This window comes from Tympanuchus pallidicinctus, unplaced genomic scaffold (genome assembly GCF_026119805.1).
Source record: "Tympanuchus pallidicinctus isolate F22 unplaced genomic scaffold, pur_lepc_1.0 scaffold1, whole genome shotgun sequence".
Lineage (NCBI taxonomy): Eukaryota > Metazoa > Chordata > Aves > Galliformes > Phasianidae > Tympanuchus > Tympanuchus pallidicinctus.
In genome coordinates, this window is record NW_026294618.1 from 74027911 (window position 1) to 74238680 (window position 210770).

The 210770-nt window shown below is 38.7% G+C and overlaps 5 protein-coding genes and 3 long non-coding RNA genes across 9 annotated transcripts; 4 read left to right on the forward strand and 4 right to left on the reverse strand.

Annotated features, from left to right (window-relative positions):
* The first annotated feature begins 19034 nt into the window (after window positions 1-19034).
* PIGM (phosphatidylinositol glycan anchor biosynthesis class M) lies at window positions 19035-21132 on the forward strand. The gene has a single exon (XM_052701825.1). The coding sequence runs from the start codon at window positions 19050-19052 to the stop codon at window positions 20469-20471; it is 1422 nt and encodes a 473-aa protein (XP_052557785.1). The 5' UTR covers window positions 19035-19049; the 3' UTR covers window positions 20472-21132.
* Window positions 21133-34746: 13614 nt separating this feature from the next.
* LOC128089975 (uncharacterized) lies at window positions 34747-43417 on the reverse strand. Its single transcript, XR_008210736.1, has 3 exons — window positions 43298-43417; window positions 40047-40227; window positions 34747-36528 (listed from the first exon to the last, which is right to left on the reverse strand). It is a non-coding gene; the product is annotated as an uncharacterized LOC128089975 (long non-coding RNA).
* A 16509-nt stretch (window positions 43418-59926) lies between these two features.
* On the reverse strand, window positions 59927-77644 carry OPN3 (opsin 3). The gene is made up of 4 exons (XM_052701837.1): window positions 77244-77644; window positions 65725-66044; window positions 64456-64707; window positions 59927-62716 (listed from the first exon to the last, which is right to left on the reverse strand). The coding sequence occupies exons 1-4, from the start codon at window positions 77593-77595 to the stop codon at window positions 62453-62455; spliced, it is 1188 nt and encodes a 395-aa protein (XP_052557797.1). The 5' UTR covers window positions 77596-77644; the 3' UTR covers window positions 59927-62452.
* A 5442-nt stretch (window positions 77645-83086) lies between these two features.
* Window positions 83087-143033, forward strand: WDR64 (WD repeat domain 64). Its single transcript, XM_052701874.1, has 28 exons — window positions 83087-83317; window positions 88998-89100; window positions 89608-89711; window positions 92256-92285; window positions 96433-96540; window positions 97884-98098; window positions 98601-98735; window positions 100838-100917; window positions 104451-104590; window positions 111930-112053; window positions 114814-114962; window positions 116582-116705; window positions 118070-118239; window positions 121224-121400; window positions 122572-122702; window positions 125268-125360; window positions 126171-126279; window positions 127187-127229; window positions 130253-130386; window positions 131643-131748; window positions 133384-133445; window positions 133850-133959; window positions 134744-134914; window positions 136605-136701; window positions 139513-139593; window positions 139766-139799; window positions 140521-140628; window positions 141041-143033. The coding sequence occupies exons 1-27, from the start codon at window positions 83087-83089 to the stop codon at window positions 140607-140609; spliced, it is 3150 nt and encodes a 1049-aa protein (XP_052557834.1). The 3' UTR covers window positions 140610-140628; window positions 141041-143033.
* Window positions 143034-147884: 4851 nt separating this feature from the next.
* EXO1 (exonuclease 1) lies at window positions 147885-164683 on the forward strand. Its single transcript, XM_052701762.1, has 14 exons — window positions 147885-148028; window positions 148214-148381; window positions 149838-149957; window positions 150866-150989; window positions 151659-151796; window positions 152014-152226; window positions 152738-152925; window positions 153702-153798; window positions 155522-155738; window positions 156348-156600; window positions 157850-158300; window positions 158791-158895; window positions 160661-160854; window positions 162821-164683. Exons 2-14 carry the CDS (start codon window positions 148221-148223, stop codon window positions 162960-162962), a joined length of 2403 nt encoding a protein of 800 aa, XP_052557722.1. The 5' UTR covers window positions 147885-148028; window positions 148214-148220; the 3' UTR covers window positions 162963-164683.
* Window positions 164684-164785: 102 nt separating this feature from the next.
* On the forward strand, window positions 164786-177209 carry LOC128078392 (uncharacterized). 2 transcript variants are annotated; one of them, XR_008205640.1, is made up of 3 exons: window positions 164786-165013; window positions 166952-167089; window positions 177048-177209. It is a non-coding gene; the product is annotated as an uncharacterized LOC128078392 (long non-coding RNA). The 2 variants fall into 2 exon arrangements; XR_008205634.1 differs by lacking the exon at window positions 177048-177209 and adding an exon at window positions 168311-168842.
* A 7809-nt stretch (window positions 177210-185018) lies between these two features.
* MAP1LC3C (microtubule associated protein 1 light chain 3 gamma) lies at window positions 185019-186847 on the reverse strand. Its single transcript, XM_052689463.1, has 4 exons — window positions 186718-186847; window positions 186588-186643; window positions 186374-186480; window positions 185019-185589 (listed from the first exon to the last, which is right to left on the reverse strand). Exons 1-4 carry the CDS (start codon window positions 186773-186775, stop codon window positions 185382-185384), a joined length of 429 nt encoding a protein of 142 aa, XP_052545423.1. The 5' UTR covers window positions 186776-186847; the 3' UTR covers window positions 185019-185381.
* A 1608-nt stretch (window positions 186848-188455) lies between these two features.
* Window positions 188456-189328, reverse strand: LOC128083877 (uncharacterized). Its single transcript, XR_008208234.1, has 2 exons — window positions 189046-189328; window positions 188456-188908 (listed from the first exon to the last, which is right to left on the reverse strand). It is a non-coding gene; the product is annotated as an uncharacterized LOC128083877 (long non-coding RNA).
* Between the last annotated feature and the right edge of the window lie 21442 nt (window positions 189329-210770).

The following is a 210770-nucleotide window of genomic DNA, read 5'->3' on the forward strand; positions in this document are numbered from 1 at the left end:
ACAGGATGCTAGGGCAGCACATCTCCATTCTGGCCTCTTACCATTTTACTCCCCAAAACTTGAATAATGTTACCTTCATAACCTCACCATGCCAGCAATTCAGAGGGAAATAAATACATTTCTTGTACACAACAATAATTTATTTTCTGCTTCTAAAAGTCTACACAAACATTAAAAATTTGATATTTAGTAGTTCAGTCTGCCAGTACCCAGAAGGCAGCTACTCTGAAGCATGTGTCAAAGTAGCCAAACTTACACTGCAGTTTTTATTCTGGATATAAAACCTCTGGTAGTCCTGCTCCAGATAAATCATTCCTAAGGTCTGCAGGAAACCTTAGAAAAGTAACAGAGCAGCCGTCTTTACAGGTCCTCAGACCATCACTGTATCAAAGCCCAAATGCGAGAATGCTGTCTCCATACTTAGTGATATCAAATAGCTTCATCCTTCAGCATGAGGAAGTGAATGTGGTGCAGTTTCAGAACTCCTGCCTTCTCTGCAATACTATAATTGACTTATTTTCATAGGTAGCTCTAAATCTCTCTAAATCAATCTTCTAGAAAAAAAAAAAAAATACAGAAAAAAAAAGCACTATAATTAAGAAGCAGAAAACCAGATGTGACTTTAAAAATTTCAAATAGACCACTATAAAGATGGTAGCTTTTCCCTTTAAAAAAAATTTTAAAATTTAAATTTCAACCCAACATTCACTCCCAAACAAAAGATTGAATGTAGTCACAGTCATCAGAGAAACACCTCCAGTACAGAGCCTGGAAGGCTTTAGCTCCACATCATGATTCCCGCAGCATGATTCACTTCTGGGTTGCTGAGAAACTACTCTCTTCCTTTTTTTGTGGGTTGTTTTCTCTCGTTAGGAAAACATAAGCTTCCAATACGAGGCGCTAACTGACCTGGAAAAGCTCATTTCTTGTATGGTGAATTCAAAGTCCAACCTGCTCAGTGGGGCCTGAATTTCACCCTTCAGCCACAGTGTTCCAACAGAGACAGAAAAAAAAAAAGGATTGCTCCTACTTAGCTTTCTTCCTCTAAATCCTGCTTTTTTTTTCTTTTTTTTTTTTTTAAATACTTCACCTGAAAGTATACTAAGCCAACTGCATCAGAAACATTACAAAAGAAAGGTGCGTAATAATACAGTGCACCCATCCAGCAGGCATTTTTCCTGTTTGTTTTTATTACTTAATTATAACTTCATACAGGGAGGAGGACCAGGAGAGAAGCTAAAGAGATAAAGACATTTACTTAAATGACAATCTGACTGTTTTTTCTCTTTTACACAGTTTGCCCTGGATCACACACCACAAGCAATGTATTCAATGTCAAAATACTCCATATTCCACAAATACTAAAGGCAGAAAAAAGAAAGTCAGATAAAGTAGGCTCTCTGCCAAAGATGTAATCGCATTAAAAAAAAAAACAAAAACAAAAACATACTGCTTGTTTTTAGTTGTATTTCCATAGGTACTTCTTTGAAAAATTAGAAATCAACATGCTATTCATCCAATTCAAAGACTTCATCTTCCTCTATAAATGAACATAGGAAAAAGGCCAAAACTATCAGGCTAGGATTAGGGTATGAAAATAATCAAGTCTACCATCCTACCTGCATCTGTAGCTCAGTCAGTGTATAGTAAATAAATACATAAATAGCTTTCCAAATTGTTTTGACCCACTTTAGACGAAGATAAAAAGCCTGGAGCTCTATTATTTGCTGTCTTACATTTTAGCTTCATTTAAATCGAAGCAAATAATCTGAAAGTGCATTCAGATATTCATATTGCATTCAATAGCCACTACTTCAAATTAATTGCCAGTGTTGTTTAAGATGGGGACTTCTGCCAAACCAGCCAACTCCCTGGGCTGCCCAGCCAGGCAGGAACACAGGAACATTCAAAATATCAGCACTGGGCCCAGTGCAAGACAAATCTACCTAAAGCACAGAAAAACACAGAAACCGTTCTCAGGACAACCACAAATTCCAGACTTTTACAACAAGATGCATGCAGAGCTCAGATAGGCCCAGTACTTTCACAATTTCCAAACTCCTTTTTCCATAGCAACCTACTCCAAAATTGCACTTAGTTGGTATACTGCTATAACAGGATGATAATCACAGGCTGGCAAAGTCTTCGACTACAACAAATGAGAACGAGCCCAAATACAGCAGCCATGGATGCAGAAATGAAGAAAAAGAGCGGATTACTTTTGGATGTCCTCAGGTAGGCAGGGACCTCCAGCAAAAGATGCCCTCACCTCCACTTCCAACATTTAAATGAAGAGTGGGAAGGGGTGGATCCCGGCTCCACCTCTTCTGGTCACTCAGGGGCACTGCATGCACCTGAGTTCCCCTGGGTTGGCCCTGCCTTCTCACCAGGTGCTCAATCACTGGTTCAGGAACATTTCCACTAATGGAGCACTAAAGTATGCTAAAGGGGAAAAATAAAAATAATAATAATGAAAAAATAAAAATAAAAGCTTCAGCATTTATACAGATGTCTGAGGACATCTATCTTTCAAAAATACCTGGTAAGGTATTCCTAGGATCACATAAGTATGTTTTGTGTGAAAGAGAGACAAATTAGAAAGAAGGAAATCATTGGTCAAAGATCCAAATGAATACAGCAAAACATGACCAATTTCAAACAGAAAATATATTACTTCTGAAACCAACAATTGCATTTGCTTTGTATTTTGAGACATGAAAAATACAAGGCTTTCCACACACTCCAAAAGCAATGTGGACCTGAATTTTTTGTAGGCTGTCAGGAAAATACTACTTCCGGAGGAAATAATGATAGCTTTTCAAGAATTAGTGTTCAATAAAAAACTTGTCATAGGATTAGTGAACTAACTTTGAGAATCCAAATCTCTGTCATAGTCACCCTTTTAGAGCTCAGTCCTGTAACCAGACTCTTGTCTGATTGAACTGCATTTCCATGGGAAATGAAAGAGTTCACTCCATTTCTTACTGTGTGAAAAATTACAGCACAACAGCTTGCATCCATCTGTCTGACTCACGGAACTACACTGGAACAGGCTGCACAGGGAGGTTGTGGAGTCTCCTTCTCTGGAGATATTCGAGACCCACCTGAACACCTACTTGTGCAACCTGGTGTAGGGAACCTGCTTTGGCTGGGAGGTTGGACTCAATGATCTCTGGAGGTCCCTTCCAACCCCTACGATTCTGTGATTCATCTTCCCCCCAAACAAGGCAGGGAATTCCTCTCTACTTCTTACTAGGAGTAGATATTAGCCCACGCTGTCCATCTCAAGGCATTACAAGAGAGCAGTGATTACCACATATCGAAACCATGCCTGGAAACTCACTGAATATTGAATCATTAGACTGTTCTGAAACATATCTTCCAGCCCTGATAAGTTTCCTAACAGAGACACAGCCTTAAGGCCTAAACTGGCTACCATTCCTTCTCTCATTCCCTTTCTGGTTGATGCAAAAGCAGACTCAATTGCTTCGTGTGAAGTCGCCTGAAAAACCTGACCTGTGGTCCTGTTAAGGAAGGTCTTTTGAACAAGACTGCTTGTTCAACTTGTTCTGAGCTCTCCTTGACAGACTGATATCACATCTTGTGATATCAGTACAAAAGTAACAAGGTGTAAAATAACAGCTTATTTATTTTTTTACTGTGAATACTCAACTTAGAATTATTTTCAGACTATCATATCGAAGATATGTTAAAGATGTGTGACTCCTTCCCACTGCTTTATGAAACCTGGGGGGAGAAATAAGCTGAACAAGAACAGTTTGTGAAAATAACACATCCAGTACCGAAAAAAACCCACAGGCAGAAGCAAGTGCTATGCACTTAAAATAATATGCTTAGCACAAATACTCTATCTTATTTCCAAATTTAGGCAGATATCCCTCCTACTGGTTGTATGGCAAGCACTGTGATGTTGAGAAGTTCTGGGCTCTTGAAGCATACATGCACAATGTCTTGTAAAAACAGCTCTTGTTTGTTCCTGTTGTTTCCATGAATTCAGAACCAGATCTGTTTTGGTTTAAATCTAACGTGCTAGCAACCCTCTTGAATTTCAGAGCATAGTAAGGGCTTGCCAAGGTAAAATATGTAGCACTAAGCATTATTAGTGCTACTAATGCGTACGCCTGAATGAACAAGCATACAAAAGGCCAAGTTAAAGCTGGCTAACACTTCTCTTAAACATTGCTGAAGTTGTTCAGAACTCTTTCAAAACTGTTGGGCTAATTTCCACAAAAGGTGTTGGTCCTAGACTGAACTTTTCTGGAGTCTTCAGCAAGATGGTGAAAGGGTGCTGTGAACAGGCATTCCCTACTTTCATTTTGCATGGTTGCAAACCAAACTGGAGGCCAGATTCTACAGTTTGAACTGCTGTCTTTTTGAAAGAAGGAAACTGTGCATTTTGTATGAAGATGCCACAAGCGACGAAGAGGAACAGATTTGTATGAGAAACAAAGACTTTCTTCCTGGAAAGGTCAACTCATAAACATGAGGGAGTTTAAATAGGAAAGCAATACCAGAACTCTCTGGTCTTAACAAAAGGACATGTAATGAGAATCCAAGGCAGTAGACACTGTAACAAGGGAGAAGAGAGTGTGAGATAGAGTGTAGACAGAGACACAGATTGCACGTGGATCTGAAGGAGGACAGATATCAATTTATAATGCTGAGTAATCCTGGAGTTACTTGTCCACTGAGATACCTTTCTCAGATGTACAATCAATTTAGCCATATGGATAAAATATCCAAATCCAAGAACAAGGAAGACAGAAGGGTGACTTTATGTGCCTGCACTGTCTGGGATAAGAAGAAAAATCTTCAACTAATTACAGACAAGACTTTCTAAAGTACTTCAGTAGAGCATGGCATCTCACATTTCCAATCTCACAAAACAGAAAGCGTGAGTGACAGGAAAGAAAATGAACTAAGGAAAGAAAATGAAGAGAATTGAGGAAAAAGAAAATTTCCTCCTAGAATTGCAAGCAATATTAGCACAATCTCCACGCGTGTCACCTCCTCATTCCAAGAAAACATTAAAAAAATTAAAAAGGAAGCTAGTATCTTTATGGTTTCAATTTTCACTTCTATCCAGCACTGTTGAAACCCAGGGTATATTTCTGCATGTAGAACACCTGCACTCTTAATGTATCACTTCAGGCATGGGAACCAACATACCCATTTCTTTGCAGAAGTATTTATACAGACCTGCCAACTCCTGACTTTTATCTTGGAGTAAGTACTTCGGAATTTAAATCCAAGGGAAAAAAAAAAAAAAAAGCTATTAAAGAAAGGAGAAGACTATATGTTGAGATGTCAGCACATTTTATGACTCTATCTATGAATCTGTAAAAGAAACTGAAATACAGGCCAAATAGTGGCAGATGAGCCCACAGACAGTATCACAGATAAATAACTGCCGAAAAGATGACACTGAAGAAATAGAAAGAAATAAAATACATAAAGCGAACGGGAGAAAAATACTTCCATAGGTGGATAGAAACTGCAAAGGCTGATAAGTTAATTGATGGTACAGAGAGAAATGGTTTTGCACATTAGGCCAATGAATAGATTTTTAAAATTAGTTTTCCAAATCTATTTTCTCCATTTTGAATTTTAAGACCACACAGAATTTGAGTACTGGGCAGTGTTCAAATGAAGAGATATTTGCTTCACATTCACAGAAAAAAAATCTTTTGTCCACAATGCCACAGAGAAACAACACAAGCTGTTTCAAGATACAGCCATCTATGGGAATTTCCAAAGGAAAATGGGAGCTTGGACACTTAACTTCCACTCCAGTCTACAGAAGCTCTGTGTAGACATTTTTCAAAAGCTCACATAAGCCTTTCTTGAATTTTCAAACATTTTGATATTCACAAATCCATTACATTGGGTTTTTTTGTTTGTTTGTTTGTTTTGTATTGCTGTGGGTGGTTTTTCCTTTGAGAGGCAGGAAGAGACAGAGAAGAAGAAGGTTATTACTTCATGTAATACTGAGAAATTTTTATTATTCTATTTCAGAGACTGATTCAGCTAGTTAGCACTCGAACTTTCTGCAGTGTTGATATTTAATATAATATGGGTTATGGAACAGCATATATATATATATATATGTTTTTTTTTTTAAACTTATGCACATCAACATCTAACTTCCAGAACTGAACTTTCCAGCTGTTATTTGGTTAACTGAGGGAAGAGAGGGAAGCTGCATTCCAGCAAAGTTTCCTTCATGAGACAGGAAAGAGAGCTAATAGCAAAACATAGGCAAAGAGCATCTTTTCTCTCTGACAAAGAAAAGCTGTTTTATTATATATCAAAATATATCACTGAAGTAAAAATTAGAACAGGGTCTCGCTAACTCTTACACACACCGTCAAAACATATCAAGATAGGCTTCACTATTCAAAAGTCTTGGCTAGGTTCTAATATCAAATTTGCTGATGGGCGATTCCTTGTATTTTCTCTACACATAATCAGAACTAGCCAGAAACATATACACATTTATTAATTTATTTAAGTGGGTTCCAACTAAATACGGGGCCTTCCAGTCAACAAAACTTTGGAACAGAACCTAACAGTACACTAAGCTTATGATTTCACCACCACCACCACCCACCTTGTGCTCTTTATTATAAAAAACTGAAATTAGCTAACTCTTAGTTCATATGCTGAACACCATCAGACCACAGCCTTCCTGCTTCAGCTCCTGAATAAAATTTTTCATATGCATCTTTCATTCTTCTTGGGATTGACCATGGAAATTATATTTGTCCCTTGTTATTTTTTTTATTATCGTCTTTCAGCCCAGATCCTAGGTCACAAACTGCCATTCTTGATTTCCGTGAAATTTAGTACTAATAGGCATCCACAGTCTTTATAAATATATTTTATATTGAGCAGGAAAGAGAGGCAATAGGCACAGTGACCTTATAACTTAGTGGGACATAATTATTAGTGTCATGCCCTGCTAGACTTAAGGAAGGGAATTTTTACATCTAATAATTCATTTGAAGAGCATATGGAAGATGCAGAGAAGCAAAGTATTTCTCTCATCTACCATTTCCCATCTGTTCTATTTTGTTGGAGTTATCTGTTCTGGCTAACTGGACATACACCTCTTCACATTAATTAGAGCAGTGGTAGCTTAGGTTAGACACCAAACTTTTAGAAAGTTAACATTACACAGAGAGAATCCAGGCCACTTTCTAGGCCATTCCTCCACCAAGAGCATGCTGAAAGCAATCAGTTCTCAAATCTACAGAAGGTCAGCTGGCATAGTTCTGCACTATTGGCTTGAGCATCATTAGAGTCTACACACCCCAAAACTTTTCTTTTTTAGAGCAAGATAATGCAAAATATAAACAGGATTAACGTGGTGAATCATTGTGGTTGATCCTGGAACCAAGGACTGTTTTTAGCATTTTTCCCACCAATACAGATTTTAACTTTTAAAGGTATTCTGCAGAAACGGAGAAGAGCAAAGGCTTAAAATCAACACTTAACAATTCTTTGTTACAAAATAGCCTCTAAAAGCTAGTAATCCAAGCTTGCAAGACATTACAATCTACATTGTCCCCTCACTAGCACCCCACATCGCCACTCCTTTGCTATTGTTCTTCAACTCAGTATCACCTTTAAAAAGTTTGATCCCGGCCTTCTGGAAACAGTCTTCAAAAATACCAGAATCAAACCAACTCTCACGTGGAACTGTTACTGCAACCCAAAGTCCTCTTATGCTAACTTTAGAAAAGACTTGCAACATTACTGAAAACTACTTTCGAATTCTCTTTTCAATTGTTTACTTTGAACAAATTTAAATCAGCAGATGCCTGCCAACTTCAATTGGATTTCCTTCAATTTTAATATGCCTCTGCATTTATGCAAAAAGCACTATGGAAAAACTGAGTAGTTAATGTCATAACTGTTCACTGGACTAACAGAATTATAAAAGCATCATCAATGCACATGCTGATACGTAATCAAAGATATGTTATGATGTACATGGAGCAGTTTAAAAACAATCAATGCAAACAGAAGTTGCTGGGAAGACTAATGAACCAACATTTTGATTACGTAATTGCTCACATTTGTCTCCTACAATTTTATCCATTTTTTTCCTTCACTCATTTACAACAAAAAAAGTTTACCTTCAGAAAATAAGAGAGCAGGCTTATATTTTTAGAGCAGGCTTACTGGGTGCGCTTTTGTTGTGCAATAAGTTGTGCTCCAGTATATAAGCAAACATCTCAAAATAAATACTTCACAAAAAAATAAAAATACTGACTGTATTCCACAGAACCATAGGATGATTTCAGTTGGAAAGGACCCTAAAAATCACCAGGTTCCAGCCCCCCTCACCATGAGCAGCATTATCACCCACCAGACGATTTGGGGCTTAAAGGGCTGAGATAACAGCAGATCTGACTGGATCAAGTTAACACATGATTCTGTGGTAGTTTTCAGGTCAAAATGTTAGTCTTTTGCCTATTTACAGAGCTCTTTGAGTGCAGGACTTTGCATTGGCCTTGTAGAACTTTAAGAGGTCCATATGGACTCACCTTTCAAGGTTCCTTTGGATGGTGTTCCTTTCCTCCACCACACAGCATGGTGTAATTCGAAAACTTGCTGAGAATGCATCCAATCCCATTGTGTATGTCACCAACAAAGATAGTAAACAATATTTGTCCCAATACAGACCCATGAGGGATATCACTCATTGCTGAAATTGAGCCCTTGACTGCAATTTTTTGAATATGATCATCCAATGGTCCATCTATTAAATCCATGCATCTCAAACACAGAGACAAGAATGGTGTGCAGGACAGTACCACATGATTTGCACAAGCCCAAGTAGATGGCATCGTTTGCTGTAATCTCATTCTAGAAGGCCACCAAATTTTTCACATACAATTTGCCCTTAATAAAACAGCACCCATGGTGGCTGTCACAAATCACTTCTTCGATCTCCATCTTCTGCACTTCAGGTTCCTTAGACAATACTGAATTTGATCTTCTCCAACAGTGTTCTCACCGTTCAAACTTAATTCTACCAGTCACTGCCTTAGAATTCTGTGAGTTGAGTAGTTCAGATAGAACCAGTTCTTCTTCTGAGGTAAAAAAGTCACTGATTACTTCAGTAATTTTTATCCATGTTCTGCGTAAACAGGTCTCCCATTTCCTTATGCTTAGGGTCCACTCACTTTTGCTTTATGATTTGTTTTGAGCATGGATGCCATTTGTTGCCTCCTCTACAAGCATCCTGCTACAACTGAGGCCAATCTTACCACTTACCACCCCCAACCTTCCATCAGCCTATCTCATATCTTGCATCTAGGAGGAAAAAAAAAAAAAAAAAAAAAAGCAGAGGTAGACAAGAATGCTCCACTAAGGAAATCTATCACAACTCTAAATAAATTAAGCCAAAATAAAGTAACATTAAAAAAACCTTTCGTATTGTAATATGAAATACTTGTAAGAAACAGAACACATTTCAGTTTTGAGCTCATATTCCTGCTTTATATGAAATGGCTCATTCCATCATAATCTCCATTGCACCATCCTCAAAGCAACATCTTGAAGACCAAGTGAGTATATATTTACTGATTGCTCCTGCTATTATTACAAGCGCTATTGTAAGCATCTACTTGTATGCAAGTCCTTACTCATATTAACAGTGTGCTGTTTCTTTCCTCAAGTCACCTGACAAATCCGTATGGTGCCTGATCCTCTTGGTACCACTGTCCCTAGCATGAAAAACAAACCTTCAAAATAGTCAGCTTCACCAGCACCATCTGTCAGTAGCTCTTTTCAGCAGCAGTCTTTCCTATCCACCTCAGACATCAGAAAAGTAAGATCTGTAGTAAGGACAGATAATCCTAGGCCCACCAAAAGTAGTAAGGGAAGCAACTTGTTCTAAGCAGGATAGAATAACAGTGCTTAAAACACTCAAGCTTCATGTTTAGCTACCTGTATCATATCTCCCATTCTGACTGCAGATTTTTCACACATCTCCAAAATGTCAAAACCCCAGGAACAGAGTATTGTCCAATCAACAGAGAAAGCTGCCATGATTCCAACATTAATAAATGGTTTATGTTTTGAAGAATACCTAAGATAACCTTCTTGCTTCCCCTCCTCACAACCTCCCCAAGAAAATAAAAGTTCTTTAGCCCTAATCTTGAGTTTCTTAGCTCAATCTCAAAAACAAGAGAATTCTAAAAAGTCCACACAGACACAACACAAAATATATATATGTATATACATAAATTTCAATCACTCCGAAGACAAAAATTACTTCTAGCATTTGTTTCGTCATTACTCACTTATAAGCAGCTAGGTTTAGAGAAACATTATGCGTTAATACTTGCCGTATTTAAAAATATGAACTATTAGAAGAACCCAGAACAGAATTATCTATTATAATTTTCTCTAGTTTGTGTGAGAGCTGGATTACTTTTTCTTTTTTGAAAGTGTTCCCAAGAAATGCATGCTACTGCTGTGATTACTATGCAAAGAAAGCCACAGCCACGGCAATTCTGTGAAGCAGAAGGAGAAACAGATGAAACAAAAGGTTAAAGATTATTTCCTGTCCTGAGCTTGCAAAGTTCTTAAGAATTCTCCAAAGGGTCAGGTAGACAGGATGATTTATTTCCATTGGAAAACGCACACAAGAACTCTATCTTTTTGTCTTCACAGGACATCAAAGGATATATGTGGAACTTAAATCTCACCATGGTATTGCTTTACACATGAAGGTTATTCTTACTTCATAGAAGATTGAACTTGCTAATTCAGAGGAACATCAAAAGGGATACTGAACAAATGAATCCTTCTGTTGTTGATCACGCTAAGGGAGACTGTAGCAACATTTCCTAGGCAAGTGCCATTCCATTTTCCCCTGAACAACTCTAGGGACAGCCTGGCTCTCAGGAAGGAAAACTGTCTTTATACATAAATTGTAAAGCAGCCAGCAACTCAACAAAACAAAACCAGAAACAACATTCTTGGGTTTATTAGTCATCTCATATAAAGAATCATCGTAGATTTTACAGTTACTAAGAGCATTTTAGCAGGAATTAAAACCTGACATAGCAGTTCTCCTACAGAAAGCCACAGGTTTACTGATGCAGAAATTTCATTTTTCAGCTGCCTCTACTTTATGTTAGCTAAAAATTTCTACAGAGTAATTTCTACTTGAAGTAGAAAAATTTTCTCCTCTTCTGATTCCCAGCAGTTACTCCCTGGAAGCTAAACATTTAAAGAGTAAGAGTCAGGCCAAACAATTTATATATTTTGTACAAGCATGACACATATTTCAACACAACACTAATTTTGCACTGTTCCAAACTGAGTAATACAGTTACTGTATTACTAAATTAGATTCCTATCATCCTAAAATAGCATAGCTCAGTAAGTATCAACCGCTGACTTGTTCTTTTTACAGAAATAATTACCTTACTATTTGCACAAATACAATGCAGTCTAAATAAGGAAAACTACTTTTCATCATATCAGTATTTCAACCTAAGGTACACCTTGCCTGAGGGATATTTTTGTGCTGTATTTTTGGCACAATCAGCTCTTTGAAAGATTCATCAAATAAATATCAGATATAGCTGCCCCCCTTCTCTCAAAAGGCAGCCTTTCCTAATCTGCTACTTTACATAAACAAAGCAGGATCTACTCTGCCACAAGAAAATTATTTTATGCTCTATATTATGCTCTGTTGACACATGCAAAATTTATGTCAGCACACTCAAATTCTGGCAACAACTTGTCAAACTCAGCGATGTGGCAGTCAGCAAGGACACATATTGAAATACAACAGTATTCAGAATGAAGATAGTCAAACAGCAGAGACACAAGTGCCATGCCCATTACTAGTTACACCACACAATGCAGAGAGAGAACACTCCACACAAATCCTGACAATCTATGAACATGACCTGCCCAAATTCACTACTATGGCTTTACTTTCCTTCAAATTTTTTTTTATTTTCCTGAGGATTTTTACTACTGAAACACTGTGTGCTCCTAAAAATGGAGTACCCCTTTCTCTTTTGACCCAGGTGCAGCAGACCAGCACAGCAAAAGGGGCTAAACAGCACCTTAAGGTTGTGTGTGAGGGAGAACATTATTTAGTACAACAAATGGGGGGAAACTGATGAACAGACTGATCGCACAGCTGTCACTTGGAATCAACAGTGAATGCATAAGCAAGACCAAATTAAGAGACACCTGTACTTAAAGTTACAATAGTAACATCCTATACAAGGAGGGAACAGGTAGAGATAGAACTGTAAGTGCCAAACGCTATTATGTAACTATACTCTGAAGAAGCATTACTGTCTGAGAGCGTACATTAAAGAGTAGGGCTCCAACTGAAGGTGTTCGTAAGCAACTAGTCCAGCCAAATAGCTGTCAGGGAGCATGAATGAAGCATATCTAAATAAATATTAAGGAGACTGAAAATACTATTTAGTTACTGAAAAAAAAAAATTTCCACAAGCAGTTACATAAAGATTCATCTCTACAGCTAACTCTCTCCACAGCTTACAGTTGTATAGTACCAAGTATAACAGCACCTTAGCCACTATGCAAAATAGATTAGGATACCACAAAAGGAATTATTAGTCAAGTATATGACAAGTTTTGTTGTTGTTTTTCTTTTTCAAAAGGCATTAGAAAAACAAGTGCTTATTGTCCTACCAAAGTATTTAATAACTTGTCCACAAATTCAGGATTCTTTCCCTAAATAATTCTAAGACCATTCCAACACTTGAAAACTGTTTAATAGCAGTAGTAGTAATATGCTATTTAATTTCAGAAGATATTTAACCAGTTCAAAATACTTACATCATAAGACAGGGAAGCCCTTTATTGATCAAAAGCACTACAGGTAGCTAAAAGAATATTTCATTTCCTTACCAGAGGGAGTATCTTAAGTTTTATCCATCAGAGAACAATTGCTTTTTGTAAATCTTTCAGATGCGGAAACCCAGGTGGTCTTCATTCACCTATTATCTCATATACTCATATATACAGTTATCAGTACCAACAATTATCCAGATCAGTCTCTTACAAGCTATGCCACGAGAGGATTTATGGTTTTTTTCTTTCTAGTTCAGACCTTTCCTACCCAGGTAGATAAAGCTTAGAAGTAAAGTTCAAAACAAGCTTTTGGAAAGTTAGAGGATTACCCACGTCTCCACATGAGGAGAGAGCCTAACACCTGCTACAGTTATCTTACCTCCTTCCAAGCATGGAGGAACTGAGAAACCCATCTGAACTTTCTTCTAGACATACTGACTGAAGAGCAGGAAACTGAACACAAAACTCTTTATAGAACAATACATTCCCTCTTCTACCACTCCCACAGGAGAAATCCTACACACTCCCCACACGCAGGCTCTTACCTGTTACAGCTCTTCATATGCTCTGGAGCCCTTCCAGAACAGTTAGCCCTAGCAGCCAGGCACTGCCTTTCATAACAGCTGCTTCTGATCAGCTGCACAACCACAAGTGGATAAATACGATGCTCTATGAGGTAATAAGAAGCCTCATAATAATCCAAAAGCCACCTAATTTTGCTCATAAATATTGCCAATGCAGCATTTACAGGCCTGATTGTTTTTAGAACTTTCTCATAGCATACTACTTCACTATTCTTACCTGTTTCTGTGAACAGCTCTTCAAGACTTACAAGTCTTGTACAAGACAGTACAAGTGTAATCTAGGTGTGAGGACACAAACCCCTCTCCCTAGCAGTGTGTGTGATATGTTCCCACTGATCCCACATCCTCCCTGAATGATGCATCCTCTTTTGATTGTGTCTAGATGAAAATGCCATTAGGAAGCAAGAAGAAAGAAGGGCAAAGGTTAAAAGACTTTTTTTTCTTTTAATATATTTTTCAGTGTTTGTACCCTGTGTTGAGTGCAACAATGCTCTCAAGATTATTGACAGAAGAAACATTTAAGATGTTTTACTGTTGAGAAGGAAAGACAGCACTTCATAAGGCTGTTTGCTTTTTTTTTTTTTTTTGTCAGAAAACATAAAAGAATTTAAGATATTAACTTCCTTGACACATTGATTAGTTTTGACCATAAAGATAACAGCAAAAAACCACATCATTGATTTTATTAAGTAATTTTAGAAACCTTTTAGTGCTACGTAAGAGAACTGTCTACAGTAGAGAGTTGGAACTCATCTGTCTGCTGGGAAAAAAACGAAATACCACATCCTTGGAATTCCATTCAATGCTTAAAAGCATAAAGAAATAGTGGGGGTGAAGATCATCTCTTATTGTTCATCTCAGCCAATATTGTGCAATTTAGTTTGAGACTATATCCGTAAGTAGAATTATTTGTCCCTACCTCAATAAGCAAAAGTAAACATGAACATAGCCATAGAAGAGCAAAGCCTGCTTCCTGGTAACTCTCTGTAACTTTGCTGGCCCATCGGTACCTTCTGGAAGAAGGAATCATTTCTCATCACAGCACTTAGGAGCAATGCTCAGGGTAACATTCATTCCCAAGAGTTTTGGATTCCTGCCGCAGACCTTTGTCATGCAGAAGCACTAAGAGCAGCTCTAATAGTGTCAGCCACCTTTCTTACAAAACCTGCAGAAACAACTCAGAGCTCTGCTCCTCCAGCAAATCTTCAGCCAGAATTACTCAGTGAAATTTCAGAAAGACTATTTTCTTTCTTTTTTTTTTAAGCAAGAACAAAAAACAACCCTAAAACAGCAGTTCAGATCAAACTATCAGTTAAGATCTGGCTTACCCCACTATCTTCTTTCTCCAAGGTTCACAACACTATTCTGCAGGAGTGCAGAAAACATTCTTAAACCATTCTAAATGCAGGTGTCCTAGATCTCAGAAAAATCACCTGATGCTCAGTCTAAAGGACTGGGCACACCTTCTTAGAAGTTCTGTAAATTTACCATTTCCAGTATCCCCACAAATTTTTCCAGCAGGAACTCTTAAGAAATATTATCTGTACTTGCTAACAATAATCTCCAATTTTTAACAAACTCAACTCACTCAATCTGATTGCTTATTCTAGGTACACTGAAACCCAACATGCCAACCAATACACAAGAAGTCTATCATGGTGACAGTTATTTATCTTAAATAAAATTGCAATAGCAAAGAAATTCCATTTCACCTTCTCCTTCAAAGAGAGGTCATTGGAGAGAGTTGCACTATTTTTTTATTTGCCTGTCATTCCCATTCTTTTCATTAAGGTGGTTTATTTAGTATTTCTCAGCATAACACTACTTCTAATCCTCTTAACTGGGAGATTAAAAGAGCACAGCCCAGAAGGATCCTCAAAGGGATGGAAATGGAGCTGTGGCAGGTTTTGTGTCTCATCCATCTATATGGATATGACCTCAGAAACTGGGTATTAGCAAAGGTCTCACCAATATAGAAGGTGGTGCTCAATCTTGCACTCAAGAGAGATTTTATCTGCTATAACTACAACCTGTCTTTTCTATTTGATAAAAGAATGGCATGATATTTCCCAAGTTTTGTCTCTTTTCTTTCTCTGAATAGAGAAAACATTGTATTAAGTGGTTACTGACTCAAAATACACAAAATATTTCCCTTATTCCCTTACTTTTATGTCTTGTGACTGAGAACTGTTTAGGACATTTATGGCTGCCTTAAATCTGAGCAATCTTTTGGAATCTCTCCCTAAGTCAGCATCATACCTCAGAAGACTTACTCTTGCTGACAAACGTTCCACAAGCATTTTCTCAATGGTAGATTTTTTCATTTTTTTTTTCTTTCTGAAATGCAAGCAACACCTAAAACATGCTGTGAGAAGCCATAATGTGATGAAAAAAATTTCCTTTGCAATCATAGCACGTTCTCTGACTAGACACATTTTTAGCATAATGTGTGAAGAAGGGAATAGATTTACCCATCAGTATTAAGTAAATACATTAACAGAAAAAAAAGAAAAGTCAAAACTTGTGACCTTATATTTATAACAGTGATTTTCTTTTGTGAAGAGATCTAATGCCTTTTTCATCTTATTTTTGAAAAACCTACTGTATTATTAATTCCAGTATTAAAGCAGAAGTGAATACATCATTATATAATCTTAGCCATACTATCCATTTGCCAAAAATAGCTGAAGTTCAACTCAACACAAATATTTGGAAGGCATCACTTATATCTGCAAAAAAAAATTTTACCAAGCCCAAAATATCTAACATAGATGCTATTCAGTTTTTCTATCAAATTTTATGCACTGCAAGAAACAGATTGTACCAATTGCTTTATCAATCACACTGGCAGTTGATAAATACATTATGCAGGAATATTTCTCTTGTAAGGAAACATTTGAAGTTCAAAAACCAAAGAAATTGGAAGGGAACCCAAATAAATCATAGCACAGCAGTCTACCTTTTCAGAATTTCAAAGATCTTCCTTCCTACATACTACCAAATCATCTTTTAGTTCAGTTGACTTCTTTGCACCTCTTCAGTAGCTTCCAGTTTATAAAATATCTGATGGTATCACCTTTGAGACTGTGTAACCCAAATACACAATGGGTAACAGGAAAGGTCTGTTTACTATGTGCACATACAAGCAGATGCTTATAAAATAAATAGATGTGCACATATTCCCATATGCATTTCTATTTAATTTGTGTTTCATGCATGATTATGCTCGACTCCACTCCACATTTTCCTCCGTACTGTTTCCATCTCCATGTGCACTGGAATCAATCAGCTTTGGTCTCAGTGGTTCTATTAGTTTTTATTTTCCAGCATTTTCTAAAAGTGGCTCCTCATGTCTTGTATAAATAAAAGCAGCATTTTACAGGAACAATAGATTTACAGCTTTAATAAGACTGCCCTCCTTCCTGCATTAAAGTCTACATGACAAACCAGGTTAAGCAAGCTGGTATCAAATCTGAAGCCAAATACCTTTTTGAGCCAGACATTAATTCTCTGCAGAGCTTCAGGCTTATTTTCAAGATGTTAAATTATTGATAAGGAAAATCAATTATTTTTTCAGCATGAGCAATGTCATACAGTTACATTATATACAACAATAGCTAAAGTAGTTTTTCTATCTTATTAACTTTAGGACACTTTAGAATTAAATTATCTACCTTTTCTTCTTTAGAATCCAGATAAAGAGTCACTAGGGACAGCCTCGCAACTTCTGTTAACTTCAGAGGAGATTAAATATTTGTCCGAAAACAAACTGTCAGAAACAAACAAAAAAAAGCATCTCAGAGATCACCAAATGGAAACGTTTCTTTATTAAACTAGTATGATTTAAACAGTAACATTTAAATTTGACACACCATCAAATTAACTGCAACGAATTCTCTTCTAGCAATAGTCAGCTTCCACAAAGAACGTGAAACAATAAAACATATTCCATTAAGGGCAGTTACAGAAGAATCACAAGATAATCCTGGGAGGAAACAGGGAGATGGCAAGAACAATTCTTTTTTAGCAATAAACTTCCTGAAACAAAAGCTCAGAATTGAGTATCTACATGCACAATTTTTCTTGGACTCGTAGTTCCATAGAATATCAAGTGATTTCAGTTCCAACGATTCTGTAAGCCTCTATTATTTCCTAGCGTTTCCACGGGGTACCTTGGCCACTGCAAAAGATTGGGTGACAGAGCTTTCTGTACAACATCCCAGCCATTATGGTACGAGATATATAAAAGGAGGAAGGAGATGAAATATCACCAAACCCAAAAATACCTTAATTATCAGCTTTAGGACTTAATGGTGTCATATGGTAAATTAATTGAGAAATTTCACAATGATTCCTGTGGAAGTTGTCTAATTAGTATGAAGGCTGCTCTGAAAGTAACGTCTCCTATTTTATTACGTTGGCCCATGACACCGAAGGTGGATTTTACATGTTGTTGCCATGGGACAGACAGCAGCAGAGGGACAGTCCGACAAAATGGATTGAATTCCTCTATGCAGGAAAAATTGTACCCACTGACCATCCATCAATGCTTGTTGAATGCTTAAGGTGACCAAGCAGTGGATAGGAGCACAGTAAGGCAATGGGTACCTCTTTTCAACACCATCACAGCAGCTGTGGAATAGCGGGTCACCTCTACTGGCACGTGTTTTGAGGAGCATGGCATGCAGGCTCCTGGCCACTGCTGACAAAAATGCACAGCTAACAGTGGTGGCGATGCTGAGAAGTTACGCTTTGCAGCTGAGAATTTGCTCCATCCAACGGTATTATTGTGTACTTTCTATCCGTTGCGTTTGCTATGGAAATAAGCAGGAAGCATGGCTTTTGGGGGGATCTACATAAGGCAACACGTAGTGATCTACACAGACAGGGAAAAACTGACACCTCTTTTTAAATTCTGATTGTCATAGCGCCGTCCCTAATACAAACAAATGCGAAATTGAACGCGGAAGGGAGCTTACATAAGAGTTCTAAAGTGAACTCAAGTATCTAGGCAAAACGCAGCTACTGGCAGAAGGTAAACAGCGGGTGTTATTCTTCCTTTCTCTTTCTTAGCTTACACGTGCACAGCTTTGCAGCTTTGAGGGAGCCGCGCAGCGCGCCGGCGTGAGGAGGGGCAGCAGTGGCGGCAAAGCCCGCGGCAGCGCCCACAGCTGCGCCCCGCAGCCCCAACGGGCGGCACTCCTCCGCACCCCGTGCAGCCGGGCGCCACAGACAGGGAAATGCCATCGCTAATGCCGCTCTAACAGCGGACGGTGGCGGCTGCTGCCGGTACTGATGTTTCTGTCTCCAGAGGCACCTCAGAGCTGGGAAGCACCAGCGCCTACAGCCCAAAACTTCAAAGGTGCCCTGAAGCCATCGGCAGCACCTTAAACGCTGCAAGCAGCGCCAGGGCAGATTCAGGCTGCGCGTTAGTAAGTACTACTTTTCTGAAAGAGCGGTCAATCACTGGAATGGGCTGCCCAGGGAGGTGGTGGAGTCACCAGCCCTGGAGGTGTTCAAGGGACGTTTGGATTTTGTGTTGAGGGACGTGGTTTAGTGAATACTGTTGGTGATAGGCGGATGGTTGGACTGGATGATCCTGAAGGTCTTTTCCAACCTCGGAAATCCTGTAATTCTGAAATGAAGCGCCCTTTCCCTTCCTCGGGCAGGGCAGCAGCTTCAGCGCCACACCACGCACGCGCCATCACGCGCATGCGCAGCACCGCTCTCCGGCTGAGCGCGGCCATGGCGGGGGGGCGTCCGGGGCTGGGCGCCGCGCTGGGCGCGGGGCTGTTGGCCAGGCTGAGCCTGGTGCTGTACGGCCTGTACCAGGACGCGGTCATGCGGGTGCGGTACACCGACGTCGACTACCGGGTGTTCACGGACGCGGCGAGGCTGGTGACCCAGGGGCGGTCGCCCTACCGGCGGGCCACCTTCCGCTACACGCCGCTGCTGGCCTGGCTGCTGACGCCCAACGTTCTCCTCGGCGAGCTCTTCGGGAAACTGCTTTTCGTGGCCGGGGACCTGGCGGCCGCCGGCGTGGCCTACCGGGCTCTGCGGCGCCGAGGGGTCTCCCCCGGGCGGGCCTGCGGGTGCTGTGCCGCCGCCTGGCTGCTCAACCCGCTGCCCATGGCCGTGTCCAGCCGGGGCAACGCGGAGGCGCTGGTGGCCGCGCTGGTGCTGGCCGCCCTGCACCTGGTGGAAGCGGGGAGCGTAGGGAGGGCCGCGCTATGCTACGGGCTGGCCGTGCACCTGAAGATCTACCCGCTGACCTACGCGTTGCCCATAGCGCTGCGCCTGCAGGGCGGCAGGGAAAGGGCGGCGGGGAAGGGGCGTGACGGAACGGCCAAGTTTACGCTGGTAGGGGGCGTCTGGAAGCGGGTAGTGCGGGCGCTGAACCGCGACGTGCTGCTTTTCGGAGCGGTCTCTGGATCCGTGTTGGCCTCCTCGACCGTCCTGTTTTGCCACCTCTACGGCTGGGAGTTTTTGGAGCACGCCTACCTCTACCACCTGACCAGGAGGGATATCCGGCACAACTTCTCTCCCTATTTCTATATGTTGTATTTAACTGCGGAGAGCAAGTGGAGTTTTGCCCTTGGGCTCGCAGCTTTCCTGCCGCAGCTGCTTCTGCTCCTGGTGGTGTCTGTAGCGTTTTACAAAGACCTTGTTTTTTGTTGTTTCCTACACACCGCTATTTTTGTGAGCTTTAACAAAGTGTGCACATCCCAGTATTTTATCTGGTACCTCTGCCTTTTGCCTATCATAATACCTAATATTAAAATGTCCTGGCGTCGTGGCGGGCTGCTGCTCTTTCTGTGGTTTGTTGGGCAAGGCCTGTGGCTTGCTCCTGCCTACTTTCTGGAGTTCAAAGGTTATAACACTTTTTTATTTATATGGCTGGCTGGCTTGCTTTTCCTTTTTATCAATAGCTTCATACTTGTACAGATTATTTCACATTATCAGCAGGAAACACAAGTTGCCGAGAAAGTCAAAGAGCAGTAATAAGTACACCAAAATTTAGAAACAGTGAAATTGTCTTTAGCAAGGCTTTTCATACCAGGAGCACTTTGATTAACATAAATGTGTACATTATATAATGGATGGTGTATGTAAGCAATGCTTTGTTAGGGCTCTGAGGGCATTCATAGGTTTTAACTGCAGCAAGCAGTCACTGGCCTACCTTGATCTGTGTCTACAAGGGAACCCACCTGCCACATGGACTAAATCTGCACTGTAGCCTTGACCTGGCTGACTGCTGCTGCTGCTCATGACTGAATTCACTGGAGGGACCCTAGACCTGGTTCATCACTTGCCACATCTGGGGCTGCAGGTGGACTCATTCCCTGCACTCATTTCCGTCTGCTGTTGCCAGATGTGGTGGGGCTGTGCCCTGGCCACCAAGGGAATTGCCTGTGCTGTGGGCTTCTTTCTGGTTCATGACTTCCTACAGTGCAGTCCCAATCATACTCCCCAATGCCCTTTTTCTCATTGTTACTGTGCTCTGTCCTTGTTAAGGACTATGGCTTTTGTCTAAGAAAACAATTATTATTATAGTCATTATAATATAACGGCATGTTGTGAGCTTGATGGTTTTATACATTCCAGTAACTGGGTGAGGGGTTTTGCAAGGATTAAGCTTACAAATAAATACAATATATATATACATATATATGGTGGGATTTTTTTTCTTCTAGCACTAACAATTTAGCAGTGCACTGCTCAGGGCCTGTACCCAGTCTTTCTTCAGTGAAGAAGGGACTCTTGAAACTTTGCATTTACTTTAAGATTCTTACTCTGTTATATTACTCTGACACATTTTTTCCCCCCTTTTCAGTGCTTTTGGGATTTTTGAATAGGCAGACTTAATCCATTCTCTTGCTGGAGGTAAAAACAAATACCTGCCTTGGATGACAGAAACATACAGAGCAAAAGTATTTGTCTTCCTTGCTGCTCCAATCTTAAAAAAAAAAAAAAAAAAAAAAAAAAAAAAAAAAAAAAAAAAAAAAAAAAAAACCACTGCTTTAATCTGTGTTTCATTAGCAGTCATTGTAGATACTAAAAGAATCAAATACAGAGTCAAAGCAGAGTCAAAGTACAGCTCAAATGACAACTGTGTCCCATACACACTAGGAGTTTATACCAAATTGAAAATATTGTTTCTCAATGGTTCAATCTCTCTGCTATTAAAAATGAACAAAAAAGAAAGTGAAGGGATCTGAGGAAATGTAGCACTTGCCAGAAGAAAAGGAAAGTTTTAAAACAGTTTTAAAATGAGGTATTTATTACCTTCTGAGACAGGAGATGTGAGTGGTAATGAGAAGAAATCAGAGTCATCTAGGAGTCAATACTCTCTTTAAGAACATGCTACCAGAGGTCTACTCTCTACAGCTTTTGGCAGAGGAAGCAACTAGCTGTGTGGTTTTTAACAAGATAATTCAGTTTTAATAGATAAGAAATTTGATATTTACCTGAAGTTTAAGTTATGCCCTACCTAACATCTGCAGGAAAGTGAAATTACGTAGTAATCTACAAGTACGTAGACTTTCAAGACAAAGTAATTCCAATCAGTCAGTGTGATTCCAGTGGCACCAGTGGGAAAGAATGAGGCCAAAGTTCCTGTGTAATGCTGCCTCTTAGAATTCTGAGATCTCCAGAGGGAGCTGGGATTGTTCAGTCTGGGGAAGAGGAGGCTCAGAGAAGACCTCATTGCACTCTACAACTTCCTGAAGGGAGGTTGTGATGAGGAGGGGTTTGGACTCTTCTCCCAGACAACAAACAGGACCCAAGCACATGACAGGTTGTACCAGAGGAGATTTAGGTTAGATATAAGGAAAAATTGTTTTCTCTCAGAGGGTGGTCAGGCACTGGAATGGCTGCCCAGGGAGGTGGCAGAATCACTGTCCCTGGCAGTGTTCAAGAGGTGTCTGGATGAGGAGCTGCAAGATATGGTTTAGTGGCTTGTGGTAACAATGCTGGTGAGAGGACAGTTGGACTTGATGATCTTGTAGGTCCTTTCCAACCTTGTGATTCTATGATTCCTCCATGCTTCAGTAGCTCCACAACTCGCTTACTGACAGCTCTTTCTGTCCTAGCATAGTTCAGTCACTTGGGGCTGGGTTGTGGGTTTTTGTTGTGTGAATCGGGGCAATTACAGAAAGCAGTGGAAACTCTCAAGCCCCAGTAGCCTCAAGCCAAAGGGCACGCTGCCAGATGTAGCATATCCTTGCACTGTTCCAGCCTTGTTCAGCCATTTTGACATTATTTTGGAAGTAAAGATTCCCCTGCTCAGAATGGGATAGAGTTGGTTCTGCTCCTAAGCTGCAAAGGCATGCTGATTTTCCCTGCTGGCCCCATTCACACTCACCTTCACATCATCAGATAGTGCTAACCACAAACCTGATGAAGCGAACACATTCTTTTGACAAACTCCTGATTTTTCAGGCAGGTCTTGCAGGTAGGGCAAGAATGCCTAAAATGTAGGATGAAAGATCTCTAGCACAAAATTGGATGGGAGAAATGAACTGAAAGATACGAACATCAAAGCTCTTTGAGGGTGTATAGATATCAAAAGCAATTTGTATGATAAGTGGAATTGAATAGCTTCAGTCACTGATAAAAAGCATTAAATCAAGTAACTGTAGCCAACTGCAGAACAGGTTGTAATTCATGAACAAGTCGTGGTCATTAGTTAAAGCATCCTTAAAATTTACTAAATTAATTTTCTATGGAACAGTACTGATTTTGCTAGTGTTCAGATTTTTTCAATTAGTGATCATTATGTCCATTTTCCTTCTAGTAGTTTGGAACTGAGGTGTCTGAATGCTGATACTAGCTATCATTCTTCTGGGTTGCAAAAATTGTAGTGCTATTTAAGTAAGAAATTGTAGAATTGCCCAACAGATCTGTGTTTCTTTTGCAGATTTTATAGACTGCACTGAAATCAGTCTTCAGACACTAAAGGGAAAGAAGAAATAAAGACAAATAGTGTTTTTGCCTTGCCTTTTACATCGTAGCATTTAGTCCAAAGGCTCATAGTGAATTCACAAGTCTTTAGTCAGGTCTTCAACACTGACTTGATTTGCTGCAAAATTTATGCATGAAATTACTAAAACAAAGTACACAAAGACGTCACAAGAAAATGGTTCACTGAGTTACCGACTGAGCATGCTAAATTAGCATCTCTGACCCAACAGCCAAAATCTTAGTCCTTATTATGCAATTTCCTTGACAGTGTAACCAGAATTGTATTGATTTCTATAGTCCTAAAAATCAGTAATTTTATGCGTTTTTGTTTGGTTGTTTTTTAAAGACACCTTGAAGCTTTTATATTTAACAGCAATGGAAAATTCCAACATTTTCCTAAGGCTTTATAGAGAAAGCTAATGCTGAAGACAGTAAATCATGAGCAAATTTTTTTTTCAGGCTGAGAACAACGAAGCAACTATTCCAAAAGAGCAAAGTTCACAGTGAACACATAGAACTCAAAAACTACATTCACGTCATTCCAAAGGACAGCTTTAGAACACACACCGCAGTGCTAGCAGCACTATGGGATGAGGACAGTGTCTTCAGTGAGATCAAATTCAAACCCATTCTTGCTTGGGCAGCAAGGATAATGAGTTGGAAGAGACACTTTCAAGAACCCGTGCATTCTGACTATATCTGACTGTACCCATTTCACCAGTATTCTTTTTTAACAATGTAAATCAATGGTACTTCATTTTAGCAAAAGTCCTAGTGAGCATCCCTTCAGTCCCTACACACTCCTGCTAACCTCTCAGCAGTCCCAAGTCCCTGAACTTATCTGTGCCTTCCATCAGCAGACTGTTAAACCATTCAGAAGCTATAGCTGTAGCTATACCGTTTCCCACATAAATCAGAAGTGTCCATTATTATTTTACATTGAGAGATGAAGCATGAAAAGATTAAGGAAGTTATATAAGATGATAATACAGGATATGGTAGCACAGGCCATAACAGAAAATACCAAATCTTTGATTCCCCTCACAGAGCCTTAATGACAGACCTCCTTTCTGGCACACACTGAGCTGGACTGCCACAGAAAAAAGAAGTTGCACATTGCAGGCAGTCCTACTTAGCGCATAGATTACGCTTAAGCTCCAAGAATAAAATGCTGAAGTTAAAGTTTGAATCTTTAACATTCTTTTTAGATAAAACATTTATTTCAGAGCTTGCAAGTAAAGAAATGAGAGATAAGGAAGCCTTACTATTTCCTGGGGAAAACAGTGGGGTAGAAAACTAGAACATCTGTGGCAGTATTATCTAAAGGAAATGTCTGTATCTGATTACGTAGGAGGACAGAACTTCTGCCTTGGAAATCAGCTGACATGCAGGCAAATTGAGCAGTATGCTTGTAGCAGGGAACAGACAATATTTATGTGAAAGACATTCTATCAAAATGTGCTTTCCTTTTTCACATGAGAAAAGTGAGGTTTGGTAACAGTTATCAGGCTGAGTGAACACAACTTCGATTCTTTCTAGTTACCATAGGAAGAGTCCATAGGATGTTACATCCTGCAGTAATGCTTACTGAGCTGTGCAGGTGTGACTTGGAATAGAGTTTTAATAGGCAACATTAGAGTGAAGCAAGAGACAGGATATTAGCGTACAGTAACTCTGAAAACGCTTCTTGAAGGTTAATGTAAGAACTGATTTCTGCTTCACAAGCCAGCAGCTGTGTTAATAGAGATGGTACTGTTTTGGTAGTAATTTTCCAAGGAGAGCTGCATCCCGCGGCCCATATGCTTCCATTCTGTGCTAAAGAACATTAATTCAAATCCCCTGTTGATCTGACAGTCGACATTTTTTCAGTCTCTCTCTTGTCCCTCCTACTGATGCAGTAGATTGAATTAGCTAGGAAGCAGGCTTAGAAAATGAAGTGGAAAACAAAGTATGATTATCCTTCTCTTGTTTCCCCTCAAGTGTAGATATGTTGAATAATTGAGGAGATTCACCTTTTGGAACACAGTGCCACTTGAGCTTGAGGTAAGAGTACTTAGTTAATATAAGGCATTTTACCTAAACACACCTGAGAGAAACTTGACTGAATGAGCCACATGGACTTCTGCAAATAAGAGTGAAGCTACAGATAGCCTGTCCATTTCAATATTAGCACTATTTTTTCTGTATTTTGCTGCTAGAACAAGAACATAACAAGGAAGTTAACAAAAAAAATAGTAATATTTATAAGTTGTAGTTTCAAACTTCTCTTAAGAGATTTTAGAGAACATACTAGTCATGAACATACTAAAGGTGAACAAATGCCACATCACACACAGCATTAATAATTCATTAATTATCTCTTTCACACCCATAATATCATCTTATAGGAAGTATCACTTTTTAAAAATACTTTTTTAAAAAAATACATAGTCTGGAAATTCACATGAGTATCAAATACTTCTCCACCTTAAAACTGTGAGATCTGTGTGAAAATAGTTTTTAATTACCATTAGCACTTCCAAGTTTGGTGTTGGCAACAGCCAGCTTGTTAATTCAGGCAGTACAGGAACTGAAGCCGTGACCAATTTTCCTTCATGCTCTAATAAACTGTTTGATTAAATATAAGAAACTTTGTTGCTGGAAGCAAACCAAATGTTATTTTCTCAGTGCAAAGAAATATGGCACATCTAGTGCCAAAATTTACATGTGCAGGATGGAGCAAAGTGATCAAAAAAACAAGGACAGAAGTGAGGCTCTTAAGACCTTGACTATGATCTGGCTTCTACCACTAACCATTAGCAAATGGCTTTGGCTTGCTGTGCTATTTTCCTCTGCTGCTTTTGGTTGCTTGATCCATTCAAATGGCTAATTCTAGCCATAACGTGTCTCCCAAGCCATTCCTGTAGCACACTGCCAGAAAGCAATTGGAATCGTGTTTCAATGGTTGTAAACTGATTGTTTGTTAGTAAATCATAAATGCCTAAAGACTTTGTGTTTAAAAAACATACGTACAAAAAAGGTGAATATAAGTCTTCTGTGAGATGTATTAAGTTCCCAAATGCATTCTAGCATTGTATTTATGTGAAAGAGTGGACCAGTGCTGAAGTTAAATGAAGATATAAAAGTGTAGGTTAGAAAGAACCTTTCTAGGAGAAAGCTAGATGATAAAGAATAAACATTAAAAAAATTACAAGGTAGTTGATACTGCAAGATAATAAAATTTTATTATTAGCAGCCTGCTTAGATTGTATTGGAAGTAGTTATTGAAAATGTATTAGGGAAATGAAACCAGAGGCAGCTCTGCAGCTGGCATAAGTAGCTGCTAGTGCCTCAGATGTGAGACAGCACTTCAGATGCAAGATGTGTATTCATAAAACATCCTGTACACTATGCTGTTATCCAAGCAAAAATTAATAGCTGTCCTTCCCTCTGAAGAAGAATGTTCATTCTGTGTTCAGATAGAGGTAAAACTATTCTTTTGCATCAGTCTTTTCCCAAAGGTGTCACTAGAAAAATGCAGATGTCACTACCAAAATGAAATCCAGACTCATGTACTGTACAAGGAACAGTTACAGGGAACTTTAAATCTGCTTTCACTGCCTAGGCTACCAGAACAAGTGTATGCTCAGTGCTGGAAGCAGTGTGAATGCACAGGTATAAACTTCCCAATGACATACCCAAAGTAAAGCCTACCATTATGCTTAAGGCAATCAGATGTTGCCTTGAGATATGTTATGACAGTTACACCTATTATCATACGTGTATCTTAATATATATCTCTACAGCTACAGCATTATAGCAGCATATTCAGGGACTTCATGCCCAGCCTAACTGGATGAGCATTTGCTAAAGATAAAAGGGTCCTCTTGGGTTACAGGGCCACTTCAGGCCCTTTAGCAGGACATTTCCTTAGGGCTCATGTATGGGAATGATCAGGTCACAGCCTGAACCAGTGACCGAATCACACAGAATGGCCAGGGTTGGAAGGAGCCCCAAGGATCAGAATCTCCAACCCCCCTGCCACATGCAGGGCCACCAACCTCCCTATTTAATACTAGACCAGGCTGCCCAGGGCCCCATCCAGTCTGGCCTTGAACACCTCCAGGGACGGGGCATCCATAACCTCTCTGGGCAGCCTGTTCCAGCACCTCACCACTCTCTTAGTAAAGAACTTCCCCCTGACATCCAACCTCAATCTTCCCTGCCTCAACTTAAAACCATTTCCTCTTGTCCTGCTGTTATCAATCCTTTCAAAGAGTTGACTCCCCTCCTGTTTAAAGGCTCCGTTTAGGTACTGAAAGGCTGCAATGAGGTCACCCTGCAGCCTTCTTTTCTCCAGGCTGAACAAGCCCAGCTCCTTCAGCCTGTCTTCATAGGGAAGGTGCTCCAGTCCCCTGATCATCTTCATGGCTCTCTGAACCCTCTCCAATAGCTCCCTGTGTTTCTTGTACTGGGGGCTCCAGACCTGGACACAGTACTCCAGATTGGGTCTGACAAGAACAGAATAGAGGGGGATAATCACCTCGCTGTCCCTGCTGGCCACCCCTCTTATGATGGAGCCCAGGATACCACTTACTTTCTGAGCTGCAAGAGCACACTGCTGGCTCATGTTAAGCTTTTCATCCATCAAGACCCCCAGGTTCTTCTCCACAGGGCTGGTCTCAAGGACTGCTTCCTCCAGCTCAGGTGGAGAACGCTGCACTTTGCTGTGTTAACCTCATCAGGTTCACTCCGGCCCACCTTTCAAGTCTGTTGAGTTCCTTCTGAATGGCATCCCTTACATCCTGTCAATCACACCACTCAGCTTGGTGTCATCAGTAAACTTGCTGAGGGTACACTCAATTCTATCATCGATGTCATTGATAAAGATGTCCCAAGACTGACGCCTGGCGGACGCTGGTTGTTACCAGCCTGCACCTGGAAATAGAGCCATTGATGACCACCCTCTGTCTGCGGCCTTTCAACCAGTTTCTTATCAATTGAGTGGTCCACCCATCAAATCCACATCCCTCCAATTTAGAGATAAGAATGTTATGGGAGACCATGTCAGAGGCCTTGCTCAAGTCCAGGTAAATGACAGAGCACATGCTTGGGAGGCATAGCCAGCCCTGAGAGCACAGTTGTCAGCAATTCACATGTGGGACCAGAGTGAGTTGACAGAATCCACCTAACCTCATTTTAGGGCTGGCAGCCGAAGGGGAAGCATCTTTATTTGGAGACTGCCTCCTTTCACTGTTTTCCAGCAAGTCTTTATCCTCAGTAAGGGGTAAGCTATTCCTTCTTCATTGCCAGATTGTGGTTAGTACCTTTCTTGGCCGATCTGAAAACTAGTCAGTGACAGCTATATCCCCTGCCTCCTACAATACAACGTTTTGCCTCTTGGTGAAATTGATGATGACTGCCACTGCTGTCTTTTTAAAGTGAGGAATTCCAATTGCTTTTTAGTTGTGATAGCAGGTATGAATGCATATGCAAAATGAGAAGCAGGAAAATAAATGTGGCTCCGAGCAAAAAGTCATTTTCATTTTATTTCTAATTCAGGTGTGGAAAGGTTAGAAAGTCTAGAACTAGGTGTCAGAAGAGAAAACTAATGCAAAGACCGAATGATTGTGCAGGGAGAAGTAACTCTGACACTAGCCTGTTTCCATCATTATGTACTGTCAAAGCTCACACAAGGGATTTCTGAACTTCATTATACTCAGAATCATTTTTACATCTTCTGAAGGCTTGAAGGAGAAAGTACTTGGCTCTCTCCAAAAGAGAACAGGTCCTTTGCAGATCTGTTAACAGCAGAAATGGTGAATAAACTGGCTCCTAATTCTGGATGCTGAGAACGCTAAGTTACAGGGTTATGAAAATAGGTGGACAAGCACACAGAAGAGTTTGCCAAGGGCTCCTGGACACAAAAACATCTACAGAAATTTCAAGAATTCACTTCACTGCAAGACATAGCAAATTAGCATTGTATTGCTGGACAAATCTTTTCTGTGCTTCTCTAGTTTTTCTCTGCATCTTTTACTGGCCAGATTTGTAGAAGAATACCAGGTTCATAGAGCATTTGGTCCCATCCGTTTCACTTATTCCTAGATTCTTAACTACAAGAGCATCACCAGCATTGTCCCCATTGTCACTCATTCACAGTTGTGCTCCTCCCTTAACAGCACCATGTTTCAATTACTGCCTTAGTTCTTTCTGGGCCTGTGTGTGCCTGCTTGCCTTTTTTTTTTTTTTTTCACCCCCAGAAAGGATGCTATCAGACTGGTCCAGTAAAGCACAGCCACAATATATTTCATTAGCATTTCACAGATGACAGTTAGCAGCTGACAGCAGATTGATAGGCGAGAAAAATCAGAAAGAAATCAAAGCTGACACAACAGATCTGTTTGATCAGGGAACAATTTTGGCTGGCTAGGCAGTTAAAAACTAGGTAAACTCAGACAAATTGTTAGACCAGTTTAATTCAAGCATACTGAGTGCCTGGAAAGTAACCCCATCTCACTTATGGGACAGTATCTCAAGAGATGGGGCAGAAACTATTGAAAGTCTAGCTGGTCTCTTTGTTTCACACTTATATATTTTCCTGAGCTTTGGCATTGATTTCACCTCTGAAGAAAAATAAGTGAATTCTTGTTACAGAGGCATCACACACAATTTACAGTACCATATAAAATGCATTTTCATTGCAGTTCATCAAGGCTAACACCTAAATATTAATTCAGCAGTTTGGAGTAACTACAACTAGTCTGATCCTTAGTGTTAGTTAGTAGCTGACATTTGCCTAAAATCAATCCTCAGGATGAGAGAGGAGGCCTCAGGTGAACACTGAGCTCCTTAGAATTTGAGCATTATTTGGATCTAAATAAAAGCATATTTGCAAAAACTGAGAAATTAATAGAGTTACATCTTCCTGTCAAACCAAGGTGCTAGAATTAATTTGGCTGCAGGCCAAATGAAATCTGTTTACAAAGGAATTGAGCCACATCAGTCATTGAACACACATATAGTTCAGCATCTTAAAGGTCAAATAAATTCCTGAGAACATATAATCTTATGTATGTTTGGCAAATGAGTATGAAGATCATATCTGTTATAGAAAAAAAAAGGGTCAGAATACTGCAAGAGAGCTCTGTGGCTCAGGTTTAGAGCAGCAATGTGGATGCTAATCCAATGGCAGACGACTGCAAAGCAATTTTAAAAATACACATAGAAAGTAAGAGATGTGCTTCAACCTTGAAAGCTTAGATAGGTCATATGGTACCACATAGAAGAGCTGCTTTCAAAGGAAATGTGGGATTTTTGTCTTCTGTGAGACCAGATGACACAGAAATTGGTATCTAGCAGCTGTCCCATCTAGGTCATCATTAACAGTTAATTGTACAGGACAGAAAGTAGTCTAAATCTGAAGGCTTTTGAATATATAATACAGACAATGTGTGTATTTGTTTCCCAAACAGATACGTATAATAAGATCCCTGCAATAAATAATGCCTCAGTAAAGATGTGTAAATAAAGTAAATAGTATTAGTAATACATAATCAATGTAAAAAGTAATCAGTAAATCAAGTTCTCAGTGAGGACTTGGTCAAATACAACAGCTGTAGGTACTGAAATAAAAGGGGGGGAAAAAAAAAAAAAAATCTGCTTACCTTCAGAAGGCCTCAGGAACACAGGAAACTCCAAGAGATACCCCTACCTCCACTGCCAACTTAAAATGAGGTCTGGGAAGGGATGGATCCTGGCTCCACCCCTTCTGGTCACTCGGGTAAACTGCATGCACCTGAGCTCCCCTGGGTTGGCTCTGCCTTCCTACTAGGTGCTCAGTCACTGGATCAAGCCTTGACTTAGCATTTCCGCTGCAACTGGCATGTGTGGTGTAAGCATCCACTTGTACAGCACTCTTTAACCAGACTGAGTCATCATCTGTTAACCTGAATCCTCCCTGTACTGTGCAAAGGCATCTGCACTCTACGTTTGCTGCCGGTCCTCCAAGAGAACAGCTCTTGTTTCTCCAACAGAGGCATCCCCTCACTACTATCTTTTCCTTTCTTTCTGCTCTGATACCATCCCTGCATGGATGAACTGTTCCAAAGGGTTTGCCTCTGTCTTCCTTTCTTCTTTCACTGTCCCTCCTTTTCTGGCACCCATCTCTCCCATTTGGGATGGCAGTTTCCTTGGCTTCAGAGACCACAATAATGCCATAAAGCAGGGCAATGCCAAAGCTACTCTGCAGCAACCTCCCAGATATTCTCTGGGCCTCGTCCTCAGCTGCTCCAGCCTACTGCTCCATTCATGTTATTCTGCACTATTTGCTAATGGTGCTGTAGCCTGAAGTGACTGAAAACGTTTTAATCTTTGAAAAATGCATGGGTATGCATTCCATTTAATTGAAGAAAAACCTATGTGGACATTTCAGCATTGGAAACTCGGGCTTTTTGATTCCTGTGGAAAGCAGTGCAAGTACAGAAGGGTAATTAAGGGCAGAATTTGGCAATTACACTGGAGCTTTCTCAGGATGTTTTTGCTTTGCCTCAGTGGGAAGGGGAACTTCCTCTCTCCTGGTAGCTGGGAGCACAACAAATCAAGTCTAGATGAAAGGCAATGGTCCTTCCAGATGAAAGTCTGTCACTGCAAGAATTAGGCAGAATAAAGACAGTGTCTCTAGATTTTCTTCTATTAAAAAAAGTTAATAAAATAATTTGTAGACAGATTAATTCTGAAAATTGTCAGTCTGAAATCTCAGTCCATTTTTCCTTCACATTTTCTGAGATTTCTTTCCCAGTATGGAAGACTGTCCCTCCTGGTCTGGCCATTTGTCATGAGAAAAGCATAAAACAGAAGCACCTGATCCGATCTGCTTCTGATAGCCTTTAGAGCCATCTTTCCTTTAATTCAATGACAGGTTTTCAGTTCCTCATAGACCATCTTTTCACATCTTTTACAAGTTTCAGGGCTTTCAATTTGGATGCCCTAATTAAACCCACACAGGCAATAAAGAATCTCTTGCAGGAACTGGGGGCTAAGCAGCTTTTTGCTAGCTATTAGTTCACATCTGTGATTGGAGGGGGGTATGGCAGTCGTGTCTGTAGTTGTGCTACCAGTCAGCCACACCACCAGCGGGAGTTCCTGTGTGAAAAGTCATGATTAGTGTGGTTACTTCCATGAGTATGATTACAGCATCACAATTACAGCTAACCAGAATACAGAGACAAAACAACTAAGCCGTGAAAGATGCAGTGCCCACACCTCTTCTTCAACAGCCATTTAGGAGATGAATTTTTCAGCAAGTGCCTCTGAAGAAGAGTTTTACTAAGTCCTTATTTTCTTAATTTTCATTTCACTCACTGCAAGGTATCCTTAGTCATAGTAAAAAAATCCCCCATATATATATATATATATTTATTATTTTTTTTTTTGCTGTGTTCTTCATTATTTCCTGTAATTTTATTTTCTTATTGTCTGTTTATGAATTTAATCAAAGATGCAGAAATAGTTATTGTAGATTATGCAGTTGAACTTCATTAAAACACTGCAGGAAATAATAATAGCATTGTGGTGCACCAAAGTGGAAAGACATTCATTGCTATTCTGCTCTCTGAAAACACCCTTATTATCCAAAATTACATCTTAAATTATCATATCCAGCTATTACATATGTTTCTATTTCACACTGGCAATTACTCTGTTTACATCTTTAAATTCAGCCCTGTTCTGAGGCCAAGCTCTGCATGTAAATTAACCGTCTTTGGCCCTCTCTGCAGTCATTCTCCTTCCTTTAATTCAGATTATTGAGAAACTTCAGTACCACCTACAGAATTCAGTCCTCTGAATTGTCTAAAATATATCATACTTGTAAAAAACATGTATTATTTGGTCTTACAAAGCTGTTCAATATACTGTATTTAAATTTAATCTAAATACTTTGCGCATTGACTGTATATTCGATCTGTGAAAGCCTCATATGCTCATCCTTTGCGAGTAGACATTCTGTAGAATAGCATGCTCTATGTTTGTAGGACACAGTTCCAGCTGACAGAGGTCCTGGTCGTCCTTTTTCTACTTCCATTCAAGACTGATCTGCAGAGAATGAGCACACACTGCTCAATTAAGACAAACGATATTATTAGATGTTAAATAATTAATATTAGGACAAATAGCTGATGCTCCAACAATGCAAGAAACTGAGCCAAGTGGAGCAATTCCAGTATCATTTCAGTGTGATTCCTTGAAAAACTCAAATCTCTTTTCAATACAGGATCATCTTTGCCTGACAGGAAAAGCAAAAGCTTTACATTCTTTCTTTTTAATTGGCTAAGGTCAACTCAAGCTACAGCCCCATGTGCCCACTACATAGGGATGATTTCCAAGCACGGTCTGCAGGTGACCAAACCACCTGCATTCAGGACTGTTATCCCTGTTAGGAAACGGCGTAATCTTGCTCAGAGCATCTCTGATGTGACGTGTCCTTACAAGGGGATTTGCTTCAAAGAAGGCTATGGGCTCTATTCTTCTACTTCAGCAAACTTTGGTTATGTTTGTAGCACTGGTTAAACTAGCAGGTTCTCACCATCTCACCGTGCCTCCACCGTGCCAAGATGTTACTTACATGATATCAGTATAGAAACTCCATTTATAGCAGCTTCAAACTGTCTTAGAGATACCAGCAAATATCTTATTTCCTTCCTCAAATTTCAGTCCTTCCTAATTTCTGCCTTTTTTCTGCCTTTTTTTGTTGTTGGTTTTCTTTTTTTTTTTTATTTTTTATTTTTGTAAAAATAAAGAGATCAGTGGATTAATAAATGAGTTTAATGCTAATTACTGTACATTCTTTCAGACCCCTTCATACTCTGGTCCATGCCTGAAATTACCTTTAGCAGGTATGTTTTAAGTAGCTGGCTTCTACCCTGTTTTGTTTTGTGGATGGATAAAAATATGTATTTACTGAGCTTGAGAGTTTTCCATGAAGGACTATTCTTCTGTGATGCTTTCCCTATAAGTGAGAGTTGTGAGTGAGAGCAGTGTGGTTGTACAAAGAATTCTTCTTTAGAACATATTCAGCCACAGTCTGACAACATTCCAGGAAATGGTTCCCCCCAACACATGCCAGAGCTTCCCAAATGTTTAACGCTCCCCCATAAATCAGAGGCTCAGGGAGCCTTTTTAGGCACGCATTTCAAGGAAGCAAAATTCAGATGACACTGCAGCTTAATCTTTACACCTGCAGCAAAGATTGTTCTTTTATTATTTGCTTTGTTTTCCACATATGAAAAAACAAGAGGCATTAGAAAGCTAACTGCAACAAACCAAACTTCCCAGTCACCGGAAGGCAGAAACTACAAAGCAGGCAAGGTAAGTGATGGGTGAGCAACTGCAGCATTCTTCCATCTGGAAAAACAGACAGTGTTGGTGTCTGTGAGGCACAGGTAAAGTTATTGGCCCAGTTAGGACCTTAAAAATCATGAAACCTGCAAATCTGCTGAGCATCAGTGGCAGCTATTTTAGCTGCCAGTAGGAGTTATTTATAACAGAGCCCAGTGCAAATTGCATGACTGACCACAGTGACTCATACAGCTCTGGAGATTTCTCACCTGCAGCCCAGGAGCATGGGATAACTCCAGAACTCCCTGAAGTTTGTACCAAAATAAGAATCCTGTTCTGAATAAAGAGAAAATGTTATGTTTTTCTAAATTTTCACTTTTGTCCCCCAAGTAGTGACTTCTCCAAGGGTGGCCACTGAATACTGTCTCTGTCTTCAGGAGAAATTTGTTTGATTGTCTTTCCTGGCTGTTTTCAATTAAAATCTTATTTACAGTATGGTTCTGACTAGGTTTTTCTTCACTTCATGCAATTTCTTGAGGTATTAAATTGTTCAAGTTACATATCAGGAAGTAATTCTGGAGTGTACCTTTCAGTAAATAGCACAGGTACATTATTTACTCAAATGTATTGAATTACATAGTTAGAAGACAGTCTTTCACAGAAATTAAATGTATGGTTTTGAGTGTCTGTAAATCAGCATCCTTTCTCTGCAGTGCACTGTGCCACTTTATGCATAGAATTAGAAGACTTCTCTTTCAGAAAGATCCAACCATTTGATTTACTTAATAAAATTTGTAAAGCAGACATAATTTTCAGTGTTTCACCACAATTTTTGATTCTATCAAGGGAAAAGACATTACTTTTGAAGTACAGTATATTTCATGTGTATGTATTGCTCTGGTTGGATCTGGTAAGAGAAGATCTTTATAAATCAGCAAGAAAAGAGTGACATTTAGAAACTGCAAATCTGAAAGAAAAATATGTTGCTGTTTTATTAAGAAGCTTTTCTATCTGCCAGCTCTTGCAAAAATTGGAAAGTTGCTGGTGCACACGCTTAGTGTCATACAAGCATTGAAACAAGTTATATGGCTGTTAAAAAAAACATTGAAAACATCTCTTTTGTCTGTTTCTAATTCTTTACAAGGGCATTCAGACCTCAAACAGTGACACTAATTTCCTGAATCTCTTTAGAAAAAGCAAACCAGACATCAAAGGTAAAAACTGAAAGGAATGAAGAAATCATAGAGTTGAAGGTCACCCGTGTAAATTAGGAAGTCTTGTCTTGAACTACTCACTCACATTTCTGTAACAAATAGGCTGATCGAGTCTTTGCATGGCCCTGCTTTCATCTAGCATAGGAATAATTCTCCTTTTTAGATATCTGTAAATTTAAATTGCTAAAGATGCTCTTGGTAAATGTCTTTGAGGTACCAGTATTCCTAATGTGACATCCTTCGGGATTTTAGTAAACACCCAATATGTGCTTACTATATTGGGAACTCTCTTATGTAATGTACATGAAAAACCTCTACTTCACAATTAAATTGCTCTGTATAAAAAAATTAAACAGGCAGCAGAATCATCTGCAGCTCTCTGCCACTGCTCTCCCTCCTCCATTTTTTGTTCCCCGTGGTGCTAAAAAAATGACTCAAAGCCAAATATTTCTTTGGGCTTTGCTGCTGATCAGTCTGTTCCTGTCTGAAGAATCCAAACTCGGCAGCTGCTTTTGGTGCCATCCCATCGTTTGCTCTCTTGGCAATCTGGTCTTCCTAGTAATATCCTGTGGAAGAAAGAAGGAAGGAAATGAGGGATTACTCATGACTGTGGGCTTGAAAAGCAACAGCAATCACAAAGTGTTTTTACATGATCCATCTATTAGACACTTCTGTTAACTTCTGTTTGAGAGCGTGCTTGGGTCAGGTCTTCTCCCAGCCTTCTGGGAAACTCTTCTGAGGACAAAAAGGGTACAGAGATAGGATTCTGATCAGAGAGGAGCTCTTTCTCTCTTGACTAAAAACAAAAAAATTCTGAGCTGTTTTTATTGCCTCCCTTAGCTCTTACACTACTGAAGTACTTTGAAAAATAATTTTACACAGTTACTCTCAATCATCACTTTTTTTTTTCTCACTAGTACCATCCGGAGTGTTAAGTTCAGCTTCATGAATAATACTGAGGTATATAGGTATTATAGGAAAACAAAAGAAAATATATGACTGGACATATATTTGGATTCTTGAGAGCAGAAGAAGGAAGAAAGGCAGATGGGACAGTGACAGGGAGCATTAGTGCTATCTCAGGGTATCCAGTGACCTCAAAACCAGAAGAATCTGGATATCAGATTTAGACTTCCAGGGGGGAGAAAAAAAAAAGAAAAGAAAAAGAAAAAAAAAAAAAAAAAAAAAAACAACCAAAAACTTAGCTCTAACATACAGGAGGAAAAAAGGGGATGTGCCCATTCTTCACATGGGACACTCTGTCTCCTCCTGGTACCTAGTCTCATCTGAGCCCTCTGAGCTCTACCCAAGCAGTCTCCTGCTCTCCCCAGTGAAACATTCTCATAAGTTTTTAATGGAAAAACTCCCTACTATTTCTAGCTGTTCTTGACATAATGTCTTCCATGCCAGATACTGATCTGGCATTTGCATGAGTGTTGCCAGGTTGTTTCACCGTCATTGAGAGAACACTGATACAGACAGATAAAATCTTAAGCCAACATTGTATCAGCTATTTTTAGCTCTACGTATATAGAAAAAGCACAGAGAAGATGGTGCTGTTGCTTCTGTGACATTCATGCATGGTCACCTGTCTAACAACTTTATTTTTACCTACCCAGGGAAATCACATGAAATCATGATGAAATCATTTTCCTCTCTCTTTTTCTGTTACTTAGAGCAGAGATCTTTGCTGCAACAGATGCAGGAACAGAGGAGGAAAGATGAAAAAAAGAAAAGAGTATGTGCAAAGGATATAGCTTCATGGACGTGGTTTTATACAGCACTTGTTCTTGTCATCCCTGGCTGTTCAGATCTTGTTCCCTCCTCCAGAACCAACTGGAGCCAGATCTGTCAAATGATGTCCGTTTTTGGGTGACTGTGCCCAATCTCCACTTTCATGAAGGTTGTATATCACTGCTCTGCTAGGTACTTTGGCAATATAGAAGTTCTTGAATGTAAATCGTACCCTTAAAGGCCCCTTCATGCTGTGTAAAAGTTCTCACATGTAAATTAGAATCAGGTGTAACGATTTTCAAACCAATAGTGTATAAATGGCAGTCATATAAGGTGAAAATTCCTTCCACTGATTCCTATTTTCTAGATCTAGAGTGGTGAGGGGCATATGCTTCTTTAATGCTTAATAGCTTACAGAAAGATGTGTTTAGAGTGACTCAAGGAAGTTTCTTGCAGATAATACTTCAGGCTACCTCTCTTTGCATCCTTCATACTATTGTTTTATTAATGTGAGTCAACACCATGGCAAGGCTCTTTGCTGCAGGCACAAATTCTGCTCAGAATAAAAGTGCTTCCCTTCCAGGACAGAACGATAAGTCAGACTTCTCGAACGTACCAGGCAGCTCAGGAGGCACATGATCCCTGACCTGTGTAGCCTTGGCCATGAACTCAGAACTCACTCTCCATCCCCAGCAAAAGAACCTCACTTTCTAGGGGTTAGCTGGAATAGTGGCCTAGTACAAGCTGCCTCTTCCTCCTGCTTAGTATTAAAACCATCTCCCCAGCAGTGTGTCCACAGCATCATTCCCATTGATGTGTTGTCAGCAGCAGGGTGCTGCTGCCCCTGTGGATTTCCAGGCAGGTTTGCTTCTGTGTTGGAGTGCTTACAATGGCTTCTCAGTCATTTCAAGTAATCCTGGGAAGCATTTTAGTCTCCCAAGCCACTCATTGGGCACCTTCTTTGTATCCCAATATGCATAATTTCTAGAGATCACAAGCTGTTTCGGAGACTAAGGCTAGTCTTTATACACTATGGCCTTCTGTCTTGGCTGATTTAGGAGGCCAGATGCAGATAAGCCCACAAACATATGGCTTAACTACACTTAGTCCTTGTGATAATTTGGATGCTTCTACATTGCACTGCTGTATAGAAACGCTAACATTTAGACTCTTACAAAGATGTATTCTTCATCTCTCAAGAAGCTATGGACTCTTGTGGTTTAACTTCCTGTGGCACACTGATAAATCTGGAGGTCCTAAGCTTGATGCTGTGCTAAAGCCTTCCTTCTACTCCTGCCTGGCTTTCCTCCCTCTCAGCTCTGTAGCCTTCTATTTGAAAAAAAAAATCTGTAATTGTATTGTAAGGGAAAAACAGAGGGGTTCAATAGTCTTAGACTGGTTTTATAATAATCTGTGATAAGTCCCTTCTTCATCTAACAGCACCCCCACTGAAAAGCATTTTTGAAAGTAAACAGCCTTTCTGGGCCAACAGAACTAAAGATTTCTATCCAAGGGAACAAACAGCAGCTCTTCTTTTCTCTTTCAGACCTCCATAGTTCCATTACTTGCATGAGGAATATCCTGATAGATATATAAAATTTTTTTATTCTTTCAATTTTATATTTGAAATATGTATTTACTTCAAAAGGAGATTCATGAGATTATTGACTTTTTCTTTGTCTCCTAGAATGGATCCCCAGGCTACACAGTGCAATCATAATTTTTGTGTGGCCGACTCCCGCTGAGGAGTGTATTATTTTGATCAAGGATGACATGTATCCTATAGAATTAGCTAGTTCATTTATGATTTTATTTGAGCAAGTATTTTCTTGATTGATATTCATTGGTACTCACTGGCATCTGGTGAGACTTGCTCAGGTAGTAAGCAATTTTTGTAATTATACTTGCCATGAAAACATTTTCATTTGGCCACTTTCCCAGTCACAGAAAAAGAATTATATATATGCAGGCACATGCAAAGTTTCAGGTTTGCCCTAGGGAAAACAAATTCATCCTGCTGTCACTGGCATTTTTATTAAATCCTATGCAGTTTTCCACCTAAATAACTGCTGTGAGTTCAGGGCAGTACACCTAATCCAAAACCAAACATTGTTTTGTCTACTAATACATCCACTCACATATTTCCTTACAGAATAAGGTTAGCTGGCTCCTGCTGATCCTACTTATTTTATTTTGCTGATCATTCCACCTATTAGCTACTGAATATTCTGCTTGGCATTTTGATTCCCTGACACTGAATCATGAAAGAAAAAAGGAGGCAGGATTAAAGGAGGAGAAGACATTTTTTCATATGCGCTGATATTGTCAAAGAGAGCAGCAGCGCCCTTACCCCACTGCTGGGTGGCTTTCAGGCCTGCTGGTTCACAGGGTTCAAGAGAGCTAAATTTAGAGAGAAATCAAAAGATGTTCAACACAGTGAAGCTCTTTCTTCATGAGTACTGCTAGTAAACTTCCTTCCTTTGCGGCTGGAATTTGAAGTAAATTCATGCAAACATAAACTGGAGGAGCTCCTGAAGAAGACACAAGAACAGAAAATCAGAAATCTTGTCCTGGAGTCCTCTTCTTGAGCTTTTCTCTTTCCATTCTTCTGATGTGTTCCTCTGGTCTGCCAGCTGCAGTTAAATGTTTGCAGCTGGCCAAAAGGGCAGGCAGGATGAGCACTGGTGAAACCCCCTGCACAGATCCAGGCTTACTATAACCATGTAATTCTACACGTAGTACATGCCATGGGCACAAATCTTACTCTGACTTACTTATTCAATTACATCCTCCTCTCATCCCTGTGAAACTATAAAAAGCAATTGATTACGTAGCCTGAAAGCAAGACGCTGAAGCCACGTTCTCAGAAGAGGAATACTGAAGAACTACACAATTCACTTTCTATGATTATATAAAATAAAGGGCATCATTACTGTCAGACTAAGCCCCACTGCAATGTTTGCTATGTTTCCTAGTGATACACTGGTATTTATATTCCAAATAATGGAGCAGTCTGAAGGCATGAACTACAGAGTGCAAGAAAACACTATCTGGACCTGCTCAGCACTTTAAAAATACATGTTGCATTATGACAAATGGGTATCTTCAGCCCTGGCCCATCATGAAATGAAGTCCTTCTCTTCCTCTATGTGACAGCTCTCAGAGAAGCCCTGTCTGTGGAATACCTCAGTTCACTTTCAGGTAAAGGACATTGCTGAAGGAAACCACGGACTTTGAACAATGCTCAGTGTTTAGCTTCTTATTTGAAAACAATTTAATGTCTTTGACATTAATGCCTGCATTCCTAATCAGGATGGGAATAAAGGTAACTGGACAAGGATGTTCAGCATTCAAGCCACATGTTCATACAAGAAAGGAGGTGATTGAAAAAAGGTTTCCCTGCGGAATTAGTATTCATGAGGCAAAATGATGAGCACAACAGAGTGTTTGGTACAACCAACCTTGGTGAAGAGCCTCCTTGCCGACTTGTATGGAAGAACACGCAGATAGCTAATAAAAAATGCAAAACAGTGACCTACATGATTTTGATATGAAATGTTATTCATTATCTTACAGATGTAGTTTAGCATTCCTCCGTAATTTCTTAGCATAACCAGTGAACACGTGACTCACATCCTCAAAAGTCTGGATTCCCAGCTCTCTTCAAGGTCCTATCTAAGCACTCTTCACCCTCTGATTTATGTATAGTAGGATTTTTTTTATACAAACGGTTATTTAGCATTTGAGATCTTCAACATGACAAGTAGGGAAGATGTTAGGCTGTTAGACAAGCAAAAAACAGTTGCCATTCCCTTCATGATACCACTTATTGTTAAATATGGTGAAACTATTCACTGATGTGAGTCTTCCATCTAAATAAACACAATACATGGTGAAAGGGAGGAGAGGAGGAGAAAGGAGTCAAATGAAAATGTTGGTAACAAAGGCCAGTTTTGAAGTAATGCATGATTTAGCTTGCTCATTCTATGCCTTGTTTTTGAAGTAGATGCATTCTGTGTGCTCAGGCATCTGCCTCAGGCTTTTGTCGACATGGATGTTCAGCTCTGTCACTTCCATCAAAAGACGTTCTCATTAGTTTCTTGATCCCCCATTGGCTTAAACTGTGACGACACAGCTGCCAGTGAGGGAGATGCAGGCATCTCCTAAGAGGTTTTAGAAGTTTAATGCATTTTTTATCCGAAGAGCATTAGTTTATTAGAAGCAGTGCTTAGCATTTTTGGAATATGGCACAGTAACTCAACAGATACAACTCCATTACTAAGGCCCATGTTCAATACCATTTTCTTTTGCCCTCTGTGTATGTACCTGTATTTTTCCTTTCTGTCTGCAAATGTACGCATACCCGTATGTATAGACTCACTGATATTTACCATCCACTTTGAAACTCAGCTGTATCAAAGCCTAAAGAACTTTTTAATAGTATGGCTTATCCAAATCAGTGTGCATTAGAGCACTTTGTGGACTGTTCTGAGCTCTCTGCATAAAAACATTTCATGACCGTGTCATAAGCACTACTTTTGCTAAGCAAAATGAAGATTTTACAAATTACATTTGAGCTAAATATACCACTAGAAGGCATTTATAAGTTATGCAGCTTCACAATTAATAAACTTCTGGCGCAATGTGGCAACAATTTGCAGCTGATCACAATGCTAAAAAAAAACCAAATTTCTGCAAAACTAGAAATTCTAATCTCCTTTTGGGAACATTATTATACATTTTCAGTATGCTAATCTGACTCACAAAAAGTTAGTCTTGCCAAAGGCTTCTAACAAGCTTCTTTAGTCATTTAGAAATATGCCTTGTTAGTTCTGCTTTGGTCATGCAAAAACAAACTATATTGCTTCATTTATTTTTTTTCTGATGTCCTCTATTTTTAGGATACTCTCCTCCAGAGAGCGTGTTCTGTTCTTTTCATGTCTCTTTTCCTGTCTCCGTGTGACTGACTGTTTTCCCCTTTCCCCAATCCTATTTATTATTTACTATTGTGAATATACATATTCCCCATACAGAACCCAAATTGCTTCTGATATGGGAAGAGCGGGGAAGAGAGAAAAGCAGAGATCTGCTTTATTGTGTCTTATCACTTCTATTTCAATTTCTACACAAAAAATGGTGCCAGAAAAATCCCAGCGGCAGATTAATCTACGGAAAAAAGCAAAACATTTGCCAGTCAGCCTGCACAATCACTTGTTAGATGTCAAGATGGAAAATTCATCATCTGCGGATCTGAGTGAAGTCCTCCAGCAATGACCCAAAACTGAAGGAAGTCTGATCCTTCTCCTCCTTTGAAATTCACTACTGAGATCATTAAAGTGCTTGCTATATTTTTTTTAATTTCCTTCTCTCTCATCTTCTGATTCTCTGGCTTTCACGCTTGGCCTTTTCTCTGACCTCTGCTTTTGTCCTCCAATCGTTATCCTGAAATCAATCTTCTTGAACTCTTTTATTCCTCAGTGCCTACAGAAACCGATTCTCTTTCACCCTGTTGCCTGCTGAAAGTTACTTTCCCACACAGCTATGGAGATTCAAACAGTGCAACTTAAGCTCCTCTGAGGGCTTCAAACAGCAGATGCTTACCACAGTAAATGTGGCTCCCCTCCAAGGGTGGTATGGGAAGGATCACAAAAGCTTACATCAGTACGAGTATGACTTCCAAAACCAGGACAGGCTGAATCAGCTGAGGGAACCATTTTATCACTGCAGTTAGTAGCTTGCAATACGCCGCATGACAGAGCTGTAGATACAAAACCCACTGGGTATCTTTGTTGGAGCATGGACAGGTTACCAACCAGAGCTACTCAGCCTGCTGATGGAAAGATTTCTTTATAGCTCCATGGGAGATGTTGCTGGCCTCTCTTCAGCAATTCTTATGCCAATCCTGTCCCCAGAATGTACAGTCAAGGTGACAGCCTTTTGCAAAACTAGTAAGAAAGCTTGAGATTAGATGCCTGGACTTAAAAACAGAACATTTGATATTACGCACAAAAAGCATATAGCCCACTAGGAAAAGCATGCAGTTTACCTGTCTGGTGCAGTTAGTGGGGTTCCTACTATTGCTATATTTGAAGGTTACATTTGAAGTTGCATATTGTTTTCTCTTATTTCCTGTATACTCTAGCTGTATTACATTATTACACAATTACTTCTACGTGGCAACTTCCAACAAAAACAAGCAGAAGCCTTAGCTCGTGAACATGCCAATGAGTCTCTTACCTAGCGTTACAAGGACAAGTGTTTTAATTTTACAGTGGTTATCTAGCGTAACAGGGATTATAAATGCTTTTTGAATCAAAGTGCTGCTACAAAACAAGTACTTTGTTTCTGATCCATGTCAACTCTTCTTGATCAAATTAGACACTGCCTAGTAGGTATAATAGTTTAATATAACGGTGAACGTTTCTCTTGGGTTGCAGGACCATACACTGGTTTGTGGTGCCATCATTGTACATAAGGAGTACATTAATTCTAATTTGAAATATACCAGATAATAATTTGGCTCCCTGTCTTTTTGTTCTTAATAACTGTCCCAAAGTTACAACCACATAGGGCTTTAGATATCACTGATATTTAAACCAAGAAAGAATCAGTTACAATATGCAGATGGCAAACAGTTGTACATCACAAATACATTTGTACTGCAAACATTTTTATTCTTTAAGATGAAGAATGAGCGTGCTGGTCCTTCTTGTTTATGTACTAGTGCTCAGCAAACCTTTCAACACTGTCTGTAGCAAGTCTGGGGAGACACAGAGGAGCTAAATTTTTCATGGGTATCGGCCCTCAACCAGCTTCTACTACAGCTGCAAAAGAGAAAGTATGCCCAATAGTGCTGAGTTACACTGTGCTCAGCTGTGGTACAAACTAGAGCAGGCACTCAGCTGCAGGATTGGGACCAATCAGTCTCCAATAGATCTCCATGTGTAGATATCTCTCCAGAATCCAGGAAGAAGCTGCATGTGTTTTAGGACAACATGCAGCAGCAATTACAGTGATCGTGTCTATGTGGCTCAGGAGGATACTCTGAGAGCTACAAGGGCAACTGGGACAGGATCAGGATTTTAAATCACGCTTTTCAGCACTAGCTTTGACATAGATTTTCTGTCTGGGTTTAGGCCATAAAGCTGATCTTCCTGGCTCACTATTTATGCAGTCTTTTTTCCCAGACAATAATGAGAATTAGTTCTTCTAAAGCATTTGAGAGACTGAAAATGCCCCATGCTGCCCACGGTCTAAATTGCTGGTTATATCCAGACTCTTTTTTAATGCTTCAAGGCCCCTTTATGCAGCTAGTAATGTAGAGGTCCTTTATCTAACAGTTGGTCCCTACATATCTGGGACTCCCTGTTGTATCTCTGACACCTGTTATTAGATCACTGTTATCATCAGGGATTCAGCTTTCTTCCAGCATAGGTGTCCCTCAGCTTCTCAGTGCAGGTGTGGCCCAATTACCAAAAGTGTTCTCTTCCCACAGACTTCTTTTCTGTAAGAAATACAGTAGCACAATCCATCTTCAAAGTCTAAGCTTATTAAATGAAAATGTCTCAAGCAACCAATCATAGGCTTGAAAACATTCAGCTCAGAGTGTCCATTTCCACCTCCTACTGTAAAAGCAGCATCATTTTTCTCACAGTGACTAGATCTGCTACCATGGTTACAGCTTCACACGGAGTAGGGTCACCTTTCCTTTCAAGAAAAATCAATGAAAGATTTCATTTCCACTAGCTTCATTATTCCCCACACCAGTCACTTTTTACACCAGTTTCGCTGCATTAATGTTAAATTCTCAGAAATGAAGAAGTAAACGTGATGTCACCAGTGAGACTGATGAGGGAAGCAGCTGTCAGGTTGATAAACAGATTCAAGTGCTGACTTATTAAAGAGCTCGACACATTAATGAAACCTTCAAGCGGCATTTCCTGTTCTCCTTTTCCATTGCGCTTGTAAGCTTGCATTGACCACAATTTAGTGTTTCTAAGAGGAGGAGCTTTTTGGGTAATTAAGCAGGAAGTTTTTACACTAAGAGAAACTTTTTGAATCTGTCACTGAAGTGTACCTCTCATGTCCTTGACAGCTATGTGCCACTTAATTACCAAGGACAAATGCATAAGTTCCAAACCTCTTTTTTAACATCTTACTTTCCTGACACGTCAAGATCACCCATAAAAAGGAAGGCTGAAAAATCAGCTCTAGTAGAACTTGTCTCTATTTAGGGAAAAAGACAGGAGGAAGTATGGAGGTGACGAAGGACCCATGTTTTAAAATCAATTGCAGATGTTATTAAATGGAGAAAGGTACTGGGGGACTTCCAAAGTCCTGAGAAAATACTAGCTTTGTTTCAGCTCAGAATTCATTATTGAAGAGGGATCTTTTCACTATATGTGTGTTTCAGCTCAGAATTCATTATTGAAGAGGGATCTTTTCACTATATGTGTAAGGTGGGTGTAAGTTACCCCAGCCACACAAAATCATAGAATCATAGAACATCTTGAGTCGGAAAGGTCTCAACAATCACTAACTCCTGATTCCACACAGGACTAGCCAAAATTCAAATCATGTTTCTGACGGCATTGCCTACACTTTCCTTAAACTCTGGCACTTGGGTCTGTGCAGCCCATTCCATGCCTGTCACCCTCTGGTGCAGGACCTGTCCCTAACCTTCACTGGCCCTCCCCTAATGCAGCTCCATGCCGTTCCCTCAGGCCCTGTCGCTGCCACAGAGAGCAGAGTTCAGCACTGCCTCTCCGCTCCCTGTGAGGAGCAGCAGGTTGCTATGATGCCTCCCCTCAGCTCTCCTCTGCTCTGTGTTGAACAAACCCAGGGACTGCGGTTGTTCCCCATACACCGTGCCCTACAGACCCTTCACCATCTTCTTTAGATGTTCTCTCATAGTCTTATATCCATCTTATGTTGTGGCACATAAACTTGTTCCCAGTGCTCAAGGTGAAGTTGCATAGCGCAGAGTAGGACAGCCCCTGCCCTCCCCGATGGCAGTGCAACTGGTGCAACGCAGGGTATGGTTGGCCCTCTGGCTGCCAAGGCACATTGCTGGCTCAGATTCAACTAGAATCCCCAGATGCCCTTCTGTGGGGCTGTTCTGCAGCCTCTCATCCCTCAATCTGTACATATATTCAGGGGTACCCCCACACAAGTGAGAAATTCATGGAGTTGGTAGTTGCCCAGCCCTCCACTTGTCAAGATCTCTCCCTCAGCGGAGTCAACAGCTCTTCCCAATTCCCAAGTCCTGTACCTAAGTCGCTTGTGAAAACATTGAAGAGAACTTGCCCTAAAATGGAGACCTGCAGAACCTTACTGGTGAGTGGCTGCCAGCCTGATGTAACCACATTTTCTAAAACTTAGAGCACAGTCCATCATCCACATTATGTTTTTCTCTAGCTGTATGCTAGACATTTTGTTCAGGAGATTACTGTGACAAACAGTATTGAAAGCTTTGCTGAAATCCAGTGTTTCTTGTGCTGTGGCCAGCTGATGCATCTGTCTCAAGGACGCCAAAGCACAACTACATCAGTTACCTCCTTCTCCGTCTCCCCGGTGCTCCCTAACTTGCCAATCTTCTCCCAAAGCTCTGTCACCAGACTTAGCAGTGGCAGAACTGCTTGAGGGTTGAAATGTCTGTGGTCCTGGTGCCTATTTTACTTCACTCAAGTCCTGGAGAGCACATATCACTTGCTGCCAATGCATAACATAGGATGATATATATTGAAGGGACAGGGAAAACAGGGAGAAGAAAGGGAAAAGTAGAAAGTGGAAGAGAAAGAGAGGGAATCCAAGACACAGCAACTGCTGCTGACTCACCTCCTGATCACCCAGCAGTGATAGTAGAGGAAAAGTGATTCCCCACATCCTCTCTCTAGCTCTGTATCCAATCTCTGTCCTGTCCTCTACTGCTTTCTCATGACATGGGTAAATAAGTCCCTGCTTACAGCCCTTCATGCTTAGGATGTGAAAATTTGGTTTTATCCATGCTGCTGAGCAGCACTGAGTTAGTTCAGTGAGGAAAATTCACTCTGTGGGATACTTCAATTCGTGACACCTGTGATGCAACTGACAGCAAAATGCTACCTGTGAAGGCTTTATAACAGCCCTCCACTGACAGATGACAGCCCACTGGTCTTGGTTTAGCTGCCACAGCAGAGAAGAGCTGAGGGAATACCATTCTATTTCAGATTTAAGAGATTAAAAATTGGAAAAAGCACAGTTTCTCAATATGGTAGCACTGAGTCAAGCAGTACTTTCTGCCTGCGGAACACTTTCACAGTTGGGAGTGAAGAAAACAGTTAAGCTTCCAGCTGTTTTGTCACTGAAACTGAAGGGTGCATCTCCTGCAACAAAATGATGGCATCCTCATTAGTTTTTTGTAGCCTAAGATAACCCTACTAGAGCATAGTATATAGTAACTCCACATTGACTTTGTGAAGAACACATCATTCCCTCAGACTTGAAGAATCAGCAGACTTATCGACTAATGTTACAGCAGACACTTTTAAACAGAGGGTTCAGCAGTGATGTGACTTTTAAAGAATGACATCAGGTATAAGCCTGCCCCAATTTTTACCTCTGCAAAGTCAGTCCCTGTACTCCACTTGGAAGAATAAATTCCCATATATAACAGGCTGAACTCCCAGCATGAGTTCAGAAGGCAAATCTAGCTTTGAAGATGTTTCATTAGAGCTTTTGCAGGTAGCAAGATTGCAGAACGTTATTTAAGTTTTCCTATCTGAAACTACTCCTTACTCATTATATCCTCCTTTTCTGCTTGAACCTTCCACACTTTGTCTCTGCCCAAGGTGTCTACAGCTTCAGAATAGTGTCTTCCCTGACATCTTGCAGCTGGAGAAAGAAATAGACTGCTTCTAGTTCAAAGGAGAAAGTGCTGACATAAACATAAATACAGACAGGAATGGAGGCTGGAATGAGCTGGTGGGATGCCATAACAGCACTGCACACAGAAACTAAACATGCTTCTTTCTTAAGTACTACAAACAGCAAATGCCAGGGAAGCGTTGCCATTGCAATTCACAAGTCACAGGCTTTGTAGTGAATTTGCAAGGCCTGATGACCAAGGATTATCGGTTTGCCCTCTGTGGACTTGTGGACTGCAGCTTTGCTTTCATTTGGTTTGGCTGTAACACAGATTTGTACTTTACTGTTGCTTTTCTTTGTAATCAATTTGCTTTTCTTTTGGTAATATCCAGATTTTTTACATAGGCAACAGTAACAAGTAAAAAATAATGTTTTATGTAGAATGAGATATTTATAACTAACATAACGATGCAGCATAAAGAAATGCAGGTCTACTCTGACAGGAGGGATCTTGAATAGGGGCCATATCAGCTGTGGTGCAGAGGAGTGCAGGCACGGAATGAGAAGAAGCAGGACAGAGACCAGCACAGGAGACCCTACAGCTATGAACAACTCACCAGTAGTCACAAACAGGGAACAGGAAAGGGCAGCTGGAGCAGCTTAACGTTAATGCAAAATACTACTAACATAGATCAAAGTTTGCTGTTACAGATGGCTTAAAGGAATTTAATCTTAGTGTAATTGTTTAATTTGTACAGCCCTATGTATTTCACAATGTTGTCTCCTACTGGGTCTCACTGTTGCATCTAAAGCCCTAAAATGCATGTGTTTCTTTGTACTGTATTTTTTCTGCCCTTGAATTCCAGTGCTCCTATGTGATATCCAAGTATCCTTATGTACTAACGTGAAATTCATACTAATAGCTTCTCAGTGCTCATGCAAACCAAAAGGAGTAGAAGAAATGAAGCTCTGAATCAATAGCTTGATATATAATAAGGCCTTGATTTACTTCCCAATTACCACTAACAGAAAATGGCAGTTGCCAGGAATGAAAAGCCCATGGACCTTGATGGCGTATTCACAATGCTGTTTATAGACAACTACTACGTAAGAGCTGACCTTGAGGAGTGCTGCTGGGTTTGCAGCTTAGCTTCTCCTCTAATGCTTCCTGTAAACAATAGCAGCTGTCAACACCAATGCAAAGAGACCAAGGAGAAATGGTATAGCCTCACTTAAAAAAAAAGCCACAGATAATGAAGGCAATTTTATCTGTTAAATGATTGTGTTTAACTCTAAAGACCAGTGCCTACATCAATCTCCTTCTGAATTTAACCTCTTCTGTGGTGAGCAAGCACAGCTTCTAACACTGACTGACCTCTGAAATATACTCTCCTCTAACTCAGCTGTAATGGCTATTTGTTATTCAGCTCATGTTAAATAGAGATTCTTATTTATTTTTTGTATGGATTGTAGTGATTTTTTTTTTTTTTTGTGAAATCTCTGGAAAATCAGCTGTTAAAACATAGCTTCTGTATATTACCAGCAGAAGAGCTACACTTATAAGCAGCTATCCTGTTTTCAGAAGGATTGTCCGAGGGAGAAAACAGCTACCTCTAAGACCATCAGATTCCTGGAAGCTTTTCCAAATTTCTCCTGCTCTCATCTCCTGTCCAGATCTCTGTTGTAGATTTTCCTCCCCATGTTCAGGGCAGTGCATTTGTTGCTGTGTCCCTTTTGCCATGCCCTATCTAGTGGGTCTGATGCTTCATAATTCAATGTCAGTCAGTGTCTTTGTCCAAGCCAAAACTCTTTTTACAGCTATAATCAGATTCTGCTCTCTTATCTTCTCTATGTGTTGCTTCATCCAAGTGCTTGCTACGCATTATTTCAAGTGGCACTCATTTTCCTGGTTAACTACTTGCTTATCCACCCTGCAATGGCCCAGGCACAGCTTCTGGCATTGCCAGCAAGGCACTCCATCATGAAGTTCATCCGTGAACACAAAATGTTTTACTAGTCAAGGTCAATCCCCAGCTATCTGAACAATCTCCACAGTAATCACTCTCGCCCATTTGGAGCTATTACTCCACGTGCTAAAATTTCCTCCAGATAGATTTCTGAGAGAGGAAGCAGTAAGAGCATTAACACTTTCTTTTTTCTTTTTTCTTTTTTTTTCCTATGTAAGACGCAATGGTTTGTAAAGTGAGCTATCAAATGCTTTATATTAATATTACCTAGAACAAGCGCACTATATAAACAAAGCAAAGTGTTCAGACCCAAACAGCTTGATTTGTTAAGCTGCAAATAATTTTCTAAATGTTACTACTGTTAGAGGTTCAGTATAATACTGATATCCAGATGTAAGAGTGACTGTAAGGAAATCTGACAGATGATGAAGCTGGAGTAAGACTCCAAGATGGGAAGGCACTCAAACTCTCTGCTCTTTTTTCATAGAATTAAGGGAAAAAAATCTGTCTCCAAGACAAAGATAGCTTTTATCTGTTCAGCATTCTGAAGGTTTAAACGTAGGATGACTTACTTTGTGCTACACTATGGAAAAAAGCCACCATGTCTACCAGTGTTCACTGTAATTAAGTCATTAGCTGATAAAAAGATATGTCAAGCATTGCTATTACTGCTAGCAACAGTATTTGAAAGAGATTCTTATATAATCTCAGTGGTCATACTGAGCCATGGAATAGCACCTACTAAATCATCATGCCTTGTGATGCTCATGTTTGCTAGTGTAGCAGGAGCGGAAACATTCTTTAAGACATTTAATTTCTATTATTGTCACAACATTTTTGTTAAATCTGGAAACAGTCATTGAAAAGCAATGACCTAGGAAATTTATACTTAGCATTTTGAGACCTTTATTTCAGCAGTTTTTTAAAATGAAGATTAAAAAATAATTAGACACTGGAATCAAATGTAACTTCCAAATGTTCTTGAATCCCAAAATAGCCACTAAGGAAAGCAGTGTTGAAAGTTGAGATTGTAAGTTATTTAATGAGAGACAATTACTTCATAAAAACCACCCCCCTCTGGCTTTCTTTGCAGGACCTGCTTTCTTCTCCTTCCTTGTTTTCAGCAGTAAATGTATCTTCTTTCCCAGCAAGAAAAGTGGTTCAAATCTCTGTTGGAGGTGTTGTCTATTCAGGAGTAGGACAGTCCAAAGAGCACCAAACTACAGGAAAGCATTCCTCTTGCTACCACACTTTCCTGTGTGACATTTCAGTAGCTTGGATACTTGGATAAGATCCAGTACTGTGCCACAGTAGAGGAATGTGAGAATAATTTGGGGTACTTAAGCAATACAGTAATGGAGGAGTCACATGGAGATGCCTGCTGGTCCGGGACTCAGGTAGATTCTATTAAGGCTTCATACTGAGGCCCTTTTTGACATATCTCATGCAGTTTGTTTCCTCAGAATGCAAAACATACAGAAATCCCACCACCTTAATTTAGCAGCATTTTGTATCTCCTTTCCACTTGTATCATCAAAGAATATTAGGATGTTATAATCACAAAATAAACAAGAGAATTAGACAAAGTAGACTGTGATAACAAAAGAGAATAAATGGAAGGCTTACCCTTATGCTGGGCTCACCACAAAACACTAGCAGAGGCAATCTCCAGATGAAAACCTTCCCCACTGGTAGCCTGCTCTTAAATAGGTCTAGGAGGGGTACAGCCAGGCTCCATCCCTTCCGGCAGCACAGGTGAATTGCCTTCAGCTGTGCTTCTCTGGCTGACTCATGGCTCACCTCAAGTGATCAATCAGAGGTTCAGGCCATGACTCAGCAGTTCCCATACACCACTAGACAGCAACGAAATGATATAAACAAGTAGAAAACTATTTTAGATTCAGATCACTGCTACAAGTTTGAAGGAATAAAAACCATTGGACTTGAAAGATTATCAGAAAAAGTAAACATGTCAACCGTGTTCCACTCTTTATGGAGAGATAAATATTGTCTTTTTCAAGTCAATATTCTGCTCCTAAGGAAAGCTGTTTAGATTAGAACATATTTTTTCTCTCTTTTGCTAAGTCTACAGTATGTAGGTTGCCCTGAAAGTAATGTCTCCTATTTGTTTCCATGCAAACAACAACAAATGCAAAGAACACAATAATACTATTTGACAGAACAAATTCTCAGCTACAAAACACTATTCTTCAATGTAACCACCACCATTAGCTATGCATTTTCACCAGTGATGAACAAGAGCCTGCAGCTCTTGTTCAGCTTTTAAAATTCTGCTTTAAAACAGCTTTTAAAATTCTGCACCATCTGAGGCAACCCACTGTTTCACAGCTGCTATGATAGCATCACTAGTAGGAAAATATTGCCCACACAGTCTATCTTTCATTGGCCCAAACAGATGTAAGTCAGAAGGTCGCAAACCTAGACTATTCAGTGGGCATAGAACAGTCCAGAAAAGATTGGCATTGCACTCCACAGTCAAACAGGTATGGGGCCTGGCATTACCGTGTTGCAAGAGAGAGGTTGTCTTCTTCTCTGGCCTGACTCTGGAATTTTGAGCCTTCAGCTTGGTCTGTGTGTAACATGGTTCTCAGAGTTGATTGTTTTTCTGGATTCCAGGAAATCTAGAAGGATCCCCTCTTTCCTATCCCAAAAGACAATGCATGTCCCTTTACTTGGTGCATCTTGAACTCATGGAAAATTCACACGTTTCTATCCTATGGACTGCCATTTTAACTCAAGCTCAGAATGGTGACAACACATCTCATCACTAGTAATGAGTGAATCCAAGAAACTGTCACCATCAAACTTGTATTGGTTCAATAGTCCCTGACAAACTTGCATATGGTGTTCTTTCTGTTCCTGCGCAAGCACTCATGGGACCCACTTTTTGATATTCTAACATTGCTACCATTGTTTCCAGTGCACTGAAGTCAATATTCTACTCCATACACTGTTCCTCAGTCATAATCCGATGATTTGCATGGATTAGCTGATCAAGACACACTCCATTTCATGGTGGAACTCCATCTGTGCATGGCAGACCAGAACATGGTTTGTCTTGCATGTTGCTGTCATCACTGCTGAAACACATTACCCACCACCTACATATGCTCACATTACTTGTTTGGGCTCCAGAAATGTTCAGTAAGCAATGATGAAAGTTAATGTGTGCATTTTTTTCTGTGTGGAAGAATTAAATTCTGTGCCTTTGCTTCATACGCCCTTCCAAGTCAGATGCCACTTTGTCAGATTGCCTCTCTGCTGCCATCTGTTGCACAGCAACAAAATGTAACAGAATATAGGTGCAGAGGTTCAACCTCTCCTGACATATCACCAACATCTGCCTCTGACATCATAGACCAATATAACAAAATAGGAGACATTACTTTCAGAGCAGCCCTTGTAGCACTAATTAACTCTGGTTCAAGTCCATAGTACTTCAGCAGCTGCTCAGTTCGAATCGACTAAAACCCCTACAGACTGGAATGAAAAGCCTTTTCTTTATAGAAAAGACTGAAAGACTTTAGTTGTCTGATTCTTCCTAAGTAGTACTAACAAAAATATTTCAACTGAATGCTTTTCAGTCAGAAAAAATGATTCCAAGAAAATCATACTGTTTAGTGGAGTTGTGTTTTTCAGTGTCAAAGTCATAAAAAATTAGTAATAATCATGATGCACAAAGTCCAGACAACTGCTTTCCTCAGACTGCAGCTGCATGACATAACTGTAAAGAACTGGGTCAGATCATGCATCTGGATAAACTGTCATTACGTCTGTCAGCATAGATGCTAGGTGATTAGGTGCCATGGAATTAAGCTGTCCAGGTAAAGTTTATAGTATCCTACTGAAGAAAGAAGGAAGAGACAAGAGAGAGAAAGTAGGGAAGGAAATAGGAGTCCTCAGGTTTAAGTGAGAGAATCACCGTGATCAAGAGCAGAGCAGTGGAAGATTCAAGCCCAAATTCAGACACCTGTATTTGGATGTATAAAATGTAGTTACTTCAGTATGACCTAAGCGTATAGAGTCATAGAATCATCAAGGTTGGAAAAGACCTCCAGGATCATCTAGTCCAACTGTCCACCTACCACCAGCATTTCCCCACTTAACAGTGTTGTAGCCAGTGGAGATGTTTCTCCATACTTGTGCAGCTATGTAGGTGCCTCCTAGCAACTGGGATTCACCACAGTATTCAACTCATCCAGGGGTGATTAGTACATTTGATAATAGGACCAGTGGCAGACCTGCGCCACCCCTGTGATAGTCAGTGCCTATTGTGTGGAGAGGGTGACTGTTTTACCTGACAAAAGTCATGAGCTCATCTTTCAGTTGCTTCAAAGAAAACTCAAAAACCATTACCACAAACAGCAGAACAGCTTGTCTAGGCTCTCTAGTCTCTGGTCATGTTTTACAACAGAGATTATCTTTGCAACTGTGAAATCAAGAAAATGTTCTGTTGACATTATAATGGATGTAATTTTAGAGAGCATTAGGCTTTTTTAAGGACTACATTGTAGAGAAAAAAGAGACAATATTTCTGTTTGGCATTTTCTAAATACTAAATGCTTCTTCGTAGGCAGCAATACTGTATAGATAGTCAATACCTAAATCTTTCGATGAGAGCTTTGGACAAAATAAAGTTGTAGATTAAAGCATCTTGTATTTGGACCTGCAAAAGAATGCAAGCTCTCCTTGGACTCACCCCAATACAAGAAATGACCGGCTCTTTTCTATGCATTTTATATTAGACTGATGGTGAGCATCTTCTTTTACATGAAAGCAACTCATTTCTTCTTTCTTCTGTCACAGCAGAATGCTGCTTCCATTTGCACAGAGCATTGTATACCCAAATACGATATTCAGATCACGTGTGAGACAGGCTGTATTTCATACAAATTAAGCTTTGCCCTTGCTACTTTAGAACAGGATGGACCTTTTCTCCTTTTTTTTGTTTGCAGAGAAACCCTTAAGCATTTATTTTCACCTCTAGAAAGAACAGTTAAAGGAGATGGACTTTGCAATAGCAAAACCTGAAGAAACACAGTCCATAAGCAATCATGCAAATACCAACATATATATATATTTTTTTTTTGAAACAAACAAACAAACAACCAAGATCACAAAACCAAGTCAAACTCCAGCAATAAAAATGTCATAGTTTTGCTCGGCTTGATAACCCAATGGCTCCCTCTGCAGGGTGATGCCTTATTCAGATAAATACAGTCTTGCCATGTAATCACTGCATATCTCAAGCTTTCCAAAGAAAATTACAATGTTCTTAGGAATAATTTATTCCTTATATTCATATATAAGTGTGTACTAATTGCTAAGTAAGCATATGGATACATTGAAGTACTTCCCAATCTGACTTTACATCATCCTCTTAAGATTTTCAGTAGATCTCAGTTCAGTCCCATTTCCCCACAGTCAAGTTGATGCTATCTTCACATACCTCCTTGCAATAAGGTGGAGTTCTCAGGAAGTATGCTGTATTTCCCTTTTTACACACCAAAAGCCACATATTTGAGGCTTGCTGTTAGAAGAAAATGAAATCTTAATGAAAGAGTGTTATGGCCAGTTGAAAAATAGAAAAATGTGGAGGCTTTCACTCTGAAAAAGTAATGCCTTATTAGTCTAAAAATTCAATTTTAAAGAATGAGTACATAAAGAAAGGGAGATCTTGTTACCAACTTTTCCTACATTTGACAATTTAGAACACAATTCCTTTTGTGTTTCATTATCTTTCTGAGAAAGATATCATCATTTCTATGTCTCTTTTTAATGTCTCAAGGACCAGTTACTAGGAGATAGTATTTGAAAGGTAAGGCTTGGGACATACTGTTCTGGGGAAACGTTCTGTCCACTTCTGGCAGCAGTGTGTCTATTTCTAATCACTGATTTCTCATTTCACCTTGGAAATTGGCAGCTTATGTTCTCCCAAATTTAAAAGCTGAGTGTCTTCTACAACAGTACTCTGATCTGGAAGTACAAAATGTAGCTGGAGGAAACGCAAAGTAAATATGATTATTATTCTATCACACATTATTCCAACAATAGAAACCAATAAGCTGTTTCAATACAGCTACTGAAGCAAATGTTCCCCACTGTCAGGCCATCTCATAGTGATTCTCTGGAAACCAGACATGCTATTAACTTAAATAGAAGTACCTTCAGGGCGGGAAAAGAAGATGGCTATATCTAAGCTTTTATTCAAAATTTTAAATACATCTAGTTTTCATGAGGTGAGCAATTTTGTGTAACCATAAATAGCTACATTAATTGAACTACTTTTTTATTTAGCGTCTTTAGATCTAGTACTAGTTCTAGTGTTCATGAAAAAAAGAGTCTTCCTATACCTACATCTTCTCCTTCTCCTCATCTACTATCATCTCATTTCAAAGTTTTCAGGCAACTATGCATACATATTTCCACGATTTGTAAAGTTTCATAGTTTTCTGAGTGGTTCAAAGAAAACACTTCATTTACAACTGTCTCTACAAATGACTGATTCATGATTAATAGAAGCTGGCGTATGAAATGGATTCAGATTGATGTCATGTGTCGTGTATGTAAATGCCTTGCTATCTACTCAAATGATCATATAAGCTTAGTGATAAAAGAAGGTTCAAAAGTGGACAAATGTCTCTTCTATATTTTAACTCAAGGAGGATAATTAGAATCCACATTCAATAGTACATAAATCATTTCTGTTACACACAAGGCCTATTAAATAAAATTTATTAAGTCTGCATCATATCCTAGCCTCAGTCTCATTCACTTATCTATAAGAATGACAGGTGAAAAACCAATGTGGCTAACTGTTCTTTCTCATGTAAGCCTCAATCCCACCTTCCTCTGGAGAAAGTTTCAGCAAAGAAAAAATAGACACACTTTAACACATTGCTCCAGCACCACACCTACACACTCTATAAAAAGCAGCGTTCTACCAACATATGCAAAGACATTACCTCTTACAGATACCATAATAAAGGACCAGACTTCCTACAAATGTGTCATTACCATTATTTTTCCAATAGAGAGCCACATGCAACAGAACCAAAATACATTAGATGTTAAATAGACCTAGCAAATCTTCTCATACACAGGGAAAATGCAATAAGGAAAATATACATTTTATGAAGACAGGATCTTTCTTCTACTGTAGGTGTTGAGCTAACCACAAGAGGGGGTAAAAGCACTGTTGAAAATTCAATGAAACACCTGGTACAACAGCCAGGTTCAGGCAGCATGTAGATGCTGAGTCTGTAGCTAATAGCCTGAATTCTAATTTGTAGTGAAAAATCAATTTAATTTCCTCTTCCAATTTAATTTGTTACAAGTAAATCTTCAATATTAATCTGTTAAAGAGAGAGAGAGAACTGTTCCAACCTCACCGTCTCCTCTTTTCCTTTTGAGGAGTCAAAAATAGGGCTCCTTAACTGTAGTGAAATAGGCATTAATTCTCAGCACAGTTTACATTAATGCCACATAATACCATTAACACAAATTGCCATGCCCAAGCCCTCTCTCTACTTCCCATTTCAAGCTACTAAATACATCTTTGCTGCTGAGAAAAGCAAATTCCACATCCATCACTGCCATTCTGCACATATCATCCAGGCCTACAGATCTGTTACTCATCTATGTGTTTTTTCTTGAACCTTCTCCATTAAGCCATTTGCTACTGCCAACTTTTTTAAAAAAGTTTTCCGCAAAACATAATGTAAAAAATTCCATACTGCTTATTGCTTCTTTTTCCATTGCCACTTCTGTTCACTGAGGTCTGAAAAGAGTAACGAATTGTTTCCTCAGGCTTCGAGTTTGTAGTGTCTTCCACACTAAGATCTTCACAGATCTTTGACTCTTGATTTTTCAAATTATTTTCTTCTGATAAATGAATGCACTCTCTTTATATTTTATAGAAGAAGCTTTCCAAAGCACATCAGCAGTGATAGATACTGTAATTGATGAAATTAGCGGATGCCTGTCTCATCAAAGACAAAGGCATCATTACCACTTTCCGGCCCTGAGGAAAAGTACCCCCAACTACTAACACACTTCTATGCTCCCATTCCTTCTCTGCTCCATCCTAGCATTTCTTTGAGTCTCAAAACTTCACACCAAATTCTGTTATTGAGATGAAAGCTGTTGATACAAGCTCGGAATAAATATATTTTTAAAAGCTGTGCTAAACCATCAATAAAGAACACTACACAACACTTGAATACCCATTTCACTTAGCTGTTGCTGAAGTATTTTGGCAGGAAACAGCATTGTCTTCTACTGCTGTTATGGAAAGGACAGATACATGAAGAATAATGTTTGTGAATACTGATTGCCTCACAGATTTAATCACTGTGGTGAAAGGTAATATCTCAGTACTATAAACCCAACTTTTCTCCATGAAGACATTTACATTCAGCATAAATCTAGCACATTCTAGGAACAGAGAAAGGAGGAGGTCATAAAGCTGCAGCAGATCTGCATCACGTATCCCATAGTTTCCAGTCTTCATGAAATTTAGGGCAGCAGCAGAGGCCTTGTGTTGGCAGGGCCATAGACACACAGCCTTAGATTCATGGCTGCCTCAAAACAGAGCATATGAAGGAGATGTAGAAATGTATCTCAACGGAGTGTGGAGGCACTACTGGCTGTTGGGAGACAGTTTCACTGTTTTAGGCTCCTGCACTTCAGAGGTTACAAACAACATTCTAGCTGAATCATCATGCATACTTTTCCACTAATACACACACACACACACACACACACACACACAAAATAATAGTAAAAATAATAAGTCTGGTGATGCTCTCAAGATCGAACATTACAATACTTAAATTCTGTAGCAGGGTGTGAATTCTGTGTCAGTGCTGCAGATACTCACAGAAAACAGCTGCACTTAAGATATGAATAACTGGGACTGCAGCATGCTAACTGCACATAGCAGTGGTTGTAAATCTAGTGACATTTTTCAGGGCTGCAAGAACAAGTTACTTTAAACAGTTTACAAATTTTACCATTTTAGGCCACCAATTTACATTAAGTAGCCAAAATAACAAACTTACAATAGTTTTTATTGATTAGTTTTCCTATATTGTAATATAACTTTAATTGTCCAGGGTATTGTCACAGTAAATATCTTGTCTTACATGAATTATTAAAAATTCCGAGTACAGTACTCTGAATTACTTAAATTTTAGTTTTGGAAATCTGAACAGTTTCTCCTTACACCAAATTCGTATTTGTTCTACAAAATATCAATTGCATTCTTGAAATTTTTATTTTTTATTTTTATTTTTTTTTTTAGTGCCTAATGATACCCTTCAAGCTGCCTCCAACAGGTGATGGTACTAAACCATCTTTCTCTCTATGGGGAAAAAAATATTTCACTGAGAACACATTACTATAAATAAAATAAATTTAATCACTTATTGAAGGCTCAACATACATGAAACACTAAGATATAAAACATTTTGTTAAAAGGATGGAATCACTGTATGCAGTGCTAGGGTACATCTTTCTCTTTTTGCAAATATAAGAGTGCACAGATACAGTGATCATTAGCTGAAAACAAAGTTGTTGCCATTGAAATGAATATGCTTTTTGTAATGGCGAACCCTTGACATCCTAGGACAATTTATCTATGCATTTACAGCAAAACAAAAATAACATGAAAGATGAGTAGTTATGTTTTCTCTTAGCTTGCAACTTAATCTAGAAAACAGAGTGCACTCTAAAAGTACTTTCAAACATGACGCAGAGCCAGTGCTGATGTTCTAGAGTGGCGCATGTATGAGTAATTTGCCTTTTCAAAAGCACATGCACAAACATATATTTTGAGTTGAGATCATCAATCCCTACTCCCAGGAATACTGTGATATCCTCAATGATTGAGGCCAAAAGGTTCTGTATTTGGAGTTCTGATTTTCCTTTATTTGAAGTTTTCGTCTTGACCATGAGATCAGTGGCTCCTGGTCATAGCAGTTATTCTTCACATTGCCTTTATACCTCTCAAAGATTTACCCCTAGAAGAAGCAAGTAGTTTCTTAATAGCTTCTGTCACAGTTTTCACCAAGATGGAAAAGCTGCATGTTGCAGATTCACAATGCACATTTATTAAACCAAAGCAAATAAATCGTATCAGTGTAATGGATGTGACTGAGAATCAGCTCCCATAACTCAAAATTAGTTCTCAAACTTACTCATTCAACATGACAGGCAGCCCTGCCCAGAGCAGAATCCCACTGTCAACTGATATCATCAACATTTACAAAGGTGAGAAAAAATTTTCAGAATGTTTCCGTTCTGTTTACTGAACAATAAATAGGACAATCATTACTCACACTACAATGAGGCAGAAGTTCCTGTGCTCTTCTTTAGTCATTACTTTCCCAAAGTGCCAGAGCAGATTAGTATTAATATAGTACAGGGCTCCTGTTAAATATATTTCATAAATGGATGTGGGATAAAGATGTATGAAGTACATATTTAAACAAACAAACAAGCAAAAATAAAACAAAACTGGTAATCCTTTTTCACTGACTGTTTTTCATTTGAGCTTTGATTTGTATGACTTGTATCTCACAACACAACTCAAGAGTTCCTCCAGGGAGCAAGAACAGAATGGCTTGCTGAGTACATATGCACAGCCTTAAGGTGGCTTTTGGTTTTACTGCTGCCCCAATCATTGTGGATATCACTTTTTCTTTTTTTTTTTCTTTCCTGCAAAGCATCAATTAAAGTAAACTAAACCCAGCCAATTTCAAATATTTCTCCCTCATTCCTAAGAACTCTGTGCACTGGAAGTGCTGGCAGTTTAGGAAATCATAGGATAACTTCGGCTGAAAGAACCTTAGGAATTCTCTAGTCTAACCTGTTGCTTGGCTGTTCTCAGAGTTAAAAAGATTTTTTTTTTTTTTTATTTCCTTTCTGTTCATGCTCATCCCTTATCCTTTCAGCATGTATCAGCCTAAACAGCCTGCTTCCATCTTCTTGAAAACTGCTTTGTCACTATTGGAAGGTTGCCATTACATTCCCCTGAAGACTTCTTTTCTCCAGGCTTCATCAATGCAAATAGCTCCAGACTGTCCCCACAGGCCAAGTGCTCCAAACCCTGACAATTTTGGCAGACCCAATAAATTCACTCCAGTTTACAGGAGCCTTTCTTGTACTGGAGGTTCCAAAATTGGATGCAGTGTAGATAGGATTGTTCAGCTGAGTTGAGGGGCATAATCATTTCACTCAATCTATCAGGCTCTGCTCTTGTCAGTGTAGCACAGAATGCCAGTGCCCTTGTTCCCAGGGCACACTGCAGGCTCATGCCCTGCTTGTTGCTACACAGGAGCTCAGGTTCTTTTACACAGAGCTACATCCCAGGCATCCAGGGCCTTTCCTGCTGTGCTGCACATGGCTCTTCCTCAAGCCCAGGACTCTGCACTTGTCCTTGTTGAATATAGAAACATTTCTGTCAGCTTATTCCTTCAACCTGACCATGTTCTCCAGAATGGCAGTCCCATCCTTGAGTCTAAAGATCGTTCATGCCCAGTCTGGTGTTATCTTCAAAGCTGACAAGAATGCACTTGTCACCTCTCCAAGTCATTGGTAAAGACAGACAGGTCCCAGCAAAGACCCCAGCAGGATTTCTCTCTTTATGGGCCTCCAGGCAGAGTACAATCCATTAAGCACTATGATATGCTTTAAGAAAGTTCAGAATAAAAACATTCATCAAGTTTGGCACAGATGTGAAGATATCTATATCGTGACCAAAACTGAACTGCCTACAGAGCTTCTGATGCAGAATTACTTCAGTATTTCACAGTTTAATATGACTTCCTTTGGCAGACCACGGGCACTATCAATGAAATCAGTCTTCAGCCCAAACAGTCACTGACTGGAGTTCAGATTCTAATGTCTATGTAGCTCATCCCTATAGTGGTTTTACTTGTATGACATTTACTTCTGTCCCATTGTGTTTGCTGTTATCATCTACTTGTTGAGCATCATCACTGGCAATAATAAAAATGATGGAGGAAGAGCTGAATGTCACTTTCTTCTTGGGCCTGTCCCCTACTTTCTGAGACATCACTATTGGTCGTATTGGTTTGACATTCCCTGCTCCTGAAGGCTCTTTCATGGTCCTCTGGAATCTCATCAAGCGAAAGCACAGGAGTTGCAAAAGGCATTGTCGAAACTGCAAGAGGAAATAAACAGCATGAAATTACAACTTGTAACTATGAGCTCACTACTATGTATGATCCAGTGAAGAGAGTAATATAATAAGTTGCTCAAAATAACAAATTTCTCCTTATCCCCTCTTTGTTCTCAGTTGGTTTCAATTTTGTAATGAACACAGCGGCGTTTTAGCAAGCACTTTTCCCCCCCCACACACCCAAGAGGACATAGGATGACACAGCTAGCAGAGGTACTAAAATGCAATTTAATATTTTACCAGTGCTCTGCAATCAGTAAAGAACAAAAGGACTCAGCCTCAGAACATGCCAGGTATTGTTCCATATGAGTATTTAAAAAATTACAAATTTCATTGAGCAGGGGAAAAATATTCTCAGAAGCACTTCATCAGAGGACACAGAAAGAAGGAACAAAGGGCAAAGGGGAATTAAATGAAGGTGAAGTTTCCCATTTATGTTACTCAAGGGATTGGAATTTTAACAAAATCATTGAATAACAATGTAAAATAAAACTTCAGAATGCAAAACTAAAATGTTCCCTTTGAACAGGGAAGGAAGTCTTTCAGCTTCAGATTAGACGTCACTATTGACAAAGGTAGTCTGTTCTACATTGAGACAAAAAAAAATGCAAGATATTCAGTGAAAACTCTCATCAATAAACAAAATGATAATTTCAGAAGCAGCATTGTTCTAAACGCTCCAGATATGGTCTCACCTTCACAAAACAAAGTATTCAAGTATGAGGGCTTATAAGATGCATCCATTCAGTAGTTCCACATCTGTGCACATCTAAATCTCAAGTATGACCATCTGGGGAAATTTTCTGCTTTTACAAGAAATACGTCAGCATCTTCTTTTAACTCATAATAAGGCATACTGGGAGTGCTCTTGGAGAGCACTTGAAACACAAACAAAGAAAACAAACAAACAAACAGCACACCAAAAACACCCAAACACCTTTTCTCTGGAAAAGTAGTAGGACATCCTTCTCAGCTACCTTCCAGTTAGCGGTTTTAAGGATTACTCTATATTATCCTACACTGTCAATGACTGTGTTTCTCTAGCAAAATACAATAAACTTTCTAGCAAATCAGTTTGGAACAAGGCTTTTTAATAAGAAATTAATCCTACTCTGATATGGGAAGGCAGTAGATGTTGTTGGGAAGGGAACCTAAAAAGACAAGGAAAGGTGATCTGAAGCTATGTGAAGACTCAGCAGAACAGTCATATGGAGGCCCTGAATATTTCAGAGTTAATGTGGTACTTCTGAATAGCATTGAAGCATAGATCAGATTTAAGAAGGTCTCAACAGTGAAGAATTGTTTTCTCATTCCCAAATTATCCGAGAAGATAAGCAAAAATATTACCACTTTGGTCTTAATCTGAAATTAGACGTAAGAGAAAAGTGCTTCTAGATGTGACTCCAGTATAATCACTTAGCTGATTCATTCTTTTCCTGGCTATGATTTTACTGGAATTTGTATCTGGTACTGATTTGATTTGCTTCTGGGTATTAGAACCTAGAAAATCTTGATTAAATTAAACAAATCAGTCTGACATCTGTGTACAGTGCTAGAGCCACTATATCAAAATCACTCAATTGATAATACTCTTTTGGAATATGATTGTTGTAAAGGTTCTAAATGAAGTTCAACAGTTCTACAACCCCTTTCCTCCCTCTCCACCCGTGAAGTTTAGCAACCCATACTCAAGGCCAGCTCCAATATCCTCCTGTACCTACCTTTCTACTCATGAAGATGTAGATGACTGGATTATAAGCAGTACTTGATTTGGCAAAGAAAGATGGGATGATAGCTACTGTGGGAGTTACAAGGTTGCTATAGCCATATGTTACTAGGAGGGAGACAACTGCATAAGGCATCCAACAAATAAGGAAGGTAGAGATCATTAAGAAACACATTTTAGCCACTTTCTTTTCATATTTTAGAAGTTTAATCACTTGAGAAGTCTGAAAATCTTCCACACATCGAAGCTGTAAAAGACAAATGGAAATGTTAAAGTAAAATCACTGAACAGTTCCATTTATATTTATAAAAAACTAGTTCACCAACAGTTTTAGGCATACATGGCTATATGCTCATTTTATGAACTGCAGCTCTTCTGAAAGCTTGCATCATGCTTCCCAGACTTTTACTGTGTATATTAAGTATATAAAAACTTCAGAGATCTAACTTTCTTTAATCCATTAACATGAACACATTTGGTTTATATTTACTGGTCCTTTGTTTGAAAACTTAGGTGAGACTACAATTTTTTTTTTTCTTTCCTCTAAAGACTGCTTATGACAATAGGATAAATAGATTTCTTCTCTGCCACTTAGTTTTTCACTCTGAAATTATAAAATCTCCAAAGCAGAATTCTAGGCAGCTGGTTCCCAAAGTCATCTGAGTTAATGTGATTAAGATGCAGAAAAATGGGAAATGTATGTGAATGTTCTTTGCAAGAGCTGTCAGCCTTACTGTTACTGTTGATCACAAACTTGAACAACATCATTAGACTTATTATCCACACAATATGAAACTTTACATTATATTATATTATGAAATATAATACTTTCTAATACCTGATGATCTGGCCTGAACATGGAAAGCTTGATTAACAGGGCTTGGAATAATTTTACACTATTATCCTCTCAAGGACAAGAAGGAGAGAGAAATAGTTATTTAATGATAAGAACTGCAACTAAAGTTCTCTTCTATCTCTTTTTAAGGAAGGATCTGTCATCGATTGGTAAGCACAAACAGTTCCCTAACCTGACTATAACTTGCTGCCCAGTAAAATGACTTAAATAGATTTTGGTAGTTCTAGGTTGATTCTCCTTCAACTCTACACCCTTTCTAATGGTTCTTGACGTAGCTAAAAATCAAGGTCTTGAAACGTGAACAGGAAGTGAGAATGTAAACTTAGGCTATGATCCAAATTTGATATACAGTATCAGCATTTCACTGAAAATATTTCATTCACAGAAGTCTTACTTCCATCAACTTACCATTCTTACTGCATATAGAATATGGCCGTAGCAATAGGCCATGATCACAACAGGTGCTACCAGACAGCCCAGGAAAAAAAGTAGCACAAAGGAAGTATCATTGGGATCCTTTGACTTCCAGTCCATTGAGCAACCTAATCCATGAATTTCCAGTGTGTATCTGTTCCAGCCCAAAAGAGGTGCTCCAGTCCAGGCTAATGAATAAAGCCAAATGTATGTGATAGCCCGCCAAGACCAAGAGAAGTCAATCACTTTTGCATGGACTACTCGAATGTAGCGTTCATAGGCAAGAACAGTGAGAGTCATAATTGAAACAATTCCTGTAAGAAAAGGAAAATTAATTAAATCATACACAAACACTGTATATTGGACTGAAGTTCTCTTGATAACTTTGTAGCAAATTAAACATTTAATTCAAAACTAGCTGGCTCATATTATGAATCTAACACCAATAAGCTTTTTTGGTGACAACTCTGTAATCACTATCTACTAACTCAAACAGATCCTCTTACTTCAGAACTACTCAGAGCAGGGCACTGCATATAGCCCATTATGGTGGGCAAGAAAAGAAAGCAGAACAAGAAAGAGCGAGTACTTTTCCCTAAACATTAGTTTATTATTGAGGGCTCATGCTCCCACGTTCTGGGATTCCTTCCTTCCCTCCTTCCTTCCTCTCTTTCATCTTTTAAGAAAAAGCTTTCACATCAAAATGCAAGAACTAACAATAACAAAACCTATTTGGAATCCAAGCAATTCAGAGTCAAGACTTAGATCAACAGAAGCATCCAAGACCTGGAAGCACTGAAATATACCTGCAATGTGAACAAAATAACTAGCAGAACTCCAGATTCTTTACAGATTTCATATAAGTCTTTCTGTTCCAAAAAACAACTGCCAAAGCAAAGTGTTACATTGCTGAAGGAGTTCCGTCTGGAAGAGATCCGGTTATTTTGTGCGTCCCTTTCTATCTTGCTGCGACCGTAAAAATAGCATAGTCTTACTTCAATTATTATTTCTGCATTCTTGTCCTTTTCTGTCCACTTCTAATACACTACACACTTAATTTGTCAGGACAGAAATGGTGTGTCATTTCCAGTTCTTAGAACTATTCTATGCAGACACTTTTATAATTTAATGAAGTCAAAGTAATTCTGTCTTGATTAGAATATAAGAAATTCAGTTTGAGTGGTCTGTGAAATTTAATGATCAAGGACAAATCTTCTCATTATACACATGTCAGTAAGCTTAAATATGTATGATTCAGACACCATACACGCAGCCTTTTGAACAACACAATCTACACACAAAAGTCTTTCACAGCACTGAATATATTCAAGTGTGTACGTTTTATCTAAAAAAAGCATGAGTGTTTATCACACATACACACAATGTTTCAATTCTGCAACTGCATTCATATCAGTCATAATACATATTTACACAGCTATGAGAAGGTTAAATGTGCAGATCTGCTAAAAAGAGAATAATCATTATATTCATCAAAAACCGTCAAAGAATGTCATAAATTTCTCATCTCACTTTGAAAAAGTGTAAGCATTAAGCAATACAGATTTACAATAGTGTCTTTAAGCATCAGCAATGTGAATTTTAGGAAGTTAAGTAAGAAAAAAATCTAGGGAAATATTTAATCTGTTGATAGTATGCTGGTTTTGCTGATTAACTGAGTATCTCATAAGACACGCTTTAAGATCTCTATTAGAAAAGTTGCTTTATTTTGCAAGTATTAAGGATCTTTTTCATTTTAAAAAGGTTACGAGTTCAAAAAGCTTTCTTGATTAACAACATTAACACTCTAATGGAAAATGTGACACCATTGTTACTGCTCATCGTGAAATAAAACAATTAACTTCCCAAAATTTTAATTATATACATTTTTTGTCAGTGTTATCTTTAAACTTTCAGCACAAAGAAAAGTAGATCTTGCTGGACATGCAGAAAGGAAGGTCTATTGATTTCATAGTTTTGTATAGTTTAATTTTTTCTTGTGCAAGTCATTGCTGTATGAGTTTCTTTTTCATAGCTTTAAAGAGAAACTGGTTTATAAAATGTGAACTGGAAGGTTTCTAAAAGACTTGAGGTTTTTCTTTTCTGTATTTCTTTTGTTTTTTATTTTTAATTAAGCTGATAGAAAGTTCTTTATGGCAGCATCCCTATCCAAGACCTAATATACTGAAAATGGCATGAAGGATTTGGAACTAAGCAAGATCTTATTTTCTAATTCCTGCTAACAGAATTATATATGTGATATTCTATGCTGTTATACCCATATAGGTGAATGTTTTATACAAATAAATGTAGTCTAATTCCTGAGCACAAGGTAAGGTAAGATCACCTCCCAGTGCTCTGTACACAAAGACCAGGAATTATAAAATTTTACCTGATGGGTAACAAAATCATCCACAGATGTGGTTATGAGGAGAAGTCACATCATTCAACTCTGGGCAAAGTTAGGTTATCTGGTGTATGAGGCTTTGTTTGTGAACAATGTAGAGCAAGAGGATTCTGCCTCACACATTCCTAATTTAATCGCTTGGTCTGCATCACTTCTTTCTGTTCCATTAGAAGCTCAGGGACATCAAGATGATAAATAAGGTACCTACAACATCAGTTAACAAGTAGCGCCCCCATATACGCTTAATATTTTACATATGTATTTATATGCAAGCATTGAATTTGGCAATGACAAAATCAGTAGCACACATACTTGGCTGAACAATCTGAAAGCACAGGTGTTCAGTTCAGCATGAGTAATTTACTGAGTCCTTGACATTTTCAAGAAAGCCACTGGAAGTTCAGTATCCCTAAGAAGTGGAACTTGCACATAGTTCTTCAAATAGTTTCAGTTCAAGCCTGAAGCCAGTGCTCCTTAAAAGGAAACTTGAGTTTTCTACCAGAAAAAGGGAACTTGTTCGCCAATGTGTACCAAAATGCAAGTGCTGACTTTCTGGGTATTTGGGAAGGGTCTGATGACATAAGGCACATAATGCCAGTCAGAGCACATCAGGTTACATTCCTCTCTTTGGTGCTGGATCTCTACTGTAACACAGCATACAAAGCGGTCAAAGTAGTTACCACAAAAAAGAAAGTTTGAAACAAAATGCATTTCAGGATATGTCAACACATAGAGAATTTTGTCCTACAAAAGTCCTATGTGCAGTGGAGCCATGCCTGCCTATTTGTGGGTAGATGATAAGCAAAAATAACCGTAAAGAAAGGAATACCAAGATCTGCTCTGAAGTGGTATGTTTTATCATTTCCATAACTTGCCCACTCTCACTGAGGTGCTCTCTGTGGTGCATGTGCATTGCACAGGGCTGGTAGCACCCAGGGAGTTCCTGAGCCGGGCAGCTCCAGGGGAAACAGAACTTCATCAGGAGCCAGCAGTGTTCAGAAGGTGAGTTTGGGGCCCCCACCCAATTACAGATGAATTCTTAATATTGATATCTCTATCTTGAATCTAGCTACAATTCAATGCAGTCAAGTTACAAAAAGATTCCAGGACTTACCTTCCACCTGTTCTCTAGCATTCACATATTCTTTAACTATTCATAAGCTCAACCACAGAGGCTGGCAAGTACATGTCTGCAGGTGCTATAGAAACTATCCTTAGTATTGATGGTATAATTTATGAGACTACATATCCTGTGAGGTTAAGCCTTCCTGGTGCTCGGGGGGCAGCAGAAGGTTATGCGTTGTCCTCAATATCTCACAAATGGCTACATGCATCTGTTACTTCATGTTAGCTAGTCAGACTTTCTGTAGATTCTCTTTTACAGATAACACTGCAGAATGGATCATTTCTTTCAAAGGCTAGATCCATAGCACTTCAGATATCAAGTAAATGGAATATTCTTCAGGTATGCAACACATCTGTCCTAATGCCACAATTCTCCCCTAGTGCTGAGCTGGCAGTTTGAGTGGAACAACATCTATGTGGAGCAGCAGGAACAGTCAACTGACTCTTAGAACTCGTAGCAGTTAATGCAGGAAAGAAAGGAACTCTACACGTACTTTTATGTAGAACAGGCACACATAGGGAAAAAAAATTCACACAAGGGTTGCTCTGAAAGTAGTACCTCCTATGTGGCCCATGATGTCAAATGTAGGTGGCGGTACGGCAGTAGAGGCTGAAACCTTCCTGCCAATATTCCCTTACATGCTGTTGCTGTGTGACAGATGGTAGCAAAGACACAGTCTGACAGAATGGCATCTGACATGGAAGCGCATATGAAGCAAAGGAGTGTCACTGAATTCCTCCATGCAGACAAAACAGCACCCAGTGACATTCACTGACACTTGCTGAATGTCTGTGGACACCAAACAGTGGATGTGACCACAGTGAGGCAATGGGTGGTGCATTTCAGCAGTGGCAACAGTGACACTAAAGACAAGCCACGTTCTGGATGGCCATACACAGCTGCCGCACCACAACATGAAAATGCCTATTGTAACCACTGAATGCAAAGGTGTCACTTAGATCAAGCCAAATCCTGGCAGGGTTCTGACAAGAGCACCCAGATGCAGGGCTTCTTGTGCAGCCTCCACAGAAATGCAGTGCTTTGCATAATGCCATCCTTTGATTGGGATCAATAGTGGCAATTCTCACCTAGAAAAATCTTTTTTTAGCCCAATAGCTACATGCATCACCTGTGCTCTCACAATGCTTCAACTTACCTTACATTTTATTTATGTATGTACATAGCTCCATTTTTTTTTCCCCACATATGAATCAGGTTTTGTGGCCCAGCACAGAGGAAAGCACTGAATTTTACTTTTTTTTTTCCCCTTTAAGCAGCTTTTCTATAAATGATGTAGATTTCATCCTGAATGAGTTTTACATTTTAATATAATGAAGTATATACTGATTAAGTGTTAAAAAAAAAAAAAAAAAAAAGCATTACAGAAAGCCATTATGGATATTACTTGGGTATTAATCCCTGGTATGAGAAACTGCACTTTTTTTTTTTTTTTCAAGCAAAGTAGGGAAATATGAAAATTCAATTCTTTAATTCTCTTAACAAAACATGCTTTAAAAATATTTGTTTTTTAACTGAAAGTATTTATTCTCTTCCAAGACCAGGGCTCGATATTCTGAAGATAGATTTAATTTACTAGCAAATCAGAGAATTCCAAACTCCTTCTGGAAGACTTGACTAACCAGTATTTACAGATAATATTTCTCTGATTTATAGATTTTAGAATACTTCTTTCCCTAAGTACAAATTATAAATGCTCTGCGTCAAGGAATTACAGATACTAGTTTTAACTCTGAACTAAACCTACAATTACATTGGTATGAGAGGAGTCACTCTCATTTAAATAGTGTATGTCAAACATAGCAGAACAAGAGTCTTTCTGTTTCAGCTATTAACATGCAATCTCTATGTTGCAGCCATTCCTCTTCTCCAGTAGGTGAGCTGAAAATAAAAAACAGCTCACTACTCCTTACCAATTAAAACCAAACAAAAAAAAAAAACCCATTACTTTCCTACTGAAATACTGCATTTGGTGTAGATTTCTTCACTTCTCTCTTTTCTATACCCTTTTTCCAGAAGTCACATTACTCTTGATAAATCATGAAATACCTCCAGCTACACAGTGTAAGTCATTGTGGAGAAGAGCTCAACAGAGTGCCAGAGTGAGACTAAACCTGGAGTACTGTGTTTCAGTTTTGGGCTGAGTCTTAGGAGGAACAGCTGAGGTTCAGGTTGAACATGAGGAAAAAATTACTCTCCAGAAGAGTGGTCAGGCACTGGAAAGGGCTGCCCAGAGAGGTGGTAGAGTCACTGTCCATGGAAGTGTTCAAGAAGCATTTAAATGTTGTACTAAGGAACATGGTTTAGTGGGGAAGTATTGGCAGCAGGTGAATGGCTGGACTGAATGATTTTGAAGGTCTTTTCCAATCATGGTGATTCTACAACTCTTTGTTTCTATGATCCATCTGAGCTTCCGTGTATCATTCCATACAGTGCGTGTATACTCTAACTTTCTAAATCTTAATTAGAACAAAATATTGTGACACCTTTCAGAAGGACTGAGCAGCTTTACAAGAGAACTACAACCTAATGCAGCAATGAGGTGCACTTCTAAGACAGTCAGAGTCTTTTGTCAAAGAACACATTACCATTCCTATTCTTGCAACAAATTTTAACTGCAGTCCAATCTAGGCAGGCAAAAATCACTTCTTCTGGACTGAACAGACTTGAAAGTGTATTTTATATACATCTGAAGTATAAAAGTACAGCAGAATTAATCACCTCCTCCACACTGAGTCCTGCAAGCAATTAGTTCACCGCAAACAAATTGCTAATGCAGAAGGCATGCTGATCAAGTCTCCAGCTGTCTGTAACACAAGATCCTAAAACCCTCTGCCAAGTAACAAAATGCTTTTACTGATATTAAATCAGTGCACGTAACATATATTGGTGATGCAAAATGGTGTTACATGGTAGCATTCTTTCACAGCGTGTAGAAACAAAATAGATTAACCTGGAGATGCACACATCATGTTCTGCAACAGTCACTATCATTTTAAAATCTTATTTGTGAAGAGCCAATAGATGCCGATAAAGATTATTATGCTCTTAGCCAGTTATTCTGCAACTGAAGTACTTCAGGTAAAGAGGGAACCATGCCTATTAAATAAGACATTTGGATGTATTTAACTGTCAAGTTTCTTTTCTCACTCTTACACCCAAAACTCTACACTCTAATAACACAAAACCTTTGAAGTGTGAGTTGTGTAACATAATCAGACCTAGAGATTACACAGATCTCTACTACTTGCAGCTTGGTAGACTACTATAGACAGGAAAAGATTTACAAACTGTTACACCCAGAGAGGGGGGCAGGCTCAGTGGCACCAGTATTGAACTGACTGCACAATTCTACAGAAAGCTGAATCCCACAGATTAAACGTCACTTAACTGAGTACCTATTTTATTCCATCAGGACGGTGCACCTGTTAAAAAATAAGTGTCGGAACTCAGTAAACTACGCTAGATGGGGTTTATTATCCAAGACACACTACCACGTCATTGAAACTTGAACTTGTCAGTACTCATTTTCCTCTGGTACATGGAGCACTGAGAATGGCTGTGCAGTGGCATATGGAAGCTCTTTTCATGATCTCTGCTGTGATGATACAAGCACCTAAACTACAGCTTGTCTCACATGAAGTAAATCCCAATTTTCACAAAAAAAAAACAAAGCAGAAATTGCTACATAGGCTTGCACAGTGATGAAGTTATGATAACACATAAGTAACTATTGCAAGGAACACAAAAATAGCTGTGTATCCCTAGACAGACAAACAATCTGTAGCTGTTACTTCCTTCTCAACTGAAAAGTTTCAAAATGTCCAAGTTTGCTTACAGAGCCTACAGCTCTCACATGCTTTCAGTCTTTCAGACTGGCTGGTACAATCAGAAGCACTTTTGCAAAGGTAATATTCAGGTTCTCGGGTGCAAAGTTTCTATGACAGATGCAGAGAGGGCTCTCAAAACAAACAGGTTTCATCATCACTTAACAAAGACTGCTCAAAAAGCAAATGCTACCACTTTATTTTAACCACATGCTCTATCTGCAACATTATAGGTGACAAAAATACAGCTGCACGATAACGACTTTCAAAATGAATCCTAATTTTGGATTATTAGCTACAGTAATTGGAAAGAATCTGATTTTCAAAATTTGTTGAGAAAAAACTCTGAGTTTAGAATAGTTGTGACTTTCGTTTTAAAGTAGCTTTAATCACGTTTCTAAACGATTTCATAGTCAGTCTAAATTGTTGAAAACCTAACTTGCTCAAGACTGAAGTGCTATAAAATCAATAGTGAATATAATTCCACTATTTGAAATTGTTTCCATTCACTTTCTCAAGGAAGCAGTTTGAATTCATCACTTGAATAATATTGTGACCAGAAGAAGTCAAATGCAGAGGTAGGATAGGGTCTGCAACTCAGCATGATAACAAGTTATTAGAACAAGCTGCAGTAATAGGCATAGAAGTGGTAGTGCTTTTCAGCCCTATACATCTCAAATCTAAAAGCTTTCCTCCCAGTTCTCATCTATACATCAGCTACAGATTCTGCAACAATTTCTGGAAGGCATGTCCTTATGAGGAAAGGCCGAGGACACTTGGGTTGACTAGTTTGCAGAACAGTAGGCCAAGAAGTGACATTGCTCTCAAGTTCCTGAGGAGGAAACCAATCCTGGAAACCAATACAGGATATGGCAACCAAATGGAAACCGCAAAAACCTGTATCAGGGGAGAGTTTCAGAACAATTTTGTTACTACAAGTGTGGACATGGGAACATACTTCCTAGCAAGGTGCTTGATGACCCATGCCTGCCAACATTCAAGAGGAATTTGGATAATACTCTTTAACTTTTCTGGTTAGCCCTCAAGCTGTCAGGTCATTGGACTCGATTTTTTTTTTAGGACCTTTTCATCTGAACTATTCTAACTGCAGAAGTCAGTTTAGACTGATTTCATGGGTGCTCTGCTAAGGAGAAAAATAAATAAATAAATAAATAAAAATCAAGAATATGATCACATCACATTAAATAAGCAGGTTCTGGTCATTTGGTATGAAATGAGCTGAAACGTGTCCAAATCCAGCAAACAAATATTCACAGCAGTAAAGTAACCTCACAGTATTTGTTATTACGAGTGAATGAACTCCACAGAGATATTTCCCTCTTCTTTATTCTAGAAAGGTCTTCACTAGATCACTCTGGTTTACTGAAGTTCAAAGTTGCAACTATCTTGCTTAGTTAGTAAGGCCTCTTCTTTTAAATGTCAATTTAAGCTGTCAATTTCATCTGATCAGATAGCGTAGCTGCATAATCAATGGATATTAAGATGCTATAATCACAAAAAGAACAAGAGATAGGCAAAGTAGACTAAGATAATAAGAGACAATAAATGGAAGGCTTACCCGTATGCTAGGCTCACTTACAAAAAACACCAGAAAATGGGATCTCCAGATGAGATCCTTCCCCTCTTGTAGCCTGCTCTTAAATAGGTCTAGGAGAGGAGCAGCCAGGCTCCCCCCCTTCCGTCAGCACAGGTGAATTGCCTTCAGCTGTGCTCCTCTGGCTGACTCATGGCTCGCCTCAGGTGATCCATCAGAGGTTCAGGCTGTGATTCAGCAGTTCCCATACAGTAGCATTCACAGAAGTTCTCAAAAGAAATGTGCTACACTTACTAACTACTAGTTATGATGCATACAAGATTCCAATCTTTTATTTTCCCCCTGCCATCCCTAACCTCAAGAAAATAGTTGACGTGGGCTTTTATACAAAGAGAACTGTATTTGCAAGTATAATACCTGGTTACACTGAATGAAATCTACAATCAGCCTCTTTAATAACACCAAAATAGAAAAATATCCTTAAGTCATTGCTTTCTTCATAGGCATATTAAAATGGAAAACAGAAGCTGTGGTGACAGTAGTCCAGATGATAAACAGCAAAGTAAGATGCTACCTGCAGGGCATTCTTTTCCCCAGTATTTACATGCCTCTGTTGTCCTACTCAGTTAGGTGTAGAACTATTAATCTTCACTGGCAGAAGAGAACAATCTTTGTATTTCCAGAGGAGAATTTGGAAGTAAAAATGTGGACTTTTCGACTGGAATTAACTTTACTAGGTTAGAGTCAAATTATAATATTCAAGTGAAAATTTTTTGTTACTTCATAAGGCAGCTGAATGAAGCAGTGCTCAGGAATATTGGATGCCTGAATTAAGTGGTGCACTTACTCTCCACTTATATGTGAAAGACTGTACACACAAATATGTACTTTAAAACATCAATTAAAAAATTATTTGCACACACTACCTAAGAGGAAAATAATATGATCAATCAAGCACAAGAAGATGTAATTTTGCAAACAAAAGTGCTATTTGGATCATTCTGTAAATAAGACCCATGAATTTTACCTCTTTGGAAATAAGTTTTATATCAAAGCAATGCAAGAAAGCATCAACATGGAATATATAGTGACATAACGTATTGCTAAAAACAGAAATGAAAAGTCATGTATGATGGAACATTTCACATCTCATTATTTCTATCTATTCCAACTTCAGAAGATAAGAGATGATTACCATCTTTTTTCATTGCCCTTACTATGCATCTTATTTTTTGACTCTCTACACAAAATGCCTTCACCAAAAATCCTACGTAAAACATAAAGGATAAAGATAGGAACAGAACAATACGCAACTTCTCTTGCGCAAGCTTAATGTTCAGCTGCCCAGTAGAATCAGCTCCAAGTATCTGAGTGGGCTGAGTGATGGAGACAGCCCCATGCTAGCTGGGTTCTCTGGTACTTTCCCTTCTAACCCAAGGAAACAAAATGCACAGTGAAAATTATGCAATGCCAAACCTTGCACAAAGGTCTCACTGCCTCCTGAATGCACCTTGCCTTCCAAGATCCAGCATTTTGGCGGTGCTATCTAGCAGTAGCCAAATCAATCAAGAGGAAGCACATACCTTCCTCCCAGCAGCCCACCAAAAGCAAACTATTGAGTTATGTGAAGTGAAAGTTAGGCAGGAAAACTGCAATTCTTACAATATATATATATATATATATTTAATTTATTTAATTATTTTAACCTTAATAACACCAACTTTCTGTGAGTACACATTGTGTGCATGCACACAATGACCCACCTCTCATCTACACACCTCTGCCAGAAAAAAAAACAACATTTTGCTAATGACTGAATGCTGCCTTTCACCATTAGAAACATGAATATGTTTCTTACAACATCCTTTGTCAGTAAAATCTGAATCTATTTCTTTTAACAGACAGCACATCTGTTTGAAACGCAGCTGGGCTGCATCCTCTGCAAATTTCTGTAGAGGGCAAATACAAACTTCAGGAAAGAAAACTGAGACCCAATGTGTGGGTTGCTGGTGGTGGTTGGCTTTTTGTTTATTGGTTTGCTTTTTTAGATGGATGTGCCTCTGTAGCAGTCATATCTCATTTCACAGCAATCAACAATTGCCCAAATACCCGTGTGACTCACTTGTGGCTGAAAAATCACAGTGAATTTCTCATAAAGAGAAAAAAACCTCAAGGTGCTGCCACGTTTTGAATAGTTTTATAGGTGAAGTCTGAATACAGGGGAGGCTACACCCTTCGCGGTGCAAAAGGAGATACTCAGAGCAAGCGCTCCGTTTTCTACCAGCTGCAGCTAAAGAAACCGTACATATCCTTTATCCACGCTCACTAAGCCCGTACGGGCACATCTAACCACGTCCTCGCCGCTCTCCACAGGTTTCCTCTCGCCCCGAGAGGAACCAATTGCTGACCAACTCCGCCCGAGTTCGGCCGCCAGCCCCCCGGGCAGAAGGTGTCTCTCGACGGCCGCCGGGCGGCAGCTCCTCGCGCCGGGGGCGCAACCATCGGGATCCCCGGGAGGGCGGCAGGGAGCGGGAAGGGACCAAGGCCCACAGGGGTCAGAGGGACGGGAGCGGCGGCACCCACCGAAGAGGCTGTTGCTGAAGCCGTCCCAAACGCAGCCGGCGGCGTCCCACACCCAGCGGCTCCGCAGGCAGGACATGAAGGTGAGGCTGACGCCGCAGACGGACACCAGCAGGTCGCTGAGGCTGATGTTGACGAGGAAGAGGTTGGTGGGCGTGCGGAGCCGCTTGAACTTGTAGTAGAGCACCAGCACCAGCAAGTTGTTGCACACGCCCAGCGTGCCGATGGTGGCGATGAGCAGCGCCAGCAGCTCGTAGGTGCCGGCGCTGAAGAGCGGCCGCTCGCCGGGCACTTCTTGCCCCGCCGCCGCGGGCTGCGAGCGGCTCGTCGCCCCCGTGCCGTTCCCCGAATGCATGGCTCAGCGCGTGCCGCAGCCCGGCCGGAGCGCGGCCGCTATCCTGGGCGGCAGGAGGAGGAGGAGCGCTCTCCGCCTTCCCGCCCACGGAGGGCGCGCACTTCGCCCCCGGCGTGGCACCTCCCCGGCTTCGCACTGCCGCTTGCTGCCGTGAGCGGCCCGGACGCGGTTAGCGGGAGGATGCCCCCTGCTTTTGGATGCTCCGCGTGTTTGGGCTCGGTGAGGCTGCCGTCCGTGCGGGGCAGATCTTTCAGCTGTGCTTCAGGAAGATTTAGAAACTGCTAAGCCAATATCCAGATGTTTCACCAGTGAAAGCCCTTACTGTGAAAAACAGTTTACGTTAGGATTGGCTTCTTTTGGTGTGTGCATCTCCTAGTGAGGCGGAGTTAGCAGTCTCTGCTTACACCTGTCTCGGACCGGCGCACAGGAGCAAGGAGCTTCCTGTGGCACTCTGAGGTGGCTGCAAACAGCCGCGGCTGGCAGCGTCCTGCCAGGGATAACCTCGTGGGGCAGGTGGAAACCTTTTTGTCAGATATGAGACAAGCTGTGGCAGGTACCAAAGCTCACACAGCAACCTCACCAATTATTACAGCACTGTTACATGACACGTGCGTCATGAGAAAATGGCATGGAAACCTTCCTATGCCCACATCTAGCTGGCAGTAGTCTGGGTGCAGTACCAACCTAGCTGTTCTAAATTAGTTGTAGCGTCTCCAAACTTTGCATCTCCCTGAATATGTCTCACTGCAATTTTTGCCTAGAGTGGCTTCAGACCTCACACATCATGCCAGAACAGACATCAGTCTTACCCATGGGAAGACTCTCATTTGTTTTCTTTACTAGCTGACCTATGTGTACTGTGATTGGAAAGTTCAGTGTGTGTGCTGGTGTGGACCAGCATTCCTAGGTGTGAGGGAGGTGATTGTCTCACCCTGCTCTGCCCTTGTAAATTCAATCTAGAATACTGCAGCCAGACCTGGGGCACCCAGCACAAGAAAAATGAATGAGGAGCTGTTGGAGTGGCACAGAATACCCAGGTGAGAGGCAGCCCTGCCCACAGCAGAGGGTTGGAACTAGATGATCCTTGAAGTCCCCTCCAAAACCAAACCATTCTGTGATAAAACTCCTTTTAGATCCATTCTCAGTTTAGTTTCACATCAACTTTGGAAGCATTTTCAACAGCATTTTTATGGAACTGTGGCATAACAAATTTTACCTGCTTATTTTGTGTTTGTTTCCTTGTTTTTTCCCCCCTCAATACAAATACAGGTATTTAGAAAGTTGGTCTGACTGCATGATTCCTTGTGGACCAAGACTGAAAACATGGGTAGTTGAAATGATTTTGATATCTTCAAAGATGCATTCCAGTATACAAATTATGGGCTTCAAGTGGCAATTTTGTATGACAAAGTAGTGTTGGAATGCAGCGTGTCAGGAGAATGAAACACTGATTAGAGTATCTGTCCTTATAAGCTTTATTTACAATGTTTTCAAATCCACCAAATATGATATATTTAATAACCTATATATTCAATTCCTTTAAAAAGCTAGTTCACCAGACTTCACTGGTCTCCCATCCTTGCTGCTTACAAAAGCAGCAGAAGTTTTACCCAAATCATTTCTGTTTTCCACTCTGAAATTTAGATTAGTGGAAGAACACATTATTTCCATTCAAAACTTCCAGTAACAGACCAGTAGCACTTCAGCATGAGCTTTAGGGAAGGCTTAACTCTTAGCTTTCTTTGTTAGTGGAAATAATTTACCTGTGCGTGATAGACTATGCGTTGTATGGTAGAAGTCAAATAATTATAAGACATGACTGAACTAATTAACGATGCGCCTCATTAAGGTGAAAGGATCTCTATCTTCTGCTCTTAAAAGAAAGCCTTAAACTGAGAGCATACCTTATTTTGCTCTGCAAAATGAGAAAAGCTGGTAATTTAGTGAGGCAAGTAGTAAATTCTAGACAGTGTACTGCCCACTGGCAGATTCCATAATACATACAGAGCTAATAAGTAATATTTCAACTGCAGCACCTGACAAAAATACTCACCTTAGGTGTCTTATGGATTTCTCAAAAATAGGAGAAAGAATGCATAAGTTAAATTTGACAAAGATCATATTTCAAAACTCCTGGTTAGAGATTCTTTTTCATAGCAAAATTAAATAGATCCATAAACATGCAGTCTCTTCAGTGCTTTATTTTATGGTGGTTACATTATTAATACAGTCAAATTGCAAACATTATTCAAGTGACCTCAAATTCTTCTTGAGCAGAGTTCTATCTGTCTTCCAGGCAAATACAGAATCATAATTAATATGAAGGCAAACAAAAAAGTGCTATGTTATTGTATCAGATCAAAGAGAAAGCTGGAAACAGAATCCTGACTTCCCATTCTAGTCCAGCACTTGTCCTGCCTAACAGTGTAGACTGACACAGCCAACACAGCTGTGTCTTTGATCATCTAATTGATTCCAATATATACTATTGGAATTAATATTTAAAATAATTAGAAATTATAAATATAATATTATAAATAAAATGTTATTAAAATATTAATGCCAATCATTTTCTAAATGTTCCTGTTGTTAAAAAAGCTGAAACACAAAACTGAGACATCCAACTTGCATTTTTTCAGGGTTGCACTGTTTCACAACCCATTATTTTAATTTCTGGAAGTGTTTGTGCAGCTTACTGGAGGCGTATCTCAAAGGACTAAATATATACGTAGCTGAGCTTATGGGATTAAAGCAGTGCAGCAACAAGCTGGAGTATAAGGTCTCCAGTGCCGTACCTTAGAAACAGTACTTGAAAATCCCTCAGTACTCAGTAAGTTTGTTGATATATCAGGCAGTGCTGGGTTTTTGTTGCTTGTTTTGAACTCTCTAAAACTTCTTGTTTCATAGGTATGGTAGAAAACCAGACTACAATCTCTGAAAGAAAAACAATGATTTAAAAAAGAATAAGAAAAATTAAAACAGAAGTGGTTACTCATCTTCATCTTTTTAATTAAAATTTCTACAGCCTTCTTTTAGCATTTTTTTTTTAAATACATGTTCTTTTTGCTGTTCTTTAGCCTCAAGTGCAGATGAAAGCCTAGTGATTATTCTCTATCTATATATAGCTGCAGTACCTGTCTATAGCACGAGGAAGAGTTTATAGAAAGAAGAATCCTTTTATCTTGGCATTAAAATACACTTGACATTAAAAAGGGGCTTTTAATATAGATGGACATCTGCTGATAATGCAGTATATAAGAAAAAAACAAACATGCGCAAACCTAATGGTAAGAGTTCAAAATTAGGGCCTGATCTTCCAGAGTTTGTAATCCTAGCTATACAGTGTAGTCTGTACTGGGATGTGAACTTTAAAGCAGAGCAGGGTAGACAAACGCTGCAAGAATCTGGATTGAGAGAAGAGGCTGCCTCAAATAAGTTCACTGAGGCAAGGACAGGTACTTGCAGCAGGGAGGTGACCCAAATAGGTGATCCTAGGAGGTGGAGCGATACCATTGGAACATCTGTGCCATATCTAGAAGTTGACCACAGCATGTGAGTAACATCTGAGCTGTAGTACATCTGGTATATGTACAAATAACTATGCTAGATGCAGGTGTAATTCATCTCACCTGAATAAGGCATTTAAAAGTTAAACACTTAAGACCAATAAGATGAATTAGAGTGCTTGATATGTTTCACTATTGATCGGGTTATAAGCTGGCTTGATAATTAACTTTTAGATGCCTAAGTGAGATCACTGGAATTTCATCTTGTCTATAGAAATCTGGTGGATTTGTAATACACACTTAGTCAGCAGATGGCCATTGATTTCTCTGTGGCACCTGTTAATTACTAAATAGAGTAAAATAAGTGATGATACATATTTGCACCAGCTGACAATATACCTGCCCTGGATATACAAATACAACTCCAGGAAAGCTTGAACCTTAACCATGTAAATCTAAATCAGACAAGTATTACCAGCTTTTGTAACAATAAACCTGTGAAATTCACTAGTGATAGGACTTCATTTTATAGGAATTGTTCTCCACAGGAGTTTAGCAGCTCCATGTGCAGGATTTCAAGCAAACCTTGCGCAATGAGACAGTCATCAACCTTGGCTGAAGAAATACAAAAGTTGATGTGGAGATAAATAGACAAAGAACAGTACAAATAAGTTGACTTATAAGGTCCAGTGAAAAGAGGGTCTAATAAATAGATTTAAGTTCATTATTTGACCAGAATGGCAATTTGCTTATTATCGTGTTTTACAGCAACATGTTTTCAGCAATTTTTTAAAAGTACTAAAAAAAAAATAGCTGGAAAATGCAGTAAAGAATCACAAGCATTATTTTGAGGCTGGAAGGAAAGTGTAGTATGAGGTAAAGAGCTCAGTGTGCTTTAAATAACAAGAAAATGGAGAAGTAATTCAGGTACATAGGCTCCTAAATGGGAGAACCACCAATTATTTCCACCAACTATGAGGACATTCCAACAACTGCCAAGTGGTGGCTGAAGCAACACATTCAAATGAGAGAATTCTGTGATGCATGGGAGGGTTGTGACATCAGCTGTTCACTGACAGATTTGCCAGCTTGAGATGCTGAACTAGGGACACCTCATTATGTACTGTTTGGTATACCTGTCATACAACTGCATCTCATATGAACTCATGTGGGAATTTAAAATCTAAGGAGCAAAGCAAGGCTTGAACCACACTGTAAGGAGAGCTCTCTCCTACCTTTTTGTCCACCCTTATTAAAGGATGTCTGAATCAAAGGATTGTGATAACGAGAGTTGCTCTGCTCTCGAGGTGCTAGATTTCAAGAATGCTTTAAAGCAGTTCCAGAAACTAGTTGAAAGAATAGTAACCCAGAAGAAAAAGGAAAGATTAGGCTGGTACACTAACGATGATGGTAAGAGATGCACTTTCTTACTGAATGATGTGTAAAAATTTTCACATCAATAATAGGCGTCATAGAAACAAGACTGGGAAAAATATCAAACATATTCAAACTGAGACTTCTTGACTTGCCTTGTGAAAGTGATTTTAATCTCATTTTATGGCCTATGGTAAATTATAATTATAAAGTCATAGTAATTGCTCATTAAATGTAATTCAGAGTTGCCACATACACAGATTAGCACTTCTGTGGCATTTCCACTGATCTGTAAGAGTACATAATAATTATGTAAATCCATTGTCTTGATTGTAAACAGTTAGGACAAAATTTTGCTTTTTTTTTTTTCCTCAATGCAAGTGACTATTTATTGCCTGAAAGAATAGATTTTATCTTAGGTCATTTTTCAGGTTCATTTTAATAGAACAGGATTCTATATAAATTATGGAGTTAAGAGAAGACAAGAATAACTTTTCTTTTACCTATCTGTTTCCTATTGTGTTCTGCAAAGTGGGTGCTTTTGGAGAGTAGGCTGAACATCTTTTTGGCAAAATGCTTTAGTGGATACAGTACAAGGAGCTGAAACTTGCATGTTGCTGATATTGAAAGAGAAAACAGGAGCTAAGGAAGATAAAGACAGAAGATGTAGCTTCACAGTTTTTAACTCTGGATGTTGTTCCTCCAATACAGATGAGATAGATTATGATGAGTTCTATAGAACCACACAGACACTTTTTGGTCCAGAAGTCAAGGAGCATAACGTGAAGACCTTTTTCATGAAAGTAAGCAACAATCCTGATGCAAGGACAGAATGGTGTGAGGTAAGGATTTTTAATATTTATTAAATATAAGCAACTCTATTGCCATACCACCAACATTCACCTCTGACACTGTGGGCCAACATAATAAAGCAGGAGGCATTATTTTTGGAGCAACCCTGATATATCACCTGAGTTTTCAAATCAAAATTATGCTACACTGTTCATATGAGTTTGAGGAAGCTGTCCTCTTTTCTAAGATGCTTGAACTTACTATGTTGATGTACATGAACGCATGCTGAAGAATAACCTGACTGAATAAAATCCTTTTTTCTGCTTGTTTTGTGAAAGAGCACTGAGCTGTTTACCAGAGCTGCTTATCCTGAAGCAATGTTTGATATACTAGATTTCTCACATGGCAGCTGGATCTGGAGCATGGACCTGAGGCTAGAAATCAGTACATCCAGTCATGAACTACTTTACTGATACACATTTGCCTCAGGCATTGCAATAAAATGCAAGAAATATTATCACTACCATATGCAGTTTGTGCCCTGGGGATAGGTCTAACTTTAGCTAGACCATCATAAATTCTTTTTCGCCCTCATCTCCTTCCTCTTTACTCAGAGATAAATCTACACCTTACTTTAGATGGAAGACATTAAGAGCTATACTGCCATTTTAGTATAGGGTTTTGTAACAAGAGCATTCTTCCTTATTGAATTCTGTTGTAATTTATTTTTCTGTCTCTAATGGTAAATAGCAAATTTTGAAGAGGAAAAAAAAGAATGTAATAATGAGGTAAGTATGAAACAGAATCTGATTCACCCCCTCTCAGCTTCTGGTGGCATATAGCTTAAGGATTTTCTGTGCCAGATTTGCAGCTGTAGAATGTGCTTAGTATCCTCCAATAGGATTTTTATCTAACTGCTCATAAATTACTTCTGCATTTGTAAAAAAGAGATACTTCTATAGTATCCACAGTTTTATTCATTTTGTGAAAAAGTACTTTGCTTTGTTTCTTTTAGACATGGTGGTCTATTCTCCTTGTATTTTGCTTGCCTGTTTATTTGTTTTAATGTATTTTCTTTTGGGGAGAGAAGTATTTCACACAAAGTTCCTAGAACTACAACTTCCCTTACAGATAAACTTCCATTACTACATATACAAAGGTCAGAGTACTTACATTGCTCTTAAGTCTGACTCTAATTTTTTTTAACTTGAATTGGCCTTACCCAGCAAAGTTTGAAACACAATACTACTTCATTGAAAAGCTGCAGTGAATTTTTCAAATTTTAATCCTGTTTAGCAGGAAATTTGTCAGTGATATGTATCATCAGCTACATATACATTATGGAACACATCAATCTAAGCTCTGTTCAAAGGTAAGAATTTCTTACTAGTAGCGTGGATATGGAGAAAGAGATGAAAACTGTGTATAATCAATGAATATACAGATGTTATAATCATGAAATAAACAAGAGAGTTTGGCTAAGCAGGTTATTAAATCACAAATTAAAAAAAAAATAGAGTACTTACCCTTATGCTAGGCTCACTGTAAAACTCCAAAGGAAGAATCTCCAGAAGAGATCCTTCCCTGCTGGCAGTCAGCTCTTAAATAGGTCTAGGAGAGGTGCAGCCAGGCTCCATCCCTTCTGGCAGCACAGGTGAATTGCCTTCAGCTGTGCTCCTCTGGCTGACTCATGGCTCGCCTCAGGTGATCCATCAGAGGTTCAGGCCGTGATTCAGCAGTTCCCATACAACTGAATTTAGAATTCTGCAAATTTAGCTTACACTGAAACAACATTGTATCGGTCATCTGATAGTCATCCGAGCCCAATTTACATCAGCTGTAACTTGAACGTTAGCTTCTGATCTACTGTAATTGTGGTAAAATCCTTTCTGACATGAATGGAACAAAACAGATATTTACAGACTTATTGGAATGGTTTCTACTAAAATAAAAACAGGCCTATGATGTTTGATGGTGGGTCTTTTTTCTATCCTTTTTTTCTCTGTCAAAGTACAGTTTCAGTTTGGTTCACTGAATCTTGGAGAGTTATAAATATCAGAAATTAAGTCAGTGTTCTTTTTCTTCTAACTATGCTAAGGGTTTATGACTGTAGCTATGCTGCAGCTCTATGGTCTCCTTATCTGTTTTCAATTCTCAATATTTAAAGATGTGCGTATTTATGTACTGGTAGGTGTATGGGAACTGCTGAGTCACGGCCTGAACCTCTGATGGATCACCTGAGGCGAGCCATGAGTCAGCCAGAGGAGCACAGCTGAAGGCAATTCACCTGTGCTGCCGGAAGGGATGGAGCCTGGCTGCACCCCTCCTAGACCTATTTAAGAGCTGACTACCAGTGGGGAAGGATCTCTTCTGGAGATCATCTCTCTTGGTGTTTTGTGAGTGAGCCTAGGATAGGGGAAAGCCTTCCATTTATTCACTTTTGTTATTGTTGTCTGCTTTGCCTAACTCTTGTTTATTTTGTGATTATAGCATCCTAATATTGTTTGATTATGCAGTAGGAAAGGTAGATTTATTTATTTTTTTCCACTTATATTTTTAGCTCCTCCTCTTTTCTCTTTTTTGAAGCTGGCTGTATTTAACTTTATGAGCTTAAGTCGCATTTGCTTTTCTTCTCTTCCTTAGGCTTTATGTTGCTTTTAAATGAAACTTTTATTCAAAGAAGCAAATTTTCTGTTTTGCCTAGTGAAAACTATTGGAAAGGTAACTGTTCTCTTAAGAGACTGAAAACTATTCTGGGTATTCTGCTTGAAACCAGTTGTTTGAGAGAGATGGTGACAGAAATAAATAAGTCTCCTCTAATTGATATATTCATTCTTATAATGTTCATTAAACTGCTAATTATATTAGGCAAATCACATTTCTAACTTGCAGCTTGAACACATATTGATTACCTCTATGAAAAATGGAAGTAGCCTTGATCTTGCTTTAGCTTCCTTTTCATCACTTATTTTTTTTCAATTGTATCATCAATCTTGATTGCTTTCTGTAACTTACCCAATATTCATCATATCTTTTGTGATCTATGCTCTAGTTTTCAAATTTTATTCTACAAGGACTTCATTTCATCCTGTTCTCCTGAATTCTCCTGCTGTTTAACACTGTTGAGCATTTCATTTATCTTGAAAGCCAAGGAGGAAGCATACATGTCACTTCATTCTCTTGACATTTCTCTTTCTTCATCTCTGTCTCTCTCCCTTCCCAGAACTCTGAACTCTGACCATTTTCTTTTCTTCTTGCCCTCACAGTTATAAACTTTTCAAATTTACCTTTCCATATCTGGCACCTCTTTAGCTTGACAAAATCTGCAGAATTTATTTCCATTATTTAAAAAAGCATGGCCTTATGCAAGTGTTCCATTCCTTTCTCTTCCAGATGTTTCCCTTTTTCAAGTACCTTTATTTTCAAGAGTTTCCAGCATTCTCCACAGCAATATACCTATACTCAGGTGATACTTTTCTGTGAGGGGAAAAAAAATTAAAATCTTCTATTTAGTCATGTTAGAGTCTACTCTTAGGCATTCAGTGGCTCTAAAATATATCCTAGCCTCACCTTGAAAGTCTCCAGGGACAGAGAATTCACCATGTCTCTAGGCAATCTGTTCCAGTGTATAACCACCCTCACTGTAAAAGACTTTTTATTAATACTCAACCTAAATCTAACTTCTTTAAGCTTAAAGCCATTTCCCCTTGTTCCATCACCACAACCCCTGCTAAAGAGATATGCCTTTTTAGGGCAGTGTTCTGCTTGCTGAGCAGAAATCAGATGTGTCACTGTCTGATGTCTGTAAGAGGCATGATAGGGCACACCTGGGCATCTCACTTAGAGGGCTTCCACCTCTGTTGGCCTTAGGTCAGATACTATGCTGACCCAACCACACCATCAAGACTCAGCAGTGACCTCATATCAGGTCAGTGTACTACTTAAATAAAAAAAAAAAAAAAAAAATTCTCCTACCAAAAACTTAGTCCTGAGAAAGGTGAAGAGCCTGTTCTCCTTTGCCTGGAAAAATGGGAATGTGCTAAAAATGCAAAATGTCATTCTTATCTTCTAGAAAGACGAGAGGAATGATCAAGGGAACTAGAGGCCTAACCTCAATCTCTGATGAAGGTGGTGAAACCACTAATTCTAGAAAATATATGCAAGCACATAAAAGATAAGAAAATGATTGGGAATAGTCAGCATGGGTTTCCAAAGGGGAAATATAGAAATTGCATATAACCAACTTTAATAGGCTTCTACAATGGCATGACTATCTTGGTGGATAAGCAGAGGGCAGTGGATGATGTTTATCTTGACTATAGTAAGGATTTTAATGTTGTCTCCCATGACATACTCTTAGTCAAGCTGACCAAGGATGGGTTAGTGGGCAGGGAGACAGAAAGAATACTAGCTGAATTTCTCAGTGGTTCAAAATCCAATTAAAGCAAGATGATATTGATGTATGTGCCAGGGGTAAGTATTGGTAAATATACTATTTAATATCTTAATTGATGACGTAAATGATAGGAATTCCAGGTGTGCACCTGTTGCAGAGATGCATTCAAACATGAATCTGTAATTCAGATTCATGTTTGGAAACAAGATGGAAAGACAAGATGGTGTTATAAGAAATTAAACAGAGGAAAGTAAAGGATTGTAATGGATGATGTATTGACTGATATTTTATGATAGATTATAATTGTGTACGTAGTAAGGAGGGTGCTATGAAGTGAAAGATAGAGACTAATATTTTTCTGTAAGAATATGCAGAATACTTTTTGTTGAAAGATGTACACGTGAATTGCTCAGATAAGAAAATAGAAAGTTCTGGTGTATGAAAAATATTGAACTAGAAAGAAGTGTGAAGTTTTGTCTTGCATACAAACGGGCTTTGCTTTCAGAGCACGTTAACGGAATTGACCAGATGATGTCCATAATATGACAAAAGAGATGAAAAAGTATCTCTCTGTACAACTATAAAGGGCTGACCTCATTTCCTGAGGAGATGACTAACCTACACTTGGGTACAGGGATTGAGTTGCTGAGAGCATTTCAGCTGAAATGTTTTGCCATCCTGGGAGATATTAGCTACCAACCTGCATTTCCCCTCCAGGAATCTTCATTACCATTACTACAAATAAAACATCAGGCTGAGGGAAATAGTTTAAAAAAATAAAAAAAAAAGTTTTAAAAAATGTTCTGTATACTTTTTTGTTTTCTCCCCCAAGGAAACAGCAATCTATGGATCTTGAGGGAAAAGCTCTTCTATGTTGACTAACCACTATGCTACTTTGAATCAGTTTACAAACATCGTGACTTTTGTTTCATCTGCTTCCTCCAGTCTTTCATTCTAGCTGAAGTCTAGCTCAGGAAGCACAAGTAGATAAAAATGGAAAAAGGAAATGGAAAATGACTGCTTACATGCAATCATGGCAAACCAAACTGGTAGTAATAGCTTTATCAATTAGACTGTTTTTATTCCTGGTATCCTGTTTATTCTGGCTTCTTCCCAAACATTGATGAGAAGTTGTGCCTGACCAGCAGATCTCTGCAATCTAAAGTCATATTGACAGCTAATAACTGAGAGGAATAATGGAGGGAAATTCCTTATTCAGGAATTTGAAATGATTGAAAAATGACACATAGAAATTGACTATCTGTATATAAACAGATGTTCCAGATGTAGTATAGTTTTAAACTGCTAGTTTTGTTCTATTTTGTTTTGTTCAGATTTTTGGCTATTTCATAGGAGGAAAAGGTGCTACGCCTTCCCATTTCAAAGAGGAAAGCACAGTTTTCCTTACATCTGAAAAACAGCAGATTACTTATCCAGGTAATCATCTTGTGTTTAAAACAAACTCCCAAAATGTGTCTGTTCAGTGCTCCCTATTGCACATCTTATTGAAGTTACGGTGATAAAATCTCATGGTTGCTTTTGTTTACTAATCATGCTTCTTCTTCTTGTGTGTTCCAGTTTCTTACTAAGGTGCCTGAGCACTCCTGAATCATTTTGAAATTACTAAGGTGTCTGACTCAGACTATTTACTTGCCTTTTGTGTCTTTAAAAAAAATACATTATATATACATATATTCTAGAAAGAACTAGCAGATGGATGATGTATTAATGCTATTTTAAAATGCAACATGATTTATAAAATCGAGTATAGAATAATATGACTATGTTTTACAGCCTTGAAGTTGGTGCCAATATGTATTTCAGGGAGATAAAATGTTCTTGGTACATGGTTTGATTTGTTTAGTATTATGGGAGGTTTTTTGTATGTACTGTATGTAGAGCTTTCTGTCGGTGAGATGAAGAGTCATCTTATGTCTTTCACAGTTGTCAAGGAACGAGATATGATTACAAGTATAGTGAAGGTACCCCATCTGGATTTCACTGTAACATCCTCTCAGAAAGGAGTGCTAACTATTTTTAACAAGAAGGTAATTCTGACTCAAACTTTTCCTTGTTCTACTAGGTAGTACATACATGAACTGAGTGAACTGTGATCCAGAGTGCAAACTTACCCATAAAAAAGCCAGACATCTTTTTTAAGTTAACTTTGCCTATACTTTTAAATACAGTGGGAAATGTACATTGTTATTTTTAATTATAATCCTACTCAACAATCCATAAAAGATAAATTGGTAAGTAAATAGAGTAAACAAATAAGTAAATAGAGATTGCCAATAAGAAAATGAATAGAAGTCCCTTCAATATAAAATAATCTGCCTTTTTTTTTTATTCTTAAATTCTACATATGCTATATTTGTCACTGTGTATTGCATACACAGTGGAAACCAGTGAATTAACTGTTTTCTGCAGCTACTGGGAATATTTAGAATGTGCAGAAAGATTTTTTGGTTGTTTGCAAAAAAGAGTTATTCTATACAGTAAGCTCTTAAAGCTTGAAAGTCTTGAATTTTCTGTCAGTCTTCATGACACTGCTTCATAGTCACTCCTCTTGTCAGCAAATTGTAGAGAAACCTGTACCATTTTAAGTAGAAGTTCAGGTTCAAGATCATTTTAAAGTACATTTTGTAAATGAGTCTCTCAGATGATATTACTATTTAAACATACAATCCTAGCTGCCATGAGGTACGTCACAGTTCTATGTTCATTGGCACTTTACATTTATACAATTTTAATATGACTAATTTATTAAAAGCTTTATCAAACAATGCAGTAAAGCTTTTAAATGGCAATAATATTTTCTAGGGGGTCAGCTAATTAGTGTATAATGCTTCTAACAGCGGCTCGCAAAGCAACAATGTTCTCCTGTGGATGATTAAACAACAAAGCAATACTGCAGTTTTGGTAAATACTGAAGTAATTTGTTTGAAAGCCTAGCTCTTTGTCCTTCAGAGACTTATCCCTCTTGCATACGTACAAAAAATAATTTCACAAAGTATAATGTTAAAATTAGTTTCCTTTCTCCCTCCCCCACCTCCTCCAGCCCTCCAACTGCTTGAAGTTCTGAATTGCTGCTTTCTCATAGTCTGGACTGATGTCACTCTGACATCAGTGACTGCAGTGTAACTGATATTACACCCAGCTGCTTAACGCAGTGAATTACAGGAAACCTCAAATCCCATTTACAAATGGGATTTACATTCTGAAAATGATTAAGGCACTGCGACATTTCAGTTGATCTGAGCAAATGACCTTTGACTTCGTTAAAATTGCTCTGATGCATCTTGATGCAAACAAGAGAAAAATATAGCAGTTTAGCTTTGCATTCACTTGAATCTTGTTACTAAAATATGACTTCATATCATAAAGAATTAACACCTTTTACATCATTTTCTTCAGTCAAAGGCCAAGGACTTAAAGTGTCCTGTCCTTAAGCGTCAGCTAGTGAGGTTTTTTTGTCTAATCTGTCTTTTTAGCATGTTGATAAAGGACTATGAATATACTTGCCCTGAAGGTGCTGCTTGGTAAGACTTCTGCTCAAAAAATGAGCTCATGAGCAACGTACTGACAATCAGACAATGAAATTTATTCTTGTCTAATTCTTGCACTTCTAAAGTACAGACCATTAAATACATGATTTTCTTGGGTTCATATATATCTGACATGAGTCAGTGTGTTCCATGTACATGAGTGATGAATAGTATTTGGTCTGATATAATCAGGGAATCTAACGTAAAAAACACTTTAACTTTGCTACATCTGAGACATTTGACTATTATGAAACTTTTATATGGAGGAAAAGACAGGGCCATATTCTATTCATTCGCATTAAGGAAAACTGATGTCCAGTGCAAATAAGCTTTTCACAAGATCAATTTAGTATTGTTTTATCTGCTCTTTGGAAAGCACATATAACTAGTTTTTAATTGATACTGTGTGAAATCTGAGAATACCTTAAAAAGGTAAAAAACCCAATTTACATATTAAGAATAAGAACAAGAAAGATTTTACACCACCACACTGCTTTTCAGTGTAGTAAACTTCAGTTTAATGTGAAACTTGTTTAACAGTACTCCATTCGAAGACCATCCTTGGTAACACTGTGCATCACACCTTTGTGAGAAGAAATACCGTGATCCCTGCTTCTCATTTTATGAAGTGAGGAATTGCTGGGATAGGAATGAGGCGCTACAGACTTATGGATGAGGAACATGGGCAAGAGGAGGTGAAAAAGCATCTACTAGTGTTTCATGAGGGGAAAAAACTGCTTTTGAAAACTGAATGTAGAGCTAGAAGACAAAGATGACGACCCTGTCTCTGCTGTACAATGACACCAGATATGCCTACCTCCCTGTGACTTTCAACATATTAGTTTCCAGGACATACTGTGATAGGAGAGTTTAAGTTCCTCACTTTACATATAGAGGAATCGTCAGTAGGTTTAAATACCTCTCTCAGATGTTAACTGCAATCTCTTTCTATTGGCTACTTAGCTTCTGTTCTGCCTGTGAAAACAGCAGAGCTGTTTTCAGACTTCTAGTTTAAATGCTAACAAGTTATTTTTTGTTTTTCAGATGAAAGTTCTGGCAACCATCAGTGTTAAAGTAAGTTCATTTTCCTCTTTCTTTTAAAAATCGTTTGAAGTAGAATTCAATAATTGTTATAGTGAAATAATCAGACACTGAGCACTGTTCGGTATGTCTTCTGACCTTGAGACTTCTGTGTAATCTGACGTGGGGTACCATTGGGTGAACACACTCAATTTTTTCCTTTCAGTTAAGCAAGTGTTTATGTAACCTGATTTATTTCTTCTGATAAAAGAAATCTGAGATAAATTTTGCTTTTTTCTACTGAATTATCTGTTGGTAAAATTTTTACTCATTACTTTTCTAAGACATTTTCTTCTAAGCTGTAACACTTCCTTTGTTGGTGTAAAATTTGACTGAGAAAAAAATACAACTTTGTTGGTGAAAAACAGTTTGGCATCTTGCTATTTGGATTGGTAGGCAATATAGTATGTACTTTAAAAGCTGATTTTACCCTATGATTATCACTGCACATTTTTGGTAATTAATTTCCTTCAGTTAACCTACAGACAAGAGAAGTGCCATCAGACTTAACACAGCGATGTGATCCCCTGACCTTAAAGTCAGTATGGGCGTCTTGTGCCAGGGGACAGTGCATTTGTGTTAATTCTTATTCACATGCCACGTGTGTTCTAAAATGAAATAGAAATACTCCAGGCCACAGGCCCAACTATTCAAAGTTAGCAATAGTTCAGATTCCTCCCCTTTGGGATGGGGTATCATTGCTGCTGGGTATCACTGGATTGGTGGAGATCATTGTTGCACACAATGAAATCCTTCTAAGCCCTCTGTCTGGAGGATTAGCAGTTGCTTATTTCCTTTTTTGGTATGAGAATTGTGAAATTTTCACCACTTTTGTTAAAAATATCTCTCTTCTTCCTACTCTGCCTTGTCTTAGGAAATGAGCAATCTTAATTAAATATTCTTATTTAATTTTTTGCACTGAAAGGTCTTCTCCTTGGCTAATACAGCTTGCTCTCATTCTTCCTCTAAATACTATGCTGAAAACAGAGTGAAACTGCCTAGTTTTGGCTGAAACTTCTTGATGTTTTTAAAAGATTTAGATCTTTGTAGAACATAATGTTTTAAGCTACTTTATTTTTAAAACTGAGATGCTATATCCTTATCCCAAACTGCTGTAAAATAAAATGGGTTGAGATAAGTTCTACTTTCCTTGGAGGATTAGAGGATAAATTTCACTTATTTCTTATGCAGTAGAAATAGTATGTGGAGCAGAAATGCTAAGTCATGGATTGAACCAGTGATTGAGCATCTGGTGGGAAGGCAGGGCCAACCCAGGGGAGCTCAAGTGCATGCAATGCATCTGAGTAACAAGAAGGAGTGGAGCCAGGACCCACTGCTTCCCAGACCTCATTTAAGGGTTGGCAGTGGAGGCAAGGGTACTTTGCTGGACATTTGTGCCTATCTGGGGCCTTCTGAAGGTAAGCAGAGTCTTTCCTAATGCAGAAAGGCTGTGAGATACAGTAGTTCTAGGAATAAAATCAAGTAAGTTGCAGCTATTGGAGTTTTCCTAGCATTGTGACAGTATAAATAGAAATTGAGCTGTGACTACATAGTATCAATCATCTATGATTTTGTTCCATGTATTTCATGGTGAACAGGTCACTTCAATCAAACCTGATTTCATTTCTTGATGAGATTATGTAGCTGAGCAGAAATAACAGAGGCATAAATATGAAACTTAAAACTGTGCTATATTTGACTTAATACCACATGACTTTCTGTTTTTAAAATATGGCCACTGCAAAAAAAAAAAAAAAAATCAAAGTACGTATTAAATGAGTTAAGGACTGTCCAACTGACAGGGACCAAAAATAGTAGGCAGCATGGGAACACTGTTGAATGGAAATATTGATAGTGAATAAGTTGCTTCTCTTGCAACATGGAAGTGAAATGCCTTAAAAGACAGATAATACAAAATAACATCGACAAACCTAGTGGATGGAAGCTAGAGTCAGATGAGATAAAAAATTGTCTTGAAGATGAGGAAGTGAAGACAGAGCCCTGGAGTGACAGGGTGAAAGAATAGTGAAAGCTGGTGTAGCTGACTGGGCTGTCTGTCAAGTACTGCACTGTAAAGAGGAGAAGCGCATAAAGCTTTCATTCTAAAGCTGAATGTAGGCCACATGTTTTGCTTATAGTCTGTCAGACTCTTCTATCTGCAGCTTCTCAGTGAGTCAAATCAGTCTGTCAATGTGCACATTGGTTTTTTTTTTTTTCAGGACTTCACTCTGTTTCTGATAACTCTCAAATCTCACAAAGGAGTCTGTTTTGGCAAGAAATTTCATTGTGTATCTTAAGGATATAGCACCATGCTCTACTATTTACACAGCCTGTTTATTCCATGGCTAACATTCTAGAACATAGAGCTAGCTTGCAGGAGAGCGTTCAACTTTGGCAACAATCTCTGCACCTCTGTTAAGCTCTATATTTCTCAGTGAATGTTCTCTGGAGCGTGCTATGAAGGAAGCCAAATTCAGTTGTTTCTGCAGACCTTTTTATCTATGGGTCTTCGATGTAATTTAAGTAATTTCTCTTGAATTATTTAAGACAAATTTAGTGCAACTTTTCTTAAGATGTGAATCACTTATAATGTGAAAAAAAATTCTGTTGAAGGAAGAAGAATACTGGTGTAACTGGGTGAATATTGTCTTCCATCACTCTATTGATGTTTCATACTGCCTATATCATACTGCCTCCTATCATCTGTAGACTGAAACAGAAGAACATAACTAGCACTTCTTCCTCTACCTGTAGTGTTGGTGTTAAAATGCCAACTAGAGAACTGACTCCTAGAGATAAAGAGAGATAATTCTCTAAAAAGGCATCTAAGAAAAATAATCTTTGAAATAAAACACAAAATGTCTTTACTTTTCTTGGCTTAAATTTTGGGTTTACAGGGATTTCCAGTAATTTCTGGTATAGTTTAGTCTATACTCCTTTTCTGGTCCAATTGTTTTTTTTTCCATTTACAGAATAGCACTCGAGGTCTGGTTCTCCTTCAAATGTGCTACCTGTCCTCTCAAATCAATGCTCTTTTAAACCAGGCTTTTATTTTTGAACCATTGATGTAGAAAGGCTGTGTCATTCCATAAGCAAAAAAAAAAAGGAAGTGATAGGTGATATCAGTATCCTCCTTTGGACTATACTAGGTTGTCAGTTATCTATAAGCCGTACTGAGTTTTTAGCTGCATGGAGCAAGATCCTCTTACAAATATCTGGATGCCTCAGTGTCTCCATGAATTAGTTAAGAGGCATAGAGAAACAGAACAATTTTTGTATTTTTAGCATTGTGTGAAACCATTTGCCAGTGATGCCTACGTACCTTATAAAATGTTTAAAACTAGGAGATTTTGGAAAATCAGGAATTTCTACTTTAAACTTCTTAGCTAAATCTGAGCAAGACAGTTACGTCTTTTGTTCTTTGTAGTATACTTATGCCTTAAGAATTACAGAAAGCCTTTATTTAGGAATTTCAGCAGATAGCAAAACATAGCAAAAATGAATGTACTCCTTGTGCTTTCCACTTCTGTTATCATCAGGGAAGAATAAGTAGTATAGATATAGAAATTAAGAATACCTAGATTTATGCTTCTATCAGGTAATCTCTCATATTCTAACAGTGTTCTCCCTGCCATGTATATCATTATAATTGCACAGGATTACACCTCTATTTTCATTAATGTGAATTGTTTCCTTATGGAAAAGATGTGCTTGTTGTTACCTAAAAACAGTGTGTAATTCCAGTTGGAAATTTGAGTACCTTTAACTTTTATTTTTAATTAAACTGTATCCAAGGAAAAAAAATCCACTTTAACACAGATACATAAACCCTTAACTTTAATTTGCTGTACTCAGAATAAGTTTTTTTCAGTGTTATCACAGTTCAACAAACAGTGTACTTGTGTTGTGTATGTCCTCTTACGTGCAATCTCTGTATCTGTGAGTTTCTGATTACAGGCTGAGCCAAGCTACTGCATTTGTGAGCTACTATTGGAGTTAGAACTCAGTCTCACTAGCTTGGACTGCATCTAGCTGACTATATGGAATTTATGCAGAGATGGTTGAATACTTCTTAAAACAATAGACAAGGTTATAAATTCTCAGAAAATCCTTGTTTAGCTGCTCTTTTTGTCTTTATCAGGATACGGCTTGGATGAATGGATGTGATTTCCTAACTCAGCTGAAATGTGTTGTGGCTGTAACTGAAAGGACAATCATCGTCTGGGACTACACCTCAGTAGGGAAAAAGGTAGTGTGTTGGATCAAGCAAATGTGAAGGGAAATTTGGAGAAAGTTAATTTTTTTTTCAATGTACATTCATATCCCTTTTGCCCAACAGGATGAATGCATTAACTTTTGTCTTTGTAGGAAGGAACTCAAGGAAACCATTCTTTCTAAAGAAAGAGTACTCTTTCCACACCAAATGTAATTTTTAGACTGTCTTAAAACTTGAAAGAAGAAGGAAATTCTTGTCCTATTGTTGTTGCAAACAAACTGACAAAAGCAGTTTGTTCTTCTGCGTGTATCTAATGCAGAATGTGTATGTATCTGATGTGTGTGCACAGCTATCTTGGACTGTATTAAAAATCAAGGGACAAGTCTTCCAAAGGAATTCAGCATAGACTCCTTTGAGATAACTTCTTGATTTAAAGAAAATCTTGCTTCACATATTATATTTTTGTTTTGGACTTTTCACATGTAAAAGCATCTCAATTTTGATAGTATATGTTCAAGCAAGTTTATATTTATGCAAGCTTATACTTTATTACAGAATATGACTTTTTTTTTTTACAAGGATTTCTCATCCATGCCTTGGCTCTTTCACCCAGTTTCTGTGGCTTTCTCAGTAGCTTTGAGGAGATATAAAGAAGCAAAGTAAATATTTTTAGAATAAGATAAAGCTTTATCATTTTTTTGTTTGTTCTCTTAAAATTAATAAAATTAAAAGTCCTGTTCCCATACTCAGATAAGTCAATGGAAGTCTTTCTTTCCATTCAGTTGGAATTCTGAGAAGGAAGACTTGAACATTTATTCTCATAGAGGTTTCCTCCAGTCATTATATCAGTGCAAGCATGAGCTGTAACTGTCTTGTGACTGAATGAGAAATAATTATATTTTGAAATCACAGGAATAATATACAGACACTCTGTGGTTTGTCTTTTCAGTGTTTCTGTGCCATACAGAGAACTATGAAGCAGTTGATTTCTATGGTATATGAACAGTTGACAGTTTAGGTTGGCAGGGTGCTTTAATCAAATAACAGATGGAGTCCAGACAGTTTAACCAATAAGTAGTATGATGCAGATGACCTCAAGTACTACTCCTTGGCCTTCTCAATGTAGGAAAATACCACAGTGGCTTGCAGCTGTATTCATTGCCTCATCTCAATACCTAAAAATTCAGGCTGTTTAAGCACATTTGGTACTCCTAGGCTGTATTAATAACTTCTGAACTGTGTGTTACTGTTCATTTTATGATTAGTAATTCTGTAAATCAGCTGTCTCATTTCCTGTTGACAAAGATGTTGTCTAGAAGAAAACCATTTACGATCTTAGCAAATACACCATCCCAATAAACTACTGAATTTCACAGGGTAATTACTTCAACATCAAACCAATGGAAAACAGTCTGCTCTGTGTTTGCACGGCAACCATGTCTGATCAAGTGGGTGAGGACAGTATCCTAATGGGAGATGACAAAGGCTATGTTTACTTACTTAAAGTGACCAGTGATCACCTTGGATTGAAGCAATGTAAAGGTAAAAAAGAATCTCAACTTCAGATCTTGGATTCCAAAGATTTTAACATGTAAGTTATTTATGATAAAATATTTTATGTTGGGCGTTATTTGTTAGTTTGGAGTGTTCTCTGGACTGAGTGAAGGGTCAGCTTCTCTGTGAATTAACCCAACCTAACAAAGAAAATAATTTTTAAAACTGCAAGTAATGTAATTTGCTTGTTGTGTGAAGGAATGATAGAGTTTTCAGTAGATCTTACAGTAGAAGGGCTGGAGAGCAAAATTTCAGGGAAGAATTCACAATTGCTTTTACCCAGATATAGGGAAGCCTTACTGTGTCTTATTAAATAGAAGCAGCGTTATTACTAGAGAAGAGCATAATTCAACTCTAACACTAGCTCTGTTCTAATATGTTTGCTATTGAGCTGAGAGATGTGTTCTGGACCTGGCTTGGATATTCAGTGATAGCATTTATTGTGTATAATCATACTGACAAAATTTGTGTCCAGCTATGGGCATGTTGCAGTAGATGCTACTAAATCCTAATAATAGCATCTCAATTTGTATCCATAGTGTTAAACGCAAGCTTCACGCTGACTGGGTTTTGAAAGTTAAATATATTTCTGACCTAAATTGTTTTGGATCCTGCTCCTCGGACAGCATTCATTCACTTGTTTTAGATGACATAAAGCGACTAGAGGACAACTTGTAAGTATGTGATAAAGTCAGAAAAATATAACTGCATGAGATTAGTGCCTTGCAAGATGCCATCTTGCTGTATTGAAGCTGTTTTTTCTAAAGCACTGATAATGCATATAAAAATACCACTGCTTGAATACTTGAACGTTTTTGTTTCCTAGCTTATAATGTAGGCAAGAATTGATGTTTGTGTTTATTGCATCTCTAAAAATAAACTACATTGGCAGTATTGTCTGATGTAACTTCTCAGCAGGAAAAATATAGTTAGAAAAGATTGCACTGCTATGTGTAATCATGTATCTATCTATTTAAACTTGATATCCACAAAACCAGAAGTTTCAGCTTTAGATTTAATTTCAAAAGATTCAGTTCCACTCGCTTAAATCAAGAGAACAGTTTAATCTGTGAACTGCAAAATGTTCCATTTGAGTTTTCAGTAAGTTTTGGGAAGCTAGAATTAATTTGGGAAGAAAACAAACTGGAAAATCAGAATAGTCAAAACTGTACATGCTACCACTAATCAGTTTATTGTGTAGAGTGTTAACCACAAATGTCTTTGTAGGTCTTTCAGTTAACACTAACTTCAAATGCAATAAAGTATATAAAATATATATCTCTATGCACTTTCATACAATGGCTAACTGAAATTACATTTAGCCAATTGAAAAATAGCTGTGCATCAAATCACTTCTGAAATGCCCTTTCCATAAGTAATTGTGGTTCCATTATATGATTTACTAGTGCTAACAAAACTTGCCCAATTGTTTCCAGCAAGCAGCTGCTACTGTACTTGAAAGGGATGGAATGTGTCATGTCTCCTATGTGACTATTCAGCTTCTGTGTAGATGATGGTTAATGAGTGGTTATAATCTTTTCTTGTAAAGTGTGTGTGTATATATATATATATAAAGATGAAGTGTGGCAAAGATCACAAGGTACAAGGCAAGAAAGCCATGACTTGGGCAAGACCTCACACTCCCCTTATTTATACTGTTATTAGTAAATAATCAAGACAGTTTGTTAAAGGGTAAAAAATTAAGGAAAAAGATGAGAAATTGTGAAGCTATCTGCCAATCACACATTTAAGTCAATTACTCGCTATTTTACACTATCACAAGAAGACTCCTTTGCTAGGGTTCTGGAAAGAAAGCTGTTCTCCCTTTAGTTAATAGAAACTCAACAGTCTTTTATTTAGATCTGCCTAGAAAAAACTCTTTCATCCTCAAATTTTCCAGAGATTTTCAACATATTTACCAACATCCACAGTTACAGTTAGCAATGCCCATAGTTGTTCTCTCATTCTGAATAAATGAATTGGCTACCTATCTGGATTTCAAAGAAAAAAATATATATCTTTTAAGTGTATTCTCATTTCAGTCTGTCTAGCTTAACTATATTGGCGGTCATTGTTTCCTGGCAGAGATGAACAGCCTTGCTGTTGCTAAATCCCAAGTACAAAAAATTCTCATTCATTGGTAGCAATTCATGAAATGTGGAGTCATGAGGTTGTTCAAATGATGGGCTTAGATGGAACACAGAGTCAATCTCTCTTTGTTGGCTGAATGCCTGTTCTGGTATTGTGTTTTGTTTTAGTGAATACGAGAGAATTTTTGTAAAATATATTTCAGGAGCTTGTCAGTCTCTTCGTGTTTTTATACAAGATAAAATAGATAAAATAATTGCACTGTATGGACTAATATGAAATAAACTGTGGAAAAATGTACTTGGTTTATGTAAAATAGTAACCACTCTATATCCAAAACAGGCAAAGACGGTTGGTTTAATACTTGAAGCATGCTTTGAGCATATTCTTTTGTGAAGGCCTCCTTTGGCAACAATTACCACTTCAGGATTGTGTTTGGAGTATGTCTGGCTGAGGATTCAGATGCTCAAATCAGAGACACTCTACTTTAGTGGAGAGTGCCTTCTGTTACAATTTCATTGATGCTAGCATCTAAGTCGCTTATTTAGTATCTTGTTTAAAAAATAAAAAAAATTACGTGTTATGCAAACAGCTATTCTATATACTGCAGAGGAGTACAGTGGAATTGCACTTGACTGTGTTTTCCTACTGCTTCCTACTTGATTAACTACTTTATTGATGATTACAGACCTGTAAAAGAATTTTCTGTTCCTAGAGGAGTCAATGCCTTCACGTACTGTGGAAAAGCAAAGGTCATTGTCACTGGGGGTAAGTATGAGGCTTATATAATATTTTTCCAACATACTGCTTCGTTGTAACTTTTTATTTTCAGTTAAAAGATAAAATAAAAACTGAGTTAGTATCTTAAGAGTACAAATAGTGGCTTCCTTCTTAATTTACAGTTAACAGAGATACTGCCAATAATTGCTGGGAGTTTGGCTCTGAAGAGATGCAGTCCCTCAAAGAAATCTAATAAGGACTCAGTCTGTGTTTGATTCAGGGATTTTGTTATTTATATGACAAAACAAGAGAAAACAGTTGTTTGATCTACTATAAAACAGTTTTCCAAGCTATGGTTATGGGTGATGACTGTCTTGGTCAGGTTTTAGAAATTTCTCCTTGCTCCCTTTGCATTACTCCTTAGCCTTTCTTTCTTGTCATAAGCAGTCACACTGGCCCACCTTAATACTTTCTGTTGCTTTTCTCTTTGGTCATGTTTCACCACAGTTTTGCTGTTCTTTTTTTTTTTTTTTTTTTTCCTCCCAATAGAGACTCAAAAATAGTACTCTTATAACCATTTATTTCCATTATCTAATATTTTAGGAGCTTTTTTATTGCAGTGGTCATATTTCATTCTGTAGGAATGCATCTAGAGTATGGCAGCAGTCTTAGTGTATTCTGTTTGATATAGTAGTGCTTTGGAGTGACTACAGCGATGCTGTCTGTTGGTGAAAATGGCCAAGGCTCTGCTGCCCAGCCTTTATAATAAGCAAAACATGAAAATAAATTTGAGGGGGGAAAAAGCGCAACACCTAGACAAGGAAATAATGCAATTCAAGAGTAAATGAAATTTACTACAGGGAAAACTAAGATGATATCCATCTTGTCTGATATTTATTTTTAGATTTCATAAATTTTATTGATTTTTTTTTTTTAGACACAAAATTAAAAGGGAAAGCAATAGGGCTATTAGTGAAAATCCTGAAGTACATCCTTTGAGGAGATCTTATTTAGATTGATTATTTGTCACAAAAAAACGAAGCCTGAAGAAATTTTATGATGACGTAAAGTAAGGAAGCCCTATAGGAATGTAATTGGTATTTCCTGCAGGTAGAACTGGAGAATTTTACTGTAGTGATAAAGATGGAGTAAAATATCTGAGCATGGCAGAAGATGATATACACAAGAAGTAATGCTTTCTGTTACACACTGAAAATTGTTCTTAGAGGAGGAAAAAAATCTAGATAAACTTTCTAGAAAAATAAGAACAGCAATGGTATAAAAACAGGGCAGTCATGTTGCAATACTTAAGATACTTGTGTACCACTGAATAGTGGAAGTAGCAGAAATATCCTCTTTGTTTAAAATGGTGCTTGAAATTTTTGAAAAAGATAGATTACATATGTCTGTGTTGACCAGAGACTAGACTTGAATTGTAGGGCCTTCTATCCTATCTAAACCACTACCTAAACAGAGTATTTTTGTAAGATAGGCTGTCTTGCCACTGCATTTTAATTTATCTTGACTTTCACTGCAAAAAACACAAAGCATAAACAACATGACAGAAGATCAATATTGTGTTCAAGAAGTCTGCAATTATGTCTTTGAAGCGTAACAATTATTCTTACGTAAAACAATCTTCCAGTTTGTTCTTGCTCATTACACTCATATTTTTGATTTGGAATCCTGTCTATCTTGTTTGCCCACTGATGTTTACTGATGTCAGAAGGCATCCTCCTGCCTCACCCTCATTTGTAGTGCTTAGTCTTGCTGCTTCCCTTGAATACAAAAGGAAGAATTCCTAGGCTGTACAGCTAATAGTCATAGGCAAGAGTGGAAATGAACTGCTAAACCAATTAAAGGATGTGATAGTCCCTTTCAAATTTACTGTGAAGTTTAGATCAGACAGGACCACTGCAAAGCTGCACCAGGGCACGCTAGTTTTGTCTTTGTAACTTAAAAGCCAGCATTCTCTCTGAGAAACACAGGAAATACAGTTAATGACATAATTAAACTCTTTCAAATGAAAATAGGCACCTGAGTTAGTAAAGTCTTGTTGACTAGTAATACACCCTGAAAATCAATGGCCAGAGCAGCTAAATAGTCTAGGAATGTTACATAAAGATTTCTTTGGAATGTACAGGCACTAGTGAAAATTGTTTGTCATATTCAGCAATTAAAAAGAAAGTCCAGCCTTTGATTATACAATAGCTTATTGTGTAATCAAGGAGAATAATTTGCTAATGACTTTACTAAGCCTCAATCTATTCTTATTTAGGGATGTATTTATAGCACAAGTGGTATGCAAAGTACTGAATCCTACAATGCATTTTTCATTAGGAAGAGACTATTAAAGTGTGTTAACACTCCTACTCTTCAATCATTTATTTAGTTGTATTTGAATACTGTAATCAGTTTCACCAGTACTGTGATACATCCAAACTTTGTCTTCCAAATGTTTCTCATTTGTGGTAATGAATGAGAAAGATACAAGCAAAACTGATGCAGAGTTCACTTTTGTTGCTTAAACCCGTATTTCTTTTATGAATGAAATGATATAATCCCATTAGTGGCCTAAAATATAGAGTCCATGGTAGTTTAGAGTAACTTTTGTGTAATATTTTGCATTATTATTATGCTTAAAGTGATATGGTTTTCCTCTTACTCTATATTTATTTCAATTCTAACTATGTCTTAGTCACTACATCAGAAAACAGTTACAGTAAAAAGCAAATTACGTATGTATACAGAAGCAGGAAATTACCAGCTTTGAATAATATGATAAATCATCTTTTAACCCCACTGATTTTTCAAATGCAGTCACTGTTCCCCTGTGAGTAATAAAGCAAAATCCAATCTATTAGTGATTTCTTGTCTAAAAGTAGCAGTTCAAGACTGATAAAAATAGTCTTCTGTGCTTGCCCAATAGCCTTTGTGCATTCCTGGCATTTTACGTAGGGAAAGGTTTTCTTTCTTAATGAGGCTAATTTAAGATATTAAAAAGAATAACAAGTATTAGTGATTCTATTGTTGAAAGTAATTTCAATGTTTGAACACACAAATAAAAAGAGAAGACTTAATTCTCATTATATTAAGACAAAATTTCTCATCACTAGTTACCTACCTGCCATCAACTTGCATGTCTGCTCCCCTTGCTGTTATGTATGACCACCACCCCCCTTCACTAAGTGGACATTATTATTTTTTTGATCATTTTCTAAATAAGGTCTCTGAGGGAAAAAAAAATCTACACCCCAACTCTGTTTAATTATGTGTTAAGCTTTTACAGGGCCAGCATATGTAATCACAGCCAGAGCCTCTGATGTTCCCCTAACAAAATTAAAAGCCTTCAAAATGCTAATCAGTTATGTGGTTTTAATGCAAGTATGGGATCAAGCAATGAATACATGTTAACATGTAAGCTGGAATCTAGCCTTTAAAATGAAAAGTTAGTATTCTCATGTGAGTTGGCTATGCGCTGAAAGCTGAGACTTATGAGCACCAATACCTCCATCAAGAAGCTTACTTAACAGTATTAGTGACTATTCAGTCTTTTGAATATATATATATTTTTCTGACAGGTCATGACAAACTCCTTCGTTTGTGGCATCCCTATGTTAATACTAGGCCTTCAGGAAAGCTGTCTGGACATCAGCACAGTATTGTGGAAATCGTGACGAATGAAAAAGATCAGCATGTCATCAGCCTTTCATTTGCAAAGGTAAAATATTTTTCCTAATTTCAAATCAATATTTCCAATCAAAATAGCAATGTGTTTCTGAGTAATCAATACTGATAGCATCTAGTCCTAATCTCATTGATAATCTGTTTATTTTAATTAAAAAGTAGGCTTTTAGCTTAACATTTCCGTATTTTTTTTTAGTAGCAAGACTAGAGTTGACATATTTGACTTTTTTCTTTGTGTGTGCAAAAAAACACATAAATATTAAAATTCTGATATTCTGTGTTACCTGTCAGCTGAATTATGGCAGAATTATTACAAAACCAGTATCTGAATGCTTAATTCAGTACTAATCATCTGCAACAACTTCCTGCTGCTTTACTTCCCTTTCCTCTCTTTGTCAACCTACCAAATATATATGTGAGTTTTTTCTTATACTTGCCACTCTATGCACCATGATCAACTCTCAGCCTCTTTTTGAACAATGTCAGCTATGAAACTTAGTAATTAAAAGTATTTTTGTGAATAGAAATTGTGCGGATTTTTACAAGTACAGCATGCCGATTCTTGTTCATTGCTGGCAAGATGTATAGCCAGTGGTGATGACCATGCTGAAAAAGCATGAAACATTTCACCAGAATACAGACTTTTAAATACTACACAAGCTCTTTGTTAAAGTAGCTACATCCTAAGAGTCTCCTATTAGCCTGCCATAAGGATGTCTAGCAGTAAATAATTTCATTATCTGACACAGCAGTGCTTCTACCTGCTGTATGTTCACTGGCTACTGCAACTCAATCTCTCATGTTTTTAGGAACAGACAAAAACTGTGAACAAATAGTCTCACTGATAGAGTGAGATATCTCAACATATATAATTCAACACTGTCCCTTCCTCTCTGTATTTATTTTGCTCATTCTGCTGCAACTGGAAGCAGTTATTTTTATTTTTTAATGCTGCAGAACGCTTTCAATACATTCAGAAACCACTGGGGGGAAAAGAACAGTCATAGGTAGGGGCTATTAAACCTGGGTGCAGGAAGAGGGTTGTTCTTGTGGTTTTTCCCTCAGAATGATTAGTGGAAATGAGAAAATTAAGGATAGTGGTATAGCAGTGGTACTGAAATGCTGTGTAGCCGTGAAAACCATTGTGTCTCACTTAGTGTGGAGTGGGAATTTGGAACTAGAATAGTAGAGGTAGAAATATTTTGTCTTGCCTGCTGAATCGTTGATGAAAGCCACCCTAATTTAACTAAAACTACTCCTGTGGTTGAATTAGACTGCTTAAGTGAGTCAGGTGAGCAAGATTTGGCACTACATGCTTGAACGCGTAAAAACAGTCTCAGTACATGTGTTGATCAATGGGGCGAGGATAAGGAGTACCTTCCTACTATAACACTCTGTGCTATCCCTTATAAACAACACAAAACTTTTATTTTCAAATCAATGGAATTTTCTTTGCCCTTTTTCTCTTTAAAAGTAATTTCATTTTTAATAGCTAATACTTAAAGTAATGTACGTACTTACGCGTGGTGGGAAAGTACTGCAACTGACTCTGTTATAAAACATACCTTCCTCTTGTTTTTATTCTGACAGAATCCAGGAAGGATGTCTTAGTTTCAGATGGGATGGAGTTGTTTTCTTCACAGTGTCTGATATGATGCTACGTTTTGGTTCTAGGAGAAAAAACAATGTTGATAACATACTGATGTTTATAGTTGCTGCTCAGCAGTTCTGTACAGAACCAAGGCCATTCTCAGCAAAGGGCCCATGGAGCTGGGATGGAACAGAATTAGGACAGCTGACTTAAACTGGCTAAAGGGATATTCCATAAATATGACATCATGCAGAAGGAGTTTTGTAGGGAGTGGGAGTTCTCTCCCCTGCTACTCAGGGCTAGCTGGGCATTGGTTGGGGATGGTGAGCAATTAATTGTGCATCATTTGTTATATACATACGTGTGTGTGTATGTGTCCTAATTCTTATCCTTTTCTCTATATTAGTTAGTGGTTTTGTCTCAACACATACAAGCTCTACTTTGTGGGACTTTTTTTTCAATTCTTTCCCATATCTGACAGGGAAGGGGATGGAATGAGTGAACGAAGGTGTGCAAAGTTGTTCAACACTACTTAGCTGCCACAATAAACATCAGTGTGTTATGAAAATTGTTTTTTCTCCTAGAACAAAAGCATAGCATCATACTAGATACTCTGAAGAAAACAGTTCCATCCCAGCTGAAACTAAGACAGAAGGTAAAAAGAGCAAGACATGTTATTGGTTTGTATATCTTGTGATTTTGCAAATTTACAGGAATCTTAATACTAGCAGCCTCTAGCTTTTCCTCTCCAAGTCTGCTGAATGGCAAACTTGCTGTGTAATATCTCACAGGGGAATCAAATACTTTCTGCCTGTGTAGAACCAAGCATGTCATTGTATCAAAGCCTGTGTAGATTACCATCTATGTTTCTCTAGCCTATTTTGAAATCAGATAACATTGCTTTAAGGATGTATTTATAATATGGTCATCCATCTTCCTGAAAAATTACAACAGCTGAGCTGGAAGTACACTGTTTAATTTATGTCAAACCATTGCTAATCAGGACTGTTACTAAAATGTACATCAACAATATTAAATTTAATCCAGAAAATTAGAAAAAGGCATTTGAGAAATCTCCTCCAGATACCCTGCACAGAAATTATTTGGCTACATCTATATCAGATACATTTTCATATACTGCTTTGAAAGTCGAAGTTAATCCTGTCCTTTCTGGTGTGATTTTATGATAATTTATTTTATTTACTCCTCCCAGATATCATATTCTTCTCATATTGCACAAATGTCAAATATTCTTGAAGGTTCTTTTTTTTTTTTTCCATCAACTTAACCAACTTCCTGGTACTTGCAATGCAAATTACTTTTTCTCTTGAATAGTCTGCAAGTAAGAACTGCAAAATTAGCATAGAGATGAGCAGGCTCAGGGAGCCTCTTATCAAAGAAGAGCAAGGCTTTTTTAATTGATGCCCAGTGACAGACAGTGGGCAAAAACTGAAACACGAGAAAAATGATCTATGCATCAGAAAGCATTTTTTTACTCTGAGGGTAGCTGAGGACTGGCATAGGTTGCCCAGAGAGGTTGCCATTGGAGACCTTAAAAAGCATCTGGATGTGGTCCAGTGCAGCCTGATCTGGGTAGCCCTGCTTGAGCCTGGTAGAGCAGATGGATCCAGGAGGTCTCTGCCAACCTCAGCCAAGCCATGATTCTGTGAAGAAGAAGGATTTAGAACTAATTTTAAATATGCTTTTTTGGCTTAAACCTATATTTTTCTCTCTAGCACCTAAATTTATGACATATAACATACATGCGTGCTTGCAACCAGCGTGCAGTTGGACTGTTTGAGGAAAATCTGTTCTAGTTATGGTGGTATATTTCCAAAATGCTGTTTCTCAGTTTATGAGAATGCATGAATTACCTTCATAACTGAATTGCCTTCATATATTATAGGCATATATGACGGAAATGATCCAGTAGGTTTTCTGTTTCTGGGCAAATGTTTGATTATTAAAGCATTAAATAATCTGTATTTGCTCAGAAGAAAAAAAGAGCAAGATCAAGAGCCATATTCAGCCTGTGTTAATTTCTTTAGATTTTCTAACCAAAAACTGAGATCTAAGGATTAAGCTACATTAAGAATGAACTTGCAGACCTGCAGTTTTCTAGTTCCTTTGTTTTTTGATTGGTAAAGGAAGAAATATTGGATCTTAAAATGCAAATGAGGTGTTTACATGAAGAATATTTCAATACTACATCTAAGGTGAGAGCTGTGTCATTATTCTAAGGTGAGCTGAACATTAGCAGGAAGAACATGATTGTTGTTTTGAGCTCACCCAACCCAGGTGTTCAGGGACGCATGTCTGTGCTTGAACCTCAGACTTCTTGCTTCTGACCCACACACTATCTAAATATCCACTTAAACTGTTTTCTGGAAGAGTTAAGGGTCGTTTCATATTTGTGTGAGGGGTCAGGCAGTTCTATTGTCAGCATATTGAGCAGACTGTACAGGCAGATATACAGGTCTTTTACAAAATCTGTCACTGTATAGGACCTAGTAAATAGCCTGCAGACCCATTAATTTGCAAACAGATTCACTGTTGCTTATTACCCAGTTTAATTTTTTTCAGTATTTCTCAATGACTGAGAAAGTAGCCTTATGTATTACCAGGTTTGTGGTACTACTTAAGGAAGTGGTTCGAAATGTATATTATTTTGAACTTCAGCAAATTAGTGTCTAAGTAAGTCACTAGGTATGGAATCAGCTGCTGCATCATGTTGTGTTAATATGCTTAGAACTAAATCCTCCTTGTCTTTGCCTCAAAAGTAATCCCACTGACATCAATTTGTTTTTAAGTCTTCTAATAACTACGGGGAGTTGTAGTACTTTATAAGATCACCTTCAGAGATCACAGGATGCAAAACTGAACTCCACGGGTAACTTACTCTATTAAATAACATGGCAAGCAGAGCTGCAGTTTGACCTCTGCTTCATGCCTGATGATTTTTCTTTGAGGGTTTGGACTTTGGATATGAGTTTGTAACTTTTTCACTTGCAGCATGGAACCTTCAATGACACACTGAAGTAGGTAAGCTGTGTAGCAAATGAAATCCCTTAAGAAGAATCTCTGCACCATTTTGGACTACAACATCTATATGCAAAAGGAATGTCCATGGGTCAATGCTAATTCTGCTAATATACTAGAACTGAGCCAACAAGTATTTTTCATTTAAGTCAGCACTGCAGGCAGTATCACTGTTAATGTAGCTTAAGTTTTCCTGTATGGTGGAAACAGTGTGAAGAAGGAAAACAATTTTCAACAGCAATTGAAGATCCTTCTTTCTGCACTCTGCCTCCACTCTGATTTTGTTTTCTCAAAAATAGTCTGTGTGTGATTTCACAAGACACAGTCAAAAAGCATTTTGCCATAAAGAGTATGTCTTCAAAGGGCTTCAGTGTTTCCCAATGCTTACCATGATTCAGAAGTTCTTTATTAAATAGAACAGTTTTTTTTAAAATGTTCCTCAGAAAGTTCCCCCAGTGGCCTCCTAGTTTCAAATTCAGCACAGTTTTTGTTTGTCTTTCCTCATGGATTCATGCCAGTTATGTGCTGATGCAGATGAGCAGCAGTGACATTGTATCACACTGCCATGCTGGTGATGCCTTGTGTTAAAGTTACTTATATGAAACAGTGGTTTATGTTATCTCCCCATCTCCTGCCCACAAAAAGAAGAAAGGGTGAGTGGAAGGAAGAGATTTATTAATGACCAGGTTTTTGCTTGTATTCACTTGTGCTGTAAAATCATTTTATCTGTGATTTACTGCTGTGATAAAATGTCAAACTTATGTTTTGTCTGACCGATTTTGCTTGGAAAAAAAAACATGATACTATTAAAATTGTGTATCTGCAGTTTTATTCCAATTTTTAATAGAATATTAATTTAATAGGTATTTACAGGAAGGTCTCTGTTCAAGGCCTTATTCTTTTCACCTGACTTGAGTATCTCCATTGATACTTACTTCTGATTAATATTGTGTTCTTAGAGCTGTTTTTACACCTAATTGTGATTGGGCCAGAAATCAGCTTGGAGATTTACCTTCAATATTGCCCTAATTTTTTCAACTTCCATCACCAATTCTTCTTTGTATTTTTGCTTCTCCACTTTTTTTTTCTAGGTGAACAAACAGCTTCATAGTTTTCTCTATTTAACCAAGTTTTCTTCAAACACTCTCACTGGCTATTCCTTCAAAAGGCTCTTTTTGTATGATTCAGCAATTGCATGCCTGAGTAAATTTCTCAAATAGTCAGAAATCTATTAGAGAAATATCACAGAATGGCCTGGGTTGAAAAGGACCTCAAAGATCATCTAGTTTCAATCCCCTGCCATGGGCAGGGTCGCCAACCACCAGACCAGGCTGCCCAGAGCCACATCCAGCCTGGCCTTGAATGCCTCCAGGGATGGGGCATCCACAGCCTCTCTGGGCAGAAATATGATGGACATGGTTCTGAATCAGTACAATTTCCTGTACTTTTCCTTTTTTGTTTTCCTGAAAATAAACAGGACATTCAAATTTCCTTGTTACTCAAAATCCTGAAACACTTCTATATGAATTTTCCTCTAGTGTCAGAAGTGATCAGTTCAAACTGGTGTATCTATTTCTTTTCTCTCCTTTTTCAAAATTTTTCTGGATCCTCTGTAAATTTCTTTAAAATCAGGTTTTGGATGGAAATTCCAATGATCTCTAAATCTGTGTATCTTCTCCCTTCTTGATACTGCATAATCCTGAATAACTTGTGTCCATTACTCTTGCTTTTAATACTTTATACTCATTTTTATTTTGCAAACAGTGAACAGTCTTCTACTTTATTTCTTTCATGATACTTTTTCTATGCTGAGATTGTATTTTAAGTGGAAAGATTTATACTTCAGTACTTTATTGCATACAGAGTAAGAAATGTAAGTTCAGTTGTAGAACGTATCTCTTCTGAAGTAATCATTGAAGTATTCCTAACAATTGCACTGAAGTTTTCAAAGCATTTACAAACGCATAAGTGAAGTGTTCTTAATTATCGAAAACATGTTTAAGGATTGAGAATACTGCCTATGGATTATAATGGGCACAAACAATGTGAATAGAATAAATAGAATTCTAAATGAAGAAAGAAATTGAATATAATGAGGAAAACTGAAAAAGTCAAAACTCTTGTTATGTCTCAGAGTACAACTTTCTGGGTGTGTTTTGGAGAAACATTTACTTTGTCTGTTTAAATGTATAAGGTGATTATTTTATTTTTGTTTCTGAATAGAAATATTTAAGCTTGTACATAAGCAAACAGACAGACATAAGACTGCAGAAATCCCTAATATTAAAAAAAAAAAAATCTAGTTCCAAATTTGCAAGGAAAATAGTTCTCAGAGCGGAATTTTGCTTTCAAATATCCTTCTAATAAAGAGGGATTAAAATTAGAGATTTGAGTTTTCTGAATTGTCAGAAATGGATTTGACTGTTACTGTTTTCATTTTGATTTTGACAGATGTCACGTTCGTGTTTGTTTCTCAGAGTTCTATGTTCTATGTTGGTGTTGATGGCTCTTAGCTCATCTCGTTCTCAGGTCAACATTGCAAATCTTAGCCTTTCTATGCCTTTTATTCTCATTGAAATCATGATGAAAAATGCCTTAGGTATTTGTCTTGCTTATTTTCAGATGTAACGCACTTAACAATGTGACTTTCATTGGATGCTATATCATTTTTCTCATACAAATGAAAAATAGTATCATTACTGGATTTTCAACTGTACTAACTTCCCTGCCCCCATCTCTCTAGATTTTTATAGTTTGGGATCTACAGACCCTTTCAATACTGCAGGTCTTCCAGGATCAAGGATGTCCGAGAGCGATTGAGACCCTTGCCATGGTATTTGACAATGCTTGTGGCACACTTATCACAGGTATGTTACTGTAACTAATGTGTGAGAGCTTCCCCCCTGTGTATAGATCACTTGAAAAATGTCTCCTATTCATTAGCGTGGAAACTACAACAGCAACAAACAGTAAAATGACACTTTTGATAGAGCAAATTCTCAGCTACAAAACACAATTTTTTCAATGTAATGACCAGCATTAGCTGAGCATTTTTGTCAGTGATGAACAAGAAAGAGACTGCATGCCCACTCTCATAAAAATCTGCACTAGCACAGGTGACCCTATGTTTCATAGCTGCTAGGACAGCATCATTACTAGGAAAATGTTTCCCATGCAGTCTGTCTTTTATCAACGCAAATAGAAGAAATCAATAGGTGCCAAATCTGAACTATAAAGTGGGTTTGGAAGGACAGTCCAGCCAAGATTGCAAATAAGCTCTCTGGTCTTCAAACTGGTGTGCAGCCTGGTGTTGCTATGTTTCAAGAGAAAGGTTGCCTTCTCTGGTCAGACTCAGGAAATGTGAGCCTTCAGTTTAATAACTGTTCCAGTATAGCGATCTGATTTGATAGCTTCTCTGGATTTGTGGAAATCTAGATGGATCACTCATTTCCTATCCTAAAAGTCAGTGCACATCCATTTGCCCAGCTGGGGCTACATCTTGGACTTTTTCTTCAAGGGGGAATTCACATTGCTACTCCATGGTCTGCTGTTTTGACTCTGGCTTGTAGTGGTGACACTACATCTCACACGTCTCATAACTGGTAATAATTCAATAAAAAACTGTCACCTTCAACCTCATATTGGTTCAGTAGGTCCTGACAAACTTGCATATGGTGTTCTTTCTGTTCCTATGTGAGCATCTATGGGATGCACATGTTGCAAGCTTTGCAATATTCTAGCATTGCCACAATCATTTCCAGTGCATTGAAGTTGATGTTCAGTTCCATCCAAAGCTCCCTATTTATAATCCAACAATTTGCATGGATGAGCTGATTGAGGCATTCTTCATCTTGTGTGTGACAGCTGTGCATGGCCATCTGGAACATGGCTTGTCTTTCATATCACTGAAACTCACCACCCACAGCCTTATTGTGCTTGCATCCACTGTTTGGTCTCCATAAATGTTGAATGAAGAAATAATGTGTATGAAGTGTGCAGAGGGGGGAGGGTATTTGCATGGTAAGACCACTTTGAAGTGAGTCCTGTTACATGTTTTGCTAATTTCAATATGGAAATATATGTGAAAATATGCAGCATGGGAATTAACAGCAGGAAACAGTAAATGATCAAGGCTTTTGTGAAGGCAAGGCAAACCTTTCTGAGAAAGAATAAGCTACCTGTTCTACTCTGTAGCCTTGCCCTTTGTTAAAAGCTACTCAGCTGCTAGTATTCCTGGACTCAGCTTTTCTCTGGCACCCTCTTTCCATTTGGAGATGCCAGAAGACCCACTTGATCAGGAATTAAGAATTGTGGGAACTCATCCCATGTTTCTTGGCTCTGCTTAACTTCCCAGCAAGGAGCGCAGAATCTTTGAGGGCTTAGAGATTCATGGGTGTATCTAAGGAAGAGAACCTGGAAACCAGCAGGCCTTGTCTGGCCCAAAGACATAGTCACTGAAATCCTGGATTCCTTAGCTTTGAAGCCTGACCTTGGGCTAGAGAAACCTGGGAGAAATAAGGTCATTGTTTTGTGTCTGGAAACATCTAGTTCCAGTATTTGCACCAAGAACAAGGCAAATAGCTTGTCAAATCTGAGATGAACATGAAATCTTTTGTTTTCAATGACCTGTTGGCTTCTGTTGAATATTTGTGCTAACAAGCCTGTTATAAACCTACTTACGTTGAACTGGAGTCCACAAATCAGAATACTATTCAGACTAGTTTATAAATATGCTTAATAACTAAAAGATATGGAAAGAATCTTATGTTAAAATTTCACTTCATGAGATTTTCAAGGCATAGTAACATAGTGGTTTTACATGGCTAAGTCCTCAGAAGAATGAGATAGCTTTGTCCTTATAAACACTGATTGGAGCTGTGTCTAAATATCTGTAAAAATGTTGTCTTGGACTCTGTTAATGGTGTCATTAAAAGGTTAAGTGAATATCCCCATGCTCCTGAACTAGACAAAAGGCTTGAGGCTGTATGTGGGTACATTAATTCTTATGGCTATGTACCTGATTTTACAGAGATTTTCAGTTATTTGTTCCATAACATCCATGTACTATGGCTCACCTTCATGCTTCATTTCAGTACTGCCACAGCTTTCCTTCTGTGTCTTTTTCCAAACTGCAGTCCTGTGCCTGTTCTCATGCCAAGAATTAATGCAATTCCGTCCTTTGCTGCATATTTACTGCTGCTACATTATGGTGCTGTTAGACTGTAGCTATATTGGAACTGAAATAGGAGTCTGGATTGCAAGCCTGCCTTGCAAAAGCCTTCTCCTTTCCTTTGTCTTGTCTTCCCTATCTGTCTTTCTGTCTTTGCAATCCTTCTGATCAGGGAGCACCACAAGGTGAAACTTCATTCAGACCTGCAGTGCTGTATAAAGGAAGGTACAGGAGAGATCTTACTGCCTGTAGATAAAATTATCTTATGTCTAAAGAAGTGGCTTAAGGCAGAGAAATACTTAGCTATTGTTTAACTGAGGTTTTCTCTTTCCAAGAACAAATAGTCTCAAAAAACAGACAAGATTCCTTAAACGCTTTTCAGAAAAACTCAAATGAACACTCCTTCTTGTATGAACCTTTCTGTAAAATATGCTCTCTCTTGTCTCACTACATGCAGGTTCAACTGTCATTGATATTTATCCGCTAACGCACATGATACAAGATACAAAACAGGTCCCAAAAACACATGAGAAAAGCATAAATGTTCTGGCTTATAACAGGGCTTTTAACCAAATCCTCACTGTCTGCTCTGAGTCAATTCTGAAGGTGAGTGTAAGTTGTCCTTTAAGCTGAAAAAGTCTCAGATTTTTTTATTACAGATGAGCTCTTGGGCGGTTACTTAAGCACCTGGTGTTTATTATTTAAACAGTTAGCTTTGCGACCATTTTTGTGCTCAAATTCTTCAGGGAAGTGATAGCCATGATAAATCAGCTATATTGGATTGAACAGCATTAATTTTATTAGAAAACTACTTCTCTGACTTGTACTGCAAGCACTAGACAGCAAGGTTGCAGAAGTGCCAATTTTGGTTGTGCTTTTATTTCCTTTGGCCATATTTTGGTACACTTCACCTGATCGAGAATGGATAATACAGCAATAATAGTAAAAGTCTATTGTCTATTTAGTAGCTGCAAAGGACAATTTTAAATGCCACATCAAATAAGTTTGCATAAATTGTTTGGATACATAATTGCATGCTATTCTTTCATCCAGAAGGCATGTCTCATGAACATTGCTTAAAGTACAGTAAATGCTGGAGTCCCAGACAGCTCAGTGGGGTATAAAAAACATATTTCAGATGCTCTGTGGATTGGTATGAAACATGAATAACGTCACTTTGTGAAAACAGGACTATGTAAAAAGGTATAAATATACAAAAGGGTTCTTTAATTAAAATTGTCTTTCAAATATAAGGATTCTTTAAGTAAAATTGAGAGTTTTTATGGTGCACTCAGTGTGACCAAAACACAGAACCTGATTTTTTTTATCCTCCTATTATTCCTTTTTTTTTTCTGAATCTGCTTCTGTTTGCCTAGCAGATCTGGAGCCAATTTGCTGGCCTTCTGCAGATCCTTTTATTTTTCAGTTTCTTAGAACATGTTGTTCTGAGCCTTCAGGATTTCAGTCATACAGTGAAAGAGAAGTGTTGAATATAACAACCATTTAACAAGAAAAATAAAGTGATGGAGATGTCTCTCATTTGTTTCTTTTTATCACTGCTAACTGCTGAAATGCTATTTTAAATATTAAATACGTGTATTAGTTTTACTATTTGCATTTGAACCACTAAAAGTAATCACTAAACAAATTTCAGAAAACCCATAGACAAATACAGTGAATCATTATAGGTGTAATTAACATTGATACTGGTTGTCACAAGTGCTAAGGACCTATAGTTTTCATTAATTACTAATGAAGTTAAGTGGCAAGATCTATAGGGTGATATAGCTACTGTTATTGAGACAGATGGTAATACATATCATTTTTTTTGGCAGAAGGCTTGTTTGTGTAAATTGTCTATATTTTACTCTCAATGAGATGTTATTTCTCATTGTAAACCTCCAACTTCTTTAGGTCATGATGGCTACCACATTACAATTACAAGATAGTTTTTGGCATCTGTTGCTGAAGAACATCAGATCCACTTAGTGCTTAAGACATGAGTGGCTACTTCACAAATCCAGTTGAATCTGGAGAAATTGCAGTAGGATCTCAGTAAAAGAACATGACTGTGTGCTATTGAGTCTGCTGAAATAAGAGAATTTTTTTCATGGGGAGTTTAAATATACTCTTGGAAGTATTCATCTTTATACAATTACACTAGAAAAAAAATGTATGAGGAATTTTAGAGGATGTACTACAAATGATCAATTTTTTTTTTTAAGGTGTGGGACCTAGAAACAGGATATCAAATATACCAGATTGAAGATGCACATGGGCTGAATATTGAAGTGACCTGTGCAGCAATTGAAATAAATGGTTTCTATCTTGCTTCTGGAGCTTGTGATGGTAAACCAACTAAATAGTTCCCATATTTTTATTATGTTTATGTGAAATGGCATATAAGCAATCAGAACTCTTTGTCTTGAACTGCTTTGTCTCAGTGATAGAATGAATTTTGGCTTTCAACCAAGGTGGGAGGAAGTGTTCCCACGAAGAAGTAGAGGGTTCTTTTTTTTTTTTTTGTCCTGGTTAGGTTTTATTTGTGTGATTCATAGAAAGGTGATTTTTGAATGCTGGGGCTCTGTTACTTTGCTTGCCTATGACTTTGTGGGGAAAAAAAAAAAAATGCCTGCAAAGCTCTTGATCTGAAAAGATGTCTCCTCATCTCTGGACCTAGATCTCTATAGCGCTATGAGTGAATGGCTCCAAATGGAGAATGGTAGGTTTTTTTTGATTTTATAATGTCTCAGTTCAATTTTGTAATGAACAACAGAATATGTGTGTATGTTTCCTAACTTTTTCCCCTGTTGTTTATGGTGCATAAGTTGTACAGAATGTGACAGGATCACTCAGTATATTCACGTATTTGATGCTACACCAAATTCTGCTGCAACTTTAATAATTTTGTAATCTGTGAACATTGAAGAACAGTTCTTCCCAAATTCAGATGTTCAAGTATATACCTGAATTATTGAAATATGAGCTATATGAAGGCTGCCTCACATAAAAAGAAAATGCCCTTTTTTCCCCACACAGAATACTGAATAATGTTTAGAATTTTATACTTTGCAACATAGAATGAACTCTTTATGGATCTTAAAAGCATGACTGTAGGTGAATGCTATCAAGTCCTACAAAACTGGATTCATAAATAATAGCTGCCTGTCATGGTTTTGCCTGGTTTCCTTGACAAGGCAAGATATTATGACGTGTAATACAGATGAAAAGCCATGAAACCATGACACTGCTTCACTTAGGATAATACTCTAGCTTCTTCTTCTTACTATCCTGTGGGACAAGTCCAACAAATGTGTTGCTCTGCTCCTTGCTGTATATCAGAGCCTGTGGTGGTCCTCCTGACTGCACACCATTATGTTTGCTCTCTGATGACACTAATCCAGAAACAGCAATGAACTGGGCTGTGGCCTTTCAACCTGGGCTGCAGCCTAAAATGGGCATAGAAGGGATGAAATAACAGTGGGGTTAATGGTGAAGGTGATTTTTGGTATATTTTTTCTCCCTAAGCTTGCTTTCTCAATAAACATATACACAGTTACAGCTTCTTGAAGGTGATTGACTTGGCTCTGCATCTTCAATTAGATTTTCTTGTTTCTTCTCCTTTCCCTGTCCTCATTCAAATTCCTGAGTTTCAAGCATAAGCAATGTTGAAAGTTCATTCCCTTTTGTGTATGTTTCTTATTCCTGCCTAGGAACAGTGAAAATTTGGAATTTTGGCAGTGGACAGGAAGTTAAAGCCTTGCCTTTGACCCAACATAGCAAAAATGAACACTGCCTGTTGAAGTTAGTCTATCTGAAGGCTACTGAGAGTCAACATGTTCTTCTTGTTTTGGAACAGAGTGGGAAAATGAAAATCATTCAGGTTATTTAACATAATTACATGTACATGTGTATATATACCTATGAATGCATTCTAATTATTATTATTTCTTTCATTAGCTACTAATTTTCAAGTAAAATAAGACTTTCTCATTAATCAGTAGATGAACTAATAGAAATTATCAAGAAGTAACTCTCTTTCTGTAAGTCATCAAGTTAGCTTTCTTTTTAAGTTCATTAGTCCATTGCTTTTTGTGTTTTCAGTATTCTGATCATTTCTTTACATGTATTCACTATAATGGAAAATGAATATTTTGTCTTTGCAACTGAGGCCTTTTGATTCAATTTACTAGTAGGCTGTAACAGTTATCAAGATAATCTGTGTTTGCTGGAGGACCAGATCTTTTTTTACTTGTGTGTACACGTTACTGATTAATGTAAATGGGAATACTCGAATAAGTGAAGTCATTCACGGTTGTTGAATCTGATTCTTCACCTGAAAAACTGTTTCATTGCTCTTCTTCATCTTCATAAGATAACATTTGAGGCTGAGATCTGACTATCTGATGCAAAGGGACTACAATAACCTGAATCACTGACAGAAAGTTTGCAGAGCAACACTGAGGTTTTATCATGTGCTGGAATTCTGTAACTCTCAATCCTGTTAACCATTCATTTTTAAACAAGAGAATCAAGAATTTATGTTTTGCAGCATAGGGTATTTGATACACATTGTTTAGCTGGCATATATGACACAACAAAAAGTTAAATAGAAACCAGGAGTCTCACAGTGAACAAAATTGGAGCAGATTGAGTCATGGCTATGTGCAGAACACCTTGGAGACATTTACTCTTCATATCTTCCATAGACAAGTGCTCCCCTCCCAGTGCATCTAATGAGTATGAGCTGGCAGTTCACAAAGGGTCAGGAGGTACCACTTTATTCCTCAGGGTAATGTTTGTGCTGGGAAGCAGCTGCCTAATGCCCTGATTACATTCCTTAGTGCTGATGCAGCAAGAAGTTTGTGTAAGTTCGTTCTGGCTGCTCTGGAATTTTCACAACCAGTGCTCACTTACACAGTTCTAGCTGTTATAACTATATCCTTTGTGTTTTATTTATTACTGGCTGTACCATTAACAACTGCTTTGCTTCGCAAGTGGAAACTCAGTCATATTTCAATGTTTTACTACTGTGATGTAAGATATAGAATCGAAGAATGTCTGATCACTCTGCTGTGGGTAGTGCTGCTGCTCACCAGACCAAGTTGCCCAGGGTCCTGCCTGGCCTGACTGCAACTACAGGGTTGGGGCATCCACAGCTTCTCTGGGAAACCTGTTCCAGTGCTTGACCACCCTCCAAGTAAAAAATTTCCTCTTAATATCTAGGTCACTCCTCCTTTAAAGCCATTCCCCCTTGCCCTGTCACTATGAGAGTATGTATGTCCCTCCTGTCTGTAAACTCCCTTCGAGTGCTGGAATAACTCAATGAGGTCTTCTCAGAGCCTTCTTTTCTCCAAGCTAAAGAAGCTCAGCTACCTTAGCCTTTCTTCATAGGAGAGGTACTTCAATACTCTGATCATCCTTGTGGCCTCCCTCTGGACAAACTCCAAAGGAGGAACACAAGGATGGTATATGCATTAGCATACACAGTAATGTCTTTTAGGTGTGAAAGAGCTAGAGTACTTTTGGAAGGCTAGTCCAACTGCACAGGAAGAGCATAGAATGTACACAAGTGAGAGAGGAAGCTGCTAAAATGAACTGATTCTTATCTGGACAATATCTTCTCTTTTCAAAGAGAAGCAGCTATTAGGCCATGCTGTTCTCAGACTTGTTTAGGCCTTTTGTCTGGGACAACAATCAAGGGTAGCCAACACTCTTCAACTGCTAAGACAGAGATTCAGATCCCTTCCAAGTTTGGTCGTTCAGTCCACTCTTCCAGAAGGTTGCTAGGCTCATTATGCCAAGGGAAGCATAGATTTAGCCAAGCCTGTGTTAGTCTCAAGGAAGGTATTTTTAGAACTTTCAGTACTTAATTTATTTAAGTTAAAAGCTTTAAACTCTCTTGCTGGTAAGTGATATATTACTTCTGATCCTCCTATTACTAAAAAACTGTTTTATTCAGAGTTTGCTTTTGATACGAAGCTGTACCTGAAATACTGCTGCGCACCAACTATTCTGCAGTGTTAGTACTTGAATTGCTGAATTATTCCTGTAATGTAAACATGCCCCTTGACTGACATATTGGTGAAGAGTTTAATCTCTTCCATGTTTATGTGATTCTAAGAGATTATGTTATTCTTATATATAGTTGCAGAACTACTTTTTCTGTAAAAATGCCTCAGTAATAATGAGAAATGCAGGTTATTATTATGAGAGTTTAAAGAGGCTCTAAACATGATGGCAAGATAAACTTGAGTAGCGCTCCAAAAAATGTTTGTTCCTTGGAAGAATCTACCATACTCTCTCACAGTTTTCACTCCTTCCCCATATTTTTCTTTTTTTGTTCTTGTCAGTTGCAATTAATATTGTAGGACTTAGTAAAATCTTAATCATTGCTCTGTTCTGGAGCTTGAGACAACGGTGAGAACACGAGAAAACCTAAGAAGCTGATTTTAGTACCATTTTCCAAAACAGAATTATTAAGGTTAAATAAGAAACTGGTTACTGAAGAGAATTTGGAATAATTGGAAAAACTGTGAAGGTAATTTACAGGAGCTCTAGGCATAGTGGGGAAGGACTGTAATTCAGAGCAATGGCTTAAGTATGGCTTGTTCTTCTCACAGAACAGAGATTACCATCAGCTTTGCTAATATGCTAGATATGAACTGAATACTATCCATGTTAATAAAATAAGAAACTTGCGTTATAGATGCTTAACTTAGTTTAAATGGGAAATTAAACTGCATCTGCCAGATAAAGTTTGAAACGGTTTTTCTAATTAGGCATAGAAAATGAGCTTGCTGACCATTTTCTTATGAGTAACAAAATATCTTCCTCCTTCTTTCATTAATTTAATTATTTTAACAGGGTAATGAAATGCAAAGATATCTAAAGGTTACGTGGGTGCTTCCTGAGGCAGTGTTGTTTCTACAAAGAAATTCAGTTGAATTTCTGTCACTGAATCCAGACACTTTACAAAAACATGAATTTTTTCCTGATATACAGCTACCACCTGATACCACTTCTCTAAGCAGTGATGCAGAGGTGAGAAACACTAAAGTTCCATTACAGAAGATTAGAAAGTGAAAGGTTTACTGTGCCCTTGAGGTTTTCATGGTTTAACAACAGGATAAGAACCAGCTAAATATTCCAAACTTTCCAGTACACTGAAGTTCTAAATAAATCATGTAAGAGAGCTATTGTTTCTGAGATAGATCTGCTTAATAACTCATTGCACTGTTGTTGCCATGGTTAAGGAGCTCTGAATATATGCTTCATACTCCTGTACAAAAAAAGAAGTTGAAGTCCTTGTATTAGGAATCTTCTAGAAATCAAATTTCTTTCAGTGCTATAGATAGACTGACCTTTAGTAATAGTGGCACATGAAAGTCAAGCTGAGTGTTAAAGTGATATCTATTTGCATGTTTAACAAGCCCTGCAGCTGCAAACACATCTCTGATTCCTATTTGTTCAGAGCATGTTTGCTGCATGCTCTGGTGTACAGGTACATACATCATAGAGGCATCCTGTTGTGGTGAATTCCCTAGTAAGGTGTGAAAACGTTTTCCACAGTGCTGTCCTGTGGAAAGATCTTTATGTTCATATACTTAGAGTAGGCTCATTCATTCCTGCTTGGTTGATAAGAGGTCTCATATCTACACCACCACGTGTCTTGTTTGCCAACCTGGTCCACAACCTTCTCACTTTATTTTTGATCATCCTTTCCCTCCCCTGTTAGTCCTAATTTAAACCTCTCTTCAGTAGGTTTGTCAGCCTGTTGGCAAATATGTTTATGTTCCAGTTTGTCAGGTGCATCTTGATTCTTCTTCCACATCTTGCCTGGTGGGATCATTTGTATCCACTGGGATATGCAGGGTGTACTAAGTAGTCTGAAGGACAGGCAAGCCCCAGCAGCCTCTTCATAATATTCCAAATCCGAGCTCACACCAAGCAGAAAACATTTCTGCATAGCAAGACAGGTTGGTAAATGGAGGCCTCCAGCCTCTGCAGGAGGGACTTTGCCATTGCTGTCACTCCCTGCTTCCTTCTGGTGCTTCTGCCTAGCTCAAATACAGTAGTATTAGAATAACACTGAATATGCAGTTGTAGTATACGCTGTTGATTTACACATCATAGTAAGTTAGCAGTTAAAAGAAGTCATTCTTCAGTGTCCATACTGTTCCAACTAAAGTTATTTTTTTAATGTTCATTACAGGGATTTGTGCCTTCTGTGGAAATGAAGTGCTTTGATGTTTTAAAAGTAGAAGGATATAGCTTGATAACTACAGGAAGTAAAAATGGTGCAATAATTGTGTGGGATTTTGAATCTGCTTCTGTCAAATACATGTAAGTCTTGCTTTTATGGAGGAATTTTCTTCTCCAGTATTTCATATGAACTTTTCAAACAGGATATTGGGAATTCTAAGGTACTCAACTGTAAAGGATGATCATCAAGCAGGAGTTAAAGCAGAAATTTGTCTAGGCCCCTCTCCCTCCCACTTCAAAATACTTTTCTGACTAGTCCCCATGTTGAAGTTAATAGAAGTAATTAAAAGAGTGACTTGTGGAAGGAATGAAGTAATCAAGAGTAGTGTTTTCACATATCAGCACTGCCACTGAAGGAAACTTACTGAGCAAGTCACTGTCATTGGTTAGTGACTCCTGTGGAGCTGTAGAATTTCCTTATTTTTGAAGTTTTGTGTTTGGGAATGTACTTGGAAATAAGACCATTTCAGCTAATAATCACAGGTGTATTACATTCTTGCTGACTGATGTAATTTTGCTCTTTATTTTAACTTATTTCTTCATATTTCTTTTGGAAAGAAAGGCACCTAAAAAAAAAAAAAAAAAAAAAAGAGGTTGTCACTTATTCCCTTGCTATGACATAAGCAATTTTTGAGATGTTTTTTCACTTTCATATGGAAATTTCTGGCAGTGTAGGAATGGGCAAGCAGACTTGGTGTAGGCTCTTTTATGGCCCTTTCAAAGGATTGCATGGTCTTTATATTATTTATATATATTGCATGGTCATTATTTTATGGTATTTCTGAGTACAAATGTTGAAGTAGATGGGCTGTTGAATCATCCCACTGTTCTTGTTTGGTTGGACTAATGATTAGTCAAAATATTTTTCTCACTAGCAAGGAGGTGACTTTCACAGATGTGAACCTGAATTCCAGCCATTCATTGAAAAGAGAAATAGAAATGTCCAATAGACCATGTTTCTGTACTTCAGATTGGAATTTAATTATATTATGATGTACTTTCAAAATGGAAATGCAGCTGTCCTTCAGTAAAAAGTTTCTTTAGGCTTGTTTTTGGGGAATGATACAGCATTACCAAACTAATCATTAAAAATGAGGCAGACAGAAACAAGTCTGTCACAGTCCATTGAGCTGAGATTGAGGGATTAAGCAGGGATCTTGATGATTTTGAAAATGAAAAAGGTGGAACGGTGGAAAGGTATTCCATTCAAAAACCTGAAGATGATGGGCAGATATCTCTGCTTGCTTGAAAAGGGGGGAAGTGTCAAGAGAGAAAACTGAATTATTCAATAAATAGCAAGAAAAGAGACACAACCAGTGAAAGTTAAATAACTTTTTATTTTAGATAAAAGAAATTCATCTGGAGAGGCTTGTTAAAGAACTGTTTTGGCTACAGCTATAATTTTTGTTATTTCAGTTTTCTGTATTATCCTCTGGTCTTTTTTTGACCTTCGTACTGTTCTAATAGCAATCTATTTGCAATTCAGTATTTTTCCCCTTGGCCTATATTGCTGGTATTGCCTGTCTTTGCTCTTTCTGGTTTCGGATATCTTCTTAGTCTTACCTTCAAGTCTGATTAAAATACTCTCCTTTTGAAATATCTATCCTTACTTTTAGACATGTTACAGAAAGTGTGTGTTTGTTTGTTTGTTTTTGCCTACTCACTAGGCAGTAGCAGCATTTTGATGAAAGGTGTTTGTGATTTAGATGGCTGGCTGCCCAGATAAGATGCCATACCAAGTATTTTTGAGTGTCAGTAATCAATTTTGCCTAGTTCCAGCAAATGCTGTAAATAGATCAGTAGTATTAATTTAAAACTTCTTGGTTAATTAGTGCAAGTTTTTTTGGAAGTTGAACTGAGGGGAAGAAACTATGTTTTGAATAAGCATGACCTGAAAACTTGTTTCATTTTCTTCACCTCAAAGGTACAAAAATTGATCAGGGGAAAATGCTCATTTCAATTAGAAATGCCTAGCTCAGATACTTGTGACAAAGAAGAAATAAAAACCTTGTTTCACAAAGCCGCAACGTTGAAAATCCTCTTCACTCAGTAAGCCCCTGACTAAGGTACTCCTCAGTACGTTGGAGCTATGGGCTCAATTCCTATTTCTATCTTGATGGTTTTAAACCCACAGCTTTCACAAGAGTTCTTTAACTGTTATGTTACAAGATATTCTGCAGCACAGAAAAAAAAAAGGGAAGTCTTTTCTTCTTATTTTGGAGCAATTCCAGTTTGCAAGACAAGAATGATCCATGAACCCAGGTCTAGTCAATTATTTATTCACAGTGGAAACATGAAAGGTAGAAAACCTGCCTTTACTTCATCAGGAACAAAAAGAAAAAAAAATTGACATAAATTACTTCAGTTTTCTCTAAAATTATCTCAACAAAATACTTGGCTGAATGAATTTACATTATTCCATTTAGCATTTTTCTTGCACAGGTACATTTTTTACTTACTTTTTACTGTCTTTAATCCATCACAATTATTTAACTAATTATGAAAACTGTCTAAAACCGTAGATGACACGCTTTTTTAAGAAATCAAGTGTTTAAACTCTTAGATTGTGAATGAAGTGTACAAGGTTTTCTGAAAATGATACACAACATATCTAATATATTCAGTACAAACATGGTTATTTTTCAGGTGTAAACTTAATGAGAACAGCCAGGCTTCAGTTCCTCAAGCATCAGGAGTCAATGCTGTGTTATTCCTCGTGCATAGTGCTTCCTCTTCCAGGTAACTGACTTCCACCATGACAAGGGTCATCATTTGGAATTCTACTGTAATCTTTGACCAAGAAACCATATTTACACTGGAAATTGTTTTGCATTTAATCAAGTTCAAATGGTTTCCTTTTTGCTTTCCTATCCTTAAACTATTGATACTGCTCTTGATATTAGGCCTTTCAGGCCTTGTTCTATGGTGCCCAGTGCCAGGACAAGGGGCAGTGGGCACAAACTGGAATGCAAGAAGTTCCATCTAAACATCAAGAATTACTTCTGTGTTGTGTGGGTGATGGAGTTCTGGCACAGGGTGGCCAGAAGGTTATGGAGTCTCCTTGATCTTTCTTAACTCAGAAACATACATCAAACACTATATCCAACTTTTTTCTCCTTCCACAGAATCCTATTTCTCAGCATTATTTTAACAAACTGAAAATCTTTTTTGTAATTAGCTGAAAACTGTTTGCAAAGAAAAACACTGTGTAAAATGAAAGGGAAAAACTCACTGGCATGCAGTGAATTTTCCCTCTTCGCTTTTGGAAGACTAATACCAGTGTTAATTTTGACATACTATGGATTTTGCTTGCTCAAAAGTCTTGATAGGACAGTTTGGCTGTGTAATAATGTAAATCTTACCAAGTTACTTGCATAAATTTCTAAAACACCAGCAATTCTTAGTCTAGTCAGTCCAATTATTTCAAGAAATATTTTATTGTGCTTTATTACACTGGATCATGTTGATTTCCAGATAGCAAACAGCATCTTCAAGACTGTTGGAGATCTTTTTAACCATCTTTGCCCAGTTTTTCTTTTTTTCATACAGGAAAATTAGCTCTCTATCCTCTACTGCTGTTGTGAGTAGTGATATTGACACTGACAGAGATATTGATGATCTCCCAGAGCACAAGAACAGCCATTTGAACCAAAATAAGGTAGGTATAGCAGTTTCAGGGATTAAATAGCATCGAAAACAAATTTCGTTTTAGGTTTTAAAATGTTGTACTTTACTAAAATCTCTCCATAAAGCCATGCACAGAACTTAGGATCAAGAATTACAGAAAATAAGAACTTTCAACTTGCATGGGAATGAGGTAGGGAATTATGAACATTCTATTAGGCAGCTAGATCTCTGCTACATGAAATATTTGACTACCAAAATGTGTGTCAGTTGCTTGTCACTAGCAATTCTGACTTTCAAACAGGAGCATGAAGAACTAGAATGGGAAGGTCAAACAGACAAATTCTAAAGTACTTGAATAAAAAGAGAATTGTATCAACGTTGCAACCACATTTACTTGGATGCAATATCAAGGGGATTTTCAAATGACTGATAGGATAATGTTTTTAAATTTACCATCAAGCTGCATGTATATCAATCTGCATATTTTTGCATTATGAGTTTTGTGATACTTCTAGTCCTTTTATGCCAGAAGAATATGGCATATCTGCATGATAAATACAGTGGCTACTCATGCATTTTTTTCCATCTTTACTCAGGACAAGAACGACAATAAGAATATTTGGAATTATATTCACTAAGAGACCTAGAGCACGTTCATATGACTATAAATGATGAATTTTGTTTTTCCTAAAAAATAAATACCCTTCAGCCAAATTTGCCTTTAGCATCCTCCTAGCATATTCTAATTAATTTCATCTGTGATTTTTTTATTTCTGATTTTGATTTCCTTCAGATGAAATGCTATGGGATGAATAAAAATTGGGGAAAAATCGAATCCTCCATTTACAAAATAAATTCTTGAAATAATTTCTACTAGAAAACTGTTCTATCCGAAGTTCCATTTTATAATTCTGTTACGTTTTACTCTTTGCTTCTAGGAAAATGCAAGAAGTGATGAAAACAGTACTCGGATGACAGCAGGTATGGAGAACTGTTGGTTTTCATTATCTCTTTTGTTGATCCCTGCGTTCTGCCCAGATTACCATAGCGACTATGTCAGTTTGTTTGGTAAACTGGGTTTAGAATAACTGAGCTACCATTGGTTTTCTGGATGATACACTTCAGTTTTGCTCAACCCTGCTTTGTAGTTATTTCTGGAAAGCTAGGTCAGGATGCAGGATCTGTAAGGCTCAATTCCTGTTTTTTTCTAAAGAGACATGATTTGATAACCTTGCAGAATTGTTGGTGGTCAGTAATACAAATTTATCTCCCACATAAGCTTTCAAGCAATGAATTTTTGGAATGGTAAAGCAAGAGCCAACTCGAGTCGAGTGTGAATAAATGGATGTGAATAATGTTCACAATCAAGTTAGTAGAAAAGTCTTATAGTACATTGGTTGCTCCAAAAGTAATGCCTCATACTTATTTTGACAACTGGAAGAAAAGGAGGTTATCAAGAGTAGTCAGCACGAGTTCACCAGGGGGAGGTCATTCTTGACCAACCTGGTAGCCTTCTATGATGTTGTCTCTGGCTGGGTGGATGGGGGGAAAGCAGTTGATGTAGTCTACCTTGATTTCAGCAAGGCTTTTGATACTGTCCCCCACAGCATCCTTATAACAAAGCTGAGGAAGTGTGGGATAGATGAGTGGACAGTGAGGTGGGTTGAAAACTGGCTGACTGGCAGAGCGCAGAGGGTCGTCGCTGGTGGTGCAGAGTCTGGTTGGAGGCCTGTAACCAGTGGTGTTCCTCAGGGGTCTGTGCTGGGTCCGGTCTTGTTCAACATCTTCATCAATGACCTTGATGAGGGGATAGTGGCCACCCTCAGCAAGTTTGCTGATGATACAAAGTTGGGAGGATTGGCTGACACAGCTGAAGGCTGTGCTGCCATTCAGCGAGATCTGGACAGCGAGAGCTGGGCAAAAAAAAAAAGGATGAGGTTTAACAGAAGCAAGTGTAGAGTCTTGCATCTGGGGAGGAATAATTCCATGTACCAGTACAGGTTGGGGGATGATCTGCTGGAGGGGAGCTCTGCGGAGTGGGACCTGGGTGTCCTGGTGGACAACGGGTTGGCCGTGAGCCAGCAGTGTGCCCTTGTGGCCAAGAGGGCCAGTGGCATCCTGGGGTGCATTAAAAAGAGCCTGGCCAGCAGGTTGAGGGAGGTGATCCTCCCCCTCTACTCTGCCCTGGTGAGGCCTCATCTGGAGTACTGCGTGCAGTTCTGGGCGCCCCAGTACAAAAAAGACAGGGATCTCTTGGAAAGAGTCCAGAGGAGGGCCACAAAGATGGTGAAGGGCCTGGAGCATCTCTCCTATGAGGAAAGGCTGAGTGAACTGGGTCTGTTCAGCCTTGAGAAAAGGAGACTGAGAGGGGACCTGATCCAGGTCTATAAGTATCTAAGGTGTGGGGGGCAGAATGGCGAGGCCAGACTGTTTTCAGTGGTGAGTGGAGACAGGAGAAGGGGAAACAGCCAGAAACTGCAGCACAGGAAGTTCTGCACAAATGTGCACAGGAACTTCTTTACAGTGAGGTGACGGAGCACTGGAACAGGCTGCCCAAGGAGGTGGTGGAGTCTCGTTCTCTGGAGATGTTCAAGACCTGTCTGGATGCCGACCTGTGCGACCTGCTGTAGGGAACCTGCTTTGGCAGGGGGGTTGGACTCGATGATCTCTGGAGGTCCCTTCCAACCCCTACAATTCTGTGATTCTGTGATTTTCATGGAAATTGCAACATATTCAATGAGCATGATAATACTATTTGGTAAATTCTCAGCTACAAAACACTTTTTTTCAGCATATTCACCACCATTAGTTTTTGTTAATGATGAACAAGAGCCTGTGTGCTGCACTTAGGAAAAATCTGCATGGCTCACTGGAACACAGCTTGTCTTGATGCTGTCACCACTGCTGAAACACACCACTCACCATCTTGCTGTGCCAATGAACGTCAGTGGGTGTCATTCTTTCCATGTGGAGGAATTAAATGACTCATCTTTGCTTTTTATGCACTTCCATGTCAGCCACCATTTTGTCAGATTGCACCTCTGCTGCCATCTGTCACATGGCAACAACATGTAACAGAATACTGGTGGGAAGGTTCAACTTCTACTGTCATACCACAAATATCTGCCTCTGATGTGCCAACGTAATAAAATAGGAGTAATTACTTTTGGAGCAGACCTTCAGTATATCTTTAAACAACAGAAAAAAATAGGCAGCCAAGTGCTCTAGAGTTAAAGCTGTGAAAAGGGAGTTGGTGCTTTTGTGAGAAGTAGATCCTCTAGATTCTTCTGGGACCCTTAAACATCATCTGCTTGATAGCAGATTTTTCCAGTAACAACAAACGCGGTCACCTGAAATCTGGTTTTAGGCTAAATACATTCAGCAAAGGAAGCAAGCTCTGAAAACAGAATATTCCTAAGCCTCATAGCTGCTCAATGAAATAGACACTCAGGCTATGTCTTGCCCCCAGTGAATGTACATTCCTCTGAGGACCTTCAAGGGATGCCCAGCAACTCTAGTTTTGGGGAAGTCAAGTCACAGCAGGAAGTCAGAAAAGGCTGTGGCCATTACCTTGAATTCATGTTTGAATTTGAGAAATGAGTATAAAAATCTGATTTCGGAATCAGTAAGTGTCATTTAGTTATTAAACTTATTTAATTGCTAAATTTATAATAATCTCTGGAACCCTCATGCAGAGGCCTCAGAGCTGCTTCTCAGCTGTCCTGATGACCTCCTTCATTCTCACTAGCATGTGCAGTTTCTGTAAAATCTGTTGCTATGCTCTGAATAATGTTATTGGAGTAATAATGCTGGCCAGTTTGCATGATACCATGAAGATTGTTTTCATTTCTTGTCAGTTGTCTTCTATCCATGTCTGCAGCATTTTCATGATAATGCTATCTTGATGTTGGCATTTATTTTCAAATTTAGTTTTTTCTAGTATTATGTAATTTCTGTACATTCAAAAGCTTTTTAGAAAATGTGTGATCATTTGTGTTCCAAAGCAGAAGGCGCACTTAAGTATAAGTATATCCAGTACTCAAAGACAAATGCACAATTACCCAGGGATGTAGGAAGATGCACACCAATACTGGCTTCTGCTCATGAAAATGGCTGCATCTACTTATGGAGTATTCAGGTAGCTTTCTGAATGTATTTGGGATGGGATTGGACTGTTAAAAAGTTAATTATATTAATCTTTGGAAACCTGCTTTTCAAGTAGCACTTGCAGCAGTAGATATTTCATTGTTTTTATGTTTTTTTGGGTTGGTTTTTTTTTTTGATAAACAATTTTTTCCACAGACAAAAAATAGTTCTGCTTTAATAATGGTAACAGAGTAATATCCAGTGGAAAATGAAGAAATATTATTTATAATGAAAACTGACTGTAAAGTTATGTGGAATTGTAGGAACTGATTTTTCACTCACTTCATGTACCATTTAAGAAAGTATAATACACAAAGCAGAGTATCCTGAGCTCTGATGAGGAGAAATATGGCCAGAGCATTTCAGAAGCCAGTTAGCACTAGTAGGGTTACAAATTTGGAGCAATAGTATCTGATCATGTCTGATCTGTAGCTGTAATCATGTAAAGCCAATCTTGAAACAGAATGCCAATGGCTTAGTGACAAATCCATAGGACTGCTCCAGAAAGCATGTTATTCTAAACAAGAGGTGAAAAGTAAATACACATAGAACGAGGAGCCTAAGAGGAAGCCCTAGCTTCCTGTAAAACAGCAAACGCAGAAGGAAGATGGTGAAGTAGCTTTTGCTGATGTTTTGTAAAAAAAACCAAAACCAATACAATGGTAAATGTTGACAAACACAGTAGATACAAACTTTGTGTGCTTAGATTCCTGTAAGCATTCCCAAGTTCAAATGATGGTGATGTCATCACTGACATCATTATCACACTGTCAAGATTCTCCTTATCTGCATGACTTTCCCTTACCTCCCAGACCTGAGAGGACTGTAGGGGAGAAAGGCTATTGGTACTTGCTTGAAAACAAAACTGGTTGGTGATGGAGACATCATGTGTGTATTTTCAGCAAGAAATGACAGGCCAGTAGAAAATGAAATGCATAGTGATATTTCATGGCAAATGAGTGGTAAGTGTTGAAGTAGGGATAGGTATGATTGAGTTGTGAATTGCCTGAAGAATAAAATCTGTTGTGCTTTTGATGAAGAAGAGATGACAATCCAGAGAGTACGTCTCAGCTATATTGGTCATTCGTTAGATTAGGAAACTACCTTTTCAGCAGCTCTCTGGATGGGTATAAGCTTGATAATGCTGAACAGATTAAGTCAATAGCACTTAACTTCTGATGCTTTTTTCTTTTTTTTTGGCATGAAGGTGTTATAAAGAGAAATGTGTTTTTAATTATTCTATTTTAGGGGAACTTACTGAAAGAAATTTTGCCATTTTCAAAATATCATCCAGTTCCTCTAACAGCAATATGTACAGACATCTCTACTAAAATGCTTCTGGCAGGCAGTAAGGGTAAGTGAATGTACTAGTCATTCTGCTCAGGACAGTTTGAAGAACTACATAAGATCATGCTGTTAATGTGCCAGAAATATGAAAATGAAAGTGCAAATGCTGCTAGACTTTCTCCATCAAAGCTAATTAAACGATTGAAAATGGTATTTCCTGGTAGAAAGGCTGGTAGATTAAAGCTCAGGATTAGTAGCATTATCAGTAGTCTTTCAAAAAGACACTACAGTTTTCTTTATTTACAAAATCTATATACATTTTCCATCTGAATTACTGTAGTAATACCAAAGGCTACTAAGAACAAACAAAAATGTCACAACATAACTAAATAAAAACCTGATCCTATGTCTGTACTGAGAGCCTTGATTTAGACACTGATATGGTGTGCACAATAATGGCCTCAACAGTACACAGCTATGTAAGGAAAGAAAGAACTTGTAGTCTGTGCTAGCAGCTCGCTATTAGACTTAAAAGCCAGATTTGGTGTGAATTTATCTCCTGTCTGACTCTCCTTCAAACCTCTCCATTCACCCTGGAAATTTTCCTCTTCTGCATCAGTCATATGAGATTTTTGTCCTGTCATGTGCCACTGAAATATCTATTAGAACTGTTTCCTACTGGTTTCCTGCTATTATGCTATCAGCATTGGGATGGATTGGGAAGTTTGGGTTTTTCTTGTTTTGTTTGTTTGTGTGTTTTATATTCTTTTTTTAATTTCATCTGGTTCAAAACTGAGCAGGAGACTGAAGTGCTGAAAATGAAGAGGAGTTCCCAGTCTTCATTGATTCAAATCAATGAGGTGGCATGCACTGAACAAGATTTTAATTAACTGTGGAAAAGCATCCACCCTATTACCTGTTCATCTGACACTCTCCCTTAGTCCTTTTGTGTTTGCGCCACTGATGAAGGTGCTTCTCATGCCTTCTGCACTCTTCTCTTTTATCTGCAATGCTAATGTCAATGTCTTGTTCCCTTTACCAATTTTCCTTTTTCCTTGCTTGTTAGTGCTCATTCCTAAAAGTCAGATGTGTCCAGTATGAAGGCTGGAATAGCACAAAAGATTCCTCTGTCTAGTAGTAGAAATTATGGATGTAAAGGGGGCGACATCAGCAGGGAAGCGTGAGCCTAGGTGGGAAACTGAGCGGTCACAAGTCATGAGAAAAATGGTTCTTTGATTCTAGTTCCACCTGAGTGCACTAGAAGGTTGTATAACGTTAAGCCTTCACTATATATGCAATTAATCACAAACTTTGTCCATTTTACCAGGATTGAAAAATAGTTTTTCATCCTCAGAAACTCTCATCTAGCTTGTGTAATAGATAACAGTCTGGAAAAGATTACTCTTGTTGTTAACTCTTGTCACTCAAGGAAAGAACTCTGCATTCTTTCCATTTCAAATTTATTTACAGAAACATTATTCAAAATGATGTATGTATTTGCATATTACCAAATGTGTATTATATTCTACTCTGTGTGCTTGATAAGAGATAGTGATTTTCCCACTAGAAGAATTTCCACTGATCTGTGACTTTCTTTATTTGTCATTCAGCCGGGTGTTTACCAAGAGCATATGTGAGCAACAAGAAACTGTGTAGCAATAATGAAATTTATTGACGTTTTGCTTTTTTCTTTTTTAAATAGAAGGACATATTATGTGCTGGAGCATTGTCTCATTCTTAGAAGATCCACAAAACAGTAAGAATGTAAGGGAAAATCTGGCATGTTCTTAACCTGAATAGTATACTAGGATAAGACAAGTAGTGAAAAAAATGGATTCAGACCTTTATGGGGACTGAAATGGTTTCCCACACATAAAGGTCATCAAATAATAATTTGATGCCATGAAAAACCAACCAACAAACAAAAAGCTATAAGTAAAAAGCTGATAGCAGTATCCTATTGTGTTAAAAGAGGTTACATTAGAATGAATTTATCCCTGTCTTCTAAGCAGAATTTCTACCACTTACCATTTGCAGCCTCTTTGGTGAAGGGAACAATAAATCATCAGTTAATTTTCAGAAAGCCTTGCTGGTAAAATCACTAAGCCAGTAACCACAGTGACATACAGAACTGCCTAAAATGTGGTTATGTTGCTTTTTCCCCTCAGCAAATAAAGGAGGAGCTCTGTTGGATGGCACACTCTGCTGAAGTCATTGACTTATTTTATGAAGAGCAGAAAAATGTGGTAGTAACAGCATCTGTTGATGGTTCAGTCAGGTACAAGATAACTAATACTTCTTACTTCCAGGCCAGTTAGTTGAGCTGCCTCCTAAAATCTTCTTCTTTATGGACTCACATATAGACTTGGACAAATAAAGTACAACATTAGGCACATTTTCTGTTCTGTATCTGTAAGAATAAGTTTTTAACGTAAACACTTCTACTTTTCTCAGAAAGTCAGACCTTTTACAAGACTCATTTTCTGTCAACAAGGTATCCTTGACTGCAAAAAACAATACCATAAATTTAGAAATGACCTCCTGTTCTAATTCCATTTTATTTTTCAGCACTTGCTAAGTTAACATGGGTCCACAGCATTGAGTGCAGTAAATTAGGCCATTGTAATCTCAAGCCACTTTATAGGAAAACTGCGTGATTACTTCTGGGCTAAGAAGTACATTTGAAGGGGTGCTTTCTTTTTTGTTTTTCTGTTTTGTTTTTTTTTTTTAGGGAGTCAATGAGGAAGTTTTGTACAGACCTTGCTGTGGTGAGGGCACCTTACTGTTGGAGCAGTTCAGGATATTGGTGCCTTTGTTCCACAGTTTAATTATAATGAACTATTTATTTGTTTTCTGACATTTACAACATCCTGAGAATTTTTGCTCTCAAGTTACTTACATGGTAAACAGAGAACTTCATTTTCATTGACATTTTTTTAGCTAACATACTGCATTCTAGAGCAGTGCAGCAGAACCTGATAATGTATTTTCACTCTTGCTCCACTTCTAAAAGCATTAACTTTCCTTTCTGTTCTTTGGAACTGCTTTTACTATATCCGTAGACTCTGGCATGCTATGAATGGATGCTATCTTGGTTACTTTGGACAGCCCAGGAAATTTGAATTATCAGATCTCAGTCGATTGATTTTGCCTTGTGATGTTAAAGATGTTCCTATGATACTGAAAGAGGAAAGCAAGCATATGGAAAAGAAGAGCATACCGGACAAAGACAAGTAAGATCTCAAATATTTACATACATGCATAAGTGGGGAATAATTCTGAAATATGATACTTACAGAGCACCTTTTATTTGAAGGTCAGAAAAGTAAAATTGTTTCCCATGAGGAACTAGTATAATCCTTTTTGGAAAAAAGGTTTTACAAACCATGGATAAATCTCAATATTTTTGTAACTAGGTGACTATCACGACTAGGTGATCATCAAGGTTTGAATTGAATAATAGTAACAACTAGATAATCACCTCTGGTTTTAGCCTAATTACAGTTTGCATGTTATCTACACTGTTCAGGTTAGTAACCTATTTTTTTTCAGTTCTGCAAGCAGTTATACTTCTGGGATACCCAAAACTTAATTAGAAAAGCTTACTGTGAACATTTTCAAACTAAAAACAATACTTCCATTTAAAAGACGCTATAATTAAGTTTGCTGGGATATTATTGTAGGTACATTCACATTCATATCCTAATTGAAGGATTCACCTTCAATCCTAATGCACTGACACTGACATAAATTTTGTATGCTCAATGGCAGTGTTGGGCCTCTTTCCTTCTAGGCAGAGTTCTCAAGGGTTGTGGCTTGGCTAGAAGTCAAGCTGGAGAACCTTAGTCCTGTAGCTTAGACTGTAATAAGTCCCAGATCTCCCTGTTTCATTAACCAGCGTTTTGAGGGAACACAGAAGCAAAATGCGCGTGGCTGTTATTGACAAACTGAAAAGTTACTGCATGGCTTAAAGAAGTCAAACAGGCTTTAATTATAAGGTTTCGTGTATTATGTGCATTTTTAGGCTGGCTTTTAACCAAAGAACTCTGAGATGATGGGAAAGTTCCAAGATCCTTTACTGATAGGCCATTTAGGTTGTTTTCCTGCTAACTTATTCTTACACAGAATTCTTACTAATGTGAGTAGTCCTGCTGAAGTCAGAACAGTAACTCATCAGTAAAGAGAAGTTCTTGATCGTGTTTGAAGGACTAATCCCTACAGTCTTTTTGAACAGGCAGCAAATAGTCAGGAACCTCTGGAAATGCTAACAGCTCATCCTGGGAGCCCCAGGCTTGGACACAGTACTCCAGATGGGGGATATCACGAGGGCAGAGTAGAGGAGGACAATCACCTTCCTCTCCTTGCTGGCCATCCCTCTTTTCTTTTGATGCAGCCCAGGATACAGTTGACCTTCTGGACTGCAAGAGCACACTGCTGGCTCCCATGCCTGGGATTTCAACTGACAGTCACGATTTTTCAAGTATGACAGAGAGTGACTTGGCAACCACATCAGCCAGTTCCTTCATAACCCTGGGTTGCATATCATCTGGCCCCATAGACTTGTACATGTACATGAGGTGGACCGGAGGGAACCTTCTCTGTTATTACAGAGGCATAGAAGAGTTGTAATCAGAACTGAAAAACGACATTACCAGACAGTGAATTAACACTGAGTTGCAATAAAGACTGTTTTATAAGTTAATTTATCCAGCCTTCTAAAGATGACAAGCCAGTATCTGGATTGAAGAAGTGTTGGTGAAACACTTTGACATATTTGAATATAAATTATATTTTGAAGACATATGTAGTAACTTATACTTCAAAATAATTTTATTTTAGTGTCAACTGAGAGTGTTGAATTTAAATTTACTGTGTAGATATGAGCTTCTGATTTTTTTGTCCTTTTCTGTTTTACATGCACAGGTGGAAATCAACTAAATCACCTTCAATTTTAAAAAAAGATAAACATATAGACACAATTCAGGACTTGAAGTTTTTCAAAGCTCTGGCTTCTCCAAAGGTATCTAGTGTATATACTGATTTGTTTCAGTTCTGTGCAACATAGCAGGAAGTGCAACTGTATTTCTCATTTAGAAAACAGTCATGAATAACCCTATATATTCTCAGTCAGTAGAGAAGCTAGAACAAAAATGCATTAACAGAGAGATCCATGAAAATTCTGTGTTTTTCATTCTCTTTGTTTTACACTTCTAAATTCTAATGTAGAAGAAAGAATAAACTGATTCACTTGTTTGGCTTGACAGCATAAAAAAAACCCCTACAATTAACAACAAAAACCTCAAACCCAGAATTCTTACATGGACCAACAGAAATCCAAGTAGTATCCAAAGTTTACTTGAAGAATGTGTGAAAATATTAGAACAGTGGTGAGCACCTACTTATAAATAGTAGTTCTTTCTATTGCTTTAACTGAATAGTGGTGCAACTCCTCCATCTTTATATGCCATAGCCTTTAAAAGTCATGGGAACAAATCAGACTTTTCCTTTTGGATCTGGACTAGAAAAGGAAAAAGATGCACACTCTACAGGCACTTTTCAAAAAAAGAAAAGCTTCCATTAACACCTTTCTGAGCATTCTTTCCCCATATTTAGCGAGGGCTATGATTTCTTTACATCCTTTCCTAAAATTTGTGGTACAGTGGGTCTCTTATGTACCACAATCCATTATCCTAACACTAATGGGGCCAGCTAGGATCTAAACAGCAGTCAGTGAAAGTTATTACTCCATGTGACCAGTTCTCTCTATGTAGCTTGGGTGAAATGACAAGAATGAGACACACTTGTGTAGCGTTTATTGCCCTGTCCTGCCCAAACAGTCCTTTTCTTTTGCTTGCTCTGTGATATCAAGGATCAGCACTCATGTCCTCTGAATGTTCAGCTAGTTGGAGCTAATGGATTACTTGTTGCCAAGCATGCAGTTTTAAGGCATTCTGTCATTTTACCCCAAGGCATCAATAAGATGACAGACTTCCTTGTGTAACAGTTATACCAGTCAGGTATGCTGCACAGTCTCTGAAGTGACCTCTGTTTAAATCAGGACAACTGAATTTATGCAGAAAGGGCACACAGTATAACGTAATGGCAGTTGTACACCGATCCCCTGCTGTTCAGCAGCTGTAGACACAGCAGTGTATAATAAAAGAGAAGTGGGAAAAAAATATGTTGATGCTGAGATCAAAACATGAATTTGACAGTATCAGTCTGTATAGGAACTGCTGAATCATGGCCTGAACCTCTGATTGATCACCTGAGGTGAGCAATGAGTCAGCACAGCTGAAGGCAATTCACCTGTGCTGCTGGAAGGGGTGGAGCCTGGCTGCACCTCTCCTAGACCCATTGAAGAGATGACTACTAATGGGGAAGGATCTCTTCTGGAGATCCGCTCTGTTGGAGTTTCATAACTGAGCCTAGGATTTGGGTGAGTGTCTCTATCTTTTCTGTTTTCTGCTTTGGTGTGTCAACTATGTAGCCAAGCTCTCTGCTATACTATAACATCTGTGTATTCATTGACTGTGTGCAGTCAGTGGCTGAGTTCACTGTGGGACAAGCCAGTAGAGGCAAGTGTCACTTTGACTTAGTCATTTGAGAAGAAGACTCACAGTGGAAAATACTTGCCTGTTCACACATGTTGGCACTGGAGCTTCTGTTAAGAAAGAGTTTTGATGTGTTTTCATTAACCTTAGAGAAAAATAAATGGAGGAGTTCAGTTTGCACTTCAGACTAGAAGCGTGCTATTCAATGGCTGTGCAAATACCAAGAGTGTACAATTAATTCATTGTAATCCAGATGTCCAATCCTTCTGAAAAAGGTAACGCCTGGTAATTAATACATAAGTGATATCTGGAATGAATTCCTTGAGGAATGTTTTTCATTGCTGAAAATGTGATATCTCAAACTGTTATTACTGCAGCGCACTTAGTTGTGTGAAAAACGTATTTGTAGAAAGACTCTGTGCATTCACCATTTCAAACTAAACTCACTTTCAGATGAGGTAGAAATGCACTATTTGCACCATTTCAAGGTTTAGGTGCGTTCTTTTTCCATGTTAGAGGACCACTAGATCCTCTCCGAGGGTGAAATCGCTGTTATGTTGTGTAAGAACAGTTGAATCTGGTGCCCTGTCTGTATAATACCTATGTAAGTCTAAGGATTCATGTGAATGTGGATGAACTATCAAAGTACTTGAGCTGTTTTCACTAATTTGAAGCTCCTACAGTTTACAACAGCAAAGCCTTTTTGTTCACTTATGTCTTTCTTATGTCCTTCCAAACTGGTTGCTGAAGTGTTTGTGACTTGCATTGCCCAGAAAAGTGAGCCAGACTGACAGTCCTTAGATGAAACTATCATGTGGGAAGGAGGTCTTACTAGATTAGCCTTCATTTAGCTTTCTACTGTCCTCTAATAACATGCATCCACCAAAACAGACAAGTAATGTGAAAATGATTCCTGTACTGAACTTAACAAAATGTTAATAGGTGATATAGCTAGGTAAGTATTTTAAACCAGATTTAATTTAGGTGATTTAAAAAAAAAAAAAATTTGCTATTAACTGTGTTGAATTTTTGTCCCTTGGGAAGCTGGAATCTTGCCTGCTATCTCTTTTATATAGCAGAAGAATCCCCTTCTAATCTAAAAATGTTCAAAACCTGTGCATAAACCACAGTCTCTTCACATAGTAATGATATGAACTTCTTCAGATAACATGAATGCTACCCACGCTATTCAATAAAAGTAATAGTATATAATAGGATTTTTTCATTACCTTCTGTTTTGAGCTAATAACAAACTCACTTTGGTTTCCATTGATCAGCTTCCTAGACAACCTGTGGAGAGCATTGAGTCAGGAAGCAAAGTGACTGGTGCAGTATTTGGGCATCTTCCTATATATGAGGTAAGCACAAGTGCTTCCCACCTCTTGCTGTGGTGTTCAAGCAACAGAAGTCCTTAGCACTTGTAAATGATTAACATCGCGTACTCGCTCTGTTGTTAACTGTTTCTCAATTTAATTTTCTTACGTGGTCTGACTTACTCTCAACCCAACTTTGTTCTCCATTTGGTGGAAGCTTAAGAAGCCAGCTGAAGAGAGCATCCTTCAGAGTGAGTAGTCCAACCATTTATTTCTCCTGTTCAGCTTTGTGTCATTAAGTCATTGTTTCAGAGTCTTTTCTTTTAGCCAGTACAAAGACTATTGATTCTGCACAAAGCTTTGGCTGTAAATTAACTGTAAATTGATACCACTTTGAAGGTAAACTGTTGTTTAGATTTATTGTGAACTAACGAGGCTTCCTAAGTTGTTCCTAATTTGTAGTGAGACCAGAACTTCCACAGTCTCCTCACCACCTATTACAGGATGGAAAGAATCACTACTTGAAGTAGTGCTGATTTCTCTCTGTAGAGAGAGCCTAGTGAACCAGTCTGGACAAGACTCCAAACGTTTAGATGGCTCATTAGGTGGAATGAAGGGAGCATTCAAATATATATGATTTATGGTTTTTAAAAGCAGCATTGCAGATGGAGTATCTCATCCATACTAACCTAATGAACACAGGAGCTGGCACGTATTGTGCAAATAGATGGCACATATGCTATTTTTCTGAACATTAATGTGGAACTCTGTTTTCTTTTCTTTCCTGACACGTTAGGAGCAAACATTGAAGCCAATGGCACCACAACAGATTTACATAAAATGTGATCAAATTATTTTGTGAGCTACATGTACAACAATTTTTTTGTCTGTGCTGTTACAAAACACTATAAAGTGGTCTGACTGTAGGTATATATTTATTAGCTCTTGAAAATTTGCATTTTATTTCTACAGATCCTCAGTGGAACAAACCTGAGATGTCCACTCTAACTGAATTGACAGTGGAGACAGAGCTCAGTAAAGAACAGAATCAAGAAAAGTAAACATTATGTTCATCTTAAGGCAAGTAGTTTAGCAGGTTCCTTGAGCACATAGAAATAAAATCTTTATATCCATCCCAGTTCTTCAAGCAGCAAAAAAAATTCTAACATAATTATAACAAGACACTTACAGAAAAGTCCATCTCACTCCACTTCTTGATGGATAGGAATGAAAAGCACCTTACTGTGATTGACTATTTTTTAAAGGTTCGGGGCCATAAATCTCCAAAAATACTTCCATTGCTGACATGCAGATGTCTCTGGAGAGTAAGAAATGCACTAATTCTGGCTAGGATTAAGCTAGTTTTTTTTGTAACATTCCATATGCTACCGTGTTTTGATTTGTGATTAAAAAGGCATGATAACAGAACTGTGTTGTGGCTATTGCCAAGAGTTGCCTGTGTCATCAAGGTGTTTCTTTTCCCCACTCCCAGTGTACAGGATGGGAGAGACCACATCTGCTATGACTGACATGAACAGACCAGGGATATCCTACACCATATAATGTCCAGCTCAGCAATAAAAGACTGGGAAAAGGAGGAGAAAGATGAGGTGATGAAGGCGTCCGTCATATTAAGTAACCACTATGTGTGCTGTGGCCATTCTTCTCAGGTAGTGGCTAAACATCTGCCTTGAAGTAGTGAATGAATTCATTCTTTTTTCAGAAGAAAAGCAGAGACACTCAATTTTATTGAATGGACAAGCTACTAAAGCACTGCACTATACAGAATTAACTAGAAGAATAGACACCTATTGTATCCTAGACAACAAAGGATGCTACAGGAAAGAAATTAAGAACAGAAAAGCTTATCAGACAATTGATAGTTCCAAAGATATTTTTCAGGCAGTCTTTTCAATGCTAGATCTAACACAAAGCTGTTTGCTAACTGGCTTGTTGAGTATTAGTTGTGAATTTTCTGTTGATGTCTCTGCATTCCTTTGGAAGCTATTTTTCCTCTACAATCCACAGTTATAGTTCAGGCTTAAATGTTTTAGGTGTATCAGTTGTTCTGTTGTTTCAGATCATTACAATATTATGGAAAGGTATCCTAATTAAGACAACCTTTTTCAGCATGGCAGAAACTTATGCTTGAACTGGCTGCAATAGTTAGTTTGCCAGAATTTCATTACAGCCTTTGCTAGTGCTTTACAGAATTTGGGAAGTTCTTCAGGTGCCCTCACCCACTGTGGTAGTTCAATCTGAATGGCATCAACAACACCAGAATGACAGGAGCCAAAAGTCTTTGTTATGTATCCACCACTATAATAGTTCCCATTATTTGGGCTAGGATTGGATGGAGAAGGCACACAAACATAACTGTTATTTTGTTCTTCAATATATTTACCCAAACTTCTATTCCCTGCAAGCAGAGTCTCGAAAGGCACACCGACTAGCTGACTGGCCAGATATCTAATGGAGGAATTTGATGCAGAGAGGACACCTGAGTTAAGAGAAGTTTTTGAAAGTGTATAACCTAATTCTATCCACTGCTCGGGATGTGCTTGTCCATGGATATCCAAAATCAGGCCCCCTGTCATCTGTGATTTTGCAGTAGTCAAAAATCCCATGTAATCCTCCCAGGCCTGTTCTGCTTGGGGGACTCCGAAGGAGGCCTCTTCCTTTTCCCTGTTGGCATCCATCTTGAACCTCTGTAAGTGGTTAATAACAGTATGTGGAAAGAAACCATCAGTAATTTTGTTGATTTCCTCAGCAAGAGCTTGAGCCACTTCTATAGTATACCTGTCTTGTTTGGTAGATACTTTACAATTTATATAACTTTGAATGCTTCCAGGAGGACACTCATGAGAGAAAATACAAGAAGATGTCTCTGCATCCCAACAGCCAGCCTCTCGGTCAGGGATGTCTTCAGGTTCCATTGACCCACCATGTGGGACAGAGAGGATAAGGTTCATGTTGCCCACTTGATACTCAGTGAAATGATTATGGCCAAATATAACTTCTCTGCTGCTAGTGGGTTTCAGAAGCAAATTTAGAATGGAAAGGAGGAACAGATACATAGTTTTCATTTTCTGCTGGAAGGCTCCGCAAAAAAGAATATGGCAGAACCTGCATAAAAGCAAAAGAGAAATTTTTGATTATTCACAAATGAAAATATGCGAGTGTAGCTGCTACTAGAAAAATCAGCTACTAGTTAACCTATTCTACTTTAACTCCAAGTAGTACAAAGAATAAAAGGACTTTCAAGAGACGCAAAAAATGAACAGCGTACTTTGTGTGGCTAGATGTAATTGATGCAGTGTTTCCAAAAGAGTGGATTCTGTCAGAATAATAGGGCAATGGAAATAGTAGGTTATTGGATCTCCTTTATTCCCTGAGAAAGAACAAAGATTGATCACATCATCTGACCCTAGAGAATCACTAGATCTGAGCAAAATAATAAAAATAAACATTTTCCTAACTAAGCGTCCATTTTTTTCAACCCTGAAACATTAAGAAAATTTGAAGGATCGTCTGAATCTCAATGACTTGAGTGAAGTATCTTTCCATTATCCACGTGCTTTCAAAACTAGAGGTTATGTCAGCTCAGACCATCTCTGTGTTTGTCTAAAATAGGCTGATAAAAAATTGAGTGCTACTATGGTCTACCTCTCATTGTTCTCCAGGCTGAGTTACTCTAAAATCATCATACATAGACACAAGTCCATTATGGAGCAACTCTCTTTAGTTTTCAGGTTTCCTTTCTCTTCAAGAGAGCTAAGGTTCTTCTAAGCTGTCAGTAAATATGACATTTTTTGGAAAGCTGTAATTCAGCAAGATACTAATGGTGCTTTCAGGTCTGAAGGCATCATATTAATAGAAAAACCAGAGTCTAGCACATAATCATGTAAAATAAACAAAGCCAGTGAAAAGAAGAAGAAAAGGATACTTTCAATTTCATGAATTAAAAAAGCTTCACATAACATAGGCCAAAGGAGGAGTTTGTAAATGAGTACATTAATGTGTTGTGTTGTTGTCTGTCCTGCCTTTATCATCACACCACCCACGGAAATACAGAGGATATGAGGTGTAGCCAAAGAAGAGAATGAAAAAGCTGAAGAACTGTAAGAATCTGCCTCCCAGACTTGGCCTGAGAGTATATATTACAGCAGCTGTAAAGCTGCTATATGGAGCTTCCTTCCACTCCTGTGCCACGTTTGTTCTCAAAAGGAGCAGCAACAATGAAGATATTCTACAACCTACACTTGACAAGCTGCCATAAAGTTTGTTTGTTTTAAAGGATCTTCAGTCATTACACTAGAGTTTCTAGCTTAAAATAAGCTTTTATCCACATCAGTGCATTATTAATTCTTCTCTAGGTTTCCCCAAGACATAGGCTTTTATCTACTAGTTCACTGTCTGCATTACAAGAAATGTGTAGAAAAAAAAATTATTATTTAGAAACCCTTTTTATCAGAGAATCAGCCCACCTGCAAAAAGCAGCACAAGTGATCCACATAAGTCTAGACATAGCTTACCTGAGGTACAGTGGGGCTCAACACCAAGTTAAGGAAGTCAATGCTTCGTAGGTGCTGATCAGCTGCCTTAGGAGTCAGGCTGCCTTTGCCTCTGACGTTCAGCTTAAATGTGGTGACACAGCTGTACCTTTCCCATCACCTGCCAAACCACTTTGTTTGCATCTCTGCAATTTCCTGTTAATGATTGAATCATGCTGTTAGCACTATTAGATCCTGTTTTAAAAATATCTGGCTACGTAGCTCTGTATGATTCCCTAACTGGGAGAAAACCATGCAGGCTCAGACAGAGCAGAGGAAACTGGTGACTTCAGACTGGTTTATGGTTTTCTAGATAACACATAGGTACTGCAGAAGAAAAATGTTAGTCACAGTAATACAGAGTAGAAGGGTATTTGGGGCTTTGTAGGAAAACACACATCTTCCCAGGGGATTTGAACATTTGTTCTCCTCCAACAGAGGAACACCTGCAAGTAGGGAGGAATGTGCTGGAAAATTTACCTGTTGTCTTCTCCATAAGGAAGAGGTCCATGCAAATAAGAAATAATTGAACCCTGTAACAGGCTCCATATTGTAGATAAATGTACATTATTGCAAGGTTTAAAAAGTCTTCAGTACTTTAAACTGGTAGCAATTGCTGCAGGAGTATTTTGAAGATCTACCTATAAAGAAAGGGAGAGCAAGCTGTTCCTGGTTCGGTGCCTTCAAAAGCAAAACTGAACTGACCACTGCGCTGGGTTTCACTCTGGACTCTGAACCAGCAGATCTCTAGAGAGCAGGCTGAGTCCTGCAACTGCTGGCACAGAGACTTCTTCACCTGCGCTTCAGTGTATCATTTCACAATGCAGAGATCACAAAAGGAAAAATTATATATATGCTGATATACTACAGGCTCAGCGAACTTTTGTTCTCTGGACTGGCATCCATTTTTAGAGATCAAAACCAACTTGTCACAAGCACCACTGCCACACCACAACTCAGAAGAGCTGATGTAATTAGTAAAGATGAAAATATGTGACTATTCTCAACCTTTTTGCCATCACTTAAATCTGTATTTCCTCCTAAAAAGAAATCATTAGGTAAAGCGTAACTAGCTACACTGTTATTTCACGTGGAATCTGTTTGTGCCAATGATTCTGCCTTAAAAACACAAAAAAACAACCCTAAATCCGGGTATCTGGGAGGAGAGCTCCTCACAGCCAAGCATTACTGCCCAAGTATTCAAAATGAAGTTGCAGAACTCACAGCAGTGAGGCAGATGACGAAATCAAAACATTGGCAACACACTAGAATGGCAGACAGCAGGTTCCCACTGGCAGTAGGAATCACATAAATTACAGGTCAGTGCTCATTTCCATAGGATTACTCATGAACAGATTGCTTCAGCTATTCGCTGGCAACGTGGGTTCATGTTCTTTTGCTTTTGCTGGAAAAATCGAGGACACAGAGAGAAGGTCAGATGTTCTTGGCACTGACAGACACCTATTTCAAATACTTCTAAGCTGGGGTTGTTTTCCTTTTGACATCAGTGAGCTCCACAAGGTATTACCTAGCAGAACTGTCTTTACTCCACAACTGCATTCTCATGAAGTTGATGGGCACGGGTCTAACCTCAGCAGACTTCCACAAATAAAGTAAGATTTGCACGGGAATGGAATGTCAGAATCACATTCACTCATCTTTTCAATGCAAAATGATTCCATAAGCTGTGTGCACCCAGCAGTGAACAAATCGTGACCAGCCTAAAAGCCAAACCTCTGATAATGAGGTAAATGTAACTGATGCAGGAAATTGATATGGCTTCTCTCTTGTTCTCCTCTGTACCTGTTCAGAGGTCTGCACATGGCATTAGAAATTTAACAGTTGGCTGACTTTTGAAATATGGCCCAAGCTCTTGGTCTAGCTTGACTGCAGCAGGCATCTGTTACTATATTAACTTAGGTAATACAGGTTTTTAAAGACTTTACTAACATTATTGATATAATCTAAGATACTTTTTATAAATGCTAGTGCATAGCACCTACATACTCATGCAGACACACTTTTGTGATATCCTTTTGTGATTCATTTCTAGAGGACATTACACAAAGAGGTTGCTTTGGGTGATCACACCGATCCCCAGTTCCTTCCAAATCTTTAAATCTATTTGCAGCTTTTAGAGATTTAATGTAATCATGCTAACTCTTCAGCATGAAGGTATCTATCCTTTCAGATTAAGGAAGCAAAGAGAAAATTCTCAGTCAAGAATTATGTGGTTCTGGTTTTCTTCAACAGAAGTTCCTCAATTTGTGTTTCTGACTCTGAGGTTCACCTTATGATTGTTTTATAATCCCAGCTACAGAAAATAGTCAAAAGTAGATTTAATTGAATTCCGCACGGCGTCTTAAATTGTATGCACATATTGTATGGTCTACCCTGGTTATCCTTCATCTCTTGAGCAGAACGGCTTAAGGAAAACAGAAATGTTAAAATTGATGTAAGAGCATATTTTTAAGATAAGCGCTCATAATTCAAATTTCAATTAGGTTGAAAGTAGACAAGTAGTTGCAACACTAACACGTCAGGACGGCTTACATTACATCGCAACACAAACATTGGGAAACATAAAGATGTGCTCTGACTGGCTCAGGCTGGGCTCTTCCAGGATGAGAGCAGGATCTCACTGGGACACATCAGACACATCACGCAAGGATGAGACCATCTGATAGTTTGTACCCACATGTGAAACACAAAAACGAGAATGCCCTTCAGCATGCTCTAAAGTGACTTTATGCTGCTGTATTTGTAGTATTTATTGCATTTATGCTATCCCACAGGGCCAACACAGACAGAAACAAAGAATGGACTTGCAGCTAGCTGATTTTCATGTTTTGCAGAAATGGAAAACTTTATACGTAGAGATAATTCATTTCCTGATTGCAATTACGAAAGGACCAGATATCCAAACTCTGAATTGTGAAGAGAAATACAACATTTGATTCCTCCTCCATCGCTGTAGAGCGCTATTAGAGCCCCTCGCTGCCCCGGTTTGCAGGATGTGCAGACCACATGCCAGCTATCAAACTGCAGCTGATGCATTTAACGTGTCAAATAGGCAGCATGAGGTAATGCAGCTGTATTACAGATGGTTACGTAACAAGTCACTCCCACGCACGAGATGTCCAAAACCATTAACTAGATCTCTGAAACCCTGCAGCTGCCGCATTTAAGTTCTCTTTTTCATCTCTCCGATCTTTAGCTCCTCTAGTTTCTTTGCACGTAAGCACTGTAAGAAAGCAACAGACACAAATGCAGCCTATGGTGGATTTTCTGCTATGTGTATTTCTTTAATTCACACCTCTCAGAATCCTTTCTCTATGCACCATGGTACAGATGCGACCGGGCAGCAGGGATACAAACACCGAACCGAAAAGAAGCGCCGAATGCCGCAGTGGCACAGCCCTTACGAGGCGCTGACCGCCGTTCTCCCAGCCAGCAGCGCGGCGGTTCCGCACCGCTCCCGGCGGGAACCACAGCAACGCGCGGCACTCCCAGCGCGAGGCAACAAAGCCCCCCCCACAGCCACGCCCGGGGCCAGGCGCGGGGATTCGAAGGCGGCAGAGGAGCTCAGTGCCGCCCAATCAAAATGGCGCTGCACCGAGACCCGCCCTCCTGTAGGGCAGAGCGACCTGCCGCACCGCTGCCATTTGCCCGCGCGGAGCACGCTGGGATTTGTAGTCCGTTCCGGGGGCGGGGCCACGGCGCAGAGCGCGCGCTGCTTGAAAGCCCCGAGGCGGAGGTCGCGCGCTACGGCTGAGCGCGGCTTGCGGCAGTGGAGCGGGGCAGCGCTTGGCCTCTCTTCTCCCCAGCTCCCCTCAGCGAAGTAGCGGCGCGCGGGGTTGTGGCCGTTGGGGACCGTTGTCCCGCTCTCTTCTTGCCCCCTCCCAGGCAGCGGTGGTGTGGGCCGAGGTAGGGGCGGCGGCGGCGGCGGCGGGGTGGCCGCCTCGGCCTTGTCGTCCTTAATCGGGTGCTCGAAAACTCCCCGTCGACTTGAAGGGCTGGGTGGAGGATTGCGGGCGGGCTCGATGGCAGCCCTTTCCGAACGCCGGGCTGAGCTGAGGGTGCGTTAATGCCGCGCGTTTTTCCTCCCGCAGCCGCGCTATGGGCATTCAAGGGCTGCTGCAGTTCATCAAGGAGGCCGCGGAGCCCGGCCACGTGAAGAAGTACCGCGGGCAGGCGGTGGCGGTGGACGCGTACTGCTGGCTGCACAAAGGCTCCTATGGCTGCGCAGAGAAGCTGGCCAGGGGAGAGCCGACGGACCAGTAAGTCACGGGAACATCTCTTTCCGGGCCCTTCCACGGGCTGAGGTCTCGTTGGTCTGGGTGTTCTTGAGTTAAAAGTGAAGTTGAAGCAGTTTCAGCTCGGTTCTGACAGACACATGCCTCCCTCTTTGAGCAATTTCTTGCACTGATTTTTTCACTTATTTTTTTTCGCTTGGCTTGTTACATTTTTAGTAACAGTAGCTCTTTGCCTGCAACGTGGATTCTTCCCTCAGTAGCCTCGTTTCTAAGAAAGGACACAAAAACCGTGGCTGTGCTGCAAGTCCTGCTTTGCAGCGTAGGTCAGGTTGGCACAGATTCTTGTCCTTTGTCCTATCCTTAAAAAGTCGAGTTGAGCTCTTGTTTTAGATTGTCATCTGAAATGTTTTTCCTCCTTTCTCTTTAGAAATAAAAATACTAGCCAGTCTGGGCTAAGCTTCATTCATGGGATTTTGATTGTTTGGCTGGAGACAAAAGAGCACTGATTACAAATTGATTCAAAACTTTAATTCCTGCTTCTGATGGGGAGAACTGCAGAGTTTCATTCAGCTCTGCTGCTTGTCTTTGAAAATAGTGGAAATCCTTTGGAATTCTGAGAAATTATGTGTTTTTAAATGAATTAAAAAGAAAGCGGGGAAACATGACCCATCAGTGGGAGCTTTAGAGTAATTGAACTTCTGAACTATATCTATTTTATGAGGGGGGGAAAAAAATCTATCTTTGTGGACGTATGGTCATTAATCTTAGGCTCTTCAATAATAGTGTAGAGATCCCCTCCTCGCTTTAAAACGCGTCTGAATAATTTTACAGAATATTGAATAACTTGCTGTTAAATGTTAGTTGCGTGCCGCTGATGAAATGAGCCTGTTGTACAGGTCCACAGAACTAACAGGTGAGGAAATGAGAGGTCTGAGGAAGTACGCAAGGTCTGGAATACCTGCAAATATTTTTACTGAAGGTTGGTCTGTGCAAGCAGTGGAGGATTGCCTCCTGGTCTGTGCTCTACTTCTAGTGCAGTTTGGGTAACTGTCCTATCTCTGAATGTTTTCAGTAGCATGCCTGTATGCTTAGGGTGGGAGGATATATTTACGTGTCTGTCTGTTAGCACATACTCATCAGCTGAGAATTGGATAGTTCCGTGGCTAGAGGCTTTATACACCGTTGCTCTATAAAAATGCACTCAATGAAACTTTTTAAAGGCTCCAGGGAAAGATAATGTAGAGCATTTGCAATCTATTGTAGCAGAGTCAGCTGAATGCTGCTTGAATTTTTAGTGCATTTTGTGCAAAAATAGAGCTTGGTAGGCTCAGACCTAAGCTGGGAGGTGAAGCATTTATTTATTAAAAAAGGGCATTCATGTGTTCTTAATCTTTCTGTGATACAGGAAAGATGTAAGGCCTGTTAAGATCCCTGATCAATGAAAAGCTTTTGTTTTTTTCCCCTCTTGTTGCTGACACAGTTATGTAGCTTTCTGCATGAAACTTGTTGATATGCTCCTCTCATTCGGAATTAAACCGATTTTGGTATTTGATGGATGCACCCTACCTTCTAAAAAGGAAGTAGAGAAGGCCCGAAGAGAGTAAGTATTGATTTGCCAACACAGCAGTATGTTTAACACCACAGTCCATTTTCAGATTTGGAAAAATTTCAAACTTGTTAGGCAGTGATCTTTGGTCATCTTTTCCTGTAACTTAGTTTAATTTCACTGAATTTACATTTAAAATTGTACAAACATCTTCTTAGAGATTTCATTCCAAAAATAGAAATGTGCTTAATAAATGAAAGTACTTTTAGAGAGGAAGGAAGTAAACTATTGAGCACTATATCCTGTAATGTGTTAAGGCCTTTCAGTTCACTCCAGCTGATTGATCTCTGTGGACAAAAATATTCTTACATAATATAACTTCATTTAAAATTAATGCCACCTTCCTTATCATTCTCTTCAAATAAACAGCTAGAATTACTTCAGCTTTGGATTCGAGTCCTATCTAACTGTACATCTTGCTGAAGCTCTGAGAATTTCTTATTAAATGTTGCTGTTTATCAGTTATCATGGAGCATATATTTTCTTGAGTATGGTGCAAACCATTTTTAATATTTGAAATGAAGTAAATAATGCCTTCTCTTCTGTAAATCAGTGAGCATCAGATGCTCCAGAAATCCATTACACTTATTTTACTGCATCCTGATTATGAATTCAACTCTTCTCTTTCACTGCTGGTTTCAGTTGGAGTTGTTGCTTTTTTCTCACTGTGTATTTCACTATGCCAATCTGGTTGTCTTTTGTTGATGTGGTGGCTTGCAGTTATTCTGATATTTGGAATTTTACACGGTAGAATGGATTTGGGGCACATTTAACTGCAACACAGCTTGCCTGCTTTTCTCTATCTCCTGGTCCTTTGTAATACTTGTTCTTTTAAGTGGGGGGGGGAGAGAGGGGAGGGAGGAAAAAACCAACAGTATGGTCAATGGATATTTTTCTTTCAGGAAGCGACAAGCCAATCTTCTGAAAGGAAAGCAGTTGTTTCGGGAAGGGAAATTTTCAGAAGCAAGGGACTGTTTTGCTCGCAGTGTAAATGTTACGCATGCTATGGCTCACGAAGTCATTAAAGTAAGTTGTCAGAGCTGCTGAGATGAACAGTATCAAATGAAAAAATCAATGCAGTAAGTCTGTAAGCATGCTTTACTCTGCTTTGGTACAACTACAGTGCTACCTTGTCTACGTAGGAAAGAAAAATATTCCCTGTACTTCCTCTTCTTAATCTACATCATACACTGGATCATGTTAGACATGGGTAACTTCACTTCAGATTTATTGTGCCCTATTGTTTAAATAATAGTGATTTGTCAGCTTAAATACAGCACTTTTAAAATCCATGAACTGACTTAAGTAGCATCTTGAATTTTCAAAATTACTTAGATACCTACCTCAGCAAGTTCCTGGAATAAATTCTTGCTTCTTAAAAACCTTTCCAGGTTCCCTTGCATTCTTCCACTGCTATCATAGGAAAAATTGCTTTGTTTTCTTTGAAGAGAGTGTACTGTGCAGGAGTGTGAAGCATGCAGCTGTGATCAGTGTGTACACTGATACATGCCTGCACAGGAGAGGCTGTTTTGTCAACCATCCTTAAAATTCCTTGAAACTTGGGTTTTAAATGTGAAAGATAGGACTTCAAGATTGGAGAGGGTGGGGGAAAAAAAAAAAAAGGAGCAGATGGGGGATATAGGTAAATAAAGAAAATGGTTACTAAATACTTGTGTGTTTCCTGTTTGTGTACAGGCTGCACGAGCCCGAGGAGTTGATTGTATTGTTGCTCCCTATGAAGCTGATGCTCAGTTGGCTTACCTTAATAAGACTGGCGTGGTTCAGGCCATCATTACAGAAGATTCTGATCTTTTAGCTTTTGGATGTAAAAAGGTATAGAAGAAAATGCTAATAGCCCTTACTTCTCAGTGATATCTTAAAAGCAGAGTTGAAAGTTGCTAAATGTGTTTGACTTAGTTTGTTACAATAATTTGTGGAAATTGAAAGCACTCGCCTCTATTATTTCTGCTAAGTGCAATAAACTAGCATATGTACAAATAGAACAAGGAGCCTGTATTGGTGAATATTATTTTTTCCACTGCATTTCCAGGTGTTTTTGAAAATTGACAAATTTGGAAATGGATTGGAGATAGATCAAGCTCGGCTAGGAAACTGCAAGCACCTCGGAAATATATTCACTGAAGAGAAGTTCCGTTATATGTGTATTCTGTCTGGTTGTGACTACCTCTCATCAATCCATGGAATTGGGTTAGCTAAAGCATGCAAGTTACTAAAATTAGCTAACAATCCAGATATTATAAAGGTAATATTGATTGTAGCTTTGTGTTGGCTATTTGGGAGCTTATGTCTCTGTATATAAAGCACTGAATTGAAAATGTGAGTGCTTCTTAGCTTTCTCTGTTCTGAGAAGAATGGTCTAAAGTATTTTGACCTGTCCTATAGATATTTATTGGTTGGACAAAAAGACTTCATGAAGTGTTGGCTTGTGCTATAAACTGCTAGAATTGAGAAAACAATGCACAAGGCTATTTTTCTTGCTTTATCTCTCCTGTTTAAGCTGATCTTTGTAACAGAATGTGTTCTACATTTAATGACAAACAAAAATAACTTATAATTGTGAAATGTAAATACTTTTTATTACTTGAGTTTTTTGAAAAAACTGTTTCTTCTCTTCACATTATATTTCTATTACTTGCTGAAATAGAAATTCTGATTACTCCAAGCCCTTCAGTCCTTAATTAATACTTCTGAAGGCAAACATGGAGTTCTGTTATTTGTTCAAAAGCAACAGTTAATTTTTTCTTTTTGAACAGGTTATTAAGAAAATGGGGCACTACTTGAAGATGAATATAACTGTATCAGAAGAATACATACAGGGTTTCACACGAGCCAATAATACATTCCTTTATCAGTTGGTTTTTGATCCCATCAAGAGAAAATTAGTTCCTCTGAATGATTATGCTGATGATATTGATCCAGAAACGCTAATTTATGCAGGACGGTATCCTTTTGGTATTGAAACTGAGAAAATTCAATGTGAACAGTTGTGGTGTCTTGCATTGTTTTTCACTGCACTTCTACTATTGGTTAAATCCTTCTTTCTTTGCAGCATTATAAATTATGGAGGCACAGGAAAGTTTGGGGTTTTTTTTTTTTTTTTTTTTTAGCACAGTGGATAACTGAGTAATAAAAAATGACCTATCATTTTATGTAGCTGCTATTTCCTTTTATAGATAATAACTCCTAAGTACAGGTTATTCTTCAACTGTTTGAGTTGTTTCATGGCTTAGTTTGTGCCTGTGTTCTGTGTTGTAATCTCTATTGCTTTAATTCTTGCTATGAATTTATAATCTAAACATTCCCAGTTTTAACAGATATGTCTCACTACAAAATAAGTGTAATTTTGATACTTGTCATAAATTTCAGCATGGAAAATGAAGAGAACAAAGAGAGGACTGTTTAAGTAGTTGCTAGCTTTGTATGTTCTTCAAGCTAGCTACTATCTGTCATTTCCAGATGCCAGAAAGGAGAAAGATGATGATGGAGAAAGATGATGATTTTCGAGTGACTTGTATTTAATGATTGAATGATTACCTTTAGGCTTGCTTAGTTTGCCAAGCACTGCAGATACATTGACTTGTCACATCATATTGAACCATAACTATTAGTATCTATATATGGTTAATCACAAATTCAGAAATAGCTGTTCTAACTTCATTGCTACAGTTCATTTATTGCACTATTAAGATATATTTTCCTTTAATATGATGGCTACAGACACTTTGGAGATAGCACTGGTTTTCAAATTGCCCTTGGGAACATTGATATTGATACGATGGAACAAATTGATAACTATAACCCTGATACTGCACAGGTAACACCTTTGTTCTAAAGCTACATACTGAGATAATAACACAGGTTTGAAGGCTGATGGAAGAGTACAGCTGATTGTTATTCCTAACTGACTTGTCAGTGAAAGCTATTCTGCTAGTACAGAAACTGTATGTTCTTGGAATTGTGTGAAGGAGTATGATACAAAGAGCAATCCAGTGTAAAACTCTTTTATTAATATTCCACTCAGAGTCAGAATTTAATTCTTTGAAGTATAAGTGACATCTAGTCTACAAACTTCTGCAGCACACAAAAGTAGTTACTGAAAACAAACCAGTAGTTACTGTTGTGGCTTTACAACTCATCTAGTTATTAAAGAGACCACCAGGTAATGCCAGATGCTGATGCATTCAGGCAGTTCTATAAATTCTAATCCAGGAAAAGGATCTTACATAAAAGTTAACTGTGTTTATGGCACTTGAGAACTGAAATTTCTGTTTTTAACAGTCAAAACCAGTAAAGCCCTTTAGAGGATCTCATCTAAAAGATGCTGGAAAATGTAAATACAGAAGCATGGTTTTTAGAGCCATTGTTTTCTGACTGACTGTAGTTCTGATAATACATGCCTTCCAACTCCTCTGGCTGTAGTCCTTTCTAGTTGTTGGTCTTCTGCATTGCTGTGCTTGTTTTGACAGTGGCACAATGGTCTGTGGTCACCTTCCTATCCTGGTGTTTCGTAACTCTTCACTTTACTTCAAATCCTTTGCATTTTCCAAAAAAGTAAGCAGGAAAACACTGTGACCTAGATGGCCCTTGAACACATTAAACACCAACTAAAATAGTGAAAAGAAAGAAGTGATTTGGCTACACTTGGAATTATCCTGACTGTTTTCTTCCATCATGTGCTACTTGCTTCTGATCTAAAATTATAAAATAACTTACATAGGTAAATAGTTGTGCAACCAAGAGTGTGCATTTGCAGAGTTAAATCTTCTGTGTTACTGAGGGCTTGGTGTGCTTTCAGTTTCATGAGGTTTTTTTCCTTAATTTTTAATGGGCTTGTTAGTAAACATAAGTATGGGTAGACATAGGAACAAATTATTTCCTGGTGAATAGGAAGTTGTTAATGGAGATCCTTAAGATACATGTGAGGCATGAGGGGTTTTCTTTCCTTTCCTGACATGGCTGCATTCATTTAAGTCACAGCAGAGGCTTGAGCTAAGTTATGCTGGCTAAATGTTGGTATCAGGGTATCCAGAGAAGATGGCCCTGAATTAGGTGACCTGTAGCATACAAACCCTTAGTTCTCACTCTCTGTACAAGTAGAACCTCACTTCTTAGAGCATGACTGTCTTTTTTTGACTGTTTTACTTCTACCCTTCTTCGGTAAGTCCTTAATCCTATTTACTGAAGTAACTAATTAAGATTTTTTTGGGAACTGACTTGGGGAGTATATTTTTTCTAAGTAAATTCAACTATGAGGAAAACATTTTCCAAAATCATTCTACTGAATATAGGTAATAATTAAGCCTTTAATTTTGAGAAGAGCAGTTAGCCACTTATGCCATATTGGAATGAAGAAGTCATGGCAGCACAGATGAAAAAGAATTTGTCAGGGAAGCATAAGAAATGTGGGAACAAAATGGAAGCGTTTCTGTGGAATGGACATGTCAACAATGGGTGTGTGTCAAAATGCTCTTATGCTAAATGAGGAAATCTTAGAAGGCAAATTATGAGCCTGTTTCTCATTTCTAATTTTTCTATAGCCTACACAGCAAAGAAGCCATGGCTGGAATGACAAACGTGCTAATCATGTAAATAGTATTTGGAACAAAGACTACAAGCTTGGCCCTAGTACAGATGATGTTCCTCATACAACTCACTTACCAGAGAAATCAACAACGAAAGGCATTGAGAAGATAATCAGTATCAAAGGGTTAAATCTTCCAGGCAAAGAGCTCTTTGCAAAAAGACAAAGGAGTGGTATGTTTCTAAGTAACAACAGAAGATTGTATTAAAGATTTTACCATATTATAAAATACTGTCCATTTCAATTTTGAGATTCAGTTCTTAAAAATGGAGAAAAGTGTGCTAGATATTTTGTGGTTTAACTTCTATCTTATTGTTGCATGTGAAGAAATGGAAATAGTCTATCAGAGAGCTGAGGTCTGGCCACTGTGCTTCACCTGATATGTTTTTCTCTGTATTTCTTCTTTTGCATCCTTATTTCTGTTCACGCTACCAGGATTTCATTTTCACCTTTGTTTCTCTTGACAGTCTTCCTACTCTTTAATTTATCAAAATTTTTAATTAGTTTACTAGACACATACCTTCTAGCTTTTAGTGAACTTTGATTTCATGGTGTTGAAACCATAATACGTGCTCCTCTTAGTCTCAACTGTTAAGTCCTCCTTTCATCTACCTTTCTAAAGTTTCTTTAAGCTTATGTAATGCAAAGTAACAGTAAAAGCAAGTTCTGAACCATAATGTCAAGAACACTTTTTAAGGCAGTAGGGATAAATAATGTTCATTTCTCTCATAACTGGTTAGTTCTAGAACAAGCTTATTCAGTGATTCTTAAACTGTCTTTAGATTTAGAAGAACTCTCAGATGGAGATCTGTTGAATCAATATTCATTTTCGAAAGCGAAAAAATTCAAGGAGAGTGGTGAAGATGGTCAATCACAGAAGAGCATTTCTGCAATAGAAAACATTGATTCTTCAGGGAATTCTGTCATTAAAGAAAGCTCTAACTCTCTGCCCAGAGTTAGAAATAAATTTGCTTCCTTTCTGCAAAGGAAAAACAAACAGACAGATGCTGTGATTGTTCCAGGAACAAGAAGCAGGTACGCTTGCGTCACGTGTTCCAATGAATAGCAAGATAGCATTTGGTATCATGGCTACTGAAATAATGTGTATGCTGAGAGGATACTTTAGGGTTTTTTTATGCGACTGTATCAATGCACTTGTAGTTGTAGCTGAGATGGGCAACTTCTTGTGCTAAACATGCAATATGGGATGCATAGATAGGTAAATGCCTGGTACTTTTTTTAACTGCAGAAATGAAGGCTGTGACACAACCCAATATAGTCTAGTCTCTACATATCAATTATCAAGGTGTTGGCCATGCTTCATTTTCATATGACAACTCATCAAAAAAAAAAAAATGTAAGCGAGAAAAAAAGAATAAAGCTGCCTTAGCCAAATAAATAAGCAAAACTTGGTATACTGACTTATCTTTACTGAGGTTTTTGCTTATATGTTTCAATAAAGGAGTACCAGCCAGTATAACCAGGTACAGCACTTCTTACCCAATTCCCTTCGGATCATGTTTCTTATTTCTCCAATGACAGTTTAAGAAAAAAGACTTTGAGTTTCTCAGATTTTTAGTTTGTTGCATTTGACCACAGCTATTTGAACTGCTTTTTACAAATAAGTGTCACAGATCTGTCTCATTTTTTTTGTTGTTGTTGTTTTTTTTACCTTGAATAATTTGAAGATTTGTGTGTGAGAGAGGTATAATTTTATAAAACAATCTGAATATTGATATTTTTTTTAACTCATACCTTCTCTAAGTTAGAGGTTCAGTTTAATTAAAAAGAGTTGTTAGTGATGGCAGGCTTTTCTCCAAATGAAAGCTCAGCTTGTATCAAGTAGAAGGGAGGAAATTTGACTAGTACCCATCCTTAAGAGCTGCTCCTATAACACAAAAAGAGCTGGATAGATTTTAGATTTCTCAATAAGAGCTTAATTATCATTTAAATATCAATTAATATTTATCATAATATTTTTCTTTAATTTTGTATAATTTCTAGTTCCTTTCAGAAGGAGGGCCTATCATTATTCTTAGTCGATGAATGACATTTTTACAGGTGCTTGTTTTTTCCATTGAAACAGTCAAATTATTTTGTGTTGTCTTTTAAATGCCTTCATGAGGGACTGGAGAAGTAAAACCATGGTGATTTGCCCATGGTCAAAACAATCTGTCTTTCAAATGCATTTCAAAAATCAAATTGATGGATAAGGTTTTGGAGATGAAATACTTGCAGTTACTTTTCTGTTGCTTTCAACTTCATTTTTCTTTTAATTTTTTAGATTTTTCTGCAATGATGCAGATATGTTTGGTTTTAAAGAAAAGGATGAGAGTGATAGAATTCAAGATGTTGAGGAGGATTGCAAGCAACAGGAGGTAGAACATGTAGCTGAAGATGAATCTCCATTTTTAGAAACTGAAAAAACAAAGACTGTCTCATCAGTTTCTGGAGAAAGACCAAGAAGTTGCTTCCAGTGGCTTAGCATCCTTGGAAATCATTCAGGAAATCCTGGTCCATCTCATACTGTATTCTCACAGCAGTTTCACCAACAAAGAAACAGCTGTATGGCATCTCAGGAAGATAACAGTAATGGGGTACAAGCAGAGACTGAAGCCATGTGTGGTGAATCAGATGAAGAATCCTCTCCCTTAATAGAACCACAGCGTTTCTCCCAGTCTCAAAAGTCTTTTGAGCCACCAGAATGCAGGTTGGAGTCTTCAAAAGTACTACAGGTATCTAACAATAATTCTTACACAAAAGTAAGAAAACTAGATATTTCAACCTTTTCTTATGTTTTCTATCTCAAAGATAGAAATTAAGTTGTGAGGTTCTCCTTTGATTTATACCCTGTGGATTATGGAACTTCTACTCGCAAAACTTTTTGGTGTTTGTTGCTGTTGTGTAGTATGAATTGACTTAGTAGTTTAAATCAAGTCTATACTTCCCTCACCCCCCCCCCAGTCTTTTCACTGCTGTTACTGCAATGAGTTTCAACACTACAGTTGTAGGCTACCTTTTGTTCTCTGCTTTAAGTCCATGAAGAAGTCCTCTGAGAGAACCTGTGTCTCAAGCTGGCGCTCTCCTTGAAAATATACTAAGGATTTCATGTAGTTTCTAAAAATTGCTGAAAATTTACTTTATAAAGTATAGGTAATTGGATATAAAAACTTTATACACAGTGTAGAAAGGTGTTTTGAAAGCAAAATTATTTTTTCTTTGAAGGAATCTGACTCCAATTTAAGACTGTTTGATAACCAATGTACTCAGAGGCCTCCAGTATTTTCTGCTGTTCAAACTGACAGAAAGAATATGGTAGCAAAGATCAAGGTAAGGATTCCTTTAATTTTACTACTAGTTCTACTGAACTCTGAAAATGAGTTTTCACAGCCTAATAGTTTGTTCTAAGTCTTTCCATGCAACAATGTGCCTCCTAGCAAGAGAAAATTGCTTTCTTACTCATCTTTATCAGAGCCGAGGTGAAAGATGTGCAGGCTCCCTGTGACTAGCGTGGTTGCAACTTGCTTAGTAAGAAGCCAGCTAACTCAAAAAACCCACTTTATTTTCCTCTGGAATGCTAAAAATGTAAGTTTTACAATGCAAATTGCAGTCATTTTAGGCAGTCACAAGATACATCTCATTTCATTGCTTGTGTGGATGAGTCCACTAGTTCAGCAGCTTCCTGCCCTTCTAAAAGAAAAAGTTTTTTAACTTAGAAACCTGAAAAAGTTTTAACTAAGCATGTTTCTTTACTTGTTTTAGTTGTAGGCGTTATTTGACATTAGACTGCTCAAGAATAGCCAGCTTCCCTTCACAGCCCACATTCTGGTTACTTTTCCTGTTGAGTGCCAGTAACTTGTCTTCTATGTGGTATCTTACATGTCTAAGAATGAACTTGCATTCCCTGTCTTCATGGCACTTTTAAGAGCTGTACCTGTCTACACAGCTTCTGGAACCGTAACATCTGGTGGTACTTTAATTCCTTAGGCGTTGCCATTAAAACTGGCTAAAAGATTCAAAAGTCAAGGGAAGATGCTTTTGTTCTCTCATGTACACCCCTACTTGTTTCTTTCCCATCCACCATGAGAAGAAATATCAGAAGCTTCTTTGCAAAGCACAAGTACTGTGTGTGTTATATGATAGTGACATCTTGTGGTCATCCTCATAGTTTCTATGTTAAGATTTAAATTCCAGCTTCATTCTGGAAGACCTGTTTATGAAAACTAGTGCTTGCTCATTAGAATAACACTTTGCCTGCTTCTCTTCAACAAAACTAAGCCACGAACTGAACTCATCTTGAGATTGGAGTTATGTGACTATTTCTAATAATGTTTAGTATGGTTTGCTTAAAGAATAAGTTCTTGCATTAAAGATATTTGGAGAGTTAATGTATTAACTATTGGGGAATTCTTGGTGTGTGGGGGTGTGGAGGTGTAGTATGAACGTCATTTGAGCATATCTTCAGGATGTTGTGCTGCCCAAAGAGCACCAATTTCTGCTGGACGTTCATAATGTTACTCGAAAGCAAGCTGCTAAGAGATTTTGTCCTCCTTATTTCCTTAGCTGTGCATTTGCTCTGCTACCTTTATGAGCTGGCAACAGAAAAAATCTGAGACAAGAAAACTGATCTGAAAAAAAAGTACAATCCTTGGGTTAATTGCACTGATATCTTTTCTCTTCTTGTATTTTATGACAAATTGAATTGTAGGTATCCTAGAGAGTGATACCAGATCGTAACTTCTCTGAAATGAGAAAGTTGACCTGGAAAGTTTTTCTTGTGTTCCCATTTGAATAGATGAGAAAACAAGAATTCAATAAACTTTTACAACTGCATTCCAAAGAAGCATAGTTTTACAGCTATTTAAGATGCAAAGATATACAGAAGCTGGTTCATCAGTTCTCACAGTTGCATTAGCTCCACGTGAGATGAAGATTTTGGGGTTAGAGAAGCTGTCTAAATATGCTCTTGGGGAAATCATATTGCATTAACTTTACACAATGTAAAGCACTTTTTAATTAAACACTTAATAACAGATTATGCTGCTTGTAGGTTTTTATTTTAATCATTAATACTCCGGTATTGAAAATGCTACAGGTTCCTGGTTTACGCAAATCCAGTTCTGTGGGGTCGCATATTGTGACAAAACTGAAGCCATTGATACCAGCTAAAGTAAGTGGATTAAGTAAGAAACTGTCTCCTGTGCAAAAGAGGAATCACTGCGATGCTGAAAATAAGTTGGGACTACAAACCACCATTGGTGAACTCTGGAGAAACTTCCAGTTTAAAAGGTGAGATGCTTTAACCCTTTACTTAAAGCCTTTGTAAAGCTTTGAAAAAACCTTCAGGAAATAAGTGCTGAATTGTTGGGAGGAAACAAGGAGAACATCTTCAGATATATATTTCTACACACAGTTCTTCATTTCCTAGGCAGATTTACTTTTTTGTTGTTTAGTGTAGCCACGAGTTATAATTTGAAGTAAATATACTTTCTACTTCTGATTACGCTTTTCATACTAACCAGAAAGAACTCTCAGCTAAAATCAATTTATTTTAAGTGGTGCACTTATTATAATGTAATTTATATGAAAGTTATTGCCACTTTACATCAAATACTAAAAGTCATTTCTTAGCTCAGATACAAAAGCAGCCTAGAAGTTGCCAAACTTGATTGAAAGCACACTGGTTTTATTTAACTTTGATTGCCTCTCATACTTCAAAGTGGCTGTTTGTTACATCTGTTTTCTTTTCAAAATGGTGGTGAAATGATGAAGGATTGCTAAAGAAAGTCTCTATTTGTGAGATACTTTACTGCTTTGGACACTAGAAAATGCTATTTTCCCTTGTGTGGATGATTTATTTTCCTATAATAACAGAAATGGTAATATTAAATGTAGGTATTTTGTCTTAACGCTGTTTCCATTTGGGATTGAGTTAAAACTCCTGATGGCAAAACTGTCCTAGTTTCAACTACCTCTTTCAACTTCAAGTATTATTTTTTTTTTTTTTTAAGTGAATTTCTTCATTCTCATTAACATGAAGCAGATTGTGAAGGGACTTCACCTGCACTGAGAAGATGAATACTTTAACTTTGGGGAAAAAAAAAATCTGATAAGTTCTGTAGATACAAACACAGAAAACATTAGTACTTCAGAGTTTTGTGTTGACCTGAACTGATATTTAAATTATTTCACTCTTATTGTGCAGATGTCTTATTTGTAAGAAAAAGAAACTGAAATGCAATTAGTATGAAAAAGAGACTGAGCCTGTGCGTTAAGACTGAATAACTAGTCAGTAAGTTTGGGCCTGATGTAGGTTATAGTAAGTTGACAGCTGTTTTCTGTTCAAAAGCGTATTACTTCTGGTACTAACATTTTTAGAAATCGTATTTATTATCCTTTTGATGCTGATTAGGAGCTAGTTTCAAAGGGGTATTTGACAATGTTTATGTATGTATTGCTTGGATTCCAATTGGGAATGTCTGACCAGGATTGTTAGAAAATGACGTGTTTTCATTTATTGGAATGCAGACATAATAAGATAGTGAGCCTAATAGCACTGACACTGTGCTCCTTTACTGTGCCGGTGGTTTTAAGACTTAAGCCCCAACATTCACACACTTATCCACGTTTTTTCTGGTCTGTAACTTCTGGGGGTATACCAGAAATATATATTTTGAATGTATTACCTAATTTTATGGAATTAAAATAGCTGTTTCTTAGTTTAAGGGATGTTGTTTGTAAATTGTTTCTCAAAAAAGTTTTCCCTCCTAAGAGGGGCTGGCTTGGATCTGAGTGCTCTGCTCACTGTTTTTTCAGATTTAAGTGATCTACTGAAATTGACTACAGGCAATTACATTGTCTGAGGGCAAACAGATCACACAGGGCTCTAATCTGTTCTGGCCTTAACGTTCACAAAATATATATAATACTACAGTTGTCCAGAAGACCTGGAAGTTAAGGAAGCGCAAACAGCCCTGTGTAGAATGTGGTACGTACTATGCTTCAGATGTAAAAATAATAGCTCTCATTCCATTTACAGGATAACTGAAATGGTTGAAATAGCTTTCAGTCAAACTGTTAGCCACAGTGAAATTGGACATAAAACTTACATCACTTTTGTTTTGGACTTGCTGGTGGATGAAAAGGTAGCTGGATGAAAGGTCTAGTTTTCAATTAAGCCATATGTTCTCACAGTGTGTAGCTATAAACACATAATGTCATAACTCTGGGTTTTGTTTTGTCTGTCTTTCTGCAGAGACTATGAAAAGCTCCCTTCTTGTAAAAAGTCAGACCCGCTGTCTCCAATCAAAGATAATGTTCAGCTCACTCCAGAAACAGAAGAAGAAATCTTCAATCACCTTGAACGTGCTCAAGTTCAGAGAGCTATATTCCAATGAACTGTATGCTGTGCAATAGAATGCATTTTTATCACTGTCAAAATTTCTTTGGGACCTCATCAGTATAGAAAAGATACTTTGAAAATTAGCTGTACGTTTTAGTCTGATTACTGATTTCTCATCTTGTTTTATAAAAAGCGAGTTGAAAGGTACAGTTTTATACTGACTGAAATAAAACCTTCAGATCTCCATTTTCTTGTTGAAAATTTAATACTGTTTTGTCCAAACCACTTTCAGCTGATCCTGAGTATTTTTTGTAGGTCATATAGACACGATGGAACTTCGTAAAACAGCTATGGCTTTACTTTTGCAGAAAACAGCTGGATATGTTTATGTCTTAGTTTTTAAGACCATTTAAAAATTTTCTTGCTGCTTCTTCCCTGTTGAGCCTAGTTGGTCTCTAGGGCAGGAATAAAACTGCTCTTGAGTATTCAGTCATCACTATACTCTGATGCTGATTCTTTCACTATACGGTAAGATCTTTTCTCTCAATGGTTAGCTTTCTGTACTTAATGTATGATGCAGCCACATTACTGGTAGGAATAATTTGGGAATTGCAGAAAGGAATATTGTAAGTACAGGGATGAATGTTTACATCCACAGGCATAGAACTATTGGCTAGCATGAATTACTGTGTTGCTGTGTGTTAATAATGACAGAATGAAATTTTGAAGGGAAAACATAAACTAATTGGTTGTTCTCATCACTTATTTATCAGTGCGAGAAAAGTAAGGTTGCTTTGTACAGCTGCCCAGTGCCTTTCACTGAGAGCCATGGATTCCTGCATTAGTGGAACATCAAAGAGGCACTACCACTGTCAAGGGCAGGTACTTTTAATAGGAGTGTAGGACCTCTGACACAAAAGCAACGTGTGTGAATGGAACGGAGGTTTTAATTCTGTTAACTGCAGACACAGTCTTATCTTATTTTGTGGCTTAACTATTGAAAATACCATCACTTGTTCTTCTCTAGCTTCTTCAAACAGAGAATCAGTGGAAATAAAGGAGGCATTACACATCCACGTTTTGGCACAAGTATGTACTTAGTTTTATTTTTTTTCTTTTGTACCCTTCTCTGGAAAATATAAAAATATAATACCTTAGGAGACACAGGATGTGTAACAACTTGCTGGAGTGTTATTTCAATGGTAGGTACGGTGGGAATCATTTATGCAAGAGTACTTTTCTGTGTTTTATATTCTTAAAGTAGGCTTCTTAAGATTGTTTGTGTTTAACTTCTATTTTAACTTGTTTGACTTAACTCTGTTTAACTTCTTAGGTTTTGACATGTTATAGGGGAGCTTTCTTCAGAAAGGAGTACTGTAATATAGAGGTTTCTATTTAACACACATGACAAAACAACATGTAAAGGTTTTAGTTAAGTGTGGAATTTTTTGGCTATTTTTTTTTTCTTTTATGAAAGATGCACAATAACATATTTGTATGCATATATCTCATATCTGCAAAACTCTTCCCAACTTCAGACTGTCTATACACAAGGGAAAATTTCATAGCAATAAATAAATTCATTTTCAGAATTGCAGAAATTGTTAGGTGACATCGGAACAAGAGAAGTGAGATAAAATGTATCCTAATGAAAAGATGAAGAAAAGCTTGGAGGGAGGGAGGGAGAGTTTGGTTTAAAAAGCAGGTGTTAAAAAGATTGAGGATATGTGGATTAGAAAGAAAAAAAAAAAAGGTATAAGTGAGAGCAGATAGCACCCCAGAGGTGTGTTTGTGCTGGTGGAATTTTATTAGTTTGCTTTAATTTGACTTTTTTTAACATATTTAATTCTGCATAAATAATATTCTCTTATCAGCAGGACTTCAAAATATTCTTATGAAATGGATGGCATCTCTGTATCCTGTGGAAAGAGTGAATCTGGTCTGTAAAAGCTAAATACACTGATGGTGGTCTAATCAAGCTTCACTTCTGGAAGTGCTGACTAGCCACTTCTGCTGCCAAAAGGGATCTAAACTGCAAACGTTCAGTGTGATAGTGAATACTTATGACAGTGAGCATCCTAATCAAATATGTTTTTGATACTATAGGTAAGTGACTTCTCTATATTCAGCTGAGTCTGCTCTTCTAATTACAGCAGTTGATATTATCCATACGCATTCATTCTTTCATAAGTGAACGTAGTAGAATCATGTTTACTGGATGGAAGAATATGTGAAGACTTGGGCTTTGCAATCTTGATTTAAAACAAACAAACAAGGTTGTTGTAGTATTTAATAAAAGCAGTGTTATGGTATTTTCTGTTACACGTTGACAGTTACTGGTACTTTATGAAGTGTTCCTGTTCTCATGTCTGCTAAACTTGTAACAAAGTCATAGTGAAGCTAGAAGACATTTCTTCACTTTTACTAAACATGGAACTACCAGTTCTTTTTTTCAATATAGAGCTCAACTGTAGGTATACAAATATGCTTGATTTCGTTACAGGGCTTTGCAATTAAATTAATAAAATCATCAACATAGGAGGGAAGAAGAGGAGCTAAATCCTTTTCTGAACCGTAGTGGTTACCTCATGTTGGAGACAGGCCTGAATCTGGCTGCAGTAACCTAAGCTTTAGTTCTGATGAAACAGAATTGTGTATACTTGTTTCTTTCCTGGGCTTTCTTATGTTATTACATAGCTCTGAGTTTGATAGTGAAATTGAAGTCATTGATAAGGGATATTTTGCTCTATTGTATTTGGATTGGCATGTTTAATTCTCCTGATCTCCCTTCAGCGTGCAAGTGGTCAAATATCAGAAATTTGGGATAGCTCTACTCAAAGAAAATAACTGAGCAAAGTCATCATGAAGTGTCTCAGCACCTAATATAGATTGTATGCAATTTGTTCAGTTGGAGATTTTATATTCATTAATGAAATGATTACTACATAAGTGATAGCATTTTTTCTTTATTGTAGTAACACTCCTACCATGCATCAAAGAATGAACCTGAGTAAATACATTTGTTGTGCTTTGATTTAGGAAGATTCTAGAAATCAAGAATGCACTAAGAAATTAATCTAGTTAACTGGCATTATTATACACTGAAATGCTGAGAAAGTTATTCTTAAATATGGGATAGAAATATCAGCTGAAAATGTTACTGAAATTTAGGACAAAAGGTAATGCTGGAGAAAATCCAAACTATAGCTGTCCTGTTTATTACTCTTACAATTTTTGATCCAATTAAGCAAAACATCTGTAACAGAAACATTCATGGGAGACAAACAGAAGTAGCTGTAAGTAGGATATTTAGTAAAATTTAGCAGATATGCTCTCAGTTGATAATTTTCACTTAAGACATTCAGTGAATGCATTTGAATGTGGAGATTTTGAGGTCAGTTAGCACCCAAGTTTGCATCACAAACAGGTTTTTAACAACTAGCAGATTTGTCTAACTTTTTTCTTAATCTGGAATTCATTGCAATAACTGAGAATAACTGGAATGCCATTGTTGTTGACAGAGATGAGTAAATGCAATCTTGATTAGTTCCATTCTCAACTTTTTGTTTGTTTTGGTTTGTTTGGTGGTTTGTGGTTTTTCTTGGTGGTTTGGTTTAAAATAAAAACAACATATATTTAAAAATGGAAAAAGCTGTTCTCCCACTCTGCACTCAGCAAAGAGAACTGGTTAATGGTCTGAAGAGGTAATCAAAACCAAGCGGGATGATTGTCCTGTAACTAATACATGAATGTTCAGAGACATTAAAAATAAAAATAAAAATTTAAAAAACCTAATATTTGTATTGCCTTAAATCATCTCCTTGGAGGTCAGTCACAGTGAGAAAACCCACCTTCTCACTAAACTATAAAAATGATATGATTTGGGAAGTTTCTGTAGTTGGTCTTATTTTTCTCTTTGTTTCCTGTGTCTGGCATACAGACTTTGCTAGTGCAGTGTTCTGAAGCGATACCTCCCATAACTTGCCATCAGAAGGTCTGTGCTCACATGAGGCTGATTTCTGTTCTGTTACCATTTTCTAACAGATATTTCAGGTCTGAGAGAGAACTTGGTCCTGGTGAAATGACTGCAGATTCAGCTTTTAATACAGAGAGACATGTTTGTTTTAAACTGGAATGTAAGAGAGCAGAGGGCATTTTCAGTCTTCAGAGAAGCACCAGTCAGTGAGTATTCTGTGCTTATGGATATTTTGGATTGTAGTTAAGTATACTTATATCCATCAGAGTACATTGTAACTAAGAGCACTGTCATGAATTTCATGATGTATCGGATAAACCAGAGTATGGCTGGGGGCAGAAGCAGGGGAAGAAAAAAGGAGGAAAAAAAAAAAAAATTACATCCTTTACCACATCCTTTACCTTTTAGGGTCTATAAAAGCTGCCCACCACCAGGCAATATTGAGAGGTACAGTCTGACTTTTTCCACCTAGTCCACCGCACAGGGACCATGCTCAAGAAAGAGCTTTATTAAAGGTGTTTTATGTTAAAAATCCATAAGGTTGGAAAAAAGCAACGTGAGTCTGACTACCACCTTTATTCTTTCTGATCAGACAATCTCATTACCAGCAACTCAATAGATAAATTTCTTCTGACTTTTTAAGTACTTCCTGTCAAGATACAGGAAGGAAGAGTAAGCCAGTGATAATTTCAGTAGACCAAACCTCATGGTAGTTGCAACAATAGCACAGCACATAGGGGGTTCTCCTACTTGAATTTCTAAAGGGAAAAGAAAAATAAAACCAGTTGTCTTGGGTCTGAAGTTATTTTTTTCCCCTCTAAATGAATGGAGATAATCATAAAACTGTGTCAGGCCTTTACAACACTCCAACTTTCTCGTATTATCTACTATTTGTTACATAGAGTTCTTGAATTTTAATTTTCCAAACAATTCACTAAGTACTTTCTCACCACTTGTCACTTCTGGCTTAAAAAGTGAATGAGAAGCAAAAGAAATTGTTTTCATGAATGAATAAATTGAAGGCAGCTTTCTGCATTATTTCTGGTGAGGAAATACAGGTGGCAGATAAATAGTTTATCTATACTTGTATTAAAACTTTGGCTGCCATAACATATCTGTGTTACACAAAGCTTTCATGTTTGTTAGACGGGGGTTTAACAAAAAGAATAGCTTTGTTTTTCTGAGTATGTTAAAGTTGTACAAATAATGGAGGCTTTTATCTACCTTTTAATGATTTAGTTGTGCTCTGCTATTAGGTATACTTCTAAATTGTTTTTTTTCTTTAAAACCAATTTAAGTTCAGGTTAAGAAAACTGATCAACACATAGTAAGATAATTTGATTGCATCTCTGGAGCTAATGTCTCCAAATCAGTAGTGTAATCCACTCTAACATGAGTCTGATTCTCTGACTTTCTCTATTGAACAGGAATTCATCTTAAAAATGAACAGGAAAAAAAGTTTGCTTTGGAAGTAAAGGATGTTTTTTCTGAAATAGCTGGTAAAACACAATTAGACAGCAGTTAAGTTGTTTGCTCATACTATGTAGGAGATCTGTGGAAAAATAAGCAGTAAGTAATCTAAAATTAGAATAGTACATTCTCTCACAGCAGGAAATAACTGCTCTCAGTTCTTCTTGAAAATCAAAGAAAAACAAACTTTTAACAAAAAACATCAAATTTTTTCTGTAATCTTTGTAAAACATTACGCAATGTAAAGCAATACAATGAAGTAGGAGATTTTTTAATAAATTAAAACACTGTTAGTATCTAGAGCATTAAATATGACTATTCTGCCAGAATTACTATGAATCAGAGGTAATGTCTGGTTTATTAGTGTACTGTGTACGTACCATATAATAATGGAAAACAACTTAAAACTTTCTGGCCTTAAGACACTTATTGTGTGTCTGTGTCTGAACTCACTTTTCGTGAGAAAAGACCATCTCCAAATTTTAATTATCAGCTTAATTAAGAAAGCTCACTGAACTTACCAAGGGTTAGCTTGTTTGAGCAAAATCAAGTGATTCTGGGGTGCAAATGTTCTGCACAAGATATATAACATAATTCCTCCACTGTCTGTGACGTATTGGTAAGACTCAGAGTACTGTTTTGGGCACCATAATTCAAGAGAAACACAGACTGGAGATGGTCCAGGAGGGAGTAAGGGAGTAAGAAGGATGTGCAACAGTCTGGAGGGAGCAGACAGGAGTGTGGAATGAATTGGCATTGTTTAGTCTAAAGAGAAGACTAATGAAAGGTGAAACGACAGCCTGTAGAACTGTTACTGCAAAGCAGAAAACACAAAATATAGTTTGGAAAAGAAATAATGAAAAAAACAGATCTGTTAATGTTTTATTAAAATTTTCTGTCTACATTTGGTTTCCAGTTGAAATGCAAATAACCTGCCAATATTGTGTAGTGCAAGTAAGCTCTGCACATATGTTTTAACTTCAAAGTCCACTCTAAAAACATTGTAAACTCTTACTGGGATCTCTTGATGATTTTTATATTAAATAGATGTCTACAGTAGATCACGTCCACTTGAGATGGTAGGATTTTAATTCCTGAATTGAAACTGAATGTAACCTATTCCACTGCAAGTAGCAGCATTCTATTTTCATGTGGGTTTTCATTTGATTTTTCACACCAACAGGGGAAAATATTATAATATGATAATGGTTTAATCACACTTCCTCATTGAGATTTGTCTTTCTGAACTGAATGAGTTTTGATCATGCTATTTACACTCTGGGCCACTTTCTTATTTCCAAAACTGAGACATAGTTTTAGACTTTCAAACCATAGCTTTTCAGCTGTTCCAAATCTTTCTTTCCTTAAACAGGAAACTTTATTATTTTCCTTTTTGTAACTTAACTTTATTCTTATAACTTAGAATGTTTTGGAATTTAGTTTTCCGTCCTGTCTTCTTGCTCCGTTCCTGTTCATTTCTACAGATTAATATAATAAATTCAACGAAAAAATCTGTTATAGCTGTAAGCAAGGCATAAGCAATCCAGGAGAGAGGTGTAGATACACATATCATTTAAAAAAAAATCTTATGAACTATAAATACCAGGAAAATAAAAGAGCAAAGAACATCTTAGACTCCTAAACTTGAATCTCTGGAACTTCTTTCTTCCTCTGTGGAAAGGACTTAATATACGTACTAATTACGTTTACTTTATTACCTGATCTTTAGAAAGACAGTTTATCTGTGATCCTGGTCAGAGAAGATGAAGCTGGACTTTCCTGTTCAGAGTGCTCCTAGACATCACCAGAAGTGTCAGGTAGATGGTGTTCTCCCCCATCATAATGGTATTTTACCTAATGCATTATTATTACTGTACAGTACCAAATGAATGAATGATGCACAAGAATGCATCAGTACTTTGAGTTATATGTGTAAGGCTGCATCATTTGGAGTAAAGCTTAGAAAATTGCTTTTGCATTTCAGATGCATACTTAATACTATCCTGAAATGTCTGTGGTGAAAGTGTCTGAACGTTCCTCAGCTGTACCTGCAGGAGAAGGAATGCAAAAATGTTAAATCTCCCACATTTATATTTGTTGTGAAATACTGGCATGCTCTTGCAGTCAAACCAAATTGTTTATTTTTTTTAAATATCAGATGGAAATTTGGAGAATTTCAATTACTTACGTAATTCTCATGTGTTTCAGAATGAATGGATTGATCTCTAAATATGCCTATGTATAGTTTACTTCTTCCAAAAAAAAACCAACTTATTTTTCATATCTTATATACAATCTAAACCTCTGCTCTTCTATTTTGAAACTTCTTCTTGTCCTATTACAACAAACCTGCTAAAGAGAATGATAGATTGGTGGCTAATCTGTATTTATACACAAATAGCATATGGAAAGAAAACATATTTTATTGGAAAACATTTAAACTTGGCATGTTTATTTTCAGTCAGAAATCTATCATAATTTCATTTTTTCTTAATATATTTTTTCAGACTAAACTTTTTTTTGTTCCATGCTTGAAACTCACAAGAATTATTTACTTTGAACAAACAGTAATAAAGCTGCACATTTCACAAAATTTTATGGGAAGTGGAGTTATTGGATAACAAGGGAGGGAAATCTGATCCTTGACAGGCACCATTTGTCACTGGTCTCCACATGAACATCAAGCTATTGACTGCAGCTCGTTGAGAGTGACCATCCAGCTGATTCCTTATCCACAGAGTGGTCCATCCATCAAATCCATGTCTCTCCAACTTAAAGATAAGGATGCTGTGTAGGACAGTATCAAGAATTTTGCGCTAGTCCAGGTAGATGACGTAAGTTGCTCTTTGCTTGTCTGTCAATTCTGTAACCTTTTCATAGAAGGCCAAGGAATTTTCCAGGCTTGATTTGCCCTTTTTGAAGCCATGTTGGCTGTCAAAAATCACCTCCTTATATTCCATATGTCTTAATATGATTTTCAGGAGAATTTGCTCCATAATATTGGTGGGCACAGAAATGAGCCTGTCTGGGCTACTGTTCCCTGGGTCTTCCTTTTTTCTCTTTTTAAAAATGAGGGTTCTCTTTCACCTTTTCCAGTCACAGGAAACTTCACTGGACTGTTAGAACTTCTTGCCTTTTCTCTTCTCTAGTAATCCTTTTTCCCACTGCTTTGTGTCCTATTCCTAGTGTCCACATAGCAATGCTTAGATTATGGTCTTTGGTCTGATTCAGTCTGGACACTAATATGAGGGAAACAAACAAAAAAAAACCCAACAGTCTTATTTCTCAGATTTATGTTGGAATCTAGAGCAGACTATAGCAACATGCAGGTGAACAGCAGCAGTCCACTGACCTTCAGCAGTTTAACTTTAGACATGGTTTTATTATCACAGAATTGTAGAGGCTGGAAGGGACCTCTAGAGATAGAGTCCAACCCCCTGCCAAAGCAGGCTGTCCAGATCAGATTGCAGAGGCAGGCATCCAGGCTGGTCCTGAACATCTCCACAGGAAGAGACTGCAACCCCCTTTGGAGCACTGGAATAGGCTGCCCACATCCTGTGAAGAAATTCTTCTGCACATCTATTGAGTTTTTGTGCATTTTATCCATTTGAAGGAATCTGTGGAGTAAGTAAGGTAGACACGGAACTTCTTCCTTCAATCCATCTGTCCAGCCCTGTAAATAGAAGTCTATTGCTTATTGAAGTGACAGTGTGAGTTGTGGTATTTGTAGGCATTTTTCTATGTCAAGTCAGTCTTGGTCCCTGGAGGTGGCATGGGAAAACAGAAATGTCAAATCATATATACCCCAATTCTGGATGACCCCAAGGGTCATTGTGAAAGGAAGCTGTTCTTTTGTATCCTCTCCTAGTTTCCAAATATGGGTGTATCTGGGTAACAAGAGGAAGATATTCTTCTTCTGGGGCCATGATTAGAAGAGAATGCCAAGCCATATCTCAGGTTATAGCAGAAGTGAACAAGTGGTGGAGCCATCATGTGTAACTAACTCTGTGTTTGAGCCCATTTTGCTCTCCAAAATGGTATGATAATATCACATGCTCATTCAATACAGAGAACAAAACAAACAAAATCGCAGCAGACAAAGTCCTTTACCAAGACAAGCTATTTGAGAGTCTAAATTAACTTAATAAAACACTGTACTCATTTTCATTTCTTTAATTTTTTTCTCCTCTTATTTCCACTGTCTGCTAGTTTTCACGTAGGTGTAAACATGATAAAGGTCTTCAATGATTCATGTTGTACAACAACTGTAAATTTTCATTAATGCTGAGAATTCAAACTGAGAATCACTTTTCAAAAAGCATGCATTCTTGATTTAAAAAAATGCTAAAAAATAGGTAAATAATACCATTAATTTTAGTAGAGTGTTCCTGTGTTCTTCACCTTCATCCAACAACAACAAAAAAATCCATGTCTAGTTTTGTTTCATTTAGTTCCAATACTTACCTAATGGAATTTTGTCACTTGTCTCCTGGACTGAAGAGTCCATTACCTTCTTGCCATTAGTAAGGATTTTAAAAGTGTATCCTGGATAAGGTAAATAAGCTGAGTTCTCGAAACCTTGCTCTTTACAGGTTACTTTTTTTTCCCAGTACTTAAATGTTTCTCTTTACAATTCTCTGAACTTTTTTCAGGTTGCAACATCAATCCTCAACTGTATGCCATTAGCTTGGATGTAGCAGTAGTCATTCTAGTGCCAGGTACAGAAGTAGGACTGAAATTCTCTTGCTTGTACACACGTCTAATAATTAGCCTTTTCTGATGATTGGCAACACACGATATCTACCTTGATATGATGATTGTGTTTTTCTGCAAGACAAGCCTCTGTGTTATTTTCTGTAACTATAGCTTTTTCTTTGACTTCTATGACTACATAGAAGTTTCATGTTGCCATTCTCCTCATGTGCTCACTTCCACATCATCTAGTAGTAGTGACCTGCCCTTCATTGTCCCTGCCTTTTTTTTTTTTATACTTATGCAGGTTTTTTCTGTGATAAATTTACAGTCAGGAGAAATTGATTTTATTTTCTAGATTAATGATTAAAATGCTTCACTAAAATAAGCACAGTACAGAAACATGGCTTTTACAGAATCAAATTAGAAATGCAACTATTTGGTGCTGATTTTCCTATTTTGAAGTATTTGGGGACATTTTTTTAATAGGCTATTATAGTCTTCTAGATCCTTTAGTCAAAATATTGGCAAAAAAAAAAGGTTAGAAACATAACACTAGTATATTACATTAGTATGAATACCTCTATAATCATAAACAGTAATCCTATTGAAGACTTTGCTAGACAAGTTATATTTTCAGTGCACACACTAGCATTGATATGATCTCCTTTTAAACTCTCTGTAGTTAATCTTAAGTCCTCGACACACCCTACAAATATCAATATCAGGCTTGAAGTTTTGTGTTTACTTTTGCTAATTCATTTACTCTTTCAACATGCTATCACAATATTAGCTTTCAGTTAATCCTCTGCTTTTTTAAGTGCCTTGAATGATATCAACAATGACTCTTACATGGTTCATCATCGGTAACTGCCATTTGATGACTGGAAAGCCAGAGCATACCTCTATTCATCTTCTGTAACATGGATGAAATACTTGCCTAATTATAGGATTCACTTGAAAGAGTGGCTAAGTTATCTGAGACCTTTCCCCAGTTTTAGGGGCTCTGCTGACCTCCGGGACCAGATGGATCACTGAGATGGAGTTTGTCAGCTTGGTTTCAAGCATCAGCACTTTGAAACACTTCGTGCTGTTTGGGAACTGCACCCAAACACTTCCACCAGGATGAATTTTCTAAAAGCAGATTTTTAAAAGTAACGGCATGAAAGTAATAGACTTGACATCTTGTGGATGTGTCAAGTAGGTGATACATTAAAAAAATGGTTTGTGTTAACCTGCCTGTTTGAGCCTAAGAGATCGTAAAGAGATTTTAGGCATCATGTAAATGCACACATATACCTAAACACTTGGCAGTAGAACATTTACCCATCAGGTCTACTTGATAGCAAGTAACAAGATGAAAATCCACTTTGAAATAGAAAAACAGGAAAAAGACCTATGATATAATGTGGTCATAGTACTAGGTTAATACCAAACCAGGTATCAGACACAGTGTTATTGGTTTCTGATGGAGGGGAGAAACTGAGGAAGCTTAATTTTCGGTGGGAGTAATGAAACAGTTGTTGGCCTGTACATTCTTGTCTGGTACATCTCAGTCTTTCTTATTCTGATTGCAGTTGTATTTCTTTCTTACTGTATTTTAGAAACCAGATAAAAAGGTTCTATGTTTCAGATGTAGTACAAGAGAGCTGGAAAGAAACTAGTGTGTAACTGATCTCTGGTGTAGAAGGTGTAGAAGGGCTCAGGTGTAGAAGGGCTGAACATAATACCAAGGGTTTAGACCGTGGTGTTATGAATCTTTTCTTATGTACTCCCCTCAACTTTTTGCTCCACTCATGCACACATAGAAGTATTTGAGTGGCACACTTGACTGGGGCACTGTCACAGGTGAAAACTATAGTGTAGCTGCATGTGGTTGTGCCAGAGAATTAAAGAAGGTAACACAGAGACAGCAAGGGAGAAGCAATGGGGTTTGGCCAGTTAAACTGCTCTATCCCCAGCATTGGAGTCTTAGATTAGTATGCATTGATTGATGCCAGCCAGTATTCAAGAAGTTCTCTTGGAAGAAATTTCACCTTGTGCTGGAGAGAGCAGTTCTGCATCCCCTTTGTTGTGGTTACACAAGTGTTCTAGGCTCAGCAGTATAATCTGAGGGGAAAAAAAAAAAGTTCTCATGTCTAAAAACCGTAGATTCTTTAACAGAAGACAGAATCAAAGGAGGTCAGGACCTCCAGAAATCTTTTCGTTGCATCATCCTCCAGTGTGGGACACTTAACAACATTCCAGGCAAGGATTCCAGCTCTTCACCACCTTTTTAGGTAGAAAACTTTTGTAGCTTTTTCTTGCTGTAATTTAAGCCCCAATACTTGTCATAGTAGGTAGTGTAAACAACAACAAAAAGTCTTCCCTCTCCTTTTGCAGGAGCATTATATTTGTGGGGAATAGAGTGTCCCTTTTCCAGCCTACTTGAAGCCAAACGATCCAATATCTTCCATCTTTTATCAGAAGCATATTCTAAATCTCTGCTCATTGTCATTACTCTCTGGAATTCTCAGCTAGTCAATATTCTTCTTTGACTGTAGTGCCTAGATGAGACAAACTATTTCAGTTGAGGCCCTACCATTGTTGAGTACAGCAGGAAGCCTATTTAACACAGCCTGTAGGCTCTACTCCGGCTTAGAAATCCTAATGTGTTTTTTTTTTTCACAGTAGCATGACAGTGTTGACTCATGCTTAGCTTGTGATTCAGTCTATCATCCCATGGACTCTTAAGAAGAAAAGTCACTATCCAGTTATTTTCTATCCTGTATCTGTGCAGCTGATTTTTCCTGTCTAAATGAAGTATCTCTCCCTCCTGAACAGTGATCGGATGGGGATGGGAGCCATCTTCACCCTTCCTGTAAAATCTTTGCCAACACTTTTTGTGTTTCTTATTGCAAAACCCACAGCATACTCAAGGACTAGCTATTCTTCAGATAAGTCTTTTATTTTTTTAGAAGGAAAGGGAGTAGGGTGTTCAATGAGTACCAGCTCTATTAGCAAATAACCACTATGCAGACAAGAAGATAGAAGAATCTCCTCAATTTGTGTGGTAAACTCTATAAATTCTGACTTGTTTGACCAGGGATTAAGCCCAAATGTGAAGCAAACAGTGTTAAGAAGAAAAAGGCAAAAGCTGACATTGATTAAACCTTGGCAAAGTTCCATGACGTCAAGCAGACTATTAAAATTTTAGTCAGGAAAATATATTTCCAGCATATATAGGTTTTCTCTCTGCTTTCTTTTTCTAGTATTTTATATTTATAAGTTTATAAAGTTCTTAGCTCACATTTAATAACCAAAAGTAAATAAACAGATCCTCAGCATTTTATTTTGGGACCAAAACTTGTGCTGAACACTCTTGAGAGAGTATTGTAGAAATAAAAATATGCATAAATAGAAGTATCAAGTTTGATTCTAAGTACTTTTTTTTGTAACTGATTATTTATTGCTAGATCTAAGAAGTATTCAGCTGTAGCAGTAACTATGATATAAGATGCTAGATTGATTAAATTTAGCATGTTTGCTTCAAACCTCCCCAAAGTCCCAAGATTGTTCAAATTTCCCTTCTAAAACTGCTAAGTTTTTGGAATCAATATTCAGTTAGTCTCTGTTTAAATTAGTAAAACAAACAGATTTGTTGATTGGAAAGACACATTTTGGGCACTGGTCTGCTGTGGATATTTTTTATTAATCTTATTTCCTCTAATGTCCCGATATAATTTTGAAGCACTTATTTTTACAGTTTGCATAATCCTGCATTGCTCAAAAAATCACAAACAGTTATCAGTTAAGGTTTTGTTGCAGACTTCTGTGTAGCATTAACTCATATGTTAATATAACTGTTATTATGGTCCTCATCAGAAGCGTCAGAGAATACAAGCACAGGAGAAAATCTTGATCAGTACAAAGGATTTTATTCTAAAATGTCACAAAATTAGGTGCTGTCCTTTAGCTCTGAACTCCTAATGTTAATCTCACAAGGATAAAATTTGTTAACAGATTTCCAGAAGAGTATGCCGGAAGGGTATGACATCAAAATGAGGAGATACAGATACATCCTAAAAGAATGTTTGCAGCGGAGTTTACCAACAGTAACCAGCAGTTGAGCTTCACAGTCCATGCATAGACAAGTTGTTGTATTCTTATTCTTCTAAACGTATACTGAAGGTAAGACTGACTTAGTTTTTTTCTCCAGTGAAATTCTGAGATTCATATATAAATCCACTGATGGACAAATTCTGAAAAAAAAATTATAAATCTGAAAAATGGCTAATTCCTTCATTCATTGGCTTTCTCTAGTTTGCATTTGACAAAGTGTTTTCAAAGAAACAACCCTTTGCTAATATTGCTGTTTAAGCTTTGGCTCTAGTTACATAGAAAACAGGCAGGATGTAGTTCCTCTATTTCTAAATAAGTATGAGAAGACTATAAGTTACTCGTTAATGAAGTCTTTAATTGAGCTACCAAAATTTAGATGCATCACAAAAATAACTGTTTATGAGCAACCAAGTTGTGTGGTTTCTGCCACATGCACATGTTGTGTTGAATTATTCCTGCAACTGTTTCAACCATTCAGCCTTATTCTCCTCAGTCTCACCTCATAATAATAAGCTTTGAACGATACCTTGAAATGCAGTCTCATGGCACTTTTGATAACGACAGCCTCATTAAACTGCCATATATAACTCTCTTCCCTCTTTCTCCCCTTGTGTTTAAAACCAGGTTCTTTACCCCTCCTCAACTGAAGATTTGTTTCAACAGTACATGATGTGGGAGTGAATGCAGGTTTTGGTGTTTCATAGAGGAGGTGCTTTGGAAACAGGTGCCGACAGAGCCTGGCATGGAAGCAGTGCAGCTTACTGCTAGGATCTCTTTCCAGAGTTTTTCTTGAATAATCCAATGAGGTAATCATCTGATCCCTCAATAGACAACGTAGCCAGGGAAGGCAGGAAGTCAAGGCTAACTTTAAGAGCTTAATCTTCCAAATGAGAACCCAAAAGTATCTTTTCAGCTCTTTCTGAGTACTAAGCCATTCTCCTACAGCCACTACTGTTTCAAAATATACTTTATAGATCTTGCTTCTGGGTAAAGAAATTTCTGGAAAAGGAATTGCTGACTTAGCCTACAGAAACTCTGATGACTTGTTTATGGCACTTTTGGAAAGAAGTTTTGATAAACCACATCTTTTCCAACTGCTCACCTTCTTCAGTTTCTCATTTCTTGTTCTCCTTGACAGAAATGCTTGTAAGGTGTCTGCACTCAGTCAGCTCTGGATCTTATGCATGCAAAATAGTAAGCTTTCTTACAGATTTATTTGCTGGCAAACTGCTCCCCGCTGCAGCTCATTGCTCTGCTTCTCTGGTTTTTATAGTATGACATAGGTACTGCTCTGTAGCTTTTTTTTATGTAGTACTGCAGTTAACAAATCATCCACTAGAAAATGGCCATAAAACACAGTGTGACCAAAAAGTGTGACTGTTATATGTAACTAAAGCACACACAAAGCCAAACAATGATCTCCCAAAAAATTACTATGCTGAGAATTACCAGAAAACCCCACCTAACTTTTAAATAAGGAGACACCTAGAATAGAATAACCTGTATTTGCTTTTCAGTGTTACCTGTATGTCTGTTCCCATACATATCAGTTTTTTGCTGCAAGTCATGTGTATAACTCTACACTCAACAAATGTTTTCTTTCATTTCTCTTATCCTCTCATATTAAAAAATAGGTAGAGATTTAGTTTTTCCCTCCTAATGAACCAGCAGAAACAAAATTAATCTGGTACAGAAAAACTACAGCAGTCTGAATAGGGAAAAAATGCTTGGAAAAAGCATATTTTGGAAAAAAAGCTTTCCAGCTAATTAACTGTAAACCTTTCGTGTCTGCTACAGTGTTTGACCTTCTGCTCTCCACCTCCCCTGCTCAAGTGCTTCTTGTCCTGTACTGTAACATGGTAGCTGTACCTCTGCAGCCTGTGTGGCTCCAGGCAGCGCTCAGTGCATGCTCTGGTTCTACTGGAACTGCTTCCTTTTATAGAGTTATGAATCAGGCTCGTCAAAACAGCCTACGCTTTTCCACTAGTAAAATTGAAGCCACTCACACATGTTACAGTTGGATAATTTCCAGAAAGAAAACATAAGCTGGAGGTTTAGTATAGGAGCTGAGTTCAAGCCCTGCAGCCACACTCTTCCATTGTCTGGGCCTTCTCCATAAGCGATGTGGCTTCTGGCTGCACCACATTCATTTTCTGTGCTGGGTCTGGGTGCTTACGAGGGTGTGCAGTATGGAATATGTGGCTCTGGCTCATCAGGCATAAGGGTAGCCCTAGCAAGGTCTCCCCAACTCCAGATAAATGCTTTATCTGTTGAGTTATACAGGATGCTCTGTGAAGCACATGATGCATAATCATGCTCAGCAGTAGCTTAATGGACCAACTGTCTTGGATGACAGAGCCAAAGGATACCTTGCTTTAGGGTCCTAGCATCATCTTCCAGAGCCAGCTATGGCAGCAGGGGCAGTTCCTCATGTCACCCCAGTTTCTTGTAACATGCTCCCTCTGGACCAGCCAGCCCCTTTCTAGAGATTGCTAGCTCCCAGCATTGGAATACCTATGTGAGGCATCCTCCTTCTAGGCAAAATCAGCTGGGTAAGCTGAGCTACAAAATAAACCTCCTGCATTAACCCTGAAGCTAAAACAGTTCCCCTAAATGATCAGTGCTAAAACATACAGCTGTTCTTGTTCAAGAAGAGGTTTGACACTTTTTCTATCTCAACCAAATTCACTGGAAGGGAGAGAGCAGTAAAATGACAGTAATGACCTCAGTTATATCCTATCTAAACTCCTGTTCCATATCTGCCAGAGACACTAAGACATAGCCAAATTTTGTGGCTTAACATCAGTTGAATTACAGTAACAGAACAACTGTGAATTCTCATACAAGTTTGTTACATGGCAACTGAGGGTATGTTATTTATAGTTTTCAGCAATCTTGGAATCCGTACCCAGGTTCTGCACAGAAGGCCTGATTCCTTTCCAAAAAATTAAAAAAAAAAAAAGGGAACAGAAGTCAGTGAGCATGAGGATGGCTGGGAAGAACTGGGGGTTAAACCAAATACAGCTGCCTGCTAGGAAATGGAGTATTCCTCTTGAGGTCTCTCTTGACAGTTTTGACAGGTTTATAAGCAGGCCAATATAGTTTGGAATAGCAAAATTATCTTCCTAACCCCTGTAGTGATTGGCTTACCCAGACTGTCTAGACAGCACAAATATGTCTGTGCCAAGTCAGTGATCCTCCCCTCACCTGTAGCACAACAGCTGTTTTTCCTGTAGATGACTATTTTATTTTGTTGATGACTAATGTATAAAGCTGCTTCCTCAGTCACTCAGCATTCAAATACACCATTCATATCACTATCTGACTTTTAATTTGCAACCACAGATGCAGCTTTTTAGGGAAAGGAAGGTCAGACAGAGACGGTATCCATCACTGGATATTAGGTTTTCAGTTTCTTAGAGCAAAGGCCAAGTCTCCTTGTGAAGTAGTGCCAGCACTAAGAATAGAATTTCTGTACTTACCATGTCTTCCTTTCAGCATTCTCGTATGCTTTTTTTTTTTTTTTTTTTTTTTTTCTTTTTTGCTTCCATTGACAGACATCATTTTATTCAGGAAAAGGCTGTATCCACAAGTGTGTGCATGCATGTTATTTCTCATAACTTCTCTTTTTGAGCTAATGGGTGTAATAATTGTTTGAGTGATGTCGAACTGAGGATCAGGCTTTCCATTCAGTCACTGGCAGGCTTGTAAAGAACACATGGCTGCAGCTGCTTTGGGTGGAAGCAGTGATACAACTCCTCAACGCTTCTCTCCACTCCATCCCTTCTCCTCACCCTCCGGTTGGCTGACCTAAAGATTTCTCTGCAAATCCATCCGACAGACTGTAAAGTCTTGGCTCTGTTCTTGAGAACTGGAATTGAGCTGCAGGTCTATCAAGGAGCTCAATCAATGGCAATAAACCTGGCTCTTACTGTGGAATTAACAGCTTTCTCACCTTTCTGACATAAATGGAGTTGAGCAGAAGGCCCAATTAAGAAACTTACCATGCTGTTAAACACAGAAAGGGAAGTCAAGCTCTTGCAGCATTTGCAGAAATAAACACTGCTGGCCAAGCCCACCCTAGAACAAATCATGAGCAGCCTCATAAAGGTCATTTGCAGCCTCTGCCGGACATGATGTAAGCGTTGAGTGGCCAACGCAGCCCCTGCTGGCTCCCCTCCTGCCTGCTCTGGAAACTGCACACACCCACAGGGCACACTGCCTGCCTCCCTCCCAAGGGTCTGCCCTGCTGCACTGCCCTTCAGGTTCCAGAGTCAGTACTTGCTATGGCTTCTTCAGACCTGTCCAGATTACGCTGCTGCTGAACAGCTGTGTGTCACAGGAATGCTACAGTCAAATGCGAAATGTGGAAAATACGAGACAGGGACAGACACAAATGACTGTAGAGGGGAGCCTTAAGGACACTGGCCACCTCCATTAGAGTTATATTCATGTTTCTCTGAACTAGAGCCAAATTGTTAATTGTCATAGAACCCACCCACCTTCACATGCTATGAACTATATACAGACAAGAAGCAAATTGCTATGAAACTAGTGCTCTTAAGGAGCAAAAAAAAAACCATCAGTGAAAAAAGCTGTGCACAGCAACCACTGAGAAGCATCTTAGAAAAAGCCAAAGCGATTCAGCACATTTCTATAAGTAGAGCTTGGTTATTTTTTGCTAAAGTTTGGTAAGGTTTGGACTTAATGATCCTTCTGGGTCCCTTCCAACCCAGGATATTCTGTGATTCAGAACTGTATGAAAAGAATGAAATACCTTTATACATAGCAGAAGTGTCCAGATGTATTTCTCGTACAGTGATGCTTGGAGGATGAGTGTATGGCATTAGATGTTTTGTGCATTGAAATTCATCTTACACTACAACTTATTTCTCAGTCAGCCTTCAGAAACCCCTTGTGAGTTTTCCAAAGAAATCTTCTCTACCTTCTTCACTCTATAGCACATATATTACAAAGCACTGTTCTAAAAATGGTTTATCTCCTGATTAAGTCTTTTGGTTTTATTCCCATAGTTTCTATAGGGGCTTTCTTAACAGGGGAAAACAGCAGTGCAACTTGATGGTGAAGGTTATTTTCTGTCCTATTATTTCACTTGACTTTCCAAATTTACTCCACCATACATAACTCCCTCCGCCCACCCCCCAAAAAAAACACAACAAACCAATTTGAAGAGGAGGAGGATACAGTCTGTCACTTAGTGTATTTTTTGTTTTTGTTTTTTATCATGAAGCTACCACCACTTGTAAACAGCAGGCAAAAACAATAACAAGCCCATCTAAATTCACAAGAATTGCTGCCTGCAATACTTGAAAGAGAAGATCTCCTTTCATTCATTAGTTTTATCCACACAAACACAGTAATTTTAAAATCCGAACAGTTTGGAAAGCACCCGTTGATCCTCATTGCACCAAGGTCCAAGCTGAGGTTACCTTTGCTTTGCAGCAGCAAATGATAATTTGCACTCTATAAAACATTGTATGCATTTTGTAGGTGTGTGTATGGCTGTAGGGTGTCAGTTGTGGCATGAAAAGTCTGAAACTGACAGCTGAATCTCTAGTCTTAACAGGCACAGAAAAAGATATAATTTCTGGCCACTTGAAATTGAGGTGCATTAGTGAGACCTCTGTCCTTTTCTTTTTGTTTTGACCAAAGCCCAGAGATGGTTGTTTTCTGAACTACTATCATGGTGTCCTCCAGCTGTCCTGATGAGTACTCAGAGTACTTGCAGCCCCCACAGTATGCACTTTTGCATAACCCTTGCTCAGGTATTTTCAGAAGAAAACTATCCTGTTCACAGAGCAGTCTCTATGCTACTGGAGCGATACATTTCATTAAAGTACCATTTTGTGCAGCAAAACTTCTCATTCTAGCTACTTTTGTTTTCCCCTTTCAATATTACTAGTAATATCTGTGGTTATTAACACTCGGGCTTTCCAAGTGACTTGGTGAAGTTAAGGAAAACAGACCTTAATATTTTTTCCCCCAGTGTTATTTCTGTATATTTCCACATGGCCAATTGTGTTGAATCACAGCTCCCCCAGTACTCTATTTTACACAATACTCACTTAAAAATTAAAAACCAAACAGAAAAAAGAAACAACTTAAAGGACTCAAAAGGAAGGGCAGATTCAGTCCTTATTCCACACCCTTTCAATGCCCTTTCAATTAAACTGGCTTAACATTTGAAGAATTTGGAGATAGAATGTTTGATCTTGCAAGGAGCCAAGATCCCAACCTAACAAGTTACTTCTACAGAGTATGTAGATTTGGAGCCCGAGAACCAAGCACTTCCCAGGCTTTATCTGGTAGTCTGCGGCAAAAACAAAGTATCCTCAGCTTGCTTTCTTTCCTCTGATGCAGATTTTGGGTATTAAAGAACAAGAATCCATATAATAATTGATAAATGAATACACTTTTACAAACATAACCACTATCTCTGCCTTCTCTGTTTACGCTGGTGTTAGATAGGAGTGCTGGAGAATTTATTTATGGCAAGCTTGCAGTGGTATCCTTCATTGCAAAAATTATGTACCTGTCTCTAATCAGTGCATAGTAGCTCAGACAAATATTAGCTCTTCAAACAGCAGCTCACTGGAAGCAGCTGTGGTTATCTCAATTGCTTATGTCAGTCATCAGAGCAAAGTTTTTGTGTTTGCTTCTTTTTTAATTGCTGTTCCCTACAGTTCAAAGAATAGTTCTGTTCAGAGCTTCTTATCACACCAAGGCAACTCTACCAACACATTAACCAATTTATTTGGGCATCTAATTCCCAGCTTATTACTTTTAAAACTCTTTGAAAATTGTCTTTGATAATTAATCGCACTTGCTTTAACACCTGATAGAAGGGTATGCCTTGTTACTATTACCCAATGATAGAGTGATAGAGCTTTACCAGGCTCCTGAGATTAGGCTCTGGGTTCAGCTGGCCAGTTTGAACAGGCTTATAATGATGCTCTTCACCTGCAACTGACCTTCTTCCCATGTCTTTTTTTTTTTTTTTTTTTCCCTAGATCTCTGACTCAGCCCATTAGACAGCACACAATCTAACATCAATGAAAGCTGGAAGGACCAACCCTTAACCCTTAGCCACTACATTACAAACTGAAGTCAGCTGCCAGACATGAAATTGCCCCAGCCAAGAATCTGTAGCGCTTTTCTCTTCATGTACCAAGCATCACACAAGACAGGAAGACAAACACAGAGGAGGCAATGAAGCAAAAATATTAGCTAAGCTCTTAGTCTGGGCAAGAGCCTGAACATGGTAAGACTCCCTCTTGCTTCCCCACCACAAGATTCCCACAGCTGTTTGACATCTTTGTACAGCGCTCCTGCCAAACAGGTGTCCTTGCATCCCTGAGGGCTTCTAACAAATGACTATTTGCATTCAGTTTCTGAAATGGAAACTGTTTCCATTATGAGTAAAATGGCACTCTATCCAAGTATGAGATTCTGGGATCCCAAAGCTTGTGTGTTTTCATAACCTTATTCTTGACAGCACAAGCACCCACGCTTGAGGCAAGGCTCACTGAAATCCTTCAGCAAAAGAGCCACTCAGGTGCCGATAGGTGAAGGATATGACTGTCTTACCTACAATAAACCAGACAGCAGAATTCAATAGAAAGAACAGATTCTTGAACACCAACCCCTATTCCAGCACTGATGCAACCCTGCCACTCAGGGACTTCACTTAAGTTGTTTGTCTGCACCTGTGTGAGCAGACTTCAGTTCTGTTATCGCATTATAAAATTGGCTGTGCAAGCAACACTTCAGAGGCCTTGAGCCCAGAATCCAGAATTATTAGAGGACCTTTTCCCAGAAAGTCTTCCCCCAAATTAAAACTGACATTCAACCTAGTACTTAAAAGCTTCTTTATTTTATTCTTAAGCAACACCTTAAAAAGCAGTTACATCACAAGATCGGTATTGCAAAAAGAAGTGGAGGTGCAGGTCCAAAAAACAAAAACAAACAAACAAAAAAAACCCAACAAAGCAAAAACAACCCATAGTGCCTTCCAAGTATAAAAATATACACCTAAGTTATTATCCATGGAAAAGTGTACCACCATCTCTGCCTTGAGCTGGTCCTGCCAGCTTTTGGGTCATAACTCCCCAGTACAGAGCTCAAGAGCTCACATTAGAGGGAGCATCTCCGAGTTTCATGTCACAGGCATGATTCATAGAACAGTGGCTTAGCCGCAGCACATAGACCCCAGCATTAGGTTTTATGGTGGCATTCCATAGTTTTCCCTAGGGTGAGTGAGCAGCATCCAAACATCTCCTGGGAAGCATACGTCATGTACACAAAGCCATCTTCATCTTTGTAGTCCCTGTACACCTCTGCCATGGTCAAAGACATACTGGCTAGGCTTTTGTTGTTCACCAGCAGGTAGAAAGCTTGCGTAGCAGTCAGAGCCATCCTGCTTCTGATTGAAGAGGGAAAAGGAAATAAAGGACCAAGCATTAGCAAATTTAAGAAGGTTTCAACCTCACTCTATAAAATATATTCAGCAGAACAGTTGCAGCATTTCTTGCAATAGTTTATGCATGAAGTCATTGCTTAGTTTAACATCTCCATCAGAAAGTTAACTGTACTCGGAAGCAGGAGGCTTGCTCCAGGAAAAGGCTTAACCTGCAGGACCATAACCAACTGCGTTAACCTGCTACTGAGCCTGAGCTTGGGGTTGCCCATTCCTAAGAAGTGCCGAGTACAGCTATAATAGGGAATTTCAGCACAGTTTGTTACACTTATAGTCTGCCTCAGAAGAGTCTCATTCAGAGACTTACACATGAAGACTGGCTTGCAAGAGACAAAAGCATCTTTTATGTAAGTTAATAACTAGAAAGATGGCTTCCACACACTTTCTGTCATCTGAAAGCCTTACAATTCTCAGCACTCCGGCACAGAAAGTCTCTTTTGGGAGACCTCTTTGCCAGCGTATTTGTAAAGAACACCTGGAACGGAGCTGCCACGAGCCTGGGTAACCTGTAGGTGCAACAGGAGCAGGGCAGCAGCAGCCAGAAGCAGAGCACAGTCCAGAACGGGAACGGAGCAGCAGCCTCGCGCCGCTCTCGTCCACCAGCGAAGGGGAAGAGGGACCGCGGGAGCCGGGAGCCCCGAGCCCCTTCCCTCCTGCTCTCCCGTCCCAGCGCGCGCAGCCCCGTGCCCGGCGCGGGCGGCACCGGGGAGCGGCAGCGCACGGCCCCTACCTGATGATGGTGATGAGCTGCGTCATGGTCAGCTCCTCGGGGACGAGAAACTTGGTTTTGTCCAACAGGGGAAGGTATTTCTCCTTCTGGTATCTTTCAACGATTACCTGTTTAAATTAGAGTCACTCAGAAGCCCCAGCGACGTCCTGTTCCCCTCCTTCCAAAATACTCGAAGCAGAAGCCGGGAGCCTCCGCCCGCAAAGCAGCGAATTACCGGGATCTTTGTGGGGAACTTGGCCCTGATTCCGGCCACCTCCTCCCGCCGGGTGGCTGCGCGGGAGAGAGCACAAGCGTTACGCGCGCGCCGCCCGCCGCCCCTGTTCCGCCGCCGCACCGCCCCATACCCAGACTCTTGCGCAGCTTGAAGGGCCGCACCGCCTGCACCCCGGGACCCGCCTGCATCCCGCCGCCTAAGACCACCGCTACCCCGCGTCTCTTATGGCCCGGCCCGGCGCCGCCCCGCGGAATGGAGGTGCGGCCGCTGCCGGCCCCGTCCCCGGCCCTCCCGTCGTGGCCCGCCCCTCGCACCGCGCGGCCCACGCTGAAGAGCGGTGCGCGGCGGGCGAACTGCCCGCTTCGCCCTCGGCAGCTGCCTTGAAAGTATCAGTTTAGTATCCGTCCCAGCGGTGCACAACCTGCCGGCTTGCCTGGGTCGCGCCGAGTGAAGACGGATTGCCTCGGGCTGTGCATACGTACTTTGTACCAAAAAGAATGCCCACTATTTATTTCTACAGAAACTGCAGCATATTGGAGGAGCGTACTATTTCCTAGGGCATGTTCTCAGCTATGAAACACCATTTTTCACCAGTCACACCACTAGCTGCATTTTCACCAGTGGTGAACAAGAGCCTGCGTGCTGTGCTTGTAATCTGCCCCAGTGGAGGTGACTGCTGTCACTGCTGCTGAAGTGCACCTCCCTGTGCTCACATCCACTCTTCAATCTCCATCAGCATTCAGCAAGCATCAATGAATGTCAGTGGCTGCCATTTTCCACATATTGGAAGAATTCAGTTTAACACCTTTGCTTCATACACACTTCCACCTTAGACACCATTGTGTCAAACTGCCCCTCTGCTGACATCTGTCACACAGCAACAGCATGTAACTGAATACTGGTGGGAAGGGTTCAACTTCTACTGCCGTACCACCAGTGTCTGCCTCTGACATCGTGGGACACCATCACAAAATATGAAGCACTACCTTCAGGGCAGCCCTCATAAAATATGTAATATGGTTCATACATGACAGTAATACAACTTTTTTAATCTTTAATATTTTTTATTGAAACAAGACAAAATGAAAAAAGATAGCAACACCACCGTAACACTGGTGAGATACGTGACCTTGTTTGTGAGAAACTAACTCATTGGTGTCTGGTTCGCTGGCAGTGGCTGCAGCTCTTAGGAGCTCTGAAGGCATTTGCAACATTTTTGATGAAATTTACTCTTCCTGTGCTTCATCCTTGAAGAAATTGTTCACAGATGTATGTACTGCCTGACAGCGATTACAGGAATAAGGCATGACTGTGAAGCAAGGGATGTTTCTCTATGGTAAGAGGGGGTTTATAAAATCTGGTGAAGAAATATGATCACACTGTTGAGTTGAATGTCTGATGGCAGCTCTCTACATTCCATTTGAAAATTTGCAGATAATGTATTTATATTTACTAAAATGGAGTTGCAAGTATACCGAAACATTGATCTTATCTTTTTTTTTTTTCAATCTCAAAACATATTCTCACATTCCTTTAGCAAAACAGAAAGCATGGCTGCGTATTTTTTCTGTTACAGAACAGAAAGCCAATGTATGAAAATGCATGAAATTATTTGCATAAATTGAGTTATCACTGCACTGCACCCTCCCCATGCCCTGGTTTCAGCCCAGACAGTGCTAATTGTACATCAGTGTTTGCTTGTTGCTGAGTGATGGGTGCACACCCAGGGCCAGACTGGGCTGCTCAGTGGGGAAGAGCTGCTGCCATGATGGCGCAGGGTGGGCTCAGGATGGTCTGGATTGGTCATGTGGCCCATGTGCCACAGGTTGGACATGCCTGACCTATTCCATCTGCCATGCCAAAGGCAACTGGGAGCTGCTGAAATTTGTGAGTGAAGGTCTGCAAGTGTTGGTCTCGGCTGCTTTTCTAAGACAAAACCAATGATTGTCACTTTGCGTACTCTTACTGTCAGTCTTGCAATGTGTTCTGCAAGACTCAATTGTCTGTTCCTAAAGTTTTCCAATTGAAGGAGAATCTCAGGTCTCATTTAAAAACAGAATTATGTTTGTAGGCTCAAGGACCCTCAAGGCCTTTTAACAAAGTGTTGTGTAACACTGGACATGCCCTCAAGAACCAGCAACCAGCAGGTCATTATGAGTAGGAGCTTCTTTACTTAAATGTGTGTGCAGTCGTCCTGATTTCCAGCCATTTTCCAGAGTGTACCATCTAGTGCTGAGGTCAGGAGCACTGCTGAGCCGTCCATTCCTCCCCTGGAAGTGCAGGTGTCCATCACAGCACAGCTCCCCAGATGGCACTACAAACTGAAGTGTGCAGAGAGGACAAGGTGCGTTGCTCTGAGGAGCTGCTGAGCTTGGGACTTGGGAGGGGAGCTGAGGCAGGCCTTGGTGCTGCCAACACAGCTCCCTGAGGGGACCCTCCCCAGGGTAGACCTCCCCACCTGAGCAGAAGAGCTCCAGGGCTCCTAGTAGAGCTGCATGTGGAGCACACAGGCTTGGTTCCACACAACCACCAAGCACCTTGTTTCCAGAGGGATGATTTCCTTTACAAACACAGCTGTTTGACAGAAAACTGAGCGAGAGGGGGAGCTGAAGAAAAGAAATTCCAGTGAGATTCTCAGTTATGGCTCTAATTTCTACTGCAGTTTAAAGTGAGCATAGTTAGCAGGTGCCTTGTGTTACATCATCTGGAGGTAGAGAGCATGGGAGGTCATCTGTGTGTCTGCATAGCACCTGTGCTCACACTAGCATCTAATTATCCAGATTCAGACTTGAATGTGGAATATGTTCCTTCTTCTCTCCTTTCCCTTGGAAGTTTTTCTTTCTTGCTTGTAACTAGTGAAGCAATTCTGTGCAGTGAATGGAGTTCTCAGAATGCCATACTGAAGCAGAAATAGAAGGATGAAAGGTAACTGTTATTTTATTTTATTTTTTAACCTGCTGAAATGCCTGAACACTGCACTGATAGGAGTCCTGTAAGTCCATGGACTTTAAAGAAAAAGGTTGGCCTGTATTATTGAACCCTATGTCACTGCCAAATTTATAGCTTTTTCTAGGTTGTAGCTGTACAATTGAATGTTGATCTGTCTGCTGTCTCTAATAAAGCGATCCCAGCCTCATTTACCTACACGTTTATGGACTCTGGCTCAGAAGAAGTTAGCTTAAAGGCTGCAAAGAAGGAGCTTATTTTTTTGCCTTGTTCCATTCCACCCAAAGGTGTTAAAAACCTGTCTCAAAGTATCAAGGCGCTTCAGGCAGGTAATTGTTTTCCCAGGGTAAGAGGGTGCAGGGTGTCAGAAAAGTGAGGATTCTGCAGAGTTTTGGTTTCAGTGGTAACCAGGGATCTCCCATGAAAGACAGAACTGCAGTAGCCTGAAGTAAGCTAGTAGAAGCTTTCCAGGAAAGAACAAAACTTGGTTTGTCTTAGAAGTGTTGCTGAGCTCTGAAGTGATACTGCTGGAGGGGAGCAATGAGGCAGTTAGTGACTGAGTAAATGCCTGCAGGCTTTGCCTCCTGACCAAGTGAGGGGAGCTTCTGCCATTTCACTGATTACATTGGCTCTTGAACTTTTTCATCCTGGTGTTTTGGTATATTTTGTTGTTTTTCAGAGATGTGGGATGAGGATGATGAATGGCCTCTAATGTAAATCTTTTCTCTTAGACTGTGCAGTTCTATTCATGCTGGTGTTTCTCTGACAACCATTGAGATTTTATGTGTGATTGCACTAAAAACTTTTAAAAGCTATAAAATTTCTGACCAGATGCCCTCAAGCAGCTGAATGTTCCATGTTAGAAATCACATTTCCTAAGCTTTCCAGTAGCTCCTGCAAGAAGAATGAAGAAATATAAAATACAGACTGCTTGAGCAGGTACAAGCTGCTTCAGACAGGTCTTAGCCCTGGCATGTCACAAAGGCAGGATTAAACCACATGTTAACCTGTGAAGTGTGGCTGTGCACGAGCATCTAGTTGCAATCCAATGGATCTGTAACTTTGTCTTCCCCTAGTGCCAAAATGTGAGTGTCAAATACCTCTTCTAATGGGGAATTCTCTTTGAGCTTTGTGAATGCTCCTCCTTTCCTGCTCCAAAGCAGAAATTCCAAATCATATTTCTGTAGCATGTATGAGAGTTTGGATGATGTTAGCTTGATCCACTATGGCTGTGGTTTGGTTATTCTAAGCTCTGTAGCAACAACACAAGTAATTGTAGAAGATGCTGAGGCTTCTGCATGACTTTATTGGAATCTCCTCCACCCTTCTGAAGTGCTTTTGGATCCTCAGATGTGTTGTATGGCACAAAACAAGCTCAGAGGCAAGTGTCTGCAGGAACTGCAGTACTGCTTTCAGGTGCGTATGTGAGCTGCTGTGGAGCTGAAGATCAAGAGCTGACCAGAGGACTGGGATGCTCTGCTGCTGGCCTGAGCAGCATATGCAGATGCCAAGAGGCTCTGGCCAGGATTTTGCCAGTTGCAGAGAGCATTCAGCTGAAGTCCCTGTCTGTAATCACATGACATTCCTGCTTTGGAAGCCTCTGCAGTGCACTCTGTGCCTGGGTACAAGCCCAGGGTTTGGAGTCAGTTGAGAAAAAAACTCAGTAAATGGAAAAACATGGACTAATTTGGAAGGGATTTACGCTCCACTGGAAATGATTCACTCCATGTTACATGGCAAAAGGCATCCTGGTACCCCATAAAGTGATATCAGCATTCCTTCATCAGTCAGTGTGCAAGTGTCGAGTTAATTCCAGTGCAGCTCAGCTTGGATGGCAAACGAAGCATTGCCCTGGATATAAATTCCATCCAGCATTAATAATCCTGAATACAAACTGATATATAAGTGAGCAGCCGAGGAGTTACTTGCAGAAGGCTCAGAACAGGTATATGTAGGCTCAGAACTTAAATGCAAATTATGCAGCACTGGAAGGACAGAGATTTATTTATTTAAGCAGCCTAGCTCAACAGGAAGAAAAATTGCAGCATGATGTTCAAGGGAAAAAATGTGAGCTGGCAAAATGAAGGCTTATTTGTTGCACTGTGGAAGTCTGTGAAGATTTATGTGTAGTTATCTTAAATAAATGTTTTCATGAAGGTTGTCTATACGTGAAAATTGAATATTTGAATCAAGAGGGGTTTGGAAAACCCTGAAGTGGTCAGGCACAGCTTGTATAATGGTTTTTAAGAGAGCCATCCTCAACAAAGCTACGTGCAAGGCATCTTTTGCCTCTCCTTCTACAGCTCCTCACCTGCTCATTCCTCCTCCTGTGTCACAGAAGCAAACCCACGATCTACTTCTTTCTCATGATCTTGAAGTAATTGCATGCCAGCAAGTAGCTTTCTCTCCAAATTCATGAGTCTTTCTACTGAAAACTTGTTGGAGTGCTCTCATGTTTCAGAGGATGTTTAGTCCCATTTCTCAGATTGATGGTCCAAACTCACCTGTTAATAAGGCTCAGGTCATGAACTGAACCCTTCTTAAAGTGCTGAGATGTGTTTAAGAGTAACTGCAGTATTTCTGGGTTGGATGGCTTGGGGGTTAGATGTACATTTGGCTCTTTGTCTCCTGATGTTTTTAGCCCTTATATTGAACCTCGGTCAACTATCTGCCTTTTAGTGTAGCCATAAGGGTTAGACATGAGTTCTGTTACTTTTAAATGAGAGACCATGCAGCTGTTCTGTATCAGAGCTTCGGACTGTGAGCTTAAAATGTCTGTTCTGCAAAAGAAATTTCAGTCAGACTTATTTCATCTTCTCTCTGTCCTACCTGTAACTGTCCTGTGCCTGTGTGCATCTCATTTCTGTACTGGTTTGCTGCTTTTGAAAGGTTACAGTGCTGTTGTCTGTGCTCACCATGATGTACGTGCAGTGCCCTGGAGATGGCAAAATTCAAGTAGGATTTTGCTATGATGGAGTAGTTTCTTTATGCAAGTTTTTTATTTTGACATTTATTTTTTGACCGTTGTATCCTTCATTTAAAGATTTTGAGACCTTTCTCAACTTACTTTTTATTAATTAACTAATTAAATTTTTAGCCATATTGAGAGGGTGGAGCAGGCGGTGTTACAGCAAGTTATTCTCAGTTCTTTTTAAGGTATTTACCGTGTAAGTACTTCCATTTTAGAAGGAATTTGAGAAGAATTTGAGATCTCAATTCTCAATGTTTTTTTGCAAGAATTGCTCAAACAGAAGATTCTAATGGAGAGGTGGTGTTGGCTGGCCAGCCTTGGTCACATTCCTTGCACTTGCACCTCTGATTTTCTATCTGCGGTTGTACAGTAATTCACTGGTATTCTCTCCCTCAGAAGTTGAGCTTGAAGTCTAAATTGATGCTAAAAAGGGGAAAACATCATAGGATGTCCTTTCCTACCATCTGCTCTCTCATTATCATGGCTAAGATGCTATGCGCCATGTCTTCTACCTACAGAAGAAACAGAATTGATATTGCTCTTGCCAGCCGAATTTCTTGTCTTCCCTTTGAGGAGGAAATACCGGACAAGGCAATTAGCTTTTCTAAAGCACTGTGCTTTAGTTAGTGATTTTCCCTTTGTGAAATATCATAACCTGTAGTTGCTGCTGCTGTGTGGCTAGCAGCAAAGGAGCACACTGAATGATGATGCTCAGGGGCTCCTGATAACAAGTCTCTCCCGTGGACCAAGATTAGTTAATGAGTGCTGCTGCCAGATCACTGGCTTTTTTGGGAGCTTGTGCCTCTTTGCTCGTTACAAAGAATTGGTGGCACTTCACATGCATAGCAGCAATAGCTGATGCAAAAGCATAACGAAGGGGAAAACACTCAAAATTTGGCTCTGATTAGAATTTAGTGAGCATCTGTTTGAATAAGTTTCACTTTTTTGCTGTCTGTTATGGGCTGGAATTCTGGGACCATGATTTCCCTCTTCTGGTAATGTGTCTTCTCTTCAGTGTGGGAGCACATTTATATTCTGTGTTGCTGGTTTTAGTAATGTTACTGTGCACTTCTTTGGTGAGAGAAAACAGCGTGCCATAAAATCATAGAATCACTAAGTTTGGAAAAGACCACTGAGGTCATCTAGTCCAACCACCATGCCCACTAACCATGTCATTCAGTGGCATGTGATGTTCCTTGTGTTCTTTAAAATGGGATTAAAAATTATGCTTTGTCTATTTAAGACAGGTTGAAGATGTTTTCCTTGCATACAGTGTTTTAAAGCTTTTCCTCAAGTATGGCTGAGCTCTTTCTAGAGGGATGTCAGTGGCTTCGTGTTCCAACCTGTTTCTGGCCTCCCTGTGGAGCCTGCCAAGAATGTGTCATGTGGTATCAAAAGTAGCTACTGGAGTTCAGGTTGTAGATGTGGAAACTGGTTTCTATCTTAGCCTTCAGAAAGGGTGTTATAACTGACAGAGAGCAGAGGATTTTAAAAATATCTTTAACATGTCCCTACAAAGCTGGCAGCTTTGTTATCAGTCTGCTGGAATGCTGGACAGAAGAGCCAGGAGAGCCTCACTGTCTTTTGGAGCAGTGGTGGAAGAATGGTTCATTGGGAGAGTGCTGTACTGCATTCTCCAGGAGAGGCCAGGCTTCTTGGGTACTTCCTCTTTAGGTGCATGTTAAGCAAGTTGGATCTCTATCAGGAAATTTCGCTGCACCTCGTGAAAATCTGTGCTGTTTCAGATGTCCAAATTATGCTCTCAGAAATGATGGCTCTCAGGATTTGTAGTCCTTTTTTGTTTTGTTTTCAATTTTATAAAAATTAGATAGAGAAGAATTTTATAAGATGATGGGAGAAATGCCCAAACTGAATGATGGAAGAGAGAGGGAAGTTTGATCTGATAAGGAGGCCCTCTAGGTTACTATTCCCAATACTTGCTGGATTGTCTGATCTTAAACAAGTCCTGGAGGATAAACCACGCCCCTGAGCCATATCAAGTGCTTTGCTGCACAACAGATGTGCTATGGGTCTTGGTTAATTTGCCTGTGCCAAGCACAAAATTCTACAGGAATTCCAACAATATGAAAATGCTGACAAGTTGGATGACTGATACAGGATTACTGGGAATCATAGCACAAATGTATGGATTAGCAGATATACAAAACTGCCTATTTGAGGAATGCAACTGAAGAGGACTAAATTCAGAGTCCAGTCTCCTGAAGTTCTGTATAGTTCAATGGCCAGAGACAGAAGTTCCTGCACAGGATACGTACAGTGTATGTGCTCTCAACTGTTTTGCCCAAGTCCTTCTCTTCCCATTGGCCACATGAAGTAGGTGCTGTGAACACTGTCCAAGAAACTCCGCCTTTTAGGAGTGGGATCCATTCTGCCGTAATCACTTTCAGCAGAACTTCTTTTGCTTAATGACATGTAGGCTTGTTCAGTTTCTTAATACTATCAAGTTAAATCTTCAAAATGAATTGTGCCAGTGTCATCCAGCCTATTAATGTTGCATTTTTAAATGGAGTACTTTTGTTTTAAATTCAGTTATACAGAGTATGTCAGGATATCTTAGACTAAGAAGCTGTCCTGTCTGTCTGTGGGAAATGGGCTTATAGTAAAGCACAGAGAAACAGAATGTTAAGAGGTAGGTGGGTTGGGGGACACTTGCTAGAGGGCAGCCTGAACGTGAAAGTGCAAGAGAGCTGGTTGTTCACTCCAGAGGCTTTAGCATGTGTGACTAACATATATGTGGGATACAAGAAAATTCTTCCTGACCTCCAGAGTACTGTGGTTATAGGGGGCAATTTTTACAAAGGAATGAATTGTTCTTAACCTCAAATGCAATATGGTGCATCTGAGGAGGCTGCTGACTATGCAAAACGTGTACCAGTATCTTGCTTTTTGTCTTCCCAAGCAGACCTAACAGCTTTGAAAGCAGAAAGCTTTCATCACCTGTTTGCTTTCAGGTTCTCTATCCTCTTACAACTAGTTTCCTGAGATGCACTACAGTGTTGGTTTCTCATTGTAGCAATCAAGAGCTGAAGGCAGCACTTATTGCTGTTGGTCGCTGAAGCCATGCAGCATATGCCAGCAATGGAACGTGGTCTTTGCCCAGATGTCTGTGTAGCTGCAGTGTGAAGCTCCCAGAACTGATCCTGCGTAGAAAATACTGATCAGAAAGATTTTTGTGTGTTTTAAATGACAGCTGAAGTAAAGCAAATCTGAGACATGGTAAAACCCTCAACATAAATATAAGCATGGATAGATAGGATAGATGGCAGCTGTGGCTCCTGTAGGTTGGTGACCTACATTAGTATCAGATAACTCATGGCACTTATATGAGCTGCTCAGTACTAAGTTCCTGGTGTGGATCTTCCCTTAATCATTAATAACTTTAATCAACTTGTCTCTGATGAAGACTACCAGAACAAATGGATAGGACAGTGCAGCTCTGGTTTCTACTGTGCAGCTCCTCCTGAGGAGCGTAAATATTGACAAAGAGGGCAAGTATCAAGTGTAAATTTTCATCTTGTTTTAAAGAGGATCTCTCAAACATAAGGCTGAACTGCACTTAGAAGGTTGTAGTCCTTCACAGGAGACATGCTTGTCCTACATTTCAAAGGGGGACAACAGGGAACGCTGGAGCTGTCTGTCAGTTGTTGCAGGCAAAGTTAGCATTACATCCCTGCAGCCTTCTTGCAAGTGTAAATCCTCTCCCCTCACAGGCACACCTGGTTCTGCACCAGTGTCATGGATGTTTTGTGCTGCTGCCTAGAGGACTCATAGTCTCTGGCGTTCATTAGCCAGAGGTGCTCACCTTTAAAACTGGCTCTGTTTGCAGCTTGGGATTTTTCCTTCAAACCAAATAGCTCCAAGAGGGCTGTGCTCAGACTCTAGAATGAGATATTGCCTTTTTCTTTCTGAATATTCAGAGTTGTTCTCCTTACTCATACTCTAGCTCAATTTATCTTTACAAATTTCATCAGGTGCCTCTCCTGCAAATAACTTGATATTTATTTGTGTGAGCAGTATCATGATATGTAGAACACTTTGTTACTGAAATACATGTGGAGGTGTATTTGCATATATCACTAAGAGCTTATTGGGAAAGTTAGCTTTGTAACTGCTGTGGCATGCATCTGCATGATCTTCTTAGAGTGGACAATCAAATTAGTCAACCTTGTTTCTTATATAGCATTAGCTCCATGCAACTGTTAACTGCGACAGCTGAAAAGAAATGTTTATTAACTTAAAATTTCTTGCCTTTGAAATTTCAGTGTTCTCAGCATATTGAGTCAAGAAATTCTGTCAGAATTTCTTTAACAAAAAGTGAGATGTAGTGTCACGTCAGGCAGTGCATGTAAGTACCAATATACATACGTATGTTAGGACGTGTTTTCGTATATATTTTCACATGGAGATGTATGTGCCATTTCTTCTTTTTCTCTGAAGGCTCATAGTCAGATATGCACAGTGGATTCAGCAAGTTGCTATGGATGTACATGATATATAATGACTAAACAATCCAGCTGCCTGTGGTCAAATGAAGCATTTCCCCAAATGCTTCTCTAAAATAAAAATTCTTCCAAGGAGTGATTTATAATTTAGACCTGTAAAATGGTTTCCTGAATAGTATTTGTTTCTTATGTGTAATGTGGTTTGTAACCTGCTTTCTGATCCAGCTCTCAGCAGTTGTCTCTGAAATGGGTTTGGTGATGGATGCTGGCAAGCTGCCTGAAAATGACTAGATATTTTGCCTTCCTAACATCTGTTTCCAGAGTAGTGACTTAGTGTCTAGCATCGTGTTAATGTCACACAGGAAAGGGAATGGGGTGAGAGTCACTAATCAAAAATGACTTGAGCCAGACTCCCAGAAGAAGAGCTATGGAGCCAACTGCCTGGTCTGGATCCTCATCTTCAATCAAGCCTTACATCTCTTGTCAGAGAAGGTCTTGATCAAGCAGAGCAGCTCTTGGGATTGTTTTCCTGAATAGGAGCAGAATCACAACTTCAGTGTTGAGAAAATCAAATTGGTCGGATAGATGAAGCTGAGGCAGATACTCAGTGGTGATGGGACCCTTGGACTGAGAAAGCGCTGGAGCAAACCTCTGACTGACTGAATGAAAGCAGAAGTCTTTCATCCTGCATTATCTTCAGTGACCTGAGTCTCAGTGTCCTGAATGTAGGAAAATCCCACTCATCAGGGTGCAGTCAGGTGAAAGATCCTCCCCTCTTTCATGCCCAGCAGAGCCTCCCGTGCAGTTTGGTAATTCCCTGTGAAAATATTCTTACCACTAGCCCCCATGGAATTCGGCTTCTTGCCACTTTTGTGTAGCTCTCTTTTTGTTTCCCAGAACTGAAATGACAGCTAGCCAGTCAGGGCCTGTCCCAGCCTACTGTCTGTGAGCTGCCTGTGGAGCTCGGGCACCATACAGCAATCACTGCTACAAAATACTTTGTTTCTAGTACTTTGATTTATTTCAGGAAAAGTTTACCTTGTGTTAAGGCTCTGCAATGGAACTCTGTCTGCTTTTGGAGCATCTTTCTTGTGAGATTTTTAGCCTATCTATAGGAAAAAGGTGTCAAATTCCTTATTGCAGGGATTAGCAAAATACTGCTTTTGCTGATTTGGAATATAACTGATATCTTAAATCTAGAGAGCAAAGAAGATGCTGTCATTTCTTATGCTTAGAATTGGGGCTATGCTATGAATATTCTGTATAGAAAACTGATTTTGATGAGGCTATTTCTCCATTAAAAACAGAAACACACACTGTGACTTGTGCACATAGTTTTACTTTATGAACTAGGGCATTTTTTGTCAGATTATTTTGAATAATGAATAAATTCAAGTAGACTGAAGTGCGTTCATGCATCTAGTAAAGATGCAAGAGCAAAATTCTCTGTTACCAGGTTACAATGAATTGCTTTTTTTACTTCAGTCCTTAGTTCCATTTAAACCCCTGTTGGTCAGAGAGGCTCCCAGCCTGATACGAGAACTGATGTGTGAAGCCAGTGCTCCTGGCTGCCTATGGTCAGTTCATACAGTCTTTTTTTTTTTTTTTTTTCCTTTTAAATTACTAGAATATCTAAGGATGAATATGAGATGATCAAATCAAGCAGTAAGAATTAGGCTGCCTTTTCACAGCGTGCCCTGATATTCTGCAGCTTTCAGATAAAGTGGTTGATTTAGGCATCAGGCACAGTCTCTGTTTTCTAATTCTGTGATGGGGGAGTGGGTGGGGAGAGGGGGAAGAAGTGGCTGGGGAGGGTGGGGATGTGTCCGTGACATAGGCAGCTCTGACTCAGACATACAAGGAGCACATCTGCAGAGTGAGGAGCACTAGTTTTTTTTTAGATGGACTGTTTTCACGCTATAACTGCAGTGTGACAGACTGAAATGAAAACTCCAAAACTTCACTTAACCTCTGGCTCTGCACAGAAAGCCTTGCACTGTCAAGCCTACAGGGAACTTTTGATTGTTTGGCTTGTAGACACACGGCCATTTAGAGACTGGGAGTTTATTCACTGTGGTCACTGCGCTTCCATGAAGATAGGAACAAAATGCTAATGTGCTCCAGACTGAGTTGTGCTTCAAACATGGAAAAAAGTCATACTTTTTTTCTTCCTGCTGACAGTGGGAATTAGGGCTGTAAAAGCTCTGCCTAGCAGAGGATTGTATGACAGTCTGTGAGAGACATACAGCATCAAGCCATTTTTGCTCAATATATCACGTCAGATGCAAGTTGAAACTGCCCAGGATGAATGCGATGCAGCCTAACATTCAGGTGTGGTTTATTTAGGATAGTTGCCCAGTGTGATGGTTATCCTTCTGGAGTGCACTGGAAGGTCCAACAGCACTAGCAATGTAAGTGTCTTTATGTTCTCTTTTTGAGTACCTCTAGCAGAGCAATGAAATCCTTTGACTTTTCTTAAAACAGGAATTAGGCAAAGGAAGTCATAAATCTGCAGTACCTTATTTTTGTATTAAGGGGTAATTTTCTCACCACAGAGCAGCTGGACTGCTAATTAAACAAAACATCCTTTACATCTCCAAAAAATATTTTAGCTGAATATCCACTGTCAGAGAATTATATATTTTAATAATGGTTTTAATGGGAGTTTTATTATTTGTATTTTCTTCTCATTTGTCTTCTTGTGTGAGTGTAGCACCCAGCACTGTTCAAAAAGGAGGATGTTGCCATAAGGAGTTCCAGCCTGAGTGCTGGGCAGGACTCTTAGGAGTGTAAAGGGGCAGAAGAGATGACTGGATGGCAGTGCAATGTGAGGGAGGGGGCTTTGGGGTGCAGACAGGGGAAGCTCGGCCACACTACACACATCTAAAGAGAGACTAGAAAGAGATTCCTGATATGGGATATGTTACAGAAGTTTCCATAAGCAGAAATATTTAGCATAGGCTCATTTCCATTTCTGTCAATGTGACTCACTCCTACTGTGCGACAAATGGTCCTGTATCCACTCACTCTCTCCTTCATGCTGTGAAAACTGGTTCCTTAGGCAGAACTTCCAGATGAAGAGATTAGCTTTTAGAGTTTCAGATGGAACAAGCTTTGTTTGGCAGATTCCAGGTTTTAGAGACTGCAATTTCTTGCACTCAGTGAACTTTTGCAGCATCTCCACAGCAGAGTCCTGAGGTAAACTCCACCTCCCACACATCTACCTACAAGTCCTCTGTGAGGTTGCTGAAGGGTCAGGCAGTCTGGGATCCCCCACCTTCAGTGACACCATTACCTGACTTTGCTGCTGATGTTGGTGCGGAGGCACTTAGCTGGGTAGTTGCAGTGTCTGAGCAGCTTCCTGCAGAGTGGAGTCTCATTCAAACCAAGACTTAATTTGAAGGGAAAAAGAAAAATAAATATAATGTTTCTGGTTAGCAGGAACCCACTTTCCTGGCTGTCCTCAGTTCCAGCTAGGACCCAGACATCTAAATTTGGGATGTCTGTGATTCTTGACCTCTGTATTTTCAATAGACAAAAGAGATGTATTAAGACAGCTGATTATAATGAGTGATGTTAATGAGAAGTGCAGAAGGGAATTATCTGCATTCAAACTAACAGTGTGTCTCCTAACACTGTTTTTTTTTTTTTTCCTAAATCATTGGGAAAGTCAGACTAGACTTTAACGGATGTGTTCTTGGTTCCAGAGATGAAAAATCTGACTGCTGGGGTTGGAAGGGAATTTACACCATCAAAGCCCAAATAGGTTTTAAGTCAGCAAAATCTATGTGGCAGTTTCACAGATTTGTACAGTGTGTGGGCCAGAAGAAATGGTTAGACCTTCTAATATGACGTCAAGTGCAACAGCAGCCGTAGATAACACGTTTTCTTCCTGTCTTCAGCCTCTTCTTACATGAGATCAAATTCTATTCGCCCAGGAAGGTGGTGGAGGCGCCGCCCCTGGCAGTGTTCAAGAGGTGTCTGGATGAGGAGCTACGAGATATGGTTTAGTGGCTTGTGATAGCAATGGCAGTGGGAGGACGGTTGGACTAGATGATCTTGCAGGTCATTTCAAGCCTTGCGATTCTATGATTCTATCGGATAGTTCCTAAGGTCTATCCTTCTCCTTCACCAAACCACTTAAATCTTGTTTGTTATACAGTGTGCAAGTTTCAAATGTTATTAACGAAAAAAGAATATAGTATAACATTAGTGCAATTTCCAGGGAAAACTCATCCGTTCTTCCAAGTACTGTTAATGAGAATTAAAGGACTTTCCCTTCCACCTCTGAACTTCAGACTGACTGTCAGCTGCTATTCTGGGCTTAGTTTAATTTGAAAACATAATGTAGTCCAAGCTTTGTGACTGTAGCTTACAACTCTGTTCTGTTGTGCCTTTTAAATGAACAGTGAGGTGGTGTTTTTAGCAAGCTTCTCATTAATATTTAGCACATGCAAATTTGGGGAAAAAATATTGCACTGGTGTCTATGTCAGTCATGCAGTTTTTAACTATATAACAGCCTGGAAGCTACTAATTTTCACTATGGATTTTTGTATCTAGGGTCACCACATAAGAAAATCCAGAGAAGAGCTGTTCCCCAGTACCCACCCTGTACCATGCAGAATCAGTTACATCTTTCTGTCTGGACTCAGTATTGATGGCTCCCTCTGCCAGCACTCCTGGCCCCTAGCTCAGATGAGTGTGCTCCTTTGAGGGAGGGTGCAGGAGGGTTAAGTGAGTGTTGTCATGGAATTAGGATTTTTTCTATCACCAGTCTGACAACAAGGGATGGCAAGTTCCCTTAAAAGGAATTCTCTTTGGACTAGACTTGCTGAAGAAGTCTTCCTCAGAATATCTACCTGCATCACAAACTGTCTTCTTTGACCATTTGTCAACACACACAAAACCCATGAGCAAAGCTGTGGACCAGAGATGCTCCTTGGCTATTTCAAAAATCTCAGCAGCTTAAATAGCAGATCTTGGTTATCCTGAATGCCACACCAGCAATTCTCAGAGCAGGAGGCTCTTGGGAAACAGTTCCTGAGGGAGAGGACAGAGGGTTTCTGAATAGCAGGGCTGGGACAGTGACAGGAGAAGCCGGGGGAGGAGAAGCAGCTTGGCCACAAGCCAGCAGAGAACTTCAGAAGCTGTGATAACTGCTATACCCAGGCCAAGCTGGGAGAAAAAGTTCAGTTAGCTCCAGGTAGCATTGTCTAGGCTGGCGGTTGTGCTTGCCCCACGGTTGAGATCACGTTGGTCAGATTTCCCACGCTTTAATCCTCAGATGGCAATTTTGACTCAAGGAGAAAATTCAACTTACTGGTTTTTATGCAATAACTGACAGTTTGCACAGTGAAGACAAACAAGAAAACCCTATGAATGATCACATTTCTGTTCACGGTTTCTACAGCTGCAGGAGCCACAGAAATTAAGCATTCTTCTGATGAAGCTTTCTAAGATCAGAAGTGACAATAAAATCACAATGATAAATTAACAGTGTGTTAAAACATGAGCGGCAGTGGAGAAAGTAGCCCTTGTGGTCACTGCTGCTTACAGATAGGTACTGGGTGCATGCATACTGACAGACACTGGCTCCACTCCAGTTTGAGTATCCGAAGAGTGTAAAGGCCTGGGTGGCTGTGAATGACTCCCGTGTGTCATTTGAATGGGAGTATTTTGGAGACTGGCTATTGACACCTGAAACAATTACTACTCTGCTCATGGATTTGACCACCTCAGAATAGTTAATCACCAAAGGGGCTTCACGTGGCATCGCATGGTGAGAGCTTTCACTTTAGAAATACCAATGTCCTGACAGCTGCTCATGGCAGAAGGCAGTAATGGTGTTCATTTGCATTTAGGATATTTGCATGCAGTGGTGTTTGTAATGTATTCTGAGGGCAATGCAGCCTCTCCTTGTTGCCCTTGGGAAAAGCAGTCACAGAGGCAGGGATGTCTAGACACATGTAAATGGGGAGTTCCTGCATTGTGCTGGAGGCAAGCGGTTGAGCAGTGAGTTGCTGTGGCATAAAACACCAGAATGTTGGCCCTTGGCTCCATGAAGTGGTCAACATCAGCATCAACAACTGGGTGGCTAATTAGAGATAACTGTCTACATGGAAGAATGTTCTTCATGCCTCATTTTGAACCACTGATAGTTCCCAAAGTGTGGCAGTTTAGGAAGTAATTCACGTGTTTTTAGCCTCAGGGTGACTTGTGGTTGAATTCATAAACATAGGTATTTACAAACTACCAACAATTCGATTTAAGAAATTGCTGGAGTTAATCTTGATTTTATGCATTGTAAATTCTTCATATACCCTATACTTTCCTGTAATCATAAATTGTCAACATAAAAAAATCTAGGAAGCCTCCTTTCACATTTTTTATTAGTTCTATTTTAGGAGCAGAGGCTCTGCACTGTAAATAGTTTTGGCAAGCATATTCCCTTAACTCTTACCTGTTCAATACAGCAAATTTCTATTCTTAACTCCTGACTTTGCTTGTTCCTCTACTGCAATATCATTTTTTATTTATAAAGCCTTCCACTGGTGTACATAATATGTTATTTGTGAGCTAACAAGAGATAGCATAGTGGGAAAGGCTCTTTAACTGGACTCCTCTGAGATGCAGAATAGAGTAGAAGGGAGAGAAGGTGTTTGCTTACTGGAAGCAAAAAATCCCTGGTGGGTGGCCCTGTGCAACTGCTGTGGCACTCTTGGAAGGCAGGCAAATAATTCTTAACAGAGCACAAATCTTATTTGAAAATGTGAAAGGTCTAATACCAAACACAGTACGTTATATCTGTGATTCACCGTCGTTTGTCATGTATGTGTTATTTTTCTTTATTCTGTATTTTTTTCCTATGATTTATGAGACTTTGAACTCACTTTCTATCTCAAGATGGCAAACTCCAAGCATTTTTATTTACTGCAAATATTTCATAATTTTAGTGATAATTTCAAATCTCTTACAAAGAAAAAAAAAAACAACCAGCCACCAACCAACCACATAACACCTTGCAGTCTTAAATCACCTTTCCCCACCAACTCCCTCAAATATGTTTTCTGACAGTATTTTCAGCATTATTATCATGTGAACGATCAGCTTTTAGGTACCTTGAAATTGTAACTAAGCCTGAATATTTTGATGAAACATACAACCAGCAGCAAAAATTAATAATTATGTTCGATACCAAAAGCCAGATAAAAAAAAAATTAGGCATTGGTTTTGCATTGCATTTTTATTTTTATATGGCATGTATTATTCATTGTAATCCCCACTCCACCATCTCTGCCTTTCACAGTCTTCCAATATCTTCCAATAACCTACTTACCATGTTTTTCTAGCATTAACTACTTTTCACTACATGTAATCCATGTTTTATTTATCCTGGATTGTCTGGGTAATGCCTACTTTTTTATGTCCTTAGAAACTGTTCTCACTTTGCATTTAATGTTAAATATGGTACATGTCTATTTTTCTAAATATATTAGTTATTTTGCTAACAGACCCTACCCTTCTTATAAATCTTGTCTTGCATATAAAAGAAAACATTTTGCAGAGGTTCTCTTTAGAAAAGGGAACTTGCATGTGAAATGTGCTTCAGGAAGAATCAATAATCCATAGGTTAATTCCAGAATTTTAACCTATACACAAACCTAATTTTCAAGAAATGATCACAAACCAGAAAAAAGGTAAGGATCAATAATTTAGAAGAGGTAAAATATCTTTCTATTACTTGAATAATTCTAATTACAACAAACAAATTCTGAAGAAATTGAATATAATCTACAAAGAGGAGGATATGGCAGTAGAAAATAGTGAAAAGGCAGTGACAGTAACAGTTAAAGTTAATGAGAACTTCTCATAACACTGTTGGTATCTGAAAATTCTCAATATTAGACAGGCAAGTGGAAGCATCTGTGTAAAACAGCTCTAGAATAAACATGAGGTGTTTCATTAGGTATTTGATCATGCTTGATTTTTGGGACACGTGTTAAGAAATGAAAATGTGGATAGATGGAGAAACATCGACAAAACTAAGAACCTGCCTTGGCATATTTACTGGGGAAAAAATTAAGAAAAATGACAGCCAGCACAATTATTACTTTTTTTTGTTTGTTTGTTTGTTTTACACCACATGCTTTATTTTGGTACTGGCGGAAAAAAGAGCTTTATCCGGCCTTGAAATATTTCACAGAAAGTTATAGCATATTTTTCATGAATGCTGAGTGTACATCAATGTAGTTTCCACTCAGGGACAAAAAAGTAGGTCTTTCTCAAAGATCTTGGAAGGAGCAGTAGACATTAGTTTAAGGTTCAGTTGACAAAATGTGACTTGAACGCTACCAACTGAACAGGAGATAATAGATCAAAGAGAAACAGTAATTTGTTATTGATTGCTAACTTTGCTGCAGATAAACAACTGAATCGCATGGAAATTTTAACCTCTTGAGATGGATTCTTATATCTTTACCAATACCAAATTTTCTTCTTAGTTCATTGTCTTCTTCCTGTTGTGCTACTCTCTCACTTCTCCTTTGTGATTCTTCAGATGGGGAAGCAGCCTTCTTGGGAAACTGAAATGAGAAAAAGTAGAACTTTACTGCTTTATTTCTTGAATAATTCTGATTGCAAAGAACACAATTTCAGGAATCACCTGATATAAGAACAGTGGTGCATAATTCGGTAACTCCTGTCTCTTCAAGACAAGAAAACTAAAGATCAGGATTTCTACCTCAAAAAAAAAATTGGAGGAAGTGTTTGTATTATTGCAATAAAATGGAAATAATAATAACAATAAAGTGAAGCAGGATGAGCTAACTGAAAAATGTCAAGTATTTAAACCTTGCTCTCTCCAGATATTTTTTTTGTGTCTGCCTTGTCAGTTCAGATGGATTTGATCTGGTGGCCAAATAAAAATTAAAAAGTTGCTAACAAGAAGAAAGAATGAAAACACAGTCTTGACTTTTTAGAAGATAAAATGTGTTTATGTTGTGTTGGTCTTGGCACAATGCCAGAAACCTGATGCTTGAGGAATTACTCATTCTTATTTCTAGGAATGAATTTTGGAGAGAACTGGCTGTTTTGTTTGTACTATATAGCTTATATATTATTTGCCAGATGTGGAGTGTTTGTGGGAAAATTATAGCTGGGAACTCAGTTCTGCAAAGATAAACTGGGGCTGTGAGGTACGTACATGCAGACTGGTGCCTGGAGGAAGGTTGCAATGAGGGCAAAACAGGGTAGAAAGCAATGTACCCCACTGGGAGAGCTAGTGGGATAGGGCTTACACTTTGCACACTTCTTTAGTTTGCACTGTACTTTAAAAAGGTAATGGTGAGGAAGCTTGCTGTCAGTGAAATACAAATTCACTGATGGGTAGAGGAACCTGTAAGGTGGCAAATTTTTTCTGTCCTGATAATTTTTTTTTTTTTCCTTTTTATAAAACCCACAAACCAAAAGCCTTCAAGACTTTTTCCCAAATTTGCTGGTAAGTTTACTAATAAAAACAAGATAGCTTGTCAGATTTATTATGCTGTGTTAAAGAGATGATGAATAGAAAGAAATAACAAATGCAAAACAAATCTGTCAATTTCCGCTTGCTGAATGAAGTACCCTGACCTAACGCTGCACTCAATGCCACTTCCAATCTTCCTATTAACTTTGCTTTCACAAAATGGGAGTATAGCAGTGGGATGTATCCCCATCTGCACACAGCTAGCAGCTGCGTAGTGCTTGGCTTTCAGTAGGCACATTCAGAATACAATGCGTGTCCTGTTCTTGTACTCTAGTTTCATAAGAAAACTCAGAAACAGTATAAACAACATATCAGGCTAAGGTTTAAACTCTAAGAACTCTATTTTCTACTAAGGTAGTATGCCAAAAGTTTATATTATTTACTGTATTAGGCTGTTTAAGGTAAAATTAAGGACTGAGCTCTCAGTCATTTGAGTAGTGTTGTTGGATTCCAGAGCGAAAGGATCCACACATTTCCTATGAATACCATATAGTACCTTGCTGCATATTTTTCCAGTGATGTCAAGAGGAATAATCTCTTTTTCAGGCTTTTCTGAAAGCTACTTGGCCTATATCTAGGCCTGCCTGTAATACTGTATGCTGAAGAAAAGGGTTTGTCCAATGCTCTTCCCTAAAGATACTCAGATATCATGCTTAGTGTTCTTTAAAATTTCATACTGCATAGACTAATTATGTTTCCCTGTCTCATGGTCTCTTGCAGTGCTACATCTCAAGGTTGAATAAGCTTTTTCTGATTACTCCCACTCTTTTTTCCTTCGCTTTGACAAACCTGGTTCAAGTGGCTGAGCTTGCTGCTGAACAAGAAGGATCTAACATATACACACTGATTTTACTTTAATCAATTCTGATGACTCTTACTAGACTGTTTTTATTAACTGAATACAATGATGTAACTGAAGGAAATCTGGACAATTCAGGAGAAAAAACAAAAATCAGCTTTAGAACAAGACTTGTTCCTGTCCATGGGGAGATTCTGGCATTATTCATGTAGTGGGCTCACCCTCAGCATTTCATATACAAACATTTTGTAGCAAACAGTACTAAGATCTTAAAAAGGACCTGTCATGCTTGCTATCAATACTAACATGAGCTCACTACGTTAGTGAACTTGAGTTTTTAAGATAAACTCCAAAAGAACTGCCTTTGCCTAAGCCAATAGATGAATTGCACTAGTAAAAACAGATCTGGGCTGCAATCTTGTACTTTGACTAGTTTCACACTTGAGGAAAGTTTAAATGCATATATTTTCATTTCATGTTCTACACTCACTTGCTTTGTGATTACTCTGTGTGATGTTGAAAAGCATACAATTGCATCTAAGAAATACATAGAAATTCTGATGAGCATACTATTAAGATACTATGAATTATATCTGTGTTCTTTCAGAGCATTTATGCATTATTTATTACAGCATTATTAGTTATCAAAAATAACTTTAAACATACACATAAAAAGATGCACTCCACTAGAGCATAGTGCAGCCAGATGTGAAGTACAGATTAAGACAGCAGGGATCTCCCACTCCTTATATGAAAATGTTACTTATTTGAAATTTTACTTATGATAAAGGCTATCTTCAGCATGATGTGCTACTCTTTGCAGAATGTTCACACAAAGCTTGCAGAAATGACAGACTGTAACAAGAGAATGTAATCTGCAAAGACTGAGTTTTCTGACATTCAAAAGCTGATACAAATATGTATTGGTGCTGTAAATCTTTATAAACACTGTCAGTTCTCAAATAGAAGATGTTTTATGACAAAGGCTCAAAAAGCCCAAAAGTTTTGAAGTGAGTACTAATAATGATCACTTCAAGGTAATGAATGCTGTATATTTTTACACTGAGAATTAAGCGTTCTTTGTATATGGGCAAAAGCTCATTTTTTTTCATTTCTCTGTCCTGGTGGTTACCTTCCATTTAAATGTAGAAGCTTTGCCAAAATCTTCTTTAAGTTCACTGGGATTTATCCTCTTGAGATGTATTCTTATATCTTTAACACCACCAGATTTCTTTCTTAGTTCTTTGTCTGTTTTATATTGTGCTTCTCTGTCATTTCTATTTTGCAGTTCTCTGGATGGGAAAGCAGCCTTCTTGAGGAACTGAAATAAGAAAAATAGAACTTTACTACCTGAAAGTGAGTGTTGGATAGCAGTTTTCCTCCTGCCTGAGTCTCTTTCATAGCTCATTTCTAGATTCTTCTCTACTTCAGTGCTATAAGGAGGAATTAATTTAATTCAGGATTCAGTCAATTCAGTTAATCTCCTGCCAGTAGCCCTTTCTCTTTCCTCTTTAATTTCACTGTTAATTTAAGATATTATCATGTTGGCACTTATCACTTGTTTTTAGAAACAACTTCTCCCTTGGGAATGGGGAAATACTGGTGGTAGGTGGACAGCTGGACTAGATGGTCTTGGAGTCTTTCCCAACCTTGGTGATTCTATGATTATACTGAATTTGAACTTATTATTCTCCAAATAGCACTTTGCTGCTCACATAAGTGCAATGCTTTCACCCTGACCACTTACTAAAAAAACACTGATAGACACCTTCTCAGCATTATCTAATTTTATTTAATTTTAAACCATGAAAACTTAAAGACCTGCACCGATTCCTGGGGAACACCACTCATGACCAGTTGCCAGCTGGATTTAATTCCATTCACCACCACTCTCTGGGCTTGGCCCTCCAGCCAGCTCCTTACCCAGCAAAGAGTGTACCCACCTAAGCCATGGGCTGCCAGCTTCTCCAGGAGAACGCTGTGGGAGACAGCGTTGAAGGCTTTGCTGAAGTTTTGTGTAATTCATCAACATTCTTTCCCTCATCCACCAGGAGAGTTACTAAATCATACAAGGAGATCAGGTTGGTCAAGCAGGACCTGCCCTTCACGAACCATGCCTGATTCCCAGTTGTCCCACAAATGCCACATGATCTCCCTCAAGACAGTCTGCTCCATAACTTTCCCTGGCACTGAGGTCAGGCTGATAGGCCTGCAGTTTCCCAGATCCTCCTTATGACCCTTCTTGTAGATGGGAGTCAAACAGACAAGTCTCCACTCCTCTGAGACATCTCCAGTTGGCCAGCAATACTGATAGATGATGGAAAGCAGATTGGCTATCACCTCTGTCAGTTCTCTCAGTGCTCTTGAATGGATCTCATCCAGCCCTTTGGACTTGTGGCAGTCCAGGTGGAATAGTAGATCTCTGACTGTTTCCTCTTGAATCATGGGGGGTTTACTCCACTCTTCATATAAGACTTCTAGGTGAGAGTGTAGAGTACCCTGACAGTAGCTAGCCTGACTTTTAGAGACAGGTGTGAAGAACTCAATCTGGATTGCAACAGTCTTCTTGGGACAAGCCTGCTGTCCACTGGAAATCATGAGTAAATTGCGGTCTCAGAGACCACTAGAGAGCTGGTCTCAAGCAAAGAGGGACAGCACTTACGTGCCCTGCCACTAAACCCACCTCCTGCTGCAGTACCATATGGGCAGCACGGGCTGTGCTCATGCACCGATTACCCTTCCCTATTCTCAGTGAGTAGTGAGGCCGTTTACTAACCATGTGTGATCACCCTAAGGCTGCTTATAGCCTAGCAGCCAAGGGTCAAGGTGAAAGGTGGGCAGTGGCAGCTCTACCCCTGCTTGCTGAGCAGTCTGCCCACAAGCTGCCAGCCCCTGGCACAAGCACAGCACTTCTGCCGCCTTCAAAAAGCCCTAAAAAGAGCTTTTTTGTTGCTCTTTTTGCTTCAGATTCATTGCCCAGTGCACCCTTACCTGTTCTGTCCTTTCACGGATAATTCTGCAAGTAACAAAAGAAACTGTGATCTTCCTGAGCAACGGATCTTGACTGTGTATTTCCATTTCTGTTGACAAAATTTCATGTCTCATTATGTAAGGGATGTAGACTTCTCCATTATGAATTATCATAGCATTTTCCTTAAATGGAATTTTCACTTTCTTTCCAATAGGGCTAATAGATGAAAATGGTAAAATATTCTTACAATCCTTATTCTCGGCATTAGCCAATGACCTCAGAATTCCTGAAACAACAGTATTGGAAGATTTTAAAATAAGAGGATATGATTTTGTTGTCTTGCTGCTTTGCTCTTCTTGTACAGGCTGTTTCACTGGGGTTACTTGGGAACATGTTACATCTTCAGTTACTACATCAGGACTAGAGCAGTGCCTTGCTAAGTTTGGGCTGTTTGATATTAAGGAATTTGGAAGTCTGCCCCAGGAATATTTGCAAGCCTCTCCTATCTT

Bases quoted from the DNA above. Each gene is read 5' to 3' on its own strand.
- PIGM (XM_052701825.1), top strand. From the start codon at position 19,050: ATGGTTGGACTGGATGATCCTGAAGGTCTTTTCCAACCTCGGAAATCC.
- OPN3 (XM_052701837.1), bottom strand. From the start codon at position 77,595: ATGCATTCGGGGAACGGCACGGGGGCGACGAGCCGCTCGCAGCCCGCG. The intron at 66,045-77,243 runs GTGGGTGCCGCC...CTTTTCTTACAG, and splicing joins CTTCAGCAACAGCCTCTTCG to GAATTGTTTCAATTATGACT. The intron at 64,708-65,724 runs GTAAGTTGATGG...TGTCTTTTACAG, and splicing joins TTCTATATGCAGTAAGAATG to CTTCGATGTGTGGAAGATTT.
- WDR64 (XM_052701874.1), top strand. From the start codon at position 83,087: ATGTTGCTGATATTGAAAGAGAAAACAGGAGCTAAGGAAGATAAAGAC. The intron at 126,280-127,186 runs GTAGGTATAGCA...CTTTGCTTCTAG, and splicing joins GCCATTTGAACCAAAATAAG to GAAAATGCAAGAAGTGATGA. The intron at 139,594-139,765 runs GTAAGCACAAGT...ATTTGGTGGAAG, and splicing joins GGCATCTTCCTATATATGAG to CTTAAGAAGCCAGCTGAAGA.
- EXO1 (XM_052701762.1), top strand. From the start codon at position 148,221: ATGGGCATTCAAGGGCTGCTGCAGTTCATCAAGGAGGCCGCGGAGCCC. The intron at 152,926-153,701 runs GTATCCTTTTGG...TGATGGCTACAG, and splicing joins ACGCTAATTTATGCAGGACG to ACACTTTGGAGATAGCACTG. The intron at 155,739-156,347 runs GTATGTTTCTAA...AACTGTCTTTAG, and splicing joins TGCAAAAAGACAAAGGAGTG to ATTTAGAAGAACTCTCAGAT.
- MAP1LC3C (XM_052689463.1), bottom strand. From the start codon at position 186,775: ATGCAGGCGGGTCCCGGGGTGCAGGCGGTGCGGCCCTTCAAGCTGCGC. The intron at 186,644-186,717 runs GTATGGGGCGGT...TCTCCCGCGCAG, and splicing joins CAAGCTGCGCAAGAGTCTGG to CCACCCGGCGGGAGGAGGTG. The intron at 185,590-186,373 runs GTAGGGGCCGTG...CTCTTCAATCAG, and splicing joins CAGCTCATCACCATCATCAG to AAGCAGGATGGCTCTGACTG.